The sequence below is a fragment of the Platichthys flesus genome, chromosome 23 (genome assembly GCF_949316205.1).
Source record: "Platichthys flesus chromosome 23, fPlaFle2.1, whole genome shotgun sequence".
Classification (NCBI taxonomy): Eukaryota; Metazoa; Chordata; class Actinopteri; order Pleuronectiformes; family Pleuronectidae; genus Platichthys; species Platichthys flesus.
Genome location: NC_084967.1, coordinates 12495351 through 12772681, shown reverse-complemented (window position 1 = coordinate 12772681; position 277331 = coordinate 12495351). Strand labels below are relative to the sequence as shown.

Here is a 277331-nt window from a genome sequence, read left to right as displayed (position 1 = left end):
AGAGAAATGAAGGCGCCGCTCAGTGTGCAACAATGAGGAGTTCATTTTCCACTTTCTGCCCTCAGAGTTGTTGATATCTGTGTTGGTATCCATCAACCCCTTTTCCACTCAGACACTTTCTGAGTTACAAGAGTTGAAGTGCAGAGCGTCACTAAATAGTCAAAGTCAAACTTGTTTGCAACATTCATCCACACAATTCACACAATAAGCAAATCTGTAAATGCCGTATAGTCTCTGTTTACCCTGGAAGTAAAAGTAAGAAGGAAGTTGAGAGGAACAGTTTCTTTAGACGCACGTCATTTGCTAACTTGGTAACTTAATCTTTGTAGAACACTTTAAACCGTACAGAGTGATATTCGCCATCTTGTCCTCTGTGTTCTAAAAATACAAAGTTCCATTTTGGAGCTGCATGAGACTTGCTTCAATTTACAATTTGACTCAACTAGATATAGGAATTAATATTTGTATAAGTCTGACCTAAATAAATCAATCATTTCTTTAATTGATATTTTTTAAATGTTAAAAATGTATTTCTTTTGACTGTTTTTTCTAAAAGAAATGCTTTGCCCGATTTTTTATAACTAGTCACTAGGTTATAATTGTGAGCATGTGGTCAGATCTGTTTCTGTGTTTGTGTGATTCTAGTCGGAAACACCACATACAGTCCAACAAAGCCAGGGAGCCATAATGGAAGAAGCTGTGCCGTGATGTGATAAAAAAGTGTGTGTTTGACTGTGTGTGTGTGACTGTGTGTGTGTGCTCAGCAGTGCATGATGGGATAGGGTTGATAAGATCTCATTTATATTTCTTGGCAGAAGCATCGGTGGAGATTGAGCGGAGCGAGCGGTGTGGGGATGTTGCAGGGGTGTTTGTCAGGTCGCCAAGCACACTCCCAATCCCATATTCACTGTAACCACTGATTCATTACATCACACTGTGTGATCCGAGAGGGGGGGGCAAGAGGAGCACGGAGGGAGCGAGGGAGGGAGGGAGGGAGGGAGGAGGCAAAGGGAGATATGACTGAGGAGTAGCAGCCCCTCTGTGTCTCTGTGACAGCCCCTTTGAAATGGGGGGGGGGGGGGGGGGGGGGGAAGAAAATAATACTTTTAAAAAGCATTAAAGGAATATCCCGTATCAGCAGTTTGCGCTTGTTATTGTCACAAACGTTTCCTCCTCATTTCATCTCCTGTCGTTTTGTTTTCCTGTCCTCACGTATCAGCTCCCCCGAGAAAAATTGTGCACAAGTGGGGCATATGAAAAGAAATCCAACCTCCCCAGTGCCGGTTCGCTTGCGTGCACAGATTTACTGGTTTCGTGACCCGTCCCCGTCCCCCCCCCACCCCCACCACCCTGAACCACCAACTGCTTGCTCTCGCTGTCTCCCTCGATCTTTCTATCTATCTCTCTCTACCCCTTCCCCCTCTTTCTCTTTCTCTCTCTCCCCCCAAAATTCAATCTTGCACTTGCGAGTGATGGAGAGGAACTCGGCGGTTTCATGCCAGGCGCAGTGGAATATATTAAACTGCAGGGGGAGGTAAAATAAATGAATAAATAAATGAAGGGAGTGATCTATCTGTCCTAGTTTCTCTTCATCGAATAAGCATGATTTGGTCACGCGTGCTGTTTTATTTACTTGTTCTTTTTTTTCTATGAATGCCGAGTATTGACATCGACCTGCCTGAGGCCTGTTTGGTGGGTGGGGGGTGGAAGAAGGGAGGGATCTCTCCACGCTGTCGAGGAAAGGGAAGAAGACTTTGGGTTATGTAATGCAGCCTCTGCTTTTCTTATGACAAGCCAGCGAGGTGTGTGGATGTGGGATTTGTTCGGTTTCAGAATGCTCTAATGACACCCGGTCAGCCAGTGACAGATTGTGGTCACAGACAACTTCTAAACTGTCATAGAGCAACAAGTAGTGATTCTTATTATTGATAAACGTAAGGATTTCATTCTTCATATTCGTATTGATTATCTTCCAGCCGACTCAGGGATTTTTTTCACTGAGACTTTTCAGCTCAAATGAGGCTCACAGGATTTCTTTAGTCTTCTACTCGATGGAATGATATAATGTTTGAACGACTTGGACATTCATTGTGCTGGTTATAGAAGAACAATCATATTACAAAGACAACTAACCTAACAAAATGAATGGGTCTATACATGTTCTCACTTCAAATGGAAGGAGGACTTCTTTATTTTGCCCTATATTTAATGACAAGTGACAACACGCCAAAAAATGAGTTTAATTGACAAATACAAAACATGAATGGCTTATTCACATTTATCCTTGAAAATCACAAAGCTTTATAAGTAAAAATAAAAGCTCTTCACAACAGCAGGGAACACTTGAAGAATAGAGAGCAAAGTTCGTAATGTGAGTAACAGCTGAACGCTTACAGGAACAGTAAAGCTCAGGTTGAAGGTCTGCTCATATATATAGCCTTAACGGTGAATCAACGACCACACATGCACAAACACGACCTTCACTCGAGTCATCCAACGACATCCATCGTCAGATGTTTGAAACGGAAACTGTCAACAAAGCCTTTAGCATTTTGACTCAGAGACACAGCACACGTAGGTGATGACGACAGGACGGATGTACGTCATGCAGAATTCTTCAATGTGCTCCCAAACCTACGATCTGGAACCAATAGCTAAAGGAAGTGAGAAAGTCATCAGGGACAGATCCCTCACCTCTCGTCCTTCGTCACCAAGTATTTGCTGAACGATCACAACTGCTGAGTGTCTCTCTATGATACATTCAATTTCAATTTTTACAGTTATACAACGTTTCCTCTTTCAGCAGAGATGACCCTGACGACCACCGTGCTAGAACAAGTGTAAATATGTGTGGCTTCGCTTCCCCGCGCCGCAGCACAGCACTTCCTTTCTCCTCTGAACAAAACCAATGACGTGGCCGAAACCTTTTGAGAATGAGCGTTTATCCCTTAGTCCTAAATGTGAAGTCGGAAAAGGAACACCTTGACTGAAGAGTGGAGCCAGAAGCTCGTGCCCACTTAGCGTGCGTGTGCGTTGGAGTTATTGAATTTACTCGGCACAATGCGATGTTCTCCTCACCCTCTATGAGAGCGGCAGGAAGTAAGGAATGAATGAGCAGGTCGATTTTGCCCGGGTCCCTGTCTCTCCGGCAACAAATCCTGAGTTCTAAAGAGTGTTTTGCCGCAGAGGGAACCAGCAGATGCGGCGGACGAAAAAAGACGAAGAGTTGAGGAGGGCGAGCGGAAGAGGGAGAGATTGAGTAAGGGTGTGAAAGCTATCGGCTGCGGGGGGGGGGGGGGGGGGGGATGAACAGAAGAAGCCTCTGAGGCAAGAGACGCCATCGACAATCAGGCGCCGGCCGTCTGAAATGTGCTGCACAAGATGGAGAGAGCAGGCGAAAGAGAGAGAGAGAGGGGGTGTGGTGGGAGGAAAAGAGAGAATACAGGAAGCAAAGGCCTGACTAAACAAACAGGTGGGGGGGGGGGGGCACAAAGTCGGCTGACAGAGAGGATTGATGTAGACGAGCTAGAGGGAGATGGGCAGCTATTATTGGAGGAGAGTGCAGCCAATATAACCCCCCCCCCATGGGTCTGTTGTGTCAAGTCTATGTGCGCAGCCAGCAAGGCAGCAACTGTAATAGGGATTCCCCATTGGCCGGTCGATGGGAGACAGGTGGGGGGGCGGTGGATCTATTTTTCCGAGGCCTGGTGGGAGGAGAGCTCCGGCTGCATTTATCAGATTTCCCAATTTTCGCAGTCCCCTGTCTCCTCTCTCCTCCTTCCCTTCCTCCCTTCCTCCCTGTCATCCTGTTTCAGTGTTTGCCTTCCCTTCTAGCTTCCTGACTACTCCCCCTCACTCTTCCCCCCCCCCAAACACATAGATGACACAAGGTGGACAATCGCTGGCGGTTGTTTTGATTCACCTGAAGAGTTGGGGTTGCCCCCCCCCCACATCCTCTCCTCCTGGTATCTAAAACCTTCCATGTGAACGGTTGATGATTCCCTCGAGTCCACTGTCAGTCAAGTGTCAGTACACCCCCGCTCACTTTCCCTCGCCTTCACATCGCCTCCTCGTTCGCCTCCGTCGCCGCCGCCTGACACATGGACACACCTTCCCCACATCTGTGCACACACACACACAACTTCTACAGTCATTCATCTTTCCTATTTGTCAGCCTCTCGAAAAAAAAGCTCGACAAACTCCCGGCCCCCCCCCGATAAGAAGGCGCACCGCCGCCGGCGTCAAACTCTCCCCGCCGCCGTGGCACCCAGACGCAGCCCGGAGATCGGTGATTGACGCGCCGGCGGTATCATGGCTGACGTGACAAGACGGATGACGGGTGACACAACCGAGTCGAACGCTACTGCCGACGGAGCCTCGTGGATGACAACACACACTTAGACGTCCTCCGCACGCGCTGACAAACGCACAAATGTACAATTTTACCGAGGACGTATCATGTGTAGATCATGTGTCATATTATACTCAACCCACACATTGGTAGACCCAGTTTTCCTTTTCATATTCATAGATGCTCGTCTGTCCCTCTGCCTCTCTCTCTGTCCCTCTCTCTCTCTCTCTCTCTCTCTCTCTCTCTCTCTCTCTCTCTCACACACACATGCACAAACACCATCCCATCTTCCAAATCCGTCTTTTCCACGGCTCATTTCCTCCCCTCAAAAAAAGTGACAGTGGCAGATACTTCCACTCACTCGGAAGGAGAAAGAGCGGATATATCCAGTTGAGTCACAAAATTGGGTTCAAATTATGTTGCTCTGTCGAGGCAGCCTTGACTGCTTCTTACCGGACCTGACATTTGGAGTGTATCTGCAGGATACCAATTTTTTTTGCTCCCTTCCTCCCATTCAACACTGGGCTGAGTCACCTTGTTATGTAGCTTGAATGCGCTCACGGCCTATTAGGGACTATTATACTGGCGCCCTGTTTTCTTTTCAGCAGATACTTGTTAGGTTCGTGCTTGTCCTCAGGTCGTAGGTAGAACATATGTCATGGACGGTGCACGACTCCTTAACAATCTGCTTTTCTTTTTATTCTACTTTCTGACGTCTAATAGTCTTTTATTTTTATTACATTTTATTGGGTGAGTAAATGAAATTTCTCAGATCCTGGAGGTTTTTATTTCCGCAGCCAAAGCGTTCATCTGATTTCGGCTGGCCAAAAATATAGTCATGGATCTTCTCTCAAGCGTTTGGGAAGATTTGTGAGAATTAAAAGGAATTAAAGATTATACTTTGTGGAAATTCATGTTTAATGCAGCTAAGGAAACATAACAATAGTTTTGTCTTTATTCAAAAATGAAATATAGGGGTTACCACATATTTCTATGTACTCTCAAACAGCTGCTCTCAAGTAGAGCATGTGCATCCACTTTAATAATCCATTTTTGGACTGACAGAGAAATCCTCACTCCATTCTATAGACCGCAGCATCTCGCTTCTGGCATTAGCCATTCAGCAAGAAGGTAGGTCGAACAAAGCAGTGACCACTCACTGCTTCTTTTGAAGAATCGAAAAACCCAAGGACCAAGATCAGGGCTCAGTGTGTTTTTAGACCGCCTGTCACGTGTGTGCAGCCGTTCGATTCCCTGTGCAGAGATGGATCCACCCGTTGGAGCCTCAGTTGCTCGTGGGTGAAAGGACACTTTCCCTTCTTGGAAATTAAAGTCAAACGTTGTCTACACATGTCTGAATCTGCAGCATCTGAAGGTGGGAGTGTAAAACTAAAAAACCAGGGTTGTACTTTTGGCTCCTTCGGAAGTCAAACTAAGACCCGCTGTCACTGACGAGCCTGGAAAGGAAAGTCTCAGTGTGACTCTGCAAATGTTCTGATTCTGTCCTCGGCTTAACGGCGGTGGGTTTTATTTGCTTACTGCGGCTTTTCTCAGACGTTCATCCTTTATTTGCATAGTCACTGTAAAATATCCCGCTTGGCAACCTGCAGGGCTGCACCATGTCACAACCAACGTTTCATCAACTGCCTTCCAGCCCGCCCCCCCCCGCTAAATGTTCCTCTCCTAAGCTAAGATTAGCGTCAGTCTGACGACACCTAAAGGAAGGAGCCTAAGAGGGAGACAGGCTAATTGACAAACAGCAGATCCCCTCCTCGGGATAGGCTAATGCTAATTCTCCCAGATTGTGTCTGGAGTCAGTTTCAGTTTTGGAGAAGGACAAGATTAGAGAACCGATTCCCCCCCCCCCCCCCCCTATTTATCCCCACTGCTTCTTCTCTGTTGCTGCTATTGAACTCTGGGATTTATATAATATGACGGTGCTGATGTCCGACTCATTTATGTTTTAATAAAAATCATGTGTCAACTGGAATGGATTGAACGAGACGGGGGAAAGAACACAGAGACTAAACGTCTTTTTGTATTTTAAAAACGTATCAAATTTGACTCGAAAACATCAAAATATCTAAATGGACACACACACACAGCTGCACACACACACACACACACACACACACACACACATACACACACACACACAGAAGCTCATTCTTTCCAAGGACGGAACAGAAAACAAGCTGCTGAACTGGTGAAAACCACCTAATATAAAATACAGGGATTTACTGTACAGCACCAAGGCTGTAGGTTAAACCGAACAAGCTTCTCTTTTGATTCCGGATCCCCTCCGCATGAGGAGAAACGGAGAGTTGAATAAGAGAAGGAGTTAAACCATTCTTCTTGCTTTTACCTTCGGATGGAACACAGAGGGATAGAAGAGCCCCCCCGCTCTCTGTCTCCTAACCTCCTCTTCCTGTGGAAACAACCGGCTGTCACACGAGAGCTATTCAAATGTTCCTCCTACCAGTCAGTCTCAGAGGTGCAGAATAAAATGATGCTGGTGGCTTGTGTAACACTCGCAAAAAATGTCATCTCTCGAAAAGTGTTCCGTGGCGTAAAGCAACTCTCCGACCTTTCCCGACCTTTCCCGATTCCCAAGGTCAAAGCGGTGAACCCACAGAATAAATCGAAACAGCTGTATTTGGCTTTGAACGCTCCTGTATCAGACACAGTTGTACCTTTGACGCTAACTTCAGCTGGGGAGAAACTGCTGAGTTGTCGAGACCCAGTAAATGCACTGTGTGTGTGTGTGTGTGTGTGTGTGTGTGTGTGTGTGTGTGTGTGTGTGTGTGTGCGTGTGTGTGTGTGTGGGGGGGGTGACAGCAGAGGAGGCAGTTGGACAGCAAGGACGTGCCATGATGACAGCTAGTGGCCCTCCTGGGGATGTACAGGGGCTTCTGATCAATGTGGCCCCTGCTTGGCCCCGTGGCCTCGCTGTGCCTGTGGCTCTCCTGACTCCCAGTTGTTGTGCCCATGAGCTGTATTGGCAAGTGTTGGAGATACAAGGGCAAACGCACACAGGCACAAGGATACAGATGTATTATGCATATGCACATGTACACAGACTTAATGGCGGTGCGCATGCAAGCAAACAGAAAAGGTGCTGATGAATATGCACATATAGATTTCCATGATAATTATCGTGTGCAAATATGAAACCTTCGAGTGACAAACAGATAAAAAACAGCATGAACACACACACACACACACACACACACACACACACACACACACACACACACACTTTACATCGGTCACTATGGGCCATCCACAATGTATATGAATCATTTACATTGTAGATTATTCATTTATGGAGCTGTTGCAGAAGAGAACTCACATGGGATTAACTCCCAAACAATGCTTTTGTAGTTGGGATTACTATCCATCCATCCCTCAATCCATCTATCCATCCATCCATCCATCCATCCATCCATCCATCCATCCATCCATCCAGTTCCTTTTTATGAAGGTATATCTTACATTTGGTTAATGATTCAAAATGGTGTACAACAATTCAAATGATCACTTGAACAAATATCAATGCTAGTAAACCTAAAAATCCATTTATTCAATTAAATATAAGCATGAATTCAAATACTAAAAGTAACTATATTTTCTCAGGAGTATAAATTGGCTTGAAATGGAAATACCTAAATACATGTACCCCCTCTCCACTGTAAATCTTTCGGGCACAGACCTTTGAGTCTTCGTCTTCTCGTTTGATGTAAAAGATCCGATCTTCTTGAAGGATTTGAACAAAACTAACAGGAAGAGAAAGCAAGAGGAGATGACCCGGTGGCTTGTTTTGACGTTGCACTTGTCAGGCTGGGACGTGTGATAACGCCAAGGTCACCGTGTAGAGTTCAGAGGTCGCTCCGGATCAATAACCTGTTTCCTGTCCACTCCGCACACTGATCTCCGGGAAAAAAAGTGACCTTGTCAAACGGCCTTGTCCGTCAAGTGGCCTGTCAGAGCCGCTCGTCTTGTTCATACGTGTCAGGGGTTGACACGTATGAACAAGACGAAGCCACAGCCCTTGGTTTGTTTCATGATGTCCTGTGGTAAAGGCCGGTGTCTCTGCATCGATCAGCCCTCTGCCAGGGAGTGTTATTACTGAAGCGATGAATAAACAGAAATCCTGTGGTTTGCTGGCAGGAAAAGCTACAACGCTCACAGTTGGTATATGCATGATGTATTTTGCAACTTAATCACATCTATCACATATCCAAAACTTGGCCGCCGAGCCGCCGGTGCACTAAATCTCTCCGGGCTTACTTTCTCATTACATTTGCTTCCCCCCATTTCCACGACTTTCCCAGGTTATGGGGCTAATTCCTCACGTCTCCTCCTATATCGCCCATCTCCTTCCCCGGGTGTTAAATTATGGATGAAACCTACCTGACAAGGCAGCGCGTTACATAAGCCTCCCTCCGTCCTCTCACCTGGATCCCAGCGGCTTCATTATTCTTTGTGAGGATCATTTGGCTGTGAGTAAGCCCGGCCCCGCCACACGGGTGTCGACATTAATATTTATTAGAGCGGCTTTTTTTTTCGGAGGAGGGAGATACAGACGGAAAAAGAGAATACAGGGACAGTGAAAGAGAGGAAATAGAGAGAAAGAACATGCATGGCTGTGTGCTGGAGAGAGAGAGAGAGAGAGAGAGAGAGAGAGAGAGAGAGAGAGAGAGAGAGACTCAGTGCGTGTGTGTTTGTGTGTGTGTGTTGCATGTGCTGGCAATTGTGAAAGGTTCAGGCCTTAGCCAAAGGTTGTGAGAGCTGGACGGACCTGACACACAGAGGACAATTCAGCCATCTGTTCCAGGCGACTGTTTTTTATTCCCTTCTTTCCTCCCTCCTTCCTTCCTTCCTTCCTTTCCTTGCTCCTTCATTCTTTATTTTTTTTTTCGGGAGGAAGCTAATAGTGTGTGTTTTATCCGGGGGGCTAACAGCATGGTGGGTTATTTATTCATAATTTGATACAGTGTGCCAAGAGTGTACCCTATTTCTTCTGCAGATGCTGGCATTCTCCCGGCTTTTCCCCTTCAACGGAGCATATGGAAGGGGGGGGGGGGGATTTGGTGTCATAGAATTCAAAAGAAAAGATACCATGAATATTTTGTTAAAGGGAAAAGTAATAGGAATAATAGCGAAGATAGAAAAGACTTCTTCTCCTTTATGAATGCCTTGTCCTATAAATCGTCTTTATCACTTTCACTCACCTCGCACCGAAAGCCTCCATCTTCTTTTCATATTATTATGTAGATGTGTGAATATAAATCCCATTCATTTGAAAAGCATATTACATTTATTTGATTTTCTTGATTCCACTTTTAATAGAAGCCGTTCCCACTCTGGGATCCGGTCCCGTTTTATCTGTGCATCTTTATGAGGCCTCGGATGACGAGTTGTCATTGACAATCACTTTAGCATCTCTCACCCCGGCTACTCAGAGATTCATAATCACCTCCTGTGATCGTGTGCGGAACCGCAACGCCGTCGTGCACCGCCGTGTTTGCCCTGGCTCCAGACCGTGTAATCCTATTTGTTTGTTTTTGGCCCCATCGGATCTCCGGCCAACAAATATTCAAAGCAGAGTGTCTTTGTCGGTCTGTTGCGCCTCCTCCTGCAGCAACTAGACTGTACAGAGCAGGTATGTGACCTCATCCTAACCAGGAGCAGGAGTTTATATAGGTTCTGTATCAGCAGGTGTACTGCAGTAGCATTAAAGGTACAATAAATCGATATGATGCTTTGTGTAGGACGAATAACACATGATTTACCTTTGCTGTTTATCAAGTGTAGATGAATTCAAAACCCAAAAGCTCCACACAGGAGTAACTTTAAGTCTTTAAACATAAAACACATGAATTTAATAAATATGTGACATTCATCATCCGCACAAATTCCTGATGAAGTTTTTGTTTCATTTGAATTCCTCCTCCTTGACGTCCTTGATCGTTACTGTTGCTTTTATTAAGGTCTAATAATGTGTATCTAGTTTTCTAAGTGTGGTTTGTCGGGGTTAAAGTGAAATTGCGTTTCCCCAACGCGAAACAATAAAACTAACAAACTTCTCAATATCAAAAATCAATACTTTTATAATAGTACTGATGCAGTAATGCTTGTGACTTTAAGAATGAACCACCCGCCTGCTGTTGCTTTCTTTTTTCCTCCTGCAGATCTTTTTCAGAGTCTTTCAGGTCATTGCTTTGGTTTGATCCGACTTTTAACTGTACATTTTGCCGGTTCATTGTCTTGCAGCCTCATATCCGGGGCCACAGCGGGGACCAGCTTTCCGCCAAAAGCCCATAAAGAACTCCCACTGTGTGCTACCTACCAGGCCCCCAACTGAAAACCAACAAATTCTGAAATCAGTGGGTTAAAGTTGAAGTTTTTTCTAATTAAATTCATTACTTTTTGGGGATGGTTCCCTTCATATTTCTGAATTTATAACGAAGCCGGACAGATTGAAAAGTAACCACAATTCTCCGCTTGGATCACTATAAGCCTCAGAACATGCTGTAAATGCGAGTGATGACTGGTTGGAAAGCCAAAGGGGAGCACGGCAGGGCAGCTTTTAAATTAAGTGTCTGGACCTAACTCTTGTATTAAACGTGGATCGTGGCATACACCTGAAATTTATACAACCCATCCAATCCTGCTGCTGAGATATTTATATCAAAACATCAAAATTAAGCCGTACAACTTTTAGATGTTTGTTTTTTGCACGAAATAATTCGGTTGTGAGGCAATATATGATGTCATCATAAGGATTTTAACCAATATATAAAACACGCTGCGCTTCTAAAGCCAATTTGTGTTTACAAAAAAGAGAATCGGTCATCGCGCATTATTTTTTTCATAAGCCGATGGATTCCTCCTCGCCCGCAGATGCCGAGGCATATGGGCCGACCCCCAGCCGCAGCCATCTTCTCTCAGGAGTGATGTGCTTCCTCTCTCCCAGCTGCTTGCCGTAGCACACTTTCCAAAAGCTGTCAACAAATCAAACACAGGATCGGCTCTTAACGAATGGAGCCTTGTCGCACAGCCTTCGGACAGAGTGCTGCGGAAGTCATCTCCCCCACTTTGCCTGTAATTCCTGCTCCTGCTCAGCTCAGCTTTTAAATCCAGACTCTCCAAAAATACGGTTGATTACGTATCAGACGTTTGTGTTTTCTCTTTTTCTTTTCGGAGCCCCAGCGGATGGTAGAAGTGCTCAGGTCTGTGGATTCTGGTGTGTGACTGCGTTTTTCAGGGGTGGTGATTAGTTTGATAATTATTTTATAGCCAGAAGTCAAGGCGTCTTGTTGCAGCTCACAGACCAGAGAGAACAAGCTTGTTCTGCAGACAAATCATTAGCATCCACCTTCCAGCATTTCCTTTATTTCTTTCTTTTTTTTGGTGACACTTGCAAATAGGTTCAATACACAATAATGTTCTGCAACTTGTTCTGCACTAACAAGGTGATAAAGACTCAAGGCTTTACGGCCCTGATTCCACCTTGAGTACTAAAACATTTTATACAGATTCCAATCTGATACTCATATTGACTTAAATGTTGAATATGTGTACGAAACATATTTGTATGAACAATTATGTAAGTCCTGGTTTCTGACCTATATCCACAAGATGATTGAGAAGTAAATCACCTTGAATTCCTAACGGTAACGTCCCAATCACCACCAGGGGGCGGGCTGCTTAGAGATCCCACTTCCTCCATGTTTAGGAATGGGGCCATGCTAAAAATTCAAAGTACATGTGAGATGAGTATGTTCAAGTGTAAATTATTTTGATAAGTTTGGTTCTAATTAGCTATTTGAGGCTTTTCCATCGTGGTGAAACGTCATGATCGAGAGCCGAGACTGGCTTGTGATTGGTCGAGCACGTGTATCATCGAGATCTCGTTACCACCGCCCATCCCCGATTATAACAAGTAAAATATGCATTTGTTAAAAGTTGAAAGTAACAGTGTAATAAGTAAAGAAGAAAACTGAATGATCCATTAATAACGATACATTTAAATATCGACTTTAGCTAACAGTAGCCTGATTATACCAGAATAAATAACACTGCAGCAGCAGAACCCTGGGGTGTAGTGATATAAGCCATTGTGCAATTTACTGTATATAAATTGAACAATTTCTAAGATGAATAAGTTCCTTGGTCTTTCTTTACGAGACCTTTTTAGCCTAATGCCATATACAGTTCTCCCAACCCTTAGAGCACCACGTGAACGTTGCTTAATAATTAATACGCTCAGTGCTTAACTAGGTCTATAACATATACAAGAGCGGTAGCACCGTGGGGTTTAACCTATATGTGTGCGATGTGATAAAGACAGATGAATATGGATTTGACACAAACCTGACAGATTGAGGTTAGACCTTAAGCTGTGGCTAAGCTCAGGACTTGTAGAAAACTTGCACCTCAATTACTAACGTGGCGACTTGGAGTCACAGATAAAAATAGGATTTGCCAAGAAGTGTTTACATTGCCGAGCAGAGGCTGCTTTGCTACATGTAGATGTAATGAATGCTGCGTATTGCATGAAATCCCTGGAGCAAGCGGGGGATAAGTGCAATATGGACTCAAGCACCTTTTGCCAGGATGAAATGAATATAAATGAAATATGGGTTATTGGTTTAAAGGTTGATACCTGGTGGCTTGTGGGGGTGCGTCTTCTAAAGCCGTTAGCCACGTACGACGAGCTGGTCCGGGGGAAAACTTCATCCCTCGCAGCTACTGGCCTGGAGGCCTGTGACACTGAGAGTCTCATTATAATGATATAACAGGTTCGTGCCACAGGGGGCTAGGGGAGCGCTCGCTTCACTTTAAACCTCCCGGCTCTTCCCTGTAGCCGCTTTGACTTGAAGGTAGCCTGGAGACGGCAGCACCAGGCTTCCACTATTGTTTCCTTCTGAAAGCATTGGCAAAACGCCGGAAAGGAAATAGAAGAGTTTGTGATCAGTCGGGTCTCCGGTGGGAGACTCAGTCAATTGAAATAAGATGAAACCACACACGCAGACATAGTGCACGTGTGAGTGAAACACGGGTTGTACAGTACATGTTTTCAGACATGCACTGAAGTCCGGACATCTATCTGCAGTTTTCCGACTTTAGCCGTCAGAAATAGGCTCAGTAGCCTCCCCAAAGTAGAAGGTTAGATCTCAGGGAGGAGCCAAGCCCAGCTCACATGATTCTACAACAAGCAGGTGCTTAGGAAGCGGCACAACAAGCAGGTGCTTAGGAAGCGGCACAACAAGCAGGTGCTTAGGAAGGTCTCTTCAGTCACAGAGAGCCGAGATCACCCCTCGGTTTACACAACTGTTCCCTCCATGTCGCCGTCTCGAGGAGAATAAAATGACCCAGAAGTTATTCCTACTCTCGTGCAGAAACCTGCTTTGCGAATGGATTCAAGTCAACCGCCACTTTGACGACTTCTCCTGTCATCTGCTCTTCCTGTTTACACGGAAGATTAATCCTGTAATTTGTATTTGAGTGGATTAAATGTTAATTTACGTGCCTTCTATATATATTTGTTTCCCCGTTAAAGTTGTTTTCAATCTAAACGTCTTCTTTATAGCGTTATAGTCCCGGAACCTTATTTTCGTTCATCAGCGTGAGGGATGAGAGTTAAATGTATTCATCTGCCGAGGAGAAGCCTGATCTCTATTCATATCCACATTTGCATATTTCCCAATGATCTCTCACTCACACACACTCACACACACACACACACATACACACACACACACACACACAAACACACACACAGAATGACTGACAGCAGGTTTACCTTTCTCTCATTTCACCCTGTTTACGAAGTTTCATATCCAGGGTGCACAGCGTTTCTTTGACAGGATCCACATTAATTAAAATTTCTGGCTCATCAGTGAACGGGTTGAGGCGACATTACAACTTTATCACGCATTTAATTTCAGATGTCTGTCAAATGACAAAATGCAACATTAAAAACCATCGATCTATATTGTAAATAACGAGCTGTATGTTCTCATTTTAGATGGCGGGCGACTTGAGGCCATTTCTACTCACTGAACCTGTTTCTTACTCCTCCTCGACATTTTTAAGGTAAAGTGAATCCTTGTTACATTCCTCCAGGACTCCTTATGCCTATTACTTTATTTTTTTTTTTAAATACATGCAGTCAGGTGACCCTACAGAACTCCCACAGCTGTGTTCCCCCCTTATGTGAGGCTCTGGATTCACATCAAAGATCCCCACTGTGCGTGACAAAGGGAGCGCTAACGCCTATACTGAATGCATGATATCAGATTCCAATACATTATTCAAGACTCGCTCCTATACATATTCACCAATCTGGAGTCAATCGAGCTGCCAGCCCTGTGTGCGAATGCAGAGATGTTCCACGCCCCAACCCAACGCAGGCAGATCAAATTCAATGAGAATCTGTTTGTTGGATTCTTCTGTGCATGTTTGGCCATGGAATGTTTTCTTTTCCCTCTGAAAGCCTCGGTTATGAAGCTCGTTTTCATAATTCTGTCCTTGAGAGCGTTTATCTGCCGCACTCCTCTCAGGGACATTCTTGTGCACAATGCCCGGTACAATGCGCCCTGCGGATGAATAGTCGTGACATGTTCCAGAGGAGGTAAAGGTGTGGTCAGTTATGAGTGATGAGACTGCAGTGCGCTTTACAAAGAGAAGAAAGTCCCAACCCTTAAAACAGATTCACCGACTTGGCTTTTGTTCCCATCTCCTCACCCTCTACCTCGCACTTCAAGACTTGGTGTGTGTGTGTGTGTGTGTGTGTGTGTGCTCCACTTCCACGGCACCAATCAATAGACTCTGAGCCAAATGTCAGTGTTGGTTAGAGAGAAAGCAGCCGGCAGAGGAGACGGAACCCGGAGAAGGCGCATTGATTCCTTATATGAGGTGGTTTGTGACATTATGCGGTGTATCTCTGGTCAAAAGTGTGAGTCTCCGGAAAGGGCACTTCGATTCGTTCACCAGGACGACAGGAGGAACTTTGGGGTTGTGTGGCTCGGTGTGTTTTCTAAAGAGCGCACGTCACGCTCACCTACTCGTCTCGGTGTGATTGTGGCTCTGAGAGCTCAACAGACGACAATTCAAGAACACACGTCACAAGAACATCTGAATACGCTGCAAATACAAATCATACAAACCCAATGTTAAATTAAGCATGTATTTCATTTTCCAACGACACAAGTCACAAACCGAGGCAAGGAAGTGTTCCTAGTTATTGGTGGTGTCAGGAGTGTTTGGTAGTAATGTGTGTATTTGATTGTGTTGTGGGTATTTGTGTGTGGGGGATTTGGTTGTGTTGTGAGTATTTGATTGTGCTGTGAGTATTTGTGTTTGCGGGATTTGGTTGTGTTGTGACTATTTGGTCGTGCTGTTAGTATTAGGTTGTGTTTTGGGGACTTGGTTGTGTTTCAGGTATATTTGGTTGTGTCGTCGGTTTCGGTTGTGTTGTGAGTATTTGGCTGTGTTGCCAGTATTAGTTTAAGTTGCGTGTATTTGGCTGTGTGGTGAATATTTCTCTATGTTGTGAGTATTTAGACAGTTTTGCGTATAAGTTTGTGTTACTGCCTGTTTTCCATACCCCACACACCTGTTATCAAATTGATAATGTGTCCTCCGGGTACACGTGTTGTGTCTCCTTGCACATGATGTTTTCATAGGTTGCAGTGGGTTGAGCTTCAGGGCCACCGTACTATTTTCCTGATTTTGACTTACAGCCGACCCATTGGTTCTCGGCGGATTGATCTGTCAGTGTTCATTAGCCTAGTATCTACCAGTGGCACCGTGTTTTGTTTGATCAGTCATTAGCAAATAATCATTACTGTGTTTGAACATTTTCCTCTTTATCTTTTGAACAGACCTATCAGCGAAGTGGAGCCTGGCTGAAGAATACTTTTATGCCCCCCCCCCCCCTTCATTTTGTGATCAAAACGTATTATCTTCAGCGGAAATAACCGAGGCTCCTCGTGTCTCTTTTGAACGGAGGATGAAATCTTGTATTTTTTTTCACCTGCCATCAGATTTCCCAAACGGTGCTTTTGAGGCAGACAATTGATTCCCTAACCCTAACCCGGCGTATCGCACAGTTCCCGCCCCGTGTGGGTTCAGTGCTCCTCTGAATTAATCAGTTTGCGTACGTCGACGGCAGACAGAGGGGAAGACGTAGACATAATTAATTAGATCTCACGTATAGTCGACATTGACATGGAGTAGCACTCGGCATTAATGGCGTGATGTTCTACATCTGTAGCAGGCTCCTGCATGCATTATTGCGTGTTGACTACATCTAGCCCACGTTAATTGGCTCGCGTGTGAAAGTGACAGCATCTGGAGCGCTGCGTCGTATTAAACGCACTCACAAATTGCTTCTTTAATGATTCTTCTCTCGGGCCATTTCCATCTTCTGTTCACCGTTTCATTTTTTTCTGTTTTCATTCTTCTCCATCTCCTGCAGCTCCTGTGCTCCCCAGCCCCCCCCCCCACCCCACTACTTCAACCCCCACCCTGCACCTTGCTTTCATCATCCCTTCTTCCTTTTCCATCTCCAGATATGTTTCCAGATATTCTCTCACATCCCCATTTACTCTCCTGTTTTCTTCATCACATCTTTCTCCATTTTTTTGGAGAAGCACAGGCAGTGCAATTGAGCACAAGCTGCAGCAACTGGGTGATTGATAAATCCCTGCTCGCCGGTGACAGGGGCCTCGTCAGCTCAAGTCACAGGACAAATTCGGCTGGAAATGCCTGCTGGTGTTTATGCACAGCCTCAGTTAGTTCGCTGGCCAAAAATCTCAAGACTGTTTGAGCGTATGAATGAATAGAAACATGGAAAACCTGTTTTTAATTTGGTATAGTCTGTATTTAAAGCTGGGGTTGGGAATGTTCTCGGCTCTTTTTAAACCTCTGTGAAATCTGGCGCTTGACCAATCACGTGGCAGTTCAGAGAAAGGCGAGACATTCCAAAAACATTTGACCGAAAAGGCGCAAAATATTGAAAGATGCAAAATCGATTTATAAAATAAATAAACATATTATACAAGAAAAATCATGTCAAACAGAAGCTGAATGGTCAGGGATTTAAATTTTGAAGAAAAGGTTTGTAAAGTACATTTTCCCGGTGATTGATCTGAAAACGATAAATATTAAATTCACGTCTCTATTTCTATCCCTGGCGAGGAGAGTTGTCTTTTTATCTGTGTTTGTTTATTCTCTACACAAAAACTACTCGACCGATTTCCATGAAATTTTACACAGGGCCGGAGCAGGAACCGGAGAAGAATCCATTAAACTTTATGTGTGGATCCAGATAAATAAGCAGGTCAGGGAATATTTCTTTAACAAGATAACATGTCCACAGCCTGTGGTGGAGATGTGTGCTTCCTCCTAGCGTCCCTCTAGTTGGACATCTGTTCACACAGGTTACACAAAGACACCTCTTAACTGTGCGGTTGACTTGTTGAAAGTTGATAAGAACCTAATCACAGTGTAATGTGTTTGACGGGGCATCGTTAATAAATCTGCAGCCGCACAAAGGCCCCTCTCCGGGGCGAGCGAGCGTGCACCAGGACAATTGTCACGCATCCGTGAGCTGGCATGTTAACAGAACGACTTCTGCTCTGCCACACAATGACAGGCTTTATGGGAAAATTTAATAAGCCTCCGATCCGTGTGTTGCCCACATGCCTTATCGCTGCCAACAGAAAAATATCCATTTGGCCTCTGACATGTTCAGAATTATGGGCCCCTCGTTATTTACGAGCCCTCGTCCTCCTCCAACCCACTTCCTGACACACTGCATCTGTCCCCACCTCCTCCCTTTCTTCCCCCTCTTCCTCCTCTCCTCCACGAGCATCGGCCATTTAGCCAGTTAAGCCGAGGGGCCTCAGAGCAGGGGGGCCCTCTGATCTGGAGCCGATTTGGAGAGGAGGTTAATGATATCTGTGCTCGAACAGGGGACCTGGCAGGACCTTCTCCTCTGATCTGTGTTGCAGGGGTGGGGGTGAAGCCGGTGTTAGCACGGGCAGGGTAGCAGCATTTACATACGTTGGTGCCAAGAGCTGGTATTTAATTACCGGGCTGCCGAGATTGGGGGGGAGCGGTTTCGCGTGTTGTTCCATTTGTGATCATTGTCTTCTCGGGAGGCCGCTGCCTTGCAGGAAGGGGCCAAGGAGTTTGGCAAAAGAACACCGCAGCCGGCGCAAGTTGCCGCTGTGCACACATGTGTTTGTGCCCAATTTTGGAGCCATTGTGTGTAGTTATAAAATCACACCGGACCCAAGCTTTCAATTCAGAGCCTTTATTTCCTTCCTTGTATTTGTCTCAACCCCCTCTCCCTCCCCCTCGGTCCAATAGGAGCAGGGATGGAAATAGTCTCCTGTCTTCTGAACCTCGAGCTCTGTGAGATTGTCACCTCATCAAACCAGGTCTCATTGTTTATATGTGACAGCAGCAGGTTTGAGTTGTTGCCTTCGGGCCTGGAGGCTCTCAGGATGAAAATATACACATTCAGTCACACACAAAGACACACACACACACACACACACACACACACTCTGCCCAATGTCTCACTCAGCTCTTTTCTGCGATGACGCACAGAGCAAAGTGCCCAGAATAGAACGGTTCAGTTGCATTTCTCCCACAGACCCTCCAGCTTTAATGAGCTCAATTGGGCAAAAACAATCATGTTGTGTGTTTTATGTTACTTAACCAGCTTATTTGGACAAGGACGTTGCAAGTAGAGCGCTCAGGCTCACACACAAACACACAGACACACACACACACAACTATAAACTTGGTGTTGGTAATTGACAAGCAGGAGGAGGGGGTTAGGTTGAGGTCAAGTGAGGCCTTTAAATCCTGGGTAGTGGGTGAATGTGAGCATTAATGATTATCTTTATATGTTGGCCCCGCGAAATGCTGGTGGTGAATTATGTCTTGCTCAATACTAAGTCAGATTTTTGGAGAAAAAGTTAAATTATCTTCGAGCTAAGTTTGCTTTTTCGCTACAGCTAGGAAGAACAGTGACAGAGAAAGGAACAAAAGTGTGAATATGGTCTTTTCAGCCGTTAAGGTTGTTGTCAGTCTACTTACACAAATAGAAAAATGTCAGCGAAATGAAAATGTTAATTCAGTCTGATAATGTGCGGAATTTGACTTTGCACAGACTCTACGTAGAAACAACTTCACGATGACCTTTTCACTTAACATCGTTATTTTTCCTCAATTTCACGTTCTCCTTCATCATCTACTCGTCTTTTTGGAGTAAAAAGCAGATTCGAGTGTGTTTGACGTGGACAAAAAAACTGCAAATGCACCCGATTTTTTTTGTTCTTAACGCTCTACACATCTGAAAGTGACAGTTCTTTGAAACAGAGTCTGGTTTCGCTGCACCTTCATGAAAGCCTCGACAGAAGGCGGCTTGATCCGAGTACATGAAAGCGCTCGCACACCACAGAAGAATTTAATAAAATGTTTTGTTCGGGGATACATCTGCACTCCCCCTGCTCACGTCACGGCAAGCCAAAGAGCCCCTTGTGCTTTTCCTTTAGAGGCTAATTTAAGGCTAAATCACGGGGCAGCAACCCGCCGCCACGCTGGGAGTTTGAGCTTTCAAGCATGTGGCATTTCTGGTCGCCGCACCCCCGCCGAGTGATGCCGCGGTGTTTGTTTTGATTTGACACGTAAAGGGCCTGCTGCGACATCACAGATTCGGGGTGTGTCCCGAGGCCTCATGGGAAACACTTCAAAGTTTGAAAGCTGAGAGAGGGCAGCGAATCGGCGGTTATCCGAAAAATAAAGATTTGTTTTTCCTTGCACACATCAGGAGCCTCTCACGCTTTATTGTGTTTCTGATCATACTTCCTTTGATATGAGTTAATGGACACCCCCTCCTTCACGAAACACTGATTATTGGAAACTTCAGTGTAAAAATTATTGGTATTGATTCCACCCCCTCGAAGCCACATGGGTTTTATTGCCACATCTCTTTATTGATTTCTTTATCATCCTTTTATTACTCCACCTCCATCTTTTTATCTTTTTTCTTCTTTTACTTGCGGGTGCTGAAGAATAATTGTGTGTTTTCTCTACGTGCCTCTTGATGATTGTCCATCTCCACAACTCCCATGTAGTCGCCATAGCCCCCCCCCCCCGTGCACAAACGTGAGTCGGCAGATCTGATTGGGCCGGACAGAGGTGGCAGCCGGCCTGTGTGTCTAAGTGAAAGGGCAGCGTGTGCATAATGCTGGCGCGGCGGAGTATCAGGGTCTATAATCTCTTCTGGAGCAGTGTCATCGTGGCGGGGGTCAGAGTCTCCTCTTCGCCGGCACGGAGGGAGAGCGGCGAGTGGAGCTGACAGTCTGGACACCGTGGGCCGGGCTCGAGTGGAGCCGCGGGGGGGCCGGCTCAACTCACGACATATTGCAGAACCATGTTAGCATTCGCAGTTTGGCGTAGCGTTTAGCGTTGGAGCTGGAAAACGATGCAAAACGTGCCTCGTGTGTGTGATCGCCGCGGCTGCATTAGGTTGGGTGCACTGAGAGACCGCGTCGGCTGACCCGAAGCAAACTGACACGTTTCCCCAAAGCATCAGAACGAATCTGCGAATGTCCGCTCTCTGCAGAGTCTTAGGTGGGTCCATTGTGAAACCGGCGCTCTGCTCAGGGCTGCTTTGAATAGGCTCCTGGAACACAGCTTACACCCGAGCTGACTCCAGCAGTTAGCTCAGCGCACAAAAAAAAAAACAACAACACACGAGTAAAGTGTTCTTGAAATAGAACTGCAACAACTGCAGATGTTCTTACAATGTCAAGGAGCCCCCCCCCCCCAATCCCCCCACCCCCTGGTTGCCATATTTGTGTTTTTCCCATCTTCAGATGATTACCCCCAATAAGCTGATGGTGCACTCCACCAGGCAGAACTGTCCACACAGGCAGGCTTCATGTCCTCCCCGTTTTGCAAGTCGACAATTCCACCCGTCGCTCATCCCGCTTGTTTTTTGATTCTCTCTCTCACTTGCCTCCCTCCTCGTTGAGAGAGAGAGAGAGAGAGCTTCTTAAAATATTCATCCTCCTTTCTTTTTCTCCCCCCCCCCCCCTTCCTCCTTACTTCTCAACTAACTTTTTGTCTGGAGAACAATTTTTAGACTTCTTCTTCTTCTCCTCCTCCCCGTCTCCGCAGCGTTCTCTCTCTCTCTTTCGCTCTCCACTGTGCGTGGACTGTTTCGGTCGCCCCTCCAGACTTCGACTCTCTGTTGTTATTATCTGGGTCAGTTTGCGATGTGGAGTTTTTCCCTCTCTTCAGCTTTTTGCTTTATTTATTTTGCTTCCTCTCCCTCAAAACAAAAGCGGGGTACGTCTAATCCTGGAGCAACACCAGTAACAGGGGTTGTCCTCCTTTCATTGTGCCAGGTGACATGAATATTGCAAACAAGAGGACTTACTGTGTGGGAAATGAATTAGTGCTATTTTTCCACTTGAAAGGGCCCTGTCAGTCTCTGTTACACGTGTGCACCTGATTTTCCTTTTTCTTCAACCTCAGCATTACAAAATGCATGATGAATGTTTTATTATATTATTTCCCTGTTTCCATACTTGCCAGGAGGTGAACGCAGGAGGCATTCCCACTGTGCATTTGTGACTTTCCCCCGGGGGGGGGGGTTCCACAGAGAACTGAGGCAGAGCAGAAGAGATTAACGCTTGCATGTTTTGTGTTATTCCTCTAAACCTTGGAAGGTGAATGTGGAAGGTCAGCATTGTGTACTGTATAATAAACACGCCTGCCATTGGCAAGGATTACGGTCTGTCCACTGGAATTATAATAGCTGCTGTGTACGACATACTGGGAGTGATTTGGAGAGTCCAGCATACAGGGGACACCAGTGGTGAGGTAATGGTGAGCTGTGATCTGTCAGTCAACACTGTCAATCAAACTACTTTCATTTATTGAAAATGATTAAAGCTTCATTTAAGAGTTTAAGAACTTTTTGACATTTCAATCATTTAAATTAGAAAAAGCTAATTTTATCGAATGAGCTTAAGCACCCCCCCCCCTCACACACACACACTTAACACAGACCATACATCCATAAGTTGATGTAAAAGTATAAGGTTTCTAGAAATAATATTAAAAAGTGTGGTTCAATTATATTATATATGATAGTGTTAAGACTAAAAAGAAATACGTGGTAATAATGTATAAAGTTTATTATAAGTAAACCAAGAAATATAAAGTGTATACAGAGTAAATTAAATTAAAATAAGTAACATAAAATAAGTAAGGGCTCATATATATACGATCGTAGACTTATAAAAGCAAATATCATTTAATAAAATTGATAAAATGATTTAAACCCCATTAAATAGTAGAGTTATTCTATAATCATCAGCCATGTAATAACTTAATACCTACACGCAGATTTCCAGGATTACCTTAATGAAAGGGTCAAACTTCAAGGTCAAACCGTTTTAGATTAATTCCACTTTATTTCCAGTGTTTCACTCGTTATGAAGTTGATCAAACTCAAGCTCTAGTCCAACGAGTGCAGGGGGGGGGGTGACGCCGTCCGATTGATTGTGCTTATCTACAACGCTTTCCCTTTCTCTCCCTCCCGCACCTTCCTCCCCCCCCCCCCCCCCCCTCACTGCCCGATTGCTCCACCTCACTCGATAGGTTCTATGGACTGTCGATATTTTAGTCAGAGATTAATTTCATCGCTGAATCTCGGCAACGGAAAAGCTCCCGGCAATCAGATAACATTTATAAAGCCATGCTTGACCCTGAACGCGGCGCGGATGAAGGGAGAGGGCGGGAGAGTTAGGAGAAGGGGAGGTGTGTGTGTGTGTGTGTGTGTGTGTGTGAGAGGTGGGGGGGTTCGGCATTATTGACTCTCGCAGCTCATCACGTTCACCTCAGACTTTTTCAAGCTAATGGGATCTTCAACCTCGGGTTTGACAGGATGACCCACGCGTCCACTTTAACTCCTTACAGTAACATTTCCTAACGGGTCCGGTTCTGAAGTTCTCGTCGAGCTCCCCCCCCCCCCCCCCCCCCATATGGCTGCCACTTCCCCTCCGCTTCCCACCTATGAACGGAATGTTTATTTCTCTCGTTTTTTCCGGGAGCATACGGACAACATCACGTTAATCCTTTGCTAAGACCGCGCGGTCAATCATATTAAATCCTAATACTTTCAAGGTGACCTCCCGCCGTGGATTCACCGGGCATATGGTCCCGTTTTTAAGCCTTGAAACAACAACGTGCAGAGATTGGAGGAGGAGGAGGAGGAGGAGGAGGAGGAGGAGGAGAGGAGGAGGTGAGAGGAGGGGTATCCACTCCTTGTGAGTCTGCCCTTTAAATGTCTTTTGTTAATTGTTTTCCCCAAATTAAGTAGCGGATGGATTAACTCAAAGATACCACATTGTAAAAACAAAAACAAAAATAAACATCAGCTTCAATTAGTTTCCTTTGAATTTTAGATTTTCCTCAATTAAGGCTTTATTTGTCAACCTGGAGCAGAATAAATGGGATTTCAAAGACTCCTATTTTGACAAGAGGGAGCACATCCAAACAACACAACCCCCATTACGGCTCTTTTAATCATTCACTATGCCGCCAGCATGTTACGGGAGCAGTTAACCCAACAAATAGGCTCAAACAATATGGATTTCCGAGGCACCTATACATCATTTAGTGTCATTATCGACAATTTGGTTTAAGAGGAATTGTCCATATTTGTGGCGCGCGAGGCCCAGAGTGGGGTCTGCATCCCAGTCCCTGTGCGGATGATTGAAGTGGTTTTCTCTGCCCAGTGCAGCCGAAGCCCAGGTGGCCTCGATTGGCTGTGACTAAAATAATAAGGTGTTGCAGAACGCACTGTACCATTTGCTGTACATATTGATTTCTGAACTTGATTTATGCTCATTCTGCTTCATGCGATCGTTAGGAGACACTCGAACATGTGCAGCCTCTCAGGTCAGTAAATTAGCTCTCCTGGCAGGTGTCTGGGAAACAAGCCTGCGCCTGCTCCCCTTTAGAGACACTGCCATGTTAGTGTTGCTGCACAAATCCAGTCCATATTGCCTTAAATCGTGGCTTCTAATTGACGTGATCGACCAATCAGGAGGAGCCTTTCTAAACATTATGTGCTGCATCTATAAAAAAGAAAGAAAACAAGCAGTCCTCGGATCCAGATAGAGATAAACAGATAATTTGATTAACCATCAATTCCAACTCAAAAAAAAGAAAATGATCTCATCTTTTTACTGTGAAGCAAACGTCTCTGTGGTCGCACTGCAGCACCTACAACAACGTGGACAGATATGGACGAATCAATCGCCAGCTGAAGTCATCAAAACGCTGTCCCACTTATAAATCAATCGATGGCCTAACAAAAGGCCGCCGCGGGGAGCTTCCACTCCCTGACAGCTCCCGGCCCAACTTTCAGTTCCGTCGGCCGATCAATCGGGTTCGTGCAGATTGGAAGCAATGACCATTGATACGCTGGCATTTGTTGTCCCAACGAGAAATTGAGTTGAGGGGCTGAAAAAATGCATTATCTCAAACTATCGACACACGGCTGACAACAAGGCCAGAGGTGACGATTTCACACCATCCAGCTCCGAGCAGGTCTGTGGTGCTGCCGCATCGACCTGTTTTCATGTGCTGCAGGTTGTCAGATGTGAATACCTGGCGATGACAGCCGGGATCACTCGGATCCTAGTCTGCATTAAACAGTTTAATTCCCAGCGTGCTGCGCCTGAAGAAAATGGAGTGGTGGATAAATAATGAAGTTTCCTTCAGACTGTGCGGCAGAAGCACCCCCCCTCTTGTTATATTTACTCTAAAGTGTAATCACGCTGACAGATTCTCCAACCTCCTTCTCCTGAACGCCACTCTGTAAATTTTAAATGGTTTTGTATTTATTTAGCGCTTTTCTAATCTTGATGACCACTCAAAGGGCTGTACAGTACAGTTTTACATTCACCCATTCACACACACACATTCATACAGTGCATCTATTCGTAGAACTTTCAGGGGTCAGCATCTTGCCCAAGGACACTTCGGCATGCATATGGGTCAGAGTAGGGATCGAACTGCCGACCTTCAGGTTGGAGGACGACAACTCTACCCCTCAGCCACAGCTGCCCTCCGGGGCTCAAACAGCTCTGATACTTCACATCTGTTGATGAACTTTGGTCAACTTTTTGGTGCTTGTCCCAAAAATGAGATCATCTGGAAACTTGCTCATCGAAAGCCACTCACAATATTAATTGTTTAATTTCATTAATTGGTTCCAGGCATTCGCTGTAGGAGGTGTCAGCGGATTGAAGCAGACCCGGATTCAGCACACACACGGGTAACGAGGGGGTCAAGCGAAGTGCAGCTCAATCATCACACATGTCATGTAAACACAACAAAATTCATTTGGAATTACCGCACAGGTGCCACTGGAGTTCGGCGGAGAGAATCCTCGTGGGACCCTTCAATCATGTGCGCCCACAGTGAGACTGATATAATAATCTACACCAGCACGGAGTTGACAGATTGGACTTCACGTCTCCCCGTCAGGCTTTAACAACAGCACATAACTCAAACATCTCAAACACGCCGCCCAAATAGTGGATATTTCATACCCGCGATGCATCAGACGACTGTTAATGATCGCTGACCCACCGGCCTGGTGATTTAGACGCTGCAAGAGTGATGACTCATCGCGCCGCGAGTATGATTGATTTACTTGTTGCGTTTGGATCGGTACATTATTAAGCACTTAGTGTAGACACACCTTGTGTTGATGTATTTAAATGCTTTGTAATTATCCCGGAGAGATTTGTTGCAAATGGTTTCGCTGGCAGTAAAGAAAGAAACATCCACATGTGGTAGAAGGCAGTAGAAACCGTAGTACTGTGTATACAAATAAATGTCAACTTCAGGTATTACATGACAGGTCTTTATACAGCAGGATACAAACCCAGCAGCCAATCAGTTGTTCTGCTTTGCTTCGTCCAGAAAGGGAAGCCACTGCCGTAAAACCGGTATTTTCTCAAATGACCAGCAGAGGGCGACTCCACCGGCCAGTTTCTATATTAGTTTCATACAATATGTCATGATGTTCATTTTGTAAGTTGTATTCCCAAACAGAGTGAAAAATACCTTAAAATGGACACTGTGTGATTGACAACCAGCGCTGTCCAATGGGTGCAGGTCACTAGTGAAGGTGGGCGTGCAATGCCCTGCAGATCACCAGCCTCCAGATACGGTTACCTCTGCTTTTTACTGACCAAGATGGCGCTGGACAGAGAGCCGAACCATGACGCTTCAAAACACCCTTACCAGACCAATGGGAGATGTCATGGTAGGTTTCTATATGGGTACAACTCTGTCTATGGAATGATACTGACAGTGATTGGCCGTTTATCACAGATATTTCATTGTAGAAGTTTCGTGCTCCGCGGTTTTATTCAATGACCCAGATTCAGCCATCAGTCAAGTGACTTGAATGACTCACACTGAGAAGCCAATACTGCCCCGTGGCTGCACCAGCCCATTGCACTAGAGAACAGAAAGCTTTAGAATCACAGAGTTGGCAGCGAACCCGCCGCCGCCGCCGCCGAGCCCGCGCCACCGCTGCTCCGCTCTCGCTCTGAAACGCGGAAGATTGATGTGTTCATTTAACATTAGCCTCCAGCACCACAAAGAGGATAAGCACCTGGGCTCTAAAAATACCTTTCCTTTTTGAGATCATCAGAGGAAGAGGAAAATCAGATGAGTGAAATTACACCGCCGACGGAGCCCCATTCACACATCGCTGTCCCGCTTGCCAGCGATCCGCCGCGTTCCCCGTATCGCCTCGCTTCCTACTGAAATATTGATATTCATATGGAAATGCTACCCTTTATTAGCATAATAACATAAACAAATTGGGGATTTGATTTGGGTCCAGGGAAAGAGGCGGTGGGGAACTTTTGGCAAGCTTCCCCGTCAACAGCTGTGCGTCTCAGCCCAGCGTGCGCCTGCTTCAGCTGGAAAGCCTCTGCAGCTGTATTTCTGTGTGTCAGATAATGCATGTGCGTGTGGTTTCTTGTGTGGGGATGGGGGGGGGGGGGGGGGAATTGAGAGTGATTATATACAGTTTCTATAAGCGTGTTGTCATAGTAACAGTACCAGGAAGGGTTTACTCTACTTCTTCTTCTTTTTTTTTTGCTGTTATAGTCTAAGACAAATAGCTCCCGGGAATCAAAAGCCAACAATTAGCTGAGCTGCGTCAGCCTTTTAAGGCTTTTTTTAAATTGCATGTTAATGAAAATAGTATCAAGGAGGATGAAGAGAAATGGCTCTGGCTCAACGCTTCCCTTTTTTCCCTGAAAAGATTTCTCATTTACGCAGATTCCCTCTTTAACATGAGATTATTTACATTAAAAGGGTGTGTGTGCGTATGTGTGTGTGTGTGTGTCTGTGTGTGTGTGTGTGTGTGTCTGTGTGTGTGTGTGTGTGTGAATACGATTCCTCACAGTCGTCTCGCCACAACGGAACAAGTGTACAAGTTGCTTCTCTTTTGCCTAATAACCCTGGATTCCTCTCATTCCTCCCGGAGATGAGGTGGCTTGTAAAGGTCACGCACTTAAAATAGATTCTTCCAAGTACGGGCAAATGGCAGGACGAGGGGGAAGACAGCGGCCTAATGAGTCCAGTGTCACTCCTTCAAACAGCGTGTTTCCCTTTTGTCTTTTTATGGAGATAGTATTCAGCCGCCGCTTCCTTCTCACTCAGCGCCATCTCAGCGAGTGAGATGGAAAGAGCGGGGATGGGGTCAGTCAGTCATGTCTAAGAAGACCTTGGAGGACCACAGAGCTGTGCCGCCCGCTAGTTGACAGCAGGAAGCCGATAGATTGGTTTCGCCCAGCAAGACAAGTTCCGGCCAGAGAGAGAGAGAGAGAAAAAGCAAGACACCATGACCACACCTGGGACATTAAATCACACCGGAATGTCATTAGGCTGATTCCTCTTGGGGGCGGGCCCTAATAGGTCCGTTTCCCTCCACTTGTGGGAAAAGTGTTTCAGGGTAAAATGAGAGCGAACTGCGAGAACCCTGTGGATTCATGCCAGGACATGTTGAAAGGAAATTACATTGGAGATCGTGTGTAGAGAGAAAGCAGCTGCGTGTGTCTGCATGGCAGAGGCATGATGAATGTGGAGTCCCATTGAAACTGGTTATAAGCCAGTATAGAGAGGTGAGTGTGGTTCAAGGTGGTTTCACAACTGGACTCTGCGTTCAGGATCTATCAATTTATTAAATTCTTCTGTCAAATTAAAGACAATTGTTTCGGCTCTTCCTCATTGGCTTCACTTTCCTGACTATTAAAGATAAAAGCTGAAATCCCCAGAATATTTGATCTTCGTTGCTTCAGAGGATAAATCCAACTTTTTTTAGCTCATCATCCAGTTTTGTGTCCTGATGCCTAAAAAGTTCTGTCATGGAATACCTGGAAAAACCAATCACACAAAAAAATAGTTTTGTGTTTTCAAAGAGAGAAGATTTCTTTGTCAGACGTACAAAATTACTCCGGGGACTTGGACTCGTTCGGCGGCCCAGCACACAGACGCAACTCCATCTGCCTAACGTGAAGGACAACTCACGGGGGTGCATTCGATTCGTGCACCCCCTGTCGAGAGGAGCCCCGGCAGTTCCCTCTCTTTATTCCGTTTAGCCCTCCACACACCCACCGGTCCCTGTGGCATCTCGTGGAAGGAGGAAGAGAGAGAGAGAGAGATCAGATTTTCTAATTAGGCAGATTTTAGCGTGTTCGTTCTAATCCAAGCTAGTGCTGCGCCGCGTGCTCTAACGAACAGCTAAAAGACCTGTGCTGGGGTATTAGTTGCAATCTCTTAGTTACACATCTTAATTAACCCCCACCCACCCCCTGCACCACCACCGTAAACAGACCCCACTTCCCGATAAGATAGAATACGGAGCGGAAAAGCACCTGTTTATTACCCGGAGCATGTTTTTCCAATTATTTGGGCAAATTCTTAAGGGACACAGCACATCCAGTGGAATAAATATAACAACAGGAAAGAGTTTTCTTTGTCCTCCAGGATAATGATGAAATCACAACAAATAATTTAGCTATTACAAGGGATTTTAATTTAAATCCGTCTGATTAGTTTTTGAACAAAGCTGAAAACAGACGTTCTCTATCTCAAAATGTAGAATACCTTTGCTGATATATGTTCCAATCAAATACACATAAGATGCACTTAGTATTACAGCAGAGTAGAATGTGAATACGTCTCAGACGAGCACGTTCGAATGTGTCTGAGCTGCAGAAGTTTCAGAACTAAAACTGGACTAATTACCGAATTGTTCGGAGCTGGCAGAACGCGTGAGGCACATTTGGAGGATAATCACCGGGCTGGGGAGATTAAGGATTCTTTAACCTAACCTAATCATTCCCGACACGGACGAAAGAAGATGAAGCCTTAGAAACACAGTGAAGTAGAACAACAGAGTGACGCCGCACGATTACAAAAGAGATGTTTTTCATGCATGGAGTGGACGGGTCAGGGTCAGGGTCCCTGTCACAGCGGCGTGAGAGGACTGGTATTCAGCCTGACAATATGAGGTCCTCTTGACATTTGTGATGGATCTGCATTGTTCCCTGATTGTTTAATAACTGCTCAGCGCCTCCACTGCTTTGCGCCTCAGTGTGGCACAAAGTAGATGGATGGCGTTCGTGCATTTAATGGAAGCCCGGGTCATTAAGAACCAAAAGGGACGATTCGAACATTGCTTGAAAATCATGGTATTGTGGCACCACACTGGTGAAATGTAATTTGAATTACTAAAGGAGGAGTGTTTCAGGGTCGACTCTGTGTGGGTCTTTGTCGCTCGGAACCAGCAAACTCGTGTTTAGATGCTCTGCTCATTGTGCGACAGACCTTTTGAAGCATTGGAATCTTTTCAATCCAAAGAAGCAACGGTGTTAAAAGAAAGTGCTCGATGTACTTTCTCTCCTAAACCGGTGCAACAGCAGATGTTACAGACTAACAGTGAAAGAACTCGAAGGCACAAAGTCGGAAGGCAGCGAGGGTCGTCCAATCAGACAAACCCTAACAACACAAAAGTCTCAATCGGTGAAATCTAAACAACAGACAAGGAGCAGACGAGAATCTGACCACGGATCAGACTATCACGCGGTCAAAGGTTCATTTTGTACGGCACCTTTGAACAACAAGACAATTCAAGGTGCTTTGTATAAAATACAAAAGGTTTCATGTCAAACTGTTAAAGCAACATCAGATAATAGAAATGGACATGAATTTAAAAATAGGTTGAAAGAGTGGAATACAGAATTAAAAATCAATGATCAGTGAGACTTTGTGTCTGTGTTTTAGTTCCAGACAACATTTTGGCTAATCTCCTTTCACGGGTTTGTACATATGAATGTAAAAAAGCTGATGGCTGACAAACATTGGTGGTCAAACTAGAAACTGAAGCCAGAAAACGTCCACCTCCCAAATCGTGTCCCTCACTTCGAGATTCTGCATCTTCACAAGCAGCAGTCTGTGTGTGTCGATAAGAAAGATGTGTTTGCAGTGTTTCCCTTCACCACGTGTGCTGCTGCCGCTAAACCGATTGGTTGTTGCTCCGTCCCGGTGGGTCGAGAGCTATTTCTTGCCTGCAATCATTGATGCGGAAATCAAAAATAAACTCGGAGGTTCCGATCCGATCCCAGCAGAGTTCTGTGGAGATGCCAGGTTAGCGTCTCCGAGCAAGACACTGGATCTTGTTCAACTGAAGCCGGCCTCCAGAATCCCAGAGAGAGGGAGGAAGTACAAAGAGACCTTCTCTGCAGGATCAATAAAGTATCGCTTTATTTTCATGAAAGTTGCCGCAGGCTTTTTCACACTGGCAACTTGTTTTTCCGGCATCAGCTGTAATGGAATGTTTGCTCAGTCGCTCACATTCCTCTCGTGTGTAACTGCACCGGGCAGAATGCACAGTTAACTCCCAACGGAAATGCTTTAATCAATTCCTCTCTATTGCTGTGGACCCTTTGCCTAAAGAGTGCATAAACACAGTGGTGTCAGGCAGCATTTACCGGGCGGACTGGAGACTTAGAGGGCACGTCCGTTAAATAGATCACTGCTGGGGGATGGAGACAGACTTCTAATTGTAAAATACAAAACAACAGCCTCGGCAGTAGTTTCTGATGTCGGCCCGCGGAGAGTAGAGTGGAAATGATTTTCTGACCCCCCCTCAAGCGAATGCAGGACTTAAAGGCACAGTTAGGCGAAGACCTTGTCCAGCCATTTAAAAAGACTCTTCGCAAAACCCATCAGCGTGCATTGTGGGAAATGATTCAAGTCCCGAATACCTTGAAATACAGATCTTATGTGGACGTTGAAATCTGATCCGATTGAACAACGACCGTCGTAATTGCTCTATTTGACCTCATCAGTGGTTTCGCGGTGATTATGGCGGCGAGTGAGGAAGCTGCTGCGCCTTTGTTTCTGTCGCACCTTCATGATTCCGCCTCGTGGAAAAGCTTTGATTGCTCCGATTGGCTCATATTACTCTGGGTGACACCTGGAACCAGAACAGATAGGCAGTCGTGACTACTGTATATGAGAGAGGAAGAGTCATTAGGTTTTCTGGAGATAAGGGGCCAGACTACAATAGGTATTGATTTCTTCCAAATAGTATTTTTTTTGGCGTGTGTTTGAGTCCCAACCCTGAGGGTGGATGCACAAAGTGTGTGTGTGTGTGTGTGTGTGTGTGTGTGTGTGTGTGTGTGTGTGTGAGTGTGTGTGTTTCTAAACTTCAGTATCGCTCAAGTTTAATACACTGACCTTTTCTTTCAGACTGTGCAGACTTGAGCTGTATTCATAGTCACACATATGCAGACAAAACAGTGTGTGTTGATGTGTGTGTGTCTGTGTGTGTGTGTGTTTGTAGAAATGAAGACTCCTTGTCCCCTCAACAGGGTGTCGCCCCTACTTAGGCCCCGTATGAGTTCAATCCAAAGTGAGCAGTGCTGGCCCATTCTGGAGCCGCAGTTCCTCTGCTAAATGGCTGCCTGAGTGGCAGTAATTGCCTCCCGTCCTGCCAGTTCATGCTTGGAGCAGCTCTAGCGCTACAATTTCAACCACAGCGTCCATTGGATTATGTGCTGAGTAGAGGTGGGGCGTCCCCAACTGCCACTCCACACCTCGCCCTGGCATGTCCGAGGCCGTGCCGCGGATACCGGGCCGCTCTGCGAGGAGAGAGAGCAGGGGCAAGGAGCGAGATGTTTCCTTATTTAAACAGAAAGGTCATTAGCCGGAGACGTAAAGAAGCTCTGACAAATGAAGTCAAGCCCAGTTAATGTTTCATTCTTGGAGAGAGGAGGAGGTAGCTGAGGAAGTCAATGGAAAATTGCCCCGACTGTATATCTCGATGCCCTCGCATAGCGCGGAGCTTCCTGAACAGAGCAGGCCTCTTGGAAATGGGGGAAATAAACAGGAATATATGTGTATATATAAATATATAGCGTATATATATATGTATATACCCAGTGTTTTCTTTCATATGCCTCCAACTGCCAGCGTATCCCAAACAGCCCTGAGGCAACAACTCATTAGATGTCCAACCAATATTGTTTTCTCAATACGTGATGGTGTGATGCTTCCCTCTTTCAATTCGAGCGCAGACATCTGTTTGTATGGATGAACAGATGGGGGGGGGGGTGGGGGGGACTTGCGTGACTCCCCCTCACACTTCTGCTCCCTCTGTACATCTTGCCCTGGAGGACACAAGTGCACAACTGGCACATGCGACTCCCCCACCTACAGTGTGTTACTGTAACATGCACACACACTCTTGGATGCATATACATACACATGCACGGTTTATATGCATGGAGACACATACACAGGCCTTGGGCTGAGCTGGTTAGCCGGTGGCACCTCGGTCACATGTGTGGGTCAAAGATGTGTAAAAGTACACGTGCATATGTCAGAAGTGATTCTTAATTCATGCACGAGAAAAACCTGGAAGTGTGTTTGTGTGTTCGACAGCGGGTGAAGACGAGAAGGTGTGACGAAGAGGAGGAAGGTGCATCCGAGATCTCTGCAGCTGAGAAGTGGCTGTTAACCACATGTCCTAGAATATGAGGGAGATGGCTGCTCCATGTGTGTGTGTGTGAGAGAGAGAGAGAGAGAGTGTGAGCGAGTGTGGTCTCAGGGGACTCCCCCCCCCCTCCCCTCTACTAGCTCATCAAAGTAGCATATTAAAATGAGATGAGTCACAGTGACGATGACGCTGTGAGACCTGCTGTGCCAGCAGTGTAGCAGAGGATAACATGTTTGTCTCGTTCCTGTCTCGCTCCATCCTGCTCTCACTCTTCAGTCGAGTGACGAGAGGACGTGGCTGAACCCACGTGGTCGTACCCAACCAGGAAGAACAGGATCTCCTGACCATATGTGACACCGACATGGCCTTTGTATAGACTGCTGTGGTCAGTGAAACAGCTGAGTTGTGGTTGTGTGTTTTTGTCATGGTGGGAGAGGTCAGTGTGTGAATCTATACGTGTGTGTAGCATGGATGTGTCTGTACTTCCTCCTGTTGCACAAAAACCAAACTATCCCAGATGTGGGTGCCTCCATCTTCCGTGTTTACCATCTTTACACATCGCATATTGGAATAATCCGTTTTGAACACACTGAGCGAAATTGATATTCTCTCGACAAACTTCTGTTTAGAAAAGCTAATAAGCGCATTTCCCCAAATGTCAGTTTGTCCTTTAACAGTCTCTATTCACACATTAGAATCCCCCCGACCCTCCTCGAAAATGAGATGCCACATCTCAAGGGTCCGTCCTTTCAATAAATTCTCCGTGTGAAACACCGAGTTTAATCCAGCGTTACATAACAGCAGCTGCACGGCAGATGTTGTGACCCACTTGTCAATTTGCTCGAGTGTCACTGCGATGATTGGTATGGATTCAGAGTGATTATTCAATATTTAATCAGATTTGCGTATCGCGATCGCGGGCAGGTGTGAAAGACGAATGGTCTGCCAACCCTGACCCTGGAGCTGCTTCATAAACCTGAGTGCTGGGCCGCGAGGGTTTATTTGACCCCAGAAGCAGAGCCACCTTCTGAGCAGAATTGTTGCTGAACTACCAAACTGTTTGACAGATGCTTATTCGGATTTTGATTACTCTGGGAAACCTCCGGTCGTAACCAACCTGCACACACTGTAATTTCCCGCTTGTTAAATTTGCCTCTCTGCGAGCGTTGAGGTTGGGAGGATGCTAATTCTGCACCAAAATATAAATCCAGCGAATAAACAAGACCCTCAAAAAGTGAAATTATACCTTTCTGGCAGTTTGAAATGAAATGTGTCTCGGTTCTGAGTGTGAACGTTTTGTGTAAAAGTAATCTGGAGTTTGACAAGTAAACAAAGATGGAGAGAGTGCGAGATTTGAAGCGGTTGTTGCATTTATCTTTTATTTGTGCATTTTTTCCGACCTCCTGTAGAGAGCCTCCTAAAAAGCAGCTTGGACAATTTCATCTTTTCCAGTTTTTCTATATGATTGATTTCCGATGTTTGCCACCAGCGTCACGGGTCTGCGGAGCCGCCTCCACTGAGATAAATCGTTAATGACCTTTCGTGCCTAAGAGGCTCCTGACCGCGGAACCCGAGAACCCGGGCTGACGGCCGCGGAGCGCTGGAGTGACTACAGCTGTTCCACACTGATAGCGCTGAATATGTATGCCCTTGACATCACACAGAGAGGTGGAGGGCGGGAAGTGGTCACATCGCATTAGCATCGAGCCCCGGCTTGACTGGCTGACAGCGGAGTCAGACTGGAGCCCGGTGGTGGTGGAGGCAGCGCCGCGGAGGAAGTGAGGGGGCAAAGGGCCCGGCGTCCTCGGGGCGTTACGCGGCACGGTCGGACGGGGTCAGTCGGCAAAACCAAGCAGCCACCCGTCAATAATTCAATCAGGCACAGTCAATATATTCTGGCACGAGTGTCTGAGCAATTTGATCGCAACAGGAGATCCCACCGACGGCATCAAGGAGGAGAAATGAAGCCGCTTGTCTGACACTGAGCCGTACACCTGCTTTAAGAGACGCTGGCATGTGTACACAACACACGGAACCCTTCTCCTCCAGCTGTCGGCCCTTCTCCCGTTTCAAAGGGAGCGCCTGGGCACAGCGAGCAGTCCATTGCTCTTTATGGAGAGGAGGATGGCTTTTCACCAGAGCGGCGGCCCCTCTGTCAAATTAGATTAAGGGCTGCTTACTCGTTATTGACAGGAGCCGCTTGCAGTAATGACCCATAGTGAGAGAGTCATTTACTTTGATGGTAAGAACACAGGCCACACTGGACATATCCCCCAGCACATCTCTCCGGGGGGGGGGGCCCTTTGAAGGCCATTCGGTCTTTATGTGAATTATTCCACATTGCGGTGTTTGTTCAGTGTCCGGCCGACTTTGATCTTAAAAGCATCTGTATGATGTGGGTTCTTTTTTCTTCATTTTCTCTTCTTCGGCCCACCCTGAAGCAGGTGACATGTGAGGTTAGCCTTCAGAAAGGCCCTGGAGAGTGTGTCTCAGTATTTGGTTTTGTTTGAGCCGGAAAGATGACAGAAGTCACATTTAATTACGCGGTTCTTGTGTCAACTGACACAGATAAGAGGGCCGTTGTGTTGAATGCCCGATGCATACGGAATGAGCCGTGTCAATTCCCCCCCCCCCCCCCCCACGATCCGACCAGTAAGATGTGAGCGTTGGCAGCGAGCGTGTACGTTTGTGCTTTTTTTTTTTTCTGTTTCCCACATCGTCTGCAGTCGTGTTTGTGCATATGTGTGCATCCATGCGCTATGTGCCATCATGTGTGTGTTTGCATTATCTGTTTACACACCTGCTTCGATGTGTGTTGTGCGGTTCTGAGTGTGGACGGCTCCAGGGGCCCCCGAGCGATGCAGCCACCCTGTGCAAACAGACCAATCACGTGCCACGAAAGGAATACTGCGGATATATTGTGTGCAGCATAATAAGCCGATACCAGAGAGCCAGAGAAGAAGAATATCTGACAGTGATGAACTATTACAATTTCTTAAAGGAGACACAAGATGCTTTCAAATGGTTCTGTCCTCGAATGTTTTACAGATTATGACCTCTGTCCATTTTGTTTTGCTAGTTAACAAAATTACACAGAAACAACTCACCGGATTTCCACTAAACTCGGTGGAAGGAAGGAGTATGGGTCAAGGAAGTACCCATTACATTTTGGTGTGGATCTGGACAAGAGAATGGATCCAGTAACAATTTGTTAACTTTCTTTAACGATTTGATTTTCGACATTTTCCCTGATTTCTCTGGAAAGGATTCATGGATCTTAGGGTTTAGTTTGTGTGTGTAAAAGTTCTGCAAAAGAAAAAACCTGCAGTTGAGTACCTTTGAAATATACCCGTCCACTTTTCCTTCGGGAACCAAACCAGACAAGTCTCTTTTCCCGTCCTGTTGTCGAACTCCTATTTATATCATGAGCTACAGAAGATATTGTGCGGCGTGAGATCTCAATCGGTCCTGGCAGTTTGGCAGAGGAAGAAGAAGTTGCTAATCAAGGTCCGGCATCCACAGCAGACAGTCCGCTTTACCACCAGTGACACAGACTGATCCGTTTCGCAGCCCCGGCACCGTATGTCTCCGCGGCTGCAGATTTAAACGTGAGATTTGGGCTGCCCTCCCTGTTAGCCCTCCGACCCCCCCGACCTGTCACAGCGACTTCAACTCTGAGACTTGAGTCATGTGCCATCTCTCTTCATCTCAGTGAATATGTTACCACTGACCTTTATAGGGCACCCGCAATGGTAACATTTCTCCTGACAGCATGGTAACATTTTGCATGATTTATCTGCTCACCGTTAATGTCCATCTCTTTAGCCCCCCCCCCCCCCCCACCCCCCCCCCCCCAAAAGGTGTATTGACAGAATTGAGCATGTGCAAAGCAAAGGATCTTCCTCATAGGATTGTAAAGCTCTTTATGTCCCTGCCAGCAAAGTGTGGTAAAACACAATAGCAAGCGACACAAATGGCAATTAGAAGATGCTCTCAGGATTATCATCTCCTCCATTTAGAGGCAAATTAGACTTTAAACTTGCACAGTCCATTTCGTGTCCCATTGAACAACCTTCCCGAGTGTGGTCTGAGGAAGAAACAGATTCTGCAGGATGTTGCCGAAGAGCCGACGACCTTGCCCTGTTTTTTCGACACCGGCCTCCACAGCTGCATCCGGCTTCTTACGTGCCCGGACCGACGCAATCTGGCAGGTGGATTCGGAGAAGAGAACAATGTTGTCAAACAGAAATCAGATTTGCTCCACTCTCCATTAGCCTTAGCCCCTTCACTCTCCCTCCTGGAGATCACATTAAATGACATCTGCTATCATCAGGATAACCTGTGTCAGCTCCGTGACCGGACTGTCGATGCCGAGGCGCAGATTGTCCGGGGGGATGGAGGGGAGACAAGTGAGATAAAGAGAGATACAGTGAGCTTAGCAGTACTCACACTTATATTACAGCTTGTTAGATCTGTCCCGGGCTATAATTAACATAGAAATGGATGTTGGTTCGTAAAGCAGGCATGGCACAGCTGAGAGCAGGTTTAAACCACCGGGCACATAGAAAAGACGGATGTACTCAGGGTGTGTGTGGCTGCGGCTGGAGCTTGTAGCCAGAAACCATGCATGTTTCACCAGAACATATCAGGGAAACCTGGAAGGTTCCCACTGCCGGGCTTTAGCCCAATAAGGAGACCCGCTAAGGGACAGCAGACTGAGCAGTTGTCAGAAGTAGTGATGCATGACGGGGCTCCTGAGCGTCAGCCACAAGCGAGCAGCTCCCCTTATCTCGTGATAGTGGCGTCTGAAGAGACCCCACACTCCTCTATCTGTCTCCCTTTCCCGCTCTTTCAACGCCATCGACCCTCCCCTTTCCTTTTGGGCGGTGCAAACAGGCCACTTCTGTTGACTCCGTAATGAGAAGATGGCTCTTCTTTGTCACACCGCTTCTTCAGCTGCCACTTCCTTTTAAGCAGCTCCCTTTTGTTGCCTACTCCAACATCTGTTTTTATCTCCTTCTGCTCCGGCAAAGCGGCTGTTTATCTCATGTCACCTCTTTCTAACGGCAGCAGCTATCTGAGCCGAGCAGGTTTTGTCCCTGCGATGCCTTTTAAGTAACTGCACCCGACTGTCATTGAAACATGCGTGCATTGTGCATTCTGTTGAATCATCCGAGCTGCTAACCTCTCGAAGCCCTCTTTGAGCGGTCCTTCTTGCAAACACTCCCTAATTGCAGTGATTGTGCAGCATAGTGTGCACGCTTTGTGTCTCTCCACTGGGTGTAACACTACCTCCAGGCTTCTGTCCAAGACGCTCACATTGAGTCCCAATCATCTGGCAAAACTTGAATTCTGCTTTTCTGGAGGAAATCATTACAGAGCCTCGCCAAAAAAAAAAGAAAGAAAAAGGCCAGGGCCCCAGACATCGTTGGACTGAGGCATCTGCACGGGCGCCTGATTAAAAAAGAAGCATGGGCATTAATTGGCCGGCTGATGTTGGGTTGTCAGCAGTAGCTGATGGCTCATTATGCTGCTGGAGCAGAATAGGAGGAGGATGAGTGGAGATGAGTGCGCCCCCTCACTCTTTCCGTTTTGGCCATCCTTAAACCGAGCACACCCTGTAATTTTCAGCATCAACACATCACTCAAAGGGTCTGGGGTATTAGATAAATAAAATCTGTCATTCCCGTGGCTCCGAGCGCTGCCGGAGCCGGGATGGAAGGATGGGTACGGCCGTGTGCGTGTGTGTGTCTGTTTGTTCGCCGGCCCGGGATTCATGATGGGGACAGTTTGGTTGGCTAATGGGGTTGGCGGGCAGCACAGTGCTCTCTCAGGCAAACAGCTAATTAGCAGGAGCAGATGAGTATGTGTGTGTGTGTGTTTGTGTGTGTGTGTCTGTGTGTGTGTGTGTGTGTGTGTGTGTGTTTGTGTTGGTGTGTTGATGTGTGGGTCCGCGGTTCCGAAGGCGCACTGAGCAACCAACCAGGAACACATTGTTTCCCCCTCCGTCCAACCAGAGCCCCCAAGCTCATATCTCCCTTCCTTCCTTGTTTAGAGCCCATTCAGCCAATCGCTGACATCTTAACCTTTACCGGATTCTCCCGCCTCTGCGGTGAAGCTTCCGTTTAACCATGGCAACGGCATGTGTCAAATGGCTCCTCAGCCTCGGGGGAGTTTCACTAAAACTGGATCCATCAAGATGGGGGTCATTTAACATTTACACTCCCCGCCGTCGGCGCGGATGAACAACTGGAAAAGCGAGGAGGAGCGTCCTTGAGATGGAATTGAGATTTCCGGGGACTGGGAACACGGGGAGCTGAATCTCCATCAACGAGACCTTCCAGCTCCCGGTGGAAATACTCTCCCACTTGGACGAGCCTTGAACCGACGGGGATAAAAAAATAAAAAACGCAGGAAACTACTAAAGAATCTCAAGTCCTCTGAATTCACGTCCATACACTGAACCCTGCAGGATTTCACTCAGCTGGGACCGCCCCCTCTCCAAATCCCTGCTATAGAAACACAGTGTTTTAAATGAGACTTCTAACAGGCACTGAGACGTGGATCATGTCTGAATATCTTTCAGACAGAGATTTCACTGACACCAGAACAGTGAAGGTGGAATATCTCATATATTCTAGGTGTAACCATGGCAATGACTGCTGTTTCCATGAAAGAGCAAACGCACACTCAGCGCTGCAGACCCACTGCAAATCCCAGTTTCTTTCTGCAATCAGAATAATTGTCATTGCTGTAATTGCAAACATCCCCGGTGAAAGAGGAGGAAATGAAGAGTCCTTAAAAAAATTTACTTGTGTGCAGCTACTCCTTGAAATCGGGTTTTTATTTGTTCCTTTTTTTGTCTCTTTTCAATCACCGCGGCGCTGTGACAGTGGCCGCGCCGGCAGCGATGGTGAGGCTGAGGATTGCTACACAAGACCTCGACTGTAACGGCTCATTTATCATTCGTCCGAGGCTAGGTCCGCGGCCCGGCCAGGAAATGTGAGGAGGAATGAGATTTCCCGTGGCCTTCTGGCGTGCTATCTCGCCGCTCTCACACGGTCAGGCCTGCAGTGTTGGCAACACCATTTTTATCCCGCCCCCCCCCCCCCCCTCGCAAGATATGAACACAGCTCATCACTGCACTATTTTATTGTGGCGCTCACCTGGACATGGAGGCAGCATCCCTCACTTTTAGTGTACTCGGTGAAGGCTGGCTCACATAAAACTGGCAGGGTAATCTAAAACGGGAATCTGGTCATTTTTTATCCATTTTAGAGATAATGCTTGACAGATGGCCTGTAGATGCTGTGATTCACCATGTTATTGGGGGGGGGGAGGGGGGGACTCCAATGTTAAATATAAGTTTGATGCGGTAGCTCGCCTTGAAATAATGAAATATGTCCAATATCCTATTCATCTTTCACCAACAACACATCTGTCCTCTGGCCCAGGGTAAAACCCCATCATTACATTCTGTCTGTGGAAGGAGACGTGAGCTGAGAGGGTTGGACCAACCTCCGTCCTCTGAAAGAACAGCTTTGATTTCAAACTAAATCCCCCCCAAAAAACTTCTGTTTCACTTCAGAAACAAAGCGAGCTCAGGTCCACTCAAGCATCCGGATGGTGACAGATTCTTCTTCTCAAAGTGGAAAAGACGAGACGGCCTCATTTCAAGCCCGGTAAACAGAGAGGAGCACATGTCAGGCGTTCAGTGACACGGAGCCAAAGCGTCTCACACACACACACACACACACACACACACACACACACACACACACACACACACACACAGCATATATACCATATATAACATCTATATTTAACTGCCTGAGATCCTGATGTATATTTCAGGAGCGGGAGGTTTTCGATGGTGACTCTGGTCGCACAGCGGTCAAAGCAGTTCAACGATGTATCACCCAGCTTGTCATCCAATCACGGTGAGGGGGGGGGGGGGGGGGGGGGTGTTTCTCTCCCCTCCCGCTCGCTCGCTCGCTACAGGGTGAAAATCAGAGCTGGCTCATCGCCCCTGAAGACAGACAGGGAGACGCACACATCTATTATACATGCTGGACGTGGACGTTATGGACCGAACTGTCCGCAGCAAATCGGGCACATTTTGCTCCGATGCTGGCCGGTCTCTGAGGGGAGCCAATTACAACATGTCTCCTTCAGAGCCAGGCGTCGAGGAAAACGTCCCCTGTCAAGTCCCCCATCCGGTCAGCCCCACACAGGCACGAAATCACACATCCCCCTGCTTTCATTACCTGCTAATGACTCTCCATCCCTTAGAGGAAAGCAAGTGGGGGAGAGAAAGTGCCAGAAGAAGTAGGCTATAGATGGGCTGAGGGGGGAGTGGGGGGGTTGGGGGGGCATCATCATGGAAGATGGATGCGTCCCAGGAGCAGCTGAATTTCCAGACTGGAACACTGAACACTGGAGACATGGAGATGTCTGACACGGCTGGTTAGTCGGTGGCTGTCGGTGGACGAGCAGCGTCCAGAGAACCTGGCACTGACCCCACGACCCCCCCCCCCCCCCCCGAACACCGAGAGCAGAGGGCTCGGCTCTGAGCTTCGTCGTGAAGGATCGATTGCCTCAAGTCAAATATATTATCAAACCAAGAAGGGTTTCTAAATGCTTTTTACCTCGGTGGGATCTGCACTCACTTCACACTCAGAGAACCATTTCAACCTCTTTTCAAAAATAATGGTTCACACATCGGTGAGGCCGAATGGGAGTTTTAACAGCTGGAAGACCAATCATGCTCGTACATAATGGGGCCGGTTAGGACCCTTTTTATATGTGAGACTTTATTTTTCTACAGCAGCTCAATATTAATTCTGAGTGTGTCCATGAAAGCTAATACTGTGTTTTATATTCTACGTGCGTGTAACTTCAGGCTTAACAGCACGCTGACTGGAAAGGAGATGTTTTATGCTTTTTCAGTTTCTTATTCCTCCAGTGTGTTTCATGGATTTTTGTGTTCTGTAAAGTTACCAAAGTTCTGCGAAGTCGAAAAGCACAAAGTCCACAGTACGGGGAGCTGCTGTTTTTCAGACAGAGACTGAAAAGAGGAGCTGCAGCAATAAAGTCTGAGGAGAGTTATGTGTTTTTTGAACATTAGAGCATATGAACCTTTTCAAGTTATTGAGTTATCTTATTCTTAATGTGAGGAGTAAGGATATTTTTTAATGAAATGGGAATTAAGATTTTTTATTTGGAGCTTTTAATCATTTTCAAACAGAACCTGTCAAGGGAAATATCAACTCCCAAATCATTTAAAGTAACATGGAGAAATAATCATTGGGCTTCATCTGCACAGGAAATATACCAGTATGACCTTGGCTGCTCTTAGAGGTCATTGGGACAGACTGGAAAGTGGGATGCGGGGGAAGTGTGGAGATACGTTTAGATCAGGATTGTGAGCACGTATGATGAGAGTCACAGATGAAGACAGTTTGTTAAAGTTCTGAAACTTTGATCAGGAGGTGAAGCATTAAGTTGTGTTTACTGTAACTCAGCTGTTTGTTCTGCTCACAACAGTTAACGATGATTTCCTCGAGCTAGGGCTGAACTCACGATTATTGATTTTTCTCATGAAAATTTTTCCAATTTACCTTTTTGTGTTTAAATTTAGGAAAATAATGAAAAGAGTGAGTATTTTTTAGAGCCCACAGAGGTTAACGAATAATATTTAGCCTTTGGGTTTGAACCAATGACCTTTAATCAACCAAATATTGTGTCTATTGACTAATTGATGACTCCACTGACTCAACTTATGGCCTCAGTCTTGAATTAACAGATTTTGTATGAATCAGGCTCTTGCTCAGCTTCTGAATGTATCTATTGTGCATAAACGTATAGCACAAAACTAAAGTAATAAAAAGAAACAATCAGAGCCAATTTTGTGTCTATAAATTATCTGTTCGTATAAAGAGCGACACAATTTTAATAAAATCACACCCCTTTCTTTCAGTGTGTGATAAAAACCATTGTTTTCTCCATTGTGTCGTTGGACAAAAGTAGAAGGAGCCTCAGAGTACTCGCTCTTTTACAAACCGAAGCTGCATTGTGAGCTAAAACCCGGCCAGCTGTGTTTTTTCTGCAGAAAGGAAACGTGCCGATTCTAATTACATTCCACTCCACAAAAAGTACGAGACACTTGCTCACAATTATTATTAAAGTCCAACCCCCACCGAGCGCTGAACTATTGCCGTGGATTTTCTGTGTTGTCAGATGAGTGAGCTTAGAGAGCAAAATGGTGGTTTTCAGTTGGGTTTGACTTGCACCCTGTTCCCCACAGTGAGAGATAAGACGGGCGTTCACTGCGACATGATGAAATGATTGTGTCTTTTCTGTAAGAGGTCCGCGGGGGGACTCGGAGAGACACGCAAGCGTTTATTCTCTCGCGGCCCTTACTACCTTTGTGTCTTTGTGTTTCCTGACACGTGCACGGCTTGAGATACCATGTGTGTGTGTGTGTGTGTGTGTGAGCATGCAGACAACACACAGGGTGTATCTCTACATCAACCCCCTGGACATCGTACAAAAAGCGATAGTGTGTGTGTGTGTGTGTGTGCATTTGTTGGAAAACTGTGTCCGTCTATAGAGCGGAAAGTTTGCCCCCAGGCTTCTTGCCCTCTGTCAATCACAGAGCTGTACCCTCTCAGGACAGAGCGGGGGGGGGGGGGGGGGGGGGGGCTTCTCGACAAACCCCTCCACTGATAAACTCTGATTGATTTCCTTTGTGAGCTGTTTCGCTGAAATTGCAAAGCAACTTTTAGGGGCAAGCATTCTTCACATCTCCACCTCTGTGAGGACGGAGAGTCTCTCTGAGTTCACGGCTCCACAGGGCGTTCACTTTCTAAAGGGCCGTTCTCAGCCCTCTGTGAGAGTGATGTCTTTTGGTCATCAACACATGTTTAACGTTACCTAAATGTTTGACATTTAGATAAAGTGCTTCCAGACGTGTCCTGAAGTCCTGACATTTTCTCTCAATCAAATCAAATCAAATGTTCCTTATAGTTTTCCTTGGGGGAAATGTTTTCTCGGGGACAAAGTGCTCCAGCAGCTGCAGAACAGTTCATTGTTTAACCGACAATAGAAAAAAACAGCTCACAAGGACATATGGTGAAAGACCCAGAATAAAAATGCAGAATTAAATTGAGCTGAATATTGCAGCTGCTCTAAAAACACTAAAAGGACAAAATATGAAAAACAAATAACTGGCATTAAAACTCAATAACCAGAGCATTAAAGGTAAATGTCAAAAGTAATTGTGGCACCGGGCCGAATCAAGATGTTTCCTTATTGAGCGGTGTGATGAGAGCTCGAGGCGGTTGGTCCGACACCGACAGGCTCTGAAGGGAACCGGTGGAGTTCAGAGAGGAGCAGGACGCGTGACGGGTCATTAAGGATCCTGTGAGAACCAGTCCAACCACAGAACCTCCACAGATGCTCCGAGGGGGATGGAGAGAGTGGGCATTGTAAAGACGAGTCATCCACGTGGAAGAAGCTGACGACGATGTCAACTCGGTCAAAAGATCGAGATCTGAGAGTTCTTGGTGATCAGGGCATGTGAAACCCGACTTCAGGAAGTACGACAGTGTTTCTCTCACCAATTTCATAATGTCCATCGATGCTGGAGCTTTGTATGTGTCGGTTATTTAACGAGTCCATTAATGGGAAGTTAATCTGCAACACTTCAGCTCATTGATCGATATGTTTTTCTGTTTGAGTTTCTTCTTTCTGTTTTTATCACAGTGTCAAAAAGTCAAAAGCATTGGCGGGGAGGGGGAGGTGTGTGTGTGTGTGGGGGGGGGGGATCTATCTGCCCACCTGAATATGTGGCAGGTGTGTTGGACGGAAACACAACTGGAATAACAATTTGCTAAAGTCCCAATCTCCCTCACTGTCGGTTTGTTTATTTATTTGTTGGACAGTGCAAAGGGGATTTTTCATTTTTATAACGATATCGGAGACAGAACAAGAGATCCAAACATTTGTGGGGAAACTATTTTTTCCCTTTTCTGATATTATGTCGACCAAATTGACAAAATGATTGGTAGATTTACCAATAATCATTTCCTGCAGCCCTCGATGTGATGGTTTTAAAACCTGTTTTGCAGGAACCATTTCATTTCTGACACGACAATCCTCTCTCCTCCAACTCGAGAGCCGCTCTATCGCCCTCTTTCCTCCCGGTTAATTAAGACTGTGTGTTTTCTTTGTGCGGGAACAGATGGAATTAAAGTCCCAGATTCATCACAGGGGTCTTAAGAAGGGGGAACAAGTCGTGCTTCTCAATTTCTCTCCGTCTTCGTCTGAACCCACGGAGCTGCAGTCACTTCACAGTTTCTTTCCCTTTCATGTCTCTGTGCGATGGAACGAGACAAACACTCTTTTCCTGACGGGAATCGACCGTTGCATCAAGTGACATACATCATGTGACACACCTCCCTCTCCACAACCATGTATAATGCACACCCACCTCATCAGGGGGTCTATTTAACCAGAGAGACATTTCCCATCAGCCCCTCTTGCTCGCACTGCTGCTGCAGTATTGCTACCTGTTGCTTCAGCCCCTGCACCCCCCCCAGCATCCACCTGTAGGCTCCAACGGGGGGGTTACAAGTATTTGCTCATCACTCCCATCATTCCTGTGTAATCATAAGGGGGGCGTGATTAAGTTGGAGCCTGGACACTAAATCTGTTTGAACGTGAGTTGTCTGACTGAACTTTGATTAAAGTCAAGTTTAGAAGTTGTTGTGCTGATAATGAAAAAGCACAGAAAGTATTTTCCTGCTTTTATCTTAGTTATTTTAAACATTGTAGGTGCTTATTTCCTTTCTTAAGTATTAAAAGGGAAAGATCAATTAGTTTTAAAATAGCAATGTTATAGTTAATTCAGGTTCCAAGCCAGTATTTTAAAGTGGAATTATGGGTTTGTGTGCTTGAGACTGTTTATAACGAAAAGGCCCAGACACTAGGAATCAGGGGGCTCTTCTTGTTTGTGTGGCTCGGTGGTTTGTGTCGTGTCGAGCACACTGCGACACTCTGCTCCTTCGGTTGGAAGTTCCTTCACGTACCCGAGTGGAGTGGGAGACAACTCTCCGCTTCTGTTTCCGCTGCAATTAAGATGATTGTGATTAGCTCTCGTCTGGCTGTGTCGGAGAATGTTTCAGACTTAGTGTCGGTCTGTTGTGTAACTGAAACGTTTAGATCTCAGTGTGTGTGTGTGTGTGTCCCTGAATCTCTGTCCTTCTAAAGGTCCATCAGGTCACATCTCGCACTTCTGTGTCCACACATTTCCTGTATTCTATTCCCTAGGGCCACAGCGTGCATCACCATCAGGCGCAGTTACAGTGAAGTAATCCAACACAACACTGAAGGCAGAGCACTTCTTTTATTCTCTTTTCAGTGGATTCATCAAAGCAGCTGCGGCAGCCAAGGTGAAAAAACGGGAATCGAACACAAAAGCCCGAACGTCTCACGTTCCCGCCTCCACCTTGAGTTCCGGTGGAACCCGGCCCTTCTGTTTAAACAATATGCAATTACCAGCATTTAAACAGCTAAACTCGTTAAAGTGATTAGCCAGTGTTTACCATAAGCAACATTTTGTACACAAGATAACGGCCCCTCATTTGCATATGCTAATGCCTGGTAATTAGCTATGCTCCGGTGGGTAATTCCTATTCAGAGCCCAACCCACAGGCAGTTCTTTTTGGGGGGGGGGGGGAGTAGATTAAAAACAGGAAGAAATAATGAATTAATTCAATCAATCATATAAAGGCTAATATATGCGTAACAAATGGCAAGGGGACAGTTTTAATGTCAGAAATCAAGAGGCAAAGATCCAAGGAGATTCGGAGGCATGAGAGACACTTCTGCCGCCGCGGAAGATTTAATTCTGCTTCTCGGACGAAATGTACAAACAACGGGAACACCTTGTTTCAGGGGGATTGAGCTGCTTAGAGATTCTGCAGGGGAACGACTTGTCAGCCACTTCCTCCAGAAAAAACCTTCCCTGTAACCGCTTGCCCACACAGACCTGTTGATGGCGTTGTTACAACCGAAGAACAAAATGGCTTTTCTGTGCTTTTTCGTAAATTAAGGTGATTCTCGTTCGCCCTCCAGGCCTCACCCGGTTTGGAAGTGGCGACAAGAGAGAGAGAGAGAGAGAGACACTGATCTAATTTAGGTATAATGTGTTTGCACTCGTAATTCTCTCTCTCTCCTCTCCGACGTGGGAAGGCATGATAAACTCAGAGACCTGTGAGGCAGGCAGACGGCACCTCGGCTCATCTCTCTTGTCCCATTACCTCCGACTGCGGCGCCGGTGTAATGACACCCGGCGATATATCCATTCCCTTCAAAGCTGAGGCCAGATAGAGGGCAAGGAATATTTTACCCTCTCCCGACAAATGCCAACACTATTAGGACAATTTACGGCGTGCGAGCTGTTTCGTGGATTGAATTCGGTTTCCTGCTCCGAGGAGGCAGGGGGCAGCGGCGTCAGATGTCCGTCTCAAAAACAATCCATGAAGAAATGAGATTATCTGCAGTCAGAGATGTGAAATGCAGTTTAGATTTGTTAAAGTGATGACCTGTGTGTGTCTTGGGGCTTTAACACAAATCCTCTCCGGGAAGATGTTCACGCATAGTGTGTTGAACGCCGCCCACTTCGTCTAATCCTCGTCTTTGTATTGTAATTCACTCATCGTCAGGCACAATTGTTTGTTTGTCTGTTTTGTGGTTATGAAACTGTTTTGCATTTGTTTTAAAAAAGGGACGAATTCAAAGTGTCTTCACACTTATTAGATGGTTTGTGGTCTTAACTGAGATTAGTGCGATTTTCTAGTTCCCTCAGTTTTGCCTTAAAGTCAAGAGCAACAAGTTAAATGAACAAATATCAGCTGATTAGAACTACATAACCATCTTTGAGAAATAAATATTCATTGTTTTAATTAGAATTCTTTGATTCTCCCATCTGCCACTAGGGGGCGATCATGAGGATTTTTACTTTTGAGATCTGCCTTTGAGTCCATCTTTACAAACTGTTAAACTATAAACTATCTATACAGACATTTAACTATAAACCTACATATCCTTCTCTCTCCTCATCCGTCCCTCAACTCACCCGAACCTGTTTCATTTCAGCTCGAGAGTCGAAACCGAAGCCAAATTTATCTTTTTTCATATCAATGAAAATCCACATAAAACCCTTCATTCTTCCAGACGAGCAGATATGAGGCTGCAGCCGGAGCCGTGCAGCGCTGCCCCCCCCCCACCCCCCCACCCCCTTTGTGAAATGTCACTTCTCATATTTCACAGTTTCACTTTTTTCTCCAGACAAAAAAAAAGGACAAACACTGTTGTCATGGCAATGCTGTAAAAAGTAACGCAAGCGCCCACTTTTCTTTTTTTGTTTGTTCCAATAATGAATTCTGGGCTCAGGATTGAGTTTCTCAATAATTCTGCTTATTATGCCTCTGATTAACACATTGTGTTAGTCGCTACACAACCTTTCAGTCCAACAGAAATGTTTTTGAACACAAGCTTGTTTGTGTTTAGTTATCATATCGTGGTTCTTATGTAGTTTATAGATATTTGTCCTGTACATGTCTGTGATATCTTTCATGATCTGTGCATCGCTCCCTAGGAAGTGAACATTTATATAAAAGGAAATGTTGAAGGAAGTGAGAACTGTTTCCTGGATCCTCACCAACATTTAAGACGTCTCTCTTGCTCCGTGTCCCTTTCCTCCAGTTTTTGTCGATATCCTTGGAAATCATGGACGCTGTGTTTTCTCTCTAAAATATTTTAATCAACTTTAAGTCCAACACATCAAAGTTTTAAAGTCCTTTAACTTAAATAATCAGATTTGAATGCGTAGACATGGTTTTGGTTAAGGTAAGGGTTCGGGGAAGAAGTTCTTTAAGGTTAAAGTCTCCAGGAAGGGACACGATTATAAATGTAATGTCCTCTGAAGTCCTTGAGTCTGTGTGTGTGTGTCTGTGTGTGTGTGTGTGTGTGTATGTGTGTCTGTGTGTGTGTATGTGTGTCTGTGTGTGTGTGTGTGTGTCTGTGTGTGTGTGTGTGTGTCTGTGTGTGTGCGATGGACATAATTACAGAGAAACGCTGCAGACCGGCTCTGTGGGCGGAGGTTGCCTTGGAGAATCACCTGGTGTTACCAGGGAAACAGACAAGCTTATCAGCCTACACCTGACAACAGAGCCTGTTGCCACGGCGATGGAGTATTAAAAGTGGATCCAGAAAGGGATTATTGACGGATTAAAAAATAAAAAAAAAAAATGACATGAACGGCTGTGGTCGGTGAACGTCTTTGAGAAAACCAGAGAAATTCTTCATCCTGTTTTTTTTTTCTTCTTCTTTCTGAACTGATTTGATTCGGCTGAAAGTATCAAGGGCAAATGTGCAAATGAATGATTACCCCCCCCCCCCCCCCCCCCCCCCCCTCGTCGGTGCCCGGTACCTGGGGCCCAGCGTGGCAGCGGTAACAGCCTCGCTCTTCCATCATGTGTCCAGACAGCACGGCTGGACGTGAGGGCAAAATTACCCAAGGAAGCGGCCAATGACAAGATGAACACAACAGATCTCCAACGCTCTCTGTCATATTTACGACTCGCTAACGAGTTGAGGAGACTTTAACGGTAAACAGCAACTTCCTATTTCAGACAAATTGGGGGTTTGTCCTCACATTACTGTCGAGGCAGCGTGAGTGATGGCTCAGAGGGGGGGGGGGGGGGGGGGGGGCAGTAAAAACAAAGATTTGTTTCCAAGTCTCTCGAAGTCTGGAGTTTAGAACGAGGCCGAGTGGGAATTGGCTTCAGAGGAAGTTACACTGGATTATTAACATGAAAATACAATAGATATAAGAAAGTAAAAACATTCCTCCATCCTTGTCCGTCGGTTGAGGCTGCATCTTTTGGTGTCCAGGTCTCACCTCTCCGTGGACTCACACTGGGAGTCAGAGCGGGTTTCTGCTGACGAGTGTTGTGTAGAAGCCGTTGTGCAGTCGTGCCGTGTCGTCGTGCTACATCTCCACATGCAGTCTTCCCACTAACAGGCTCACTGGACGGCCTGTGATGTCCCCCGGCTGCCACCTGCCGCGGCGTGGCATGAGGCTGGCAGCGCACAGCGAGGGAACGTGCACACAACCCTCTGGAGGGGTGTCCCTGTCTTCATGTTTCTTCTCAGGGGGGGGGGGGGGGGGCGCCCCCTAGAGCTGCAGGACATACAAGAGAAAAAACGTGCACACCACAGCGGGCGCTGAGCAGGACCAGCAGGCCTCTCCATCGCACACTCCACCCCTCCGGTGGCTTCGGGGATTGGCAGGCACAGGCCGGCTGGGAGCGATGGCGCCGGCTGACGGGATGTGAAGCAGTGTCGGCCGCTTTAAGATAGATGTGTGCGATGGGAAAGATACTAGAAAGTGAGTCTGTGTATGTGTGTGTGTGTGTGTGGTGGTTTGAAGTGAGACCGGGCGTGTGTATGTGCACATATGGTACAGTACACAGTCGGCCGATGTGTGTGTGTGGACCGGAGGGCAAGGAGGGAGTGTGCACGTGTCCTTCTCTCAGTGTGCACGCATGTTCATGTGTGAGGTCGTCCTGTACTCGCCAGTGCACCGGGAGTTAGTGCCAGGGGACGGGGGACGGGGGGGGACGGGGGGGGGTCAGGGTGCTGTGGCTCTGCACCCTCTGGTGTTTACTGTCACTTCAGTGGAGAGGTTCCTCAAAAGGAGGAGACAGCAGAGGAGAGCGGGCGCCATTTGTGTGTGCTGGTGTGTGTGTTTGTGTGTTTGTGTGTCTCTCTCTCTGTGTGTGTGTGTGTCCTCTGAGCTTGAACCCTGTGTGGCTCCTCCCTCATTTGTCATGTGTGTGTTAGCATTCAGCGCAGACTGCTCCCCGCTCTCTAATCAAAGGCACTTTAATTAGTGCTCTCGGTCCTGATTGCATGTACAGGTGCCTCCACTGAAACCCTGCAGCTCCTATACACTGTGTTCAATTATACATGAGGCCGATAATTACATCTGAAATGTCATGGAAACCCTGTGTAATCAGATGGGCCGCGTATTGACCGCTAAGCTGCCACGAGACACTTTCCCATAATGCACCAACGCTGCTTGATTCTTAATTGACAAAGTGAAAGGTGAACGTCGACTCTGTTTCAGATTACATTTCTCCCTCGTATTAATTATTCATGTCCAGGTAAATGATTGTGTACATTTTAAAGGCTGAAAGGAAGAACACACATTTTACTTTGTGTCAGATCTAAGACAGGGTACTTGAGTTGGTTCTTTTTTTACTTTTTGATATTTATATTCCATCTCATCAGTGGAAGAAAAACCAGAACTAGGATCCATGTTTCAAAATGTTTCCTCTCGCAATGACGCCTTCTGATTTCTCTGTTTTGAGTTGATCATGAAGCACGGATCATATACATGAGTCTATGTGTCCCATTGAATATATCCATAATTTGTAGACATGAAATTAGCATGTAAACAGTGTCTGATTCACAAACTTTAGATCTCCTCTTAAACTGCAGATAATAGCTCGAGCAGTGATTCGCTGCAGAGTTTAGTAAAGGTCACATTCATCTTATTTGGTGCCATTTGAAATTATTAAAAATATAAGATTTTCCTTCTCCAAGACATGATTTCTCCATTGCTTCATATTTGGGTGCAGCACTATTTGCTTTTTACTCTGGTCCATAAAGTTGTTACCGACCACGCAGACAGTCAGAACTCGTGGATGTGCAGCCTCGCTAACGCCATGAATCAGGTGAAACCTGTGGAGAAATAGAAACGAGATTCCTGGATGGCTCATTTAATACGCACGCGATTCAATATTTTATGTTTTCTTTTTCCCTTCACCAAACCACATCCTTGAAGTTTCATTTTAGTAGTTTTTGCGTACTCCTGCCGACTGACACACAAAACAAAAAAAACATAACCTCCTCGGCGGAAGTAATAAATTGTAAAAAAGGAAAACCTTGTACAGGGGACAGGTAAAAAGAAAAAAATACAAATTGCTCTCACATCACCTCCTTTTCATTGCGGTTAAAGAACAGAATGAGTCACAATCGTAGATTAGAGCTGCTGCTGAAACAACATGCGCAGATATATCGTGACAAACTGCACACAACACACTTATTAACACACAACAAAGTCAGACAAAGGTGCTGGAGGAGCATGTGTCATCTGATGGTTTTTATCAGGCTGGTTATCAGAGCCTCAGAGGAACAGATTCCCCATCGGATACACGATTAATCTGTGAGCACTTTATTTCCTCTTCTTCCTCTGAGGCTTCTTTTTTTTTAAATTGCAGCACAGTGTCCCCGGAAGGATACGAAGCCACAGAGTCTCTGCAGCATTGAGTTTGATTCCCTCACCCACTGAGGAGCCCTCCTCACCACCGAGCAGAACCTGCACTCGTCTCACTCAGGCCGCTCTGACAGCTGAGGCCACACCAGTGCGTTATGTAACGTCCCAGTGACCAACAGACAAGTGCATTAGCCTCACGTGCCTGTGGTGATAGAAGTGGATCAGTGTGTGTGTGTATGTGTGTGTGTGTGTGTGTGTGTGTGTGTGTGTGTGTGTGTGTGTGTGTGTGTGTGTGTGTGTGTGTGTGTGTGTGTGTGTGTGTGTGTGTGTGTGTGTGTGTGTGTGTGTGTGTGTGGAGGAAGCAGCTCCCTTCTCCTTCTGGCTCCACTCTTCATATCAGCTTATGTCACTCAACAGGTGATTTGACCATTAAAACCAGTGCAGATGCAAGGGTGTAGGGCTGTAGAAGGTATGGTGTAAAACACATGAAGCTGATGGTTGTAGGTCACATCTCAATCCTTATCCTAATGCTTACACATATACAGATAATTTGTATTTTAAATATATGTATATATTTCTGATTGCATAGTGATGTCGTTTATTTTAGTCATTTCTTCCTAAAAGAAAAACCTAAAACATTCGTTGATCTATAAATATGTAGGTTGTGTAAAGAGATACCTCAAAAAATAATGTTTAAACTTTACATGATGTAATTCTCTGACTTCTTCATGACGTCACTTTTCATATGGCATCATTTCTGATCTATACCTTGAATGTTGATAAGCTCCAAAAGTCATTCATCTTGATAAACCCGCTCAAGTATCAGTCCCACAGAGATGGTGTAGATCTGTCAATGCATTGTTGACTTTCACACACACACACACACACACACACACACACACACTGGGTGAAAGCAATACGTTGCTTTGACAGGATAATCACACCATTGACACTTTTCTGCTCGCCTTACATTCTAATAATCCTTCAGTGCAATTCAAATTCTTTACTCTGTCTCGTGATCTTATTTTCAAGTCTCCGATTGCTCGAGTGCCTTAATTAAATTAGACTCCAGGATCAAATCCCCATTTCTGTGTCCACTCACAATAAGTGCTTCACTCTCTTGGACCTACAATGGAACGGACCCGCAGCTGGAATAGGAGCTTACAGGAAAAAAATAAAAAAAAGAAGAGAGAAATTCTCCGGGGTGGTGAAATGTTAAGCAGCAGGATTACACTGCAAACTGAAGAGGCATTACATGTGAATCTATATATTCTGGACAATGGCTTCCTAATTAAACTTGAATTCCGGCTCTCGGGAGCCTCCTCCACGAACCTGGTAATTCTTGAAGTGAGTTGGTTCTCGAGCAGCATTCTTTTTTTTAGGGGGGAGGATTATTTGGGATTAACCTGCTTCGTCACTCCCCCCCCCCCCTTTTGTGTATCCAAAACACAAAATCCACTTTTATAAGAGAATAACGAGCGAGTGTCCCACAGCAGCAAAGGTGTCATCTTAATGAATCCAGCTCTGTGAGCGGCAGGAGAGACGACTGTCGGGCCCCGAGTCATTTAAATTGGATGAATTATAAAAGAGGAAGACGAGCTGTGGAGCTCCACGGCCGGATGTGGACAGCGGCGGCCCATTAGGGGGGGGGGCACTAAAAGTGGACTCAGATCCCAGTGGGCGGAGTCCAATACCTCTCACTTCATTAACATCACGGGGATGAGGACGATCAAATGGCCGGGAGAGAGAAAGTTCACAGACGATGAGACGGGAAAGGCGAATACCTCTCGTGAGAGGGTTCGAATCCCACATCTGCGATAATTAAACCAGTTTGAATAAAGGAGGAATAATTTGACAGAGATTAGCAGCCGACCAGGAGAACCTGCGTTGGAAGCATGAGGAGAAAAAGAATATAAATCACAGAGACTTTGGGAAACGAGTTAATATCCAGGGTTCAAACTGAAGAGATGAAAACTGTAACTTCCCTCCACACATTCGACCCCCCCAAATCAAAAGGTATAAGGCTTTAAGCGACCTTCTGTTATTCTTTAGATTTCATAAACTGAATTGGTTTTTTTAATTGTTGAGTTCGCACTTTGACTTTTTGATTTGGTCCAAGTCCTGTCTGCTGACATCAAGGTTAATAAACTATACTGCAGCCAGCCACCAGGGGGCAATCCAGATGATTTGGCTCCACAACCCTACCACACTTATGGACTCTTGTCATTATCACTTTAAACTTGTTAAATACTTTATATAAATAAGAGGTATATAAGTATAAATGTACCTTTAGAAGGTGCACTTACAACGGGAGCCCTGCAGGAGAGAGAGAGAGAGGGGGGGGGGGTGTTGTGTGCACTTAACAGTTGAACTTGATTCTTCACTGTTCACTTCACAAATCAGACGCCAATTTAATCCAGAGACAACGCTGTGTTTATGCAGGTGAGAGAGAGAGAGAGAGAGGCACTGACACGCTCGACTGTCTGTAACCTGGAGTCCATTCATCCAGAGCTTCTTCTCCCAGAGGGCGTTTCTTCCTTCTGCAGATGTTAGAAGAACGAGAAACATCAAAACTTTTACTCATAAGTTGTTTGTTTTGGCTCCTAACTTTCAAGATTAGCTGAAACCACAGTCTGGTAACACTTTACATCGGGTTAGTTCCCAATTACTGGAGAAACTTACTTAGTTTGTCCAATATCCCAACCGCTAACATGGAGGAGGCAGGGTTTATGAGTTATATACTGCAGCCACCATGTTTGGTTCAAGAGTCTTTGACTTCACTTTTGGGAAGCTGTCATGTCGTCCGTCTTTATGAATATGTTAAAGGGCCCACATTATCATTTTATGTATTTAAATAATAATTGTTTTAACTAAATAAAGGATCCAAAGTGTATTTTAAACGTATCCAATACACAAATAGAAAATGTAGATGAAGTAGTCAACACTTAAAAAGTTCAGCTTGAACTGAAAAATGGAAAGAAAAAGTAAAAAACTTTTGATTAGATTCAATCATTTCAGTCCAAAGCATAAATTTTCCAATTTCCATTTTTTAGTTGTTTCGGTAAAATCACCAAATGTTGCATCAATTTACGACGTCAGCTGTTCACGCATTAAAGTTCCACATTTTTATTACAACGGATGAGATGAAGGACGATTGTAGTGTCAGGAGGCGAGTTTGTCACTTTCCAGTTTGATTAATGCCAAACATTAAAAAACCAGTTTATCTTCCCTGAATCGGGGACGGACTTTAATTCATCTTTAGTTATTTGACTCAGTTGAACTTTGTCATATTTTCACCCTTGGAGTTTTAATCGATCAGTCTCATTAGTTGAGCAGCAGTCTATTTAACCCAGTTCACCCAGTGTGGCACTGACCTCAACTGGTACCGAACCACTCTCGATCTTCACAGGTTCATCCCCCTCTCACACTTTCATTCGTAGAATAGTTTGTGCTTTTAAAATCAAATCACTTTGTTACGTTTGTTTAACGGTTTTCCTTTTCCCCCGTCACCTGTGTAAATCCCCAGGTGTGGGCCGGCCTGGTTTTACAGGTTCAGCTGTTGCGTTGACGTTTGTCGTGTCAGTTTCATTGTGATTGTTGACGAGCGTCTCTTCTCCATAAAAACCTGCAACTTCACTACACAACCTGACGATGTTGTTCGACTTAACTGACACACGTTGTGAGTCTGAAACACAAGACGCTGCAGGAAACTCCAGAGAAATGAACTTGGACTTCACATAATAAACTAAACCTAATAGAAAATAACAGATCTCGACCGATATGGATTTTTCGGGGGCCGCTGTTGATCCTGTGTTTATTCAAAGTCCCTAAAAATAAAAAATAAAACTCAAACACAACAAAATATCTGGAACTTTTAAATGAGAAAATAAACAATTTTTTGGGGGGGGATGATTAAAATGTTCTGCATTGTTCATTTCTGTAAAGTTTTCTTATCAGTGCAAACCAGCACACCCAAACAGAGCACGTCTCTGAAAGGCTCATATCTGCAGATTCTATTTCTCAGGCTCTAATCTCAACAAAAACATTCTGCGGAGAGTTCGCTGAGATTTGTGTTATTGCTCACAAAAGAGAATCCCCGTCGGTCAGGGCTGCAGCGACGTCCATCAGGAGCAGATTGTGTGTGTGTGACCGTGGACAGGTACAGTTTGGACACTGGAGGACAGAGGACTGGACGTGAGCGTGTGTTACTGGGAGATAAGGAAAAGACCGGGGACCGCCGCAGTGGTTTCTCTTTTTTTATTTCAGGCACGGAAATGAAGTGGCACGAACGATAAGTGAACAATCCAGAAGAGCAGATGGACTAAATGGAATAAAGTTAACTTTGTCTGACCCCCCCCCCCCCCCCGGAAATATCCAGACAGTTTACCCCACTGATCTCAGGACTGTGAAACCAGGGGTTAATCAGAAATCTGTTTGTGTATCTTATCATAGGAGATAAGAGGCAATGGAAAAAGGGAATGTGGCTTTGAAATCCTGAGGACAAGTGAAATCTGTGTGTGTCTGTGATCAGCGGTGCGTTCACTGACACAACACACAAGCTCCATCTCCTCCTGTTAACCCTTGTGTGTGTTTAAAAAGCTTTTCCTCTTCTTCCCTGAATTATTGAGACGGTTTCCTCAAACCCCCGCTGAGGAGAGACAGGCCCTGAGTTCACCACCAAAGGAGACACCTCCTCCACTGTTGATTTGGGAAGGGGGGGGGGGGGTTTGAACATTGATTTATTTCTCGTCTGGTCTCTCTCCCCATCCCCACTTTCTCTGCGTTGGCTTCACCCCCCCCCCCCCCCCCCCCCCCCGCCGCTCGGTGGGTGGGTCTATCTCATCTGCTCCAAATGGGAGAATGAGGCAATAAGGCAAATTGGGAGGGGGACTGGAAGGAGGGCGGGGGGGGGGGGGGGGGGTGAAAGAGACGATGGATAGTTTTTGACAAAAAAAGACACAGGAAGGACGTAGATCTAAAAAGACGAAGTCGTCCTCCGAGTCCGTGAGTCAGCTGACAGGCGGGGGACAGGGTTCTTAATTGCCCTTCGAGCATATTTCTTATTCCAGCCCCTGGTAATTGGACATGAACACCGGTGATGAATTGCTCAGGCCCCCTTTGATTTGGTTTGCTCCTGACGACTGTGTGGCACCGAGAATTAGGACTGGCATCTGGGTGCAGGGGGTGGGGGGGGGTGTTAGCAACTGTTAAATTCAACACATACTGAGTATTCTACAGAATGGAATCACTGCCGGTGCTGCGACACATTGTGTGTGTGTGTGTGTGTGTGTGTGTGTGTGTGTGTGTGTGTGTGTGTGTGTGTGTGTGTGTGTGTGTGTGTGTGTGTGTGTGTGTGTGTGTGTACTTCACAGCAGCAGCTCTGCTTTACTGGGATCATGCAAAACACAGCAAGTCGCATACAAAAACAACAACAAGTGCTCTTGTCGTGGTCTCATTGAAAAACATGTCTTCCAGGCTGAAGCTGTGTTTTTAAAAAAAACAACAAAAACAACACAATTTGAATGTTAAGTAGAAAACGTTTCAATCTCGGTTTCCTCCTTTCGGGCGGAGCGAAGAATAACAAACCTTCGGTCACTGTTTTCATTTCAAGAGGAAAACAACCAGCTGCTTGCTTCCCCTTATTTAAGTCCAACTGAAATGAGATTGCATGTCCCCCCCCCCCCAACACGCATGCCACACAATATACTATTCATATATATATGTATATGAATGTATATATATGTGGTCTGTACATGATGTGTGCTGTTGTTTCTCTAATCCCTTTAATTGACAGTGAGTTCTCACCAGCAGCTCAACGTCCTCTTATTGCATGTGATCTTATTATCTGGTCTCTTATCTCAGTGTCTGAGTGATACACAAAACCTCACAGCTCATATCAGGCCTCTCAGAAGATTTCACTTTGAGTTCACATTAGAAAACTACTTGATATTTGACCGTTTAACCATAAAAACGTTTGAATGCCCGACAAACTGAAAACAAAACACAGGCCAATACATAGAAGTAGAATTATGAAAACAATTAATTATTCAAATATCATATTTAAGCATAAAACCACTGTTTATTCCATAAAATGAATGATAAGACATCGGCACACGTCAGCCAACAGGAACACAGACATCGATGTGTCTGATTCCTCATCATGTCCCCTTCAGTGGCTGTGGGAAAAAAGAGCTTCTCCCCAAACACCCTCTTTATAAAACCTCTTCTTTAACATTTCACATGTTCCAACGCAACATTTAAACAAGACGTTTCGAACTTGTAGCTTTTAATAGATGTTCATTTTTTGTGTTTCTATCATGTTTCATCAGCGGCTGATGTTTGTCCATCTGATCCATAATGGTGATGATTTGTTTTCAGTTAAAATACAATGAGGGGGTTTATCACTGGGTGGTGAAGCAGCCATTAAGAACCTGCACCTCCCACACTGAGCCGCCACTCACAGAACTGATGTCACATTCACATCAACCAGAAGTAGAATCTCTTTTCATCCACTGACACGTTCAGTTTAAATGTCTGTGAACTTGATAGTTGAACAAACTTTATTGATCCTGCAGTAAACAGCCGGACCTGCATCCTCCATGAACTCTCAGCTTGAAACCACGTGAGGTGAAGTGAGGAGGCCGTGATGAGCTTCATGTCGGCTCCGCTCCTCGCCAGTCATTTATTTCTATGGCAGCTCGTATTAAGTGTTTATGAGCTGTTTATGATATCTGTGTTTATTATGCCTCTGTGCCAGCGACAGACAGTGACCGGAGGCAGCTTGTTTTTTAAGTTGTCTGTCCGTACATATCAGTTATAAACACACTTTACATTCTTGCTAACACAATATTAAAAACAAAAGAAAAGCTCTGAGGGTATTTCTACAAATTTGGTTCAAACGTCCGCTTCACACAAGGAAGGACAAAAGTTAAGTGACATAAAAAAAAAACTATTCTTTGCCTTGTGAACGAAATATCTGCAGGGAACCATTTCAAATTTGATTCAAACGTCCGCTTCACACAAGGAAGGACAAAAGTTAAGTGACATAAAAAAAAAACTATTCTTTGCCTTGTGAACGAAATATCTGCAGGGAACCATTTCAAATTTGATTCAAACATCCACAAGGACTCACAGATGAACTAATAGGAATTTGGTGATGAAAGCTCAGGATCACATTTTTATGATGTTTTAGACGCATTATTATACTAAAATGTTTCCACGGCGTTTGTTTGTGTGACCATGATGTTGTGTTGACCTCTCTTTCTTTAAATGTTTTCTTTCACCTCACAGTAAAATGCTGCTGAGGTGACTTGCTGCTGAGGTGCGTCACGAAGGACAGTTTGAAACTCTGCAATTCAATGAAAAAGGTGTGGAATTCTATTTAAGCTTTTATATTATACCGACATTTTAAAGACTTTTCAACATCTATACATTTTTTTAACCCTGAAATGCAAACCAATAGTGATTTCAGATGCTTGTCACATTGTATTAAAAATGTTGACTCGTTACCAAACTGACATTTTGGACATCCTAGTTTACAATTTCTCCTATGACTTACTTTTCAAATGGAAAGAAAAACCCAACACGTGCGGTTAATTTTTATTCAGCAGAATTTTAATAGAATGCAAAGGTCCAATACGTGGAAATAAATTCAAACACTTCTTCTGCTATGGCGTACAGAGACAGGATCATAACCATTATTAAGAATGTAAACTTGACAGAAGGAGAAAGATGATAAAATGCCACATGATGGCACCAATATTTTACTGGTCATAAAAGTGTGACATAGTGAATAAACGACAAAACACTCCCCACAGATACATGCGCAGATTTCATCGTCACACTAGAAGACAAAAATAAACTCATCCTGTTCGCTTTGTTTTGTCTGTGTGGCTCCACCTGCAGTATTTCTCTAAAATAAATCAATGTACACTTTTGAGATATCCTTACATTTACATGAAGTTCATTAGGGAAGCGTAACTGTTTGTAAATAATTAAGTGTCCTCCCCCAAAAACATCCAGCCACTTCCTGTACAGAGGGAAGCAGGGATTGGTTTAGAGCATCAGAGAGCAAGGAATAGGATTGGCTGAAAAAACACACACACACACACGATTACTGTAGTTATGATTCAGAAAAAAGTGTGTTGAAAGGGTAACATGGCAAATAGTGCAGGCTGCTTGAGCTGGCAGTGGCCCATCGGGAAGATGAAGGACGAATAGAAAGTGATTCTTGGATGATTTCATTTTTATTTGTCTTATTTCAGCATTGCTAGCATGATCTATGTGGCGCTGCAGGGGCCAGCTGAGAAAGTAAAGGTAAGAGCAGCAGAGAAGACAGGACTGGAGGGATGAAATGTCAAAACACATATAACAAAAAAAATAATAAAGAATAGTGAGTCAATGCTTGTCGTTTAGTTTCTCATAATTTCCCTAACGGTTTCTTCTGTCCGTCACTCGTCGTCCATGGTGGTCTTTGGAATGGTGTTGATTGGATGGTGGGTTTTATTGGTTTCCCTCTTTAACGCCGGTATCCAAACTCGTCAGCATCGTCGGCGCGGAAGTCTCCGTAGCGCCAAATGTTGAGCTAATGGGAGGAGGGAGATGGATTTTATTGACCATGAAGATACAAATAAACATAAAACGCTGCAACATTCCCAACTGCTTGGAAAGAAACATCCATCATTTCTCCAGCACATTGCATGTGAAATGATCGAGAGAGAAGGGCGAGGGGGAGAGAGAGAGCTACAACGAGAGGTCGAGAGAAAGAGTCAGTGCAAAGGCTGAATCCTCATTTACCCGGTTTAAAGGTTCAGTGTGTAGAACTTAGTGACATCTAGTGGTGAAGATGCATGTTGCAGCTGAATACCCCTCACCTCAAGAACCTGTCCTGTCTGGGCTACTTTAAAAAACATGGCGTCCTCCGTAGAGAGGACCCGCTCCCGATTTCAATACGAAGTATTTAAATATAAAGGGCTCATTCTAGGGTAAAGAAAACAATTTGTAAAATGTAGGTGATTAAACATCAGTGGAAAAAAACCACTTGGATTATTTTGTATTTAATTTCTGCCATTAGATTTCACCAGCTGTTCTATTATTTCTCCTGTTCCGCCACAATATTGCTCCGGCATCGGCTCATAAACTGATACATGAATTTCACATTCCTAAATGTCGCCCTTATCACGATGTGTTTGGCAAAGAGAGAGAGAGAGAGTGTGTGTGTGTGTGTGTGTGTGTGTGTGTGTGTGCGTGCAGTACGGGTTATTTAAATGTGATAAAAATTACACAATCTGAGGTGTGTGCACAGTTTTGTTTCTTTTCTGGCTCTCAGAGGTGTGAGCGCTCAGCTGTTAATGCCGTGATTCATGGCTTATTAGCGACTGTGCTAATTAGCACTACTTATTAGGATGAATGAATGAACGGAGCCATTTGTACATTTTGTCATTTCCCATCTCTCACTCCGCTGCCTTTTCTCCTCCTCCTCCTCGCAGACGCCTTGAAACATGATCAGTCACTTCCACCGCTGACCTCGTTGTGTTCAAGTTAAAGAAGTGAAGCGAAGGAACGGGTAAATGAAAAACTGGGAAACTTATAGAGAGGGAAAATAACGGAGCGGGAAACTAATAGAGCTGTTCATGGTTCAACAGCGGGTGACCTCAGGTTGGGATGACTAAAGCTACAGGTAACAGAACGAGTGATTATTTAAAAGAGTTGTTAACATAAGTGTGTGTCAGCAGGATAACAGAAAAGACTGAATGGATTTCCAATAAATCCCTCAACACTTTTTGGGCAAATTTGGATAAAGTGAGTGTGAGTGAGAGAGATAGGTAGAAAGACAGAGAGTTTGGGGGAGGGAGAGAGAGAGAGAGAGTGAGTGACAGAGCTCTCTCTCTGGTAGTTGGTGTAGAAGAGTGTTGTGTTGTCTTCTTGTTTTGTTTTCTCCAGACGAAGCCTGATTATCAGAAGGAAAGAGAAGCTGGGAGAAGGTCGTTGGGACGGTGACACTTACCCTGTCCCTCTTAGCAGCTTCTTGACTGTTCAGATATTCTGTCACCTGCAGCGGAGAGAGAGAGAGAGAGAGAGATGAGTCATTAACATATCACACCACACACAGGGTTTGGAAGGATTAAGTGAATCACTTCTTTCTTTCAAGCTGCTCTTCCCCTGCAGACATTTCTTTTACCTGCGCACACAGAAGTTCACAACTTTCTTTTTGCACAAAGTTCACTTAATTTTTTAGAGGAGGGCATTCTCTCGCCCTCTCTCTCTAGAGTTGTAGTTCACTAATTGAGGGTAGCGTGTATGTGTGTGTGTGTGTAGCACTTATTGTTTTATAATACCACAATGTTCATAGTGGGTGTTTTCACGCCCACTTTGCCCTGCAGCATGTTTAATTCACTACATCTCAGTCTAAACTTTCTCTCCTTCAGGTTGATATTAACGTGTTCCATTCGGTTACTCCTGAACACACTCAGACAGCCCCACACTAACATGTCACATGCACAAAAAATGTGATCCACACCCTCTCACAGCCACCAGCGTCACCCACTGAGCGGGAACATTAGAGGAGAACCATTATGCTCATTTCCAGCTCTCAGTTTTTTTTTCTGGGACTCCAATAGAGCAGCTTTACATGATTCACAGTTGGAATAAAAGTGCTTGTTTATTTCAGACTGTTCTGCAGCCCCTCAGCTCAGCCTCTGACTGAGCGAGGCAATATTAGCTCAGACCTCTTTAAAAGCCCGCTTTCTCCTGATTGGCTGAGCGGCCGGAACAGCCTGCTGAGGGGAAGTGCACTCAGCCTCTCGCCGGTGTGCACCGTCGGGTTATTTGTGTGCTGGAGCACAATAAACGACTGTAGCACTGCTCAAGTAGACTGTTGTGGGAGAACAGGCTGTGCTCGGAGCTGTTGACCATAGGAAGAGAGTAGGAAATAAATACTGGAGACGGGGTGTTGGGAGCAGCCAGTCACCTTTCACTCGTCATTTCCAAAGTAGCTACATGCAACATTAAAACGTGCAAATGTGATAAGAAACAAGTAAGAGAAAAAGATACTGGTTTCTCTTGAAATGGTCTTTAGATGCAGGTGGTTGCTGTGGAAGCACAGGGAGGAGATATGTAATAGAGTTGGAAGGAGTGTTGAGCATATTGACAGTTTCTGCTAGAGCAGCCATTTAGCCTCATCGAATGAACCAGTGATGATTCATAGGGCAGAGCGTGGTTGTGGGGGCAGGAGAGAGAGAGAGAGTGTGTGTGTGTGTGTGTGTGTGTGTGTGTGTGTGTGTGTGGTGTAGTTCGATGCGTTCAGGGTTAGTTGATGTATGGGCATTGGAAAACTCTGGCAGCAGCAGCCGACCCTCTGAGTGGAGCTGTCCTCCACCATTACAATGTCAGAGTGGATACAGAGTAATCAAACCCCACTCAAGGTCCCCCTTCTATCTTTGTCACTCATTGATAAAATACATCCCCTAACCCACCCCCCCGTACTCTCACATCTATCACTTTTGATCACATTTGATCAAATCTACACGCCCCAAAACTAACCTTAGTATGAAGTTAATTCTGAACCCTGAAACCCAGTTTATCCCTCGAACAGGCCTTGAAAAGTGTTTTTAAGAAAGTTAGTAATGGCACAAAGTCCTTAATCTGTAAGTCCTGAAGTCAACAAGGTCTCCACAAAGATAGAAGTACACACACACACAAACACAGCCACAGACACACAACCCTGGTCACTTTCAATTTAGTTCGGTCGGATTCTGATTAAAGTGACACATAGAGAAAACCGCTTTAAACAAATACAGAAAACCAAAAAGAAACAGAGTCATTTTGCTCTTGTGGATTCAATCCTGCACCATAATTCAGATCTTATTTTAGAAGCAGATGAGCTGGCGTTCACACTCAAACGCACACACACACACACACACACACACACACACACACACACACACACACACACACACACACACACACACACACACACACACACACACACACACACACACACACACACACACACACACACACACACACACACACACACACACGCACACGCGCAAGAACAAGGATGCCAGATGTTAAAACTGTCGAGTGTGGATCGGGCACCATAGTTTAATTGCTTAGCAAGCTCGTGCACATAGGTTGATTTGATGGCTACGCTGCACACGGCTCCGCCAAGACAACAGACCTGCAGGTGGAACATGCAGCCGGCGTGTGTGAGTGTGTGTGTGTGTGTGCACGTGTGTGAGTGTGCGGCCCGGGAAAGTGCAGCGGCTGCACAAGTCATCCATCACAGCCAACTAAAGGAGAGATCTTTTTTGGGAAGGCTTTGGGATGTGGCGTCTTGGTCCCATCAGGCAGATGTCACCAGATGGACGATCCAGCCAACGATATTTCACAGACACAAAAGGCCGGTGAAGCCACTTGGGCTTTGGAGGGGCGCTATCAGTCTGAGCCGGGTTTCCTGGTGCTGCACTTGGAAACCTCAGCGGAGGCTACGATGATGTGGAAGAGGGTTTCGTTAAATCTGCCAAAGTGGATTTGGCAACGCTCAAACACAAGAGCGACAATTACATCGCCGAGAGAGAAAAAGAAGCTTGACTTTAAAGTGAATATATTCCATCTCCCTGTTCCCCCATCTACACGGCTGAATCTGAATCCACATGCAGTGTGACAGTCGAGAGCACTACAGCACAATATGCACAGATGACGACTGCCATATTGGAACCATTACCCTGAGCCTCTTTGTGCTGGGGTTGTGGGGGGGGGGGCTTTCCTGGCTCGCCCTCGTCTTTCACTGTTCTGCTCACTTCAGCTCGGAGAAACAACAGCCAATCAGAGCGCAGGCGATGGCAGCCTCCACATTATTCTGAACAGCTCCACGTATCCTGGTGCCGGATATTTCCATTCAGGGCTTTTCTATTGGCTCCAGCAGGGAAGCATAATGACTCATCTACGACTCAAACAGAAGCACGACTGGAGTCGAGATGACGAGGAGCGTCAAGTGAGAGCGAGTGTGTTGTCTCTTTAGGTTTTGAAGTTCCATTTGAGATTATTTAAGACATTTTTTAGACCATAAAATATTGAATCACTAGTACGACTGATGTGAATGAATATCAGTCTTGTTTCTAGTTTTATCAATGTGTGCAAATATCTGTATCTCAAGAAACGTAGATATTATAAACTAGGCATAGCGCCCAAAAATATTCATTAAAAGTTTTTCAAATATTTCAAAGGCATTAATTCATCATTACTGAATGCAACAAAAAGGTCAGGATTATTTGCAGGGACAAGAAGGACGAAGAGAGTTCCAGGTGAGAAGGAGTGAAAGGGAGGAGGAGAAGCCGATGAACGACCGAGGGGATAAGGAGAAGAAAGCTGGAGGGTAACGGGCGGCAGAAGGCGGCGGGTGACGGCGTGCTCGTCTGGATGACCCCACACAGCTCCCATATGTCAGGCAGATGCCCTGTTTGGTGAGCAGGGGCCACGGACACTGGCACTAACAGAGAATATGCTGTTTGGCTAAAGAGGCCGCTGTCAGTGTGTGTTTGTGTGTAGTCCCTGAATGTATGATTCATTCTTAGCATCGTTTTAACTCTGCTCAGTTTCTGCAGAAGTGCAATGAGAACTGATCACAGCAGTCAGTTTATTATCATTTTAAACCAACAGTTTACATTGGAGTGGATTTCTAACAGCGTTCTGAGACGAGTCAAATCATCTGATGCCTGGGGCACATTTAAGAGAAGGATTATGTACAATTGGTGTCGGAATCCGTCCTTATATATGCAGGTACGTTTCTGGGGGAAGACTTGGCCGGAGACTTTGGTCCAAGTGATGTTTTTGGTGAGATGAACAACAGGTGGTGTGTGTCTGGCGTTTTGGCAGCTGGCGACGTGTCTGCCAAGGAGCGAATCCGTCTGCCTGGGAGAGAGAGAGAGAGAGAGAGAGAGAGAGAGAGAGAGAGAGAGAGAGAGAGAGAGAGAGAGAGAGAGAGAGAGAGAGAGAGAGAGAGAGAGAGAGAGAGAGAGAGAGAGAGAGAGAGAGAGAGAGAGAGAGAGAGAGAGAGAGAGAGAGAGAGAGAGAGAGAGAGAGAGAGAGAGAGAGAGAGAGAGAGAGAGAGAGAGAGAGAGAGAGAGAGAGAGAGAGAGAGAGAGAGAGAGAGAGAGAGAGAGCATGTATGTGCCTTCGCTGGCTGGCGAGCCGTGCCCAGGTGGCGTTCTGGTTAGCACGGTGTGAAAGTGATGGATCTGAGCGAGTGCTAACGCCGCAGCTATCTGACAGGTTGTGTGCGTCTGGTGCGTAGGTGAGCCGAGACTTGAGAATGCAGAGTGAGAACCAGATTTTGGATGGAGTGCAGAAAGCAAGTGACTAATCGAAGTTTGAGCGCCGGGGCATGTTCACCCTCTCGCTCTCTTGGTCCTCGCCACAGAGACGGGATGTCAGGAGACGTCAAAGCCACTCGAGTGGAAAGGGAACATTGAGGCATGTTGAGCGTCTCTCATTAACAGCAGTGACCATCAGACGCACACATCCTCCCAGACACCAGCAATCAAACTCCCACCAAAAACAAAGTGCCACTAACTCTCTCCTGACACTTGTCCTTTGTTTCTCCACGCTGCTCACTGTATCCTCATCACTTCTGGTTTCTTTTCTCCCTCCACCTGCAAACTACGCAGATGGAGGGAACTTTAGGTGGAGTCAGGAATGAGTCCTGACTCCACCTAAAGCAGAAAGATCCGCCCGGGACAGTTTGTCTCCCGAGCGTCTGCTGGAACAAAAAGTCTGTAACCCACACCAGTTTGGACTGAGTGTAGCTGTCTGAGCTGTGGATTTCTGACCAAAGAAACATCTCATTGAAGATACACGTGCATGGATAGTGCACGGTAAGCAAAGAGAAAAGTCTCTTGAGAGAATCCTCAAAGCTTCTTCAGTGAGTCTGAGGGACACAGGAAGTGTTTGAGTCAACGTTCGTTAAAAGGACGGACGTTGTTTTTCTGCATTTGCTTATTTATATGGACACACAAAAAGAAAAGCTGAAGTTTTAAATAAAAGCGTTGCATAAAAGAGGGTGAATATGAAATTCAAAAGTAATAAATATCAATTTCTAGTGTTAAATTAAAGAGAATGACTCGTCATGAGATTCTGATTTGCATCAGCTTCCAGTTATTCTCCTTACTTCCTCCTGCTGAAAGCGTTTGAAGCATCGCGGCTCCAGAGAACTGTGTTTACTGTAAACTGCAGCAAAATACCCACTTCTTCAGATATGAGGCTTCTTATGTATGTGACCAGTTCTCTGAGAACGGCCTCATGAAATAATAAACTAGGGGTCTTTTCATGTACATCAAGTGAATGAGTGTCATTGTCCCTGTCTGAGGTAAACCGGGCTTACGCCCTGATGCACGCTGCCCCCCCCCAGCATGACTGTCGGAGGAGATCAGGCGCTCTGGTGGGAACGTGGCCTGACAAGCCCACCAGCGTGGGTTCATAGAGTTAAGGAGGACTCACTCACTCACGCACACACACAAGTAAAACATGTGCACACAAACACACACAACCAACACAAGGACATAACGGATACGACAGAGTACATTCTCCAGTTCGATCCCAGGGGAGAGCGCAGAGAAGACAAGTCTTACGTAAACACTAATGTATCGCACAAACATGTCGCACACGCACAACTTATCAGAGGGGTTAGTTAAGAGTTCTCTCCTCTTACTCTTCTGCTCCCACGAGGTCACACAACTCCAAATAATCTAGGTTTGAACAACCTGGTGCCTCCACTCCCCTGCTGCGTGTCCTCCGTGCACCCCGCCGGCATGTGGGGGGTGGGAGATATAGTGTGTGTGTGTGTGTGTCTGTGTGTACAGCTGCGGAAGATGGAATTGCGTTTGGGAAGTGGCGCGTGTCAGCTAGGACATGTCAAAAGGGCCCTTAGAGCGGTGGCAGCAGGGGAGGCAACCGCCTGTGCAAGTGACTGTGTATGAGTGAGTGTGTGTGTGTTTGTGCGTGTGTGTGTGCGTGCGTGTGTGGGTCAATAACAGGGAAGCAGAAAATGTCCATTAAAAGGTCCCATCTCTAACTCTACTTGTAAATTAGGTATTGAGCCATTGGTGAGGAGCGGGCATTCTCTCACATACCCATGAAGCTCAGTGTGTGTGTGTGTGTGTGTGTGTTTGTCTGTTTATGTGCCCTTGTTTTGTGGGGGGGGAACTTTGATGGGCTGTGACGCGTGGGCGCTGGGGTTGAAAACGGAGGGCAGCGACCTGAAAGTCAGGCAGTTGGTTATCCGGATACGGCTAAAAGCCATTTATAGATGACACGCTGACAATTTTTTCCGCTGGGGGGGGCGGGGGGGCAGGGGCGATGGAAACCTGATCCACCATGGCAGGAGCCATTTGGGGCAAACTCGGACACAGCGCGTCCGAACATTTATTTGTCTGTTCTCCATCAGTTGTCGTCTTTGTGTTGTGTTGTTGTTTTGCGTCTCACCTTCTCTTCATTGCCCACCTGGGTTAAAAGTGTAACATGTACCATGTCCGTCCCCTCTGCCTGGGGACAACAGCCGTGCTACTACATGAAACACTGTTTACCCACAAGGCCTCATTTTGTGGAGAGTGAACTCGCTGTATAGACACGGCAACGTTCCCATGAGGCACATCATCAGTGTCCAAACAGCCTCCTCCAACAGGGTGGTTACATTACATGAGCCACCTTACTACAGTCCATGCACTAAGTGTGTGTGTGGACCAAACAGCACAATTGTACTTAAATGACAAATGGATCAGCGGTTCCTTGGAGAAATCCTGTATACGTGTGAGCGTCCTTCCTGACTTCCTGTATGGATTTCGCTGTATGCAGCTGTAAGTGTGCCCACGCCTCCTTAACACAACGTTTCATCTTCATCTGCGATTCCCACCCCCATTAACACAATCACTGTATAATACAACTGCGGCACTATTAACCACACCAGGGACTCCTAGTGCAAGCTGTAAGAAAACTTGATTACCCATGAAGCAGTTGCTTTGAAAGGAAACGCATGAATTAAAAAAAAAAACTCAACGGCATGCGAGCCACCACTTAAAGGCTCCTTGAGTAAAACTTAAAACTCGACCGATGCCGTCATACATGAAATACAAGGCCTCAGTGTGAATCCAGCTGCAGCACAGACAGAGAGGAGGAAATAAAGGATTGTTCTCAAGGGGCCTGGTGGATAATCAAAGATTCCACGATGCTAAACTCCGCCTTCAGCGCACGGTCACATTTTAATAAAGATCTTACGAGTCACTTCACAAACATTTGGCGAAGGTGTGAACATGGTTTCTATATCGTAATCCCTTCAGTGGGGATCATATTGGAAACGAGGCGGAGGTCGATGCAGCCATCGCTGGTGGCGATTGATAATAATCGTGCTTGCAAGGGACTGACAGACACTTCTGTGTTTGTAATGGACTTGTAATTAGCAAACCGGAGATTTAAGCGTGTAACACTAATGAACTTTAGGGTGACTGGGGGAGGCAGTTAGCGCCCAGTGGCCGGTCTGAGCTGGAATCAGTCATGACTTTGTTGTGTCTCTACCTGGTCGACACAGACAGATCAGATCCGAGGATGAGTGTCTGTGTTCCTCACAGAACTGACTAACAGGCCGTCAGTAAATATGTTGTTTCTCCATCTAGTTCTCTCTCAAACATTATCCGACAGCTCCACTGTTTTCCATCACTTATAATCTTAAAAGAGAGGCATCGCCGTCAGCACAGTTTGGGTTCAACGGGGCAGAGTCGGCTGATGCAAGATACAAATTATTTGACTGAAACACAAAATGCAAATGAGCGAATGTAGAAGTCCAAACAAGCTTCCTCTGGCAGTGCTGGTAAAACAAAATGCTCGGGCTAAGTTCGGATCTCAAAGGTTAAAAAAGAACACGGGGAGCGAGGGAGCGTGGCAGCAAAAAAGTGAGGGAGTGATACGGAGAGGGCGGAGGAGAGGAATGGAGAGAAGAGGAGCGTGTAAACAAGAAATAAGTGATGAGGAGAAGAGCGGTGGAGTTTTAAGTGGCGATGGGAGGGAGAGGAGGGCGAAAGTGAGTGATGTCGACAAAGAGGTGAAGAGGGGAGAAGGAAATACGGGAGAAATCAGGTCCTGAACAATGAGCGGAGAGAGACGCTAAGAGAAATGAGGAACGAGGAGGAAATACGTTAGAGAGCGTGTGTGTGTGTGTGTGTGTGTGTGTGTGTGCCAACGTGGCAACCTGCCATCCGAGCAGTGGCTGGTGGTTGACACGGACTGTGCCGGGGGGTGAAGGCATGAAGTCAGAGGGAGAGTCTCAGGTCCGAGCGAGGGATGAGATCCCTCTTTGCGTGGTGTTAGAAGACGAAAAGATTGTTTGCGTTTGGCAAATGTCAGAGAGAGAGAACAATTCATGGATCCTGATAAAAAAAAAAGGCGTATTTACAGGACTGATGTCTACAAGTGTCTGACATGTGCTGCAGCTTGATTGAAAGTAAGGGGACTGTGGGGCCTAGAATCTATTTTCCACAGAAACAGAACCGTTCTTAAGATCTGTATCCGAGTATAACAAGTTTGAGCGGCGACAAATAAGGATGAAGACCAGATCAACACGGATGAGTAACGTGATGCGGGTGAGACATGTGAGAAAGAAAATACGGTCGGCAGTAAAAAACAAAAACAAGAAAAGGCTCAGGCTATAACTGAAACCAAAGTGACACAGTTACAAGCTCACAAAGGCTGAAATACTGTAACTACTGTATATAAAGCTCCCTCTTCTGTTTCCAGCCCTGATCCGGTGATAAAGCACAGATATCACTCACTGATGATAATCTAAATACCAAAGGCTCATAAACAACACACGCAGAAGGTCTACACATGACCTGACAGATGTATGACGGATTAAACCTGGTATTTATGACATTAGATCTGTCTGCCAGACGGTATCGGCGTGTTGTTGGTATTAAGTGTGCGGTCATTTGGACGGCTGCAGCATTATAGCATTATACAAACACAGAGCAACTGTTAAAAACTACATTGTTCTAATAATTCCACAACTTTCTGTCCGTGTGGGGGCTCTCGTATCTCGAGAATCTTTCATTTTACCGGCTTCACACTTGGAATGTGACTTGTTAAAGGCCCAGAGAAGTGCGGTGTAGGAGACACGATATGTTAAATATTCATAAGCAATGAATAAAAATGCAACCAGCTGGGAGTCGACGGTGGTGGCGTTGAGGGAAAGCGGCAAAGACAGCTGCTTCTCCGTCTCGAGGTTCTGTTTGACTGAGTCGAGCTCCACTGAACTCTGAATAAGCAGGTGAACGGCTCTTTGTGCAGCAGCTGCAGCTTCGGGGTTCCGTGGACTGAGTCACGCAGCCGCTCTTTAGGAAGAAAAGCAGCAACCAGCGTCACCGCGGGCCAAACAAACAGCCCACTCCACACAGGTGGACTCAGAGCGGGCACTAGTCCTCCACGTTGGATTAAAACCTCCATAAACCTCCGAATGGCGGCACTAGTTTTGGTCGGGTGTTCCTTAAAAACCTGACAACCGAGTGCTGATGGGTGCTCTGGTTTTCATCGGTGATGTTACGGGTCATTTCCATACCACAGGACCTCCTCCCTGTTGTACTTTAATCTGGTGCTTTACTGTCCGTCCACACCTCGAGGTCGCTGTCAGTCTCCCCTCACTAAGTACAGTCTATCAATCATCATTTAGATTAGTGTTTGTCCACCCACCTGCCTGCCTGCCTTCCTTCCTTTTAATACCCCGCTTCCCCTCGATGAGAGGCCGGCAGCTGGTGCACGATCATCTTTTCGCCTACACTTTCACCATGAATCCTCTTCCTTTGCCATGATACTGATGGATGGCTGCAACAATAGCTATGTGCTCCATATGGTGCGCAGAGTAGGCAGCAGCCAGTGAAGGGTTTAAGGCTGAAATGCACTCGGGAAGAAAATAAATAAAAGCCCCAAATGGATGAATATCCCTCTGTGCTCTGCCTCTTCTGGGACAATGCCACTCTCAAAGACTGGTGTTAACCTTCAGTGCACTTATGACTGACTATTGATAGTCACTCAAGAGCCAGTGAACATTACAGCCCATCTGTTATGCAATGCTTAGCACTACAGATTACAATGACCATGTTCCAATCCCCTGGAATGGATAATGAATAAAGAATGGAGCCAAAATGGAGCAGACAGGAAGGACAAAAGTCACAGCTCGGAGAAGCCGATAGTCTGGATGAGTGAAAAAGAGAGGAAGGAGGAGCAGAGGAACTCAAGGTTGGATCCCCCACTGTGAATAAGCTCTAGGCAAACTTTCCAAAAGATGAAAAGGAGCAGGGGCACGGATCCAGGGGTCAACGAAAGGTTGTATCTTTGAGCGGTTTTTGGCTTCATTGCCTCGGCAAGACAATGTTTTCTGTTGTCGCACTGGCAGCAGCTGCAGTGCTGCTCATAAATATTTGAGTCAGAAATGCACCTTGCAAACAAAAGAGGTCAACTCCGGGAGGGAACTGGAACAAAAGGCAGCCATACAAAAAAATTAAAAGATTAAACTAAATCCATCCATGAGAGTGAATGTGGTAAGCAATGGCATCAGTTTTGGTAAAGAAACAACTTTCACAGTGAATTTCATTAACTTCATCTGCAAACTCTGTCTTCTCCTCAAATGTCAAGAGTCAAAATATCTTGTGTTGTTGAGTTTAAATCCAAAAGATATTAAATGTGCTAGAAAAAGATAAGCAGCAAATCCTCAAATTTGAAAAGCCATAATTCCGAGAAAGGATTTTGAAAATGTTAGAAATAGCTGAATGTCAGAGTAGTTGATTAATTTCCTGTCAATCAAGTGTTCAATCCTCAAAATTTGGTCCATAATGATTTTTTTTTTTAACACATTTAAGTTCAGGAAAGATCGAACAAAGTCATTATCTGGTTTCATATTTAAAGATATGACACTGTTATATCCCTCAACACCAATATCATTCAAACTGGGCCTTCCAGCTACTCTACACAGCTCTTTCAGGCAGGTCCACATATTCTATGGATCAGAAGCATATTTACTCCATTTCATGGTTAGAAAAGACGACTAATAAGACTCCAGCTCGCTTTTTCCGAGCTGGGAACATGGAAGATCTCAGGATCGGACTTGACGGATGGAATCAACAAGAAGATAACCGTGGAACTTCCCTCAGCACGCTCGTGTAGATGCATTGGCGACACATCTGCAGCCGGCGAGGACGAAGCACAACACTGGAAAAGATGCGCCTGAATACTAACGAGAAACCATTTGATCCAACAAAACCTTAAATCTATGCCGTCTATAAGCCTATTAGTTGTATGGCTGGGAGGTTTTAATCACTGTCTTTGTCTATAGGGTCCATTACCCAGAGACTGCATTACGATCTCTGGCTACTCTTTAGAGGTCAGAGGTCAAAACACTCTCACAACGATGTGATCACAGAGCTCAATTGACGGCCGGGGCCCGGAGTGCTTTAATCGCTTCGGCAGAGAAACGAGTTACTTACACGTCCGTACGCGAGAGGATAAATAGCGTTTACAAATGTGCGACAGCGTCTCATTTATATAAATATACCTTTTGTTTTAGTTGTAAATAATTACACTCTGGCGGACATATGTCTCCATCCCTTTTGTGCGTATGGATTTTTAAGCCAACAGCAGAGTGACTAATATTAGGGATTTGCAGCAGCAGTAATTGCAGGGGGAACAAATATCCTCCATTTTTCTTTATCCATCACGTACAGAGAGGCTTTGAGTCGGCTGCGCAAATTAGCATAATGAGGGGACAGCAAATGGTTTGACAAAATGGCCGCCATTGTTGTGTAAACTGTGTATTTTCTCGTTGTGTAGATCGACAAAGGTGCAGTGATCACAAGACAAGACGTACTGAGACAAGTTTGCACGTATGGATTTAGACACGGAGCTGGAAGCGAGGAGGCAGTGGTATGCGAGCACAGAGATGTGGTAATTATTGGAGTGTCAGAAAGACACAGGCGGCAAATGGACCTTGTTACATCAAATAAAAGGGGGGAGGCCTGCTCCGTGCTACACAGATCGAACAACAGCAGCACAAACACTTATCCATACCACTGTGAGCTGCAGAGGAACAAGCGAGCAGGAGGAAGTGAAGAGTTTAAGATGATTTAAAAGACAGGGCCGTCAGAGTAAAGGGCTCGGAAATCAATCTTAAATACACAGAACTTGACGGAAATGACCGGCTCAATAAATCCAACCTCAAAAATGACATAAGATGTTTTTCATATGTTTTTTGTCATATGTAGTTTGTAATAATCTGTAAAAGTTAAAAAGCCTAAAGTAACGGGAGCTCCTCTCTCCCACAGGAAACACAGAAGCTCCTGAACGCCTCGTCAGTTCATCAGACACAACAACTTGATCATAACTGACTCCCCTCGCTATATGCATTTACTTGTGGTATACAATAAACTTGCAACTGAGTGTCGCTAATCAATCCAAAAAATGTTACTTTGAAAATGTAGTGAGCTTTTTCTCTCAACAGTCGCTGCATGCTTTCTCGTAGTGGGACCTGTTGTGTTTCTCTGTAACGTTGTAAGATCTCGACATCACAATGTAAAGTGCCTTGAGATGATGCATGTGGTGCACAACACAACACAATTGAATTGAACTCCTACGCAATTCAGTCAAGGGACATTACAAACACGCACATTTGCATAATGCACACCTAGCAGCTAGTCCGGCAGCTCTGACCAATCACAACAGACCGGACCAGCTAGCCAATCAGAGCAGACTGTGCACACAGTGTCATTGATTTGAACAGGGGAATTAACTTGACCAATCACGTCAGTTTTCACTTACAATTTTCTGCAGGTGCTTCTCCTTGCGGACGTCCACCATGACGTATCCCTCTTTGACCAGCCCGAGGCCGACGTCGTTCTTGGTGTCCCCGAACTGTATCGTGGCCTGTGGGCAGGTGGCCCCCGAGTACTCCACGTTCAACAGGCACTGGGTGTTCTGGATGTCCCGCACCACACAGTCCACCACGTCCGCACGGGCGTCGTCCTGGAAGAGAGACACGGAGAGAAAGAGACGTTGATAAGGAGTGGGGATTGGGAAGGAAGAGGAGGAGAGGAAATGGGGCATTAATAGATGGTGTGATCAGCCGAGGGGGAAGAAAAAGGGTGATGAGATAATGGAATAGATGGAGAAGGGAGGGAAAGTGAGGAAAAGAGGTGAAAGGGATAATTAGTGTGTTATCGCTGATGGCTCCTGATGGGCAAACACACACAAAGACACGCAATGCAGAGGCTGATGTAAAAGGCCACATATGCATGAACATGTTCGGATGAGATTCGGGGGGGGGGAGAAAGCGGTACTAAAGTGGTAGGGGTGTAATTTGCGTTATATCATGGTCGCAATCAAACGAATCAGTCACCGATCGGCAACTACTTCCTGATCACTGTAATCTGTGGAAATTACCTCCTCAGCCGGTTCAAGAGCGAAGAGATTCAAGCTGGGCTGAAGTTTCTAATGGCCTGAATGTCACCTGCCCTCCTCCACCTCCTCATCATGTCCCTTTCTTCTCGTTTCCTCTCATTCTTCAGTTAGTTACGTCTCTTATTCCTCACCCGCTAGAATGTGAAAGGCCAGCTTTTGATTGAACGCGTGTGCCCGGTGGGGGGGGGGGGGGGGGGGGGGGGCTGCGGTGCAAACCTGACCTCACATCCTCCGGCGATCGAGGCAGAAACAAGAAAAAAAAAAAACGATAACAAAGGGAGCAGCGTCTTCAAAGACAGGAAGACACTTAAAAACAAAAACAAAAAATGGGTCCCTGGCCTTCATACATCCCTCCTCTGCACCATCCATCTCTTTGCTTCCCTTCTTTCTTGCCCTGGTCTTGTCTCCATGGCAACCCCCTTCAAGCTAGCCGCCCTTGGGTATGTGCGTGTGTGTGTGTGTGTGTGTGTGTGTGTGTGTGTGTGTGTGTGTGTGTGTGTGTGAGCATGTGTGGGCAGGGAAGCTTGTTCAAGGCACCAAAAAAACGAAGGGTCTTTGTTTTTGTCCCTGCTCTCCCCCTGGTCAGCTTGTCACCCATGCTGCAGGGGAGCTCAGGGCGAGCGAGAGAGAGAGAGAGGCCCAGGAAGAGTCGGTGTATGTGAGAGAGAGAGAGAGAGAGGGAGAGAGAGAGAGGGGGGGGGGGACAGAGAGAGAAAGAGAGAGGGAGAGAGAGAGGGACAGAAAGAGAAAGAGAGGGGGAGAGAGAGAGGGACAGAAAGAGAAAGAGAGGGGGAGAGAGACAGACAGAGAGAGAAAGAGAGAGGGAGAGAGAGAGGGACAGAAAGAGAAAGAGAGGGGGAGAGATAGACCGCCGAGACGGGAGGAGAGAGACAACCGCAGGAAGAGAGTATTACAGAACAAGGATGCGTCAACACTGGCGAGGAGGAGGAGGGGGGGGTGTTATACAAAATTAATGAGAGCCTTCCAGTGACCCCCGTCTTGTCGACCTAATGTGCAGAACAATCCCAGTTAAAACACTTTGACGCATTAACAGCAGGCTGAGATATTTCCACTTTACTTACTGTGGCATGATTTTTTTTACATTGAACATCTGAGCCCATTTAAACCCAAGCTTCGGTAATGAAACTTTATTACCATGTATACTTCGATTCCTTCTCAGAGGAATATAAAAAGATTTTTTCTAAAGAACCGTTTCAAAAGCCAACGCATCCATCTTTCACTTTCCCTTCACACAGAGCACCCGCTTAAGAAGTGTATAAAGGACACGCACATTACAAGAGAGTGTGTATGGCTGTGTGGAGACGAGTGTGAGGGAGCCGGTACAGAGAGAATCAATACACAACCCTTAAAGAGAAAATGTTGACGGCAGCGAGTTATAAGTGTTGAAAACGCACAAATATAAATTGTAGGGAAAGTTGTGTAACCTTGAGGAAATCGTTTGAGGTTGGACTTTTATTTATTTGGCATTTTAGGGGATTTAATCTGTTTGCTCTCCAGACATTAACTACTTTCTTTAATTAGCTGACGAGGCATCCTTGAGGTGTCCGGGTGTCAGGAGAGGACGCGGCTTCACAGGAGTTCACACCATCCAGGGTAAAACTGGACTTGAAATGTGCTTGTGTTTGTCTCTACAGAAAGATGACATCGAAATAACACGTTCTCTTTAGAGGAATAAGTTACAAGTTCTAATTTCAGTTTTGTTTCACTACAAAACATCAGACAAATGTCACTTTTTGGAGGATCTCATTAAACTGCACTAGAAAGCAGCAGATTTATGTTGTCGCCGCGAAAAAAGAAGGATTTAAAGACTCGACTGTGAAGCTGTGCGACTTCATAGTCGACACAGACATATGTGCAGGGCACCGCCTGGCAGCTTGAGCGACAGAGACACAACAACCTGTCCTGTGTGCGGCAGCGAAGGTGCAGTGCGAGTGGGGCGGCGTGGAGTCGGGGTGAATGACACGGCGGAACTGTCCAGACGACAAACACATGACAGCAAAACCAAGAGGAAACAAAAAGAAGAGGAAAGGGGTGAGACAGATGCAGAGTGACAGAGGAAGAGTGAGAGGGAGAGGTGTGTGTCTGTGTGTGTGTGTGTGTGTGTGTGTGGGCTGTAAAGTGTAGGTGATGCCTCTGTCCCCCGGGTTGGACCAACAGATGGGCCACTTCCTTTAGGAGACACTGACTCATGAGACAGGTGATAGCATGCACACAGGGATTACAAGTGTGTGTACAGACACACACTAACATACAGCTTCTACCAAGCCACTGAACTGAGACAAGCTTTCTATAAAAAAAAAGAATCAGTAAAAATAAGCATTGCTGCATTAAAAAAAAACATTAAGCATATGTAGTTATGACGCAGGTAGTCCCATGACAGTTGTCCTAGTAACACTTTGATGCTAAATAAAAACAAGCCAATAAGGGAAGCTGGGGCTTTAAACATTTCACCAGAGACAAAAATAAGACTTAACAGTCAGATTAGCAACTTGACTGTAAATGACTGCACGAGCTAAATGCCTTTGCTAGGTGTACCTAATAAACTGGCCTCCGTGTGCTGCTAACCACTGCAAAAATCTTTATTTTAACTTTAGTTAATTAATTCTAGGGACATATTCTACAAACATGCAATGTTCAACAAATTTCCGTAAAACTACCAAACCACCCAGAGGTTATTCTGGTATAAAAAAAAACATGTTTGTATCTGCACCAAATATTCTGGAAGCTGCCGGATCAGGATGCTTCCAAGGAGTTGACCCCCCCCTGACACACTCAAAACGCAGGCGGAGACAAACACACACCGGGGGTTAGGTAAACACAGGCTGATGTAAACAAGAGGATTTCGGACTGCAGATAAAAAAAAAAAGCCAAAAAAACACTAACTGCGTCTCAACTATCAGATGGACATTTGAGCAAGAACCTGGAAACTCAGGATCTATCTACAGAAACTTTGGGACTCTTGGTTCGGTGCAGAAATATCGAATCAATACAGATATAAAGTTAAAGCGTCTCTGATACCATCTCAATTATTCTGGAGTAAATCAATGGCTTCATGTTCAAGGCCCTGTCAGCTTTGTACCACATGCATTATGGATGAGCACTATAGCTGGGAATGAAAAAAAAAAAAAAAAAACTCGATACTTCTCCGTCGGTCGCAAACTCATCACCTCGTGCAATAAGTGAAACTCAGAACTGTTTTTATGTCTTGCCAGGAAAGTCGACTTTCAAAAGCTGGCAGAAAATGAGACAGGGGAAGTTGATATATCTGGAAGTTAATTATGAAGCGTTTCAGCGGCGACACATATTAAGAGATATGCGTGTGCGTGAGCGTCCGTGCACTTACGTCCTGTGGGACCTGGATGAAGGCGAAGCCATACTCGGTGGCCTGTGCTGGCAGGGTCCTGGTGCTGAAGGCGGGGGGCAGGACAGCTAGACGGGTGGACGACACCACTTCTCTCTGAGGGAAGGAGGAGAGGACAGAAATCAGACCCAATATAGAACAGCTTTCGAGGCAGCCTGCACGATGTTGATCTCTGCAATTAAACAGACACACTGACATTTGTTTTGACTAGGGCTGTAATACTATGTGCAAATACCGCTGGTGCTAAAGCTCCTAAAGTCTCTGTTCATGGTTTGAAATATTTACTCTCTGTAAAATGATCAGACTTTGGAGGGCGAGGCTTTTCGAGAGCGTGAAGCGGAAAAGCTCGACAGTAATTTGTGTATTTGTTAGAGATGAAGACGGCTTCAAAGCAAACACGACACACTTCCATCTCATGCTACAACTACAGCAACACAAGTTACAGGAGATGTGGGCACAGTGATACAGACACATGAAACAGAAAAATGCAACAAGCTCGTTGGAAGCTTGTGATGACATTTTTGTCTCTTAAATCCATCTCGAACATTTTCAAAAACACAACTCAACAAAGACTCCATCTGGAACTCGTCCTGTTCCCTCACACGTTTACTTTTGCAATGTGAAGGAAGGACAGATACCGGTTTGGTACTTGTAGCTTTAGAGCTGCATGCGTGTATATTTCACCTTACCGCTCATTTCACAGCTGTTTCTACAGCCGCGCTGAGACCGCTCTCTCTGAGCCATCTGCTCTGGAGCTCAGCGACAAGCGAAAGGTGAAGAATGAGTAAAGATGAGAATAGACGTCGGGTTAAACGCCAGCAGACTCGCCAAAGGCAACACTACTTGCCGGTGTCGTTATGTGTGTTTGAATAAAATCATCGCTGAAGGGACTGTATATCCCAACTGTGTAAGGATTTTATGAATGTCTAATAATAACATGAATATGTTAACTTGCATTTCCAACCTGTCACGTGCAATGTCGCAACTGCATCTGTGTGTTTTTGCTGAAAAGCTTTTTTATCGTTGACTATTTGAAATGACCCTGATTCTGACCTCAAGTTCAGAATCTAAACAAAAACGCAAATTTCAGTAAATGAAAGACACTAATTGATGCGTTAAAGCTAATGTGTCCCGACAGGAATAAGCCGGAGTGAGTAATGGTCAATCGCTGATCACCACAGGGAGAACACGCTGGTGGAAAGTCAGACAAATATAGCCCTTAGAAATGGGGAGTTAATTTAATGACCCCCATATCTTAGGTTAATGTGTTCATTGGACTGTACAGTCTAGACAGAGAATACCCTCAACATTTATTATGGATTAGAAGGTTAAGATTTATTGACGCCATATTCGAGTTTGACAGCACTGTAAATGTGGCCTTTAAAAATGAAAGGCAAAAGTGCTCTGCTGTGTTTGCTAATGATCATATAATAATTCAGGTATGGAGCTGTACCTGTGACTAATAGCTCCTGACACGGCAGCATGAAATCAAGGCCAGAATGACTCAATCCAAGAAGACACAAAACTACAGAGGCCGAGGTGGATAGCAGCCTGTGTGTGTGTGTGTCTGTGTGTGTGTGTGTGTGTGCACCAGGTTGGCCTCGGAGAATCACACTTTCAGCAACATGCCAGGATGCATCGCGTCTGCCAGCCAAACCTCGAGCTGTCCCCCACTCCGAGGTCAGTCACACACTGTGCCGCTCCACTGCATTATGGGAAATCTCCCGCGGGCCAGGGGTTGGCTGCATGAGCCACTTGGTGATGCAAGCATGTGTGCGCACGTGGGGCACAGGGACACGCAGACAATAACGCACTCACACAAGGAATCGAGAGAGTGCCTTCATCATCACAGAGTACGGGCAAAAAAATAAAAAAAGAGACTGAGATGGAAGGGGGGGGGGGTTGTACTCAGTTGTACCATTTGCTTCAGTCGTAAACAAAGGGAAACAAATACGCCTGCGTCTTATTTGTCCTGAAAACTCCCGCTGAAGGCTACATTAAGGCTGCTTTGAACATGGAGCTACGCAAACAACTGGTGTCTGGGTAGATGCGAGTAAACTGGAGAAAAGAAATCCCCTTTCAGACGCTGGGTTCCCTCCGGCTGGGGGTTTTGAGCATCGCCCGATACAACTGCTTTGTTTGCTTTAGCGATGATCATACAACATCCGGTGGCTTTTGTCACACGGTCAAACATTGGGTCACAGGGTTACTCACGTTGCCGTAGTCGATGTAGAAGACGTGCACCTTCGCCGGCGACTCAACTTTCTCCACCCGGGCTCTGTACCTGCAGCGGCAAGAGAATAATCGAAAGGGGGAGAGAGAGAGAGAGAGAGAGAGAGAGAGGGAGAGAGAGTAGAGTGGAGTGGAGGGGAGCAAGAGATGAAGACAGAGGGCACAAGAGGAAAAAGGAGATGAGTAAATGATTCCGTGCTTATTTCCCTGGGGGGAAGGTGTTGGAGGATCTGTCTGTTGTGATCGGAGGAGAGGAGCAGGCGAGGATGAAGGGGCCGGGGGAGTGTGGGGGGGGGACACCGGGTGGACGAGGGGGGGGCTCTATCAGGACATCAGGTTATCAGGACAGGCTGTGAAATTGCACAGAGGCCTCTTTGCAATAAAGGACAGAAATTTAAGGCTGTTTTTGTCTTGTAGAAAAATAACTTGAGAGCATTAGTGTTAATGATAAGATGATAAGAGCACTTTGGTGTATTTGGTTTTCTGAGACTGTTGATTGAAGATGAAGTTGATTCTATGGACAAACACATTATTGACCAAATTAAGGAAAAGCTAAAGTAAGCTCCTGAAGTTTAGACCGTATATAAAGATGGTTACAAACACGCTATCTTTGTCAAAACCAACTTTGGATTGATCGCGAGTCAAACTTAGTTTTCAATCCTGAAGTTTTAGTCCATTTTACAGCCTCAAATAACCAATTAAAAACCAAACTTACATGAAATACACAAACCAGTGTGATAAGAACTAGCGTGTGTTTCGTTTGGCCCACGTCCCATCCACTAACATGGAGCTGGCAGGACGTAGGATCTGTAACGCAGCCAACTCCCAGCAGGGAAATCAAGATGTTTTGGTTTCACTGTTGTTTGGGGGAGCCGTCATGTCGACTGTCTTTACACACAGGCTGTGATCGGAGCTGAATCCTCGTAATGAATTCACACAGAAGCTGGAGAAGAGAATGTCTTCCTCAGTATCCTCAGCTGACTGCCACTCGTCTAACTCTCAACCACGACACACACACACACACACACGAGCGAGTGACAAAGACAAACTGGCAGCGACGCAAGGACAGCGGGAGAGAAGAGCCACACGGGCGAAGAGAGACTACAGAAGAAAGTTAAAGACGATAAACGGGAAGACGAGCTTCAGACGCCGGGAGGAGGAGTGAGAGACGGAGTGAGAGACTGATGAACACAGTTTCCTCCTCCTCTCGATTCACTCTGACTCCGCGGTGTTCTGAAAGGCCTTGAAAGGCAACGGATTTCTAATTAGCCCCCTAATGAAACAAGCCGACATTCCACGTGCGTCACAGAAATACAAAGATGTGGACACAATGTGAACATGAACTTAATTAGCTCCCTGAATCATATGGAGCTGGTTTGTTTTTTTAAAAGACAAATTTCAGATATTTGCCACAGGGTGCAGGATTATTGTTCCGTCTTTACAAACAACAGGTTAAAAGGGAGTGATGGGTTTTCACAACTTGTTGTGGAGGCTGGAGCGAGAGAATAACTTTCGCTTGGCCCCCAATACCCCGGAGAGGAAGAGCGAGGGAAGAGAGAGGGAAGAGAGAAGAACACCTGCTTCAGGGAACTTTCTTTTTTCATCATCACTTTTGTGATCTTTTTTCGGCGTCACCTTCCTGACTCCCTCCCTCCCTCCCTCCCTCCCTCCATCACTGTGACTTCTATCTGTCCCCATGACCATCTGTAAACCTCCAGCATCCGGTGCAGAGACAAGATGAAGAGGTGTGCGTGTGTGTGTGTGTGTGTGTGTGTGTGTGTGTTACTGTCAAGCGGCTGCTGATTCTACAGGGCCAGAGCGGTGGCAGTGAGCTAATTACACCCTGAGGGTTTCTGCAGTTAACACATCACAGGCTTAAACAGAAACAAGGTAAAAAGGGAAGTGTCATGTGACCGTGACGACGGAGAGAAGACAACATAACACGCGTGCAGGATGTCGCTCGACAAACTGTTTTAAATAAACTTACTTAAGTTAGAATTGTGAAGTTTTGTAGGTAAGATTTGCAGGTAAGGAAGCTCTGATACATGTGTTTCTATCCAGGCTTAATGCTACTTGAATTCAGGGTGTAGGAAAACATGGTACAAAGTCGAGTTAGAGCCCTTTCCCAATTCATTATAAATTGACATTAAAGAGTATTTAAAGTGGATCAGTCACCTCTGACCCACCAGGACAGATCAGTTAGGTCTCTATAGAACAGATGAGGAACTGGTTTTAGTGTCAGTGTGGGTCGTTGATGGGTTTGAGTATCAAAGTGTTTGCTCACCATTCACCATCAGCGAACTTGGCTATGCAGTGGTCCCCTCGGCGCGGGGCGTAGGATCCTTCCACTGGAGGCTGGGCGGCGATCTCTGCCCTCATGGTCTCCATCAGACTTTCCAACTGGGCTCCTGAAACAGACACAGCGACAGCATGAGTGACAACTGTGACACAGAGACACCCCCCCACACACACACACCTTGACACGGATGCGTCTGCTGCTTTGCCTTTATTACTATTTAATCTAATTTAAAACATGTTTTCCAACTCCCCACAGAGAGGACGTTGGAAATATTGGGTCGCAGATTTCATTAAATTCTCTCGGCGGCGGAGGTGCAGGCGTTTTTCATTTGGTTTGCATGTTGGCCTGACTGAGTGATTGACAGAGAGCAGATCCTGGAGCAACAGCGGAAAATGAAAACCATTGTATCCAACCTCGGCAGACCTGAATAAATTCATCAGCACAAGAGAAATAAAGTCGGATGATACCTCGCAGAGCTTTTTGTGCACACACACTCGCACACACACACACACACACACAACCTGAGGATGTTTCTGGAGGTCGTCTGAGCCGTTTGTAACTAAATCTTCTCGTAATCGCTTCTCTTTTGTTATTAAGGAAAATTAGATTTATTACCTTATTGCACGATGCAGCTTTGTTTGATACAACGTGGCGAAGTTTAACTGCATCACTCCCTTAACTCATAGGGACAAGCACAACAAATAGCAATTCATCGTCGGTAGATCACAAAGCTTTTCATTCAGACTGAAAAGAAACATTTATTAAAAAAAGATTTATGTTTGGATGTGGAGGAAAGACACTGTCTTTTAAATCTTAAACGCTACACCTCCATTGTTATGCCACATGGAGTCTGCTCCAAACCCACGTTGACCTCAACTGCCCTTTAGAACCCCAAAAGACAGCAGAAATACCCAGAAGAAACATTATCGGTGGTTTTTGTGACTCTTGGCACATCACCACCGCGTAGTTAAAGCTGGTTTGACCCTGTTGGAGAAATACAGATTTGAGTAAATCACGTCTGCTCTCCCCCATGGGCCTTTATGGCCGATCAAACCATTACATCATGAGGGGCAGAGCGATTACAGTGGATTCGGGAGATTGCGGCTGTCGATATAGTTGCAGAAGGAAAAAGCAGATAGTGAGCGAGGGCTGCGCGGTTTCAATGACTGTGGTAAATGGAGGCCTAATTGACAGCCATCAACTGCAATTGGGAGGCTGATTGTGAGCGCTTCTATGTATATGCATCTCCGAGACTCACCTGCTGCTGTTTGTGCAACATATACAGTCGATCTGTTTGTGCTCTCTGCGTCTGTTTGTGTGCACGATCAATCAAAGCAGCTGATTTAGTCAAATGGCCCAGATGAAATTCAATGGCTGAACATTTCAAGCCTATTTTCCATCGATTTAGCTGTTAAGGGTGTTTGCAGGCATGAAGCCCAAGATCCTCCCGATACTGTTCTCCTGTTGTAAAAGATCTTAAAATAGATAATAATTAAAAAAGGTTTAAGAATAAATAAATGAAATAAGATCCAGGGTCCAACTTAACCAAAGAGTGAGTTGGTTTCAAAAGCTTAACAGAGAACTTTGAAAATGAAAAATGAAATTTGAAGATGTGCAAACATTAGGAGAACACTGTGTCCCCTCACACGGCAGAATATATTCCATCAAATCTCTTCAAATATCCGAAGCTGCTTTAAGCGCTGAGGTCTGGATATTTTTAATCTGCATAAATACAAATATGTCATGAAGAAAAAAGGATATTTTCCAGATTTTTTAAAGAAAGCTTAAGACAAGATGTGGACTTGTGTTTTCATCACAGCTCAGGTGAACACATTGTGTTGATTTCATGTGCACACGGATACAGTCTGTGTGTGAAGCGACTTCTGCTTACTATACGTGTTTCTGTGAAACAGCTTGAGGGAAGGCAGCACACACACACACACACACACACACCTTACCCCTGCACTGCTGCTATGAGTCGTCATTAACGCCTTATATTATTTATACTGGTAAATATAATACACAGATATATAAATAATGAGCTTGTTTTCCCAGGGTTCTCTGTGCTGAGACAGCCAGGCAGCTGCCAACCAGCCGTGAGCGGGAAATCTTCATTAGCGTGATGTCAAACTAAGAGGGGGCAACAAAAAAAAGTGTGGAGGTAACAACTGGGAGCTCAGTTTGATTGTGGAGGGGGTCAGGGGAGAGGGGGAGGGGGGGGGGGGCTGTCCAAACACCTCATTGGCCACCTACTGCTTCACCAACTGCTGATGAATGCAGTGTGGGGAATAAGAGTATAAACACACACACACGCACAATGCAGACACATCCTCAGCATTTTGTAGAGAAAGCAGTTTTTGGAAAAACATTGCTGGATGAACTGCCTGCATCTCATAAACACACACACACACACACACACACACACACACTCAGAGGTGGTGTGGTGATATCATTGCGCCCCAGCTTTGCCATGGCGGCGTGGTGCACACTCACTGGGAAGGCGTCGGGGCTGCAGCCGGGCCACTTCCTTGATTTATTAATCTAATTAAAAAAGGTTAGCGTGCGTCTTCCCTCTTCAAGTGCACCAGTGTATATTTATGCGTGTACATTTACACAACACATATTTATATCTCTTCCCATGTTCCGCTGGGGGGGGAGAACCGAAATAAATGGCACGCGACCCTTTAAAAGGGCTACTACCTGCTATATACAGTTTATACTCAAATACTAATACTCTAACTAATGGATGGAGCCTCTTAGTTGAGCCTAATTAACAATGCGTTATTCATGGGAATGGTAAAAGCCGGCCTGAGTGATGGTATGTAGATGCAACTGGGTGATACATTAAAATGGAGGAGGGGGGGGGGGGGTTCTCACATGCCACATCCTTAGCAGTGTCCTGATTTGCTGATGGTGAGATGATATGACTGCCGCATCTCTGTGTCATACGTGTGACAGCCAATTCCTCGCTGTCAGATCAGATGGGTCGCCTAAATGCGCCTCGCCGCCATCACGCTCGCTGGCTTTGAATTACACCCACCGTGCCGCCGTAAATACAAATCAGGCTTTTTTTTCTCTTCCGGAAGGTCCCGTCACTGCTCGCGCTGCTCACATGCATCACTCTCAATCATCCCGAGAGAGCCACAGACGCCATTCAAGTCAACCTCTGTGCTTCCTGTTCCCATTTCATATCAGTGATTAAACTGCTTCTCGCACATATTGTACAATTTGTTTCCCAAGCACCCCCGATTTGCTGCGTTTTATTCCTCCTGGAAGAAGAAGACATTGATCACTGCACTGTACAGGATTGATGGATGTAAGTTGAGCATCTTTATGTAGAGGTGGTATGGGGGGGGGGGGGGGGGTGGCGGTTATCCCCGTTGTTGTCTGGTAGAAGAAGGCTCCTGGTTAAAGTCCTGTGTTAGATTTCTGTGTGGGCTTTCCCTGGTTTATTTAGTTGGAGATTAAACATGGTTATTATTCCGTTCCCCCACTATAGACGCGTGCAGAGTATATGCATGAATGGACTGATCTTTATGGAGACCAGCTAAAGAAACATACCATCAAATCCACACTGCAACATCTTAAGAGAAGCTATGATGAGCAGTGTACTAAACATTCCACTGTATGTTCTACTATAACCGATTTTCCATATAGCTTCTGGACTGTACAGGCTCTGGTTGGGCTATGAAGTCAAAGGGCAGGGACAGTGCAGTGTTATGGATCAGCAATCTTAACAAGCTGTGACCCATAGATTCACTTGAATTAGTTCCAAGTCAGGGCCGGTTACACTCTTGAAAACAAACCGGAGCCTTTGCACAGACGGATGTCCACTCCAGCTTTTGTGAAATAATAAAAAAGAAAAGAGAGGGTACTGAACAAATCAATCTGTGGATGCAGCATTTTTACAATGTGCTTGTTTGATTTAGTGGGCATCATCCATTGTCATTATTCTCTGGTGGGATTTGGAGTTCTGATTTGCTGAGCGGGACAAACTGGAGTTTGACGTTATGAATTTATCAGGAACACATCATCCTTCTGCGTGCGGGAGTGCTATTCCATTATCTGTGCGGTGTAGCTCCGTGTGACGCCACGACATCTGTCATTTCACATCCTCTCCGTCTTTACAGTGATATTCTTCATCTTTTGGACGGCACTTTGTGTTCTTCCATTCGGGATAGATTCAGGCAGGAAAAAGGCAACGCAAACATGGCTGTCGGGGAATTTGAGACTATTACATCTTTTAATAGTGTGTGAGACGCGTACTGAACCGGACCCAAGTGATGTCGTGAGCCCTCTGCAAGAATGTTTGAGATTATGTTTCGTGTTAGGAGTTGCCATCCTGTCGCTGCTTCTGGGATAAGATGCATCTTGAGACAATTCCCTTTCCCAGGAAGAGAGTGATCTCGAGATGACTTCACATGATCCAGACTTGTTATCTGCTTCCTCCCAAAGGATTTAATACTGAGATGTCTCTATTGTACCTCAAGCCTTTTTGGTTGGTTCGCAAGGAAGCTGAACTAAGAATCTTTGCGAAGGGATATGTGTTGTAGAAATCATCAAGGACAACTCAGGGTCATGCAGTTAATTCACCACAACATCGTTCTGCCATCCAAACATCTTTCCATCACATTTCTATTCATCAGAGGTGGAGGACTCAGAAGTCTTTGACCATCTAATACAGAAACAGGTAGGTGTACCTGAAAGACCTTCTGCGACACAGACATGTTTTGTTTATGATAAAGTCTGAAACAAACCAGAAAATCAGGCTTTCCAAATTCCACACAATAAACCTCTTTTACCACCTTCGTCTGAGCCAGAGTCTGCGGACGAGCTTAGAGCCGAGTGCGTAAAACAAACCACAGATGAAACATATGGCGAGAAGAACCCATGAAAATGGAAAGGAGGGAACAGCTGCCATCGCATTTTACATCTGCAAAGCAATGGCCCCGATTCACAGTCGAGAGAACGTATGAATAGCAAATAACAATATCTGGGTATGAGATTTTGGCAATATCACACAGAGACGTAATATAGTGTAAATGCGCTTATGACAACACATAGATTTACAGGAAGAGCGAGTACGCACAGGGAAAGGGACACAAATGACCACAATAAAAGGAACGGCTCCGACGGCAATCAGCGTGGAGGGGAACTGAAATGGGTTTTACATGCGGGGAGAGAAAATCCAGGCCCTGTGGGGGTCAATCGAGCAAACTCTCATGCATGTGCAGCAGCCCAGTGAAATTCTGAGTGAATGTGAGCAGCAGTCACATTAGGAGGCAAAACGCAGCCAGGACACACTGCATTACAGAGGCAGATTCCCATTTAATGTTGGCTAAAAGACAACTAACTATCTGCATGTGGAAGGGCTGAGCCCTGTGGAGCGTGAGAGCTCATTTTGTGTTGCGGGCAGAGCCAAAAGAAAAAAGAAAGAAAAAAGATCCAAACCACTGAGTGCCTCTGATTCTGGCCGGTTTCTCTCCCGTCCTCATCTCCGTATTTCTCCCGTCTTCTTTTTCCTCCCTAGTTCTGTAATCTCTTCATACCCCATTAAGGCTACAGCTGTTTGTAAATCATATATAATTACATTGTGAATGGCCGGTGCGGAGTGAGGGAACGATAAGGCTTAAAAACAAGGAACCAAAAGAGAAAAGGAGAGTGACAACAGCTTTACAGGTTGGTTATGATCATATTTGATGATACTGTGGTAAACAGTAGAATCAAGACAAAATGTACCCTCACATCCTGAATCAGCACTGAATTCTATTAAGCTGTTTACCAGAGCTATTAAACCACAGAAGGATAAATAATCACAATGTGACAGAGGCCAAGAGGAGCAATGGTTGCTTATGAGAGTGTTCTAATTTCCTGGCTTATAAGAATGGAGGAATTGGTAGACAAAGCGGAGAGCATCCATGAAAAGGACACCTGCTGGGGACACAAGCATCTGGAGACGATCCAGAAACGTAAACCTGGCTGAAAATCGACTAGCATTCAAGAATGGAGACGAAGGGAGAGCGAATCCAGAGTGAGACGAAGTCAAACTGAAACTAAAACTATTACGAGGAATAGCCTGTGTCCATGCTAACATGACGGAAAATGTATATATCAGGGAACCAGTCCCATATACTGGGCGTGTGATTCCCTGAAGCAAATGTAGGTGGCGTCTTTGTTTTCTACTGGTCCATACGACGACGCAGCCTCAGAGGGTTCAAACTCAACCGGGGCCAGCTGTGTTTCCAAGCTTCTCCGCTTTGGGAGCCTGAAAGCTCCGGAGTCGTGTTGACAGGACCAGTGATGCATCAGTCGAGATGTAGCCTGAGAAATACAGCAGAACCTTCGCTTTGAGGCCAACAGCTCAAACACTGTTCAGATCGTCCGAGGGCTCCACAGTCGCCGTGCAGAGCTTTGTGCTTTAGCTCCACCTGTTAGTTCGAGGTGTTAAATATGCATGAGCTCTGGACGGGCTCTATCCTCGCGGGTGGAGGAGAAGCCGGGATTCGGGAAATGCAAGCAACACTTCAGAAGATAAAAGGCCACAACCGACAAAACAACAAAAATCCACCGGCTCTAGTCGGGGAGGACCAATATCGTGTGTGCGTGCGGGAAAACCCATACAGCTGTCAAGAGTCTCATGCCCCCAGCGGTTGGTCAACAAAGAAGCGACGCTCACCCGGGGATTGTTTTGTACACACACTGAAGACACAGTGTGACAAGGAGGGAGCTACGACCAGAGAGAGAGAGAGAGAGAGAGAGAGAGGCCATTTACTCCCTTTCCTGAGCGATGTTTAAAGTGGTGTCAGCATCTGCAGAGCGTTGAGGGAGGCCGCTATAAAAAACAAATGATCCCCCTGCTTGACTAATGCTGCTCCACTCCCACTGGAGAGTGATATGGATTATATCTCATGTGATGCCCCCCCCCCCCCCACCACCACCACCAATTACCCTGTTCCATTCTACCCTTCCCGGCAGTCTGGAGCCTTTTACGGCAAATTACTGTTTCTGTAATTGGAAAAGTCATCAGTGAAATATCTGAACAGAGGCAGCATCTGCGGCTGGCTTCTTTTTATTTTGTTTTGCATCAGCCTCTCCCGCTCCTCTCTCTGCCACCTGTCGAGCCTCATTGACTGCAGCTAATGCCCCGTTTTGATTGTGAGGAGTCCAAATATACTCATAAGATGGCCCTGTGTTTGGAGAAGAGGAGCAGGGGGGAATTGGACCCGGCTGGGAAATGGGTGCGGGGGTGGTCCTGGCCAATTTCGGGCCTGTAAGTGGCTCACCGCTGTGAAAAGTGTCACTCAGCCATTCGGCGCTCCGGTAATAGAGCCAGGAGCTGACATCGGTGAGATGGTGGAGAACGAGCACGAAGGCGCTTATTTTTCCACCTGAAGAGCAAAAGCAGCGCGACTCAAACCGACAGGTGAGCTGACCTTTCAGAAGCTAAGTTGCGCATCTCATTTAATTATGAATGTTTGGGGACGTGGGGGGGACGTGGGGGGGGGGAGAGAGACTTCATCCGGGCAGGTTCTGACCTCTAAATATTGCATCTGCTGCAGTGGCAAGAAGCAGCGAGAGTAAAAAATAAAATAAAAAAAAAACAGCCGCCTCAGCTGCTGCAACTTTCATTCACCTGCTTGGTTACTTTGTTCACTGCAGGTATGAGGTCGAATGGCACCACAACAAGGCCTCGCACTCACTTCAGCTGAATTAAACATGACACATAAAAGGCAGAGGAACAAAGATACATGGTCCTCGACCTGGAGGGGGGGAGGGAAGAGATTTCACAGAAACAATAACTTCTTTCTTTCAGGCCTTGTGAGACTTCTGACTGTTTAGACAGCAACACGCTTTATGTAGGCGGAATCTGAAATTAAAAACTTTCTCCTTGAGCCTGAACATAATTGCATCCGTATCAGGAGAACAGTGCGGCAAATAAATCCCGATAAGTTGAGGAGGCTATTAAACTATTCAACAAAATCGCTAATTCAATTGTCACATTTCACACCATGGTGGATTTTTCCTATGTCGTTTCTCTAGAAACTCTCTGCTTCTCTGTACAATTAGTTCTTCGTTGTTTTAATTAGTCTGCTAAATGAAGGACTTGCACGATTCAGAAGAAATACTTTTTTAAAAGAAGAACGACTGGTGTAGGAGTCAATCATCTGAACTGCTTTGGCTTAAAGCCCAAAGAGCCACCGAAAGATTTCTCACTGGAAATGGGGGACAGAAATAAGATGGTGATGCAGGAAGCCTTGTGAAAACCAGTTCTAAATGAGAACCCGTGTTTTGTTATTGAGCTCCGTGGTAAAAAAGTAATCATTGCTCGGCTGCCTTGACATGACATTAAATTAGAGGGGCCACACACCCTGATCAATATGAAGTACTTCAGCAGTTCTCATGTTGGTTTAACCCTCAGCATCAGTGGAGCTCAAGCAGAGAAAAACAGAGACAGTGTCAAGTGATGCTGTGAGATCACTGTCGGGGAGCCGTGCTGGAATAAGACGTGGTTCGGGAGGAGACTAAATTAAAAGAGAAAACCAGCTCGGAGAGGGAACAACTAAATAAACCAATATGGAAAATCTCGCGCTGCGGGACCTAAACAAGCTCTTGACAAGATAAGATTGAAACGTAACATTTCACAATAATGGAATTCAGTTTCAAAGGGCCCTGGTATGAAGTGGAGCCAGAACGAGAACAGCTCCCCTGCCTGCCTCGCCAGGTCCAGCATCATTAGGTGATGAACAGCTGCTGTGTGTAAAAGGTAGAAGTGTGAATAATGCGGACGGAGTGGCACCTGGTTTGGGTGGTGGGGGGTGGTTACCACACAAATTATGAGTTTGTTAGGTAGCCAGGACACAAGCACTAGACAGGATGTACCACCGACTGTGCTGCCACTGAGGCCTGAGGTGGGACGGAGCAGATAATGTGTTTGTCGGGCGAGCTGGGCCTGGTCTAAATATCCAATCACATGGAGGTGATATTTGGGCAACGTGGGAGGCGACTAGCGAGGAAACACCAACAACAAAGATAATTAAAACCCTGAAGGAAAGACGCCCAGTGGAACAATCAACAAACAAGGGTTGCCCATACAGGGCTAGACCTTACACGTTTGAGTTTTTGTAACTTACTCATCTTGGACAGGATTTAGATCTGTGTACCACAAACATGGTGCGATAACAAAGATCACACAAACAGACATGGTGAGCATATGACAACACCCAGTTGAATGCTGTCCGCCGCACTAATTCTAGTACTATACTTTCCCTGCCGCAATATACACAATAATTCAATTTAAGAGGACATATTCTGATTGACCTACAAGCTTTTTCAAAGGGTTTCATCTCCAGGTCAACGTCCTCCTAAGAAGATGAAGAAAAAGTCCACTTCTATATAGGTCACATGATGACCCCTGTTAGGCTGTTCCCATTACACAGCAAAAGTCATCTGTTGAGGAAGACGGTGAATGTAGGTGAAATCTTGAGGAAAAGCTGCATTTATTTTGACTGGGGCATAATCCTGGGCTCAACATTGTGATGACCGTCGGCCATCCGAGATTATCCACTGGCTCAACCCTCCAGAACACATCCACAATACACAGTTTATCTACCCATCCATCCGTCCATCTATCTATCCGCCGAGATCAGGTGAACTCTCTGGCTATGCAGGGTATTTCCAGACGCCCCTCTACCCAGCCACACCTCCTAGCTCCACATGGGGGATCTCAAGGCATTCCCACGCCAGATGGATTATGTTCTGCTTCCACCCCGGGGTCTCCTCATGCTTGGGGCGAGCCCAATAAACCTCCAACTTAATTCAATTCCTGGAGCCATCTCAACTGTCTCGAGTTGTTTCATACCTCAAACTTTATTCAAAACTTTATTCAAAACTATGAGAGACTGTGAAATTGAAGCGCAGCTTATGAGTTTTAAGAGAAACTAATACCGCTCCAAGGTACATCTTTCAAAAATTAAAAAAGCTGCAGAGCATCCAATTCTCAGGTTCCAGCAATTACGGCTACACACCCATCAGGTCTACAGGGCTATATTTAGAGAGTTTTTAATTACGTCTACTCACGACCACAGTGGCAAAGCAACCATGGTGTACAGCAGAGTCACGTCCGCACCCCCCGTGCTAGGAACGGCCTCTGAGTGACCAAGGTCACACAGATCTACGCAGGTCCCCCTCCGACAGTAATTACATATAGCCTCCGGAGAGAGAGGGAGCAACGCAACACAAAGAGGGAAAATAGGGAGAGGAAAGAGAAACGGTGGTACGAAGGACAGTGAGAGAGATAGTGTGTGTGTGTGGTGGGGGGGGGGAGACAATGAGAGATAAACGCATAGAGCAACAGATAAAGACCCTTAAATAAACTGAGGATTATAGAGCGCAATCCCTAAAGCTTCTCAGTGGAGAAACCATTCCTAATGTGGAATTAATCACTTATCAAGCTTGTGAAAAGATATCCATATATGAAAAAAAAAAAAACACACTTAAGAGTAATTAAATGTGAATAATTAAAAAGGGGTAAAATACAGAGCGCTTTTAGACCCACCGGAGAATAAAAGATATTACAAACGCCGTTTTCTTTATAATGTATACGAGTAATTTCAGAAGATAAGAGCGTGAAAAGTTAGACGGGGTATCGGGTGTTCATCAAAAGCATCGCGACAGCCACATTGGAAAATGCATCTCAATATTAATGTCTATAAAAGTAGTATTTCTTTTTTACGAATCTCTCTTCCTCCGTCGTCCTCTTCTTCTTTCTTCCACAGTAACATATTGCCGACTTAATGAATGTGTCTGCATCGCTTCTTATTACCACACTGAAATATCCGCTACCATCTGCATCAGGCTTTATAAGCGCTTGTCAATTGAGGTTACTTTGCGTCTGTGCTATCTGCAGACACCTGACCCCATCTCTCATAGAACGTTCCTCACTCGCTCTCACCTTGCTCCTCTTCATCATTCAAAAAAGCAGCCCCCCTCCAAGCACTTTCTTACCTCATACTTCTTATTGCCAGTATTACCCAGCTACCTGGAATATTTCTCTTTGTTCTCGCCGCTGTGACACTTTCATTTTCCTATGTGGAATCAATAAAGTTCATCATATCTTATTGAAGGAACGGCTGAAACAAATGGGAGCTTAACGGCAGACGGCAAAATGAGTCTTTCTCCTGCCAGCCGCTGCTGTATTTCATTTTCTTTCTCCAGATACAGCTACCTTTCATGATTAGCTTCACACCCACGATAAAAGCCGGCGATTACCACGGTTAAGTAAATGGACTCGCACCTATCATCATTATGATGTCAAAAGCAAAGCTGTGGCGTTATTCTATTGTTCCAAGGATCTTTCACTGAGGCTTGTTTCCTGGCTTCCAAACTGAACATCAGACGAGACAGAGACCAGGAGGGCTGGGGGGGGGGGGTTACTTTACCTGCACTCCATGTCATTAATGTGCTATACCTCAAGGATGGTCAAGGAGTGCTCGATGAAAGCGTTTGCTCCATCTGGCAAATGGAGCGCCGGCAGTGGCGGCCAAAACACAGGGAATGAATTTTGTCTCTGATGTGAGCTGGGAAATACTGCGACAGGAGAGGAGGAGAGGGAGGAGGGAGGTGCGGAGGTAGAAACTGTCTCACTCTGGCTGTAATGTGGGTCGACTTCTGATGGGAATGCATCAGGGAAGGTGTTGATCCAGCTCTGTGATAACTTTCAAGAGAGGGTTACTGTTAATTTAACCTTACAGGCTGAATAAAAGCTACACATTTGACAAATATTCTGAATTTTGATATCAGAGAGGGAAGTACTACTTATAGTAACATCTTTATTGTATAATGTCAAACTGGGCATATTTAGGGGACAGATATCTACGCGTGTGTGTGCAATTTGATTGCTGCCTGATTGAGATTTAGTGGACTTGCTCTATTAAGTGCCATTCTTGTTTTGAGTTCAGCGTTTTGAATCAATTACTTGATGGACAGGATTTAATAGAAGGTTTAGTGGAACGGCCAAAGTGCTGCTGACAGTTAGAGCACATATAAAAATGAAAATCCATTTTCTCATGGTGTGAAACACAAACTGTGGCACAAACATTAAAATCCACCTGATCATTTCTTGGACGTGGAATCAGTTGCAATCACAGGGATATTTATGAAAGTCAGCCTCTGCCCCCGAGCTCATCTGAATATATGAATGACTTCACTTCAGAATTCGAGGGAAAAGGTAAGAGAGAGGAGGGGGACGAGTGGGGGTTGGGGTGTGGAAGAAAGCGTTGAACATGTAATAGTATCGCAAAGCACTCAGCTTGTATGATTTTACTGGTCCTCACACTTTGATGTGCTCTTCAAGGGGCTGGTATGACTGAATAGAGCTCCGAGGAAGCATCAGCGAAAATGAAAGACCATAGGAGGAGAAAAAAAGAAAGAAAAAGAGAAGTGAGGGAGAGAGAGATGAAGGGAGGAAGGTGGGGAAGGGTAAACAACGTGATAGAGAGATAGATAAGGGAGGCGAGCATGGCAGGACTGGTCAGTCTGTGCCTCCCTGCTGAGAATAACACCTTTTTTTTTTAAACTAGCACATAAGCCTCTTGCTGCAAGAACACGGGGCCAATTAAACTGAGAAATAAATAAATAAAAAAGCATTGCTGGATCATCTAAAAAAATAAATAAAAATGAAATAGCTCACAGCTCTCCTGTCAAAATGAACTTAAAGCAGCAGTATAGGAAAAGTGCAGCTTGTGTACATTTTTTTAAATTGCAACACTCAGGCTTCTACTTAGAAAAAGTTGTAATTGCTTTGCATTTTGCGGTTTCCCCGCGTCCCTAATAGAGTTGAGAGAATTTATGAGAAAAGTCTCCAAAATCAATACGAAATATTTCTGATCGTTTCCCAGACGCAAAAAAAAAAAACTCATATTCCATCACACAGGGCAAAAAGAGGTCCACTCCTCATTTAGCCTGTACGTTTCCCCTGCTGACGCCAAGTGAGGCTGAAGGAATTAACTCAACACGCGCCAACTTCTCTACTCGACGTTTCAGCCTCTTCCCGGTGACACGTGATTTTGATCAGTGATAAGAAAAACTTTGCACACAACCTCAACATGACTCCTGACTTGTAGGGGAGTGAAGCTGGAGCAGCCAGAGGTGGTGTGAGGGCATTACATGTTTATTCTACAGCTCAGGGCAACAAGACGATTAGTACATAGTTGTGACTAAGTCTTCAGAAACAGTCGGGGTGTTTAAAAAACAACAATCTGGAACCGCGTGTTTTTCCCTCTTGTGTTTGATTTTCATGCGATTACGATGTGAATGGTGCCCAGGCTCAAACTGGCACTAAATGAAGGCAGATTAATTAATTATGGCAGTGAGGAAAAAATTAAGAGTTCAATTTCCTGGCCCCTGACAGTCAACTGCCAGAGAATCCAGATGTGGGAGACGGCGGGGAGAGAGGGAGGCCTCAGCATCCCGAGCCGCTCCCACGCACAAGCTGGCAGGCGATGAAGGGCCAGTGATCTGCTCCAACTGGTTTGTGACTACAGGTTTAACTGTTTTTCCGAACGTCAAGTTGTGTGAGGGGGATGATTTAGTCGCTAAATCAAAGGTGTCACGGTGGCAAAGATTTGAATGTTCAAGTTCCAAAAATCAGTCGGATTAAATCAGCCAAGAAGGCGTAACTTTACTTTGGGATAATTTTGAATTTAGAAGGTTTATAAAGATTAACGACATGACTGTCCCCGAAAAGTGAAGCCGCGCCATCTTGATCACCCCCAGAAAAGGTCATAAACCCGGTCTCCTCCATGTTAATGGATGGGAGATGGACCAGACTAACAAGTCAAGATGTCATTTTTTTTTGTTTGCCATTTTAGGTCTTTTACCTTACATGGATGTGTGTTCATTATCCAGTAAGTTTGGTTTTGGATACTGCTTTTGTGCTTTAAAAACAAGCCTGTGTATTGACTGGAACCATGATGCCACCCAGCTCTGCACCATGTTTGTTACCCTGTTATTCACGTGCAGAATCAGTTTATAGAGATTATGTTAAATCTATAGGCGGGGGGGGGGGGGGGGGGGCAAGGTTTGGAGGTTAGAAGCCTTCTGGTCGGGCTTAACGCATTGACCCGAAATGCAGCAGCTTTCGGCTTTATCTTTATTCATATGTAGACAGCTGTTACATAGAAAAAGATATTATCTGGAGCTACAACATGTACGAAAAGTATCTCTGTTTGCGTTTTGCGTAGAGAGAACTTCTGACTCGTCGGACCGTTAGCGGTCTGCGGTGAACAGAAAACGGAGTCTCGCACGTCCTCCATCTTTATATATGGACTGAAAAACACAATTCTATTTGCTCATTATCTGTATTTTGAAGGTAACACCAGCAAGGGGGCTCTCCAGTGAAGTGTTGTTGTAGCATAACCTCGGTCTGACCTTCGTTACTGAAGCAGCAAACCACTCTGGGCCATCCTCCCTCGTAAATAAACATGGCTGCAGTACATATGTATACACAAAGACATAACTTGAATCTGTTGTAGCAGAGGCCGGACCATTAAGCATACTACCTGAAAGATGGAGCGAGCTCGAGGGAGGTATTATGTGAGTAGTTATTCATGTACACGCACACACACACACACACTGAGCTTGTCAGAAGGAGCAGCCATGCGGGAATACCAGGGATTGTTAGTTTTCCCATCTTCCAAACTTTCCTCTCCCTTCCCTCCCCTTGTCAGCGGTGACACGAGGGGCTGGTGTGATTTATTCCTGTCATTCTGTAGTAACAATAAAAATGTGGGGCATCCTTTCGTTTGTCTCTGCTGCTGGCAGGGACGCTGCAGCAAAGGAGGACGGGGATATCAGAGATAGTTGTCATTCATAAAATCTGTCTTGTGCTGAAAGGGAGTAAGAAGCAAAGAGAGCCCTTACTCCCATGCCTGTGAGGGGGATTGCTCATGGTGGAGTAAATAGTGGGATTGGATTGGATGATGAAATAGTCCCTGCGGCAACTTTTTGATCTACTTTTATCGGAGCGTACCTGTCTCTACGTCCTGGGCGTAGAACTGCAGTGTGTCGGCAATCTCCGTGACGAATACTGGTCTGTAGTGTTCCACGCGTTCCTTCTCCTCTTTCACGTGCACAACCTCCTCCACTGGTTTCTCCTCGTAGTTGGACCAGACCTACAAACACAGAGAGAGAGATGACAGGGACAGGTCAGCGCCAACAGAGCTCAGCAGCAGAATCAGGCAGTTTACTTCATCTTTGAGTAATTCATATAACAGCTTTGTTTATTCTGAGAATAAACAGAGATGGTGACCTGGGGGAAGTCTTTGAAATGTCCACTCACTAAATGTGTTAAACTTATTTTTTCTACTTTGCCATTCATAAGAGAAACAATAGCAATGCAGTCCATTTGCACTTAAAACAAAATGCGTCATATTTATGAGGGAACCAGAATAATAATGGAAACCAGAATAATAAGACAAACCAGACTTTGATGATGTTTTTAACTGAAACAACAAAAACCTTTTACGAGTCATTATCTCGGGTTAAACTCAAACCCTATGATGCCAGCAGAATATTGTCTGTTTTAAATACAACATGACGCCTCAAAGATACTTCAGATCACAGCAGATGTTGGTAGAGTTATTATCAACAGAAGATACTGTGTGACTAATAACCAATAAACTGATGATTTGAAAGTGAAAATGATCATAAACAATTTAAAGTGTCTTTGAAAACATGAAAAATACAAAACATTGGACAATTGACAAAAACGGTTTTAAGGGCAGGGTCAGGGGTTACACTTCATCCTAAGCCAGGATCCACGGGACGCAACTGTGGACAAGTTAGGACTTTAGTTTGACATGTCCTGTGTGTCCACGTTTGTTACTGTGCTATTGTCGCCTCTGGAGAATTGAGTCTTGTCAGGGTTCAGTCCTGGGTTAGGGTTACATTAGAGATTAGCCGTGTAGAGCTGGTGAGAGTGTCACAAGCTTAGGGAAGAGTGAAGCCTGTGTGGTCCCTCACAAGCACTGCAGTGTGTGTGTGTGTGTGTGTGTGTGTATGTATGTGTGTGTAAGAGCAGGTTACATCCTGTCTACGCTGCATCAAGGTTAGTTCTCTTTCGGCTCCCCAGGAGAAACAGAGGGCAGGAGGCTCATTAGGAGGAAGTGCTTTGCCTTGGGCCACATATCAAACCGCATTGATGTCAGTGTGTATGTGTGTGTGTCCGTGCGCATGTGTGTGTCTCTTTACAGAGAGCAAGGGCTGCGGCCGAGAAAGTGCGTAGTTGTTTTGACTAAATACGGCAGCGTGTTTACAGCTTCAAGTAAAGTAACGGTATTAAACACGGGCACAGACACACGATGGTCAGGATGAAAGCGAGCTAATCACCTCCCTGCAGAGGAGACGCTGCGGAAGGGGAGTGAAGGAGATGTTGAATAGAAGGAGACGGGCGGGGGGGGGGAGAATCTAGGTGTGGAACTAAAAAGTCAAAAAAGTGCAAGCGAGCTCCACTTGAGCTCCAGATTCGTGTGCAGCAGCAGCAGCTTGTTACCGTTCATTTCTCCGGGCTATTTGGGAGGTATTTACTTTTAAAGGTTATATAAAGAGAAGGAAAGAGGCAGACAGATTATTTTGTTTTTTTAACAGTGTGGCGGTATTAGCCAATTAGGTTCTGGCTAATTATTTTACTGCATGGTATCATGGAGCTAATTAGATTAGCTAGTTTTAATGTTGTCATTTCCCCCCCTCCCTCCGCTTTGGCTCATCTGCAGAGCTACGCTAGTTTTAAAGCTTAGTTAATCATACCCGCGGCTTCTTTTTTTTTTGATATGCCGGCTCTTCAGCATGCTTATTAGATTATCATTTCACCTCATTGATGTGCTGATGTACAGCGGCACCAGTCTTACAGGAGGGAATCGTGTGTGTGTGTGAGTGAGTGAGTGAGTGACAGAGAAAGAAAGAAAAGATCACCCACGAAATAAGTGACATAAGCACCCCCCCCACACCCGCTAACAAAAGACAGGGTCGTACAACCCAATTACATTCAATTATTTATCCCACAAACGCTGCAAAAAAAAAAAAAAAAAAGGCAGGAGAACAGAAGGTAATAGGAGGGAAGAAGGCAGGTAGAAATACGGGGGATTGAGGGCAAGCAAGGTTAATGAAGACTGAAAACACAGCCACGCTTGGTAAACCCCGAGATCAACCGCCATGTTTTTGTACAGCATTAGATAGTCATGTGCATTATTAGCACACGCACACGCACACACGCACACACAGCTATATGCACAGTCACAAAAGGCTGGTAGACGCAGAGAGTGGTAATAAGCATGCTCTCCACATTGCAATAGAGCTGACATGGCTTGGCTTTTAATCAAACCTGCAGCACCAATTAGGGATGACAAAGATTAGAGTGTCAGCATTCATTAGCCCGGTGGCCGTCTCTCCGCCGCACATTTAGGGCGGTAACAAGTAGATGGGATTACGGTGAGATTGGACAGCGCCGCCACAAGGTTTCCCCGTTGACCTCTGACTCCGTGTTGAGTGGGGGGGGGCACGGCCACAAGGTGCAGTTGGAGAGGAAAGTCCTAAATGAGGCCCGAGGACATGGGTGATATATTCACATTTAAAAAGGTTGCACAAATATAAAGTCAGAAAGGCAAGCAGATGCAGATTAGCATCAGCAGTCTCTCCATTTTGGCAACCGACATAAGTGTTAATGTTTCATCCGAGTTGTCGCCCAGTGTGTGTTTCTCGCACCTAGCTTCTTTGAAGCTAGCAGGGAGCTAGCGGCAGCTTCATAGCCCCGTCTGTTTCTAAACAGGAGTATAAATGGATCAATGAGATTTTGATCAGTGGAGGTATGTACAAATCGGCCGTGAGTCCTGTCGTGTGCTGTGAGAACATCACGAGTTCGGCCTGTGTAGACAGCTGGTTAGACTACAACAGTTACTCTTGATCTGTCACACATCTCACAGAGGTTCTTCAAATATGAGCTAAAAAAATTCAGTTTCAATGAAATGAAAACAGACAGCAGCTGTTTGTATTAAGATCAAATGATGAGGATCACAGAGGGACGGATATTTCAAAAGCTTAGAAAGTTTAAGAAGATGTTTTTAGAAACAATAATGAAACAGCACCAACTGACTAATATTTGCTGTGATGGTGGCTGTTGATAAATGTGTAATTGACTGGTTATGCGATTTATGAAACAAAGGAAATCTGTATTGTTCTTCTTATAAAAAAATCCTGGATCTCCGAATTAACATTCAACACTCGCCTCCAGAACTTGTCGTGCCAAGCGGTTGAGTATTTTTCATTGTTTCCCAGTTGTCCTGCTAACAGACGGACCAACAGTTTCCAGAGAGAGTCGGGTGAAGAACTGGCCTTTAACGGTGATCACAACTCACAAGACACATTTCACACTAACAATATGTTGTCAGAATAAATAACCACATCCTCAATTGTATATTGGTTGTTTGTGACCAACGCTGCCAAGAGACCTCAGCGGTCAGTGTGATTACAGCAAGATGAACATTGGTTTTGCTTCGGAGTATTAGAGACACTGTAGAGTTCCATCTCTTTGGAAAGAGACACACACACACACACACGCAAGCACACACACAAACACACACACACACAGTCTGTGCCCAGGGCTGATGACCTTCCGTGAGCAGCCAACCATCCTGTTTGTTCCACTTGAATGCAGGTATATGACTGCTGCTTCTGCTGCTGCTCTGCAACTGCAGCCAGACGCTAGAGCCACTAAGCTGCCAGAGACAATGGCAGAGAGCACGAGAGAGAGAGAGGCACAGAGAAGAGAGGGAGCGATAGACGGAAAGGAAGATGGGAAAAAGGGAAAAGAGGCAGCCCATTAAGCTGGGGCCGAGAGGACAACAATTCCTGATAATGGGGGCCAAGCGACGAGGGATGGCAGGTTGGGCTGACCTTCACAACTCCTGAATGACAAATACACACTCGCAGCCAAGTGGGTGACCAGTGAGTCCAGTTGGGTTGTGTGATGACGGAGCACATCGGTCTACCGCTGGAAATGGCGACCATCAGAACCCACAGGCTCAAATAACTCAAGCATGTGTGGAAGGGATTTATTCTTTCCATTTTTACAAAATCAGTTTTCTACTCCTCCACCTTTCATTCTCTTAATCTTCTATTACCCTGATTCTCCTCTCGGGCTCGACTTCAATAATCTTGCAGTTTCAGTTAAATCTTTTTATCGTCTGACTCTTTTTTTTTTTAAATAAAGTTAATATCGTTTCAGCAGTTTCGAGTTTTTAAATCTATTTTTCCTTTCATAGGCATTTTGACAAACTCTCCAAGACATTAGCCACTTGGGTGGTTTCTGAAATTTGCTTTGGAAACTTGCTCGCTCCCGAGGAATTAAGACCTGGTTACAGCCACATTGTTGTTGTCAATGGCAGATACCAGATACCTCTCTGATGGAAGTGGAGCTCTTTCACTTCTAAGTGGATCTCGGCTTCAGAGAGTTGATGGTGATTACCTTTGAGCTGGTTCGCCTGAATATTTTCTAATTGATGAAGAGCGCAGCAGCCCTCCACAGACCGAGCGATGGTGCAACATGCGGAGATTTCGCACATGCAAGCACAGGTGGATGAAAACACAGACAGATGGATGACTGAACCAACACGTAGAGCCAGAACGAGAGGGTGAGGGCTGGATTGAACAATGATTAAAGGTGGCAGCGTGTCAATTCCTCAGTGTGTGTGTATGTGTGTGTCGGTGTGTGTGCATGGTGAAACAAAAAGCGTAGTTGCTACCCAAAAGTACAAATTGTGCACTTTTTCAGCAGGTAAATGCCAAAATGTATCAGTTAAGAAGGCTAGGAGAACATTGGATGGAAAATTAAAACAAATGGTTCTGGTTTAATCCATTAACTGTTACAAGAAACACAGAGTACACACCCACAACTGCGATCGTCAATTCCAGGTTTAAATGAATGAATAAATGAATGCCTTGACATCGTCACAATTCCTCGTTAACCCGTCTTTGCGCTGCCCTGACACATGTAGAGCACTTGACAGCTGCGGAGGGCACATGTCGCTGTCCTTTGATTCACACACACACACACACCTCAGTGGACAAGGCGGCTCTGCCCTCGCGACCCCTGGCAAACTTGTGCAATTCTGAAACAACGCAGCTAGCGAACTAGCCGAGGCCCATTTGAACTTACATAGTTCCATTGTTCGTTCATTACCCGATCACACTCGGAGAATGATTTAAATCAATAGGAGCATGTTATTCATAAGAGTGCACTTTGTAAATCAATTTAGCCCCTATTATATCCCTGATGAATCCCCTTTGGAGAGAATGGTTCATTAATTCAATTGAGGGCACATTTGTCTCTTTCAGACTCAATGTGCTCGCTGTCTTTTTTTTTTCAGAAGCTAACATCAAAAGGTTTAAAGCTACGCATAAGAATAGAATGGGACCCCATTTTATGTCTGATTGGTTTTATTCTGTTTGGATGATAGGTGGGTGAGCTCGACTTGTGCAACAACAAAACAAAAAAATGGCACCAAAGGGAAGACTCTGCAAAGAATAGGAATCAAAACTAGAACTCAAGGAAAGAGCTTCAAAAGTCTGTACCCAAACCAACAGGTGAAAGTTTAACACTGTCTGAAATCATCTTCCCCTGAATCCAAACCCACAAACTCGGAGCATATGCCGTCTTACACCTCAGCATTTACTCAAAGTTTATCCCCGTAACCTACAAATATGCTCTCGGAAAGAATTTGATCTGTATACAAAGTGCGAAGGAGCTCATTAGAAAGCTGCGTTGGCATCACATTTACAATAGGGAGAGGTTTGCATAGGCAGAGAAGGTGGGGAACCCGGGATTTCCCCATTCCTCAAAGATGTTGTCTGTATTGACTAAGCCATTACAGGCGGAGAATGATCAACACGACGGGGAATTGCTTCATTAAAAAAGGCGTTCGGCCACATCCCAGCTGAGACGTGGGGTTCAATTCCCGGAAGAGGTACGTCTGACTTTGTACCGACAAAATTACCGGCCATGAATCTTATGTAGAAGGTTATTTAATCCATTTGTTGTAGCCAAACAAACTAAGAAACATAGCAGAGGTTCTGCCTTCAGGGACAAGAGACTCTGAGAGGTCTTTAGAAAAAAGCAACCAAAATAGATTAGAATAACAGGAAATAACAATAATTCATTCTATAATCACTCGTGTGGAGCAGCTTGTTATTCTATTGTCATCATAAATGATAATTGATTCTAGTGACATGACTTTGTTGATAAACAGGTGAGAAGTTAATGGCTGATAAATGACTGTTTTATTAGACCAGCCACTGCTCATAATTTCATTTATCACGGTCAATGTCACGAGGGGCTTCAGTGACAAATCACCTTTCACCAAAACCAACAAGAAAACCAGGAAGAGCCTCCTTGTGGAAAATTCAATCAAAATAAATCAGAGAGTCGAAAGAGGACCTCTCCCTCGTCCTGTTGGTTTCCTGAGAGCGAAGGTTGTAAAAGTTGTAGGAGAACTCAGTCTTTGCCGGCCATTATGACTCAGTAGCAGTAACAGATGTGAGAGGTTGATGTCGGGTAAATCCTTGGAACCGATGAGGGCACAACACGGGCCGACAGTGGAGCTGATCAGGGTCCCCTGCTCTGATTTATCAACCGCTTGAGAGTTCATTTGAGGTGCGATGATCATAATGTACAGCGGGCGACACAACAGGCTCACGGCCACCTCGGTTTTTCTAACCTCTAATTCAAACAGCGTAACCTTGTGGGGGGGAAAAATGGTCTTGACTGGTCAGTGAGTGTAGTGAGAGGTGTCAGTGTGGCAAAATTGAGAAAAGACATTACCCCCCCCCGCATGTCCAACCCCCTTAAAAAAAAGAAAAGAAAACCTTTCTCCAAGGTTAAGAGGGGTTGTTGATGGGACATTAACCTCGATGGCTCACCTTATCATGGTGGGCCAAGTAAGAGGGGCCGTGACAGTGGGGGAACAATGATTTATCACATGCGGGGACAAGCTTCGTTGTCATTCCTTCCCTGTCGTCCTCATATCCAGATATATAATGCATGGCAGCCTTGCATCGTAAAACATCCATTCCAGGAAAAGCACACATGTATGTGTACAAAAGGCCAGTGGTGGCCTTGGGAAGAGTTGGTCCAGGTTGAGCTACAATACGGCGGCGGCATCTTTCCTGCCTCAGTGGGCTAATATAATACGACCGCTTATGGGCCCGCAAGGCCACACATGTGGACGGGGTAACAAAACATGTCAGCTGCACACAGGCCTGCGTGACAAGCTGTAAAAACTGAAATCACACAACAGCAATATATCACGGTTGATATAAAGGTTTAATGCGTCGAAGGCCCAGAGTTCCAGAGAGGCAATTCTGTTTTCATAAACACATGCAGTGTTTCTGATGACTTTATATGGGATCCTGCAGGTCTGAGGGTAGTTAAGTTTAAAGTCTTTTTTACGACCAGGTCAAATGAAATTTAGGAGCGACTGTATGTCAAGTGGGACACATGAAGAGATGTCTCTCAGCAAACTTACTGTGTATCCATGATTGAGAAAGAACAACAACACACAAGACAGTACGAACTAACAATGTCACCAATACCCAATACATTTCATAAATCAATCCTATACTTGACAATGGAGAGAGGTCAAAATAGAGGTTATTTGGTTACTGGGTCTAAAAAAACAACCTGGACTAGCTTTGGACTGATATAATAAAAGCCAGTATTTGAATATTATACAATAATCACTGAAAATTCAAAATAAAAATTGCTGTTGACACTGCGGCGGTTAAGAGTTACTGCATTCAAACAAACAGCTTTTTAAGCTGAGGGAGATGCAGGCCGGTGGCTGTGGGGACGCTGGATTTCAACACTTGGCTCCGCTCCCCGGTGCTGGAACCCAATCAATCCTAATCTGCTTGAAGAAGAATATTAAAACATAGGTGTGTATTTCTACGTCCGAGGCCAAACCACACCGAGGGGGGGGGGGGGGATGAGTCCTCATGGATGTGGTTACTTAGCACATAAATTATGCATTAAAACTGCACAGGTGGTGGGGGACAGGGCTTTTTTAGGTGAGGGGGGGGGGGGAGCAGCTGGGGAATTCACGGCAGAGAAAGCAAAGAGAGCCGGGGAGAAGGGGGGGGGGGGGGGAGAAAGTCGAGTTACTCCCTGGCTTCATATCACAGCCAACAGATGTTCTGCCATCAAAGAGGCACCGGGCAGGCGGCGAGGCTACTCAGCCCGGGCTTACACGGTGAATATGACCCCTCGCCCCCCCACCCACCCACCACGGTATACACACGCACTGACATTCACGACAGTAGAGGGCTTGAAAACCACCCGAGGCTATCATGGTGGCAACTTCTTACACTTTTAAATTGACACAAATTAATCCACTTATGTGTGTGTGTGTGTAGGTGTGTGTGTGTGTGTGTGTGTTTGGGGGGTGTGGGAGCAGGTCTGCCAGCCCCCTGATAAAGTACTACTAGCAACAAGCATTAACTTGCACCTGACAGAGATCGGTGGTCGGTATGTGCACGTGAACCGAGGGGGGGGGCAGGGCATAGTGTTACCATGGAAACAAGACATGTGGACGCGATATGTAATCGGGGTTGGGGGGGGGGGGCAATACGTGCACACACACAGAATCAGACACCTGTTTTCGCAATCCTCACGTGCGCCCTCCCCCCCCACTCAGCGGGTACAGGAGCCGGCTGAGAGCGCGTGCACCGGGCGCCGCTCACGGTTCAGACACACGCCTCGTCCCTGGTCGGTGTCTCCTCGTCCACGTGTGGTCATTAAATGATGATCAAGCCGAGCGAGGTGTCATCGAGAGCTCGACAAAAGCGGCGCCGGGGAATCGGCACGCAATTAAAGGCGACCAGCTGCAAGTGCAAGGGCACGTGACACGGACACTCAATCTCCCGATGGCGTGGACGGCGGCGGCGGAAGCAAAGAGGGAGGCAGAAATAATTAAGTTGTGGCCCAAGACAAACACTTTGTGTGATTGTGCATCGTGATAACCTTGATGAAAAATGAGGTGCGGCTACAAGGAGAGGTGGAGGGCTGTGGAGATGGACTCCAGACACACTCGACTGGTGTTCGATTACTGTTTGTTTTGCACTCGCCGCTGATTTTATGCAATTGTATGTATGATCTGCCGGATGACACCCCCCCACCCCCGGTATCACCGTCCCCGTCCTTCAGATGTGTCCTCCGTTCATGCCAGACGTTCTCACGACCTTGATGCCAAATTGGTGAAATTCTGCCTCTCCCCGAAAAATGCACCGGTGACAAAAACACCATCCGGGCTAAAAGTGGGACGAAATCCTCCCCCCCCCCATCCCATCCCTACTGCTTCCACTTCATCCGTCCTCTACAAGATACGCTTATCAACTCTGGCGGATTATCGGCCAGGAGATCACGCTCTCTCTCTCCGTCTGATCACCGGAGATTACAGAAGAGAAAAGAGTGGCTACAAAGCCGAGTGATTAAGATACAGGACTACCTCAACGTTACAATGCATAAGTATGCAATTAAAAGGCAATTAATCAGCTTTTTAATGAACAGGCCGGCCTGTCCCGGATTGCCACAGTGTTGCCATGACAACTGGCTTTCCAGGGGGTGGGTTTTTATCTCCCTTTCACTCTTTTATCCCCCCCCCCTCTCTTTTAGAGGATGCTGATCACACCTTCCACTCCATTGTTCATCTGCCCGCTTTATTTAAAAGAGAAGAAACATAATTGAGGTATGAGGAGGGAGGGGGCGCTTGAGGCAGGAGAGCAGAGCGGGTGGGGATTAGGGAAAAGTGGGAGATGCGGGAAGGCAAGAGAGCGACAGAGAGGTTAATGTGGATGTAGCTGCGGTGGAGAAGAGAGAGAGAAAGTGAGAAAAAGGGAGGGAGAAGGGAAAAGTGAGAGGGAGGTGGGGGAGAAAAAGAGGGCAATGCCATCGCCACCGATTTCCACATTTCATAATTTGTAAAAAAAAAAAGACTCAGTGGTGTGGTGCCAATCCGACAGTTTGAGGAACAACTTATCTAATCAGCATCTTTGTAGGAGAGACGTTTCATATTAACTAATATGTTGACAAAGGTGTGAAATCAACTCGGCTCTAATTGAGAACACCATGCACCGAGCGCATTTATTCAGAACAGGCTTCTGTCTGTCGCTCGCATTTTAACAAATAAAGTTTCAGTTCACCCCATCAAGTATTCAGGAGCCAGTTTGATACTTAATTCCTACAAAAAGCAAGTATAATTTTTATGTTATTCTCTTTTATTCTTTAATAGATTTTTGTATGAGTTGACTTTAACTGTCAATTGTCTAAATGTGAAAAAGCTTTGGTGAGATGGATACAAACATGGAGGAAGTAGAGGCAGGATGAAGACCTAATCTGTGAAAAAATGAGAAATACAGAAAAAGAAAAAGAAAGGCAGGGGGCCGAAGAGGGAACTGGTACAATGGTGGGAATCGGAAATGCAGGAATGACGAGAGCCTGTTTATGTAACTGTCTGTCCCTGAGGCATGAAAGAGAGAGAGGTTAAGAAAAAGAGAGAGAGAGAGAGAGAGAGAGACTGTAAAAGCAACGAGAAAAAGAAAAAGAGTGGTCCCATTCTCTGGATATAGAGAGATTTCTGAAGGCGGGTCAGTCAGGACACCGAGCAGGGTATCAGTGGGCTGAGCTAAATTACAACTGAGTGGTGAAGAACTCAAATAAACTCTTTAAACCTGAATCTTTACAAAAACAAAAAGAAAGAAAGAATTCATTTCATACTGGTGTTTTAACTCTGTATCAGAAGTTAACGGTATACATGTAAATATATATATCTGCCTCATAAGCAAAAAATAAGAAGTGGAGTAAGTGGAGGTTTTAGAAATCTGTGGAAAGGAAGGAGAGCGAGCCGGTGAAATGATTAAACCAACTGTCCATGTGAATGCAATGATCATCAACCATGACAGGCACAACTCACAAACAATCCAGTCTGTCAATCCCCAGAGCGATCGGTCCAAACCTCCATCTCTCCATGCCTCATTGTATTCATCCGTCTCTTCCTCCCTTCCACACGTCACCCTACTCCAAGGTTGACAGCCCATGAAAAAAGGGCCCATCAATTTTCTATAAAGGGGCTACCATTTTTTTTAAAGGTGTAAAAAAAACAACAACATGTAGGATGCCTCACCACAAACCAGCGCTGGCAGGCTGCGGCGCGCCCCCCCCCCTCATTCATAGAAACTGCAGCGACCTTCTTTTTCGGGTGCTCTTCTTAGAAGGTGCACTTTAAGGACGGCCATGAATCAATTGACTTTACATTCTCCTAACATTGAGACAGCATAAGAGAGCATGTGAGGTGAGGGTAGTAAACTGAATGCCAAATTCTACCGGGGGAGAGGGAATAAGAGAGAGAGAGAGGGAGGGAGAGAGAGAGAGAGAGAGAGAGAGGGATGAAATTGTGCAGGTGCTGAGATGAGAGCAAATGAATGAGAGGGAGAAACAGTGGAGGAGCTGGAGGGAGGGAGGGGAGGGCAGGATTGTGTGAGAGAGGGCAGAAGAATGAAAGCAGTCATAAAGCAAACAGATGGAGAGAATAAGGGAATGCAGCCGACGTGTAGAGGATTCTGAGTCTATGAGCAGGTGTAATAAAGCGTCAGCATCAAGCTTCTTCCAGCTCCGTCCTCAACTGCAGCGGTAAGACCTGCAACCGAGGCGAGGTCAAGAGGAACCTGCGTTTATCTGGGTAACAGCAACAGCAGCAATAACAATCATCACAATAATAATAACCTATTTGGGGAAGGTCGGAGATTGTTGAAAGCACGTAACCCGTGTCAAAAACCCTCTGAGGTGACGAGGTCTAATCTTACTGCCTCGGAACTAGTAAAACAGCATCTCATTAAAGAGGGGGGTGGAGGGGGGGGGGGGGGAAGGTTTGAAGGTCCCAACCAGCAGAGAGAGCATTTGAATGGTGCCCCGAAGAAACAAATATTTAGCATTTCATTACACAGCAGAGAAGAGGAAAAAAGTGAGAGAGGGGAGGAGAGGGGTGTTTCACTGCCGACCCACATTAACTGGAGTTAAGTGTGGCTCCGAGCAGGGGCCCTAAAAAATGTCAAAGTGTGTGCAAATGACTATAAGTCGCCTTTTCTTATTTTTAGTGCAAACGCACATATTTCCCCAGATTACACAAGGGACGATTAGCGAGGACACTTGGAGCGCGGCAAATAATAAAAAAAAAAACGGGAGGGGGGGGGGGGGGGGGTTCACAGCACCTGCTTGATGACTCCAAACACACATAAATGTCAGTTATCTGCAGAGAGGAAATGCCATCGCTGCTTCCACCCGCTTAATGGATGTTCACACGAATGGTGCGGCCGATTCATCACAGCAAGGATGTCGGTGCAAACTGCTGCAAGGTCACAGGAATGTCGCCAATACGGGCGCCTTGCAAATTATTCAAAGCTTTATTATACATTATCATACATCATGTATAATAACGAATGTAAATTCTTTGTTAACTGGGTTGTGTTTCAAAAGGAAAGATGTGCCTTGAAGTTAAAGGTATTCTAAAAGGGAAGATCCTTAATGCATCAATTGTTAGCATACAAGGCGTGCTGCCTGTGCATTCCCCTCAGCCGGCCACAACCAGTCCTCAGCAAACCAAGTGGAAAAGTGTCTCCTCACAGGAACAAAACCAGCAACAAAAAGAGAGAAAGGGAGATCAAATAATCCGCTAGCCACACTCCAGTGAGCGCACGTCCTTCACACTCACTTTCATCAGCGGAGATCGAGGAGGAATTGGGGGCAGAGGAAGAGGAGAGTGGAAAAAAAAAAAAAAAATGAACGAGGAGGGAAGCCCTAAGATATAAGGGGGGATGGAGTGGAGCGAGGTGGGCGGGTGGGCAGACCTTGGGGTTTGTTTTTTTTCTGTTGCGGGTGGCGTAGCTGAGCATGTGTTAATCAGCCATAATGCAATGCACTATGTCATATCACATCATTTACTCTGCCAGCGTTCCACCTCACTCTCACTCTTTTCAGCCCTCTCTCCTCCCGTGGCCTCAGCCGCTCGTCCCGAGAGCGGAGTGGTGGGAGGGTGGCAGGGTGTGCGGCAGGGTGGGGATGGGGGGGAGGCGACTGCCTGAGTTATTTCTGCACTGATGAACCAGAGGCAGCCGCAAACCTGCCCCTGTGGACCTCTGCTAAGAGCCTGCAAGAATCCTGTGCATGACTGGAGAGGAGGAAGCACAGGGCCAAGGACATAAAGACAAATGCATGTAAAAACATGCAGCTGCATAATAAAGATGCACAGAAACCCAAAGTTTAAGGAAGCGGGCAAACAAATCGATGAGACGTGGACAGAGCGGATCACATGCACACGGCAAAAGCTGTGCACAAAGAAAAGGCTGCACTAGACAGAAAAGGCCGACTTCCTGTTTATATGCTTCATCAAGTAGAATGCCTCATCTGAGAGAGTGTGTGTTTGTGTGTGTCTGGTGTGTGTGTGTGTGTTCTCTAGGATTGTCATGTCCTTGTGGCTGGATGCATTTTTCAGATGACATTTCTGAAGTCAGCGTGTAAATCCTGCAACTCGTGTGAATGTATAATTCAGCGAGCAGAAGGTGAGACTGCTGAGACAGACTCGCTCCGGTGAGTGTGCGTTACGGTTTTTAGTTTCTTGCTCATCAAAAAACGCGCTCGCATGTGCCGCTCCGCCGAGGACCGGCCACGGACTCGCGGCAAAGTGTGTGTGTGTGTGTGTGTGTGTGGGGGTAGAAAACGAGATGCGGATGAAGACGGAAGGAGGAGTTTTTTGCATGTGTGTTCAACGAGAGCGCGAGTGGAGCTGACAGACTGCTGAGTTTGCGGCTTGGAACTGGGGGGAAAAGGAGGATGAAGGCAGACAGAGGGAACTGGGGGCTGGGGTGTAAATAACACACACATCACTGGGTCCACTGATCTGTTCCTGGGTCTTTCTGTCTCTCTGCCTCGGGGCACTGAGGGTCCAGCGTGCCGTCTACAGTAGGACGGGGGTGTCCCCAGAGAGAGAGAGAGAGAGAGAGAGCGAGAGAGCATGCATGTGTATGTCTGAGGCTGCACTGTCGGGATTGCACATGCTTAAAAGAGACAGTGACAGTATGGTGTGTATGTGTGTGTGTGTGGCGCCTCCCTCCATCTGCAACCAAAATAATGTGTGTGCGTGTGTGTGTGTGCAGACGTGTACACAGTGCACTGAGAATCATTATGTAATCTTTCAGCCGTATGAAAAAGCCTCCGTCAGCTCTTTGCCTTTGTGTGGTCGGCGGTTCATTTTGTGCACACGGGGCTGGGAAGAGAGATGAGGGCGGGAGCCGACTCACACACGCAAACGGGCCTACAAACATTATGGCATGGTAAACAAACAGAAAGGAAATTGGTATGCAGTCGCACACGAACACACACATCTGCACACGCTGCACATATGAACACAGAGGGAAGCCTGGGTGTTCGTGATGTACATATAAAACACGTGTATAACGGAGCTCTCAGGCCTCTCCATCTTTCCCAGTGATGTGAGGTGTCACCATGGGTCACCTCTCCCATTGTGGCCACCATGCAGGCGATAAGGTCTCCTTGCTGGGAGCCCGCCGTGCTCTCACACTGGCCGACAAACCCTGCAGCGTTTATCTTGCTTGTGTATTGACGCACTGGCAATGGGAAACACACATGCCCTGTCACTGGGTAGGTTGATACCCATCATAGGACGGGGGGGGGGCACTTGGGGCAGGCCATCACAACATCAATCCGCCAACAAGCTCCTCCTTAATCCCATCTGATTTGAAATTCACTGTCACGTGATTTCACTTTAAATTAACAAATGCCGGAATTATTATTCGGCTGTGAATTTAGCAGATCACTTGACATTTATAGTGATTAATAAAAGCGTGTGGAGATGTCACGCTGCACTTTATTAAACCAGCGCAAAGCAATAACTGTGCTGAGGTTTCAAAAACAGGTTCAGGAGCTCGAGGCCTATTCATTAGATTTCAAGTGGTATTATCTGAGCGTGCTGTGAGTTAGCTTGTGCCACAGAGACGTCGCGGCGTGTTGTGATTTCATCATGGCGGTGAATCAGATAATCATTACCAGTAGTAGTGGCTGATTTGGACGCAGCAGGCTGAGGCAGCGTGAGTCACTGAAACCTCCTACTCACGGGTTACAGCATTGTGTTCTAATGAGGCGAAGAGGTGATTGGTCATTTTTTTTTTTTTAACGATTGCTGTAACGCCGGGGATGATGAATTCACAACAGAAGGGGGGGGCGAGCATGAGCACCTCGGCCACGGGAGAGGTGATGTACTGTGACTCCTGGCACCGTTTGAGCCACTCGTCTCTTAAAGGGCAATAAAATGCAAATCGCCACCGACGCAATGACCCCCCCCCCCACCCCTCTTTTAGAAAAATGCTGCCGATGAAACCATTTCGTTCACCCATCGGTTTCCTGGAGTTCGGACACATACCTGACACTTTGACATATATATCCGCTTCAGACTATCGAGTAGAGAAGGGCAATAATGAACAGACGCACACAGTTTAACACTTAGCACAGAACAAAGGTATTTTTAACTGTTGGGTTTAGTGGCGTTAATTACACTGAGTCAGCAGTTCTACATACACCTGCATTGTAAATGGCTCTTCAGGATACATTTCCGAAAAGTCCTCAGCGTGTATCATAGGCCCCACAGACTCAACCTCAAAAACCAATGATGGCCGACGTCCAAGTTTGCTAAATTAAGATGAGAGTTTGCTGGAGTTGGCAGAATGTAACGAGACAAAGTGCCTTTTCTTTGTTAGCCAGGGTTCAGCCGTACAAAGCCTCGCAACTAACTGTTCTGAAAGCGTTCCAAGAGGCAATTGAGAAAATGCAAACAAGCTGCGGATGCTCATGACCCCTGAGGATATCACCAGAGATGAATTGGACGATATTCAATTATGCTTTTCGATTAAGTCATTATGAGGGTCGGGTATCAAATTCAGTGCTTTAAAGGGCACCGACCGAAATACGTCTAGTAGTGACAACAACACAACAGCAAATGTTGACCTACAGAGAGAGTAAAGAACTGTAAGATGGTACCGTTAAGTACTGGTGCAGTACCTTTACCACACTGGTTGAAGTGTGATTGATAAACAAGGTTACTTATTATCAAATTTCAGACGAATGGACTTTAATTCAGATTTTATAGGCAGTTTCCTCAGCCTTCACTGGTTTTTCCTCTCAAATGGACTGGACAGGTATCTATTCCAGTCCGAAATTGAATTTCACTCTCTGATTGGCTATGTCATCCATGATGCAACACACAATAAAACAAATACAGCCTCGCTTTCTTGAATCAAAGGCCGCCGTTAGCGATAGATGGGGGAGCAGGATGAAACTGGGAGAGTAATGCTGGTGCAATTATCCGGCCAGAAGTAAATAGGGAAATGCTGCAGCGAAATGATTCGGTCAAACAATGGGTTGACTCAGCAACACTTTATGTCAAATTTATTTTGTTATTTCACTTGAAGCCCCCAAAGCTGAGCTCCTTTAATATTAATCCGCAGCATTTCCCCATGATATTGCCTGATGACTGCCACAGGTTACTTCACTATGAGAGGCCCGGAACGATGGGGGGAGAAAAGAGAAAAAGATTGCAACCCTGAAAGCGTTTCAATGGCTGCAGGGCTTAAGGAGGCACTGAGCGTGGTATTAATAGAAAAGGGACTGTCATCCATGGAGAGCAAACAAGGCTGCTTGTATGTAATTCTACATCAGAGGACTAAGAATCAGTACACAACAGTAAATGGTGCCTCACTGTACAAATCATGCAGTTCTTTACATTGGCTGGACGTAAATCGCTCCAGGTAAAACATACAATACCATGTGGATTTCCATAGAAATCCTATTATCGCATGTGGACGGAATGCCAACCATGGCTAATCCCCGAGATGGGAACCAGTCCACGAGAGGTAAACTTCCTGCAGCCTGAACTCAGAGACACAAGCCCATTAGCCACGCTAAAAGCCCAATTATCTTGATTCATCCACAGCATGTTGCTGTTTAGCCAGGTGTGTGATGCGCCGACTGCTGAGAAGACACAGATTAGATGGGAGGACAGGGAGAAGTTGATTTTAGAACACGTTGAAATGATGCTGCTTTCAAAAGAGTCTCCTGAAGTGATCCATAGGGGCTGGATGGGAGAACGCAAAGGTCCAAGTGGAAGTTAGCCCAGCTGGAAAACCAGCACGAAAATGTAAGAACATCTCCCAGCTAGCAAGTGGGCATGTTAATGAAGGTTCTGACACATGGCAAAGCTGAACAAGACAAAATGGATGATACGGTGGTGCCGTCCACGTAGGAGAAGCTGAAGAGATTCAAGGGATCAGAACCAACGCAGGTGTCAAAGTGCACGTTTCGAGAACAGTCTCCTGCTGCAAAGTTTGAAAACGGCTTTAGTTAGAAATAACAGATTGAAAGATATTTTCACTTAACCCTTGAGAGCGTTGGCCTGAGGCAAGTGAAGTGAAATAACAAAGGGTCAGCAATGGCGACATACCATTATATCCACATATCCTTCAGCATTTCACAATCACTTCAAATTGCAAGTGCTGTGATCATTTTGTGCAGAACAAACAATGATTGGTGTGAGCCACGTGTAAATGCATACTTGTGTGAAGGCCCCTGGGAGACGCTGGACTTTAAACTCTAAATTCAACCCCACTAAAAGGAGAGAAAGCTGAAACAGGATTATGTGCTTCAATCAGGCTCCTGCCAAGGACACGTCAACAAGCTCAATGTCAAAACGATGCTACTCTGCGTCCTTTGACCAGTGGTGTTGACTGACATGTGGAGTATAGGGAACGAATCCTGAATGTATGCTACCAGGGGGATTATATATATATATATATTTTTTTCTAAATGAAAATAGGGCACAAGTGATGCAGGTGTCTGAGTCACTGTGGCCACAGAGGAAAGTGTCCTGCAGCATCCGCAAAACCATAAAGCAGCTCAGAAGAGCAAGGGCACGACACAGGGCGTCCGACAAGGAATTAATCCGGTTAATAGGAGGGGATTTCAGGATGATTAGTTGAGGGAGCACAGGAGAAAAGAGAGGGGGAACAAGTGAAGACAGTGAGCATAAGGATGCACTAACACTGAAAAGACAGTGGCCTGTGAGGAGGGCTGAGCGGGGTTGAAAGGAAAAGGGGACGGGCATCGATGAAGAGAGTCCTGTGACGTGAAATGTCTTTAACTTGGGTTGTCTTATCCTCTTTTGTTCCTCATTTCTGCTTCTTTTCCATCTTCTCGTCTCCACTCCAGGAATCCATTACAGTGTTTATCTCCGTCAAGGTTGTGCAATTACAGCAAAAGACAGAAAGCCCATTGCTTCATTATTGTGGGCGGATTGTTAGAGCACCTATTTAAAACGATGCCCCTCCAGTTGCATGTTTGTATCCTCTGCTGACGTTCAGCCTCCATTAGGCTGCTTTACCTCCATGTCTCGATATTGACATTTTTAAATAGCGAAATTCAAGGATGTTTAAAAGCACTGACATGCAGAGAAGAATCAGGACCAGTGCCTTTTCATTATCACGCTTCAATTTTATTTCAAGTCCCTTGAGCCACACTCAAATATTGACAAACCACACCAATTCAGGCTTAGGGGGAACTTGAATGGCAGATAAAGCAGAGGTCTCCTCAGTCTAAAAACGCTCCTCCCAATCCACTCTTGAGCCAAACTGCTGCTAACTTGTCAACTTTATTTTTTTTGCCCAGCTGCGGCACGGGAATACTGGAACATCACATGAATAGCTGCAATGAGCCGTCTCACACTACAATGACAAAACGCACTGTTTTCTGCAACGAATCTTGTTCACAGAGATGCCTGGTAAGCAAGAATTTGTTTTTCCTACCCCCACCCCCACCCCCCCCCCCCCCCCTCGGAGAATCCAAATATACACGAGAATGCCTTGCAACACCAGGCGGAAAAAAGGAAGATTTAAGAAGGCATGAGCTTCGCTTGGCAACGGCCGACTTATTGTTGAAACGATGTGAAACAAGTTTCTGCAGCGTGCCGGGTCTGTCGACTTGCTGAATCATGTAAATGTTAAATAATGAGAGCGTGACAATGGGTTCTGACAGGGTGACACGCTTTACAGAGAGATTTAGGTAAACAATAGCTCAGCCATAAATAAACATAATAGGGGGACAGAATTAGGAAATGTGCCCAGGCCTTCGACTTCTGCATGTGTGGACAATCGGGGGGGGGGGGGGGGGGGGGGGGGGGGGTTGCTGTGAGGAGAGTTCCAAGAGATGCTGATACGCAAGTCGAGAATCTGCTGAGCTCTAGAAAAGGCTCGTCTTCAAACCCTTCGGAATGCTTCATTTAGAACACAATCACTTTGTCCCATTGGTCTCGTTGAAGCAAAATATTCACTTAAGTCACTCGAACTAAGCAGTTTTGGTTCATGATGCTACTCCAGCAAGCCTCGATCCCCCCCCCCCGCTGTCCCCCAGGTCCCCGCTGGACCACCAACTCAGAGTTTCCTTTAATGAGTGTGTCAGTGCACACACACACACACGCCCCCACTCACACCCTATGAGCGCACTTGATTACAACATTGTTTTCGTGTAGGGACTCCTGACACAGCAGTACCACCGATGCCTTCCATATCCACAGCCGTGGGGACTATGTGGAGAGGGCAATGAGAGAAGAGGAAGAGCGGGGGGGAGCTGGGGAGGAGATGCAATCTGCCCTACCTAGCCTCCTCAGCCTACATACAGACAAAGACCAGCCCCAACTTCAAAAGAGAAAGACAGAAAGAAGGGAAAAAAGAGAAAGCCGAGCTCTCAGCTTTTCTCTGGATGGTCTCTACGGGTTAATTAGAACGGCAAGTCCCACCTCATCTGCCTTCAACTTGCATGGGTTGCATCCACACATACACACACACACACACACACACAACACGCACGCCCACAGACACACAAACAAAATCAGGCCGCGGTTCATCTGTGCACCGGTGCCTGTGGCAAACTAACATCAAACATAATCACTGTCTGTCTTGTCGACTCGGGCCCTGTTCTGCAGTTGCTCCTCTCAGCCCCGTCCGCACTCAGGTTGGCTCAAGTCGGAACCTTGCGGTGAAAGTCAATCTGTCTCTGTGCCGCGAAGACGAGAGGAAATCGGCAGTGAAATTGTCATCAGAGGTGTCAGGTGTGTGCCTCCTCGCCGGAGCTAGAGTCAACATGGCAGAGTCGGTGTGCTCACTTCCCTGGCAGGATCCTTCCGGACACAGGTTCACCTGCGCACCACTCGCAACATCTTAAGCTCGCTCTCATTCACTATTTTCGGAGCAGGAAGACAAAGATGGAGTGCGTCTGTGAGAAAAGCGAGGGAAGGAGAAGAAAGAGGAGCAGGGAACATACTAAGTGTGAACATGATAGATCCTGGGGAGGGAAAAGGAACACAGCCCTTCTCTCGGCTCCAGCGATACATCACAGTTATGTGGGGAGAGGAGGCATCTGTGAATCCTTAAGGACTCAACCAGGGAGAGGTGAGTGAGGGATGAGAGAAGGGAGAGCGAAATAAGTAACAGAGATGGAGAGAAAGAGGACAAGGCTGACAGCTGGCCGGGCAGTTCATGCATCTGGCAGGGGGGTGACTAGTGGAGCCTTAATGAAAATGCAGGGCGAGAGGAGGCCTGCATCCATCACAGGGCTCCCATTGAGGGAACTTTCCCTGATAAGCACACATATGTGGCTGCTCTCTGCCCCAGATGGAGCAGAGTCACAAAAGGAGGCATGTTAAGCTCGTATTCAGGTTGACATTTTAAATGAAGGTTATTACTTGCAAAGGTTTACATGCTCCAATACTTTCCATCGCTGCGGCTCATCTATTCAGCCTCCTGGTTGTAGCTCCTCTCTCTTTAAGCCCCTCGCTAAAGCCCAGCCTGCTCGGATTTGCTCGCTGGCCCCCTCTGTTTTGATTGGTCAACTGCGTGCGCACTCGTATAGCATGTTTTTGTAAGTGGGCATGCCAGTCTAGCCGCTAGGTGTGCATTATGCAATTGTAGGGCATCACAACAACGCAGAAGTATTGGACGACTGACTAGGAGTTTCAGGAGCTTCTGTGTTCTCTGTGGGGGGTGGAGAGGAGCTCCCTTTAAACTTCCTTCCCTTTACATACACAATAAAAACTTTATAAACACATTAAAAAGGAAAGAAAAAGTGGAAAAACATGTCTCTTTAAACTCACACTAGCGACAGGATCTTATTAATACATTTTAAGCGAGTTCATGTTCCAGGACCACTTGGGGTATCCTCTATCTTTATAGTTTCATGGACACACGCTACTTGGTGTGACATAAAAAAAAACAGGTCATGGCACCACCTCTCCTCATTGGCTGTCAGGCTGGTGAGGGGGGTCGGGTGTGGGCTTTACCCTTTGGCGAGGTCAGCCTGTGGAAGTTTACCAGGGAGAAGAGTAGAGTGGCTGTTTAGAGGAGGGCTGCGTTTTGCCAGAAGCAGCATCTGGGTACCGACCGCAGAGAGAATGTGTTTGTGTGTTCCCTTATTAGAACAAACAGCTTTTTATGTTTTCTCCCCTCAGTTCCAAAGTGTCTTTATTCCAGCTGACTGCATCTTTACCTCTACTAATGAACTAGTAAGGAGTAGTGGAGCTGAAGGTGGGAGGGGGGAGCTCGCATTGGAATGGACAATCCTCCGGCCAGGGAACAAAGAGGCCATTTTCGGATTTATGCAGCATAAAATATGTCCACAGAGAGCTCAACCTAGGACATCATAAATCGGGGATGTGGAAGCCAGCAGGGTAAATACTGATGTAGTAACCTGGCTGAAAGCTGCAGTGACAAAAGTCAGTGCTTCTATATAGCCCCCTAACAAACATGACACCGTGGCCTATCTTCAGGGATACACGACAAATGTATCTTGAGCTCTCACTGAACAACACTGAACTAGATACCACGCTGGTTTTCCCAAGTCTTCCTCCAGGTGTCTCATTCACCCCTTGGAAGCTTTATGAAGACAGTTTTATGTCACTTTGAGAGTTTAATATGATCTACAGTTTGTGCAGCTCTCGCCCGGGACCTACCTTTTCTTTCCTCAGTCGGCACCCCTCCTCTGCTGAGACCAGGGTTTTGTAGTAGCCGCTGCGCTCCGCTGTGAAGTGGACCTTGGACAGAGCGTTTTCCACCAGCGCCACCGACAGATTCACACCCTCGACGTGCAGCCAGCCAATGAAGTTCCCTGCTTTGTCCATGCTTTCCACTTCAACTTCCACCTAGAACAGAGGAATAGAGAAAAAGAGTGTGGTTAATGTTCTGAATCTGAGATTAGGGTTGAGATTCCATTACAGCGATGAAGTGAATGGGGTCCTCTGACAAGACACCTCTGTTCTTAAACAGACACATCAATGGACGACTGTGAGCTCTCTATTGATAAGATGGCTGGCACACAGAGCTCCTGTTTCATTCCCTTTCAAACATAAATACCATTTCAGCAGTCATCTCTTGTCTTCCTGCACATAGAGGCCAACTTGTCTACCACATTGTCATTTAACCACAACTGTCGGCTTCCAATAAACACAACTGGTGTGTGTTAAATAAAACGACTCGACTGTAGAAATGTGAGCGTGAAGAAACACTACAAATGGTTTTTTGAGAATGTGTTGCGTATCGCTTCAAACTAATTAAAGACTGTAAATATTGTCATCCTCTTTTTTTTGTGTGTGCAATTTAAGTCATTCGCGATTAGTGACAGCCAAGTTGCAATTTCTTTAAGTTAACAAATGAGGCCTCGGAAACGGCTAACCCTGCTGACAAAGTAGGAATAATCGCACAAGATTGCCCACGATGGACTGTAACCAAATTCTGCCTATTCAGGCTAATTATCTATTCATTGCGTTTTGTTTCATAAGTGATGGACGACCAGGGAAAGAAAAGAGGAAAAAAGAAAAAAAAATCAATTGATTTTATCCCACTCAAAAACCTCAGTCAGCGAGAAATTGAGAGGGCAGGTGTGTTGAGGAGATAGGGAGAAGTCAAGCGATTAAGACTCGGGCTGCTTAGCCCCACAGCCACAAGGGAAATCTGAGGGGAATTAAGTTTGTAAACTGCTCTGACTTGTTCTCAGCTAAAGTTAAAAGCTTTTATTAATGAATGCATAATCTACTCTCGTGATAATCTTTAAATTGACAACCTTTGCATATGGCAGTGACATACAGAGGACTGCAGAAGCCTGACACTGTGTATTTCCACTTAACGGATGCAGATTCCATTTGGATCGAGCCAAAAACAACAAAAAGGCAAATTCTGTAAAGATATTTCAACTCTTGTTATTTGTTATATGAAACAACAACCATATAATAATTACTCTGCTGGTCTATTACATGTATTAAGAGAAACAAACAAAGAGGAAAGAGTAGGGAGGACACAGGGTCGACACTCCCAGGTCACGACCATGATAGGATCCAAGTTCAATCTGATTCTGTATAATCTGCTTTCTCTTACTCTCCCTCCTCTCTGCTATCTCGGATACTCAACTCCATTTTATCTCACTTGGTCTCTGAGTGCAGGAGCCGTTATGTAACAGGGCTATTAGAGCCTCGCTGGTCCTCCGAGCGTCCAAATGTCAAATGGCGAAGTGGGCGAGCGGCGGGGAAAAAAAATGGGAACGGCTGCAACCAACTGAACTGTTACTGGAGCGGCGAATGCAAAACAAAAATAAAACGGCACTAACAACTAAAAAGTAACACTCTTAGCTGGGAAAAAGTCCAATTTGGAAGGAAGATTGAAACTCAACGAGAAGTTTGTCAACTCTGATTGGTGCAGCCAGTGGCCTTCTGCTGACCCAGAGTCTGCTCCACGAGGTGTTAAAAGAATTTGATGCAAAAAAAACAAAATCTGTCTCTACAGAGTACAGAATGTGAAAAAGTGTAGAAAGGGTAGATACCTTCTGGTAGCACTTCTTTTTTAGTTTGTTGAAACTCAAGTTTTCAGTTTCGCTGCAGAGAGCTATCCTGAAGTCAATGGAACATTTTATCTACGTTTAATTCTGATTAACGCCCAAAAGTTAGCTTGAGTAGAACAAAATTCTACATAAACTTAATGTGAGGAAAAAATTGTGATATCGAGACACAAATACTGAAAGGGAAGAAGCTGTGTAAGGGAAATTACTGGCAACACAGACATGTGTTCCTACGCTCTTTCATAATAAAGCAAATTAGTCCACTTTGTTTTCCTGACTTCATTTACCACATACTGCCAACTTTACAGAGGAAGATTGGCCGGCTCCTGGCAACGGCACATGAAGACTGGATGGATGAAATGAGTGTACACCGACTTGAACAATTACAAATACGCCTACTGAGAGAATGTCAGTGAAATACTGCAGAATATCTGACCTAAATTACATGACCTGATTGATCAGTGCAGGGAGCGTCAACAGGATGCATCACACAGGCGGAACACGCACACCAAATACACACTGAAAGGACTTTTTGTATATACCCCCCCGAGCAGAGGTGATAATTGTCGATTCATGAGCACAGACATCCAGCTTATCTGCACCCATCGTGAATACTAATACAATCGCTTCCCAACAATCACTACATAATGGAGATTTCAGTATACATCAGTGGACTGTGCTATAATTAGATGCTACACCTACAAATCAGATGGAGTAAGAGCAGACAAACTAACAAGCGCACAACTCAACTTTAGGAGTTAATCACCAGGGAACTCATCATGGCTTGAGTTACGTTTGTCCTTGTGGGGAAAGTTCGATACTAAAACACTAAAGTCAAAAACAAGAGTGACTTATAAAACATGGGGAACCGAGACCTTGACGGCATCATTAAATTAGAAGGAAGTGGCAGTTTACCGGGCAGTGGGCAAGAGATGATGGAGGCTAATGGAGAGGTAAAATGTGAAATTAAGAAGGACAAATTAATTTCTATAAAGAGAGCAGAAGCCCCAATTTTCCACTGGTGGAACAAGACCAGCTCGAGGAGGCTTAAATTCCACGACCAGTCGGCAGAGGAGAACCAGTATTCATACAATTTTTCGCACTCGCGATCTGAAAAATGGGACTGATCACAGCTCGTTTATCCGGTGAGCAATTACCGCAATACCGCGGTTGGCATACTGTCACAGCCCTGATTGGCATTATTTGCCTTTCTCTTGGTCTTGCAATTCTGCTTTTTTTTAATATATATATATAGTTTCCAAAAATCCATCCAATCATTCTGTCCGATTTCTAGATAAAGATTAATTACTTTTTTCTTTTTAATGAGCGTTTGTCACATTTTTGACTGAAAGACAACTCTGCAAAAATGATGAGTTAATGACTTCACAATAATTGCAACCAATGAGAATCTAATGTGACATCAGTCACTTAGCGAGCTGAAGCGGTGCCACCCCAGAGCTCATTAGTATCATCGGGTTAAATCTCAGAGTTTTTATGAACACACACAAATCGAATCCAAGTTCCCCTTTCCCTTTTAAGTAAATATCTTTGGTCACAATGTGAAGAGGACAGGGGAGGCGGAGTGGAAGCTGCTTTGAGTAGAGCCCAGATGGTTCCCAGCGGAGGCCTCCTTCGAGCCAAGATGGCTCCCGCCGGAACACAAATGGGCTCTGGTAATCTCATAAACGCCGGTATTGTGTCGACACTGTGGACGGAAAAGAGGAAAAAGGCAAAACACGCATACACACAACCCCATGCGTGTGAGGCGTGCAAGCTAATACACATGTGCAGCCATTCACAAGTACACAAGACAAAGCCATTTGGTACCACTGAAGTGAAACCTGGCCCGAGGGCATGTTTTAAAACTGCAGCAGATTTAATTCACTTAGCTGTTTGAAAGTGGAAGAAAAAAAGAAACATTTCTGAAAAGACTGCGGTGGGTGACACGTCACGTCGGAGCCATAACCCACACACAAAAGGAAATGAACACAGTGGGCTGGCAATTAAAAAATTGGCTTGCATTGGAATTTCTTTTTATCACCAGATCCAAACAAAACACTTTTTTTTAAACCTGCAGGGTGAAAAGTAAATGTATTAATAACCAAAAGGTTACAGGGAGCAGGGGGAACTCACTTGTGTGTCCATGTGGCCATGAGGTCAAACCTTATGCACGGGTTTGAAAGTCAATTCCAGTATTGCTTTAAGCACAAGGCATCACTGTGTGTGCTGTGAATTCTCTCATCGGGGAAGGAGCGGCGTGTACACACAATGCAAGCTACAGAGGAAATGAATCTGTCAGTCAAAGCTTTCAATCATCGCAGACCAAACCTCAGCCAGTACTTAGATCAGAGTTTCGCTGCATATTCCAATTACTGAGATCACAGTTATCACCAGAGAGGATTTTTGGGTTCGCTTGAGCCAAATTACCGGTTCTGGTCGTAAAAGTTTAAGGGGTGAAGCTTTGACAAACAAAGCATTTGTTCAGTGTGCAGCTCAGGCTAATGGTGTGTGTGTGTGTGTGTGTGTGTGTGTGTGTGTGTCTGTGTGAAAGAAGTGCATTTGGACGGGTTTGTCAATAGAGCGCTCTGTAATGTGCAGATGCAAGCACTGAACACAGGGAAAACAGACTGGCAGGCGGAGACGCTTTGGCAGGTCTTATTTCATTCTCATTAAGCAACAAGGAGACGGCTGCTTTATGGATTCTAGTCTCTGAGACTTAGCTGGACTGTTACGTCTGGCTGCGTGTGTAAAATCAACTCAAAGTGAAGATATCAGTAGTCCTCAGCAGCAAATCAAGAGAAGCAGGGGGACACGATTTATGTGGATTAGAATAGAAAACCTTTGTCATTGAATTGTACTAAATACAACAAATAAAACTGCTACTCGTGGTTGATGCATACATTCTCAAACCTCTTTGCTCAAACATGAGTTCATCGCATTCATGAGCAGATTCAATTTGGATGGCAACAATTCAAATATCTCAAGGCACTTTACATAGTAATGTCGAGACCCTTTAAATTATACAGAAACCGAAGAGTTTCCAGACTAATGCTTCATACTATCACCGTTTTGGTGAATTGTGTGTGTTCTGTGTTTTACCACACTTCAGACTATCAGTTTATCTCCATCTTAGTCACACTATTTGTTCATCTCCCTCATAACCCTGAGACGCGGAGAAAACAAAAGCAATAGAAAGATATGGATGGATAGACGAACATAAAGAGAATGCCAGGAATGGAAAGAATGAAAGACCAGAGTCACTCTCATCTACAGCGCTTTGCTCATCCAGCAGAATGAGGCATTTATCAAACTGAGCCTTGGAGAAGATTGAAGCAGGGATGTGGAGGTGGTGTGTAAGTGTGTGTGGGTGTGTTTGTGGGTGTGTGTGCTCGCTCCTTTGTGCGATGGGGTAAAGAGATCTAAACTCCTCTGAGCAATGAGCGATCCTAAGCCCTCGCTTGTGGTGCAAAGTGGGGAGAAAGGGGAGAAAAGGGGGAGGGGGGGCGATCAGATAATCTCTACACCTTAATTCATATTCCTAACCCTCCCTATTCACTTAAAGAAAATCAATGGCTCTGAAGACTTAATTCAGAGTCATGAATGTCACATGAAGAGGACAGTTCGTCCTCTTCATTGGGGGACATGTGGATTTAAGTAGAAAAAGCTGACGGGTCAGCATCAGTGGTCCGAGCCCAGTCTTGCGTGAAAACTCAATTTTGGAAGTATGAACGGCCCCATCCCACAAACGTCCATCATCTCTCCCTCTCTGTATCCGCGCATGCTGCTTTATATATATCATTTTTCTAAGTGGACACACAGAGTTCCTTTAAATGATACGTCTGCACGGCCGACCAAGAGTCTGATCAGATCTCGACCAAAAAAAAAAAATCAATATCTGGGGAAGGTGTTGCTGTTGGGCGGAGATAATTAATCAGAGCTAAATTGCAAACTGAATCAAAGTGTCCAGGATGACGGATGAGGGTGGAGCAACGTCTACCAGGTAATAAATACACTATTAATATGACAGAGTTGCTAAAAGCCATGACAGCCATGTGAGAGGGAACATGCCCCACAATGGTCAGGTTGTGTGTGTGTGTGTATGTGTGTGTGTGTGTGTAAGAAAGTCCAGAAATATTGCAAAGGGGAAGCAGGGAAAGGGCAGTGGGAACGTGGAACACAGTTATAAAAAGAAACGGATGCAAAACTAAAATATAAACATTTAAATAGAGATGTTTAAAATTTCTTGACAGGTGAAAGGAAATCTCCAGAAATGTCCATTCCAAATAATCTAAACATTTTCATGAGTTTAAGTTTGAAAACGGCTCTAGAGTGATTTCCAAATCTGTGTTTTAGAGCGAATACTGATAAGGTATGAGTGGGACTGTGCGATGGTGTGTTGATAGGTATAGATCCGTTTGCATGGCAGAGAGCAGGAGTGACATCTCTTTGCAAACGTCACCATTAATGAACAGTAAACCATGTGATCTTAATGTGTATGTTGGATAATCTCAACATGCAAAAACAAGGGAGGATAAGAAAGATGACAGGCGATTGAAGAAAATGTTTACGGAGATTTCAAGTGTGCAATAATTCGGCTGAAAACGATAAAAACAAAAAGGTGTTTCCACACACACACACACAAAAAACCACAGGCAATATTCACCGTACTTGTGCACGTCACCCTCTAAAAATCATCCCATAGCCCATTATCAATAGTGCAAAGCCATTACTAAGGTCCATAAACTGCTGTTAATGGAACATAGTGGCACAGCACTGCCAGGAAACAAGGACACATGCTAAATCCCAGCAAATAAAAATGTGCTATTTGACTATGTAATGGGCAATTTTTAGGTGTAGTTATCCTGACATCCTGCTGATGAAAAGGCCTAACTCTGACTAAAGACCCTCTTCCTTAAGTGCTACACTTGCCCGGTATTGTCACATCTGGGATATGTGGGTCTGAAAATGGCTAAATGTGCAACAACATCATTGTGGTTGAACCGGGAGAGGCAAAGGCCAGTGGGTTCCAGGGGAAATCTATGAATATAGATCACCTTTTAGGAAAAAAATAAGAGAGAGACAGAGAAGAATAAATGAATGAATTAAACAAACTGCTATTGATCTCTTAATGGCATAGATCAGGCAGGGATGTAAATAGCGTGTTAATGGGGCCTGTAATTAGAAAAAATAAAAAAATAAATCTTTACATCGAGGTGAACAGCTGCAACACTGATGACCTGTGTGGTCCCCAGGTTAGAAGAGTTCACCGAGGTGGTTTAATACAGGTAATGGGGCTAATCCTGGATTTACCAACAACAGCTCATATCATTGACCTATTTCGTCAGCAGACATTTTCAGTGGCACATGTAGTATTATAGGGTGGTGTTGAACAAGAAGAAAAATGGAGGGAAAAGGACAGCAGTCAGTGAAGTGAAGGTAAGTTGTGTTAAATGCAAAAACAACCTCAATATAAAACACTCTGCTGGCATTTTAATATTTGGTTTTTCAATGGGATTTCTTTTTATCCACGTATCCACAAAAAACTTATTAAAAAACCTGGAGGAGATAGACTCCATTATCAGCAACAGCCAAACACTGGGACACTTCTAGATTGAAAAAGGTTGGACGAGGTGACGCTTCCCCCTTCGGCTATCCTGAGCCAGTAGGATGCCTGTGGGTGCCGCTTATTGACTGTTGCTGCTTTGGCAAGCCAGCAGTACAGCTAAGCTCCAGGCCAAGGGCCAAACCTGTGGCACCGACCAATTCCAAACTAGGTTGGTTCATTAACTCTCGGACCACGGGGTCAGGACAGACAGCTATTTGTCACATGTTGATCGAGTTGAGCCCGAGAGGGGGAGGCTGCAAAATACCCTGGAACAAACGTGCTGCAGTTTATAAGCGTGCATACGGGATACAAATATCCTGAAAAAGAAAAGGGACAAGCAGTGGATGCATTGCAAAAACCCAAAGGGCTAGTCAGGACCACGGCTTAAAAGACTTTCCATTGTGGGCGAACAAGAAAAAGGTGGAAATCGAGGTCAGAGCTTACGCAAAAAGAAAAAGAAAGAAGTTTTGCAGCATGTTAAAAGGTGAGGACCGGCCTCACCTCAGCAGGATATTGCTGTCTGGAGAGCTTAATGCACTGCTCGCTGAAGAGTGTCTCAACCCGGCTGTCCTAACAAGCTGGACAACAACACAAAACTACTTCTGCAAATGCCAAAAGTCAACACTCACAAGTGCAGTAGCATTGAGGAAAACAAATCATATGCAGGCTCTACAGCACGTCTACTAGTTCTGGGGCCAAACTGTACAACCTCAGGAGATGTAAGTCAACCTTGACAGGTATGGGGGGGTCTAGAAGGAAATGGTGGTTTCACCAGAGTCAAGTTGCCATTTTAACATTCTGTATAGGAAGGAAAGAACCACCATCTGTTCTCTCTTTGGCTTTTGCAACAGTTTTGACCGATATCAGAAAAGGGCCGGGCTGCAAGCAAAGGTACGAGGACACGCACAGTGGGCAGGAATGTGTGTGTGTGTGTGTGTGTGTGTGTGTGTCTATGTCTGTTCAGACCCTCCCAGGGTGATCAATGTGACTCAAGGGGGCCCATGCATCACTGTCAGCGGAAGGCTGCTGTCCGTCGGTGGCAGGTTGGGGGAAAGTCAAAACGCCTCTCGAATGGTCAGGGCCATTAACGGTTAGGCAAACAAGCATGATCCCCACCATTAAACCTGCCTGATGCCCATTAATGAGTTTTGCTTTCATCAATAAATAATTGATGTTTGCCCTGCATCACTGTTCAGAGAGAACAGGTGAACACGGGGGAAGCCGGTGGAGGGTTAAAAGAGAGGGATGGAGAGACGAATGAATGAGTGGGTCATGATTCCAGTTCTTGCAGATGGGGCCACAAAATGATTTGCAGTCATTACCTGCTTATCTTTTTGGATTTGTGATTAGGTACTTGCTTCGCTCGACTATCAAGTGCAGATCAGAATATGTTTGACTCCCCTTCAGGGAAACTGTCGAGAAAAATGGAGTAGAAGAAAAAGCTAACAGCCTAAACTGAAACAAGTACTTAGCCGCTTGTCCACTCGGTACTCCTTAGTAGGAAAAAGATGTTGACAAAGGCTCGGCCATCTCCAATGAACAGAGAATACAAGTGTAAATGCATTAATGGTTGCTATGGCGCTCCAGTCGTTATTGATTTAAAGAAAGCTTTCATGCTGTTTTCTACTGTCAGCCTAGACCAGTCAAAGACGGCTTTGGCCAAAGTTGCAGTGCTTTAACACAGCTGAAGAAACTGGAAGGCTTTTAAGGGACAATTTCTGGATGATTTCAATGTTTTAATAATACATTCAATATAAACTCCCACTTTCCTACTCAAGTGAATCAGATATCCACTTTCCAATTCAAGTGGAAGTCTTTTGGACCTTCGTACATGTAAACGTTGCATGTATTATATATATATATATATATATATTTATATGTACTTTGCCCATTTGACATAGACATTAATATACTTTGCCATTAAAGTCAAGGGTCATGATTTGTTGTGGAATTCGATACCTAAACATTTTTAAATCAATGCTCCGCTGTGTGTTTTACGGGCTTGACATCTTTCAGTCTTAGCTCACAAAAAAGAACGGAAATCTATAACAATTCAAGTCTATAGTCTGAGTTACTGCCGGGCCCTGAGGAAAAGTATTAAGAGAAAGAGTTAAACATAAGGAGTGTTTCAAAGGAGGGCTTTAAAAGAGTTATGAAGCCTTCACCGAATCAGGGGGAGTCGAAGAGGAGATGGAGAGAGAGGGAAGGCAGAGGTCAATAGTGAGTCAATCAGAGCAGAAGCTGCTGTTGTCCTTTGTGAATGACAGAGTACAGCACAAAACTAAAGCAATACATTATGGACAGATCTCCTGCTGGAGGGGGGGTTAAACTTACTGCACTAGGTAAATTTATAGTATTGTCAAAACATACTTTTCCTTCTACTTGTGACATAAAACACTAGAAACAACTGAAGTCCCTTTGTATCCTTTTAGTTGTGGCCATGTACTAATAATTATGGGCAGTTGATGCACATGTAGCAGTGAATTAACTTACTGAATTCAACTATTATGCTCCAACATTATGTTCTGACCAGATACAGTTTTAACCCATAACTAAGAAAACGTGAACAAGGTCATGCAGAATCGTGTAATCGCAAATGGGCTCTGGTTGGAGCCTGCAGGCCTTTGTGATGCTCAGTGACCTTTGTGATCCTACTTTTCTGTCATTTACCCCCCAAAGCCATGACTTGCACAACAATTAGACACCGGGGGGGTTGACACGTCCCAACACGGAGAAAGGGTCGGTGACATTGAGTAATGCAAGTCCTGCGGTGATGTCATGGCCGACAAGATTCTAAATCAGTCAGCGTCTCTCCAACTGGTCTGACGGATCAATAGTGTTGTGAGGAAGCTTGATCCTTCAACGTACACATTACACCTTGAATCGGAGTCAATTAACTGGACCCTGTTCAAATTAACCGCATTCATTTGTGTATCCATGGTTTAGGGCATTTAATGGGAGCTGTAGGGTAAAGAACGTATAAAACCTGTATTATCCGAGGGGGGTTGAAACAAAAAAGGGAAAAACGGCAAGAGTCAGCAAACCTAATCATGCTAAACCTGTAGTTAAATGAGTTTATAGATCTTTAGCTATCCAGAGGAACAGCGAGCAAGAGCCCTCGCACTTCACAAGCGGCAGCTGAGCTTGAACAAGGCTCTGCGTTGGGCTTTAGCAGCCTGGTTATTAAAATCAATAATAGCAATAACTACAATCCATCTCATTTTTAAGAGAGGGGCGACATGGCACGTTGGTCGAAGAATATTGAGCTACATTTGTGATATTACTAATATCATATAATTCCCCTTTAACTGGATCGTGTGAGGGTTCAGGTGGGAAAACACAAATTGAACTGGGCTGTAAGTTATTGAATGGGTGTTAAGAGCAAATGTCACACAACACTGTGAAAGTTATTACATCAAAGCAGTTTTCAATTTTGTCAACAACCACACAAGCGAGCCGCAGCAGATCTGAATGGAAACCAAAGTGTGGATAACTCGAAAATAATTGCAAATCTGCACAGCGTTGGCATGAACACTTTTTTCTCTTAACTTCCCCTCAGTACATTGTGTCCTGCGTTGAGACACACAGCTTCTTGAGGGCCCAGGGTATCAGAAAGCTACGGGAGGGTAAGGGGTCCAGATCTTCAAATTGTGGCCTGAAGCAGCCAGGGCTTGGTGGGAGCAGTCAAGCCACATTGAGCACATTCAGGGGTGGTCAACATGATTGCAGAGGGCATTAGGCCATAATGCCTCTCAAAATGACAGCGCTGCTCTCCCCCCCCACATTTATACCTACACCTTGAAGTGCATAACCAATAAACCCCGGTCATTACTTTGCAATTGCTGAACAGCACAGCAGCAACGAGGAAACACAGAAGAAAGGAATAAAAATGACATGTTTTTACGGCCGGTGACGAAGAGAGCGCAAATTGAATGTGAGCATTGGGGTTATTTTGTTCAACCGGCAGTACAAACCAAAAGCTATCTCCATTAATGTAGGTTCCACACAAAGTCAAACCACCTTGAAAAGATTAGCTTTGTTTTGTTGCATGGCTCGGAGCACTGAGGCAACCCTGACTTTTAGCTCACTGCACCTCACATCCATATATTTATATACAGACGTATTCTTTTCGTGTTATAACGGCACAACAATGGGTGTTCAACAACAGGCACAGGCAGCCATTTTGGTGGAAAAACAACTGTCTGGACTGAGGCGCACAATGTACTTTACGAGGTAGAAGCCCTCTCATTTACAACTCAGAACAAATAATCCTGTTTACTATTCCCATTTAAAGAAGGGGTTAATAACTGCAGAGGTGGTTATAATAAAGAGCCGGAGTCTTTACCTCGACAGTCCTAGCCGCCACACGAGCAGTTGGTTTTTCACTCACGCTCCACTTGCTGCGGCTTTATGAGTCGATTTAAGATTTCATAATGGAATTTTAAATATTTATTATTCTGTGGCTGTGATGAAAAAGAACTCGAGTTATGTGTAATAGATAGCCCTTTGTGGGGGAAACAGTGAGGTTACATGATTCTTTACTGGGCAGTTCGGTAGACTGACGCCTTAGGCTGACGAGGGCATTCCAAAAAAAAGCTGGAGACTTGTCAAAGACGAGAGAATGAAGAGTGTGGACCGATTGACAACATCAGAAACTGAATTACTGCAAGTCAATTTAGATTTCTTTTTCTTCTACTCTTCTAAGGAAAATGTTCCTAATAGTGGAAGCGGACACAAAACTCCAAATTAAACACAGACAGACCCGGTTTGTGATGTATCGCTCGGTTCATTATTCACTACTGACTTACAGTATCTAGTCGAATTTCCAATTACTCCAGGATGGATTTCATTAACAAGAGCTGCGCACAAGCATCTGAGCTATGGAGAAATAATTTAAAGCATGTAAAAGAATATTGAAAAACAAGAAAATGAAGTGGTGGAATGTTGGAGATGAGGGGTGGGGGGGTGAAGCAGAAGCTCTGTGAGAAATGTTTCTACACCTACTGGCAATGTGCCGACATTATTTGGACTTCAGTGACCTTGGAGGGAAAAATGGCGGCTGAAAGCTAGAAGGGGGGCGCAGAGCAATCATGGCCGGGCCATCATCATTTGTCTCCACCTCCTTTTCTATCCTCTTTCACCAGTTGACACGGCAAATGGCGTAGCCAGCCTGTGTCACTCAAAAAGCCATTTCTGTCCTCCCAGACTCTGCCTGTGCTGACAGAGTGAGAGAATGAGGAAGAGAGGGCAAAAGGGGGGAAGAGCCGACAGAGGCATTTTTCAACATGGCTTTTTGTCAATTTCTGTGTGCTTGTCAAAACGAGAGGCAGTGCCCAGTTGCTAGGCTGGTTGGAGGTTTTTTTTGGCAGAGGTCGAATTCGGAGAGTGGGAAAAATGATGGAGGCGAGGCACTGAAGAGGTACTCCATGTCGCTATATAGCACTAACTGGTACGGCGGTTAAGAGTCCACGTTTCAGGGCGAAGGCTGCCAGGAATCGGATAGACGGATTGACTTTGCTGCCTCATCCAAGTGTAGAGGAACACAACATCCAGCTGAATCCAGCCTGGGTTTAACTGGGAAAAGGATGTTGAAGACATTTGTATGGCAACAATGATGGACACCAAGAATGCTTTCACACCAAGACCCTCTGAGTTTTCAGTTCTGTCTACACCAAGAATAACAGATGTGAAAGGAGCCTCCGACCACAATCTGGACAAACGGACCAAAATAGGAATTTGAGAACGCTTCTTATTTGATAGATTGAACTTTCAGACCAATAGCAGGACGTTAATCCACACGGGAAAAAATAATTTTTCAGGATTGCTTGTAGTATTTGCCTCCGACGAGGTTGTGAGAATGAACCTTGGTTCGGACCATGGTCAAGACCTTCTGCTGTGAAATCGTCCTAAGAAACTATATAACAGGGAACTACAATGAATCTGTCAACCAAACAGGTTGTCAGAGGTCAGATGGCAGGAAATGATGATCTGACCCCAAGTCAACAAGCACAAGATTTGAAAAAAAAACACCTCCTGGGACAAATCATGTTGTAATCATTCTTCAATTTCGGCAATCCAATTCAACCTCCCTGCACGTTCAATCAAATAAATGGCAAGTGACCATCAGCAAATGAGTCGGAGGAATGAGGTGGGTGGTGTGCGATTGTGTGTGTGTGAGAGAGAGAGAGACAGGAGAGAGAGAGGGGGGGGGGATGATTGAATCAAGTCATGCCTGCTTAGGAGCCATGCAGCTGGTCCGTTGCTGGACTACAAATGATGACTCATGGGGAAAAAGGATGTGCCCTCTATTTTCTTTCTTCAACTGTGACCCATTTTGACGAGTCTGACTATACTAGTACCTGCCCATGGTAGTTAATCTTATCAGTGTGGCTAGGGATAGCGTTCTATCACAGGTTGGGGGAAGGGAGATTAGGTAGGTGGGTGTTATCTCACGGCAGCAATTTTCCTCAGCTTGGTCCCATTGATGGATATTTGGGCATTTGTCAAAGAGATGGGGACACTTGGATAAAAGAGTGACTGACCTTTGATGAAAATATGTTTTTTACCCCTTTTCTGGGTTTATCTTTAATGATTATGACATATCGTCACATTTGAGGAAAATCAGATTGTCCATTTCCCTGCAACAAGTAAAATGTTTCGATGCAAAGAGTCGATGCCGAGTCTGGAGTCTTTCCAGGTTAATCTTTAGTGATTTCATTAAGTTTATTACACTGCACTTGTTGCACAGTTTCATATCACTATGCCAACAAGAACTTCAATTTCTGGGTCAAAACTCGTAAACAAGCTCCTACTCAGGGTATGTGATACGACATTATCTAAAATTATTAAATCCCTTTAAAATTACAGTAATATTGCAGTAATTTGAATGTAACTTTGATATTTTCCACCAGGGGAAAGGAGAAATATCATATTGTCAAGTGCTTTCATCATACATACACATTAATGAACCACTTCCTCGAACATACGAGACAAAATTTGAAATGAATTTGACTTATTAACATAATTCTGTCGATGGAAGGAGAAGGCTGCTAATTTTGAAGTGCCCCAACAACCCACAACAAAGTTTCAACTGTTACACCATCAGTTTGCTATCAGTTTTCTCTCCGACTTTTCTCCAATCATCCCCTTCCTGTTTTTCCTCCTGCCATTTGGGAGAAGACAACAAAAAAAAACTGTGCCAAAAACGAGAGTGGGCCTCCAAACACCTCCATAATGAGGAGACAAGGGAGCAAAATGGGGCTAACAACTGTGGGATGAGATTGAGAGCAAGAGAGACGGAGATAAGGTGAAGGTAGAAAAGTGCTGTATGGTTGTCAGACAAAACCTAGAATGGGTCACAAACGACAAAAGTGTGTTGTAGACCCAATGTTCTTTTTTCCTTTCTCTCCACAAGACTAGGAAGATGCAGCTTATGGACAGAGGACATGCTATAACCAGAGAATCAGTGCAGTCAGCGTCCACCATTGTGATTTTCTTTTTCTGTTTACAGCATCTCCAGGGCTGTGAGATCAATCAGGGCAGCAGCACATTCTGAGCCCTTCTCTTTACATGTGAACAACCTGTGCTGGATTGTGAAACATGTGAACAAAAGGCTCTTTCACCGCTCGATACAATATGTAGGAAGATTGAGTCATTTCTGAGGGGACATGAACAAAAGGGCATCAAACATATCCTCAAGCGAAGTGATGTCACCGGACTCCATTGGTGTACGCTCATTACAGGTTGGCGAATGCATGTGATTTATTTTGTATTGCTATTAAAAGCTACTGCAGTCACCGTCTTAGGGATGCACTGTCACTATGGTTACATGTGTTCCAACAATTCACTGAGACTGGCTTTTTTTTTTTTTTAATCGGGTTGAGTGGCCATTCAAAAACAACAGTGTACATATACGTGTAAAAATAAAAAAAACACAACTACAATACATTCATTGTGATGGTGTACTTGATCCATTTGGCTCAGAATGCACCATTTCCTGGAGGAGAGGCTTTTAACACCACCAGGTGTGCAATATGACAATTGCGCCTCCAAATAGGACGGATGACACTCACTCCAAAACAGGCGGTGGCACAGCGACTCTCTTCAAATTCAATTTCAACAATGTGGCCACAGGCAAGAGGCTGACACCCCACCGCTGCATCATGGAGCTCAAAGCTAGAGCAATCTTGTGGCTGAGCTCGACACAAGCTCTGCACAGACTTACTGCTTGAATACCCAATGGGGCCCGTTTTAAGAAGTAAAACCCTATGCCCACAGGCTGTTGTCTTGTGGTATTTCCGCTGAATGAATAAATGGAGACCTGCGTCTTGGCGGTTTCATCAATTTTCAGTTATTTATTGCAGTGTACAGCTGAGCCACTAAAATGGATGGCATAACAGGGATAGGCAAAGTGAGAAAAACAAATGCCAGATTTGAAGAGTGTCTAGACGGTTAAGTCAGGCGAGCCATCTACAGACAAAAGAAGACTTTTAAGTTGCATACGCAGGCACTCAGTCTTGGCAGCACTGTGTTTAACTATACAAGAACGTGAGTGAAGTAGCAACAAATCTGAGCAAACACTTAAGGGACAATTAGAGATTGAGGCAAAACGGCTGATACCTTGAGCAATGATGTGGAATCACATAAGTTCACACAATGAACTCATTAGCAGTGTTGAGGCTAAGCAGAATAAAAAAGCTCGGGAAAAATTTGAAAAGACTTGCCCACATCATAACGATAAGAGGGCGCTGATGCTGAGGAAGAAGACCTAGACCTGCTACTTGCTCAAAATCTGATTACTAAAGATGTTTTCAGGCATGAAATATCATCAACACACACACTGCATTCCTGCTGTACTCTCACGTGAGCTCACTCATTTGCAACTGACTCGTAAGGTGTAACTTTCAGGCCCTCCAGTAAGATTTCAAGAAAAAACGTCTGAAAATAGCTTATGACTACTATTATTTATTGAAGCAATGTTGCAGCAGTTACAATCAAAGTCATTTGCTGCTCGTCAACGTCAACCCTCTCTCAATATGATTCCCTCATTATTTGTAACTGTTCAATCACTTGGAAAAAAAGAGGGTAAAATGAGCCGTTGGAAAAAAAGCGATGGGTTTCAAGTCAAACTTATAATTTTCAGCAGGATGTCAAACAATGAGTGGCAGGAAAATGAAAGTGAAATCAATGTCTGCCTGGGGAAATTACCACTGTTCATCCATGTGAGTGTGTGAGTGTGTGTGTGAGTGGTGAGAGGTTATTATGGAAAAAAAATAACCGGGACACACACCAATAAACACAACTAGGGTGCAAGTGACCTAGACTGATGCCATCAGTGAGGAGAGCGACAGCGAGAATAGAAAGAGCACCAGCGGGATGCCTAGTAGGCAGTGGCCTGTGTGCAGACTGGATCTATACCAAATAAAATGTATAGCAGCCTACGATGGCAGAACAACAAGAGACTGAAAGAGATAATGCAGATAAAAACAAATGGAATGTACTTTATTGTTAAATATGAAGATGATAGCTTATAATGTGCTTTACAATGAAGAGAGCTAGAGCTAAAGAGCCCTGCGGATGAAGAATATCTTCACACTTCATTTAACTCACTCCCTCGACGTCATGTAAAATTTAAACAATTCATTGCATAATAAAACCATGGACATGCATACGGGTATGAACATCTGGGACTACATGTGCATTTCTCTTCTCCAGATCCTGGAGACAAGAATTATACATCACTGGGGAAAGTGCAAGACAGTTATGAAGCAATTTTCAACAACAATCTTAAGTTAACAGATTTATTTTCTTGCACAAAGAGAAACAAAATTACGCCATTTATATACAAGAGCATAACATCCAGCCATGTACATGGGCTGAAAGGTAAATGTGCTTTTATCATAAAATTGCTTTTGCCGGTGAAAAACACAACTTGCATAAGCATGTCAGCGCACCACTGAGAACACAGTGTTTTAAATCTGCATCATCTATATTATTTTTTTCAGTATTTGGCTCAGCAGAAGAAGGAGCAAAACTGCTAGCTCCCAGACAAATCATGCCTGTTCCATGCTGTGCGGATGTGTGGGTCCCATTACGTCGTCATCAAATTCAAATACAAAGTATGCAAGCCCACTGTGCACGCATCAACACACACATCCCAGCCCGTGTCAGCCGGATCCTCTCTCCCAGTCACTAATTTCCCTTCCTACCCCGACTCAGGGCAGGCCAACCATACCGGATTTAAATCCCCCGAAGCTACATAGAAGTGCTAACATGAGAAAAGGGGATTAAAGGCAAAATAGGGCTGTGTGTGCACGTGTGTCTCGAAATGTGCATGTGTGTCTCAGATATGCCTACATTAGCAAGATTTCACATGGCAGCCACAGCTACATGAAGAATAGATGCACCGTCATGCAATTGTTGTGTTGGTCAGGTTGGTTTTTCCTGAAATGTGCGTTTTCTTTGTTTGTTGTCGACCAATTGGTTTTCTCTTTGAACACAGAGAGATTTATGAGTTGTACAGCAACTGGTGCCTCGCCTCTCCTCACAACCCTATTCCCCCTCATGTGCATTCACCCACACAAACACATGTTGTCATGTGTAGTGGTACTTTGGAGAACTCAATCGACATCCTCCCATCAGCTCTCCTTAGTGGCTGTAAGCGGACTGTGTGGGAGGACTGGCTCTTATAGAATGGACTGCTGTGTTATTGACTTCAATTTAGAAAGTGCTGCCTGCTGCTTTTCACGCCCCCCCTCCCCTCCTTTCAAAGCCAGGACCCTGCTGGCCCCTAGCCACAGCCTACCTCTGGGGGATATCCCTGATTGCCCTGCTACAGAAAACACATTTGAGCAAGGTCGCAGAACCTGGAGTTAAGGGTCTGACGAGGTGTGTGTGAGGAAAGCGGCGTGTTGGGGGTACTTTTTTTTTTTTCTTGTTCGACCCATAATCTCTCCATGCTTTTACTCACATTACGTCCTTAAGGTGTTTAGAAATAACGTCAATGTCAACTAAAGTGTCCGCCGCTCAACCTTCAGCCATCTTTATCCCACATTGTCTCCTGCGTGCTCGGCTGGACAGCTAGTGAAGTGTTCCATTGTTGGAGGCTGCAGGTACATCGACACCAAACGTTTGACGCTGTGCTGGCTGCACTCATAGATTAGACACACTTAGCTTGGCTTCTCAAATCCTCCAGTGTGTGTGTGTGTGTGTGTGGGGGGGGGTTAGGGTTAGGGGGGGGGGGGGGTAGAAATGGAGGTAGAGAGAGGGAGGATATTACAGAGGGAAAAATAACCGGCAGGGAGGTGAGCAGAGGTATTAGAGAACCCACACAGGAAATGCATCACCAGTTCTGCATAGGGAAGTGAAATGTTATTTCATGTCACAACAATGACTCTTGACACCTCCTCAAAGGACACTTGAGGACCGTTTCTCATTATTATGCTCACATTGGAGAGCAGAGAGTTCATTTGAACACAGATAAGCTGGACAAGGGAACTATATCAGTAATGAAATCCAAATTGGAATCGTATTAGAAAAAAAAAAGCTCTGCTCCCTCCCTGACTCACTACTGATTTCCAACATTAGAAAATCATTTGAAAGTAGTTTGTTAAATTGTGTCTGTGCCTAGATTTCCGCAAAAGGTAAAAATACACAGTGAAACGGACAAATACACAAACATGGAGCTGGTAAGCTAAGATTATTGGCACCTCTATATTTGGGCCAGTCCTGCTGTAATGTGGGTGTGTGGCCAGGTGGATTTGTCGAAAAATGAAAAGCTCTTACATTTTTTTCTCCCATCTGTGGGTCTGTGCAATACCAGGCCTCAGTAGGGCTAATCCTCGCCTCCATAAAGGCTCGGTGGAGATTTGAGGATTAACAATTTCATAGAAATAAAACAGTAAAGAAGGTAATTGTCGCTGTGATCTCGGGATGAAGGGGATATACGAAGGTCAGGGACATCAGAGTGGGAGAGGAAATAAGGTGGCCATTTAGAGTATAACAAAAGCAGGTTGTCTGTGAGGCATGTAAGTCAATTCATAAACCCACATGACAGTGCGGCCCACAAACTATGAGACTTATAATAACATCTCAGAAGATAGGTTTTTTTTTTAGAGGCAAACAGAGCTTTTCGCCTTATCATATTAACTGTGATAAGACACTTCATACAAAGGCTACAGGAAGAGCTTGATAATTATTCTCATCATCGAGGCAAGAGAGAACAAGAACAATAAATCCCTTTTACCACGTCGTTTATCCTATAAAAACAAGCAAGTGAACGAAGACAAGTGAAAGCAATGCAAAAGCTTTACAAGGAGTAATGTCACATGTAATGTTGCAGAGTAGCAGCTCAGTAGTACGGAATTTTGTTTTGACAGAGCCGAGGGCATAAAAGCAGAAGATGGAGCTTCTGAATGAAGACGGCATCTTTGCTCCAAAGGAACTAAAAGTCTAGAAGATTTAGCAGCTCTCTCTGCTGTGAATTACTATGTTTTTACCTTCTCATTGCTCAGAGAGAAAGAGACATCCATTTCCTACGGCCAGGCAGTTGGCAAGGCAACATTGTGATGAACGCACAAACAGAGATGCTCCATGAATCCTAATGAGGCCAACTGACCAGTGACGAGGCCAGGGCAAGACATGGCGAGCATTAGCATATGGTTAGAAAGATCTGAAAAGAGTCTGATTAAATTACAGCACAAGCTCGACACGACACAGGAATCTGTATTTTTATCCTCGCACTTGAAATAAATGCTGCCTCTTCACCAAAGAACTTGAGAAGTTGAAAATTCAAGAGGCCAAAGACAAATGCACTTGAATTCCCAAATACATGTGAAGCCTCTCCTCTCAGCTAGCTACTTGGCTCATGTTGATTGGGTTAGCAGTGCTTACCTAGCATTATCTTTCTTTTGCCTCCAACTAACATGGCGCTGGGGCTTAATCCCTGCTCTGGCAGCCAGTACGAACACAGCTCAACATAATGAAGCCCATTAGTCTGGAGACAATGACTGCTAGCAAAGCTTCAACAGAGGATGACAGAAAAACAGAGGACTGAAAATGGTCATCTTCTACAGAGAGCCTTCAGTTGCCAGGGCCTGATCTTTCAGTCATTTGAGTCCCTTTCAGACAGACACCAAAAACATATGCTGAGTAAAGTGTCAATTTTGAGAAGGAGAGTGATGGCAAGAAGACAGAGGATGAGGAGGCAAAAGAAAGGGAAGAAAGCAGAACAGCAAAAGGAAAAGAAAAAAGGCAGGGGGAGGAAATACAAACCGTAAGAACAAATGCAGAGTGAAAAGAACAAGGAGAATAACAAGAGGAAGAGAAGAAGGAAGAAAAGGGGGCAAGAAACAAGTTGAGAGTAGGGCACGGGGAGAGAAGACAGGGAACCGGAAAATGAGGGAAAAAAACAATGAAACATGACAAACATATGGAAAAGTAGTTCAAGAACTTAGTAGGATTAATGATTCATTACCAGAGTAGATTGTTTGACTAACCTCGACTGTCTCCCCGAATTGCTTTATACTTAAGTGCCATCCCAAAGCATTAACAAAAAATGTCATAGGATGTTCAGTGTAAGATAACGTTATCAATATTAGTATAGTGTTCTGAGTGGAGGCCGTGCAAGGTCAGTCAAAGCGAGACGGAGCCAGTAAATGAAAATACAACAACTCATCTAACCTGGCCAGACGAAAGCCACTAATATACCCTATCGCCTTTTATAATCTCTTGATACACTGACATAAGATTAGTTGGTGTGTGTGTGTGTTTTAGTGTGTGTGTGTGTGTGTGTGTGTGTGTGGCTGAGCGCGTGAGCATGATGTGTGATGAGAAATGATAAACAGAAAAGAAATCCCCACCAAGCAGTTTAAGCCTTTTCCGGGACATTGATAGCAACGCGCGTGTGTGTGTGTATGACCGTGCGTTTGCATTTGTCCATGTGTAAGTGTGTGTGGGCTACACGTAATCTCTTGCTGAATTAATTCCTAGAGATTGAAATAAAAATGAGAGAGGAAGTGTCTAGTAGCAGTTTCTTTAACTCAAGGTCAGCATCATAGACTTTGGGCTGCCTATGTGCACGTGCGTGTGTGTGTGTGTGTGTGTGTGTGTGTGTGTGTGTGTGTGTGTGTGTGTGTGTGTGTGTGTGTGTGTGTGTGTGTGTGTGTGTGTGTGTGTGTGTGTGTGTGTGTGTGTGTGTGTACATTTCAGCATGGTGAACCTGGAAAAATTGGTTTGTGATAACATCGTGCAAGGGTGGGAACTGGTATCCAATTCGCCAGAGGACATACCTGCATGCACACACACTTAGATGCACACAATTTGTAACAACTCTCAAAGCACAAGACAAGCCCAAAAATAGTGTGCCTCTTGTCTCCTTGAGAAAATATCGCTCCGTCTCCCTTGTACACACACAGAAAGCTGCATGTGGATTGCCTAAGGGCCTGTACTGTAAATCCTTGATCCTGGCAATGGCAGAGGCAATGACATTATCATTAGATCTATCATTTGAGTGTGCGTTCTTCTAATCCGATTGTAATTGCTACTATACCATACTGCAGGCCATTCATCCAAATGGAACTACTGACACATACACGCATGCAAACCGACACAGGCTGCTGACCTACATGTGACTGGCCGCAGCCCAGATTTGCAAGCACTCACCCCAGGGGATGGGCTCTGTACTGTTTGCATATAACCCCTTGAACATGCTGGCTGATTCGCAGACAAGCCACACCAAAGTAGGTCGTGCGGTACCCCCAGACAACACCCAGTACCCTCCTGGCCCATTGGTGGCTTCATAGAGCCTTGGGTGAACCAGGGAGGGCAGAGATCAGGAGGTAGGGGCAAGTGGCTGGCATGACAGCGTGAAGGTCCCACATATCTGACAGCTCATCAAGCAGTCATCGGTCAGCAAGTCCTGGAGGTGAGGCCTGACAACACTTTTCATGTCAAAACACTGTATGCAGTACTGTGAACATATGGGACCCATGTTTGGCCAGTGTACTGGCTACTGTGCCTCAGTAGCTATAACTAGTATAACAAAAACATTGATGGATGTTCCAGGATTAAACATCTTAGCCAGGTTTGCAGAGTTGGACTGAATCACCAAATCTGACTCGACCCGGGACAAAAGGATCATTAACTTGGAAAGGGCTTTTCTGCTTCAACTCGTTGCATCTGTCAGGGATGTCATGAGGTGCACACACACGCAGACTGGACCTTGAGAAAACCTTGCTGTGATCACAGTGTTTGGCTGACCATCCAGGCATGTTGGTCATTCCGGGCCAGGATCAAACTATATAACGCAAGGGTTGACGACTTTTGGTCAGTGGAGCATTACAGAGTTTGGCAGGCCATGACCCAGACTCGAGCAGTAGTGTGAATGTAGTGTCCAATGACAGAAAAAAATAGGGTGAGAATAGAAAAGACAGGATAGAGAGAAATAGACAGGTAGAGGACAAAGAGGAGAGAGGTGCCCTTTCAGCGTCGGTCATATTACGGGTCAATGGATGATTGTGGTTGATTAGAAGTTAGGGATGTACTGTGCTGGGTAAGTAAAGCACAACCTGCATTCATTCTGGGTCAGTTATCATCAAACAGTGGCGCACCACAACTACGGAACAGTGTCCAGGCACCATCTGACACACAAACAAAGTTAACAGTGCCAGTAGGCACACTGTACTACATTTGATTTTTCTAATCAATACGCACACAGAGAACCAGAAGCCTTTATTTGCAGTTGGCTGAACTGAAAATTGATCAATGAAATTTGTGTACTGTGTTCTTTGCAGCACATTTGCCAAAACATCCTGCATTTGTATCATAACCTGCCACTGTTCATCTGCTTATATATACTGTACGCCTGCGTTATCAATTGCTCAGAGAATGCAATGATGGGGACGCAGTAGCGCAGCACACCTTTGATATCACCCCCCGAATGGTCGCGGTGCTAGGTAATCCCCTGTGGAGAGAAAAGGAAACAGCCTCCCTTTCCTAGCAGGAAAATACCCCTATACTACTGTGGCTGCCACCTCACTGTTACATGTGCTTCATTGAAGCCCATTCGTATTCAACTGTAAGGAAGTCAAGGAGAAAGTCAGTGTGTGTGGTTGTGTGTAATATAGGAGTTGGCTCTATACTTCTGTGCCGGTGGGAATAACATACTGTGCTACAGGCAGTGTGACCTTTTCTAGCTCGCATGTTTTCTCTCCTCCTCCCTCTCTCTCTCTTTCACACGCTTACTATCCAGCTCAGACACAAACACACACACACAACCATACACACACCTATCAGGACTGTCACTGGTACCTTTACCTCCCATCAATTACCCACACCGCTTCCTAGTTTAATGGACATGAGGCTTGTACAAATCATTGGTGAGAGAGAGGGACGCTGGGACAGTAAGGTACGTTAGTTTTGCATCCTCTCCCTTGGCAGGAAGGTAAAGCATGTCTCGTTTTCTCCTGCTCGCCTTCCTTAACATGACCTTTATGGCTGGGTGCTTCCCGGAGCGACACTTTGTGCTTAAATTGTGGGTTAAGGCCTGCCTGGTTAGAGTGCTCCTGCTACCTGTGCAGGTTTACATGATAAAGTGGGGACAGAGAGGGGGAAAATGCAAAAGGTGTAGACACAGCAGATAATGCTTTTTTTTATGCTATATACTGTACCTTCTTGCATATCTTAGCACCTAAACAACTCGCTTCATAAACCCCCCTTTCACAGTTTATATATATGTATTTTTTTTCTATATATTTCTCTCACTATATTTACAAATACATACTGGGAATTAATAAATTAACCAACATTCTTACAATGTAAACTTTTGTTTTATTGAAGAGCAAAGCTGATATGTAATAAATCACACCTCGTGTCCTAACAACCCAAAAATAAAACTGAGAAAGGGACCTGCACAATAAAGCAGAAAAATAAATTAAACGCAAGGTTGCAGTATATACACATAGGAAGCTAGAGATTAAGTAGAGTGACACACTGACGGACAAAGAGTGAGCCGAGAGGGGAAGACGGCGAGGAGTGGGGTGGGGGGAGAGTAAATGCACAAAAACACACTGCATCAAACCAAAGCACTGCTCCGAGCAGGATGCGTCAGCAGTCCATTCATGTTTCTCTATCTTGCACTAAAGGACAGAACTAAAGGCGTGAGAGGGAAAGGGGAGAGCAGGGATGGGAACGAGAGCGACAGGAAGTGAGGGAGTGAGAGAAACTGTGCCCCATCTGCCTGCCTTTGCCACCAAAGCAATGCTGGAATGCTTTGCCAGACTCGTTAGGAATGCCTGGATTATTGCTGGGGAGGACAGGGTTAAAATGTGGTTGCTGTGGGGATGCCACTGTCCATCCCTGCCTTTTGCTCGGACAATCTGTCTATATTTCCCTAAGCCACAGAGAGTCACAGAGAGCCACAGAACAAGAGACTGCCAGTATTAAAAAAGAGAGCGAAGGACAGCAGGAGCAAACTGGCTTTTGAAGAGGTAGATCTCTAAAAAGGTCTGAGTGCTTTGAGCTTACCCAACTACCTCAGGACACTGCAGAGAGAAGGAGGGAGGTGGAGAGAGAGAGGGAGAGGGAGAGAGAGAGAGAGAGAGAGAGAGAGAGAGAGAGAGAGAGAGAGAGAGAGAGAGAGAGAGAGAATGTAAAAGATAGACAGAGACATACCAACAGAGAGAGAGAGAGAAAGAAAGAGAGAGAGGAGGAGGGAGAGGGAGAGAGAGAGAGAGAGATCCAAGCCAGCGCGCACACTCTTTTGCTGCTACAACTGATCCTTTCCACATCGACGCTACTGTTAACGTCACGCCTGTAAGCCGTGCATTCACCCAGCGCTTGCCTTCCCTGTCTTGCTCCTCTCCCCAGTCGGATGCTGCATTAGCGAGAGGGTGCTGATCACCACGAGGAGAGGAGGGAAAAAAAGAACTGGAAAACAAGAAGAAAAAAGATACACGCCGGAGAGGGGAAGGAGAAACTGCGCACCACCCCTCCTCCCTCCAACCCACCTCGATCAGCCCAGCTACAACACCCCCACTCCTCCCTGCACCCCCTTCCATCCCCCATCCCACTCCCCCTCTGAAGAAATTGACGGATTATTGGGAAGTGCACGGGAGGCAGGCTGCAGCTGCTGCTGTGTGTGCTTGCTACTGCTGCTGTGCGCTTCGCGAGGATGGTGTGTGTGCGTTCGCAATTGCTGCTGTTGCCACCGCGGCCACCGAGGCAGGAGCATGTGGCTAGTTAAGAGAAGAAGGAAGCTAATGAAAGCAGTGTGTGTCGCCTAGTCTTTTCAACCCCTGCTGAGAACTCCCGGAGGAGAGAAAAGAAGAAAAAAAAGACAATTAAATGGACACGACGCCACATTGAGACGAGGAGAAAACGGAAAAGAGTGCGAGAGGGAGAAGGGCTTTCAGATTGACAAACCGACCAACTGATTGACCAGTAAAAAGTGAACAGAGGAATACACAGAGGAGGGGGTCTTTTTTTTTGTCAGCCTTCCCTCCTAACCATCGCAAACAAAAAGCAAAAGAACATTGGAAAGGACTGTGGAATTTCGATCCACCTTGTTCGATCCCACCCCCACCTACCTCTCTCTTTTGTCATTTCTGCTTTGGCATTTGGTGCACAAAAAAAACATTGTGCATGTGTGTTTGTGTGGTCGCCTGTGCTATGGAGACCTGGTTAAGGTGTCTACCAGGAGGATCAACTGTCGGATTCCAAGGACAAGCGAGAGAAGAGGAGCCGACTGCAAGAGGCGAGCGAGGAAGCACTGCTGCTTTGGGAGCCTGACTGGATTCCTATCTACAATCTTTTTTCTTCTTTTTTTTTTTTTTGGAAGTCAGCAAGATAACGGCGAGAGAAAAACTCACTAAGGGCCTTTGAACCTTTCTCTTTGGATGTGTGGATTTACAAAAGGGCTCATCTTGGTTAAGCTCTTTGGCATTGATACTTGTTTTGACAGAGCAAATATAAAAAGGCTTTCTTTGCTGCTCTTGGATATACATTCATCTGATCTGAATACCACAGCTTTCTGATTGCAAAAAGGAGGGAAGATATATATCTCAGTTCAAGGACCTGTAATAATAACTTGAGGTAGGTGTCTAGTGTTTCAACCCCTCTTTGCATCAATTTGTAACACCCTACCCCTTCTGTTTTGTAATACGGTTTTCGGTTGTTTAATTTTCAACTATGTCCTAATCATACACATGTTTAAGAGAAGCCAGTCCTTCCTACCCTCTGCTCTCCTTCTGCCTATGAGCAGTTCTTGGAAATAAAAGCATTGCTTAATCGAGGATAGGTTAAGTCCTATTACCCCTTAGCAAAACCCCCACACCACATTATCCCCTCCCCTCTTCACTTCCTTTAACCTTTTTAATCTTGTAACCTTAACACTAAAACCAGCCAACCAGCTACTCTCCCTGTACCCAAGGCCCCCAAACACTAGCCCCAAACACCCCCATCCTCCCCCCCAGATGATGCTGAATTATGAACGTGCCACATCATGAGTCTCCTGGGGCGGGTAGCTGTGCATCGTGCCAGGAAAGCCGCCCTGCTCTGTGTAGTCTTTCTGATGGCGCGAGCGTGGAGCAGCGCCTCCCTGGCCTTGGCGGGGGCTGCGGTGTCTCAAGGACCCCAGGGCTGTCCACCGCAGTGTTCCTGTAGTAATCAGCAGGGGAAGGTGGTGTGCACCCGACGTGGCCTCTCCCGTGTGCCCCCCGGCATTCCTGCCAACACGCGCCACCTCAATCTAATGGAAAACGCCATTGAGGCGGTGCAGGCTGACTCCTTCCGCCACCTGCACCACCTTGAGGTGCTCCAGCTTGGGCGAAATGCCATACGCCAGATTGAGGTGGGCGCATTTAATGGACTCACCAGCCTCAACACACTGGAGCTGTTTGACAACCGGTTGACAGTGGTGCCAAGTGGGGCCTTTGAGTACCTGTCTAAACTGAGGGAACTTTGGCTGAGGAACAACCCCATTGAGAGTATTCCCTCCTATGCCTTCAATCGGGTGCCCTCCCTGATGCGACTGGACTTGGGAGAATTAAGGAAACTGGAGTACATCTCAGAAGGAGCTTTTGAGGGCCTGCAAAATCTCAAGTACCTCAATCTGGCCATGTGCAACATAAGAGGTGAAATGCCAAACCTGAGTCCCCTAAAGGGCCTGGAGGAACTGGAGATGTCTGAAAACCATTTCCCAGAGATAAAGCCAGGCTCCTTCAAAGGCCTGCGTTCGCTGAAAAAGCTATGGGTGATGAACTCACAAATCACAGTGATAGAGCGGAATGCTTTTGACGACTTATCTTCATTGGTCGAGCTTAATCTCGCCCATAATAATCTGAGTGCAGTGCCACATGATCTGTTCTCCCCGCTCAGGTACTTGGTGGAGCTCCATCTCCACCATAACCCTTGGACCTGTAGCTGTGAGGCTGTATGGTTAGCACGCTGGCTAAGGGAGTCCATCCCTACTAACTCTACTTGCTGTGGACGTTGTCACTCCCCTCCCAGCATGAGAGGTCGACAGCTGGTTGAGGTGGACCGAGGAGACGGTGCTGCAGTCCAGTGTTCTGCACCATTCATTGCTGATGCGCCAAGGGACTTAAACATCTCAGCAGGGCGAGTGGCTGAGGTTCGCTGCCGCACGGCCCCAATGTCTTCAGTGCGCTGGCTAATGCCCAATGGGACGATCCTGACACATGCCTCTAGTCATCTGAGAATATCAGTCCTCAATGATGGCACTCTAAATTTCTCAAATGTTCTTGCAGCAGACACTGGCACTTACACCTGCATGGTGTCCAACGCAGCTGGGAACTCCAATGCCTCAGCCTACCTCAATGTGAGTGCAGCTGAGCTGAATACATCCAACTTAAGCTACTTTACCACAGTGACTGTGGAGGTCTTGGGACCAACCACAGAGATGCCCAAACCTAAAACCACCACCACGGCCACAGCTGCAGGAGCTGGGGTAGCTGGAGGAGGGATAGGCCTTGGAACAACAACTACTACTGCTTCTCCTTCTGTGTTTCAACCAGTCTTTATATCCACACCAACTGTACTACTGCAAAGCACCAACAGCCCACCAAGTGCAGCAAAGCCATCTGTAGTGCCAGGAATCCAAGGTTCCACTGGCAAGCCAGGAAGGCCTGGGCCTAGCCTGGATGAGGTGATGAAGACCACCAAGATCATAATTGGTTGCTTTGTAGCAGTGACACTGTTGGCTGCTGTCATGCTCATTGCCTTCTACAAACTGAGAAAGCGCCACCAGCAAAGGAGCACAGTGGCCGCTGCACGCACTGTGGAGATAATCCAGGTGGATGAAGAGGACCTTCCACCACCAGCATCTGCAGCTCAAGAGACTCTCACATTGCCTGAGATTCGGGACCATAACAGCATACACAAATTGGACTTTATCAGCCACAAGACCGACTACAGCTTTCACAAACCCAAGGCAGAGTACAAACCCCAACCTGATTTCACCCTTCACAAGCCGAAGGCGGAGTATACCACATATAAGCCAAATATGGACTTCAGTAGCCACAAATCCATCCATGACTACAGTACTCACAAATCTACACCAGATTTCAGCCTTCATAGACCAAAGCCTGACTACAGCCAATTTAGACAGGACTACAACACTCACAAACCTAAAGGAGAATACAGCCCCTTCAAACCAGACTTTGGCACCCATCCCAGACAGAAAACTGAATTCAGCCCATTCAAACGAGATTACAGCACCCAACCAAAACCTAAACACGACTACAGCCCATTAAAATCCGAGAACAACATGCAGCATAAACCTAAGGCTGAATACAGTCCATTCAAGCCCGACTTTGGCACACACCCAAGACCTAAGCCTGATTACAGCCCATATAGGCCCGACTATAGCACTCAACCTAAACCCAAAACAGATTACAATGGCCAGAGATCTAAAACTGACCTCACCTACAAACCCAAGGATCCTTACACCCCCCATACGACTGCAGCCGATTACAGCGCCTTTAAGACTGATTTCAGCCCCCACAAAGCGGATTACAGCGCCTTCAAGTGTGACTTTAGTCCACACACTCAGAGACCTAAACTTGACTACAGTCCGCGCAAAGTGGACTACAGCCCCCATAAGACGGACTACAGCACTCTAAAGCCTAAATATAACACCTATAAACCAACCGGCCACGGGGCAAAATGGACAGATAACAATGTTGGGAACTCTTTGCCTCGAACCTTGCCCAGCACCATCACAGCAATGGCTGAGCCCTTTGCCATAAAAACTCACACCAAGGAGAAGGTCCAGGAGACTCAGATTTAAAAGAACCCTTAAAAGGCTCCAACTCCCTTCCCTAGGTCCCTAGCTCCCACCCACCCCAGCCCCACCCCCCCCCCACCCCCCATTGTCCTTTACCCATAAAATCATGCAATAGAATGCACAACGAAAAAAGGACAGGAACTACTTTTTTGTACAGAGTGAAAACTTAAAAAGACTGATGATTTCTTGTTGTACATGCTTATAAATAAATATATATATATGGACAAATTGAAACTACCATGGGCTGGTGATAGAGAAACATATATTAAAAAGAAATTGAAACTATTTTCTAACTTGTAACTTCTATTTAAAACAATGAGTTGTTTAAGATGCTGTCTTGACTTTGACAAATGAGGGTAGTGTTGTTTTAAAAAGGGGCATTCTGTGTGATTTTTACACCATGCTACAGAGAATGCAGTGATGAGAAAAATATTTATACAGAGAAGACTTTCTTTAACAAAAACCGAAAAAAGGTCAGTGTCGATCTTTACAGGTTTATCTTGTAAAAGCACCAAGAATTTGTACTGTGCCAAATGTTATAAATGCAATAAAATGGATTTTTGGAAGAAAAAAAAAGGAAGTTTTAGAGAGAGATGTTTTTTCCCCCCCTTCTCTTCTCCTGGCGTATACTGTAACGATCAGCCAAATGCTTTAGACACTGCAGTAAGACGCTGCAGCTATACTTTAACCCTACGTGTGCTGAATGACTCAGACAGAATGAATCATGGTGCAAAAGTGGATTGTGCTTTATTTTTGTACATTTCTCAATAACACCTATCATATTAATTATATTCGGCGCAAGTGTTTGTATGGTCTTTATTTTACACATTTACTGGATGGTGTTTCAAAGTGATGATAATGAAAAGCAAGTTCTAAATGCCTTAAGATCATAAAAGATTAAATGATGTGTGGAAAAGCAAGAATAGCAGTGCTATCTATTGCCAATTGAAATGCTCATTACATAATGCAAACTGATTGTGTTACCTAGATTATTTTCTGCATCAAAAAGTGGTTTTATTAGTCATGGGTCTAATGAGTGAAAAGGAGATAAATTACGGTGAAATACTGTTTGGGTGTCAACACTGTCTTGCACTTTGCCAGAAAATATAGATCCTCATTTCACTTTTCATTGCATTGCCAGCTGTTGGGCCTTCATCAATCAGCATGGGGGCTTTTTATGGTGACAAATGCATTCGGGTCTCGCTGTTAACTGTGCATTTTTCATCTTCGACAATATCACCCCACTCAATCATAATCTAGCTCACAGTTCTCTGGCTAACAAAGAAAGATAACATGCAACATACAAAGTGGTTGTGGCATATATTGGACAGGGGCCCTAGTTTGCGCTGAGACAGTGTATATTGAATTGAAGTCAAAGAAATGGTGTTGCCTTTCTACTGCAACTCTTGTTACGGAAACTCAAGCACAGTGGAGTATTATTAAATGGTAAAAGAGAAAGAAAGGTGACGTGAACTAGCCCGGGAGCATATCTCAGTGAAGAGGCGTCATAACATGTTTGGAGTGGGCAGCATGTGGGTGAGGGATGACAGAGTGAATGTTCCAAACACAGATTCAAACACTTCTTTGTCATTAATCTCTATGAAGCTGCACAATTCTGAAACCGACATTTGAGAGAATTCAATAAATCATCTTCGGGAAATGCATCTGACCCACGGGCTGTGTGAGCTGGCAAAGCTTTGGCCTATTAGTGTATTCGACAGCTGGTTGTGGGGAGTACCTGTGAGGGCCACGAGAGCAATACGACAATTTGTCTCTTCAACACTGGAACATTTCAAAAATGTTAGGCAGAGGAATGGAACAGGGAGAAAGCGAAGTTGACACGGTGCATCACAAAAAGGGGGGTGTAGCAGTTCGCTGAAAGCTTGTGATGTACTTAACCTGCAGTGGAGTCTGTCAGAGGAGCAGAGTGATATGTTTGTTTGTGAGGGCGACAGTCCAGCTTACAAAGTGACAAAAAGAGGGGAGAGTGAGAGAGACAGAGAAGGAAGGAGGTAAATAAAAAAAAACAACTGAAGAGACGTGAGAGGGAGCTTCTTTTTCTTTTTTTTACATTTATACCTTTTTATGTGCCATCTTGTGCTTGGAAATGTTGTAGAGTAAGAGAGCATTTGTTGTAAATGTATAATTCAAATGTATTTCACTACGTTAGCAGGCTGGGGTGGATATGATGATCCCAATGGGGGAGAAACTTCTTCTGCAGTTAAGACAGGGATGGCAGAAATGTGCAGAGACATTGAAATATATATCAAAGAGAGAAATTACTTAACCATTAAATGTTCCTTCCTGACAAACATGTCCATGGATATCTGGCATGGAAAGACAGGAAGGGACCAGAGAGACTGACTTGTTTAATATAACCAAACACAACAATGCAATGAGTGGCACTATTATTCTGAAAGGCGTGGTTAGATACTGAGCGGTCACGACTGCATCACTGCGTTGTCATCACCCCGAACCGAGGCTTCTACTATCTCCTACCAACTGTCATCAAATTGGGGGTAAAAATAAACTACTGCAGTGAACCCAAGGCTGTCACAACTGGTCGCAAAATATCAGATACGATCAAATCAAGTTCAGCTATCCTCGCCATCCTCCCCTTCTCGCAAAAGTCTGTCGATGACTCAGCCTGCATTTCGAATGTCGAGCAGCTTTCTGCAGGTGCAGGAGCGCGCTCGATAGATCGGGCACGTGAGTCTGTGTGTCTTCACGTATGTGTCTTCTGGTGTCAACTGGGATTTATGTCATGCGCTGGGCTACGTCACGCGAGGAAGACGGAAAGAATAACAGGATTCAGGGGAAAAGAGAGAGGGAGTGACGGAGAGAGGGCGAGAGAGCCCGATGATTCATATCAAATTAACATTTAACATGGCCGTTGCATACTGTACTGAGCATTTGTCGTTGTGCTGACTCACTCTGAATCCATGCATCTGTATCCCACTCCTGTCATTTACTCATTATTGTTAGATAACTTGGGACGATTTCCCAGTCGTGTCGAATGTGTAATATGAGAGAGGAATGTTCAAACGAGCAAAACAACCAAAGTGGGCATCAGTGTGTCAATTTTAATGCATAGTGTAAATGGGTTAGATGGATTGTGAGCAGTTGTATGAGCAGATGTAAGCACTGCATTAGGCATTAAGCTGTGTGATGGTATTCTGTGGCACGTAAGCTTAATGTGCTGCACCCCAGTGTTGTGTAGCGGGCTGGGGCTTATTCTACACCACACTGCTAAATGCCAGAGTGTGTTGTGCATTGTGGTCACATATGTAGTTCCAGTGTGTTATAAAAGGCTCTTTCATACTAATCAGTCAACATGGGCACAAGGTCATCAATCAGCCTATCAGCTAGCCAGCCACTGAGCGGCCGTCTCCATGGGAAACACTCCTTCCCTCCATCCTTTCCTCCTCCGCATCATGTTGGTTTGTTTTTTTTCCTGTCTGAGAGCTTCATTAGCAATCATGAAGCCATTTGAAAGAGGAAGCAAGGAAAGATGTACCTATTTACCCACAGCTCAGAGAGCTCGGGGAGAAAGCGGGGAAGGGGGGGCAGGGGGGAGGATGGAAGATTGGAATTAAAGGAGGACGAAGATTAAGTGGAAAAGAAATTGAGATGTAGGACAAAAAATTTAAGTGGGGGAGAAGGCATGACAGATTGCTCGAAAGAAGTTATTAGGGCGCGGGCATAAGTGAAAAACTTGGTCAAAACAGAAAAACAGTTTTGGAGACTAGAGAGAAAATAGCACTTGAGAACATGAAGTGAGGCAGGGTGAGGGAATTAGGGAAGAACGAGGACACAAGATAAATAGGGAGGGAGACGGCAGAAGCAGAAAAACGAAGATTAAAAAAAAAAGAAAGGAAACACTATCAGAAAACTGATTAAAATGAAAATGAGAGAAGAAGAGTTAGGGCGACCGTAAGAGGGGAAGGCAAAGCAGCGTGTGAGAGAGAGGGAGAGAGAGCAAAGGCGCTGGGGAGAAGAGTAAGCAGTGCAAATGTGATGCAAGACTGCCAGCTACAGATGGAATGGGGGATAAAAAGCCTGGCCATCATGGCTCCTGCATGATTGGTAAAAGGCCTGGACTGCACCACGCTGGGTTTTATGGCGGGGGGTGGGTGGTAGGGTGTGATGTTACCATATAGCGGAGTGGTAGCTGATAAGAAGTGCTGATACCAGTAATGGACTGGTCCGCTGGGGGTACTTGAGGGAGGGAGACTGGTGAATATGAAAGCTGAGAGGATGGGAGGATCAAGGGGTCAGCACAAATGGAACTGTGGGGACGATAACTGCCACAGTGCAGCCGTGTGCGAGCGCACGTGTGTGTTTTCATTGTGACCAGGAGGACACTGAATTTAACGGGCCACAGCCTTTAGAGCCGCAGCAAACACAAAGTCTGTGCCTCATCTTCAAACCCATTTTAAAAAAAGGGAGTAATTTGTCAAATAAAAAAAGGTTTGTGGCACATTTTGAAGCTTTTATTTTGATGAAACCTCTTAATTAGATTTTTCTTCTTAATATAAAATGACTATGCACTGAGACCTTCGCAGAAGAAGCTTTAATAAAACAGTTTTCTGTTAAAATGGGAACGATAAGTGTTAGAATTACAACAGAGCCAGACATGTATCAATCAAAGCTCCACATTCAATCCAATCATTTCAGCAAAAACAATGTTCTGTTTAACATTTTTCTACCATATTGTTAACTGTTCAAATGTAAATGATGTGTTTATTAATATTTCAATGGCAAACACGATTTTAAACAAGTTATTTAAGTGTGAAGGAGATATTTTATGTATCCAATCCTGTGACCTTGTCTCATGCAGATGTTTTATCGAGCTGAGTTCTCATAACGTTAGGAGTAATACAGCATCACTGATCAGAGGCTGTCATAATGACTCATGTTTGTATTATCCTTTGATGCTTGATGTGTGTTTAAAGCCTCTTCTTTTCCCTTCAGTTTCATGTGATGTCTCTTTTAAGGAAGCCTGCAAGTTGTGCATAATTATCATGTTTAATAATGGAGATGTGATTATTTGCTCAAGATCAAGTGTAGAGCCGAGCAGCAGTTAGTTTTTAATAGCAGCATCATCATAAGATTCAAACTCCTAATTTTCTGAGGGGGATTGTGTGGCAGAAATATTCAATGCCGACTGTTTTGTGTTTTCATGCATTTTGTGTTTACAAAGCCGTTATTGATTGTTGATAAAAATCCACACCCCTAGCGTTGAAGTGTTGGGTGCTACACAGTGCATGTGCTCGTATGTTTGTGTTGTGCACTAGCCAGTGTGCTAGTGGAGCAGACAGGAGGCTATTCTGAGCAGGCCTGCAAGCGTGCTGCCTTGTGAGTCAACACGAGTCAGGGCCAGAGAGTTGACTGGTCCTAATATCAACTGGGGGAACTAGATGGGGCTGCGGAATCAAAGGGGCAGATTTAACAATAGAGAAAGTTGGCTTAGGAGCGCGGGGGGGGGTCACTTTAAATATTTCACTTTATCACATTATCTTACATCCTAATTAGATATATCAAGAAACATGCGAGGTGAGGATGTTGTTTGGGGACGCGAGGAAAGAGTGAGGACGAGTCCACGTGACGCTTCTGACTTTGACCACGTGGAAACTGAAGCAAATTACCATAATCAGTGTCCAGCTGGTGATGGGATTGGTCGGTACCGAGGACACCGGGGGGGGGGCAGACCAAAATTCTCATCACAGTTTGTAAACGAGCCTGCTGCCATCGGAGGCTGTAACGCTGAGCTGGAGCAGGCCAACAGATACCGGATTCGTGCCGTCGTCCAAATTCACACAGATTCTGCTGTTAAAAGACTAAATGGCAGATGGGTTGTTCACCAGGTGGATGACCACTCGAGTGTGTTACGCTCGGCAAGTCGCGGTTTTTACTGCCGATTGCTCGGTGAAAAACATCCCTGTGTTTTCTTAGCAGCCGGCGACAACTCAGCCTCATTTCTATGATCCCGGCGAGGAGTTCGGGCCGCGGCGTTCCAGTAGTAAATCACGTGAGACATATGTAAGGGGGGAGTGTGTTGTTGAGGTGTTGTGTGTGTATTACAACAGAAATAAAGACACAAATGCACAAACACAGTGGGTGTTAAAAAAAAAAAAAATGAAGCCATTGACCATTAATTTCACTGCTTTTGTGGAGATTTACAGCCTGGAGAGAAACGGTGACCGTGAGAGCAGCATCACCAAGGATACTGTGCAGTGTCTCAGCCCTCAAACACAGACACACACAAACACACTCGCACAACGCAAAACATATCCTAACCCCTTCAATACAATCTTTTCAATTTGAACTGTAACAACATTTCTCATAATTTGTAGAGAGAAATAAGGTAGTTTTGCAGCTTTTACAGAATTCAAAAAGAGAGCGTGTTTTAACTAAATCTAGATCAATTCCCTGCCTCCGGTGTGGACTGCACTAAAACCCATTGAGTAGCTCAGAGTCGTCTGAGAGCCTGAGTGAGATGTAGACGTCTCGGTGTGAATGGATGCATGTGGGGTTTCAAAATGGCCTCCTGCCCTGCTCACGAAGACATTAACAAAAGGTGTCAGGGAGGAAAACAGACGAGAGTAACAGAATCAAGCGAGGTGCACGGCGAGGGCGGCACATTACCTATGATGTCCTGATTTAGTTTGACAGGGGACAGCCGTGCTAGATGGGAAAGACACGGCGGGAGAGAGGTGGGCAAACGGAGTGAAAAAGGGAAAGAGACAAAAGGGATGTGGAACAAAGAGCATACGAGAAGGGAAGAACTGACAAGGTGACCGCAACAGCAATCCGCTATCCGACAGACAAAGAGCTCGGTATTTGTTCTGTTGTAACTGAAGGATATAGATTTTTTTTTTTTAACACTGATGTGGACTTGAAGATGACAAGCAGGCGTGCCAATGTCAGAGACTGGCAGGGGAAACGTGCACTGCCGAGCACAGAGTGGCACATGAAAGCCGTGTCAGGATGAAAGCAGTCGACGTGGAGCATCCCGAGGTTGGAGAAGCGGTTTCTCATGTGACGGCAGAATTATTCAGCCGCTGCAGCAAACTGACGTGTGTGTGTGTGTGTGTGTGTGTTTGGGTCAATAGGGAAACCTCAGTTCGGCGCCAGTGCACTGTAGGTAGTGAAGTCCCTTTGCCTCCACTTGGGCTTTTTAAAAGTTCTTTAGTGGACATTTGTCAAACTTTCTGTTTACTGGCAGTGAGTGGAATGTCAGACGTGCAGCTCGAAACAGAAATAAGAGAGAAATCAGCTCAAAAGCATGTTTTTCTTTACGAGGCAGCGGGGTCCAGGCGCTGATCCCAGCCACACGTTTTAATGGAGCCCAAATAAACGATGTCACCCAAAGTGCTGGCTTTAAATACAGTCCTCCCTTAATAGAAAAGGATGTGGGTTCGCTGGCAGATCCAAGGCGACTTTTTTAAACTTTAAAATGCTTTTTGAGCTGTTTGTAAACATTTAGCTCATCCCCCCCTCTTTACCTTTAATTCCGACTTCAAATGAGGCCGGCTAGATTTCAGCATAAACGAGCTGTGATGTGGTCTATTTGTGTTTTTTTCTGTGTGGTCTAGTGGGCGCATTTGTTTGACTTTGTATTGCACATGTGAGAAAGTAATTTGCATACATATGGTGGCTGTTGTTGTGTATTTTCCACGGTTCCGTCTTTTTTTCTTCAGATGAGACGCAGCTCTCTGTACCAGCACCTGAAGTACAGATGTGCGATGGCACGTTGAGGAGCTTATGTGGGAGTGACTGCAGGTGAACCCGGTGCCAGGGTAACTGTGCAACCTCCGCACAAAAACTGATCAAAGCATACGCCGCCAACCTGGCAAACAGACAGCAAAGAACTTTTTAAATCCAGTAGAAGCTTATTAATGTCAGAGGAGGCAACACTAAAAACCTGACGATTGCGAGAGCTGCAAGAGCTGCACTGGGACAACCTGAAAAATAAGATGGTGGAGGCAAAAATAAAAAAAAACAAGAAAAAGTTAATTAAATGAAAGTTGGAATCTGGCAAATCCCTGAAGCAAGAAGAGTGAGATCAATTCAATTTACCAAAAAAACACAAATACAAGCAACTGCTCCTTTAGAGTCAGGCCAGATGTTACTTCGCTGCACATATCGTGACTGCACAGACTAATTTCTCCTCAACATTAAATACATATACAGAATACTGCTTTAATTTCGTCTACTGAAATTTTTACCGTGAGTTTGGCGAAAGAGAGTAGTAGCACAGGAAATCACGTGTGTTGGGGTTTAAGAGAAACAACCTTTGGACACAAGGAAGACATCTCAACAATGTTGGAGAGACTAAAAGTTGTTGTTACGTTGCCTTGGCACTTTTGCCTCTTTCTTAAATTATCTTAGCGTTATGCCGTCAGAAGATCCCGCCTCTCCGTTGCCCTCTCATGGATGCACTGCTCACGTTTTGCACGTAGTGTCGGTTACATCGCTTCAAACTGATGTTCCTCCTCCCGTACATAAAGGCCTACGGGCCTCGAGTCTGCAGCCCAGGAGTTACCAGACCTTGGTAGAGAGTCTTTGAGCAATTGTCGTGTTCAGGGCTGTGTGAATCATTTCGGATAGAAGAACTCGGCAACGACAGGTGAATCGGAGGCGCCGCGTGGCCCCAAGCCGAGTGTGACCTCGTCGGCCTGGCTGATACCAGAGTACCTGCCCGATGGGGGAGCCACTAATTAGACCGCCAGTCGCAGTGCTCGTGTCACCTCGATCGCTTGTCCCTCACTCACGAGCTAATTAAACAGAAGCGGACACATCGGCGCACGCAGGCCTGTGTTTGCCCATCAATTAAAGTGGTTGTTGATGCATTATAGAATGACTTCAAACCAAAGTTAAGATCGTACTCCGAAGGTAAACATCGGGGAGCGGTGGCACAGCGCAGCAGAAAAATATAATGCGAGCAGGTGCTATCACGGTGATATACGAGAAGCACAGGGCCTATAGAGTTACTACTGAGATGGGAGTTTAATACTATGAGGTGGGATGGAGGATGTGACTAAGCTTATGGGACGAAATAACCGAGGGAGGAGAGAGAAATGACCTGAGGAGGGAAAGAAAAACACAAGGAGAGGAGAGGAGAGGAGAGGAGAGGAGAGGAGAGGAGGCTCAGGGTAGAAGAGACTTGGCAAGCATTCACTCTCCCACTCTGTTGGCAGCAGAGGCACAAACTGTTTGCTCACAGCACTACATGCATCTATTAGTATTGTTCCAGGAGATAATAACTGTGTGTGTGTGTGTGTCTGTGTGTGTCTGTGTGCGTAACTATCAGGAAAAAGTGCCAAACGAGTTGCAACGAGGTGGCAGACAAACAATATGGAGCTGCAAAGTGAAATGTATGTGGAAGCAGGTGTCAGTCTGTCTGTGGGCTTGTCAGACTACAGAGCTAAACGTTGGCTCTATAGAAACACCAGAGGCCATAGCAGCTTCACAGCTTCCAGTGACTCTTTTATTGAGGTTGAGAATGTGGATGGAGAAACCGAGTATCAGGTTCCAGCTGTCGGGAAAAGAATGATGCAAGAAACCCAAAGAACTGGCAGCTAAACAGGAAGTGGAGGCAGGATTAAACTTCCAAGGCGTCCATCTTCATCAAGATACCACGTTTCCCCCATTACCTATGAAATGAAAGTTAGTATCCTCTTCTAGGAAATCTGGAAATTACGTTAAAATGCTTTAAAACATAAATGGGCCAAAACTCTGATAATAACCAGGATGCTAAATGCATGTACATTGAACTGGAGACTGGAGTCTATCTCAACGTTCTTTCAGAAACACTCACTTCAAGAGACCCAGCTGGCGATGGAAGCATTTTAAGAAACTGCAGCGGTTGCCCGGCCAGCCTTTCTTCAAACTTCCCCTGCATCCACTTCCCCTTTCACATTCACAGAGGGACTCGGCCAGCAAAGGGGTTTAAAGAAACTATATTTCTATAGCTGGCCTCGATTGAAGCCACGCTCGTGCACACATGCACACAGCTCCCCTGCCTGTCGCCCACTTCTGCCATTAGCTTTATCCGTCTGAATTCAAAGCTCAGAGCCCAATCCCTGTTGGTTTTCTGAAAAGATTTTGCCTGGCTTGTTCTTCCCATTATACCCCCCCCAGCCCTCCCCTGACTCTCCTCTGGGAAAACATAGCAATAGAAGAGGGCGGGAGGGACGCAGGGAAAGAGATGCCGATCGCTGACACAGCCGCTGAGATAGCCTCTCTCTTGTTGGTAAGGGATATAAAAGGAAGGGAATGAGAGCGGAGGTAGATGGAAGGAGATGCTGAGACGGGGATAAGGGTGCAGGCGTGAGGACGTTATGCTGTGGTAAGCTGGCGAAGGATTACCGCTTCAAATCGCCCGTCTTCCTGCCCTTTATTTGCCACTTACTTATTCAGATCTTTCAGGGGGGTGGGGGGGGCAGCCTTGTGATTGCAGAAAAGTACAAGCACGGGGGGGGGGGGTGTTGGTCTGCCTCGACCATATGTAAATTCTGCCGTCGTGGAACAGAGTAGAGACGGGGATGAAAGGTGGAGAGACTGACTGGCTCTTTGAATCGTGACAGCTGGCTTCAGTATGTGTGTGTCTGTCTGTGTGTCAGTGTGTGTGCGTGTGCAGTATGCGTTTTAGACCTACAGCCAAGTCAACGTTGATGTGTGGCAATTGCCGTGTTGTCAAGGGAACCATTAGCTCAACTGAGGCTGGTATCTGCAATCAGCACACGCACACACACACAACTCAAGCCTCTGTCCAACATTACTGACAAAACGATTTCTCCGCAAGTTGGAGAGAAGCTTCGAGTAGAGCGACAGTTGATGCTGACTGCAAGAAAATGGGAACGCCATCAAAACACCTTTCTAGTCCACCTGACCTACGGATGTATTTGATGAACGCGGGGTGGAGACACAGAGACATGAACGTGTATTTGTCCGTCAAAACTGTCGATATGTTTTTCGCTGTTGTGCGACGGTCATCAGCGGCGCGGGATCAATCCGGGCATCGATACAGAGCAGAGAGAGGCCTCGAGCCATTTCCTGAGGGCGGCCTCATCAGAGATTCAAAAGGACATATGGTGAAGGACAAAGACTATACAGTGTGTTTCTGGGTCAGACTGCAACAGGGAGATTTCAGTGAGGAGACATTTTTATTCTGTCATCAAATATCAATTTCTTTTAACAGGAAGTGTCCCGAGAAACTGCCTCGGACGTTTGCGTTCCCCACACACAGCCCGTGTCCAGTGCAGGTCTGACAACGGCTTTAAAGAGAGAACCTATTTGCTGATGATGAATATTAAAAGATTAAGTTAGTCACGGTGTCAAACAGTTTTAATATGTAGATCACAAACACCTAAAAGCCAGCAGCTCAGAAGGCAGCGTGGCAGGGAGGTTTGGGTCTTTGTGTGTTTTAGTTTGCGTGCAACTGTATGCAAGTGTTTTCCTTGTAACTCAGCCTCGGGGGGGGGGGAGGGGGCAAGTCAGGGTAATGGAACACAACGAAAGCGTGCCTGCTTGTGCGACCGCCAACATTAATTTAGTGAAGAACATAAAGTGCCAGTCAAGTGAAAAGAATGGGGAGGGAAGACAACAATAATAGCAAATTAAGGAATAAGCAGTAAAAACAACGAAGCTGCCTCGTGGGGCAGAACAAGAGATGAAGGAGAAGCAGCTGGCCGAAGGACGATTAAGAGGAATAAAAACAAGAGTAGAAGCTGAAGTATTTCCTGACTTGTTTTTTAGACCCACGGATATTTTGGCTTTCACCGAAACATTGGAAAATCTCCAAAGGATTATGTCATAGTTAAACTCCTAGAATTACTTAGTGAGTTTAAATCAGGCACTAGTTAAAGCCACCCATCTAACCGGGGACTTATGGTGACGACTATCAGACAAATATTAAGCTGGTGATTCCCAATGATGGACAACATGGCTCCAGTTGCTGCCCACTCTCCAGAAGTGAAGCCAAAACATCCCAAAAGGCGACCGCCGCCATTTTGTGCCAATGACATCATCCGGAACCGGAGTCTGCGAGGTAGCATTCGAGCGATGAGGCCGCAGTATCGAGGTTGACCAATCATAGGTCAGTCCCAGCTGTCAATCATGTCTCAAATATCCCATTCTCAAATATCGAATAACATATCAATATACACTACTTTAAGGAGGGGCTTTGGCTAAACTTCTGCCGTCCTTGCTTCTACATGTGCCGGTAGACTGACCCCTCTAAATAATGTAGTCCGAACTCCTCAGTCTGATTTTATTATTAATTCTCTTATTTTCAACAATTCTCTTCCTCTGCTCGTCCTCTCTCGCCCATCACAGGCTGCACAGTTTTGAGTGATGGAATAAAAATGAAAAGAATTGAAACTGCAAATAAAACCATTCTTTATTGGAACAATTGACTCGTAGAGGAGGAGGAAAAACAGGCGGGCGAAATGAAAGACGTACAGCAGCTGCATAAAACAACAGGTAGTGGTGTATCTGTTTACACAGCCACTGGCTATCTGGCTCGGTGCCTTCGGTATTCTGAGACAGACCCACAATTCAATATGTGGTTTGGCTACTTTCTCTTTAAGTGAGAGGGACTGGTGTGTAATTGGAGAAAAGGCAAACAACGGCAACAGAAGCCTTTGTACCTGCTGCTTCCATCGCGTACAAAACTAATTTCAAAGTGCTGTGGCCTTGGGTTTCATAATTATTTAAGTGATATGTTTGAATTGTGAGCCGGGCGCCGATGTGTCGCATCCATTTTCCCCCGCTCTCTGCAGCAGGAGGTTTGAGAGTTCAACTCAAGCAGCTGAAACTTAGACAAATGTGCGGGGAAAGGAAAACGGAGAAAGAAAGAGAATTGACAATGAGGAGCACACTGAGCAATATAATGGGAGACAGTGCAGCGCAAGTGCATGAGAGCGTTCTACTATTGCCCTCGTTGATGTGTAAGAGTACTGCAGTGCCCTTCATGTACAGGCAAAGGCTAAGAGGATTCAGCTGGTCCCCAAGCGCTGTGAGTGCCTGTGTCTTTGCATGGTGTGCTTATCAGGCTGGACGGTGAAGTTGCATTTCTGCCTCACGCACACACAAAAACGCACACGTCGAGGCAGAAGGTCGCCCAAGTAAACGACTTGGGGGGGGGCGATAGAGCGGCGAGCGGGTTTCTCCCCTCCTCTGAATCTCTCCATCGCGATTCAGCGCCCATCTATCTCTCCATCTCTGGCGAGGGTGTGAATGGGTTTATATGTGGGTCGCTGTGTTCACCTTCAGGCTGTAATTCAAGATTCTTCAAGGAACAGGAACAAGCCGACTGTGACACTGATGCACCCAAACAGGCTGGATGGTACTTTTCTTTTTGCTAAAAAGAATAAAAATGAGCTCTACCTGGGACACACCGATTAGTCCAAAGTAACACGGACGGACAGGACCATTTAATGGCATTATGCTCACAAGGTCGGTGTCAAGGTCAAACTTTAAATTACAGATTTAATCTCTTTAAATTGCTCACTGCCATGGTTTGCCAGTTATTTTGCTGCTACTGAGACACGGATACAATATGGGATTTTAAATATTAATAATAAAAAGCTATCGTAAAACAAAGACACGCAACTTCCGACAACAAAAAAGTTCTACAATCCGATTTCCTATTGATTCCCTTCAACTCCTCAGGGTTCCATCCCTCCGATATGAACACAGACGGGTGTGTGAGACAGTTAACTGTAAGATTAGCAGAAGATTTAATTAAACCATGATAGTAAAAGGCATTAAATGTTTCTGATGTATGGCTATATACTGCACACCGGTGATGAATTGATGGGGACACATCCTGTCTGTGGCTATTAAGCAGCAGTAATGGATTCAGCGCCGTCTTCTGCACTCATGGTTTGTTTAACTACAGTATGTGGTGGTGGGGGGGGGAAATAGGACCTGAGGGGCAGTTCACTGTCCCCACCGTCTGTCTGACCAGGAAACCACACCATGCATTATTCATCATGTGTACTGATTCCCCTCCATCGCTCACACACACACACATCGTGCATGCATCGGCTGCGTGAGGAAGGGAAAACAAGTCAAAAATAGATGCAAAAAAAAACAACTAAACAACAAACAGATATACAAACGTGTTTCGGCAAAATAGGCCAATTCGAACAACAGAGTGTGAGTCAAGTGTGTGTGAGAGAGAGGGAGAAGGTGGGGGGGAGGGGAAGAGCGAAGAGGAGACACGGACAAACAGTGTGAGGTGCAGTACTTGTGTAATCGGCCTCATGCCAAAATAATTCAAGCGTGATTGGAAATCAATGTGAGAGCATGGGAGCTGTGGAGGAATCCGATGCTGTCCCGCGGCCCTGGAAGGCAAAAAATAAGACGTTCACCGGAGGCTCCGATGCATTTTGCGAGCTAGTGTGTCTGTTTGTGTTTGTGTGTGGAGAATGCTAAATGAATTGATCTGAGCTGCACAGGGAGAGAGAGAGAGAGAGAGAAAAGAAAAGCAACACGATAACACTTTGATTATCCACTTGCTACAACGTCCCTGTTCCTACTTAAGACATAAGAAATTAGGATCCTCAGGATTTTTTTGCAAATGTGTTGGATTTATTAGCATTTAATTAAAATGCCCTAAAGAAAACGTGTATTAAAGCAGAGAGATCTTAGGAGGGAGGCACTACAGGGCATGTGTGATGCCTCGCTGGCACTGTGACTCATCAACACAACACAACCTCCTGCAGGTCTGAAGGCAGACTCTGCTGACACCCACCCATGGCAGCCTGGCGCACGCAGCGTTCATGTTAAGGAGGTGGGGTAGCTGGGTGCGGGGGGGCATTGAAAGCATGACTGGGCCGGGTTCAGGATGCGATTCGCTGGGGAACGACTAGCATGCAACACATCGCACCTAAAAGTGACACTGCTCAGAGACGGAGGTAAGTGCCTGTGTGTTTATGTGTGTGTAAGGACCATTAGATTTAACAGCCAACATATCCATTTTTTGTTTTTATATGATTATTGCCTTGAAATCCCAAGATGAATTCAACTACAGCTTAAAGCAACACTATGTCACTTTTACTGAGCATCAGCACCCCCTGCAGGCACATGTGATCAAATCTTCTGGGCCAATAAAGTATCAGGTTAAAATGATGAGATAGATTGTTTTATAAGATCAAATCTAGTTTCTAAAAGGAAAACAAGCCGTTGTGCTACAATGGATCACATGTCAAACTTGTTGGGAATCATATTCACTTACATTATTAGTTGGGGACTAAAAGCAAAACTGTGTTTAAACAGCCAGAACTGACGCAGCAGGCCATATTACGTTACATTACACGCCAACAAGCTGTGAGCGTGTGTACGTGTGAATTGAGGCGTAATAGTTCGCGACAGCCAGCGCGGTACAGTAGATGGGAGACCGCCCAGACTGAATGAGGTCAATGGGACTGACAGTGTACGTAGGTGGAGCCGCACACCGCACATTACTGTCCACTTAGCCCGCTCTCGTCCCTGCTCAATCAGACACTCCACTCCTGCTCCTCCCTGGGTTCCTAATCGCCAATTTTTCCGTTTAAAACAACAAGCTGTTCCGACGCAAACTTTAAAAAGAAGAAAGTTTCCCGGCTGATTAGTCTGTAGAATTAAATCTAAAGATAAAAACACTGCAACGCAAGTAGAAGATTTTTCCCACTTTAAACTGAGACGGCCTGATGATTTTGTATCTCTTGAAACATAAAGTATTTTAATGAGGTGCTGGGAATAGTTTAAATATTGCCTCGCTGACTTATGTCTATACTAAATAACACTGCGCCACTAATTATGTCCCATGTCTAACTGACTCATCCCAGATAAGAAACATCAATGCGGTGAAACTCCTCTGTCAGCCTCCCTCCTGGTTCCCACCGAGCGTTTGAAGTTGCCACCCAAGAAAAGAAAATACCATGAAGACAAATCAACAGATCGTCTCTGGGACTGCGATAACGTGAATGGATGTTTTTTTTTTTTTCCTCAATGGAAGGTGAAGGTAAACTAAATGGGAGACATCAAAAAAAAAGAGGAAATGGAAATGTCTGGGGAGTAGTGTTTACCGATGTGTTCCCCCCCCATCAGAATTCTGTGCTGGTGTTCTGGCTCCACGCTGGGATAGGGGAGCCGTGTCTGTCAGAGATTAACACTACACAGAAAGCGCCAGAGGGATAGAGCGAGAGAGAGAGAGAGAGAGAGTCAGACGGACGGAGGGAGGGAGGGACAGAAGACAGACAGACAGGGAAAGGAAGACGGAGCAGATAAACAGAAGAGAGGGAGTCTTAAAGTCAGGGAAACGCAGAAACAGAGAGAATCACCATAGAGACACGGAGAGATGGGGGGGGGGGGGGGGGCTTATAAATAGAGGAGACAGAAACCAGGACCTCTCCCCGCTCTGGATGCCACATTAATTATGCGCGTATGTATCAGGAGAAATTAAGACATTGAGAGAGAGAGATTGAGGGAGGGAGGGACGGCAGGCGAGGACGGAGGCGGCTGAGAGCGGCTGTCAGTCAGGGATTTAAAGCTGGACACAGAGGAAGAGGAGGAGGAGAGGGGAAGAGGAGAAAAGGCTATGAGTGAGGGACCGAAACAGCAGCACACAGGCATGAGAAAGAAAAGTGAGCAGAAGCTCCCGGTTCAAAGCGGACGAGGAAGAGAGCTCATTACAGGGTCGTGAAATGCGGAAGTGTGAGAGAGGGTGGAGGGGGAAAAAAATCAAAAAACATGTGGACGATTGAGTCAACACATCATCAGATCAACAAAGCCCTGGAAGGCTCAAGATGGCTCGTCGAGTGGCGCCAGCGAGGAGAAATATTTAACGAATGCAAATAAATACACGACCGAAACCCAAATCAAACGTTATTCACTCGAGGCCGTCTTCAGGACGTCTTTGAAAAAAAAACCTGCTGCCGCAATCAGAGGCCATTCAGAGACGAATCGACAGCAGCCATCTCGTGCTAATGGAATCTAATGATCCATATTCATGTCTTAGCGCCGCATGTACCTGAATAACCTGCTCAGGCTCCACTTGTCATGTTCTGTAGGGGGTGGGGGGGGTGGGGGTGAACAGCAGGGAACATTTCCTCCTGCCGATCGCACGTCACGTCTTTATTCTGCTGCCGCCGACTCGTCCTGTGCTTTAGCTCCCTCAATGCAACTCTGTATCATTAAAAGGTGTGTGTCTGTGTGTGTGTGTGTGTTCCAGAGTCGTCACTTTATTCCTCCGCCACAGCCCTAATTCCTCCATGAACTTTTTTATTTACAACTTTCTTTCAGAGAATAATTTGCCTTTTTTTTGGAACATCGACAGCTCTCATGTGTGACGTCTTAATTGCGTTATCAACTGGAACGTGTCCCTTCCAAAGTGTGTATCTGTTTGAGTGTGTGTGTGTGTGTTCATATTAGCCCGTACCAGGGGATCAGTGCAGCCAGCCAAGCAGCCCCCGCACTGGGCTCAGGACTCATTATAAGCCTCGGTCCTGCCTGTTAACACCCACCTGGCTGTGAAAAAACTTGCCGCCACCACCACCGGTGACTGGCGCCGGAGACAATGTGTAACGAGTGTGTGTCTGTGTGCGACAATCCTCAATTTGATCTGAGCGCTGAAACGAATAAAAGACACGAGAGGCAAGTCTTGAAATAAATCTGATTGAGTATTCATTTGTGAGCATATAAGCATTTGGGGAACAAACTAATAAAGCATGTGCTTCTGTACCGAGTCAATCAAAACCTGCAGCTGCTGCTTGAGCCAATTATTTCAAAGTTGTATTAATGGCCTGCACAGACACAACCACACAACTACACACACAGTTGTGTGGTTGGTGGGCACTTGACATTAGCCCACCTCCAACGCCGGTCCAAGGCTACATTTACATGACAATTAAACACCAGTGGACGGAGGAGTCAGCCACCCTGCACGGGGAAAAAGGCCCTTTAAGATGATGTGGATGGAGAGGGGGAGTTAAATGAGAACAAGTGAGAGGGAGTGTGGGGCCTGAGTAAGTGGTGGCAGGATTATAGCTAGTTCCATCATGGCTTTGGTCCGTTCACTGCTTCTTATAAAAACCTATTAGCATGTGAATGAACGGGCACACAGTGGAGTTCTCCTAAAGCCCGAGAGCACTGATCCACTATCAGGTGAGCTTTCCATAAACTGGGAGCAAACGGACAGTAGAGTGTGTGTGTTTGTGTGTGTGTGTGCGCGTGTGTATTAGGGGGAAGTCTAGTCCACTTTTATCTGGACTTTTGTTGGGATTCCAAAGCACTCTCAATACAGAGAGTGTTTCACTTTCAAACTCAACCACTCTGTCAGTGTATCTTCGTACAGGCTCTTAAATGCATGAGACGAAAAACACTTGGGAGAAAAGACTTTTTACTGGTGTGGATTTCTCTGGTGGTAAAAATGTAATATCTCTCGACTCATTTCTCTTAAAAGCATCTGGGAGAAACCAGAAAAAATAAATCCTGTCCATAATAAATTATTGAAATTACTGTCTTTTAAATAATGCATTTACTGCTGTTAATGACAAAGTTCCTAAAAACTGCATTAAACATTAAAATCAACATCAACCTAGGGGATAATCAATGGTGCACTGTATGTCGGGAGGCTGCAGTGATTACCACCATCTTGTATCACAAGAATATATCAGATATTCTTCACAAATCTCAGATATCCTTCACAAATCTCTTAACCAACACGATCTGGTCTTCAAAACCAAAAGGAAACTTGAACCACGTGGCGATGTAGGAGCCAAAGCAGCAAAACAAAAAGAGTTTGATATCACGAGCGGTGAAACAGTGAGAGAAATGATGGAATCCGGGCCGGGGATGTCCCGCTGCAGCTCTTACCTCCCTCTGCAGCACCAGCTCTTTGGTGAACAGCATGGCCTCTTCGCTGAAGGGCTCGGCCACCTGCACGCCCCCGGGCGTGTTTCTGGAGCTGCGTGGACACTCGATACCTGGAGAGACGGGGACAAGCGCAGGAGTTACAGACGCAGCGCAGCGGCCAATCAAAGGAACAGCAAGGTGCCCTGGACGGTTTCAACACTCTTTGGCACGATCAAGTTATTTAACACCACAAGACGTAAACTGCGTGTATTTGTCAAAATCAAGAAATACAAACATCTACGGTTTTGGGACCTGCAGTGAGCCTGATAACAGAAATAGACTTGTGTTGAAATAGATTTGTAAATTAATATATAATGAATCATCAAGAGGCAATGCAACAGGATGAAAAGATAAATCTGCTGTGTTCATGTGAGGGCTGGTGTCTGGATGGAGCCTTCAAGGAAGACCTCCTGACCCGGAAGTTTACGCTCCCACATACAACCTCTCCAGATCACTTCAGGAGAATATTCAGAGTTCTGTGCATGTCTGAAAGCAGCTGTATAAAGTTTAGGTAGGATTGGATCAGCTTCAGGGCAACGAGTGAGTATTGAGGCAGTAGGAAAAAAAAAAAAGGTAAGAAACATATATGCATTAAAAAGAAATGCAGAAGGTCTGTGCAGAGTGATTTTTACATGTGCAGCCTCTATGGGAGGAAACGCACCTCGTATCAATGGAGAATCACTTCTTTTGTGTGTTATCCCCTGAGGAGTGAACACTGTGTAACATGTTCCACAACACACACTGAAGAAGCAGAGTGGATATGAAACAGTGGGGATACATGTGTATGTTGAGTTCTGGTTCTCGAGAACAAGCACAGAAGGAATTTTAACACTACAGACGTGCACTGGAAGGAATGTTGCTGCTGTATTGATTCACGCAGAGTGACCTGAGGAGAGCTTCAGTTTTTGACTTGAGGAAAATGCTGCTCGAATCTTGTGCCAATGTGATTTAAAGATGGAAAACAAATTCAGAGCTTGAAATAAATGTGCACAGTATAAAAATAATTAGTTGATTTGTTTATACTGAACACTAGGGCTGGTTTTAGTTTTTAGACCTTAAAACTCTTAATCTGGGACACAGTGTACAAAGTGTGACTTTTTATAGCAGCGGAGGAAATCTCACAAGATCGGTTCAACAAGCCACATTTGTACAATTATCTTGTTTTGGGTTTGAGTGCAAGGTCCATTTTAAATACAACTTTATTTATAATTCAAGAACATTGTCTTCGCTCTGTTTCAGCTTCTTAAAAAGGTAATTGTGCAAGTGTGACCTGACCCTCCCTCTTCCTACAAAGAGGGAGCCAACGCTCCGCTGTTCCAGGACGCACTTGTTTTCTTGCAAGTGCCTCTAACAGAATAGATGCTTTATTTTGGATTAGCTTTATTTGTTCCCTAAATGTCCTTGTTTGTCCCATTTACGAGGACGAGAACAGGAGACATCAGCGTATTCACTCTGGCTGAGAGGGGCAAATGACCCAGGCAAGGTAGAATGAGGCCAGAGGACAGTCAGCACCGGAGCCTCATGAAGAACTGTTGAGTCAAACCTCTAAAGCTTAGAGGTCTTCAGTGGAAAAGCAAAAAAAAAACTTTGGGATAAATGCAAATTCCTTCTTCACCCTCGTTTCTGCACCTTTTGCATGGCAGCTCTGATATTTTGATACTTTAATCCAGTTCTCTGAATTCAGCAGTGATAAAATAATGACTTTTATATTTAGAAAATGCCAAGGACAAAAGAAAACAAATTAAATAGTGTTTACTGTTATCAATTCACAGTTAAATATGCTGATGTTTATGCAGACGTTCAATAAAAGACACATCTTCCTGAAGAGAGGAGGAGGAGGAGGAGGAGGAGGAGGAGGAGGAGGAGGAGGACACTGAAGGCCAAGATCATCTGAAACTATTTATAGAAGTGGACCACGACGGGGCCTCCATGTGGGTCACTGTGGTTTCGACAGAGACAGAATAAAGGAGGAGGAGACGAACGCTCGCTGGAAACCAGACCAATCGGCGAGCTCACGATTATTCACCATCACAGATGGGTCTGACTGAGTTCCATGCTGCGGGCCAATAACAAGCGGCTTTCTGAAATGGGGCGGGCCTGACACGATGACTTATAGATTTTCATCAACACAGAGCAGACGTCTGTTGAATCCGCCATCGAGACACCTTTTAACAAACTGCTGCTGCAGTGCCAGTCGTGTTTTTCTAGAGAAACACACAATCTGAGGAAGAGGGGCAAAGCAGCAGGAGAGGTTACTGCCGCACACTGTTAGCAAAATCTGGTGTGTGAAGTAACTGCAGAGAGGAGGGATATTTGAGTTTCTGCTTGGGTTGTTCAGGGGTTATAATAAAGAGGCTGGAACTGTATTTGTCTGCAGTGTAATTCACACAAAAGGCGACGAGAATGAAATGCACAAAGAAATTGTCGAGCACGTACTGTACAATGTCTCAAGAGGTTCAATGGTCCCAGAGGAGCAAGCGTACGCAAACCAAAAGCTAAGCTCTTTAAGAAGGCAACAAAAAAATCCCCTAAAAAAAACTTAATACACAAAGAAAAACCAGAAGGATTATAATTTAAAAAAAGGGGTTAAAATAGGTCAAACACTGACATTCTCTCCTCAAATGACTAACAGCTTGTCTAACGGCACTTAATATCCTGCCACACACACACACACACACACAGACACACACACTTAACGAGGTCTCCTCCCCCCCGCAGCATTTAAACCGAGCCGGCGAGTCACTTAACTCCACCAATTTAACCTGCACCCTGATATCCAACTGGCTCCTGACACCGAGATAAACATCTGGGCTGAGCTGCAGGAGATCCATCGTATCTGATCTCAGAGGGAAACCAGACACACACGCTGATCAGTCCCGACATCACGGCTAACACACAGGCAGACACACAAAAAAAAATTCTTCTCATCGTAAAGTGTGTGCGTTTCAGGCTTTGGAGACAGGGGGTGAAAACAGAGTTAGTGACGACTGCTCGATGGAACAAATAAATGCACAACTGAATGAACAGATTTGATAGGAAATAAAACTCCACAAAGATCCCACTCTGGCAAGCAGTTCATTTAATAACGCCGCGGCTTCGCATCTCTTCCCCCGGCCCCGTGTCCCACCACGCTCCTTCCCCCTGCCCCGCCGTGGAGCCGTGACTCAGAGACGGGCAGGGCGGCCCCCGTGGAGGAGATGTAATGTTTTAATCTGTGGCTTGGGGCGAGCCACGCGCCTGATGAAACACTGCCTGCCCCCTTAGCGCAAAAATAAAAACTGTTCTCGCTCGAGCATGCACGCACATCCTTTTGTTTCTTGGCCTCGCTCGGGGGGGGGGAAATAAATATATAAAAAAAACTGACTCAACCTCCATCCAACATTGATATCCCAGGGTTTCAAAAAGTTATATTGAAGACTGGAGATGACAATGAATGAAGGAGGATCTATGAGAGATAACCTCTTAATAATTGAAGGTAAGGTAGAATATCAGTAGTAGTACAGTGTTTAATATTACATTTCTATGACCTACCTTAACCTTGTGCTTAATATTTTAGCATATTTAAACAGGGGAAAGATTGAGTTTTTAGACTTTTCAAACTCTGGCTAACTTTATCTTTTAACTCTCGACAAGAAATCCAACTCATCACGTGTGTAACGCACATTTATAAAGATGGACGACACGACAGCTCCCACAAACGCGCAGCAAAAGCATCTCAATCGATTCAGTGAGAACCACATGAAATTCTTCTCACAGACCAAAACCAACTGGATAACCTTGCATGCGTTCGTTCCTCCAGAACGTTTTCTAATAGATTTCTTTTATAGTTTGTAAGAGAACTTGTTTTCAGTTGACCCGACAGCGAGGAACAGAATTGAGTCGACCTCTGCCAAGCGAGCCGAGAAAACGAGCTGCCTCCTGTGTGAATGGATCCAGAGGAAGAAACGCGGCCGCTGAGAATTAGTGTCACCGCTGCAATTTACACAAATATGCATCATGTCGTATATACTGACGCTAATGGTGAACATGCAGATTAGCCCCTGACTTGCTTCGCTCATATTCTGGGTCAAGTCAATTCAGTATGAACACAATTTTACACATTTTTGAAAGGACACACTTAATGCTGTGACGGGTGTTATTGTGAATATTTGCAACATTTGAAGTCTTAGTAGTACATGTCAGTTCCACACAGGAAGTCCGTGGTAGGTGAGAGCTGCAGGTGGGCATTAAACAGAGGCTGGAGGGGGGGGGGGGTGACGGTGGGATTGTGCTCTGAAGGGAAAAGCCGAGGATTGTACGAGTATCCCCCTTTTTTTATCCTCTCTATCCATCCCTCTGTCTCAGCATCATCTCGCCGCTTCCCTCGAATGTTCGGCCTCATTACCTCGGATGAGATTCAGGCAGCGCTGCAGCCGCTGCTCTAAAGTAGAGCCCGACTGATATATCTGTCGGCAAATAATATACCGGCAAATAACTGAATTTCAGAGACATTTAGGAATTGGCTTCCTCGTTTGCCAATACGCACGGGTATCAGAAGTTAAACCATGCTGGGAAGATCTGCATTTCTATTTGTTCAAGATCTATATTTGTTTATGTTTTGTTCCTGTGATTCGTGATTGATTATAATGAAGTGTATGGTTAAACTTTAGAATATATTCATTTCTTTGTCATGCACATTTTATTTAGATACTGCATTGGATACTTTTTTCGTTTCTCAGATTGTAATTAATCGTAATTAAGTTCAGATTGATGAAGTCTGAACTTTTTTAGGGGGGACTCTGACTGTGACTGATCATATCTCCCTCTGGTATAGGTCACAGACAAATGATTCTCATATCGCTGTAAAGCTCTTTTCCAGGCTGTGTATTTATCTAAGTCGTAAGCCATCCAAAGCTCATAATGTCATTACGACCTCTAGTCGTACTTTGGCCTTTGCTGAGGTAACATAACTGATGTGTCATCATCACATTTCTAATTGTGTGGAATCAAACATCTTAAGCCCGACGTTAATTCGCCTCCTTCCCTTTTCAAAGACGTGGTCCTTTAAAGGAGAAACTGCCCCGTGGCATCGTTAGTTGCCTTCGCGAGGCCGTTTGGATGATTTAACCCAAATAACGAGGTTTGGGCTTAATGAAGACTTGTGACACGTTACGAATGCTCACTACACTTTCCTCGCAGACGTTCAGTTCACTGAATCCCGTATGCGCTTCCACCTTCACGAGACAGCAGCCCAACTACTCATGCGCGGCCAACCCTTTATTTATTTCCGTTAAATATTGGCCAGGCTGTGACACGGGCGTACTTCCGAGGGCTTGAGGACATCTCCCTCTTGCAGCAGCGGCACAGGGTTTATGGCGGATGACTGATTTGTCTATAGGCTGATGCAGCTCATAGCCTATGTTTAGGTTCGAGATTGCAGCTCGGAGGGCAGTAAATTTAACACCAATAAAGTGTTATTATCCAAAGTTATTATTCCTTCCTCACCGGCAACTTTATTATGTGGCAGGCCTTAAAATGTGTCTCAAGGCCTCCCAAACTCTCACACACACACACACACACACACAGACACACAAACCCCTTTTCTAATAAACGTGTGAATCTGAGTGAGATGCAATTCTGCGGCTCCAAACAAGGACAGCAATATGTAGAGGTCACGGCGGAGCACGATAACATTTTATTTGCAGACCTTTCCTCGCCGCCTCAAGTTGAAACTATGCTAAACTTTTCCTATTCTATTTTTTTTTTTGCAGTTATTTTTCGGAAGGAAGTCTATATAGATTTTCTGTTCACCTTCTCTACTTTTTGTCTCCGTCCTGTGCTCGCACACGGCAGGAGGTGAACCGGATACACACACGTACACAAACACACAGAGGCGCAAAATACCGTGCACGCCCTCCGATATAAAAAATCCAGACGAATGGCACTGAGCCACCCACTGTGTGATGGCTAATGACTAAAGACTGCTGCTCAATTCACCTTTCTGAGTGACTGTCAAAGTAGCACCCTCACCTGCTGTGGCTTCCGTCTGAAACTCGGTGAAAGCTACCGGAGTGAGTAAACTTTTACAGCCTACTCGCCGCTCGGCTTCAACAGGCCCATAAACCCACATACCTCACATCAATTGTACTTTGTTTTGTGTCTTCTCTCACAGCGCCACCCTCCTTTTTATTCCTCGTCTGTCCTTTCTGCCTCCACACCTCTTCCTTTGCCTCTACACCTCTTCCTTCGCCTCCACACCTCTTCCTTCGCCGCCCCCCCCATCCTTTCATCATCCGCCTATTCCCTCCCCTCGCCACACTCCCAAATCCCTTTTACTTTCGGGGAACAGGATGACTTCTTTACCCTTTATCAAACTTGCATGCGCAGGTGACACCGCGCAGGATCGGCCGAGTAAGAGGAGAAGAAAGGAAGGGTTATGTGGGAGGAGAGGAGAGGGAGCTTCCTTTCAACCCCCGGAGCACACCTCCGGCCCTCTTTGAAGCGCGGGCTTCTCTCGCTTCCCTTTGTTTCCTCACCCCCGTTTGTCTTTAAGCGCTGTCTTTAACCATCAAGGTAAACTTTGGGGAAAAGGGAAGGAGACAACGCACATTGAAGACGCTGAGGCTTTGAGGACAAACTGGCCCTTGCAATGAGTGCGGCTCCGTGTTAACACGAGGACAAATATGTAGCTAAAACAAGAGAAAGAAACTCTGCTGGTTAAACAGGCTGGAAGCTTAAAGATGTGGATTTTGATTTGTAGAGTGAAATCACTCGCTGCTTTGAGATCATTTCATTTGAAAATACTTTTCTTTTTTAATGTTGGCCATTGAAATGAATAATAATAAAACTAATGAATGGGTTTTAATGAATACAGGGTGAAGACTCCATCAACCAATGACCTGTGACCTTTGACCAATGAAATCAAATCAGTTCATCTTTGAGTCCGAGGTACAACTAGTCCCAATTTGAAGAAATTCCCGAAAGATACACTTCTTCAATACGCAAAAAACATGTATTGGTCTAAGTGAACATTTTTGACAAATTTGAAATGATTCACTCAAGGTGTTCTTGAAGTAATGTGTTCACCAGGCAGAACAGGGTTTGTGAGGTCACAGCGACCTTGACCTTTTACCACCAAATTCTAATCCTGAGAAGAGAGCTCATCTTCTCTTTTCACCAAAATGGACGGAGGAATAAGTCATGATGATATTTAACCCCACAGAGAAAGAGCAGCTCATTGTTGTTATGTGGCTAAATGATGCATTATGAAGGTGTCAATATAACCAATCTTCCAATTGAACAGCTTCATCATCAACTGCATCCTGCCGAGAACAACTTAACCACACACACACACCCACACCCTTCAGTGATAATAGGCCTGTTTGATATCAAAGTTAAAGCAGTGAGAACGCAGTGTCCAACACTTAAACAACTGGATTCTCACTGCTCATTATCTGTCACCGATATGCATTGGATTCTAAAGGAAAAGAGCCTCTGCTGTTTCATACACTGATAAACACAAGAGGCTTGGAGGAGCCGATTCATCACGCGTGTGTCCTTTTAAAAACACAGCCACGGGTACAGATGAGGGGAATAAAACATGGAAAGATAACTTTGACAGGAGAGAGGAAGGGGAAGGAGATAGGGCGCACATTGAGATTACAGGTAGACAGATAGGAGGGGGCCTACGGACTTCATTTCATGTATGGTTAAATGTTTAACATCAGTTATCGTGCAGATGACGACATACAGTACATGCAGGCAAACACTGGGGTCGCGACCCGCAGGATATAAATGTTTTATCTCATAAACATTCAACCTCCAGGAGAAGAAAACAAGCTGAAAGGGAGAATGAATAAAGGCTGACAATGAAGTACACACACACACACACACCCCTCAGGGAGCTGTTCCAGGAATCTAATTGGAAGAGAAGTTAAAATTGCAAAAGACGGGATCCTGTGTATCAATCAGCGCTAATGCAGCCTAATGTTTATATTGAAGACAATACTCGTCATCCAATTTCCAGCAGACTCATTTTTTCTTCCGGGGACAACCTTAATCAAACCCGCACAGGGGCCATCAGCTCTAATGTGCTTCTCACCATTTGCTAATAACCCCTGATTGAATTAAACCCATTGAAAACAGAAGGATATATAAACATCTCACACATATCTCCAAGTGTTAACGTTGAGTAATCCTATTAAAGGGGGGGGGGGGGGGGGGGATTGTCTAACATAAAGCAGTGCTATAAAAAACCTGTATGGTCCTATATGCTGATTGCCTATTGGCCGGGGTCATGTCACTACATGGAGTAGCAGGCAGCGGACAGAAATAACGGAAATGTTAATTACGAAACCCATCAGTAGAAAGGCAAAGACAATCAGAAGGGAATTTACGAAATTAATAAATGCATCAACAATTCAGCTACGCATAATTAAACTGAATCCGAGTGTTTATCAGAAGAGTGTGGTGTTCGTCCAGCTGGAAACGGGAGCGGAGGAGAGGATAGCGTCCGACTGAAATGGATGGATTCCATTGCAACAGGAACAAAAGGGTATCATGGGCTGTGGATGGGATGCGCGCTCGCACCATTCCCATGATCGGAGAGGATGTGCAAATCATTGCCGGCTGCCAAGATACAGTCTCGGCGTTTTTTTTATTACTAGCGCAAACTGTCGAGGCAGTCGAGGAGCGGAAACAAACGACTGGACCCGCCATCAAACACTGTGTATTTCATCCCATCTGCATCTGGGCCCAGACCTAACACGGTTGTTTTCTCAGGCTAAAAGACTTAAAAGAGACGACATATTTCTCTCCGGGGCTGCAGCTGTGGATTAGTTCAACTCCCGAGTTGAATCCTCATTATTTTCTCAATTGTTTAGATGCCTGTTATAAAACACAGCAGTTTACATGCATGTGTACTAGAGGGAGATCAATTTATCCGTTAGACAATCATTTCAGCTGATCCTTCGCAGGGGGTATCTGCACCATGAAATCACCAAGAATAAATAAGAGATAATATGAATCTTTTAAATCTATTTATTTATATTTAAATAACGACATATATCGGTGTCGGCCCCCAAAGTCCATATCTGTCAGTCAGGCTCTCTGTACTCTCTATCCTATTCGACTATCGTTCCAAAACAAAGACTGATAATTGATTTTTCAATTGACTGATCGACTAGTTGCTCTGCTTCTGTAAGATCCCGATTCATTACAGTAGCTGTCTTCTGTGCCCTTGTATTACTAATCAGATGAAGCACAAACAAAACAACCTATCAAGCCTACAACAAAAAAAAACTGACTCTTACTGAATGCTAAAGATTCCAACTTTACATTGGAATCTGGAATGAGGAGACCTTGACGAAGGTATAAACGTTATAAACCTGCTAATTCACCAGAGTTCCAGCCTCCTGCTACCTCTACACAGTGGCCTGCTTCTAATGAAGATGCACACTACTCAACGTGGCACAGAGCAGGTTGAGGGGAGGTCAAAGGTGACACATGCTTCACAACAACCCTGGGGATTTGAAGGAGAGTGGGTGGTGGTTGGTGCAGATACCAAGCTGCCCTCCTGCCCTGTCAGGGGGTTGATTGCTGAGCGGGGGTGACGAGGGGCCGACACTCTGACCTCGGAGCCGAGGAGTCACGACGTGGAGCATTCTGCATGTGCTGTACTAACTGCAACGCTCGGGGAAATATACGCAGTTGAACTTTTCCCCGAGCAACGAGGGGCGAGTCATTTAGAGGACTCTGAATTAAGTGGCCGCATCCGGGGGGGGGGGGAAGAGATCTACCCACCGGCAAGGAGGAACGTGATGAGGCAGGTTTCTTTGGGCATGTACAGCTTGAGGCGGGAGCCGCTGAAGACGTACTCGACCACCGCTTCTGACCGGCCGGCCCTCTGCAGGAAGGGCAGGAACTGCTTGGCTTTCTGTGTGTCCTGATGGAGAGAGAGAAAGAGACAGATGAGACACTGAACAGTAAGTACAGCTTTCTAATACACTCTAATGATTCTGGCCTTTGTCAAAATATACAGTGTGATTGTTGTAGACAAACAGAGACACCTCAGTAATCATGTGTATGAGGCAATTTTTTCGAGTGACAAAAATCTATCTGAATGTGGGACCTACAAAATAAAACTCAGCCAAACGAATAGTGACCCAAACAGACGGGATAAAAGTAAATATGCGTTTTTCCAGGCGTCTTTAAATATTGGTCTTCCCTAATGGAGTCGGCTGCACTTCTCACTGACATCTTGAAACCTCATGCAGTTAGAAATAATTCTCGTCCCTCCCTGCCTCCATCTCCTTCTGCAGGGGAGTGAGTCACAGGCTTATTGGTGTGCCCGGGACAGAATTACAAGCGGAGCTAAATCACGAGGATTTCAAGAAGAGCTGGTGATGCAGGCGCAGGGGGGGGGGGGAATTCACAAACGATAATAAAATAATTTACTATGTGCCTACTCCAGGCATGAGCATGTAGGCACAACAGAGCAGTGAGTCACAGACCAGTGTGTGTGTGTTTGTGTGTGTCCATGTGCGGGGCAGCGTTGACATGCGAGTAGAAGCAAAGAGAAGGATCGAGTTCAAATAAGGAGAGTGCAAAAAATGCAGTTTCCATTTTCTAGTGTTGACCGAGAGAAAACAAATAAAGCTGCATCAGAAAAGATGGTCAACACACACACAAACACACACAAACACACACAGTCCACCAGTGGGAAACACATGACATTGTGATTAAAGGGTACGGCGCTTTAGATGCACCAGCTGAACTCCACCCACCTCAGACTGAAATAGTCCCTCGAGTGGGAGACAACTAAACCAAACACCTTCTCGTGCACACAAACACGTTCACCTGCAGCTCGAACTCGCTTCAGTGACAAATACCCAAAAAAAGAAAAAGGTGGAGAGACGTGCGAGAGGAGAGGACCTCATTATGCAACCTTCAGAAAGGTACGAGGTGAGTCAGGTGAGTCGAGTGCTTCATCCACTCTCCTCCCACCACCTCTGTTCATCTCCCACACTACGTTCTTAAACACATCCCTGCTCTATTTGCGACTGCATCCCACTCAATGTACATAATCCCTTTTCTGCAAACCTCCAGCGGCGAGCTGAAGGATGCTGACGTATGGGAGTGTGCGCGTGTTTCCGTGTGCGTGGGGGAATGCGCCGCCGCTGCACGTGTAAAGTTGTGTGTGGGTGAATGTTTCACAGAGGAGCAGAGGGAAGGGGGAAACGAGGGGAGGGGATGTTGCTATTTCCGTCCTTTTTATAAGAATGCTCATTACATTAGCCTAGCCAGACAACTGGTGCATGCGGGTGTGCACACACACACGCCCACCGGCGCTGACTGGCAACGATCCTGGACTGCGAATCCCCTCGAGTCCCTGTTTGGAAACGTACAGACATGTTGGAGCGAGGAGGAGCAGCGTAGAGCAGCACCTGACCTGAACCGATGACAGGGAGGCGCTAATCAGGGAGCGTTTAGAAGGGATCCATGGCATCGATGTGCATGTCACACACAAACACATGACTCAGCACAATCATTTTCCCACCGATGCAGCCTTTGCTGGGTTACTGGGACACGTTTTTTAATGAGTTAGACGTGGGATCTCCGGCTGGAAACAGGGAGTGGCATATGTTACTTTTTGTCTCCGTGTTATTAAAGCAAATCAATTACTTTAACAACACTCCCAAGTCGTTGCCACACGTAGGATATGGTCAATTTAGCCGGGTAAGGGGTTGGAGGTTTGTAAGAGTAAAAATGCACTAAAACTCCCCGAGAGTCGTGGGAGTTACTCAGTCAGCACAACAATTCCCTGCCATAATTATTTTTACAGGGTGTAGACATTTATCTGTGCTGCTGACACAATAAGACGCAGGATGAATGAGTGAGCATCTGGACCCTTGAGGCTTGTTTATGCTCAACGTCGGTTTGTACGTATACGGAAACAGACGGAGCCTTCTGCCCGAACGCTGCTTTCGTTTCGTCCGTATTTGTGTACAGCGTCACGCACCACCGGACATCTAGGGGGCAGTAGAGCCAATAGTTCAAGCGGACGACTATTAAGACACGAGGAAGAAATTTCCACAATGGTAGAACTTTTAATATGAGGTTACTTCAAGCTGCTTTTGCCTCTGTAACAAATCAATCATCACAACCTGCTCCAAAGGGCGCTATATTTGTTGTTGTCGGGAAATTTGCTGCCCTCTAGTGGACGTATTGCTGAACGTAAAGGACAGTAACGATTGAATCATTCGAAACCGACATCTAAAAGGCAGCATAAAGTAGCCTAGAGTACTCTCAGTGTTGAAGACTCTTTATAAATTGTTCAAATTGATGCTGATGCCACTTTAAACAGCAGCTTACAGAGTATGCTCACGACCACCAGATGTAGTGGACCACTCGGAGCCGGGCTAATTTCACCGCAGATCTCTGTGGAGGGCTCAAGTGAGACAGACAATGAGGGGCTAATGTTTCTCAAGTTCCATTTTGAGTCATACGCTGATTATCGAAATGTATACAACGATGGCCATTCAGAGACTGCACGGTGGTTTAAGACTGTGAGACCCTTGTGTGAGAGAGGGGATCATCTGGAGATGGATTTGAAGTTGCAAACAAATAAAAGTGGTCAGGGGAAATAATTTTATGTATGAAAGGGAGTTTGATTTACAACATGAGCAGGCACTGGCTTCCACACAATTAAAATCTGAAGGGGAGCATTACCCTGAGGTCGAACAGACGCCGAGACAACACATCACGGTGATGAAATTTAAAAAAACAGCTTCCTGTGGCATTTACAACGACATGCTTAAAACCCGAATGTGTACCGATCGCTCATTACTCGTTACTCCGATTCTTTTATGGCTTTGCTGCACTAATGTTCATTTGGTGAGCGCTCCCAATCAGGCTTCATTAGCCAAATGATGCCTTCATCAAGCCCTCGGGCAACGTAAACAAGCCAGGACCGAGCACAGCTGATGGTTTTTATTAATGGTGCCGATTATTTTTAGGAGGATGCTTGGTTTCTTTAAGATGAAGGAACCGGCTGCGGGGATCAGAGAGAAAGGAGGTAGTGGGTGATTCAAGGATTATGGATCGTCTTCTGAGATTAACTGTGTGTGATAGAACGAGTCAGTGACCTTTGGGCATTGACACATCTCAGAGTCGCGGGGGTTTGTGTGTAAATGAGTTGAAAATACTCAATTACATCGGTGCATACAGACAGATGTTGGTTAGACACGTCATATAAAAGCTTTTAAGTCCCTTGCGTAGCAAACACGTGTGAAATGATACCTACCCCAGAGATGTCTGCCACTCTGTGAATAGGAACCTCCTTCTTGCTGTGCAGGCCTTTCCCGTTTTTGATGGCCCTAGAATCAAACCAGAAAACACACAGTCACACATCACCAACACCATTATAACACAGTGAGAGAGCACAGGGCTGGAGGCTGAACACACCTGGAGAAATAAGGGCTCTTTGAGTAACTACCGTAGATAGCAGGATGGAAATTTATACCAGTTTCTTTTCCCCGAACTGCCATTACGGCTCAATTGGAAGCACTACAGGGAATTTTTTTTTCTCTTCTCTCCACCATGATAATCTATAGGCTTGAGGTGAATAGAGGAAACGGAATGGAGAGATGAGGAGAAGCAGAGAGACATGGGTTGCTTTCTTTAGAGCCAGCGAGGGGGGTGTAGCAATGATGACCGGTGCTGGCGATCGCTGCCTTAAAAAGCCTCAAGGGCCACATGAGAGGAAAATGACCACTGCGGCTGCTGAGAGGAATAATGCCACCATTAGGTCACTGGGATGCACACACCATTGCTTCTGAGATAGTATGTACATTTATGGAAGCATGCATATATAAAAAAATATATATCTGCGTTTAATAGCCGGGAGGAGGTTCCTTGTAGGCTTCGGGCCATTGGCCTCGTGCGGAGGGATCTAAAAATAAAACCAAGGCTATAGACAGAAAACTCTCATCAACTCTAATAAGACCCCACCAGGGACGGGGGGGGAGAGAGAGAGAGAGAGAGAGGAAGCGAGGAAGAGAGCGCGCGAGAGAGAGAAGGGAGAAGAGGAGACACAGAAGAGCAAGGCCAAAGAAGGACAAAAGTGGAAAAACGGCAATGGTGGAGAAATAAGGACAAAATGTGCAAAGGAAGACAGAAATGAGGAGGAGGAGGGGCGGGCAGGAAAAGGAGGGCGGGCAAGCAGTGACACTGCACGAGAGAAAGGGGGGGGGCGGGGGAAGGGGGGGGTTCGTCTTATAAAAAGAGGCTGTGGCTGCATCTGCTCTACCTATAGCCGAGCAGATCTTAATCTGTGGCAGAGTAATAAAGCACGCACTAAATCTCTCTGCTGCACCTTCACATAATTATATTCATAGGGCCTGTGTAAAGAGAGACTCTGATTTAGCATCCAGCGCATGGCAGAGTATATATATGTGAATCCAGGCATGTATGCTAAGTAAAAAAAAGGGGGGGGGGGGGGGTTGTTGATCAATACATGTATGAGAGAATATGTGACAGCAGTGACATGTTTCCTGGGGCGAGTGCAGCAGCGGGAGGCTACGATAGGCTGAGATGCTCCACCTGTGTCTATTGGATGTAAAAGCAATTTTTTCTTTTTAAAGCCTCAAGGTCACATTCAATTTTCTTCCACTTCCCGAGAGTGAAGTTTGTTAGAGTCGTACACAACTCGCTGCTGGAAAGTGGCTGCCGGTCTGCAATAAAAGGTTTAGTGAGAGAGAGAGAGATGGAGATTCAAGAGTGTAGCTTCATGTAAAGGGGAGCTGAAGGGATGTGTGGGCGTGTGTGTGTGTGTGTGTGTGTGTGTGTGTCAGGTGTGTGTGTGTTGCTCACCGAGCCTCTGCAGCAAGCAGCTCGTCGTAGTGGGAGGAGCGCTGGTCGTCGTCCTGTCTGTATCTGATCACCGTGGCGAGGCCTTTACTGACCAGAGCCTCTGCTATGTTACTGGTGGAGGAGAAAAAGAGAGAGAGGACTTTAATAAAAAAAAAAAAAAAAGAGCTAGTGGCCGCGAAAACAGAATTCTAAGCGAGCTGGCTCGACAAAACAGAAAATAAGGACATGACGAATCCCAAAGGTGGCTCCGCTAAGGAACAAAGGTCACTTAAATGTTGACTTTGCACAGTTGAGTAACCACCTCCTCCTCTTCCTCCTCCTCCTCCTCCTCCTCCTCCTCGCTGTGATGCTGATGTACAGCAGAGAGGATGAAGGGCAGAACGAAGGGGGGGGGGGGGTATTGTTGTACTTAATGCAGCGCTTTGTGGCTAGCCCTTGGACATCAGCGTTCCAGTTGAAGTGTGGGAAGAAAGAAACGAAGGGACAAGAGAAAACCGAGCTCGTGGCACCGGGTGCATTCGCGTGTCCTCGCGTTACCGCCGCTGACGCCGCTCGTTCTCACAGATCAAATGTTCTATTTACCTTTTTTCAGTATTTAATTATAAAACTGAGTTGTCTGCTTCCTGCAACTTATCACCTCTGCATGAATTCTAATGTAGAAACTTCACTAAGTCTCAAGCAGTATTTGCTTTCTTCCTAAAACAAAGTAAAGTCCCTTTTCTCACTGCTCAAAACTCACTGCCACCCACTCACATCTGGCATTTATCTGCAATGGGAATGTGCACTCTGATTTCACTCCCAGTCAAAAATGACTCTGCAGTGGACAGGATGTAATCAGCTCCGATTGGCAGCGACGGAAACACGAAATGGACCAATTTCTTCTGCGTGTTTATTTTGGCACTAGACACGGACGACACGCAATTGAATTCCGGACGTTTTCATGCAGGATGCAACACCGGCTGGACAGCACGGTGACAGAGCTTCTTCGTACATGACTCACCAGGGTAATAAAATACCAAAGGCAAACTCCTCTACTGGTGATGGAAGTTAGTCACCACCTTTCTCAAGGTGAGTTTACCTGCATTTTTTAAATAACATCACATTTCCACTAGTTTTGGTGTAAAACATGTACGAGATTAACCAAGTCTTTCAGCACAGGGAATACAATTGTAAATAATGCATAACGTTGTTAGACAGGGTCATAAAAGGTCAAATCCTCCGTCCTACAGAGTGAATTGGCCCCTGCCCTCTGCTTTCATAAGGGGGGGGGGGGGGGCTTGCCAACTGTTATCCGTGGAGCAGAGCGGCTGGTACAGTTGGCGGATGCTGGGACTGGTCACGAGGCCAGGTCCTGACCTCCGTGTGAGCCGGTTCTCTCCAGCACAACAGTGCTAGGACGAGGGAGCCATGTGTCCACGTGTGCATGTGACAGCACCGGTGCAGACGGAGAAACTCGGATGATAAGTGTCCCTTTCAACGGTTGTTTCTCCGAGTGAGAACAGACGTCTGAAGGTTCATTTGAAGTCAGGCGACATTAAAGCTTCTTCTCGTCACAGACCTGAATAAATTCCAACCCGGGCACAGTTTAATGACGTTTAGATCTGTGCAGAATGCACCTTTCAAACGGATAGACCCGACTCCCTCAAAGCAGTGTTTGTAGATGGAAAATAATTGCCTGCACTGAGACGACCCCTCTCGTGAAAATTAAAAAAAAAAAAAAGAGCACTTTCAGGTTGATCTGTGATTCGTGGGGAGATTAAAAGTTTCCAAAGCGTTTACTAATGACTGTTTTGTGTCGTCTTGCATCCGATGACCTCAGGTTTTTTAAAGTTTTACCCGGGGAGACAAGCTTGTGTGATAAAATTAAATTTGTGAGTGGAGCCTCTAACACTGAGAAATAACACACTGTGTGATCTGTCAGGGAGGACTGCTGGAGACCGAGGGTAGTAAACCTGAATAGAATAATCGAAGAAAAGGAAGTGGATGATGCCGGGTTCATTACTTACATGCCGCCGATTGTGACTGTGGCACAGGTGCGTTCTGAGAAGGCCGGGGTTCCTTCTCCTGGGCCGGTGGCTGCTCTGATGTAGTCCACCGTCACGTTGACCTGAAGCAACAAGAGCAGGAGAAGGGAGCACGTCAAAGAGGAGCCAGGCAAAAAGAAGGCAACAATAAGTGTTAAGAGCGGTTTGAGTCCTGTGTGTGTGTGTGTGTGAGTGTGTGTGTGTGTGCGTCCCGTTTCTCAAACTCACCCCCACAGTCAGTGTGAGTCCGATCAAGCAGCAGTATTAACACACTGTGGTTGTTTGGAGCCCCAGACAAAAATAAATCCAACGCAAGACACGATTAAGTTGTCAGTTGTGTGTGTGAGAGTGTGTGTGTATAGCTGCTTTTAGATATGCAGTGAAGTCGTCACATTGTCCTGGAACTTTACGCAGGAGCTGTATTTGGGGAATGCACATGTCTGACAACTTTTTCGCCAATCCGCAAAACTGAAAGAATACAAATATCTCCGGATGAAAAAGAGGAGCCATACGAGTAAAGATAGACACGTCAACTTGTAAAAAAGGACTGAGACCCTTTTCGTTTACAGCACATCGGGGTCCAAGTCGCTGAAGTCACCCTTCACCTGAAATGCTCCCGGCGCCGTGGACACGTCTGACCCAGACCACCTCCTGCTGCCTCGTTCATATGCGAAAGGCAAACGGCACAGGAGAGGCTGCTTCGGGTCCAGACAGCACTTACAGCAGCTGATGCAGCCATAACGCAACACACAATCGGCAGGTTAAGAACCGTCTGTCAGACAAGTGTGATGGAGGGAACAAATGATGCGGGAACAGGGCGTCACGGCGGGGACACAAGTCAGAGGGAGGCGGCGCACACGGGCCTATTACTGAGACGTGGGAGAGACGCCAGACAGGACACTGAATGACATTGACTTGTTTTTAGCTGGACGGGAAGAGGACAAGGTGACGCGGGCAGAAACAGAGATCCTGTCGAGGTGAAGTGAATGTGAATGAATTGTGCAGCTGAACGTGTGTGTCTGTACTTTAAGCCCAGGTGAAAGATACAAAGGAGAGCGGGAGACGGGTTACGGTTTCTCCAAAGCCACAGTCGCCTGCGCTGCCTAATACAGAATCAAAATGTGTGGGTCGGTTACTGACGTCGCCGAACAATAGAGTTTCACTTCAGTTGGTTTAGCATTGTATAGACAATAGAGATATTGTGAGTGGAGTTATTTGAGCAGTGATATTATCTCAAAGATGAAACCGATGGGACAAAAAGGAAAATTATCATCTCAAATTATCATCTGCAAACCAGCTCCGAATTATATTTAATCATTACATCAGAGCAGGCACAATATTTTCATTCAGATAAAAGAAAGACACCTCCAATTTGTCCATATTAATTTTGTAACCATGAAAATAAGCCATTCTCTGTCATAAAGGAAATAATTCCATCCCGACCTCATCAAAGCTTTTCTTCTATGTCTATTCAGCCTTATTGAAAAGTGAAGCCATTAAAATGAGGAAAAAAAATAGCATGTCGCATTGCTGGTGTGTTCAATGGCCGTGCGTTGACCAGGAGCTGGTAACGGATTGGATACAAAGAAAGCAACGAAAAGCAGGAACACAGAGGTGGAAAAAAATGCGAGCGGAAAAAGAGAAAGCAAACACTTTCAAAAGATTTGAACACAGTACAGTATAAAGCTGGCCCCTTTAAACCGTGAAAGCAGAAGACCAGTAGTTCCCCCCATTAAGCGGGGTGGTGACAGATTACAAACTTTGACCGAGCGACGTTAGATTAGAGGAGTTCCAAACCCATTCTCCACGGGCCATCTAACAGATCTCCCTGATAAGGCAAAGCTATCTATAAGAAGCCCCCAGAGGAGGGCGAGATGGAGGGGAAGAGGCAGTGGATGGATTAGAGAGAGAGAGAGAGAGAGAGAAAGAGAGAGAGAGAGAAAGAGAAGGGGGGGTGATAAGGACAAGGGCAGCAGGACACGAGCAAGCCAGAATTATTTAGTTAGGCTGATGAAATGAGCGGCAGGAGGAGATTCAGCTGGGTGGTATCTGTTGGGGTTTTTATGATGACTGAGTTTCTGTGTTTATATACAATGACACAGAACATAAGACAGTTGCCAATTTATCATATTATCATATCATAGATAGACATATCATCTGTAAAGATGTAAAACGCGTCTCTGCTTTCTCCCACTATCCAGAAATGAAGCCTGAATCCTGGATATGTGGACTTGTAGTGATCATGGTGCAGAGCAGCTTCACCAGTCATGGTCATAACACTGCTTCCCTCATGTTAGTGGACGGGACATGGACCAAACTTACAAGTCAGAGCAGACGTCAGAAAGATTTATCCTGAAGATGTTTTCTGTCATTTAAGGTCGTTCTTGTCCCGCTGACAGGTTTGAGCATGAAAGGTCATGATTGACAGCTGAGACAGATCGTCCCAAATGACAACGTCTGCGTTCGACGGTGGAGACGTGTCGTCCATCTTTATGCACAGTCTGGGGTATCGGCCAATCGCAGGCTACGTTTGAGCTGGAAGGGGAGAGATCTTTGGACATCTTTAAGTCTTGAAGAGGGAAAACAAAAGTCCCCGAAGTGACAGGGATGATGCTTTAGAAAATGAGAACAAGAGGGAAAACAAGGTGAAGTGAGAGGTGTGTGTGTGTGTGTGTGTGTGTGTGTGTGTGTGTGTGTGTGTGTGTGTGTGTGTGTGTGTGTGTGTGTCAAAGAGGTGCTTAAGATGTTGCTGTGTTTTAGCAGGCTGTAATCGCAGCTGGCTATCATTTAATGAAGTGAGCTGCGCTGGAAGAGATGGAGAGGAAAGAGGAGGAGGATGAAGAGGAGAAAGAGGAGGAGGAAGAGGAAGAGGAGGAGGGAGCCCCATCTGGATCCTCAACCATAGGACCCGGTGAAGCCTCTGCCTGAACGCACAAACCTCGAGCTTCCCCCTCAAATCCAAGTCTTTACTCACAAATACACACAGCATCAAATAGCACCTTGGCACACGGAGCGTTCTTGGAATGTGCACGCACTCACATGCACACCGACAAGAGGCGGGGGGGCAACTCTGGTGCTAACAGTACAACACAAGCAGCTGCATAACAGGAGCCACTTTGAGCATGCAGGATTATCCGAATGTGCTCAACCCTGATAAGTGGCTTAATGCAACATTTCCATTGGACTTTTTTTTTTTTTTTTGCTGCTGAGGCTGAGACCCAGGCGCACAAGAAGCACTACTTATAAAGTTAGCCAAATCAAGCTTTTTGGGATTATGTCACCATGCAAGCCCTGTCATTTCAATGCGGGTGGGGACATGTATATGGGAGAGAGAAGGAGAGAGACAGTGGTGGAATGATGGAGCGAAAGGAGAGAAGGGGAAAATTGCCTCGGTGCATATTTAGACTACCTTAAAGAGGAAGCTGTCTGACGGAAGATGGAAAGAAATACTCCGAGATTAATCATAGCAGGTTTTTGTATTTGTCATTTTGAGGACATGCTTCACTATTACTTTAATTACTCCAAGGGATAATTAACTGTTTGAGTTCTTATCTCTCTTGCAGCTCACATAATGACTGGGGCACTAAATTAGAAACCGTCAACATGAAACTAATGGAGGATATATTATTGTAGGAGTTGACGCGGTGCCCAGGACACAATTTCATCACCACCTGAAGCTGTAAATTTCTCTTTTGAAAAGACCAGGTACTGCACCAACTCTGGGTTTTTTTCTGCCTGTGAAAGCTATTAAATATAGACTCTGCTTGGCCAAAAAAAGAAAGGAAGAGAAAAAAGCCAATCTTTTGAATATGGATATTAGATATACTTTAAAAAAGATCAAAAGGCGCCATGCTCTCCTTATAGATATGAGGAATAGGAGGTTTAATAGAAAGGGGGAAAAAAAGCATTTAATGTCGCTTTATTCTCCTAAAGCGGAGCGGAGGCATTAAGGCTTTGAGCTTTGGCTCAGCACACTGTGGCTCGTAGTTAATGCTTAGTCACGTCCTGGAAGGTTTAGTCAGGGGGGAAATCTGCTTGTTTCCCAGTTGCACTCTGAGGCTGTCGTTTCTGAGGTGTGAATGGAAGTGTTGTCAAGGGGAATACCTGTAGGTCAATGTGACCACTCCACCTCAGGACTGGACGGGAAGGGGAGATACTAAAGAGACTACGATGATGAAGTTCTCCTCTGGTTTTTTACTTTCAGGGAAAACCCCGATCAGACGAAGTGTTTTCCTTTTGGAATCCACCAGGCCAACCCCCCACTTACCCCAGCGCGGAGGTCAAATCTTTGTCTCGGCTTGGGATGGAGAGACGAATGAGTGAGTGGACGTCTCTGGAGCGGAATTTCCGGGGGAAGCAGTGGTGTTAGAGACTTCTACTAATGCCTACAGCTCCCAGTCTGTCTCAATAGAGCTTAGTGTTGGAAGGAAGGATGACAGAGTAAGTGGGTCGACTAAACTCCTCTACGGATGATACGGTTACCGGTTCCGTAGTGGAGTGCAGTTAAAAATTCCTAAAAGGTTGGTAAAAATTATTCAAATTTTAATTATCAAAAACAACAGGCATAGTTAGCAACAGTCCGCAGAAGCAGAGTGCATTGTGGGTAGGTTTGGCATCAATGAAAACGTGGCAGAAGGCAGTGACCCCCTCCTGGTTGTGTTTTGGTTTTCTGCAGATCAACCAGAAAGACAGTTTGTCCCATTTCCTAGGGGAATAATTCAGGGGTCTTGACTGACAGGTCTATTCAAGGGACTGATATCTAGAGTGTGTGATATCTGGCGCATCTTGATCGAAGAGAAGACCGAGTGCTTTGTGTGGGGGAGTAAAAAAAAAACCGACATAATGAAATAATTCCCGGTGATTGGATCAGTACTTTCTGAACATCATTTGAACATTATCTTGATAATACTGATAAAGATAATTTGTCCCTATAATTGGGAGGAAATTTCCATCCCTCTTATTCCCTTCCTCTCAACGTGCGTCTCAACACGTGCACGGCAGAGCAAACCACAGAAGCACAGATAGAAAACATTCGGCCATGATCCCCGAGATCAGATCATCCAAATCAATTCTTTCTTGTTGCCAAGGCAGCTGATGGCGGATGTAAGTAAAAAAATAATAAAATAAATCAGTTTTTTTAGGGCTCTGCAATTATTGGAAGAAAAGAAAAAGAAGAAAAAAAGATGATACACACTGACAGAGGGTATAATTCAGAGATTTAGCCTTGTGTCTTAGCAACAATAAAAGGAAAGGGAGGGAAGCAGCATTCCAGAGATCTTCCGCTATTGATTTTGCGAAAGGGGCGAGAGCGCGCCACTTAAATCCAACTCATTTCAAAGAGCTTACAAGAGACCCAACTTCAATACTAATCAAATGTAGACGAATACAGTGGCGTCAATGCTGTACCTATACATTCAGCTTAATGATAGAGAAGGGAAGTGTGTGGGGCCGGAATCTGAGCGAGAAGAGGTTAAAGTGAAATGAGTCACCGGCCCTTTTCAGAGTGGAGTCAGGTGATCCAATCACAAGTGGACAGCACTTCGTGCAGATGAGAAGCTGCCGGAGACGTATACGAGATCCAATTAAAGTTGTTTATACTGGTAGTATTTCATAATGATATGACAGTAATAAAGAAATATTATAAACGGAATGATTACTACCATACGATTTTAACAAGGTGCTAATGTCGGACATATTTGCACTAATATATTTCAAAGATCCTGCTTATGATTAATTGTTTTTTTAACATCTCTCTCTTTATTTTATTTACTACTTTTTATCCCTTTTGCTAGATTCATGTTTTTATCATTCGTCTTTGTTTTATTGCTTACGTGTTTTTATTGATCTTATTTCACGTCTTGGATTTTATTGTAAAGCACTTTGAGCTGCATCGTATATACGAGAGGTGCTGTATAAATATGTATTATTATTATTATTATTATTATTGCAGCGTTTCCCCATTCATTGATTCATCTGTAGGAGCCCGTCACATTTACCACCATGAAAATGTATTTATCATGGAGCTGTACACAGTGCATTGATTCTCTCAGTCTCACCTCCCCCCCCCCCCCCTCCCTCTCTCTCTACACCTGTCTGTCATAGCTGCACTGGAGAAAAACCACAGAGTATTAGGGGTTTTGCAGCCGGAGCGTGGCGAGGCCATCTGATCAGGAGTGGTCACTCAAGACGCACATGAAGATGCGTCCTATTGGCCGGTGTGAGCTGAGGCAATTACAGCCGAGACACTGGAGCGAGAAAGAGTGAAAAGGCAATTTTGCGATCGGCTGTGACTGGAGGGAAGTGTTGTGCTAATTAGGAGCCCAGGAATAAATGTGTTTTTCATGTGGACGCGATCGGATCGTTCAGGATGTGTTTTAATGCAGATTGTAAACAGAGCCACGGACACACTCTGGTCAAAAACATGCATTATCACCCTTTAGACCCAACGCCTTTCGACACATAGATGACCGTGCATACTTTCCTCTCCGATAAACACAACAAACAGCGATTTTGCCCCGAGGCTCGGCTAAAAAAAGCACAGGAACATTTTCGCTGAGTTGACTTTTGAAACACCCGAGAGTCTAAGAAGGAAAAAGTGTGAAATCAAGCTTGATGTTGTGTTTGCATGTGTTGAGCACAATAATAACACCAAACAAAAAAAGCCATTTTAAGCAGGTAAGACAAGTGCACTGATATGGGTTTGCATTAGAAGCCAATTTGGATTTTAGGGGTCTGAGGCTGATAATTGGGAGTAATACTGATATATTGGCCGATACATCTATTTAGCAACGATTCCAAAGATGCGAATATTAAATCCTTATGACAAAGAAATGTCATATTTTACAGTTTATTAATGAACTTCAATGTAAATAACTGTAAATGAAAAGGAAACACAAAATATGGCCGTGAAAGGCTCATATCAGCCCAAACCATCGGCCAACGGATAAATCAGAAGGACTCTAGTTTGTGTGTGTGAGTATTTGTATGTTTCAGGCTCTAATGGATATTAAACTGGACATGTATGATGACTTAATGTGGATGCATGTGCCCACACAAACACACTATTGTCTTTTAAAGCCAAGATACATTTCTGTAAACCAGCCGGAGATTGTACTTTACACGTATTTACACGAACCCGAGCTACATGCACATTGTATCATCAGTATATTGCCATATTTTGTACAGTAATTGTACACTTTGACAAAACCATAGTCTCCCTGCTCCCATCACACGTGCACTCGTTATCCCCCCCGAACACAAACACCACAAATAAACAGGCGAGATCATTATTCTCGCTTCACTCGTCAAAAGGCAGCTTTCGGCTGAATTCTCCGTCATTAAAAAAACATTAATGAGGATGATTAAAATGGCTGCGATGAGAGGCTGGGACAGGGACATGAATCTCACTCCTGAACTGAATGCCAAGAGGAACTCTCTTGGCTCTTTGGCTTCGGAGCCTGTGCGTGTTGCTGTGTTTACCAGGCTGCAGTGCAAATGTTCTTATTTACCGCCGTCAGCTTCTGGAAGTGTGCGACACGGTTCCTGTTGTTTGTTCCCTCTCTTAGCCGGCTGCTGTGGCTGGGACCCCTGAACACTGTGCATTTGCTCGGTGCATCCTCAACAGAAACTGTGCGATTTTGAACAGCACACTGAGAACTGATTTGTGGACGCCTAAGCTCCAGAATCTGATCTGCGAAACATCATTGTATTTATGAGATAATGTTTTTGTCAATGTGATTATGCATAAAAGCTTCATTTTGACGGAGTTTTCCATCTATCTGGACGTCCAACTGCATTTTCATGTAGATTTCTGCAAAGCAAGACTCTAATCATTTTCCCGCAATGGCTCCATTATATTGCTGCTCTAAATGTTCTGGTAAGCTATTATTGAAAACATCGTTCATTCAACTATACGATGGTGGACAAAAGCTCCGGGTGAGGCCTTTTCTCCCTGTGTCATTACTGCCAATGTACGGACGATAACAATGTGGACGTTATTGCCCTGGTGTAAAAACAACCTGCTGGGTTCGCGGAATAAACTGGAAAAGTTGGCTACGTTTAAACCGGGACACAGCTGGTCACAAATCAGTTCTTCCTTCCAAAAGTTTCCGCAGACACGATCTCAAAAACACTGCAGCTCCTTTACATCCGTTTCTCTTTATCCAGACCCTGTAATCATACTTCATCTATTCGAGTTCGACACAAAGAGGCCAGATGTTCAAGCAGCGGCGTGTCTCTCGAGTGCTCTCGTGTTGAGCGCCGGGGTCCGCTGGGTCAGATGCGTATAAATCATAGCGGCGCCCAAGGTGTACACACCGAGCAGATCAATAGACACAAGAGGGGGAAATCAACACAGCTCGTTTAAAGGGTGCGTTGGAGCTAATACCGAGCCCCAGGGCCTCTACTGAGAGCACTTGGTATTCACACGCACAGAGGGAGAGAAACTGATCGGTGGCTCAGGGCTCCAGAAATGTGCGTGTGTGTGTTTGGTGAGGGGTGGAGACTGGGTGTTGGGAGTGCATGTACAGCCGCTGGGGGAATTCCTGTTTAGAGCTATTGTTTATTTCATTAAAAGCTGATTAGAGGCAATAAAGTTAATTCGCATACAAGCTTAACAAACAGGAAAAGAGTGAGAGAGCGCTGTCAAAGTCTGTCATACCGCGTTCACAGCTAAATCAGCAGGAGCACGCAGGGTCTTTGTACCTGTTTAGACCTGATGCATGAATATACCTTTAAAGGGGACATATTATGCCCATTTTACCACAGTTGATATGGATCCTTGGGGTCTTATTGAAATGTCTGTAACATATTTTGGTCAAAATACCACAAGGATCATTTAAAACAGCACCTTTTTACCCTGTCTCAGATTGACCTGTTTTGAGTGATCCCCCCCCCCCCCGATGAGCAAGGCTGCGAGACGTTTATTTCGGTCGTAATCCCATTCGACACACTCTAGCGTATCGTTTCTGACATAGAGGAACTACATCACATCACAGGAGTTGTTTCTTTCCCAGAGTTTTGGGGACGGTACACATGCCACATACCCAAATTAACGTCCAGAAGCATTACAAAAGTGGAATTTTCATAATATGTCCCCTTTAAGACCGGGGGGGGCATTTGTGTGCTTCTCCCTTTAGAAGCCGGGTGAGACTTGTGCATATTTTAAATGGATTGTCAGTTTATTTTTTAAAGGGAGAAAACAATGATTTACAATGAAAGCCACACGTTTAAGCTATCAAACATTTTTTATTTCTTGTATCTATCTGCTGCAGAGGCGGAGAAAATAAAGAGTAAACATTGGAAATTCTTCAGGTTTTAGTTGGTTGTTCTCAACCAATGTTTACAATTCTTTTATTGGTGCCTTAGGTCCGTGTGGGTTGAGTGCAGGTAAAACTGCTTAAAAAGGTTGATCGACAACTTTAACATTGCCAGAAGAGGAGATTCTTTCCTTTTTTCTTCCATCCTTTGAATCATTTGATATAAAAAAAAAACGCCAGAAACTTCACTATTGCCAGTGTCAGCTAACCCTAACCCTAACCCATCTTACTCGATAAAACAAAAAGGTTTCTGTTGCAAGTTTTTTCCTATATGTGAAAACACAATAACTACACAACCAATCATGGCTGTTTACAAAGTAACACCTGGAAGTTAAATGCACATCATGCAGGAAAACGTGCACCATCCTCAATTAGCCATTTCCCCGGGTGTCATGTTTACATCACGAGCAGGAGCCAATGAAAACCTTGGTTAGTTTTCATTGGCTCCTTGGCATGTTAGTTGGTGTTGGTGTGTTTTTTGGGGTTTAACTGTTTCTTACCTTTTTGCCACTGAGCTTCTTCCTCATGAACTCTCGGGCCTCGAACATGTATGGGATGTCATACAGGGGACGGAAACGTTTGTCTTTGTCCTTGTTCTTCTCCTGAATTAGGACAGAGAGAGGGAGGAGGAGGAGACAGGAAGGGTGAGGAAGAGGATGAGGGAGAGAGAGAGAGGGAAGACAGAATGGAAGGAGAAAGTTATTCACGCTGCACTTTCAAGGCTGCGCGGCCTAACACATCGGCTGCAGATACGCACGCACACACACGTAAACACAACCTCAACATACGCACATTGTACATGAACACAAAACAAACACACATTGTACATGACCACAAAACAAACACACAGTCAGCTTGTTTGTTCCTTCTACTTCAAGTCCTGCAACTGAGGAGGATCTGGACTCTGAACTCGCTGAAATAATGCAGTGTGAACGGCAGCGTTTCAGACACGCACAGTCGCACACACACACCTTCCTGGAACACAAACATCTCTCTCGCCGTCAGTGCGGACACATTGCACCAACAAGAAAAATGAAAGAAAATCACAGCTACCAAGGACACGCACATGCGAGCGGCCGAGGCACAGACACTGTGTTAAACAGATGCATAAAGACGAGCTGACACCATATGTACGTGTGCGCAGACGAAGCCGCATGCCGCGCGAACACACACACACACTCGCGCAGCTGCACACACAAAAAAAAAAAAAACTTCCCTCAATGCGCTCACCCACTCTCTGACAGGAGTCGGCCGCAAATAGAACCTATTTGCATTTTCAAAAGGAGGCTGGGGTTTTAGTGTTGCTGCTAGTGTGAGGAAACGCGCACACACAGTACCACACACACAGTACCACACACATACACACACAGTACAACACACACCATTTTTGTAGGGGCGGGATATAAATAAAATAAAAGAATCGTATAGCAAATGACAATGACGCAGTGGGAAAACAAACGACAGGCACTAACAGGAGAAATAAGGCTATGAATGACAATACCATCGTTATCCGCCACACAAACAGAAGTTACACTCGTCCGTGTGAACACACAAAGGCCTGGACTGATTCCTCATTTCCTCCGCTCTTCATTCATTGTTAATGCCTCTCCAGTTGCTCGGAGCCGCCAGGTGTGGCACACAGCTGGGCAGATGGATGTGGAGGGGAGACACGTGGGGAGCCGAGACCGGCGAACATGTGCTCGTGTGTTCGAGTCTGTGCTTATGGCTCCATTAGCGTCTTAAAGACTCATCTGGCAAGACAAACTCCTGCTGGTGGCAAACAAGTGCGACGCCGAGCCATGTTTCAGTGGCTTTTTCTTTCCTTCCGAAATACTTTCAAATAAGTTCGGGTCCCGGATTGGCTCGGGTGAGGAACCAATGACAAAGTGCCAAATCCACCCGAGGTTCCCTTAACCTTGGCAGCGATATAATAACCTTTGAGTTTAATGGCTTTCTAGCTTTCTTTTCTCACTCCATCTTTCCTTTCCACTTCCACAAGCGGAGTCAGCGCAGCATGGTGCCTCGGAGGTGAGTTAATCTTACACATGGCCAGAGGAGATCCCACAACGCTCAGCCGAGAGCCTGTGGCCTCCATTTTGCCTCAGCCGGGTTCTTTCATCCCCATCGAGTCAGTTGCGCTGGGATGATGGGGCCTTTTAGGAGCACAGCCGGCCAGGAGTCCACCATTTTGTGCCTGAGCTGTGGGGCTGAGCCGTCCGCTGCCAGGGGATGAGGAAAATTTTCACCAACGCTCAAGTGAAATCCTCCATTAGGAGCCCATTTTTCTTTATGTCAAAAATTAACAGGACTCCCAGATGTTGGATGATGGCTTTAAGACACCACCACCACCACCCCCAAAATGGAGATCTGCCATGAACAAGGCTATAAGGCTTCTGACAGACACAGGTCAAATCAACAGGATAACCCCAAACAGGGAAAAGCGAGGGACGAACCTAAGCAGACAGGGGGACAGAAGAAGAAAAAAATCATTCCCAACTAATAAGCTTCTTCTTTTTTTTTACAGATGAAAGGGAGCCTGTCACTGAGGGCAGAGAGTGTAAATGTCAGCACTCTACGCCAATTAGGCACAAGGAGTGGAGGCAGACGAGGAGGACAAAAGGTACTTACTCCTCCTCTTGGAGAAGGTCTGTGGGGAACGAGCAGGGCTGATTGGAAGGCGTGGAGGTGGGGGAGTAGGAAAACAAGAAAATGAGACAATGAAAAGGAAATGTTACGACTAAAAAAAAAAAGAAACGCAGGCAATCAAGAGGAAGAACACATTGTCGAGTGCCGCTGTTCCCACTCCGACGTGACACTTCTACCTCTTCTTGGCTGATAGTGCTCATGTCCTTATGATGGTCAACAAGCTAAAGGGCGAGAACGTGTTTAAGAGCAAAAGACCAGTGGTGGTTTTTAAAGGGCAGCCGGCAAGAGCTCGAGCATGACCTCGGATCAATGAGGCCCATCGACTCGCAACAACTGTCTTGATGTTTCACAGTGGGCCAGGTCTGCCTTACGCCGCGACTACCAAGAGGTCCCAGGTCTGCTGCAGTGACACTGAAGGGGAAACCAAGCCGCCGCCCCTCCCCCCCGACAGCTAAGTGCAATCAAACCTGTGAGGAAAAAGGATAGAATCATCATCATTAAATTGCTCCAAAAAGGGCAAACTCTCTGCGCACGTCGTCTATAAACTGTTTTGGTGCCGTTGTAGGAAGGTTACACACAAGAGGAGAGAGTCACTGCTATGTCCCAACCGTGACCCGATAACAACAGTTTGCTCTCACTATCCTCGGGGGGACTTCTGTTCTATTTGGGGTAAATTCCCCATCGTTCCAAATTACCCGTTAAAGCTCAGGAATCATCTTTGACTATTGCAGAGGCATGACGCTAGCTGGATTGTACAGTGTCGCAGGGCTGCGGGGGGGGGGAGCCGGGCTGCGAATGTGTGGATGCTACCGCTGGAGGCAGTTGCAGCTTCTGGAACTTCCAAGGGTGAAATCATGACTCAGGAGCACATCATGCTCCCTGGTGCTTGGGGACTGTGCAGCATTACCTACTTTTGCATCTAACTGAACCATTTGTATTTTTCTCTGTGTAAATAGCTGAAAAACAATGATGTGTCCATGTCCGAGAGCACTCAAGAGTCTTGTGCGTTTAGTATTATGTGCCTAACGACATTAATTGTGCATGCATAAACATGGAATAGCTGCAGAGGGTTGGAAGTGGAGAGAGGGAGACGGTACAAGAAAATAAAGAGGGAGGGAGGGAGGAGGAAAGTGCACGCATTTCCTGAAGCGAGAGCATGAAGGATATTGCTGGTTGTCGTACTACAATACAAAATCAAATTACAATTTCAGAATAATCGCTCATACGGCAGAATACAAATAAGCCATTGCTAAGTGACTCGAGAGCAAACCAGTATTTCAGAATGAAATCAAGCTGCAGCACGATGAGGAGCAAACAGCCTCTCAATTGGCGCAGGTAAAACTGACTGGGACAGCTGTGACAGGTGGAAGCCCCCCCCCCCCCCTTGTTATGATCCTGCTGTCATTAATGAGGATGTCATAGGAAAATAAAATGTGTGGTAAAGCATCACATTGGCTGTCTGAGCAAGGCAGCTGCACTGTGTGGTGCTCGAATGTGCAGCGTTGTGTTTATAATTGTTGGAAGGGACAGACGGTCAGACTGGCCCTGCAGACAGACGTGGTGATGCAGTGTGAGACGAGCTGCAGAGCCGTCTGCAAAACTAAATCTCCAATCCAACTCCGCGGATCATCTGCGTGAGGAACATACCGAATTTCTCTACAGCCCCGAAACCTCCTTTTCAAGTTGTGCTCAAACAGGTGGGAGTGTACACGGTGCTCTAGATACCTCTGCAACCTTCATCCCTTGGAAGCAGCAGTGACCTCATCTCCCAATTTAAGCCCCTTGACTGACTTCATCTCCTGCAGTAACACAAACAGGGGCAAGCCAAGTCCTTGCTTCTCCGACAGTGACAGCCAAACAGGGCAAACCGAGCCAAAAATATATATATATTCAGCCAGTGGTGAGGAGGGATACTGGCTACCAATCCGCCCTGCCCAGCCAGTGGCGTGCAAATGAGTCATGCAGCAGGGACGACGACCCCCCCCCCCCCCTTGTCATCCTGCACCAAAATCTGAGGTCGGAGGATGTCATGATGCCGGGCTGGGGCCACGCTGAGGGCACACACATGGCCAGACATAAGATTTGGAGGATGTGGAAATCTTTGAGGAGGAGGAGGAGGGTGACTGGATACAGTTTCTCAGCAGCACAAACACAGGAAAGAGCAGATGGGGTTTTTCTATGTTAATATTTGGTTATTTTAAAACTAACCCCTCTGATTTATGTTTAAATTGTGTGTCAACAGTCATATTGCCTGCAAATGTGAGTCCTGATTTTGTTGTGTCTTCCACATGTATGGCTCCTCTTTTTTTACATCCCAAGAAATTTGTATTCTTCTGTTTCCTTTCGTCTATTTCTCCCAGACGTTATTTGCTTGGTATTTTCTGTTTAACAGGATTCGGATAATGTCTTCATCTTTAATTCAATCTTATTTGTATGATGCCAAATCCAAATAGACATTATCTCGAGGCACTTGACAAAGAAGGTCGAGACCTTGACAATCACAGAGAAACTCAACAGCTCCCACGAAGAGCAAAGGACAGTTCATGAGGGAAAACAACTCCCTCATTAACTGGAAAGAAACCTCCAGCAGAACCAGACTCGATGTGGGCGGCCATCTGCCTGGACCGGTTGGGGTGAGCCGGGGAAAAAAGGGAAGAGAGGAGACAGAGATATGGGGGAGGGGAGGGGGTGAGAGACCGGGAACAGTTGTGTAACCATCATGTTTCAGCTCTGACAATTACAAAGGGATACATCCGGTGTCACACTACAGCGGATAATTACCCGGCAAGCTTCACTTATATCATTCTCTATTTCTATAGTCTACCTGCTCTTTTCCGGAAGCCTTGATGTCTTGGCTGCACTTGTGGATTCATTACCATGCGCCGACAACAGCAACAGCACTGAGCAGGTTTAAAGGGATTGTTTGAAGTAATGTGAAATCTCAGCAGCGGTGCCACTACAAAAACAATCTGCCTTGATTTGTTTTGTGACATGCCTTCCAGACTCGTCCACGGAATCGGATGCAATTCCTCCTCAGGTGTGAAGACGTGGAAATTGGAAAGAAATAAATATTCTACCCACCAACTTCTCAGACCTGCGCTGAAAACGGTTATATTTACAGAAATGCTAATCAATGTGCAATGTTCCACTCCAGGAATAAACATGCTAATGTGAAAGTAAAAATAAGAGGGAGACAGAAGAAGAGAGAGGTGGGTGGAGAGACGGATGATTTATGGGAGGCAGCGGCAGAAGGATGAAAGATGTACTGTGAGACTAAATCATCCACAAAGTCAACACACACACACAGAGACACACACAGAGGTTAGACGAGTAGGCAGGGCTGTGTGGAATAGAGTGGCGATGAGACACGGCCATTGTGTTGCCTTATATAAAAGGACAGCGGGTTGACCTCTGGTTGTGCTCCATCAGCACTGTCCTGAACCCTACTTAAACCACATAAGCACACGGACGCATTACAATGCATGAAGAGAGAGAGACACACACACACTCAACACGTGCACATCGACAAATTAGTGAGTGAGTGAGGCTCCTTACGGACCTGCAGTGAAGTCTGAACATTTTCCCGAGGACACAAACGTGCGAGTCAGGTGCTCCACACATTTTAAGCGAACTTTTCTGGATTACAGCTGGAAAATGTCAAGAAGAATTCACAGCGAGCGAGAGGACGTGTTCTTATCGTTTCTAAAACTCACGATACGTCTACAAGAGCTGTACTCGTAGAAGGCTCGATAGCGATAAAGCTCATGTCTTTGTCGATGTGCTGTAAACAACAACATTTTGAGGGCATTTTTACCTCTTAAAAATGCCTCTATTGAGGGACTTAGTGGCAGAGACACCTCGACCCACTAGTGAGGGTTTGTCCTGCACACGAGAGAGACAAGGGGGGGACGGGGAGGACGGCTGACTCCAGCTCCCTGGCTGAAAATAACAAATGAATATATGCCAGCGGGGGGGGTGGGGGGGGGGGGGGTGAAACCAAAATGAGGAGGAGGAGTGCAAGTGAGGAAATTCATGCCCTGTGTTTCGTTGCAGCCAGACACCATTGGTCAGCCAATCTGTCATTCTGAGCACAATTAGTGTAGTCGTGAGAGTGGAGAGGGGAGGGGGGGTGTTGTGTGGTGCTCGAGGACTAAAAGGAACCAGAGGTGGTGGAGGGAGGGAGGAGGGAGGGAGGGAGGGGGCTTGGCAGGAACTGTCACAGTTCATCAGTGCACTGGGACATTGCATCTGGCCTCCTCACCACAGTGCGCACACCCGGACACACCCACACCCACACACACACACACAAACACAAACACAAACGGCCTTGCTTGCAGAACGCACACGGTCAAACGGGATAATAATGACAACTGGCACAAGAAAGTCCCTACAGACCTCCAGAGGATCCAAAGCTGCTGTCAGACATGCTCCTCCCCATTTTCTCCGGAGGAGGCGCTTCTAACACGCGACACAAATATTAAAAGACAAAATGAATAAAAGGATTATCTCGGGGTGAGAACATGGGGTCGTCCACGTAGAAGACACAGATGAAGATGTCTAGAGAGTTTGTGGTGATAAGAGCTCAAGATGGTGTCACGGTGCTGTAAAGATGATCACGTGATCTCTGCAGCAGAGCTGACACGTCACTTCCTGCCTCCGTCTGCTGCACGCAGCTCCTCCACCTCTCGCATGACCAACGAGGAGGATTTGATTCTGTGCAGAGAACCTCCCGCTGTGATGTGCATGTGTAAAAGGAAGACGCCATATCAAATTCTCTGGGTTTTGCCCATAGGTCCTGTCTGAAAACAGCTTAACACACACACACACACACACATATAATTTGAGTTTGTTGTCTCTCCTTGGAGGTGCACAAGGTTACAGTGTTAACATGCACACATTTTGAGTATCTCTACACACACACACACACACACACACACAGCATGTCTGTGTAATCCATGTTTGTGCACACGCTGACAGCAATTTCCGAGATGATTCCTGACATAGGCTAATGCAGCTTAACCAAGCGTGTCGTTCTCTTTCTTGTGTGTGCTAATGTTTTTGTGTGCATATACAGTATATGCATGCGTGTGTGTGTGTGTGTGTGTGTAAGCTGCGCTGTTAACCGTGACTACGTCTTTGTGTCTGTCCATCTGATGCTGTAAGCAGGAAGCCAGCTCACTCGTGACAATGTTAGCCAACGTGATGTCAGTTTGTGTGTGTGTGCGTGTGTGTGTGCGTGTGTGTGTGTAGAGCTTCTGGCAGAGCGATACCTGCTGTAACGTCTCACTCACCTAAAGGTTAGAATGATCTGCTGCTTGCCCCCCCCCCCTTCTTTGTTTGTGACTTCATCTTTTCCTTAATTTGTCCACATTTTTATATGCACTGGTGGGGGTAGATGTAGAATAACAGATTAAGGTGGAAAAAAATAACTACCCATAGCTTTTAGCCTTATCCCCTAATCGCGGTTCTTTGGAAATACTTTGGCAGGTGAGCATCCATAGTTGAAGGTGCTACACAATAAATTGTACTTTCAACATAGTTCAAGCGACAGTAACAAGAGTGGAAATTGACAGATTACAATGTCCACAATCGCTGGCACTAACACAATGTGAGCTGCCATATCGGCTTCGGTAAAGTCGTGTGGACGGGGCATGAAATTAAGTTCCCTGGCTCCCCCAAGGTAACAGCTCACTTCCCTAATTTAGTGTTCCAGCAGACGGGCCGGCTGGAAAATGAGACAGAACATAAAACTCTCATGCATGAATACATATGAAAATATTTAGTTAAGATATCAGAGACATTCCGGTGCTTCACTGTCGGTGGCTTTTGTTCCAGCCCCGCAGTCCGAGGGCTCGTCTTGGCCTCAGTGAAGCCATCAGTACTCTGCATCGCTGCCATAGCGACAACACTCAAAGCCGAGCCAACAGCAGTACAGACAGGCAGGCGGCTCTTTAGCTCACAGACAGAAATAACTAGCTAACAAAACAACACCGGCAGCAGCAGCAGCACCACGAACAACCCTTATTAAACTCAAAACGCAGCAACAGTTTGTCATATAACAGCTCCTCTGGAAAAGAAAACACACACACTGTCCTCCAGCAGTCCCCGCCTGCAGCGAGCAGAGACACACAATGTCTCATCTTCTGAATCTCACTGTGGAATCTGAAAATAGAGGGACAATGTATGACAGGGGGGGTTTTAATCCCGCAGCCGTTAATGCAATATTTTTGGTAAAACCTTTAAATCAAAGCCAAACGTCTCCACTTCAACCACAAATTGAAAGCATTGACTCAAATCCATCCTGGTCAGAGAAGCCCAACAACGACAACTGTGTCCCTGGTCGAATACTTAAGAACCCGACCTCAGCAGTGCAACACTGTGGCAACGTCACACCAGTACAATATCACACAGGCACACACATCTGGGCCCGCTCTCACCGGCTCCCTGCAACATACGACAGTTTAATGAAGCACAGAACACGTACTGCCGAAGCATCTGGTGCAGGCGGAGACAGAAAGAGTCGGGCGCTGAACGACAGAGGAGGAAATAGAAGAAAGGAGAGAGAGAGAGAGAGAGACTGTGTGAAGTCAAAAGTAAGATGGAATTCAAAGTAAGGGGAAAAGAAGAAAAGAGGAAAGGAGAGTAGAGTTGTTTCCAGACATGCACTGACGTCCAAACATTTTTCTGAGAGAAATGTCCAAGTCAGGTGCTGCAGACATTTTCTGGAACTTTTCCTGCCAGCCGCCACGTATGTCGGAAAGATACCATGTGCAATGTCAAGAGGAACATCTAAAGCTCCATTTAAAGTGTGTTAACGTTTCTAATAAGATGCAAAATGCAGAAATCAACTAGACATATATTCCTCAAATACCAGACATGTAGAACTTGGAAAGACAATGAACTGGGTGAGCTTTTAGTGGATCAGGGCCAAGACAAAATGGAGAGATGTTTCGTTATAACCACAGAGAGCGAAGGAGAAGATGAACGCATATGAGGGGGTGCAGGTCAACAATCTGACCGCAGCGTCCCCCCAAGAGGAACGGAGTGGGACTGCGGTGGAGAAGAGGGGAAGCAGCTCAATGATGCAAGGCACTAACAGCACCACTGTAGAGACAGGGACAGGGACGGAGGGAATACAACTAAACTCGACTCCAATAAAAAGGAGTAAAAGATGAGAAAAAAAGTAAACCATTAAAGTGCCAAAGAAGCAGCGAGGGATAATCAATAAAACAAGAGCAATCAAAGCTGCAAAAAAAAGAAAAGGCAATCTACCCCTCTCTTTACTCCCTCTTTGAATGTGGTGGGGGGGGGGAACAAAAACACTCACTCGCTGTTGTGACACTGAAACTTTCTAATTAATGGGTGTGACATTTCCACACATCCTGAGCCTCTTATTTATAAAACGACAGCAGTTTAGAGGAGTCAGACACCACCGGTAATGTGAGGAATAAAAAACTGATCTCTCCTTTTTTTTTATGAAATGAAATCTTTTGGTTGAATAATCGTTCTAGCTTGGAGAAACAGGGTTTCATTCCAGCCGATACACTCCTTGATAAGGAGCTGGGAAGTGAGGTGAGTGATGGAGAGACAGTGACGTGCAGAGCAGTCGACTTCTGTGTCGCTGCAGCTCGTTTTCCCCAGACACTATATACGCGTTTCAATAAATATACGTCTCTCCTGCTACCTCTATATACATGTGTGTGTGTGTATATGTGTGTTTTCACAGGCTTTCTGAGAAAACGGGGGAGTGTAGAGGGGAGAGGGAGGAAGGAAAAAAAAAGAAAATCGATCTGCCTCCCCTCTCTGCAGTGCTGCAACCACTGGGTGTGTGCAAGTGTCTCGCTGTGTTTGCATGTGCCCCAACTACTGGGGCGCCACCAAGTGGTCAAAGCGATTCCCACGGTCATTTAGAGACGGGGAGAGAAAAAGACTGATGTGCGAGGGGAAGAGGAGAGAGGGCGTGAATATGGAGCAGAGAGAGAGAGAGAGAGAGATGGATGGATGAAAATAGGGAGATGTAAACAGCTTGTGTTCGACTTGAAATGAAGCGACTCTGTCAGGAAGACGGAGACGGCGGCGACACCGGCCGTCTCTGCTGTGGCTCTAATTACCTCGCTGCCCACAAGCTCTGCCACATGACGGCAATCAGTCACCTGTTCTCACAAACACACACACACACACACACACCCACAGAGACACACACTGTGCAAATCTGTGTACTGACAGACACACAGGGAAAGAAACACAGGTTTGTTTGTACCTCTCCCTCAATCCTTGGGGGCCGGATGCTGGACAGGTGGATGGTCTTGTATTCCCCGGAGTTGAGCTTGACCACCATGGCGTCAGCGTTCACCACCTGCATCACCTACAGGGACAGAGGAACACAGAAGAGAGGGGGGGGTGGTTACGGGAAAAGCAGGAGAAGGAGTTTTGGGAAATGCAATCGTCATAATAAGAACATGTAAACCCGGGTGAAATTAATTTCAGGGTCCAAAAAACCTGTAAATCTTCGGCAGATATACTTCTGCCCCCGTCTGGGTTGGAGGAGAGTTGGTGGGAAAAAGGACTTGCATTGCATTTTGTTGAGTGAGTGAGCAGACGGACTGAAAGAAAGATGGGAAGTGAAGGAGCAGGTAAAGGACAAATGGAGAGGAAGAGATCTATTCAAAAAGGAGGAGGGAGAGTGACAGTGCAGATCGTGTGCCGTCACGAGCACAGGACAGGGAGAGCGAGGTAAGAAAGAGTGATCCTTGAGTGACTGAGCAAGTAAGCGAGCCGAGTCGTCCCAGCGGGGCCGGCGAGGTTTTGGAGGACAGAGGGAGGACGTTTCGCTATCTGGGGGATTGGCACCACTGGGGGGGGGGGGGGGGGGGGGGGGGGGGGAGGAGGAGGGAGAGCGACGGAAGGAGACAGAGTGCAAAGAGAAAGCTCTACAACACAAACATCCCTGTTAAAGACGGACTGATAGAGCGTTACACGGCCCTCTGTCCAACAGCTGGCTGCCAGCACTCTGCTCTGGCGACCTTTACAAGTGTAAGCAAAGACACACAAATTTATGATTGGCATTTAAATGTTTTTTTTTCAGTGCGTCAAAAAGGTTAGCAGCCAACACAGGTACAGCTCAGGAGGATGCAGCTGGATGTTGAAGCACTGCAGCTGGTGGCCAAGGACAGAGACACAGTTGCTTTTAACTACGTGTGCATGTTCGTATGAAGACTACTTTGAATATCCTGCGTGCTTTTGTCGCACAAGTTGTGAAAGTATAGATTTACAAAGTTGTGGTCACGTATGAAAGTCACAGCCACATTTATGGACTAAATTAATGAATATACCATTTGCTTTGAGGGTGTTTTCTGTTTCTTTCCAAACCAACTTTGTGTTTTCAAACTTAAACAACTTTCTGGATGTCTCCCCACTAGTTAATACACTATTTCATTATCAGACTGTACATTCCTATTTTATTTATTCACTATTATTATAACCAAGGGTAAATATCAGTGACTCGGCCGAGGCTCTGCTCAGTATGTGCATCAGGATGTGGCTGTGCCCTCCCTAGTATAAAAGGACAGATTGGGGGTATAATGCGGCGGAGATGAAGGAGGCATCCAATCCCAGAGCCTTTAAGTAGGCTGCATGCAAGAGACTGGGAAATCAATCGCACTACACATGTTGCCACCCACGCACGTATTAAATGGCCTTATCATCACTCGGGCTGCAGTTGCTATGTAGGCTGTGCTCAAGCTCGAGTCCTGAGAGTGAGAGCTGCAGGTCTGAGCCGTGTTTCAGGGCCTGTGTGGGTGGTGTTTTTTATTTTGTGGCCGACTGTGGGTGTTGGAAAAACCAAAAACCACAAACAAATATCCTTCTTTTTTTTTTGTATTGAGTTCGAACCCATGCGATAGTGGGTGTTTGTGTGCGACAGACACAAATCCAGGTGTATTAGGCTCTTTGGGAGATTCATTACTCCGTGAAAACAAATCAGACCGCCATCGCGCTCGCCACCAGAGAAAAGAAATTAGACCGGCCCACATGCTAAATAGGCTGCCCACAACTGCAGCCAAAATACATCATATACTAATCACTGAGCTGAGTGGGAGGGATACAGAGACATAGGGAGCAGGAGGGGGGGGGGGGGGGGGGGGCATGCATGCACACCAGCCTACACAAATTCACACTGTAACAAGGTCGTTTTGTGGCCCGCCCGAGTAAGTAAAGTGCAAGAGAGGGAATGTGGCAGGAGCAGAGGAAAATGGCTCAGCGTTTACTGGCTAATTATGAGCCGGAGGAGGCGAAGGCGCAGGAGGACAGGACCAACACACACACACACACAGAAAGATGGAGCGAGCCAGAGAGGCGGCGTAATCTCTCGGCAAATATCACCGGAGCCCGAGACAACGCACAAAAAAAAAAAGGGAAGAGGTAAAAAACAGATAAATAGAGCAAGAAGTCTGAGCAGAGTGGCTGCCACGAGGGCCGGGGCAGACGGAGGAGACGACCAGACGAGCGGCGTGACTCACTGGTCTGAGCTCACACTCCAGAGGTGGGGATCTACTGCCACCCTCTGCCCACCGCCGGCATGACATCTGCAGTGGCCAAGATCAGTCATGGGCACGAGGAGGATTCTTGGCGACCGACGGGGGAATGTTTGGGTTGTCAGCCGAATCCATTAAGTTGGTTCTAACCACGGGGCCAAGCACAGGGCTTAGCCAGGACTTACTCATTACTCACGTCAGATCAACTCCTTCAAAGAGCAACACCTATGGCAGCGTTTCAGCCTCGGTGCCAGTGGACAGGATTTCTCACCCAAGTTACATGGTGTCACACAAACTAGTGGTGTGTTTGATGCTATGATAAACACCTCAAGCTGACATCTAGCCACTGGAGGAGGAGGAAAAAAACGAGGAGGATGAGGGTGTAATGCTGAAGAAGGACATCCTGGGACAGGTACAAACCATCTAATCTACAGAACCTTTTTAAACTTTCTGCCTTTCCACTTGACTCATTTTAACTAGGGCAAGAGAAGCTGGTAAGAGAACATCTGAACCTCGTGCAGACAGAGGGCAGTGTGACCGACTTTGACACTGGCAGTTTTGTGCAGATTATTTCACATAATCCATAATTTGGCAACAAGATAAAACCAAGAATTCAAGCATGCAGAAACACACCACAAGACGCCATCCACCAGTGAATTTGTGTATGTTTCTCAAGAACATCTTCTATACTGCAAAACAATAATAACTCTCAAGACACACCAAATGCTGATTTTGTATTTGAGCCATCATATCTGAATGGATTCTGTGCAGCAGTAACAATAGCTAGTGATGAGAGGCTGGTGAGGAGGTTTACACCACGTCACCTTTTATCCATCACCTCGCAGGTTGATGGTTACCCAGGGGAGGGGAAGGGGGGAGGAGGAGAGAAGAAGAGGGGAGAGGAAGACTATTGGGACCTGGCCTACATCCACATCTCCATTCCCCCGCAGAGACGGGAGGAGAGCGGGGCGAGACAGTCAGAGCGAAGAGATGCGTCAGCAGGATTGACTGGTGGGGATTGGGCCTGGTTCGGCTCTCCACTCTACCCGTCACTCAGATAACAAGAAGTGAAAAGCGGAGTGGACGTGGAGAGGGGTGGAGTGTGTGATGATGGGACTGATGGATAGACGTGTCCCCCTGAGAGCCCGTGCAATGCACTATTAGGTGGCGGCAAATGTCACATGGACGAGCGTGGGGGGGGGGCGAGAGTCCTGTCCAGTATCTACTTAGCTCCGAAGCAACTCAACCATTTGCAGGGTCAGCAAGACATTTTCCATCTCAAGTGCCGGTGACTTTTTAAAAAGGAAAAGTTTTTGGAGAGCCGTGGTGCTGCTGTCACTTCAGAGGCCTTCGAAAAAACTTCTCAAACTCTCGGAGAACCTGAGTCTCAGACCATCTCCGAATTTGGTCAGAGGAATCGGATCTCGGGACACCTTCGGGAGCGGTCCACCTCTGATTGGATCACTCTGGACGGGGCCTCAGATCTCATTTATGTTCTTTTAAGGTGATGGTAATAAGAATACTCTAGTGTGGCGTCCCCCTGAAAACAAACGATGAGTGAAGCAGCAGCTGACGGACAGCGAGCCTCCTCTGTGGCTCTTTCGGGGGGGGGGGGGGTTTTGGTTGCAACGGGAAAACAGGACAGAAAAGTTGTGTGGATATAAAAAAAAAGTGCATCAAAGTTTAACTGGGGGCATCAACAGAGCAGTAGAACAAAAAAAGGACATGCGCAGTCGCAGGGATCTTGATTAGGTGTTTTTTTTTCTGACTCTTACTTATCGTGTCTTTTCATCCTTCATCCTTTAAGTCTCCCAGCACAAACTCACACTTTCAGTTTTTATTCTCTAACCCTCTACCTTTTATTCTGCAGCCTCTTTTTCATGCACCGCCAAATCCCTCCCCCCCCCCCCCCCCCCCCCCCCCTTCCCTCCGCCCACATCCAGCCTTCTTTTACTGAAGGGGGGGTTCAGAGAGATCTGAGAGCAGCTCACACTGATAATATAAATGTTTTATCCTTTCTCTAGCCCCTTCCCTCTGACTCAGGAAATAAAATATACATACAGTTGCTTCTTTATGTGTGCGCGGTTTATCAAATTCATTCTGTAAGCAGTTTGCCAAACCAACACCTTTTATGTTAGCCCGCGGCTAGCCATTCATTTTTCAGGGTCTTAGAAGTTCGGGGGTCTGGAGGGAGCAAACGCACACAAAAGACAAACTTTGGGGATATTAAACTTTACTCTTTTTTTTAAACATTCCTTGAGAAATATAGAGAAAATGCAGGGTGGACGGGTGAAGGGAAACCCAGTGGAGACCAGATTTGAAAACACAAAGCCGATGTTTTAAGGCTGCAGTTGCTTTTACTACGTTAAAGCGGCGGATCGGAAACCAATAATGTGTCATCTCGCAGTGACAATAAGGTTAGACTGTATTACCGGGATGTATCGAGGAGTCCATCTCACTGGATTTGACCTAATGCATGCTGACTTCTTGGAGGAAGTGCACTCCCCTGTACTTTATAATAAGGACACTTCCTGTCCCCCTGAGGCTCTGGCCAATAACCTCCAAAGCTAATATCTCCAGTTCTCGGCTGTTAGGGGTCGTTCTGTGCCACCGCGACAGCATACGCCAGCGATTTGGCCCTAATTTGACTGGGGAGTGCTTCAAGGTTTCTGTTAAGCATTCCTCTTCTTACCTTTAGCGAAGGGATTTTTCTTCTTATTCAGTCGTGGGAGTTGCAAATGTGAAAATAAGAGGTGTCGGGAGGATATAATTCATTAGAGGGAGCAAAGTGGCTCTACTTTTTTGCTGCAGTCTTCGGGAGAAAATTGGAAATACTGCGGTAGACATCGAGAAGTGGAAGCAAACGACCGGCTTACTTATGGCACTAATGCCGGGTCTTGGTCGTATTGTATAATGTCTCCATGTCGTTGTTGAGAGTTTGATGCTTTACTCCAGCTTTTTGTCTGTGACACCTCACTTCAATGGAAGCAAAGGCCACGTCCTGATAGATCTGATCCCAAGTGGACGGTTTGTTTGCCTGTTTACAGCAGGTATTGAAATGCATCCTCCCCGCTCTTTGTGTAAATAATGATGTGTCATTTGTGTGTGCGAAAACCAAATTAGGGTTGTTTTCACCTAGTCTGACTTGGCAGATGTGTCCGTGTTTGCATGTGTGTCGGCACAAGCAGGAGAGAGAGAGACTGGGAGGGAGAATAGGAGCGAGCGAGCCAGGAGGGGCTGAATGAACGAGCGCAGCTGTGAGGGGAGATTTGACCAAATTAAAAAATCATTACGTGGTGATCAGGGAGGATATTGTGATATGGCCACAAACAAATCAACCGATGCAAACTCAGCTCGGTGTCAAAATACGTTTGAACTGTAGCGATTCAGACCAGTACAGACCAGCACCTTCTCCTAATGAGACACACATAATAAAAACCAACTCACCTTGGCAACAAATTGTCTGTCCTTCAGGTCCAAGTTGGCTGTGGGCGCCACGTAGTCCTTCCAGATGCGGACCTTGCGCTCTTTAGCAGACCTGGCAAGAACAAAACTCACATTAACATAACCGGCAGTCGTAGTCCCCACCATTATCCATGTATTAGGAACATAAAAGAGCTTAATCAGGTGTTGAAAACATTATTCCTGAGGCCGGAAAAGTGCTACAGAAGAGAAAGTGTCACTTCAGCAGAATGGATATTGTTCATTTCGAGTAGTGGTGGCATAAATCTGTCACTGCACATTGACTTTCTAATTTCCCACAAGTACTTCCAATATCTCAAGAATCTGCATGTTCTCTAAGTATTCATCAGATCTTGCCATTTCCAGAAGGTGAACTAATGTAAAATAGGCTTCTCAAATATTCTATAAAAAAAAAAGGGACCTAACAAAGATAAAGTTGTCAGTGAGCAGCTAATAGCTCTGCAGCAGCCACACACCGTTCAGCAGCTCGGAGTTTCTCGGCTCCCTGGGTGTAAACCGCCATGGACCAGTCCACGCAGCGGGCGAACCCTTCCTTCAGCAGGAGCTCTGTGATGTTCCCGTTCTGGAAGAAAAACAATGACAGGGACAGATATAAAAGATCAGTGGACAGGGGAAGAATTGAGGCCGAACAGCCACAGCCCATCGACGATTCCTGCCGCCTACCGGGTGAAGGATGGTGCCCAGAATGATCTGGTTGGGGCAGCTCTCCAGGATGATCTGAACGTCTCTCTGCAGGAGCCGGGACTCGGTGAAGAATCTGGCCTCTGCTGCGAACGGCTCTGGTGTCTCCCCGCCTTCCGGTTCCCGCCTGAACGAGGGACACTGGAGACAGAAGAGGTACACAAACATCAACACAATTAAACTTGTGCTGTGCCTCAATCAATCAGGTCTTTTTACAAGCATTGGTAAATACTAAATTGTGTCTTTAAACAGATTATGAGAACCACTGCAAGACTAGCATGCAATTTGTCAATTCCGTGGAGTCAACCCTTTGTTCTGAGGTTTTCATGCACACACTTTGCACTTTTGATATGATCTGCTCTTTCTTTGTACGGCCGTTATCCTCTTTTACGTGTCACTCGCTTTACATCCTATCTGTATTTTCTTTTTGAGCGTGGCAAATCGCCAGACAGATAAACACAACGGGCAAGCTTTTTGAACGATGAGGGAAAAGAACACCTTGAAATGGATTTAATATCTTCAAGTGGGAGATGAAACGGATTAGTTATCGTGAATGATCCATCGGCAGAGCCGGACTCGGTGAAAGAGACGGATGGGGGGGAATTTAGAGGGGGCGGACATGACACTGCGAGGACAAACACAGACTTAAAGAAGGGACGGTGCGTTCATTTGTGTTAACATCTTCTCGTTACTGAGGCCACTTGACTATAATCCAGTTCCGGTTGTTACCTTAACTCCAGACAGCATGACGGTGACCAGGTAGTGGTCGGGGAGCAGCAAGGCACGAACAACACTGCCGTCACGCACATGCTCGATGATGGCTGCAAGGGAGGAAGGACAACAGAATTAAGCAGTGATGGAGGCAGGAGAAGAAGAGCAGCAGAGAAATCAGGCTCTAATGTAACACTTGTTTATAAGTGCTATGGCAGAAAATGTCAGGCGGGGATTGAGAGATTAGGCGTCCGGGGTGAAACACAACAACACTTTCGGCAAATGTCAGACAGACCAGACTAATCATACCCAGAATGGATTTGTTCTAATGGTACTTGGACCTGGGAAGACTGTCAGAGCATGTGTTCTCTTTTCACATGTGGCTCGTTTGACTTCAAAAGAATAATACCTGTGATCGTCCGACTGAACAGTGACACTTGGGTGTTTTTTTTCCTAGAGGATCGTTTGCTGGTGCTTCTCAAAGTGGAGAATGTTACGCCCTCCTCGGGAGACTTTGTGATCCAATTCAACCAAGACGTCTCTTCAGCAAACACTCACTAGTCTGGGGCTACAAGGGGTCGCACCTGCATTCTTCATATAACACCTGAACCCGATTGGACGATGACAATCCAGTCACAAAGTAGAGACCAATCAGAGGTCAAACAAGTTACAGGACTTCATTTTCAACGTCACACTTTGGACTCATTTGTGAATATCACCTTGATAACATGAAAAACCTATTGACCCTAATTTCGATCCCAGGATAATACACTACTTATTCGACCGCCACCTGTCAAGCCCATTAAAGGTGAATTATTTTGGTGGCCTGTCACTTTAAGGTTCTGACAGTGTCATATGCAGCATATCAAAATTTGAGGCAGGGTCATTTCTCTTGAAAAGCTTCTGAGGTACGACATTGTATTTGTCCCTGAAAGCATATCACTCACCTGTTGCTTTCTGTGTACACCTCGTGTGTGTGCATGTGTGTGCGCTCGTGTGTGTGTCTGTGTGTGCGCCTGCATAGGCAGATGTGGGGGATATTGGTATTCAGCTTGTCACAGCCACTCACCGGACTTTTACAACCTCTTGGACTGAACTGCTGCCTTCAATTCCGAAAGAACCCTGATGGTCTCTCATGAATGGTAAGGACAAGGAATAAAGGAATGGAGAGAACCAAAACGACGCCCTGCCCTGTTCACTTTCCCATTCAATTAAAGGGTAGTGAAATGAGCTGAGCTCCTGTTAACGACGGTCATCTGGAAATTAATTGAGCGGCATGTTTCACCTCGGGTAGGTCAGAGATGAGGGACTGGGGGAATGAGCCAGCAAACGGAGATACACCCTGAGCCAGTACATCTCTGGAAGTTTAGAGTGAATAAACTTCAGGGAAATAACTGGATTTCTGAAATTTGGCTTTTATAGGAATTAGGCTTATGTAATATTGTGCCTGCTTTTATATAGGTGTTTTTGTTTTCAGTGTATATACCACTCCCTTACCGTTAATAGGTTTCTGGTGCAAGGAGTCGACGAAGTTGCGGGGATTCTCGATGGTGTATTTCATGTCCCGGATGGTGTGCAAGCCGCCGCCCTCGCTCCACTGGCCCTTCTTGGCAGACTTTGCCTGGTCCTCCAATTCACACAGTCTGGCCTGGTCTGGACTGTTCACACAAATGAAGAGGGGAAGTTAAAGACACAATAAAAGAAACTCTACGGTACGATGTTTTTCTCTCTACTTGCTCAGTGAATAGAAGTTTTGCTTCTGTTTTTCAACCAACTTATTCTTTTCAAGTTGAACATTTTATTGCAGCCGAGCGAAACTGAAACGGAAACTTAAACCACAGACGCTTTGGAAAACGAAAATGCCGTTAATGAACACAGCTGCACTGACGCTGCGCTAGTTCCAGTTGAATCGCCGCTCATAACGAGGTCACAGTTCTGTAACAGAGTCTCTGAGTGTCATAAAAGCGCCTTTAACAACCCACTCCAACAATAACACAGTTAGCTCGGCCTGTTAACAGGTTGCAGTTAATTTCACACCAGTCACAAAAGGGGATGTGCGCCGAGTCTAACGAGCAGAGGGGGTTTTGATTGCGGGGTCGCACCCCCTGTTAAGTTTAACATGCTCTGTTTCACATGGTCTACAGAAGCCCCTGTTCCAATACACAAATACAAGAATTACAACGTCTTGTGGGCAAAGCGAAACAAAAACATCTGTTGTGTTGGACTCGTCACGGTACGCAGAGTTACAGCAGCGGTCTGAGGTGTCAGGGGATCTAAACGTAAATGTACTTAAGTGCTCCTTAAAAAGAGCTGCAAGACTCCGGCTTTGTTGGACTAAGTGCTGCTCCTGAACAAACCACACTGCTGCTGGAGAGGCAAACCAGATAGATTATAACTGCTTAAAGAGATCCATCTCAGCGTTTGACGGCTCCTTCAAACAGGAAACCACGCGGCACCACAATCCGTCCACGCTGGCTCTGTGAACGGTGCCGCCTGATGCTTTACAAGGGCCCTTGTACAACTTGAATTATTCAGATCTTCAAATGGCCACCAGGCGTTTGTTTTAGCGAGAAGTGAATTCTACCCGCTTGATGTGGGGGGGAGGCGATGTTGACGCGAGATGTGGAAGTGATTGAAATGAATATTTCTACATCTGGCTGCCAAAAAATATGTTTTTACGCGTTGGTGATGCAACAAAGTGGGGCTCAATTAAAATGCCACACACTGATAAACTAGCTGCATTCAGAAATGCACTGAGGTCCAGACATTTTCACAGGGGCTGCATGTGAGAATGCAAATGTCAGAGTCAGTTGCTACATTAATTTTCCAGAAGTTTTCCCTCCAGTAAAATGTCCAGAGAATGAAACCAGCCCAGAGCGCGCAACTGGGAGTGATGGTGACACTAAAAAGAAACAATGCATGGAGAAGATGCCAAAGAAAGTGTAGGACAACAAAATCCAAAACCAGCGACGATATGCTGAAAACACAAAAACGCAATTTCCACAGTAGAATATATACATTGTGTTCTGCCTCCTGCATTTTCCTGTTGTCGTGAACACAATCTCCTGCTGCTTGAGTTCATGTCTGAAAACAGCAACACAAACGCACAACCTGCGTTACAGCCGTTTTCCCTGCTGGGCAAAAAATCTCCAAAATGGCCTCGAGCTCACCTTCCCCTTTATGCTGATTTAACTAATAAACACTTTCTTGCTTACGGAGCGACAATAGCCAAACTTTCTGTAAGAAGTCAATTGTGTTTAAGCTTCTTAGAATTTGAGTGCGAGACAATAACAGAGGGCTACAAGGAGCAGAGTGAGAGGTGCCAACAATGCAATCAAGGAAAGCAGACATTGTAAAGCCACGGAAATAAACGGAAAGAAACCCAGAAGCAGAGATTGATTTAGATATAGAAATAAATCCATGTGTGGAGGCAGATGATAGTGAACTTATCCATGTCTCCGAGCCGACTGGTTTCTTTCAATATGTCAGCAAATCCCTCCAACCGACGTAACTCGCTTCGATTCAAAACAGATATTGACGGGTAAGAAAGTGCAATAACTGGGCGAGACGAGGAGGAAGGAAACTTTACACTTCTCCTATATGCGAACACGCTGAAGGCTAAATCTTTCATCTGCATGGGGCTCCTGTGTTTATAGTCAAGCACTTGAAATAGATACAAAGTGTTGAACCGGTTTTACAACTCCTTGTTAACTTTGTACAGTGTGGAAATGGTGCAGGAAGTCCTGTACCCGTGTGGACCTGGACTGGAGAGGTTCCACCCCATGAGGGTCTTTCAGACACAAACTGCAGGCGCAATGTTGTTGACATTGTCTGGAGGTTGCCTTTCACAAATGAAGAATGCAGCAGGACATTGTTCGGGTCCGACACATTCACGACAACAGGAAAACGTTTGGGTGAAGGGTGGCACCAGGCGACCGGATCTGATGTGAGAACTCAGAGCACATCGACACTGGCATCGGCAGTTACACCTTTTCCTGCTGTGTTCTCACTCACTGACGTTTTCTGGACATTCCAGTAGGGAACTCAAAGTACAAAATGCTGACAGTGTGCCGAGCAACTGAGTCAGACGTTTGCGTTCTCACATTTAGCCCCGTCCGGAAATGTCCAGACTTCTCTGAAAGCAGTCTAGTGAGCGGCAATGCCCAAACGAGAGCAGCTTATCCCTCGAGACGTCTACACCTCTATATCAGCACTTCTCTGGATTAAAATGGCTCCAACGGTGGAGTTAGAGAGCACAGTTCAAGTCCATGTAAATGTGTCTCCTCTGTTGAAACCCGGCTGTCTGTGATTTTTGTCGAATTCGTCAAAGGAAAAGTGGCATCCGACAATTTTTCAGAGTTTAACCCCCATCAGTGGAGTTCTCTGATTGAAAAGCAGTCTGATTAACAGACTCCAGGTCAGGGACAAAGTCAGAAGACTGATGAATGTAAAAATCTGTCTTTTCACTTCTTCCCGAGACAGAAGAAAAATCACAATTCTTTCAAACTTCACGTCGCCTAGAAACTGTGGCTTATTGCAGCTGAGTAGCAAGAGATCAAATGCTTTCAAAGTGTAACGTTGAAGTCAAGATTTGTGAGTCACTTCCTGTTTGTTCCTGTTTTTGCTCTAAAAAAAAAATCCAACGGGAACCAGCCCAGAAACATCTGGGCCTCAGCCTGCCCTGCTACACAGCTCAACAATGACCCCGGCTCTTTAACGCGTCGGTGGGCTGACCGCTTTCCCAGAGTCGGCGTCCGTTTCGGAGCACGTGTTTAACGGCACTTTCCGAAGCCATCATCGTTATCGTCGCCCCCGTAATTATCACCACATTACAGTAGGGGGGGGATCAGCGTGGCCAGTCACGAGGGGTAATGATATTGGAGGCTTGGAATCGTTGGGGGACAAACTGCTGCCTGAAGTCCTCACTGAGTAATGGGCCTCCCCCCTTTGACTAAATGATGCCCACTTACTCTTAAAGCATCGTTTACATTAGCACTTGTTCTGGGCCGGTGCACAGGATGCTCGAGATGGGCCATTAGTGGCACAGTATTCCCATTGTCTCTGTTCACGTTGGAGGATACAAATGTAGCAGCACGAGTAAAATTGCTTGTAATGTGTGTAATGTGCAAACGCTGCCACTGGGGGGGCTATGCAGCACTTATAGAGTCGTATAGAGCGCTGGGTGTGCGAGCGTATTCAGGGGATTAGCTCTTAAGGGCAATGTGGCAGATGAGTGCTTCAGAGGGACCTTGTTGTTGTAGCGGCAGCAGCAGCAGCAGGGTAATACTGCCCCCATCTGGGACACATGGGCTTTATCTCAATTCTCTACAGTGCCCCAGCTGAAAACATATATTATCTCCCGCAACAGCTTATTAAGTGTTGTGCTGCTGTAAGCTTGTGCAGGCAGGAGATTAGATCAAGTTGCTGACAGTGATTTCCTCCTAATTTCTGAGGAAACAAAACAAGCTTTGACGTCAAAATGAATTCAAACCCCACGGACTAAGTCATGTCAACTGTGTTATTATAGCATTAAAACAAACCTTATGCAAACCTCAAAAACTGATTTCTGACAACAAGATCTCCCAAGTCAGCACAATTTTGTTCTAATCTCTAAAGGGTCATAATATTGGTGTACTTCAGTCGGCATGTGAAGCCTTTCAACAGATAGAAGCAGAGAGCATGAAGCTCAGACAAAGACAACTCACTTGTTCCCTCTGATTCCTTCCCTGCGGACTGTGGCGAGGCCCTCGTTCACCAAAGACTCAGCGAGGTTCTCGCCTGTTGTGTCTAAAATGAGAGGGCAGAGGAAAGGAGTCATTTTATCATCATTTCATTTTAAGGTGTATTATTACCATATTAACAATACGGTTAGAATTACACGGCAGGTTCTTCAGGTCAGCTAATTTGCCAGGAAGAAGCTAATCATGAAATCATGATAGTAATCTCAAAACCCAGAATTCTGCAAATGTTACATATTATTTCCCCGTTGCAAGAAAGTTGAAGTCAGTAATACTAACATTGGCACTGACTAACACTAATAAAGGAAACACAACATCTGTATTTCTCATCCATAATGTTTGTGGACATACGTCAGGGCCAGTTTTTGAGTTTAGAAGGTTCAATGGACTAGTGTGAGGAAACCTGACCCGAGAGTGTCTAGGTCGCACTGGGTTCAGACAAAACCTTTGAAATAAATGTCAGGTCACGTTAATCACTGGGTCAGGTGCAAAGCAAGCAATAACCAAGGACCTTGGCTACAGGGTAACACAAACTCAGGGCAGCTTATTTACTGGGGGTCGGGTTTCGGACCCATAAAGCAGACCAGTCAAGTTCAGGTCAGGCTCAGACAGAGAAATGCAACCCGACAGTGGACTCACCTCTCCCCAGGTAGACCATGCCGTACTCTCTGCCCTGTGCGGTCTTGATTTCCACTGTGAAGCAAACTTCTTTGCCGATAAGCTTCTTCCGCAGGAACTCTCTGGCTTGAAAGGCCCACGGCTGCAACACAGACAGGAATATTAATGCAGACTCCCACATCATGATCCCATCAGGAGTTAATGGTGCAGTTTGACTCATCAGCAGCAGCAGAATTAAACAACTAAGCAGAGACATATTGCTGTTGTGAAAAATGCAATCCTTCATTTCAGATGTGTATTGTGCGTGGTGAAAAAAAACAAGTTTCGTTTAATGCGATAATTAGCAGCGTGATGATCATGTTGGGGAAAAGCTTGAGTGCTTTTTCACTGTGATATTATCACCGTCAAAGCAGAGTATTCCTGTCAGCTGGTTTAAATGGAATTATCTTTCTTTTTTCATCTGATAAAAATAAAGAGCCGTTACCATCTGTCAAAGCCTAATTGGAAAAAGTATTCAAAAACATAAACAGCAGACAGTCAAGTCGTGCAGATGTTAATCAATCCCCCCCCAAAAAAGGAGATAAGTCACATTTGGCTGCCTTGAATAAACTGATAAGAAAATGTCAAATTACAAGAGCGATATCTCAAAGCCTCAAGTTGAACTGAGAGCCGACGTGTTTATCTTAAGGCTTCATAGTTAATCAAACAAACATGGTCTGAATACAAATTCATGCTTAATTATGGTACAACTGCTCAATTAAAGAGGATAGAAGAGTCAGGTGACAGTAAAAAACGAGGACGTACACATCAGCATTCACCACCACATTGGCAATATCAGAGTGTGCTGGGGGGGGGGGGGGTCGCTACTTAGTAGGACCTTGTTCTGCCTTTGCCAAACACACAAATATAAACAAACAAACAGAAAGGGACTCACCTCATCGGGAGTGTCCTTGGTGTCGGGCTGGCCCTGAGCGGCTCGGCGGGCCATGGGCCCCGCTCGGATATTGCTGAGATTGATCTGCCGCTCCGGGGGTGGGCCGCCTCGAGGCTGGCCCCGCACGATGATAGCACAGCCCGACAAGACCTGGAGAGAGGACAAGAGGAAAAACTTGTCAGCTGGAGGAGATCCTAGCCTGAGTTTCAAATCAGCAAAATGTGGGTCATATCTTTAAACACAAAAATGATTATGCAATACACCAGGAGCAGATACACGACCACAACACCTCTCCTGTGTTAGAGGGGGAAGCCAGAGGTGGCTTTCAGTTTTTATCTTCTCGGAGAACACACACCCACACACTCTGGGGCATTTAGTAAAGTGTTATATCTGCATTTACATTGTGACAAGAGTCAGTCTGGTAAGCACGGAGGGTGGATCCTGCTGGATTGATCTGAATCTGGTGTAACACAAACAAGCCCAGCAGGAAAATAAATAGGTAAATATAGAGAGGATCACTGTAAGCCCCTAACTCCTGTGTGGATGTTAGCTTCAAATTAGCTGAGGCTTTGAGGGCGGAGCAGGAAAACAGCTCGAAACTCTTACAGCCGTGGAGACGGAAACAAACTTCAGCCAGACGTTGCTGTGGTGACAGTCTGTCATTCAAACGCGATCACGCCAACTGATAGCACCGCTAAATACAACACACAAAAAAGAATAGATAACCTACTCTTGGGTTTGACAACCGTGGCATTTACACGAATCTGAGCAAACACCGTTTATCTGCGGACTCTCCAGAGTGTCTGCCGGGAGCATCACTGAGGGCTGTTGATCTAAGATGTGGACAAGATAAACTCCTCCATCATATCAGCACCGTTACCCACTGACTGACTGGGTTCCCACTAGTGTAGAGCTCAGCAGGAAGGCTCCTGGGTCTTTTAAATGCCAACTAGGCATGGGAAAAGAAAAAGAGGCGCTACCCCTCCTTTCTGTGTTGACAAAACGGCCACGTTCAACTTGGAATGTACCACAAGGCCTTGCAGGACACCATGCTCACGTTTCTCGAGGCACACACATGACTGAATTGGATGTGGGTTCTACTACCTTACAAGATTATTTACATTGTGTGAAAAATCATTTAAAATCCTGGAGAAAGCAAAGATTCAATCTGCAAAATCATATTAAACTCTGACTTCAGTGCACTAAAGATACGCTTTTAATGATCTTCACAAAACCCCCTCAGCTCCTTTGGTGATAAACCCACAAGAGAGTAACCTATTCTCACGCACACATCTTTCTCCAGGGAGGACACCGATGTCAACCTGTTTACAGCAGCTCGCACACTTCTAAAAACAGCCCATCTTCAAATGCCTGGAGACGAGTGTGGTTGGGTGGGTTGAGTAGGTTCTCTGGTGAGGTGCACGAGAGACACAATGTAACAGGACTGAGGCCCCCACATCGATATTTAAGATTCAGGACTGATTTCCCCCGCTGAGTGAAGGTTGTGAGTTATAACTCTTCTTTAGGAGCATAGATTTCAAATCTGAGGTCGATCAATTCTGTGTTATTCCTCCTCACTTTGCTGATTGATTGATTTATTGATTGGACTTTTGTGATATTGCTTTTGATGAAATTTACTTTGTGGTAAAGGTTGACATTGTTGTTGGATCCCTATGTGTAAAACCAGATATCTGCTTTAAATCTGTTTGTTTCAATGTGTTAAACTGGGATTTAAAAATTATGTTAAAGCCTTATTTAATCAAATCAGTTCATAGACAAATCTGATTCTACAAACAGAAAATACAGGTTCCCTGTGTCAACTATGATCAGTGGAGTTCCCTGAAGGCAACTTTAACAACTCCTCAGATATGACGAAATATGAGCGTCCGACACATTTACCATATCATAAGTTAATGCTTAAGCTTATCTATATTTGATTTGTGTTTTGATATCTCTAGTCTTGTATTTTTAGTATCACTCTTGTAATGTTCTAAATACACGTAGGTCTGCTGAACCACATTATTAGAGGCTGTTAGTCTAATGCTCAACTTTGTATAGCTTCAGTTATTTATCTTTAAATCTGTGTGTATATATTTTTGGCTTCAATACTCTGTCTTTCAGTCACCTCGTACTTAAACGCTTTGTATTGTCAGTATCTCCATTAGCAAATTACTTCTTTAAAGTGACAGCTTGGGGTCGTCCCATGTCAGACAGTGGGGGGGAAACTTCCACAGGTTAAAGAAGGTAACCATTCAGATGCATACAACATAGACCAGTGTGTGTGCTTGCTCTTTTTGGGAGGGTAAGGATGACCTTTCCCTGGGGTCTGATCGAGTTTGGCTGGAGGGAAGGTGAAGTAACAGGAGCAGCGGCTGCAGCCCAGCCAACACGAGTGGGAGATTATAGGGGGGGAAAGAGAGCTGGGAGCTACGTGTCAGTTTCCTGTGGTCGCTCTGCACACAGAGGAAACCCAGCCAGCGACTGGGAAGCTCTGACACACATCAACCAGCTCCACCATGACACACTGGACTTCCACGATTTCATAAAACACAACAACCAGCGTTTTAAATAAGTTCCAACGGGGGGGGGGACTCCAGGAGGGGGATAAAAGAATACAGTGTTAGCTTTCAGGCTAGGTGGCTAAGCGCTGATTTGCAACACGCTTTAAATCAAGTCAATGATTTGACTGATTCCGTTTTGTGTGAACGTTGTAAAAATCAAATAAGCTCCGCGACGCCTCAGACGCAAAAACTTTGTTCAATCAAGTTGCAGAAGAAGTGGCCGCTAACAGCTAGTTAGCATGCTAGCCTGGGAACCTGAACATCTGTTGACGTTGCACTAGCCGAGTCCCTGCCTGACATGAGTGTCCGGCTAGTTTGAACAGTTTGTAAATGGGAATAAAGTGGCTCTGGGAACACTGGGCTCATCGGACTTCCTGTCAAACTGTCAGTTTAGGTTGCCACTGGCAGGATATCAGGATAGCTCACGTGTGCTAATGTCAATCCAGCTCATTAGCAGGGGAGCTACGTGAGTAGCAGGCTAGCTAGCCCGGGGTTAGCCGACATGCTGCCGGGTGAGCTGACCGTTCACTGACATTTGTTCGAGACCCGGTGTCAACACCTGCTTTCAGCACAAAAGTGGATTTAAATCGCCACGTTAGCTCAGGGGAAGTTACTTTAGCCTCCATTGCTCCCCTACCCCCACAACCCCCCAGGCTAACGAAGCTAACTGACTGTGTGTCCCCCCACTACATGCTCAGGGTTTCCTACCATCTTCACGATCCCCCGCTGCAGATGAGCAGACGGAGAGGGGGCCGCCTGAGCTGGTGCCGAAACAGATGCCATGTCCGCCGGGTAGAGGAGTAACGCCGTTGAGGGGGTGTCCAGGTGAGGGAGCAGGGACCCTGAAGTGAGTGACTGTTCTACGGGAAGCCGAGGGGGAAAAAGGGCTGAGCACCGATCAACACACACGTTATACCGGAAACACGCTCTGCCATGCGTACACACAGCAGTGCGAGCGCTTCCGGGTCCGAGGGGCCGAAATGAATGGGAGTGAACGGCGCCGCTTCACGAGCGCGTAGGAAAATTGAAATAAAGACTTCCGGAGCAGGAGCTGCGACACGTCAGCATAGCGTTAACCCGGCTCCCGCTGCCTTCACTGCCCCTCGGAAACCTGGGCTTCACACCAGAGTAGATTCTTAATGACTGTGATCTGCAGAACCTGCCTGGGAATGAACTGCTTTTTAAGATTTTTTAAGTTTTAGAGTAATTCAGTGACACTTGGCGTCATTACTACAATCACTAGTCAGAACTAACTGTTGATAGTTAATTCGGCTAATACATTTTAAGAAATGTAAACAAATAAGGGCTTTGCACTCCTAGAAATTGTATTATTATTATTATTATTATACATGTATTATATATAGAGATAATATATTATGTTATACATTGTGGAATTATATTTATTATTGTTATTATTCTGGGGTTGGAAGTAAACAAAAGTAAAAGTAATAATACTAAAAAATATTTGAGTTACATTCATTTGAAAATTTGAGTTGAATTGATTTAAATATTTGAGTTAAATTAACAAATATTTGAGTGAAATTTATTTGAAAAGTTTTGTTTAATTTGCTTTTTGTTTGCATACCAGGTTTCAAACAAGCACCTTCTGTAAATAATGGTGAGGTTGAGCTGAAGCAGGTGTTTAAAGAGGTAAACTCATTTTTGACAAAGAAAAGCAGATTCTGTGTGGGAAAAACAATCAATGGTGTGTGTGTGTGTGTGTGTGTGTGTGTGTGTGTGTGTGTGTGTGTGTGTGTGTGTGTGTGTGTGTGTGTGTTTGTGTGTGTCTCCGTCAGATAACACCATCTCTCGTGGAGAGTAAAGGGATTTATCCGGCATCCTTGACAAAGAGAAGCTACGAGGGGATCTCTCTGGATGCTACAAGGCTACAAGACTCGTTTTAGCCAGAAAGTGCAATTTCGGGCCCAGATTTCCATAATGAAAGGTGTATATAATGTATGTGTTCGATAATTTTATAAAATGTACATTTTTTATTGTATTATTTATTATGCAGTATCACATAAATTCCCTCAAAATTGTGACAAAGTATAAATTTGGTATGAGTCTCGATAAATAAATACATTTATGACAAATATGTGATTCAGGGCTTATAGAGCAGAGACCATGTGTAAAGTTGTTTCATGATATAATCATAATGTTGTTTGAAGTAAATAAGAACTAAAAAAGAATGTTCACAATGTTTAACATTTTATTGCTTTTTCTATTTTCTTAGTTTTGCTCATTTTTTACCTACTATTTAATTAAATGCGTCTACCCCATTCTCCTGCATAATTATCATTCACATTCAAAAGACAAAGGTTCCTTCATTTAATTGCAGGACTAACTTCGTTTTATGTCCATTAAATTGTGTGGGTTGTCACATCTGTGCCATCATGAAGGGGTTTACGTCTTCAACAGGGTTTCCATGGTAACAGCAAGTGCAGTTTAAAATAGATGGAGGGTTCCTCTGGTAAAAGTTTTTATGAATTTTTCTGAACGAGCTCTTGCACTTGTCGTGACCCCAACACAAACTCCTGCCCCACAAAACATCACTTGCTGTTGCCATGGTAACACTGTTTATGACCCGCCCCCTTCATGATGACAGACTTTGTTTTGATCATCCAACAATCATACATCAGATGAGAAATGAAAATGTTTTGCTTGTTCTGCAGCTCCCACGTGTGACTGTGGGTAGAACTGTGAGTGGGAAACAGTCAGAGAACATTAAGGCTCTGGGGACCTTCTCTTAATATTTGCAAAACCTTGTAATGTTTTCGTGGATCGTGAATCTTTTAATGCTCAGACGTGAATTCCCAAAAGGAGCAACTCGTAATGACCTCCATTAACTGTGTGTGAGAGAAAGAGAGAGATAGAGAGAGAGAGAGAGAGAGAGAGAGAGAGAGAGAGAGAGAGAGAATACACACACGAGGACAAAAGTAATTTTCCTCTTGAATTTATCCATGTGATACTGAAATTCTCCACATGCCTAACATCTCCTGTGTATTCCAGTAGGTATATTATTGTGTTTTATTGTTATAAATAAACCCCCCAATCCCCCTCCACCATCTCTTTATATATTCATTCTCCAACTTATAACGGTTTTCTTTTATAAGTACATAATCTGTATCACATGAGTGGAATTTAAATGTGAGGCAATATCGCCCTCTGGGTGTCATATCACACTGGAAGAGTTACGTGACTTGACATTTGGACTTGTTTTGTATGTTTTATAGGTTCGGATGCAACCAGTCAGTGGTTGTGATGTGGATTTTGATTTGATTGTCAACAATTAAACATCACCCATATATTTAATATTATTATAACGTATACCTATGAACCATAATTAAAATGGAAAATGATCGGACATCCCTGGATTTAATTAAACAGTATTGAAGATGAAGTAGCTCCTCACAGGAGAGAGGCTGGCATCATGATCTCACCTGATGGTGAAACCAGAAAGAAAGATGGTAATTCACATTAAATACACAACCAGGTGACTGTCTGACTGGAGAAAAGAATAAATTAAAAGATCTTTAACCTTTCTCACAATGATTGCTCACTGAAGAGCTCTTAGCACTAGTACAAGGTTTTATAGCATACATCTTACATAATTCTATTGAGAAAAAAATGTGGGGGTAAAAATATCTATGCAATATAATCCTAAATTAACACAAAAGATAATCATGCATGAGCAGGACCCAAAACTCCCTGAGCTGCATCACATTAAACTGTTCCTCTTCAGGTGGATCTATTCACAGACTATAAAGGTTCCTTTTTTAATATCAAATCGCTGTAAAAAATCTGTGATCTACATTTGATGATTTCTCTATACATGGATCATGTGCATCATAGCAGCAACACAAATACGCAATGGATGATTCTTGTACAAAAGGAACGTTACAATTAAGGAGAGGAACTTTCACCACTCGGATTTTTCCTTACATCGTGGTGCGTAAAGTCTGACAAGAAAAATGTGTTTAGTTCTTAACTACATCTTCCTCCTCAACAAAATCCAACAACGCATCTGAAAGCAGGAACATCACAGGCCTAATTTGCATTGAATGCGTCTACACCTGTTTGGCATCTTTCATCTGAGAGTCGGTGCGCAGCAGCATAAACGAGGATTCACGCAAACTTTCATTTTATAAGCAAGATGAACGACGAGGAACGTTTTCGTGTGTAATGTTAAACTCACGTATATTTACAAGAAATCTGGCGATTAACAACATTTGAGGACAGATAGAAATTAAATTATAAAGCTTTTTTTAACGTTTATAAGACTTGTATCGATGGTTCAAGACGATATTGTAAAATTTGGTTATGTTGGACATTAAGTATGTTAATCACATCCATCTATATTAAATAATAAATGATCAAATTCTGAATTCTTAGTTTTTATTTTAGGTAAATAAAGTGAAAACTTACACCAGTTATATTCAGATTTACAGGTGTAGATAAAGTAAGACACGTTTAAAAACTAATTGTGTGTTTGGACAGACGATAGTTGTGGGGCAGCTTCCTGTTGAAATCGGCACATTGGACCTCGGTCACTAGAATGATTAGAAATATCTCTATATAATAAAATAATAAAACATTCGTGTGCTTAAATAGAAAAAGAAAAACGTTCACTAGACAAAAAATAGAAAATAGAATATTTGCTGGCTCGTTACAAGAAGGAGAAAAGTACAAGGCACCACAAAGGCAGCTCCGTTGCGCACAAGGCAGCTCGGTGCGCAACGGAGAGGTTTTGGAAACGTTTTTACGCGGCTGAATTATTCTGCATTTTAACACTTCAGGACAGATTATAACGCGGGTACGGGTAATTTATACCCAAAGCAAACACACAGGATTCGTAATTACAAAGCACGGTTTGTTCTGAGACAGGATTTTAGCTTCTTAATCTCCCGCCCCCTCCTTTTGGCGAGCCCACATGAACATTTACGCACCACGAATATGCGGCGCTGTCTCAACAGCACAACCAAAGTACTTTAATCCACCTCGTTTGGCACACGCTGTACGTGCAATAAACGACTATAAATCAATGAGCACGTAAACTGCCCCGTAATAAATTATAAAAAGCTCGTCTTATTTGTCCTTTGACTCGGTTGGCAAGGAGACGATGGTGTCCAAAAATGGCTGTCCTCTATCTACCCTGGCTGATTGTACACACAGAGTATTATTGTCCTCCCACTCATGGTTAATGTATAATTTCGGCCATATGGCATTTTAAAATGTGGGCCTTTATTTCGGTGGCACTTCGATCTGTGTGGACCCAACTAATGATATTCAATTAGTCATTAAACAGACCAAAGGACGAGGCTCGTGTGGGGTTTTCACATGGGCTAATATTTGCTCGTCAAATATTTCCCTTCGAAACGTTTACAACGCATTTTTATCTGCTGGCTGCCCAGGGAACATCTGTGAGGGTTATTTTAGCCTCCCTCTCTTGGACACGCCAGGTCCCCCAATTGGCCACATCCGTGCGCCCATGCACGAGTCTATTTGTTCACGTTTTGAAAGAAAATGTAATAAAGGGAGAGAGCGCGATGGATTTATGATTTATCAAAAGCACTTTACCATATGGCAGTCGTCATTGGAGCAGATTTCCAAATGTTTGCTTTATGGAAGTGGAGCAGAGAGGCTTTTTAATCGGTGCCACTTCACCTGGGAGAGGATGCTGGAGTCACGTGACCACCATGCCCCCCACCCCCCACCCCCACCCCTGAAGGATGGGGAACAAAGCAAATTGGATTATTCATGTTTTTCGAACATTTTGAAATGTTGACTATCCTTGTGGCAGGACAACACGCTCAGAAGCAGAGAACTTGAGGACTGGATTGGGCACTGAATGTTTTCCATCCCCAATATTGGCCTGGCTGAGAGTGGAGGCAGCCTCTGCGCAAAAGGAAACGAGCCTGGATTCCCTAACGTCATTATTACAGTCATGCCATGCAGATTACAGCAAAGCAGAGACATTTGATTTACTTGGGACACAATCTATATGAATTCAGAAGTGGAAATATGTATGTTATGGCACTGAGGAAATGTGCCAAAGCCTAAAAACTCTGATCAGGTGCCACAAATTCGACTATCTGGTGCAGCATCTGAATTTGTCTACAAAACAAGACAGTGCAAAGATAAGGAAAACATTTCTTATTAATAGACACAATTAATCTTATTTGACCTTAGAAATCGAATTCATTCATTTCAGAGAGAGCATGAATTATATTATTTCTGATTTATTCTATTACTTAATATTACTTGGAGACCACTTCCATGCTGGACTTGATTTTAAGTTCAACCAGTTTCTCTCTGCATCATGAATCTCCACGACTCAGTCTCATCCTCGCTCAAATCAAACTGCTGCACTTGCTTTTGGAAATTTCCTGGAAGAAATAAAAAAGTGGATTGAAAACTGGCACATTGGTTCACATGTATGTTATTCTTATTTATTAACGAAAATCCATTTGGGGTCTATATCAGGATGTTAAGCAGGTGTTTGTGCACATTCACTTCCAGGCATTGTTGACACTTCTGGTAACAGGTCGCCGCGTCAGGCTGAGCTCCGCGGGCCTATAAATGTCTGCGGCAGCGCGTCAGTCCTTCATTGTCAGTCAGCGGAGGCGCACGGACTTCCCAGGGATCGTCTTCACTTTTAAGAGTTTAATTTGTATTTTTTGTGATCATCTTTATCAGCCAGGCTGCAGGGAGCGAGTGGAGATGTGCGGAACCAACGCTGATCTGCAAAATAAAGGTAAATGTTTTTACTTTACTAACTTTTACGCACTTTAATGCTTTTATCAGTATTGCAGTTTTCATCCCTGAGCGTTTGTTGGCAAGATTAAGCAAAAAAAACTAAATGGATTTCCACGAAACTTGGTGGATATGGGCCTGAGAAGAACCCATTTAATTTAGGAGTGGATCCAGATCAGGAGGCAGATCCAGGGCTTTACTTTTACACTATCTCCAAGATTGCGAAATGGGCCTTTCTCCGGCATTATTCTAAATTTCCCGAGGAAATGATTGATGGATCTTGATGGAAATTATCAGGCATCTTTGGAGAACTGATATTCATGAGTATGCACAATTTGGTGCAGCTTGATTGTATTCCAGGGGCCTGTTGGGCCTTGGATGAGTTACGCGCCCTAATCCATCCATATAGTCATAAACCACCCAGGGAACTACCTGCTGAGACTTTATTAACACAAAGGTTAAATATAAACAAGTGTAAATGTATTTTTTTACGGTATGAATGTAATTTAACTAGACTTGTTGTAATAAGGTGGTGGGCGTGTGAACCAGCTGGGAGGCATGTTTCTGAACGGAAGACCTCTCCCTGAATCCAAGAGGAGGAAAATGATCGAGCTGGCCTCGGAGGGGGTCCGTCCCAGCCAAATATCCAGGATACTTCGGGTAAGGAAAACCATTGTTGTCACAGTTTCTACAGCTACAACACGTTCAGTGGCACATGTGAGAATCCCAGTGCGTCCCTCAGGTGTCCAACGGGTGCGTGAGTAAGATCCTGAGCCGGTACCGACGCACGGGACTCCTGGAGCCCAAGACCACCGGAGGGAGCCGACCTCGACTCCTCACACCCGGCGTCATCTCCACCATCATCCGGTGCAAGAGGGAGAACCCGACTATTTTCGCCTGGGAGATCCGGAAGCGCATGGCTGCGGCGCGATTCTGCAAAGTCTCCAAGATTCCAAGCGTAGGTGCAACTGGAATCAACCAGTTTGGGTTGTTAACGAGAATTGATTATGTGCCAACGTTTATTATTGTGTATTGTTTTTCTACTAGGTGTCTTCCATAAACCGGATTTTAAGAAAGATCCACCTGGAGCACGGACCCATGTGCATGGAGCTCAGTGCGCACATGGAGCCGGGTAAGTCACCTGATGGAGGAACCAGTGAACTCCAGCTCATGACTGTTATGGAACACGAATAACCAGAGTGGGCGAAAGGCATCATTTCCCAAATCCTCTCGTTGCATTCCCCCAGTTTATACAATTCAATTAAGCCTGTTTACTTCCACCATAAACACACGTCACGATTTGGGTAAACTAATAAACAGAGGAGGGGAAGTCCAGCTGGAAATTACATTCTGTGATGCTGATGTCATGTCTGTGTGTGTTTGTGTGTTTGTCATGCACAGATTTTGATCATTTGATACAAGATGAGCTGAATCACAGAGACACAGTCTGCAGCGATGAGCAGAGACCTAAAGGTGTCCAGCAGCGGAACCGCACCACCTTCACCCCGGAGCAGAGCGGGGCCCTTGAGCAAGGTGACAGAAAAACCTCTGAGAGTCGATGTATCTTTCAAACTAACACAACACTGTACTCCCCCAACCCCCCCACCCCCCACCCTCAAACTTATGAGAAAACAAATATCTCTTCCTCTCTCCCGAATCAGAGTTTTCTCACAGCCAGTATGCAGACATGTACCTGAGGGAGAAACTGTCGGCCAGAATCAAACTTCCTGAGGAAACCATCAAGGTACATTACTCAAGGAAAATCTATTTTGCAGAGATCACCAGTCTTTTTTAAGAGAGGTTTTATTTTGGGAGGATTTGTATATGATTTGGAGACATGGACGTGCCCATTAAGATGATATTTGGTGTGATTGTGGCCACTAAGATCTTTGAGAGGAGTTCTTCTAAGCTTTAGTACTTAAAGGGTTCTGCTGTTCCTTGCACTACCTTGTATACTTGCTCATCTGTACAATGGGGAAAGATTGAGTTGAGGCTACTTTGCACATTTGTATTTCAGCCTCTGTTTGTCTTGTTTTTCTTGTGTTATTGTCACAGTCCAAATTGTGTATTTGTTGGATGATGTGAACCCCATGGCTGCAAATCAGTTTTTTCCACAAGTGGGACAATATAGACTTGAGCCGTGAGTCGTATTTGTTCGTCATTGAAACTTCTGCTGTCCACATGTAACCGTGTGTCTCTCTAAGGTCTGGTTTTCAAACCGACGGGCGAAGTGGAGGAGGGAAACCAAACAGAGGAGCGGCTCGCAGAGTAAGAGTGTTTGTTTTTGGATTTGAGGCCTAGAAACAACATGTGTGACGCTTTTTCTTCAACTCACGACAAGATGAACTGAACTGAGTGGAAAGCTCATAGCTGACAAAAATGTGTTTCTCCTTTACAGACGTTCAGAAGCAAAGAGATTTTCCTCCTGTGAATCCAGCGCTGCCGCACGGCTTCACATCTCCGCAGGTACAGATGGAAGTACCAGTTTGTGAGGGGAAACTTTAAAGCCCCTCAGCTTCTTCTCTCTGAGCGACGGGGTCTTTAACATGAGCACGACTGTCCCCTGCCAAAGTCAGAAACAGACTCCTGTCATTTCAAAGCATCGTTTGAATCCAAAATGTCCACACTGTCCTTTTTAGTAATGCATATTTAATGTTATGGAGAAAGACTTTAGGTTCTCGGGACTTTGACTTATGATGTGGTTTGATTTAGATGACAGGAACCCGTTGTTTATAGCCCCGTTGGAACTGTAAACTGTTTGTGTTGATTTGAAGGCAGCAGCAGTGTCGAGAATCTACCGTCAACACTCAGACGCCTCCTCCTCCCATGACACCGTTTCCAGGAAATTACACAACGGCTGCATCTTCTCCACAGAAGCAGGTAAAATCTGTTTTTATCAAACCAGCGTCTTCTCATTTCTATACAGAAATCAATGTCTAAAGGTGAAAATAGTGAAACAGTGTCTTTTTCATGTTGAGGGTGATGGAGTTTTTTGTTTTAAATGACTGACATGTAAGTGGAAATATAAGTGTTGATGAAATATGTATGTGTATATTTAGTTTTTCCACCAAAATTATTTCATTTTTAAGGCTATCTGAGAAAATGATTGAGGTGTTTTAAAGAATTACTAATGGAGCAGATGTTGGACTACTCCTTCTTTATCTCACCTCTGAGGATACATGTGATTTATGATGTGATCCCTGGAGATCTGCTCTTAAATCTCAGTCCTACACTCACAGTGGCTGGTTGAGTGTAACTTGTGCGTTGAGTCAGATCATTCTTGCTTGTGATCACTTGACTGAGACACAAACATGAGCTTTTAATAAATCTGCTTCCTCCGCTCTGATGCGCAGGTGTCAGAAATCCTGCACAGCTCAGGTCCATCTCTCTGCCTCCGTCACTCTTCCACCCTTCAAACAGCGCCATGACCCAGAACATAGACACGGCCCCGCGGGCTCCACACTCGGAGGGATTCCCTTTCCCACTGGTCCACCGGCCCACAGACGCCAGGACGTCCCTCCCAGTGCTGAGCGAGGGGGTGCGGACAGGCCGCCCAGTGCCTCAGTGCTGGACCCAGCAGGGAGTTTCTCTCACTTGGAGCCAGATCCAGACGGACCAGAGGTTTCTGTTTGCGCCGCAGACCTGGGACCTGCATCCCCAGTAGTGCCTGGACTGAATCAGTGACCACCTCTGTGACATGCATGAGACAAAGCAGCTTGTTCTCATCTGAGGAAACTGGTCCTTGGGGGGGGGGGGGGTGCAGGTCAAAGTCTGGACTGGAGGGAGAATTTCTGGCCAGCAGAGGGCGACAAATGACTGAAGTTACAAGATTGTGCTCATCACTTTTCTTCGAGTCTGTTCTCTGGAAATGTCATTAAACAGGAGGAGGAGGACGTTTTATTACAAATTCTGGATTCTGAAATCTTTAACATGTTACATGAGACAATGCAAAAAGAACTTAAAGGTACAGTGTATGGAAATTATAAGGATCTATTTGCTTATATGGGATGTAATTCTTTTAACTATGTCACTGTGTCACCAACTTAAATTAAAACCATAGTGTGATTATTACTTTAGAATGAGCCTTATATATTTACATATACTACCACGGTCGCGGAGATGTTTCTACAGTAGCCCAGAATGGACAAAATAAGACAGATGAAGACTTAATCCATTTATAAATAAGACAATAATGCAGGTAAAGGTGCAGTTTGTAGAAATTATAAGACTCTATTCGTAGAAGTTTGAAATAATTTGTCATACTTATGTTACCATCACTGTGTAACTGCTTTAAATTCAACAAAACAGTTCCTGTTACGTGCAGGACACATTTCTACGAACTCGGCCATGTTTCTACAGTGGCCCAGAATGGACAAACTAGCACGAGATGGTCTTTGTTCATTTGTGCAGCAGTGTATTTTTTGTGTTGGAATTTAACAGACGAGGAAAAACCTTAAATCAGATCGGTTACCCGGAGTAATTATTTATTGTATTTCCACAAAGTGAAGTGCAAGGAAGCCAATAAACGTTTAATTTAATGCTAATAGATAAAGGGAAATAAAATATGGATATCTGAGGATCACTTTAACAGCAGGCTGTGTATCCGCTCAACAATATTGACATAAATCATATCTGCATGGCTCATTTAAGGTTACCGCTATGATAATATATGGATGTTGCGTGTTTTATAGTCCTGGGCCGGCTGTTTGTTTAAGTGTGGAGTGCGTTGCAGGCGCCCCTCCAAGAGTTCTTTCCAGGGATCGACCAGTGGGGAAAATCTATAAAAGTGCGGCTTCAAAAAAAGGCCAAACACTGATCTGATATCAGCGCCGCTCGGTGTCGGCTTTTATGACTGCAACAGGACGGAGGAATCGAATTCCTCCACGTCCCTTTACTGCAGCGGAGAGACGGTACGACTCCCCGATAATTGGCCACCGGGGGGGGGGGGGGATTGGATATCAGAAGGCAAACAGCTCGGTCAGCAGCGTGGATGTGGCCTTCTGGTAAAATGACCATGTTGGAATTCAACCCTGTGAAGCCAGATGGGTAGATGACACCTCCACATGCCACTGCTGTGTTCATCATCTATTTACTGATCGTGGCCGGGGGGGGTCTGAAAATTACTCAGTACATCTATTTTAGTCCTGTACTTGTATTTCTACTTGGAGTGTTTCTGTTTCATGCAACTTGACAGGACATGTCACACGCAGATCTTTGTTTTTCACTTCTCTAACTTGATTTCACATCAGATTTGGATCCTCCGTTTGAATATTACATGATTAGTTTATGAAATACAATCAATTCTATATGGATTGTTTCCATTATACGCGAGCGGTTGCCAACATTTCGTGTTTTAACTGTGTCTGAGTGGAGCCACTTGTCCTGCTCCTCGGAGATCTGTCACACAAAAGTGAAAACACCCCTCTGAGGTCTGAACGTGGTTTCACGTAAATCACAAGAACAACCACACAAATGAAAACACATTTGCTCAGTGCAACTTTGTTTTTACTTCTTCCATAAAATTCCTCTTGTGACGATGAGTCAGAGTTATCTTGTGACCCTCTGGAGGGTCGTCTCAGCTGGGAACACCGCGCCACGTTGACCCGCCACAGCTGTAAAATCGTGCTCGAACATTGATGCAACAGTATTAAATATCCAATAAAGTTATTCAAAACAATACATCACAACAATATTAGTCACAAAGATTATCTGCACCCAGAGAACTGAAGCTCATAATTGTTGTTTTCTCAAGTTGGATTTTAAAACATAGGTCACAGCAATGTGCTAATTATAATACTAATACTACTGCTACTACTACTATTAATATTTCTACTACTACTACTAATAATAATAATAATAATTATATATTTATCCATTATCTGAGGGTCACAGGGAGAGATGGAGCCAAGTAATTATACTCAAAAAATGAATAATAAAAGCAATTCTACTACTATTACTACTACTACTCGCAATAATAATAATAAAATAATAATGTATCTGTATCACAAAACAATACAATTTAAAACAAATACAAAATCAAACAAGATAAACACATTTCACATAGAGATGAAAGTTTATTTTTTATTTTAACAAAACGTTTCAAAAATGGATTTTAAAGGAGCAACAATCATAGAAAGTCTAATTTCAGCTGGTAAATCATTCCAGAGTTTGGAAAACCTTGAGTTTCCTATCAGACTCTGGGAGCTACCAAACAAAACGACCATCAGCTCATCTAGGATGGGACCCAGGCTCACAGGGAGTTGAGTCCATGATAAACACAGGGTCTTAGTTTGCTTCTCCCACTTTAAGTCAAATGTCTCACAACTGGCTACCGAACTCTCTGTCAACAAAATGACAGAAAGCAGGTTTTTACCTCAATATAACAAACCGACACAAACATCCATCTTGCGTTCGGAGCATTAAGTATTATCTTATCTCCCGTTGAGCAACCAGAAGTCTCCGAGCCGCCGATCCAAGTTCAACTATGCATCACTTAACTCTGCGGGTGACGTCCAAATTTGTTATCCAAATGTTTCCTCAGACATGTTATTATTTATCCTCGGCAGCCGTGGTATGGATGACATCTGCAGCTCTCGGCCACTTCAGGGTATTTCTCATGTGCTACAAGCTGCTGCTGTGAGTGATATAGGAAGTAAACTGCCAAGAAGGGAATAAACACACTCAGGATATTCCTTAAAGCAGATATTACTCAAGAGGAATATGCCAAGCGGAAGGACGAGTACTGGAACGTGTGATGTCAAGTTTTCTTTATTAAAATAGGAATAATACAAAGGCTACAAAATTCAGGAAAAAAGGCCGTAGATAGAAAAAAACAACTCATGAACACAAAATAGCAGCTGTTATATTTAAGGTTTACATTGTACAAATATATAAACAGAATGATCAGGGAGTCAAAATACTCAAGGAGGGTATTTACAAAAATTACAAGTTGTAATTTACAGGACGCCAGGAGGCCTATTTACATGAAGGTAAATTAACAAGTCGCATAAATTAACAGTTACAAGTCCATTTCGTTTTTTCAAAGAAGGCAACAGGTTATGTGATCTGCCACGTGAATATTTGGTTTCCCCAGTTTATTCTGTGAAGCGTCTTCCTTTCAATCTGTGAACTTCAAAGAGTTTCTGGATGTTTTTAAGGTACGTAGCATTTTATACGTGATGAAGAGAACAAGAGAAAATCCTTTTACGCTTTAAGACAACACCGAGAACATGACTTTGATTGTCGTCTTTTTCAGCTGATGCTTTTTCACTTCACTTTTCAATTCCTTGTTAAACTGCCCCCCCCTGGAACTTTGCATCCAGGATAATTTGGCTTCACATCTGGATAGTGGGAGGAAGTGGAGACGTGTCGTCCATCTTTATCTACAGTCTCTAGTTTGAATGTATAAGGCACATTGTCAACGGTGTGTTCCTTTCTGTTTCTGTGTCTTTAACCGGGAGTCAAACACGCAGCATGTTATTAAAGTGTGAGAAACAAAAAACCAAGTATCATTATCTGCAACTCTTCTGCTCTTTCCAAAAAGAAATAAATACAACAAACCGACTGCTCACAATCCACAAGTCCAATCTTTTAAATATTAAACACAATCCGAAACAGGAAGAAGCCAATCTGACATTACTCAGTGAACCAAACATATTCCAGATCTATAAGACCTATAAAATCTTATGGCACAGCAGAGACATACTTTATAAATCTGCAGTTATGTACATAAGGAGTCACCTTCCGTGAAAATTAAAAAAGTAATACATATATATATAAAATATCCTACTGACCACACACAGCCCGCCAGGGGCCACAGTTCCCTCCAAACTGGAGACCAAATAACCTTGTTATATTTGGCACGGCTCTTCTCTCTCATGCTTCAAATATTAGCATAAGATCTGGAGCAGTTTGCTCAGTTCCTACTTAGACCCTCTCACGGGGGGGGGAAACTAACAGTTACAGCTAACTGGGGAAAAGGCAGTCCGGCTACTGCGCACAGTGAGCACTGAATGGTTGTCCAGGGCTGCTGCAGTCAGAGTTTCAAGCAGCTATAGTGTATTCTATACACCTAATTCACGGTATATCTGAAGCAAAGTTTACAGGTTTAAATCACAGACCAGTTCTTCTTCCTCTTTGGTCGTACCTTGTTCATCTTGGGGTATGGTTATATTTCTATGGCATCGGAAATCACTGTGGCCAAATTTGTATATTTGTTAACATCTGTGTGTGTGTGTGTTGGAGGTAAAGAAAAGTTTTGCAGTCCAGCTCAACACGTTAAAATAAAAAAGCAAAGAAAGAAATCCCAGTCCCAGTCGTGTCCAACAGGGGATCTGGGCTCCGTCCATATTCAAGTATATTCCAGGAGATAATACTGAGTCACACGTGTCATTCTCATGTCAAAATACAATTGGTACGTCGTCCATGTGCCCGAGACTTTGGTTGTTAAAATGTTCTGGAGGCTAACAACCTGCATGTGGGGGAGCGCGGGAGATTCCACTTTATCGTATCCAGTCTTCAATCACGAGTCCCCGTCCTCTCCGTGTAACGACAGCCTCGGCCGCTAAAATCCCCAAACTGGTGATTTCCCCTCATGTCTCCCCTGCGGTCCGAGTCGGAGAGGTCCGACCCAGAGTCGCCTCCCGCCTCTCGCCAGATGTGGTACGCTCCGGGTTTTATTTCAGTTCCTCTCTGGGCTGGGGTAAAGCTTGAACACTTTATAAATCCACTCCGAGTAGAAAGCAACGTTGACGAAGAGAGCCGGCTGCGACGAGGCACATTTCGTCCTCTGGATGCTCACGCCGACGATGACTTTGCGCTCATGCTCCTGGCAGACCAACGGGCCACCATTATCTCTCTGTGAGAGAAGGGCAGAGGATAAAACATCAGAAACACAGAAGAATCCAAATGTAAGCCCAAATATCCCACGATATCATCTTTCATTTTCATCCCACGAAATGAAAGATGCCCTCAACCAATCAGGAGGGATGTTTTCCACTTGTATTAAAAGCATCAAATCACAAATTTAAACCGAACTTACCAGAAAACAAATCTACTTGAATCAAAACCAATCAGTGTTATAAGAAGTCTTTAATGCACTTTTCAGTTTGGTCACTGTTTGGTCCACTAACATGGAGGAGGCAGGACATATGACCTATACTGCAGCCAGCCACCAGGGGCTGATCAAGATGATTTGGCTGCACTTTTGGTGAGCAGGGTTGTTTACATACAGTCATGCATCTCCCCTTACTCCCCAAACTTCAAGGTTGAAGATTTCCATTGGGACTATTTCTCCAGTAGAAAGTAGTTCCAAAAGAAAACTACATTTCAAGCTGCTGCCAGAGTGTTTTGTTCCCCGGCTCGAGGATATTGTGAGTAAAACATTTTAATATTCAATCACGTTCTCCTTACATCACAGACACCTTCTCCTCTCATGCCTCCGGCGCATATCCTGCTTTCCCCGGCGTCCCCTTTGATCTGCGAGCACATGTCATTGTTGACCATCGGCATCGTGACCGTGTTCAGGGCCTCGTCGTACCCGGCGTCTGTGAGGAGGAGAACACACAAACCAGAGGGTGTCAGAGGTCACACACGTTTACATCTCTTTAGTTGGAATGTGGCGTTTTGGCATATTGGCGAGTGAAGGCAGTACCTATGGTTTCACCCCATCCATACATGGTGCAGTTGGTGCCTTCGGGGATGTGACAGTCTTTCACTGGGAGATGAATCGAGGAGGCCCCTTCAGACACAGGCGCAGGGCTACAACAACAACACACAACAGTCCATTAATTATACTTTTACAGGAATACAGTTTCATATTCAGATCTTAAATATCAATGGTGACTGGAGACTCACTCTGCTAGTTTCAGCATGACCAGGTTGGATCCCTCTGGGCCGCAGATCAGGCGCGAGATGCGTAGCCTCGGGTGGTGCGACGACTGGTTGAGGTGGCGCAGACCGACCTGCACGCTGTAATCCCTGAGATCTGGAACACTGAAGACCACAAGGACCAGAGTGAGATGGAGACCCTGCAGAATTTGTGACTTGTGTAGTCAGAGGTTAATTTGCTCAGGTTGAGGGATCAACGGAGGAACGTTAGAGAACTCAAGGCTCAGATGTACAGTGGGCCCACTTTTGAATATTGAGGGTTCGGTTAAATCCAGATCAGGGGGCGGATCCAGGATTTGTTTAACATTGTGAGATTTTTCTTTTATTCACATATTCACTGGGAATAATTTGAGATATTGTTGGACCTCAGAGATCTACTGAGTATAGATCTAGTTGTGTTGCATGTGGTCAAACCATTCCATTATATTTTTAACAGAAATGTCATCAATGCACAACCAACATGATATCAGTTAATGCAATATTAAAAGCAATATTTTCATCATAAACCTTCAAAAACCTTCAAGGCTAAAGAAAAGAATGAAAAAGCATGAGTCCCTCCACTACATCAGCTCCAAGCCGCTGATCTACTCCACATGTGATACCTACAGTACCGCACATTACTACACAGATAGGGAGGTCTCCATTAAAACCACTGCTGCAGATGACAGAGATACTGCATGTGCAAGTATACGAGCGGCTCTGACAACTGCACGAGTTAAACAGATCTCCGGTCCGACTGCTCTGTTCCACATGTTAGGATCTGGTGAAGAATTACCAGGAGGTAAAGCACTGTTGGTCGGTCAGAACCCAGTCCTCTCTGATCAGCGAGCCGCCACACAAATGAGCCTTCCTGAGAAAAAACGTGAAGAAGAACTGTTATATTCACAACCTGGGGGGGGGGGGGGGGGGGGGAGAGAATCTGTAAAAACCCAGAAAGGTTTAAAAGGACTTACTCTCTTTGGATGCTCACCACCCAGCTGCCGTCTGTACCTCGCACTTGATGTCCGCCGACTATTCTGGTGTTTATGTGCACGAAGCACGATATCTTTGGTCGGGTTAGATCTTTAAAAGAAAAGAAAGAAATGTTGACTGCTGTTTATTTTTTGATGGATGGATCATTTACATTTCAATGGGAAAAGATTTGTCCAGAAACTGTCAAAGCAGGACCATAAAATATGATTGGATTAGTCGGGTAAACGACAGCAGATGGATTCAATGTAGAGCGTTTGAAAGGGAAGAGATTAGAGGTAAGAGGAGGAGGAAGAGGACCAGACTGGTAGAAGCCGGACAAGTCAAAGTGATACTCACTGCTGGGTTGAGGAGCTACTGTAGATGATTCACCTGATAGAGGGGAAAGAGAAAAAACGGTAAGAAGAGACGTGACAGCCGCGGGAATAACTCCGACCTGTCGACCTTGAAACGACAAAAAACCTCAGACGCCGACCGCACCTTTCTTTACTTTGCGAGCACTTCAGATCCGAGTCGCCGTCGGAGGCTACATCAGTTAGCGACCGCGGGACGGAATGAAATTTGCTCAAGACCTCAAAAGCTGCATGCAGGACATGTTTTACATTACGGTAATTATGGTGCAGCCATTGGAAAGAGGCGCTTCGACGCAACATGATTGAAACCAGCCATTTTCTGGAATAAGAAGGATGACAGCACAGTCCTGCATCTGTTTGCTGTTTGGGCATCACGGTTATTCTCCGCCAATTGGACTAAACCGCAGCTAGCACATTACATAAACCACCAGCAAGGCTGTGTGAATAAAAGATTATGACGTTAAAGGTGGAGTTGATGAAATAAAACCGTCCTCTGCTTGGTACCAAATGGCAATAGACGAATATTTGTTTCTGTTTTCAAGCAACTGGAATCTGAGCGACATTGTTCAAATACTTCACACCTGGAGGATTAAAGGAGCTAAAGGAGATCAGGGCCACGTTGTCCTGAGCTGACACCGGAATCACTTCCCTGAGAACTGTTGCATGAAGCAGCACGGGGGCACTTTAACGGGTTCTTTGATTCCAAATGTTAAGAAGCCTGTGAAGAAGTGCTATTCATTTTTTCCTCTGGCTTTTGTCACATACCGTCCGCACAATGCTGCAAGCGAGCGGTCGTAATTTTCCGAGCGGGACACATGGTTTATGGCCACCATGTGCATATTTCAGAGGAAGTGCATCATGGGGGAAATTGTGTAAAGATGCTTTCACATGTCGGGACATTAAACACACACCAGGATGTGTGGTGAACTCTTCGCGTCTAATGAGAGCAAAGTTTTACGAGTGTTAGGGCCGTATTGAAGACCAATGAATTGGAGATGTCGAGAGTAATAGACAATGTTTCACATCACTCTAAGTATAACGAAAGAAAAGGCTCCACATTCCTCGTTTTAATACAGGCAACAGGCTGATGTTCTGAAACCCCCACCCTGAATTTTATTCTTCTGATATTACGAGTGTGAGAGATTAATTGATTCTAAAACGAATGAATCCACCATCTATTCTGAAAGAAACCTCCAGCTTCAAACAAGCTTATGTTCCCCTTGTTGCTGAGGCCAAAGTGAGCTACATGACGTCTGTGTGGTAAATATGAAGCTAAAGCCATGAGCCGGGCCAGATCAGCTTGGCACAAAGACTGGAAACAAGTGCAGGAAACTCCCACCTGCAGCTCTACAACTCAACAAGGAGCATGTCGACGCTTGTTGGTACATCAGTGAAAACACTCTGCTTTTCTATGTGTTCTAGTAGCATGCAGACATGAGAGTGGCATCTATTTGTATGGTTTAACACTAAAAATGAGTCTGTTAATGTTTATAAGATAATTATTAATTCATGATTTATGGAGAAGGGGTGAGAATAAAGAAATTAAGTTTGTACCTCTTCTCAAGTGTTTAAGTTGTTTTCCCTCATCACCGTTTGTAAATAATACTTTTTCAATTGTGTGTGTGATTTAAATTTTTTGAATAACTTTGAAATAAATACAAATGAATGGCTAATCCCCATGAGACAAATATTGAATATGGGCTACACATACGTAAATGGACGAGAGGTTTATCTAGGCCACTCACAGTGCTTCAGTTTGCAGTAGTCCCAGGCCAGGCGGTTATTTGGATTGGTGTAGCACCAGGGGCCGTGCTTGTCCCGGTCCGGGTTCCGGCAGTAGTTGTTCTCCAGCCCTACATGGGACACTGTAGAGTGAGAATCCCCACTGTAAAACACACAAATACAGATTCTCATGTTCCATTTGTTATTCTGCACAGAGCCCATGCTGGCCCGTGTCTCATTTACATGCACACTGCCAAGTCGTGGTTACACCTTTATGCACGTACAGATTCATATACACTGTAAGTAACCACGGTGTGTGCCTGGAAGTCTGACTCCGGCTTTCCTATAGTGCAATCAATCCTCTGCATTCGCCGCCCTGAGCCCGTGGAAGGAAACGCAGAGTTTTGTGAAGCGTGCACATGGGAGTATGAAAGTATGCACTCTAAGCATTCGGCAGGGCTCAGACCAGTAGGAGCCACATCCTCCGTGGAACAAGTTCACATTTAATTGTGTCTTTTTTGCAGCGTCCCCACTAGAATTAAACACAACCTTCTCAGACATCCCTGGAAAGCAGATAGTGGGTACAAAACATAATGCCGGGCAATAGACAACAATTTGTCAGGAGGTGAAGATAATTCCACATCCCAGGAGATTGTAAAACAAGCTGTTGCTCTCAGCCCCTTTTTTCCAGGGACGACCCTTGACCTTGAGCAGGATAGACTCGCTGGCTGCAGTCAACGCGAGGGAGCTGATTGGCTTTGATCTGCTTCCCTCGGAAAGCACTTCCTGGGGTCAGGGGTCGGCTCTGGAACATGTCCATCTGTCTGTGCCGTTTTGGCTTTTAAAATTCCTATAAATTAAGTAAGTCCAACAGCCCGACTCGAGCATGAAGCAACAGCCCCGCAGTGGGCCGCCTCTCCATCACGATGGGTCACTCGGAGAGCACCCCAGGGTTTCTTCTCGACAGTTAGATGAATAATAATTGGGCCACGTATTGACCCCTGAGGAACCCCCCCCCCCACCCCGATTTCCTCCCGCTGTTTGTTTTCACTGCTTAGCTTCATTCATTTGAAAGGGATTTTCACATGGCAATGGGAGCTAAGTTGTCAACAAACGCTGAAAAGAATGTCAGCCTCTCTAGGAAACATTTTCCAGTGTTTCCCTAACGCAGCTGAAGCTCGACTTGGAGTGAGGAGACAAGGGACATAACAATGCAGAATCAATGAGATTGTTACCTGTCTATGTGATGTGACCAGTTGGCACAGGGAATCCCAGAGCGAGTTATGGATAAAGTTCCCCGGTACATCTCTCCGACGTCCTCGTAACACTCTGAGGAAAAAACAGGATCATGGTTATTTTTATGTATTTTGGCAGTTTCTGAAACACTTTAATACAATCTGTGAGCGGGCTGACTCGCAAACGAACATTCATGCGTGTGCGGAGACGAGGAAAAGGGATTCGGGTGTTTGGTGTTCTCCTTGTGGTTTGCATCAGTGTAATGTCAAGGGCCCCCGCGTAACTGGTGGTTCTCAGATCTAATAGAACATTTAAACCGTGCTCCGTCTTTTTCTCCTAAACAGAATCGGAGGAGGGTTTGTATAAGCCGCTGTTTGACATGTCTGGTCTTTTGAAACGCAAAGCAGAGAAAGATGGGAAACGACAGCGAGAACTATCGACAGGGTCTGGTGTTTTGATCTCCCATGAAGCGGGAATTCATTGGGCAGTCGCCAAGTGGTCCAGTCCTATGGGGAAAAATATTGAATGTGTGATTCTCTTTGCAAAAACATGACAAGCTCCTGTCGTCCCGTATTTCAAATCTAATTATTGATTAATTGTTAACTCTTAAAACACTCGCCACCTGGAAAAGGCGTGGAAATATGCAGCGATAGTAGCCAGCAGCTCTTTCCTTTAGTTAAGCTTAGCCTATAAACACGGGAAATGAGTTGGCCTCTTTCTGCCCAAAGGTTAAAATCATTCCTTGATACAAGTATCTTTTAATCTATATCAAAATCCAACTGAAAAAATTACTTCAGCCGCTGCGTCTAGCTTCATATTTACAGTATAATGTGCATAATCCCCCAAAACGGTCAAACTGTTCCTTTAAAATCCATCTTTTTCATCCATTTACCTATTTTTTGTGTGGCCTCAGCATCACACCTGGGGATGTGGGTGCAGTTGGCTTTCCTCTGTTTAGGGTCTGTAGTGAAGCACCATGGGTAATCGGCTCCGTCGGGGTTACGGCAGTAGTTCTCTCGCAGGTCCCTGTGGCACACACACAAGCTACAATTTAAATCATGGTGCTGATGACTGTGTTTTTTGCAGCGTGGCTAAGAACTCCGAAATCCTTTTTTTTGGCATTTCAACAGTCGGATGCATGAAACGAGCAAATCGCCTACTTCACACAGCACAGGGGACTGAATCCAGCCAATCAGGAGCCGCCAAACAAGCGTGACTCACTTGCATTTGAAGTTCTGGGGCAGGAACGAGTGGTTATGGGGGAACTGAGAGTCCCAGCGCTGACACGTCACGCCCTCAGGAGTGACAGACGTTGTGCCCCGGTAAGCTGTGCCCTTCCCCTGGACACAGGACGTGGTGACATTGACATCTGTGTCCTCGCTGGAGTCCGACTCTAGCAGAGAAAGAGAAAAAACGTAGATTTGTAACTGTGTAAAAATCTGGAGTAAAGAGGGCAAAGAAAAAGAGAGGGAGACGTAAAGCACTGAAGGCAGGAAGGAGGGAGGGAGCGACGGAGGGAGATATTAATCCCCAGAAGAATGTGTCGTGTTTAACATAGAGACAGATGATCAAAAACAGTAGCCTCCCCCTCTGCGCCTCTGCTGCGATAGGGAACTTTATGTGTATTCATTACACCAGTGCCCCACATTCTTGCACGTAGGGACATCCACAACAATATGCAGCTATCTAACCTGCTGACACCACACGATGTCACAGGTTGTTGTTGGGAAACTCCCAGAGCTCGGAATTAATTTAGCCACGCAATTAAACATCAAAAACTTCAGGATCAGGGTTTGAATTTGTTTATCTCAGCCCAAACAAAGATATCCCGTCCTGCCTGGTTCCGACTGGGGCAACTTTATCCACCGGAAAACTATTCCAAACATCTTCAGATGGAATTCAGCTTTTCAGCAGAGCAGGAAAAAGCCGGTACGTAGGGAGCGAGTTCTCCCCTCCGGATTTCTGTCTCTGTTTCTTTAGCCTTTGACAAACGAGATTGGAGAAGATGGAGGAGTGAAGCAGGAGGTTCTGAGGCAGAGAGGAGCCGGCGGGTGGAAAAGAGGGATTCTTTGGCTTGATGTAATGCATGCCAGTGTCTGTGTGCACTGAGCAGCACAGGTCAGTGGTTTTTATCTTTCCGAGGGCAGGCATTGAGGGATACACACATCTGGACAAATGCTGATCCTCCGCCCAGGCTGTAAATCACAACATGTACTGTATGGTGCATGTGTGTAAGCGGCCGACAGAGACAAGGAGAGATGCTCTGTGTGTTTGTGATTGAGCATGTGGGAATATTTCAAAGCGTTCAATGAAAAAATTGAATTCTCCAAAGGTACAACCTCTTTTTCAGCATCCTCTCTTTCTTTTACTTCTTCTATATTGAACATGGAGCCAGTGCTCTACAATAAAGCTCAATCAGATACATGTGAAATGGACAAATAGTAGAATAACAAAATCGGAAAAAACAAATTTGCTAACCGAAAAAATACCCCATCTCAATTTCAAAGCGCAAACAGTGACGTCCTTGGAAATTGGAATTGTGTAAATACTATGTCATTTTTCCTGACAAGCCACAAGCCCTTTCAACAATAAAATCCCAAATTGGTGACAACATAAACTGTCATCTTCAGGTTTTCTGTAACCACAAGCCTCCAAAACAGCCTCAGTGCATCTGGACATCGATTCTCTGAACGGGGATCAAACGCCATTGTTTCAAAAATGATTTCCATCACTTCTTGTTTTGATCATGGGGATGGAGACTGTTGTTCTCAGTCCGAGTCATGCATGGAGGCATCTGCAACTGTTTTGTTCTGCGTGAATTAATTAAGCTTTTCCCTATAATTCGCCCCTTGTCTCCAAATACATAAATGTCAAAAATGATTGTTCACAGTACTAAAACCACTATTAAACCTTCCAGTGGCAATGTGGGACATCACAGTATAGTAGCCTCTATTGTAGTCCTCCGCTTTATTGCCCCTAATCATCTGTGAGTGGTCTCAGCGAAACACTACATGCTCTATGAAGTCATACTCGACAATTCACCAACAACCTATTTACTCCTCCTTGTTGAGGTGGAGGGATTTGAACCCAAGCACCACATGAAACACTGAGCTGGGTAAACAGAAGACTCGAGGCTCCTCAGGGGTCCTGACCGCAAGAACCCTCAAAACCGCCAAAGTCCTGCATGAAGCAAACTCCCTGACGAATTCAAACCACTTGCTGGAAGTGCTAAACCGCCACTGGTCTGTCCCAGAGCCAAGCAAGGGATCCTGAATGCTGTGAATCTGACAAAGGATTCCTAACTGTGTGAGACATGCACAGAAGTTGGGACATTTCCATCAGTGGTTCCACACTTTTTCCATAACTTTCCCAGCCAGGTTAAATGTCTGGAAAATATAAATATCTGGGGAGCCACACATGTAGTATAGGCTGATGAAGATGTAAACTTGGAAAGACAACAGAATCCGAGAGATTCGGGTAATAACACGTGTTTTCCACAGCTTTATACAACCTGTCCTGCCTCTTGCGAGCTCTACCTAGATGTTACTCCTCGCCTGAAGGGGTTCAGGACATCTGACTCAGACAATCTCCTGCTACATCCTTCACATGTGAAAAGCAAATTCCGAAAAATGCTTCGGACTCAATGTATGAAAGGAGCTTTACTTGTTATCAAGTTCGGAGGGGACTGGAAACGAAGGAATACCAGCAACAAAGAAAAGCCATAAATCAGCGTATAACAGTAATTTAGTCTCCCGCTGATTTGTTGAAGGCTTGTCCACAAAGCCCAGGCCCCAGATTTGAGTCTTTACAGTGCATAGGTCCGTACCACACACAGTGATGTTGCAGAACTCCCACGGGGTTTTCGGATCCATGGTGTAGCACCAGGGACGGCGACGATTATCCGGGTTACGGCAGTAGTTGTCCTTTAAATCTTTGCCACGATACCTGAGAGAGGAAACAGAGGGGAAGCGGGGAGGAAAAGACGTAATGAGGAGGGAGAGAAGTAAGTCATAACAACTGGTGAGGTCTACCTCCCTCGAGTATCAGCGTCATTTATTTAAGCATCTGTCATGGGCGTAGGCGGGTGTTGTACGTGAGACATGCTAGAGTGGAGTTCTCACTTTTTGGGCTGGAAAAGGTGTTTGTGAGGCCTCACTGAGTCCCACCGCTGACACTCCTTTCCGCTCTCGGTATGGTCCACTTTGCCTCGGTAATCCTCCCCGTTGCACGTCATACAGACGTCTGTCAACAAAGCAAAACTTTAAGTTACTCGTTTTATGACTTTATAAGAAACAGACAAAGATATATACCACATTAACATTGATTTAACCCTGTTGGGCTTTCTGACTTGAACTGAGTTTGTTTGTTCGCCTGCAGGCTTAGGTAAAAAACTGCTGATTGGATTTTTTTTTTAAATTGGTGGAAGCATAAGAGAAGGGTCAAAAAAGAACCCATTGCATTCTTGCACAGATCTGGACAAAGCGGTGGATCAAGGATTCATGAGATAAGGCAATTTTTACATTTTCTAAATTGTAGGGCTACAAACCTGTAGATACCAATGTCTAGCAGAGATTATGTGGATTAGTTGAGGAATGAACAGTTTGTATGTATCTTGAATAGTTGTCTCACGATGTCCAAACAAACATCATCGATTAATGGGGACAGTTGGGTCTTGGTGGAGGTATCTGCTCTGCTAAAGCTGACCGAATGTAATTGTCCAGTAGTGATGTCACGGAAGGCCTTACCCTCCGAACACTGCGGCACACCGCACTCTTCCACTCGCACATTGGGGTCAGTGGTGTAGCACCACGGACCACCTGGATCGTTCTTGGGATTCCGACAGAAGTTCTCCCTCAGGTCTTCCGCCGGGAAACTATCAGGATAAAACCTACAAGGGAGAAAGTGTTACCTGATACTGTGAGCTGTACAAATACATTTTAGGGAGTACTTGCACACTTGGCTGCTTTGCTAGTATATACAGCGCCGTACCTGTCTGCTCGTGCTCTCAGCTGCAAGCAAAATAAATTCATCCCATTGAGATGTTAACCCAGTTTTAAGAAATCTCAGTGCCCATTATGTGACCAGGTTACATTTTAAATCCGAGAAGAAAGCAGTCATAGCAATCTTATGCAAAGTAGGTCATCAATCCGTCTCTCCTCTCCAGGTTTGCACCTTTCGGGGCGGCTTGCCACACTGATTGCTGCCACGTCCCCGGGTCCTTCATGTGTGAAGCAGCCAGACTCGGTCACAGCACAGTGACCACCAGCAGCACAGAACCACGCCACGAACCACTGGGAGCAGCCCAAGCGGGTCATTTACTGGCAGCCTTTGAACACGTCTAAACCTAATCCCTCTCTGTCAACTGCTACATCAGGCCGGTGTGACCGAGCTGCTGCGAGGCCGTAAGAGAAAGAACCAGGGGAAACCAAACATGTGGGACGCGAGCAAGGAGAGGCATGGGATCCCCGCGCTAAATGGACAGTGTGTGAAATCCGCCTTGTGTCAGGGCAGGATGATTAAAAGCTGGCATGTCAGCACCCCCCTGATCCATGTCGACCGCATTCCCCCCTCCCACCCAGGGAGACGGAGAAGGGGAGGGTGGAGGAAAAGAAAAAGTTTTTTGCGCAGGAGGAGGAGAAGAAGAAAACACGTGTAACTTTAGTGGTTCAAAAAAGAAAGTGAGCAGAATGAATGGAATGAGCCAAAAAGTTGCTCGGCGTTTAACTGATGATGCAAAAAGAGAGAAAGAAAAAAAAACATGTGCAGGGAACGAAGAGGAGAAAGAACCAGAGCCCTCCCTCCCTTCAGCAGCTTGTCTGAGCGTTCTACCCCAGGCAATGACTCTCTCCCTGGAAGAGTCTGCTCTGCTCTCCCCTCTGCACCCTGGGGTATATGCAAGGCTTCAACACAAATGCGCAATATCATTCAGCCCAGGCCTGGAGGAAATGTCAGACATATAACTTGGCCCAAGGAGAGACAGAGCTAAAGGAGAAAGAGGTGGTGGTTGGGGGGGGGGGGGAACGACTTTCAACCGCATTGTAATTCCTACAAGTGTCAAACTATAACAGGGTTAAGTCTAACATTGACATTTCACTCACGCAATTGACTAAAACAAAACACTTGGTCCGAAGCTGCACCGTGCCGAGCGCCAAAACTCACATCTGGTGTGTGTAACTCATAAGCTTAATATATTTCTATCATTGTGCAGTGTCCCTAATTTGTAAAAATGGAATTACATGGTCCGTCACGTCACAGAGGAGGCCGCATCTGGTGAGAGTCCGTAAAAGGCCGTGGCATGGGAACAAGTTAGCCATAATGATGTTGTGCTAACAGATGTTGGCCAGTTATTCATCTCCTTGCCAGAGTCTGTTCCCATCGGAGCGCAGGCAGACACTGTGCACACATGCTTCGATCCCTGGGCCGACTTAACACATTGGCTAGATTTGGGATATATCGCTAAAGATGAAATCTAGACCTGAAGTAACTGCTGAGAAACCGTCCAGCAACGTGCACCTGGCGGCTGGGGAACCGACACGGTCACGCTTCGGTGCTGCAGCGTCCAGAGGAGTGAAAGACGGAGACGATTAAAGGAAGTGAGGGGGTTAGAGGGTTGCTTGATAAATATTGAGACATAAATACAGGCGTCTTGGAAGCAGAGTGTGACGGCTCACATCTGCTGAAGTGTCCTGAAGGGAAAGAGTCAACATTTTGGGGGAGTACACCGACTCTTGCTGAGACTTAGATGAAAAGATCTGGAGTACGCAAACGTTAAGCTTAGGTAGATAGAAGAAACGTGAGGAAGTAGATCCATCTTTATATACGTCTTCGCTAAAGACTAGCCATGCTAACAGTTTCCAACAGTTTTTCCTCAAAGCTAAACTCACCAGCTGTCGGGGAAAGCTTCAGATAGAGACACATGAATCATTCCTAGAGTTTTTCTTTCTTCTCCCCCCCAAAAAAACACCTTTTCCTTTGAGCAAAACATCAAATCCAATATGCACCAGTGGGTTTCTGAAGCCAACAGCGCTAACAGACCTCCCAGTGGAAATGTGCAGAAAAATAAATTAAGGTCTCTGCATGAATAAACAAATGACTGCGATGTTATCTATTAATGAAAATATGAATCACAATGTTCCATTCCTCTCTCCAGGCTTGGCCGGGCTTCGGCACACAGCGTGGTTCAAACACTAAATATAGACAACAGGTGGAAGTCCCATTCCTGGAAGGGAACCTCCTGTCCACCCCACGGTGATCGGTCAAGCGTGAAAATAATAGTTACCTGAGCCTCAAATTGTGCGTGGTTCATTATGGTGGTAATTCTCGCCCAGCGGGACGGTCCCATGTTAGGTAACCCCACAATGGCTCTAAATCTCCCCTAAGTAAAGCTCGCTTTGACCCTTTGAACGTTCAAAGTTGTTGACAAGCCACAAGTGATGTTGTCAGACGCCACATTTGCCACGAAGGAAGGATCCTGAAAGCGTGTGTCAAATAAACAATGACTAAAAGGCTCCTGATGTGAATAACTGCTCGTGAAATGGGAATAGAGGATTGAGTAACTGCCGAAGACAAAAAGAAAAGACAGGGACCAAACGTGCAAAGTGTTGTAATCAGTGATCTTGTATTTTCCCTCATGTCTGTGGCTTTGTGAGCTCACAGAACATTACTTCCATACAGTCCATAAATCTTTCTGCATGTTTCTTTCTTTCATTCAACCTCCCCGCTGTATTTCTTCAAACTCTCATTATTCTGCCTCGCACCCCCACCCCCCCGGCCCGACCCCAATCGCAGTTAAAATATCTCGTAGCTAACAAGCTCCACTAATGAGATGCTGGCACAGAACCGTCCTCTCGGAGTCGCTGATCTGGCCTCTCCCGTAGCAGTGGAAAAACACATCTTTACTGTACACCTGATGACCTCCGCTGTCCCACACACCAGCCTCATCGGGGAGGACATCCCTGCATGTGTTGAAAGATATCCGACTTAACTCTGGATAAACGTTCAAGTGTCTCAGAGCCTCCGCCTTCCCCTTAACCCCCGAGGTGCAAGGGGATGATTTGAACATCGGTAAATCAGCTGCCGGGGCCTGCTCTATATCAGACACAGAGAAATAAAGAAGGAGCATCCGGCAAGGTGGCGGAGGCCAGAGGATTTGAGATGCTGGGCTTTGAAGGCTGCAGGAATGTGGGCCGGGGGGGAAATGAATAATTAACACCATCTTCTTACCGCTGTCCAAGGCACTGCACGCCCCAAGGTGACAAGTGAATCATAACCATCCGTCCCACGTAGAAAATGCATTTTGTTTGACTTGTACAGTTGGAGATGAGAGGACTTACGTGTGTTCGTTGATGTTATTATCTGACCAAGCTTGGCAAGTGATGTTCGACTTGGTCCAAGACCTCCTCCCTCTGTAGTCCTTGGTGCCGACGATACACTCCCTTATATAATCTGCGCAAAGGGCAAAGGGATAAGAAGCATTTGAAAACATCCATTCATGTTTTCCCTTTGATACAAACTGTGGCTGTGTGTTCCTCGTGTGCCAATTTATACAGCGTATCATAAATTTAAAGTTTATTCCCTCTCCCTAACCTGACCACCTGGAATACATGTTACCATGTATGGTCAATGAGACCTTTACCGATTGTGTCTTAGTGTGTCCCGGAGTGTTATTCCAAAAAACAGAAAACTCCCTGAAGTTCATTTAATGTCACCGGAGGGAGGGGGGGATTGGAATTTACGTAAGTTTTGCCGAAAGTGCTAGATTCCAACAGGCTGCGCTCCGACTGTAAACAATGGATTTTTGTATTGTTTATACTCCACTCAAGTCGGATGCATGTTTATGCGTGCGACAAACCTCACCATAGTGACTAAACAGCCCCGGGGGGGGGGGGGGGGGGGGTCTTATTAGGGTTGGTTGCTTTTTATTGTGTCAACAGAAAGAGACCTGCTGCACTTGAGCGTTCTCATGAGCAAAACAATGTATGAGTCAGACTTCGGGATTCACCTTTTTTTTCATACAGGGTAAAGTTGACGTTGGCCTGCTTCTTCACGCCTCGGGTGAAACGGTCGAAGGGAAGCAAGAAGCATTTCCTGTTGTGCTTCTGAAAGTTGAAAGCCCTGTCGAGGACACATGGGAAGTCGTTGAGCGAGATTGGGACCACGATAAACAAGGAAAATAAGTAAATACTAAGGAGAGGAGGAGTGATAAAGAAACAACATGGGTGGAGAGGGAGAGAGAAAATGCAACTAACCTGCAGTTGAAGTTTTTCTTCTTGCACTTGCGAGCGCATTGCTCCTGCGAGCGGTTGTTTCGCACCAGAGGGGCCTGAGGACAGTCTGTGCAGACCAGCATGTGGCTCTCGCTCTTCTCATACCGCTGTAACGACTGATGGGTCCTTCTGCACAAACCTGAGGAAACAATAAAGATGCAGCATGAGAACGTCTTCTGGCACATTTCGCCTTGAAGGACACAAGCTCAGAGTTATCCAATTTGTGGAAGCGGAAGAAGAAGATTTGGACGATCGACCAGATTTTAAAGGCTGAGGTTGTAATTCATACGGTGCTATGTTGTACTGTAAGAGTATATTTAACCATTAAAACAACTGGTTCTCCTCTGCTCATCAGAGATTGTAAGTGAAGATGGACGACTGCGCCCCCAAAAGTGAAGCCAAAGCATTTTAAACGCCACCTGGTGGCTGTCTGCAGTGTTGGTCATAAGTCCTGCCTCCTCCACGTTAGCAATTGGGACATGGAACCAAAAAAGCTAAATCAAAGTACAAGTCAAATTCGATATTTGATGCTGTAAAAATGGGGAGAAACGTTATGATTGAGAGCTGAGACTGACTCACCATTGGTCAAGAGCAAGTCGCCGACCCCTGTATTCAATATTTTTGCCTACATTATGTACAACGGGGCGACGTGGGGATGTTTAGCTACAATAAACTAAGCCCCACTAACTTGGCAGAGGATGTTAATTGGCAAAGGAGGTTAATTGGCTGAATCCGGGCTCCACCCCTCGAGCGATACCGTACAAACTCTGGCTCTATATCCATAAGATGGCAGCTCTGGTATCTGGGATATTTTGGCTTCATTTCTGTATGGAGGGGGAAAGTGGATACGCATTGTCCATCTTTATATGCTGGCTACGATTCGTACCTGACTATCAGCTATCTATCAAATGCAAAAAAAAAAGAAAAACCTAGAAACCATGTGGAATTTGTTTGCCTCCTCTTCACCGACAAAGCATCATCACACATTGCTCAAATATAGGAGGACCTGGCCAAATGCTTCTCTGCTGATGTCAAGTTCCCAGGGCTGAGGATGAACCTGTCAAAGCAATGAGAATATTTCCTTGAGTTTTCTCCTGGCAGTTCAAATATTGGAACGAGCGAGAATGCTGATTTCACGGTTTTGGCACGGACGACGCGGAGGGAAAACCGGCAAAGCGTCATCGTCGAGCATTGAACCTGCTGGCCCGACGCTGTCAACGAAAGCGTTCTCCAGCTGCAGTCTGCCTCGTGATCCATGTTTACTGACATGTTGACATTTCAATGCGCCAAACCCCCCCTGACAGAACTTTTCACCAGATCTTCAGCCGGGCAGGCCACAACGAGGGATCGCACAAGTTAATGTCTTGAGAAAAAGCTGGTGTAAGGTATGTCTGGGACTGAAGACAATATCTCTTCATTCCCCTCAGTGCTGACGCGTTAAACCGGGGAGTAGCTGCCTGGGAAATGAAGAGCGGCTGCTAAACTGCATAGAGCCGGCAAAACAGAGTGATGTCCATCCAACAGGCGGATGTGCGCCAGTGACGCATCGCTATGCAGATCTCATATCTCGTATTTGACTGATCAGAGACCGAGCCAGACAGATTTCTTTTACAGTTTAACAACTATGTGGTACCCATTCCATGACTCACATTTATAACCTCCAATCAGGCAGGAGATGTCGAAACAGAATCACTGCTGCGAGCAAACGCTATCGTTTTTCTAATGAACAAATCAGGATGCCAATTCCGATGAAAAGCTCTACAGTCAGTCATTGTTTCCCACTATCTAATAAAGGTTGTTGTGATGCATTCTTCCCCATGTTTAATTTATAGGCTTTTCCCTCCGAAGCACTTCTTTGGAGGAAGGACATCAAAAGACAACTATATCATCGCAAAGACACAGCATCATGTGAAAGAGATCCAAGTGGGTTCAAAAGCAGGACAAAAGCATATTCTAAGTCCAAATCCTCCTGCGATACATATCAATCATTTTTACCTACTGGGAAATATTAAGAGCCCGTCTTTCAGTGGGATGGATTTGTAGAGCAAACAACTGGGGCTACAGCGAGACCTTCAGATGCACCGTGGCTCGGCTACAATAGATTTTTTCCGTTTATAATTATGGGGGCAAGTGCAAAATAAATCACACAGGAAAATCTCCTGCTACTGAGTTACAGCAACGTGCCGCTGCGCCAAGATCCGACACAAGAAGTTGCGTGTGTACTTAAGATACTGTAAACTGTGGAGCGTTTAGAGGCTCCTCGTGGTTCAGAATGGTTTTCGGGGAGGACGTGTTATTAATGTTCGGGCTGGACTGGACCACATCTGGCTCTCATCACCGTGTTGCTCCAGCCCTGATGTCTGGCCAGGACGCTCAATTAGATTTCACTTAGTCTCTTCCTCTCCTCGCAGTCAGACCGGCTGCTATCTCCAAAATCCAGAGCATTTGCTGAAGGTGGAGATTACGATAAAAAGGTGCTCTGGCAGAGGCGAGAGGGGGAGGGAGAGGACGTTTAATGGGAAGGGGGCGCAGGTGTGGATTTCTGGTTTGATCTTGAAAAATGTGGAGAGGAAAAAAGGTGAAGGAGCAACACTCTGACCCTCCTCAGACACTTCCACTTGAGCACAGAACCCAGAGCGTCTGCTGAATAAGTGTGCTGGTCGAGTTCCCCTGTCAGAGCCAAGTTATATTAATAATCGTGGAATCTATCAGTGCGAATAGACTGTAAAGATGTGTGGGATGAGGAAGAAGAGGAGGAGGAGGAGGAGCAGCAGGTTAAAGGTGTGCGTGAATTAAGCATACATTACATCTGGTCCATGCACGGAGTGCACAATGTGGAGCTGAGCCAGATGTTGCCCACGCACCCCCACCCCTCTGCCACACACACACACACACACACACACACACACACACACACACACACACACACACACACACACACACACACACACACACACACACACACACACACACACACACACACACACACACACACACACACACACACCTTTTCTATCTCTCTACCGGGACACACAGAATACCTCAGCTCAGGCGCGCGTTTTACTTTCCCCAACTCCAGGAGAGAGGGAGGGGGGGGGCGAAGGTCAGGGGTCAGGGTCGGCACCCCCTGGAGGTGGTAACTACGGATTCAGTGCTTTGACTCGGGGACACATGTCAGCCGGGGGGCAATGTGAAGCCGGGACACTCGTATACCGTGCTCGCATGGCCACCATGATATCACGGAGCCCGCGCGTCCTGGCGCAGAGCTGAGCTCGCCTTTTTTGGGGGGATGCGAATGAGGCTGTGGTGCGCACCGTGCGCTCAGAGCTCCATCCCCCCCGGAGGAGCTGCTGGCTCGGGGCCCAACAGATGCTATTGACCATGACCTGTATAAAAAGTTTAACGACAAAGCAGTAAGATCAGCAGATGTAGTGTGGAACCGTTTGGGCGGCTGGAAATGGCACAAGGGGGTTTATCCAGAGGATCCACTTCCACCACAGAAACCAAACTGTTTCTGGTTCATGGATCAATTTGACCCACATGGCACGGCGGAGGAGCAGCACTCCTCCAGGGCATCGATGTGATTCTCCTCCTTCTCCCACTTCAAAATCCTCGTTAAAAAAGTTCGATGAGTCTCCTCGCGTTAACAGCCCCGAGCAGGTTCATCTTTAATTAGTCACCGCTGGAGAGCATCAAACGCGGAGACGACCCGGAGCAAGACGGGACTTGTGATCGGGTTCGTTCCGTAACTCTCGCAGCTATGATCAGAATTAGAGGAAGGTCGTGTTTACATGCTTATACACGTGGTTGGAAAAGGGAAACCAAACGAGGCATGCACATTCTATTCTAAGCTGCTTTAAAGTAAATCCTTAGTTTACAATAAAAAAAACTAAATAGCTGAGGAATTGGGACTTTGTCTAACTTTATATACTTTTATTCCCCGAGGTGATTTGTTCTGGAGTTATACAATAACAAATTTGATCAACACCACTCATGCAGATAGTCCTCATCTCCTGTCTCTCTTACCTGAGTCCAGTAAAGTGAGGGCAGCGCACACCAGCGCCTGGTAAATCCATACGTTTATCCTCATGGTGGCACGGGGGGCTGTGGTTGCAGGTTCGAGTCCAGGGGAAAGTGTCGGTGGCTGAGTGAAGTCCCGGGTGGCTGGTGATCGGCTCTAGACTCACTCCGTCCTCCCTCGGATGCCACTTTTCCAAGGAGCCGCACGTCCTCGGTTCAACCCCCTTTTGACTTGGGTGTGCGCCGCTCCTCTGTCAGTGGCTCCTAACGTCAAGTCTCGCGGAATCAGCTCACACACTTCCGGCTGGTGTTTCTTACCAAAATAAAGCCGGATGCAGATTCTAGTGACAGATTTTCTAATATACCTCATAATGTCAACAAACAAAACTAAATGTTAGTTCACCCTGCAAACAAATATTGTACTCTGTCTCATTTTGCTATGGATTCTTGCAGACAATGCAACTTCCTCCCACGATCCAGAAATGAAGCCAAAATATCCTGGATACAAATTTGACAATATATATAAATATATATATATATATACATATTGACATTTACTTTTTAGTTTGGCCCATGTGCCATCTATTAACATGGATGAGATATGTCTAGCACCCAGCCACCAGATGGCGATCAAAACACTTTGGCTTAACTTTTGAATGGATGGATGGATGGATGGATAGATACATAGATAGATCGATTTTCTTGTAACTTGGTGGAAAAGTGGGACATGGACCAAGAAAGATGAAAGATTAAAATGAAGATAAAGGGGCAGATCAAGGAATGAATTTTTTACTTTCCTTAACATTTCGAGATTGGATTTGTTATCTTTATGACACTGTCACAAACTTATATGATTATGATATGAGACAAGATACGTGCTGTACTGAGTGTTCTAGTTTACAGGGTTATCTGAGCTTTTTAATTGTGACCTGAAACACAAATTGGTTTTACCCAAAACTTGCCCTCCCTCCCTCCCTCCCATTAATATACAAATCTTCATCAAAAAAACGTCAGTGCTTTTATTTTGTAAGCAACCGTCCTTATTTAGCCGTAATATTCTATCCGGGTTTCATAAATTAGTTACAGAGCACTTAATTACTGTGCATTCTCGCAGATATGTTTAGCCTCATGTTGGTCCTCATGTTGAAGCAACACTTTTGAAGGGGTTAAGCTTGAATAAATGACTTTACTGATGCTTCGTAAATCATTTACAGATCAGCTGTAAACACTTAACAGCGAGCATAGATTTTTATTTGCCCGGTTGTGAAGGAAATCTCTGACGCTCGTGTTTATGTTCTTCTGAACTCTTCAGCCATAGACGATAAGAGACAGAAGGGCCACTTTTCACATTCACCCTTCGACAGCAGGTGGTGATGATGAACCAGACACTGGTGTAGGGATGTTAGGGATGATGTTGCTCTTGACAAATACCCGTTTTGAAGTGGTACTAATTTTTTTGGGCAAGAAATTAGCTCCATACATTATCTTTCCTCTCCGCACTCGCCTCGCATCTGCTCGGCTGAAAAGGCAGATGGGATTCTTTGTGCGCGCCAAAATTCACTTGAAGCAACATAGTGGATTAGCCATTACAGAATCAGACCTTGTGCAAAGAGACAAAACAGAAAGCAGAACACAGCGTTTTAATTGTCCCTTCGAGCAAGACACTGAAATAGCCTCACGTCCAATTCAACTGAAGAGGACCGGGCTTCAAAGGTTTATGCACATCGGGACAGAAAGGCAAAATGGTCCGTTTGATAACTTGCCATAATTTGTCTGTGATGAGACAAATTTGGAGAATCAAACCGCCGTGGTCACATCACAAGACAACCGCGCAAATTTCCCTAGAAAACAAAAACACTCAGATGTTCTCATGAAAATCAAATCACTGCAAAAAATTAAAAATATCTACCAGGGACTGAGGGAATATTTGTCCTGCTGGGCGAACGATTCCCTGGAGAGAAAGAAGTATGGGGGAGGAGATCAGCGCCAACAGTCAGTTCACAGTTTATCGCAATGCCATCAGACCTGGTACAACCTCTACATACAGTAGAACTGCAGTTTAAAGTTTAAATTGTACAAGGATACTTTTGGGCAGCGTAAACTACTGCACGGAATGGCCTACAGGAATATTAGAGTGATTATAGGAGTTTAAAAGTGCCATAAAGGTCATAGAGGTCACCATAAAGACAATACCGAGCCCAGCAGACACAGTATATATCCCTATAGGGACATTAGAACACATGACGAGTGTGTGTTCAGGAAGGGCAGCTGGAAGTGATCCAATTTAGGTACCAGTGTGCAGGACTTTTGTTGGGCCCTAACCCTTATTTGACAGGAAATCCACACTTCAGCCGTTAACGGGAGGCGGACTTAAAGCCCTCCAGAGAGCAGCAGCAGCGGGGGGACAAAATGGTTTGAGGTACATGCCAGACACCCCAACCCTCTCTCATTAAGACGTGTGGAGGTCGTTTCATTTTTTTTTCTTCTTTGGTCCCCTTTTTCCTCCCTTTGGTCTGTGTGTGTGCCCAGGGAAGTACCAGCAGGTGTAGAGGCAGGCGTGCATTTGTATTTGTGTGTGTGTGTGTGTGTGTGTGTGTGTATGTATGTGTGTGTGTGCTCAAGGGGCTGCATACTAAGCCATGGCAGTGTTGCACGTGCACTGTGCACCAGCCACGTCAATCAGCATCAGAGAAGAGAGGAAATCCAGACCTGCAGAAAGTCGGTCTCACAGGAACCTTGTGTCGACCGGTGCCGTTTGAACTACACACATCCCCGTCCCAGGTGCGTCACCAGCCACAGGTAAATAAGTTGCGCCTGACGGGTGATTCTGCAGGACGGGGGACGTGCGAGTGCTCTTTCGAAACAGTCCAAAGCAATGGGGAGTATTACCTTGCATGATTTATGTTTTCACTCAGAGCCCCGGGGGCCTATCGTGGGCGTTTCCAAAATGTCACTCACTCAGCCTGGCATTGTTAGGTAGAACATGGGAAGTATGGTACTGCTGCGATGTGCAAGACCGATGAGCCACTAAGTGAAAGCCTAAGATCTTATCAGCGTGACTGACATCAATTTAAAAACTGCCAGCAACAATAGGGGCCAGTTCATTCGGAACGTAATTACCAGCTACGTCCCATCAGATAGCGAAAGTCGCTCCCTGATGATTTCTAAAGGTAATTTGCAATCATCCCTGACAAAGTCCTGCGGCCCTCCGATTCCAAGGGGATAATTGGAGGCAGCTTCAACGACTGCATCCTCGCTTTGTTTTCTAAAGATTGATTTTAATGTTACTGCTTCTCTGCTTCAGGTGGAGAAGAGGGGTGGATTGGGTTTGGCTTATTGCCTCAAAAAACAACAAATCAAATAGGGCAGTGTCTGAGTGTCAGATTCAATTCATCCCGTTTAACGAGTTTGTGTTCGCTTCCCTTTTCTTTGAAATCCAGGAGCGCTCATTTGTCCCTACAGCCATTGGCCTTTTAAATGAGCCCATGTGATTTCTTATGTTCTATTTATTGACATTGAATTTATCTGTTTTGGTCACGCACGGATTGCTGGCTGTACAACAAATTGCCCCTTGGGGATAATAAAGATTTCTTCACTCGATTGATTCTACACTAGAAATTCGAATAAAAGTTGTTATGACAAAAAAGAAATGACATGTGAATACTAATGCTGATTTCATTCTTGCATTGTAACTACAGAAATGACTTCAGGTGCATTTGAAGTTTCCCATCTTACTGTAAATCCCATATGCGAACTACTTGTGCCCATTCGGAACCTGCCTGTCAGGAATAGGCTGCTGGTTTGGCCTGTGGTGATACTGGTTTGCAGTGTTTCTTTCTGAAACTGTAAAAACTGTGACCTGCAGGATGTGAGCAGCGGCGTGTAAATACAACCTGCAGGACTCAGTTAGCAGAGCCCTGAAGCTGTTCATCCTTATATTCAAATTTATATTGTGGGAGTGTGTGTGGGAGTAATTTGGATGATGAATTTAATAATAGGGCATGTCTGGAAGAGCCTGTTTGGATGGCTGTTGATGTTGGATATGTGCACGACAATGGATGGATTGATGGACAGAAATAATTATTTTTTGACAATACAGTCAAATCTTCCAAATCTCTCTTTGTATATGCAGCTGTTTTCTTTTGCATTCCATTTCTCGCACTTATCTTTTGTTTCCCTGTCCTTCCTGCCCACACAAACACTTGCCTACCTCGTGGCTTGCCGAGCCATGCAGAGAGGTGTGGACATTGAGATGTAAAGAGGTGGGAGACCCAGAGAGGAGGATCACTATCATCATCATCATCATCATCATCATCATCAGGAAGACATATCAGGAAGATATTCCAAAGGGCTGAACACACGGATCTGATCCAATGGGTGCAGGATTTTTCAGAAGATCTGTGCACACGTGGTTAAAAAATATTAGTTTTTAAAATTGTTGGAGTTTCTGTGACTTCCTGTCCCCGGGCTCATCGCTGCCTCTTCTTTGTACATTTTTTTACAGATTGACCAAGAATCCCTTAATCGGGGTCCAGGTGTCCATGCACTGACCTGGGGCACCATCATGAACAGCACTGACAGTCGCCCTCCCCTTTCCCTCTAATTACCTTACACACCAGCTGCCCAGCCCCTGCCGCCCCCTTTCCCTGCCTCTCTCCATTCCTGCACATGAAGCAGGCTAATCACCAGTGTGATCTCCCTCTTTTCACCTTTAACCCCCCCCCCCCCCCCCCCACCCTCCCTCTTGACACAAGAATAACAACCTCCAGACCAGCTAGCCCCCGAACCCTCAACGCTTAACCTCATCCCCAGAAAAATTAGGAGGGTGCTTTTTCCCCCTTTGCAGATGACAGATGAGGGGTCGGGGGTTTTCAGACCCCCTTGCTTGTTTCTCCTCGTGCCCACCGTGGGATGAAACAGGAGGATGCCTTTGCCCTCGGGAAGTGACGAGGGAAAAACGGTTCAGCGGTGGAAGTCACGTTGACACAGACAAATTGGTGTCGGGGAAACTGGGCACGGGAGCGTGTAGAGTGTGGGGGGGAGAGCCGGGGTGGGCTGCAGATGGAAAGTAAGATTTGTTGAACGGGCGTTGGGAGGAAGAAAGATATACAAGGGGAGAAAAAGGTGAAAGTTGAGAAACTCAATGAAAGAAAAGATAAAAAAGGTAGAAGGCGATATGGCTGCACCTGAGGAGAAGGGACAGCAGTTGAAGTTGGAATGAAACAAATAAAAGAAATATCAAGCACAGAGAGTGAGAGGTTGCACGAAAAGAAACGAAGGATAAAGTGACCGAAAGTACAAAAACAAATGAGAAAGAAAACCAAAGAGGAAAAAGGACCAAGACAGATAAGGCAGCACTTGCTGTGCAGCGAGCCCCTTTTCCTCCGCTGCAATAAAAGCCGAGCCGCTGTCCAATGAATCAAGGCGTTGGGGGCTTTCCTCTCTCTCTGTTGTGTGTTATGTCCACTGCTAATGGCCAGCAGATGTGGAGGTATTTCACAAGTGTGGCTTTGGAAAACATTCCCGCACATAAATCCAATTAGGTCGGACCCTGCACACGAGCTGCAGCTAGCGAGCACTGGCGACCGCCCCGAACGCTGCTGAACACAGTTGACTTAAGTAATCACATTTTTTTCCCAGCAGGTAAGAGAAGGTGTAGACTTAGCGTTGGTTAAAGGCTTTCTAAGCTTAAGTAAACCAATGTTCTAATTCAGGATTTGGCTTGTTTGGGTTTGTCTGACTTTGGTGTTTGGGGGGGGTGATCACCTCGGGCGGCAGTGTCAGGGTTCTCTTTGTACAGGTGGTCTGTCAGGAGGAGCCTCAGATTCCACCTTGTGAGCAGAGTTCTTGAATTAATGTCCGACCCAAAGTTTCATCATCAGGAGAAATGGCTCCGTCTCTCCAAAACTAATTTCAAGGGGATCAGACAATGCAGGTTAAATAACTACACGTGAACTCGGTGCCAAGCTTATATAACTCAAGGCAACAAAACTTGGCATAATCATGTTTCCTCAGGGAGTCGCCCTCCCTGTGTCAGCTCCTGATAGTACAAAGCCTTGTTTGGACTGGAAGCCAGGAGACCTTTAGCTTGTGGCTGGGATTTCAAGCAATTCATTTTATGGGGCTGAGATAAAAGGGAGACAAATTGGCCTCTCATCCATCTGTACTCAGCCAGCTTATTGGAATTATGGAAGCAGACATTATAACGTGTTTGTCTTTAACTCATTAAATGTCCACGTTTGCCCACGAGTCCTGCTTCATCCACTGGGGTCTGGAACAAATGTTGTGTTCGCAGCGGGCAGGAAACATTTAAAGTTGTTGCTCAGCAATCAGGCCGAGCCGAAGTAAAACCGGGAACGTGTCGGTAAACACGACAACTTTTGAAATAGATCATCACACGACAGCGTTTATCCAACTCAACCGTGACTAACGCTTCCTGGAAGCACTCGCCCTGTCAATGCAAGCGCTCCGAAGATCAAACTGCAGATGTCACGTGAGCGGGTTCCAGTGAAAAAGAAGCGATTAAAAAAGAGACAAAAGGGAAAAGAGGGAGAGAACTGGAGGAGAAGAAAAGACGTGACAATGTGAAAAACCCAGCAGGTTGTTTGAAAACAAGCTGCAGCAAGGGCCATATGTAGAGGATGGTGAGGAGGATTTATGCTAATTACAGTCTGACATCAAGCATAGGAGTGATTGCCAGGTTAACTCCTAAATGACATGTTTGGTCGTCACCTACGTGGGAACTACTTTGTTGTCGACTGCAGTTTCGAAGCCGTCATGGAGACACGACAAATAACATAAGACTCATTCCACATTGGGCAACTGTAACCTTCTCTAAATAAAAGCAAATGACATAGAAAGTTGTGTCTACCTGTATATCTCAAAAGTTTTGAGTACCAACAATAACTTGGTCTCCAGCTCCAGGTTTCAAAATGAATGCTTCTTCTTATGTACCGTATCTTACACATCTCTTGAAAGGATGCTCGTGATCCAGTCGTTATGCCAGAGGGACTTTTTCTTCCGATAACCCGTCCCAGACACTAACATCATCTCAGCAATTAGAGCAGTACTTAGGATCTGACCTGGAGTCAGCACTCTCCGCGCTCTCTGCAGCCTACTGTGTCTGGATCGTGAGCTATTGTTTCTTGTGTGGCAGCTGCTGCATGTTTGTCTGGCACCTCATTCACTGCTAACTGGCTCCACGTGTGTAGGGACAAGTCCAGATACACTGCATGTATACTCTGCACACACATACACACACACACACACGCAGGCGTAAATGCACACCTAGCCACACGCCACAGACAGACACACGTGCATACACACACACTCACTAATCTCCAGGCTTTAGTGGCACAGCAGGAGTGCGGTGGTCTTGTGTGGCTTTATTAACCGGGGTGGGGCAGCGAGAGGTGAGATGGTAGAGCGACGGATGGAAGGACGGAGGGCGGGGGGAGAGAGAGAGGACAGAGCGGGGGGGGGGGGGGGGGTTGGGGGGAGTCCCACCAGGTGCTAATAGATTTCCTGCAGCTTTGAAACGTTTGCTTGTGCTGGTCCCCTGGAATGGAGTCTGGTTTCATCTGTGGCAAATTACCCGGACCGAGGTTTGACCTCCCTTCAACACACAGGCACAGACACACGCCTGCGACACACATTCTGACACACACTTACCAAGTGGGACAGTCGTGTGCACACATGCACTGTTCCGCCTGCACACAGCCCTTAGTGGTGACATGCCCTCATAAACCCACACTTACCAGTTGGAATAGTTCAAAACTTAAATATGCTTATTTCTTTTATTCTGAGACTATGAGATGATATTTAAAAACAGCTGGCCCTGTTCTGCACAAAGTTAAAGGCCACTAACATCATTTTACTTCTGTTTTTTTAAGGCTGCTTTCACAACTTCCTTGCTTGGTCTCGACCGTCGGACTTTTCTCTTTGGTCCAAACTCAAATTAAAGGTGTAAAAGTGTCTTTGGAAAGGAGTCAAACCGAAAGAGGAGATCTCGGTCCGGATCAAACTGAGCCACGGTTTGGTTTTGTTTGCACTGTGAAAGCTTTTATGGATAGTTCGGACTTTTGAATCAATTGCAGAAGATGAGACGGCATTAAACAATAAAAGAAAAGAAAAAAGAGGCAGAGGCGTCTTGCAGGTATTGCGTGTCGCCTCAGACGATGCAAAGTTTGAACGACCAGGATTTTCATTTGGCACATTCTATCTAGAGTCGAGTCGTGCGTCTGACGTGGTTGATACTGATATGATATTCCAAGTCTAGGTCGATGACGACAGGACACATGCCTGACGTAGAAAAATAATTCCCTCAACTACCACGTGAAACCAAAACTTACCGGTTCAAATTCAAACAACATAACAAAGACGAGAACCTCAAGAGAAAAGTTTCCCACAGAGAACGGCAAAAGGATTCAAGGAGGACTAACATGTTTGTGCGAGAGACACAAACAAACAGCTTCTTACGTTGAACCAACAGAGCGTCCCGGGGTGGGTTGTGTTATTTTATCGCTGGCTAACCCAAACAATCCATCCGTTCAGCAGAATGAGTGCAGGAGCAAGAGGGAAACAAGCTTCTCTCTGAAGGTTAGAAAATACTGCCTCTGTCACTGCTGGGCCACTAAATAGCCACACACTTAACCCGCAGTAAAAAGCTAACTTGTCTTTTTGTGACAAGAGCTATAAGGTGCTAATTGGGGAGTTTTAGAGGCGCTGGACGGAGCCGGGCCGACGTCTCTGGGCCGAATGAAGCTAATTGGCTAAAAGGCTGCAGCTTCGGGTTTATGCTCATGTTTATTTATGCGTTAACACACAATTACGGAGCATTGTGCCACACACCAGCCCGTTTTATAGCGGTGCAAGAGTTAATGCACTTGCCCGTTAAACATTGTGTGTGTTTGTGTGTTTGTGTGGGCGGTGTGTTTGCGTGAGTGGTCCACACTGGAGATGAAAGTCTGTAAATGAGTCAGAGGACTCACTTTTGCTGCCGGGAGTGTGAGTGTTTTACACGTTTGTTTATCTGTATGCCATCTCGTGTGTGTGTGTGTGTGTGTGTGTGTGTCTGTGGCTTTTGAGAATGTGCACATCTGCATATTGCCCCAGTTGTGTGATCCAGCTGTAGGGACACGCTACAAGTTGGAGCTTGGCGTGTAAGAGGATCTTTAGGAGGGTCGGCTCCCTGCGCGTGCCAGACCCTGCCGCTTAATCACGGTGTTATTACACCGAGTCGACACGCTGACTCGACGGGCTGATCACACACCTGGGGTGACAGGAAATAACTCACGCTGGACAAAAAGTGGAACACGTCTGCCTCTCGTCGAGTCGGCGTTACGCAGTCGTCTGTTATCGGCTCCCTCTAACATGAGCCCGTGACTCGCCACAAGTCTGGCAAAGTGAGTCACTGTTTGTGACTCCGATCCGTTTGTTTGGTCTGTCAGTTGGTCAGTAAAGAAGAACCAGGAAGAAAGGAGCAGTAGTCACGATGAGGGAGATTCAGATGCTGACAGATCACAGACGATCCAATTTACTTTGACCATTTACCCCAATTTGCACGGCTGATTCAAGCTGCCTCACTGCTTTGTTTGCAAGTTATCAGAAACAAATAGTTGGTCATTTCCTGCAGAGTCAGCTCACACAAATTACACAGAACTAGCTACACACAGGTTTGTAATTTAGAGAAAACATATCAAGCTTCTTCATATTTACTTTCCTCAAGTATGTTGTGTGAGTCTTTTGTGTATGTAAAGGTTCTGTCAAGGTTCTAAAGCTCCTGGTCAGTTGTCCAGCCGGTACTTCCTGGAAATTGTGATGTCACGTGACTTTACAACGCCTCTCATTCGACAACAGATCATCTGACACGCCCCCTAACGAAGCAGGTAAAGCGATAATGAAGGCAGACATTTTTCTATACATGCTGGAAGCTGTTGACCAATCACAAAAGAGTGGGCCACCCGGGCCAAGCTGAGCAGACTTGGCAACATCAGGAGGGGGAGGAGCTAAACACCAAGCATATGGACAGCAATGGATATTAATTAGGAAAGTGATATGTTTTTTGAGCATTAGAGAATGTAAACCTTTCCAGGTAATAACCCAAATTAAAATCACGAACCTAAATATGAACATGATACTGCAGAGACATAATATCGCTCCTTTAAGCTGATGGAAATCTGTTTCGGAGATTTCGGCCTCTGTGTCATGAAGAGGTTTTAAAACGCTGCTGAATCGGTGTTTCCTGAGAAGCTCGATTCCAGAGAAGCTCTCCATGAGCGGATTGGAATTTTTCCATCAGTCATCCAGTTTTTTTTTCTCCCCTGTTTCTGGCACCATCATTTAAAGACAAAGTTTTGACAGCTTGTTCCCTTTTTCACCTTGAGTCCATCTGCAAAATCTCTGTAAGTGCTCCTCTGTTTTCTCTTCTGCTCGGCTCTCCCTCTCCCCTGAGATAAGGACCACTCACATTTCCAGTCAAGGACGGCCGATAGGGAACCGTGGGTGATTCAAAAGCCACATCAAACCTCAGGTACTGGTCACTGCAGGGCCGCGACGAGGGAGGTAGTCCCACATCTGCCCGGGGGGGACTTTTTCTGTTTTCCCGATACAGCCTCCACTCGAGCACTCACTTTCTCCACGGCCCACAGAACATGAAAGGAAGATGAAAAGCCTCAATGCAACCAGACTGCAGCAATTACAACAAAGTGAGTTCACAAATGACCAGCAGATGAGTCACAAAGTCAAAGCTCCCAACAGGGCTCCCAAGTTGCGTGGAGACAACGGAGCAGGTGGAGGATATTTGGAATTCAGGCTGTTTTGGAAATCGGAGAACAGATCTTTGACTCTGCCAAGCTAATAGTCTAAAACTCCTGGATTTATCATCAGGTTCTTCAGGTGGTTCTTCTGGATAGGATCATGCGAGAGGTTTTCTTTGCAAATGTCCTGTGTAATTGCACGATTGCAGTGTTGCTTTTAAATACAATTTATTAATCAAACGTTGACCAAGCCATCTTCCATCATGTGAGTCACTTTTGTTGACATTAAAGAATACGAGACATGATGTTTGTTATCTTGATTGATCTAAATTATTAATCAGGATATATCACATATTTTCTTAATGCATACGCCCCCCCCCCCCCCCCCCCAAATGTGGAGACCACAGTTTCCCCTGCAGTGATTCGTCGGACACGAGACACAGGGAGAGTGGACACATTCAACCGATGACATTGTTTATAGTAATCAGCATGTGTGGTCCCCCGGGGAATCACACAGGTTCACACTCGGAGTGAAGCCCGGACCAACATTGGAACCAAGACAGCTTTGTTGGACTGCACCTGGATTTAAAAAAAAAAAAAAAAACTTTCAGCCTTGACAAAACGTATCAGATTGCAGGATTAACATTCAGGAAAGAAGTCGAACAAGTGTGTAAACTCACAGAGTTTCAGTTTTGCATGAGAAGTGACACGGTTAGGAGTGGGCTTCGATGGAAGGGCTCGTTAGATCCTAACACTGTAAGACCCTCTCTTCCTCCAGAACCGTCTGAGGAACGACTTGGAGAGAAATGCACAGGAAAGATTTATTTGTGACTCTCTGAAACCAAGAACACACACGCACATACACACAAGTGCTTGGCAAGGAGTGGAGTGTTCTGCTCACGGCAACACCAAAAACCTGACAAACAAAAGCAACACAGCCCTCGGAGTTGTCAATAAGAGTGCGTGATGCAGCCGGGGTGAAGTTGGAACAACAGGGTTTTGTTTGCCACCCACTCCAGGTGTGGGGGTTTTTGTTTCAACCATCCTGGAACCTTCAGAAACCCGAGCTCACAGAATGCTGCTCCTGTCAGAGTTGAAAAAAATAAATAATCACAATGTCGGGTAATTTACTTCAGGACGATAAAGGATGAACTGATTTAATATCAGGAGCCCAGCTCCCGGAAAAAATAGGTACGTGCGTTAGGCTTAAATGCACAATATCAACTTTGGCCACTAGGGGTCTCAATAAAAACAACAATAAAAGACATAGCTTGACTACATTGTCTTCACCACCACCTGAGGCGACTATATCACGGAGAAGATGGCAATTAATAATCTTGACCATTACAGGTGAAAGTGGAAGGAAATGACTGACAACTGGCTAACTAGCTAAGTGGCTAGCAGGGTGATTTTCCTTCGTTATACATCTTGACAAAGTCAAAGGTAAAGTTGATATGACACAATTAAGAAACAAAAACATAACAACCTGTTTCCTTAATTAAAATTTGCGATTTCTCTGGGTTTGAATATTGTTTGAAATATTTACAGAAGTCAACCAAATATATAACATAGGTCTTTCATTTTGTGACATTTTAATAAATGGTTACTTGTTATATCTTTAAGTGTTTGTTCAATGATCAGATGCAGTTTCTCGCTGGTTTTCAAGAAAACAACCGGCTACCTGGAGCTGCCGGCTGACTTAATTTCCTTCCCTGTAATATAATATTCACAACAAATGAGAGACCATAAGGAGCTGCATGCAGTCGACTGCTCTGACCCTCAGGCTACAGAAATTCCAAATAGGATGGTCACAGTGGGAGCAAGATATTCTGTGGGGTAGAACAAGATACGTAAATTATATCAACTTCTGCTCAACTGAAATGAGATCCCCCTCGAGCCATATAAGTATCATGAGATATTTATGACAGCGGTTGTGATTGGGAGCTGGTCCCGCGCCAGACAAACGTCTTGATGGCGTGTTTGAAATTTAAATGATGGGGGTTAGAACTTCATTTGGGAATCGGCGTGGTTACAGATGTCCCTGATGAGCACAGAGTCAAAGTTACAACCTGTAAAAGTACACAGAGGAGCTAGAAGACATGCAGGAGATGTTTACACAAACCCAAAACCTCAACAACGCCTTGGTGGTTTGGTCCCTGCTCGTTGTTGTCACCCGAGGCGGTTTTTCCCCAACCATAACCCACAATGTTGTTCTTTCTACCTAACAAGCATGTGCCTACTGGATCCTCCGCGGCCTGCGTCTGAGCAACACCAACCCGTCCTCGGTGTGGATCAGCTTGGATTGTCTGTGGGCGTGCGGCAGGTTCTCCTGTTGAGGAGGGGGGGGGATGTGCTCGTGGTTAATACAAAACCAGTCACACCATCGGATCACTTTCCGCGCAAAATAAGAGAATGTAGAAATCATATCTTATCCATCTACAGTGAAGTATGCAAGAGTAAGCATTGGCCGAGACGCCAGGGGGGGGGGGTTGGAGAGCGGAACATGCATATAAATGAATCTGTGAGCTACAGTGTGTGACCCTCTTGAAGTCCCATTTAATAAAGCACTTAAAAGGTTCATTGTGGTGCACAATGGACATGTGACACCGTCTCTGTGGACTTTGGAAAAGCCCATTTTTGGACAAACAAATCGGCCTGCGTAATGGGAGGACTGTTAATACTTAGAAATGTAATTACTTACAGAGTCAACTTTTCATATTTACTCGAAAGGGACGTTTACTTACGGGACTTCAGGCCAGATATCAATCAGTGGCAGGGGGACACAAGCCCAGAGACGTAGGATAACAATCAAAAACACAACAGGATTGACCTCTGCAGTGTAAACCGACTGGGCCCGTCCCAGTTTGCCAGAAGCGAAAAACAGAGCCCCCCCCCATCCCCCGGCAGGAAACCCACCGCGTGCTGTTGACATCGCAACTCAACCGTGACAGACAAGGGATAACACTTCAGGAGAGGAAGAGCTCGGCGGGGAAGCAAGTGAGGTCCGTGAAGATGGCGGGGGGGGGGGCTGTCCCCGGAAAAAACAGGTTTCGCTTTTTCAGCAGGATGATAAATCTGTCATACAATATTCACTGAACGCATTCAAAAAAGAGAAATGGGGAAAATATGGCATGGCTCTGAAATTGAATCAACAAGGCCTATAATTCTAAATCTAAGAGGGTTGAGGGGGAATTTTTTGGTTTAAATTGGTACTTATCGAATAGAACTTAGCTTGAGGTTGAATTCATATTCCACAGGGTCTGTAAAATATGTAATCTCACATTTGGGGGTCTCTGTATAACCATCCACCAGCTGTGCTTCCAACAATAGAGGCCATTTTAAATTTTTTATTCAAAATAAATATTAAAGCCGCTGTAATTGGTCTCATTCAAAACGTACCCGGGCACCTGTCCCTGAGGATGTTGGATTTCAGCTCGCAGTGTTCCACACGGAGGTAGGGTCGGTTTTTAACGTCGATAATAAAGAGTAAAATGAGCCAGTAGTTTGTCTTCAGGGGGGGTGGGGGTTGGACGGGAATAGTGGCTCGAAGAATCGGGATTTGACCATAGCTGGTTTCAGGCTCAAGTGTGAAGCGGACGGCACTAACGAGAAAGTCACTTACCATTTGATCAACTGGCAGAACTGGGAGAACTGGAATTACTGCAAATTTATGACCAGAGGCACATGGCGGCGAGCGGCTGCTAATGGACGGGCGTCCTCGAGCCAAATTCAAAGCCGTGGAGAGACGCGGCTGGACCTGAGCCACCGGGACATTGTTGATCTTGGCCCGGGACGTCGGTTTCTGATGCTGGCTAGACACAGGGAGAGCAGACTCGGGGTGCTTCCTTCTCATTCTCACACACATTCGGATGGGAAATGCGCATTGGCAGTGTGACAGGAGTTAGTGAAAGAAATCCGATCCACTGCGGCTGGGGGGGGGGGGGGGGAGAAAACACTCCCTGATATTATTTTGCAAGAAAAAGGACATCAGCCAGAACTCTACACGCAGTGCAACAGATAATAATCATAAACTTTTATTCTGAAGTTTTACATCTTATTTGCACATGAATAAACACATCTCCCCCTCCCACCCCCCCTTCCCAGGATTATAAACATTGTTCCTTTTTTTTCACCTTTTGAAGAGAACAACATCAGTTTTTGTACAAATTTTTTACACGACTGGTTCTGGAGAATGGAGTTCCACAGAAGTGTAATATATTAAAGCACAATCGAGGGAGACTGACAGAGAGAGGCCCCACAAGCCGTCTCTCACCAGAGGCTGAGGCTATACATCCACACAAGTATGTTTTACTTTTAAAAACATACAACTTCCACTGCGTTGACACCATTACTCTCTAAAATAAAGAGCTTTGGAAAACGCTGCTGGCTGCATTTTAGTCAGGACAGGCAGAGACGATGTTGAACTTGGAAACAAGGATGCAGTCACCGGCATTTGTTTCCTGATTGAGTCTCATCAGTCACAAATCGACTACAAGCGGTGAAAGCAGAATTTTGCCAAACGCTTACGCTCGGTTGCAGTTCCACTTTGTCCTCGGCCCAAGTAAAGAAAACCCTGCCCTAACATTTCACCAGCGATGTTTCCCGTCCATAGTATTTTCTTTAAAGCAATTTTTGAGACCCTTGAAAATGTCTGGAGTTTGCCTGTCCAACTAGAAGACTGGAGCAGGTGATTGTCTGAGTCAGACGCGTTCACAACAACAGGAACACATCTGGAACCTCCAGGCGAGGGGCGGCACCTGGGCAGATAATGCATGTGGCTGAATGTGACGCATGAAATTCCGCTGCAGAAATCACAGGTTTTTGTTAATCGCCCATCGGCGTCGGCTCTTATCTTCAAGAGCTGTCATATCATCTCCAGTGAGGATTGAACCTCCCTTCCATCCTGAGTTATTGGTTTTCTTTCACTGATGTGTCCGCTGCACGTTGTTAACACGCCCGCCTGCTGTGAATTTTTGGAGCATTTAACTGCTGTGGTCTCATTTGGGTTTACATGTTACTCAGGCGCTGGTTATGGACAGAGATTACGGAGCTAAAACGCCAATTTGAGCCGATGTGGTTTTAGTTTTCAAACGCCTTTTTAAAATCAAAGCGTGTGGATGTAGCCAAAGTCTGGTGGAGGAACCACCTGGCCTACGCCTCCATCAGTAGCCTGCCTTAAAACCGAAGACAGGGAAAGCCTGCCGGACCGATCCGAGTGGCAGCAAGGTAACAGACACACACACACACGCACACACACACATTCACAAAACCACACGTTAAGCAATCCTCAAGATTCCAGAAATAAAAAGGCCAATCCACACAGAGAGCACCAACAGAATCAAAACGACTTCATATCACAGAGAGAGTATATTATTCCTGAGGTGACAGCATCTGATTTTAGCACTTAAAGAGTTGAATGGAACATTTGGACGGTTGTGAAGCTCGTGTTCGTCCTCCAGAGTTTTCTATGGAGCATTTGAAGGTGGAGTTTAAAAAGGACCAAGCAAGTGTTTACACGTTATAGCTGAATAACTACAGTTCATGGATACTTTGCGATCTTTGGATGTCCTTTTTTCTTTTTTTGTACGTTTCAGGCAGATGCCACCCAACACTCATTTCTAGAACTTTTCATCAGATCTGCATTAATCCACATTGTATTCAATTCAATTGCAGATTGACTTGATTATTCTGAACCTTTCAACACCAATAAAACTCGACAAAAACGAATGATAACAAATCAATTCCGATTTTTTAGCCACAATGCTGCTAGCTGTAGCTGTAGCTGTAGCTCTGAGCTAAATGCTCATATTAGCGTGCAGCATGCTCACAATAACAGTGGTAACGCGTTTATGCTAGCAGTTATACACTTCAACAAGGAAGTGTAAAGTATACATGATTTGTAGTTAATGATATAAAACCATAGACTGCATATAAAGATGGATGGCATGACATCATAGTCTCTTGCTCGTCCCCTGGTGGCTGTTTGCAGTATGGCTCATGAATCCCTGCTTCTCCATGTTAGTGGATAGGATGAGCGAAATTTTTTTTTTAAAGTAAATGATATATTGTCCTTTTAGGCAGCACTTTACACACTTACGTATATTCAGTGATTATTTTACTTGAAGGTTTAATGGTAATTAGCTACTAGCCATTAGCAGAAGTCACATCCCGCTTATTTTGGAGGAATCAGAGACGCGACCATCTTTATTTACAGTCTATAGATAAAACTTGCTCAGTCACTGGAGCGGTCTTGTAATCACAGTGAATCGTGTGTGACTTGAACCAATCAGATCACGAATAGTGCATCAACCTCACACTGGCCAATCAGGTTCCCTCTCCCAGATCGAATCAGACCGGGGGCGGAACAAAATGCTGTCCCCCCCCAAGAGAAAGGCAGTTATAGCTGATCGTACCTTATCGTATTATCGTGAATAAATGCCGGAACACCCAGGATATTACGCTTCCCAACATTACACACTGAAGCAGGAGCACACTGGATATTTTCTAAAACAAACTGTCAGCCACAACCATGCATCATTACAGGGAAACAATTCATGAGACGTACATCTTGCCTTGGTTACGTTGCATAAATGTTATATTAGAATAATAGGGTTTCTCCACAAGAGAATAAGAGTCCTATATGGCACTTGATATTCTTGAGTGTTAGTAAATGTTAAGTAGCATTGTTAGGTTTCACCACGTTGCTTTAGTTGTAAAGTTAGAGTTAAAGATGGATGGAAACATCGTGAGCAAAATGTTCACCTCAGACCACATGGAAAGTTATAATGATGATGATGATGATGATGGTTTAATGATGGCGATGAAGCAAAGTGACAAAGAAAGACAAAGCAAGCATTCCCTTATCTGACCTGGAGGAATCAAAAGTTAAAAAAATAAGAGTGAGAGTGGTTATGTGGTGCACACTTCTAACTTTTTCAGTTACAAGCTTTTACTTTGCCACAGAATCCATGGTTTCCTGCGAACATGTGTCGACTGTTAGGTTGAATTTGTTGAAACCCGGTTTGGTTTTAGCGGTGTTGTGTAAACAGCGTCTCTCCCCGAAAACCGACCAAATTACTATTTTGTTGGTGTCTTGAATGTGAAACAGATGAAACATGAATTTTTTGATCTGGTGATTTTAAGGGGAATCCTTTAGCGAATCATTTAACTAACTTACATCAGTCAACAGTTACATAGCTGTTTCTCCTCTGGCAGGTGTCTGCATGCATTCTCAACTAACGAGGCATTCGTGAAAACCCGTGATTGTCAGATCTTCTCGTGAACCGGCCGACACCTCAGGATCGTTCAAATCGTGGAATTACTTGTCAACAGCTACAAAAAAACAAACCGCCAAATGCAGCTGGGATAAATAGAAGTGACAGTTTTATTTCTGGGATTTAGAGCTTGTTTGTAACCACAGCTTTCAATTGCTCTTCCCCTTCACAATATTTCCTGTTGAATTTATGGGTTTTTCAATGTTCATTCTGAAATGAATTAATTTCCCTTGCTTTATCTTTACTGATGTTTTTAGTGATGCACATGATATGTAACTGCTTCCAGAGCCCAGTGTTTGCCCTGTGTAGCCTGTTAGTTGGTTTTTGGCAGATTCGCTGTCTGCGGCAGTCGTTTGACTGATAAGTGCTTTTTCTATATCTTTCTGGGGTCTTGTTCCAATTTGTGAGTCTGTGTGTGCATCATTGTGGCAAAATGTACTGTTGGGGTCATCTACTGTTGTGGTACACCTCTGTTAAAACCAGAGAGGTGTTGTATTGTTTTAGAATTTCACAATCGTGCAAATTACACAACGGGTTCGGTGGAAGGATGAGACTTGAGCCAAGAACCCGCACAATTTTGGCTCGAATCCGGAAGAGGATGTATTTCATTCTTCTCACGCTTTTGACATCTACACCGATTTCCCAACTCCATGAATCTTGGTGAGAAAACCTGGATAGTTTGGGCACTGATCTCAACAAGTGTGTTAAATGTGGTGCAGAACTAGATACAAATCTAGAAATAGTGGATTTAAATGTGGTTTAAAAATGTTTTAGGGGATGGTGTTAATTTGTTTTTTTCTTTTTATCAACCGATCATTCTCAGTAATGCAGAATATGATTATTTCATGATCTGCAATCTTACATTGGATTTATCTTCAAGATCTGATTGACTTCAAGGGGAC

At 45.3% G+C, this 277331-nt stretch overlaps 4 protein-coding genes across 4 annotated transcripts; 2 read left to right on the top strand and 2 right to left on the bottom strand.

Moving 5' to 3' along the window:
- Positions 1 to 60443: 60443 nt before the first annotated feature.
- Positions 60444 to 225103, bottom strand: snd1 (staphylococcal nuclease and tudor domain containing 1). Its single transcript, XM_062382358.1, has 24 exons — positions 224900 to 225103; positions 221631 to 221780; positions 220718 to 220838; positions 220046 to 220127; positions 215838 to 215998; positions 214359 to 214450; positions 213612 to 213770; positions 213404 to 213510; positions 212913 to 213003; positions 207194 to 207298; positions 196788 to 196889; positions 186953 to 187053; positions 184947 to 185057; positions 183379 to 183451; positions 179877 to 180018; positions 170058 to 170167; positions 121409 to 121597; positions 99280 to 99421; positions 84237 to 84360; positions 81935 to 82004; positions 79703 to 79816; positions 75700 to 75903; positions 62858 to 62902; positions 60444 to 61435 (listed from the first exon to the last, which is right to left on the bottom strand). Exons 1-24 carry the CDS (start codon positions 224972 to 224974, stop codon positions 61370 to 61372), a joined length of 2736 nt encoding a protein of 911 aa, XP_062238342.1. The 5' UTR covers positions 224975 to 225103; the 3' UTR covers positions 60444 to 61369.
- Positions 147847 to 152193, top strand: lrrc4.1 (leucine rich repeat containing 4.1). Its single transcript, XM_062383313.1, has one exon. The coding sequence runs from the start codon at positions 148386 to 148388 to the stop codon at positions 151188 to 151190; it is 2805 nt and encodes a 934-aa protein (XP_062239297.1). The 5' UTR covers positions 147847 to 148385; the 3' UTR covers positions 151191 to 152193.
- Positions 225104 to 230911: 5808 nt separating the features above from the next.
- On the top strand, positions 230912 to 234635 carry pax4 (paired box 4). The gene is made up of 10 exons (XM_062383211.1): positions 230912 to 230945; positions 231474 to 231604; positions 231687 to 231902; positions 231992 to 232076; positions 232346 to 232477; positions 232606 to 232688; positions 233149 to 233212; positions 233343 to 233410; positions 233719 to 233824; positions 234298 to 234635. Exons 1-10 carry the CDS (start codon positions 230912 to 230914, stop codon positions 234606 to 234608), a joined length of 1230 nt encoding a protein of 409 aa, XP_062239195.1. The 3' UTR covers positions 234609 to 234635.
- A 3071-nt stretch (positions 234636 to 237706) lies between these two features.
- Positions 237707 to 258530, bottom strand: hgfa (hepatocyte growth factor a). Its single transcript, XM_062382273.1, has 18 exons — positions 258405 to 258530; positions 254361 to 254517; positions 254114 to 254226; positions 253446 to 253557; positions 249858 to 250000; positions 249234 to 249354; positions 248939 to 249057; positions 246334 to 246505; positions 246005 to 246138; positions 245112 to 245205; positions 243900 to 244039; positions 242141 to 242173; positions 241786 to 241894; positions 241608 to 241682; positions 240800 to 240937; positions 240597 to 240703; positions 240356 to 240489; positions 237707 to 239801 (listed from the first exon to the last, which is right to left on the bottom strand). The coding sequence occupies exons 1-18, from the start codon at positions 258466 to 258468 to the stop codon at positions 239625 to 239627; spliced, it is 2142 nt and encodes a 713-aa protein (XP_062238257.1). The 5' UTR covers positions 258469 to 258530; the 3' UTR covers positions 237707 to 239624.
- Between the last annotated feature and the right edge of the window lie 18801 nt (positions 258531 to 277331).

Coding starts and splice junctions, on each gene's coding strand:
- lrrc4.1 (XM_062383313.1), top strand. CDS start 148,386: ATGAGTCTCCTGGGGCGGGTAGCTGTGCATCGTGCCAGGAAAGCCGCC.
- hgfa (XM_062382273.1), bottom strand. CDS start 258,468: ATGAGGATAAACGTATGGATTTACCAGGCGCTGGTGTGCGCTGCCCTC. Junction 254,227..254,360: donor AAGAAAAACTTCAACTGCAG/GTTAGTTGCATT, acceptor TGTCCTCGACAG/GGCTTTCAACTTTCAGAAGC. Junction 250,001..253,445: donor AATAACATCAACGAACACAC/GTAAGTCCTCTC, acceptor TCTCCCTTGTAG/GTTTTATCCTGATAGTTTCC.
- pax4 (XM_062383211.1), top strand. CDS start 230,912: ATGTGCGGAACCAACGCTGATCTGCAAAATAAAG. Junction 232,077..232,345: donor CAGTGCGCACATGGAGCCGG/GTAAGTCACCTG, acceptor TGTCATGCACAG/ATTTTGATCATTTGATACAA. Junction 233,825..234,297: donor CATCTTCTCCACAGAAGCAG/GTAAAATCTGTT, acceptor TCTGATGCGCAG/GTGTCAGAAATCCTGCACAG.
- snd1 (XM_062382358.1), bottom strand. CDS start 224,974: ATGGCATCTGTTTCGGCACCAGCTCAGGCGGCCCCCTCTCCGTCTGCT. Junction 221,781..224,899: donor AGCGGGGGATCGTGAAGATG/GTAGGAAACCCT, acceptor TCCTCTCTCCAG/GTCTTGTCGGGCTGTGCTAT. Junction 213,004..213,403: donor AAACTCCGAGCTGCTGAACG/GTGTGTGGCTGC, acceptor TGTTCTTGCCAG/GTCTGCTAAAGAGCGCAAGG.